The sequence below is a fragment of the Candoia aspera genome, chromosome 2 (genome assembly GCF_035149785.1).
Source record: "Candoia aspera isolate rCanAsp1 chromosome 2, rCanAsp1.hap2, whole genome shotgun sequence".
Lineage (NCBI taxonomy): Eukaryota > Metazoa > Chordata > Lepidosauria > Squamata > Boidae > Candoia > Candoia aspera.
This window is the reverse complement of record NC_086154.1, coordinates 111096815-111325155: the sequence shown is the minus strand read 5'-3', so window position 1 is coordinate 111325155 and position 228341 is coordinate 111096815. Positions and strand designations below refer to the sequence as shown.

Genomic DNA, 228341 nt, shown 5'->3' with positions numbered 1-228341 from the left:
CTTCCCAACGCGGGGTCCCCTTGGGCTGAGCTCCCGCTGGCTCTCGCAAGCTCTGGAAAAACGGAAGGCGCTTGATCTCCCTCAAGGCGGGGAGAATGCGCTGTGGGTCTGTGACTCGGGGGAGACGTAGGAAAGGAGAGGCTGCCGGGAGGGGAACCCCTGCTGAGCCAACGCGTTTTTTAAGCCTCGCAGGAAAGAAGGCGCTTCCACCGCCTCGAGTCCAGGAACCGTCTGGATAAGCGGCTGATCTTCCCGCGAAGACGGGACCGTGCCATCCTTCGCTGCAGACGAGCTGGTGGGCCAAGGCGGCTGTCCGAGACCTCCTTTCTAACAGACGGACTGGCCTGGCCACTCTGGAGGGGGAGCCGGAGCCCTGCCGCCGCTGCTTCTCCTCCTTCTGAACTGCCATCGCCCAAGGCGCTTGCTTCACCTGGCCTAATATTGTAGTAACGCCGGCCTTAGGAAGCTGACCCGTCCATATCTAAAAGGATCGTGTGTCTGTGTGTCGGGGGGGGGGAGTGCATTTATGTGTACCTCCAAATGGGTCTATAGACACAGAAGGCACCCTTCCCAACTTACCTCACTGAGAAAAGAAGGCCGTACAAATAACAGCATATACAGATAGATAGTGAAGTTAGGGAAGGATAACTTCCTCACTTGAGGAAGTTGCTTGCCGAGCCTTGGTACCCTGGGAGAGGCACACATACACACAACTTCTAAGTGGAATGCTATTCCAGCGTATTATGTCTTGAAATAAGAAGTTGTTATAGGAATATGCAATGAAATACATATTATTGTATCTCCGTGTACTTTTCTACTGTAATACTTAATAAAATAATGCTATTTGGTAAGAGCTATTGAGCCTCTACCTTCTTAACACAAATGTGTGTGTGAAGGGGGGGGGTGTCAAAATAAAAAAATTAGGCATTCAATGAACTGTAACATTTCATTATTCACATTTGAATTGAAACGCTTGCTTGTATTTTCTTGCTTTGGGGCCAATCTACCCTAAAAGAATGGAAATGCCAGCTTTTGATTGACTTCCATTACACCTGACCACAATTTCAATCATTTTAATTGAATGAAGTCAATAAGTAGGCTTGCCAGAAGAGCTTGTACTATGGAGTGTCCCTGTTCAAGGTGTCAGCTATCATGCTTCCTTCCTGGACAGCCCATTTCATTCCATTTCCTTCTTCTTCTTCCTAGTTCCTGTGAGCCCCTCTTTTATCTTGACCTTTGGCAGTATTTGTCAGCTTAATATACCTATCAAATTCATTAGAAATGTCTGAATACTCAATATGTTGTCACAATTGTGCATACTGAGAAATAGTGAGCTTTCTTCCAAAGATATACTTTACATTTAAAATGTTGATGCAGTTGTCTAATGTGTTAATGTTGTTACATTTATTTGTAATTTCAGTTTTGAGGCCATCCAGCTCCATAGCAGTTCTGGATGGCTTACAAGTTAAAAGAAGAAAACTAGGTATTTCAAGAAAAAAAGAATAAATTGGAAGAATTGAACAGCAAAATCACCCAAAAACAAACCAAAGAGGCTCAACCACTTCCTAACATTAGGCCTGGGAGAACAACCAGGCCTTTAGCAGTGTGCAGAAAATGAAAAGGGTGGGAGCAGTACGAATATATGCTCGAACACAGTTTATATCTCTGAGAGCTGCTTCATGACTAACATATGCATAATCTCTTACAAGTTGTGTCCTCAAGATACTTTGTGAACCTTTACAAGATTTTTGTTTGCAATTATTTCATGGTAACATTATCCCTTATAATTAACCCCTCACATTAACCCTTCACATTGATGTATATCTATTATCATAGATATACTGTACATTTCTTAATGTTTTAGTATCCTGACAACCAAGAAAAGGAAGTGGTGCTGCTTATTTGTTGGAAGGGCATGGCTCCCCCAATTAAAGCCAGGAAGCCTCTAGAGATCATGTTCCTTTCCAGAAGGCAAAATCAAATAAATGCGTTATGCTTCAATCTGAAATTTTACAACATTTTGGAATATTATTTTTTCCCAAATTCAGAAAAAACTTTCTTTAGACTTTGAGGGATGTATACTAAAGCAATTGTGTTTCTCAAGCAGGGGAATCTCCAGATGCAGGGACTTCAACTCCCAGGATTCTCCAGCCTGCATAAACATTGATGAGAAATGTGAGAATTGAAGCCCACACCTCTGGAAGTTGCCCAAGTTGGGAAAAACTACCCTAGTTCCTCTGAAAGTTCAGTAAAACTGCCATGCCTGCCCCTTGAATTTTTTTTTAATCCATTCAGTCGTGTCCGATTCTCGGAGACTGCCTGGACAAGTCCCTGCAGTTTTCTTGGCAAGGTTTTTCAGCAGTGGTTTGCCTTGCCTCCTTCCTCGGGCTGAGAGAGAGGGACTGGCCCAAGGTCACCCAGCTGGCTTTGTGCCCAAGGCGGGACTAGAACTCCCGGTCTCCTGGTTTCTAGCCTTAACTACTAGACCAGACTGGCTCTTCACCTCTTGATAGAATCCTTATAAATTTGTCTAATTCAGTCTTTAAACTAGATAACCTATAATCATATCCACAAAATAATGATTTTTTATGGGCAAACAGTCCAGTATTTTAAACCGATACAATATTATGAAATAAAAATCAACTCTGAAATCCACCCCCCCCCCCAACAATCCCAACATTTACACTAATGAATAATGAAAAAGAAGCATTGTAGGAGGATTGTGCTATTAGACTCATCAAACAAGAGGGTACTTTGTAAATCCTTTTTCCAATGACAAAGAATGCTTTGTAAATTCCATACCTACTCATGGTAGTCAAGGCCATTTTTCCAACATGGCATGCTGAAGCAGTACAAAGCTTCCTGACTAGCATCTGCTTGGAAGAAAATTTACAGTTTCATTATCTTTTACTCCCAAATATGTATTTTATTAAAATATTAAAAATCACTGAGTAATTGCCACAGAGCAGATGATACAGGTAGGATTCTTTTACTTGTGTTTTGTTGTTAAAATACCCCACTTCCTTACATTCCAATAAAATAGTAAAACTGTGCTGACAGGCACATAGTTCTATGGATAGTTCTATCTTCAGGAGAGACATTGAGGGTCTCAGCAAACATCAAGCTTTGTAGAACAAAGAGTACATACATAAATGGTTCTAGGTATAAAAGTGATCATGCCTCATCTTAACAACATAGGCTAAAGAACAGAACAGCTGAAACTGTGGATGAGAAGAGACCAAATGGGAGAGAAAGACCAGGGTTTGGGGGACTGGGTTGGTGGTAGTTTGGGAAGAAGAAAGAAGAGCAAGATTAAGTCTCAGTTTGGGACAGATTTTTAACCATTCCTTGCAAGAGAAGGAATGGTAGGAGTATTACTTCAGAAAAGTCTATGTTTAGATCCAGATGTTACTTGTTGGTTACATGGCAAATGCTTTGTTTTCTTAGATTTGTATTTGTGGGTGATATCAACCCCCCTTTTTCTTTGTACATTGTATTGAATTGCTCATTTAGAGTTAATCTCTGGATACTGCACATCAGCAAGACCTGACTTGGCCATCTGGTTTTCCCCCAATAATTACAACCTCGAGGAAACAATGAAACGTAGAAGAGAGTTTTTGTTTTGCGCTGGCTGGAGAATCCTAGTATTCAAAACACAGCACCCAGCCTGGAAGGAGTGATCCTGCTGCCCCAGGAAGAACCCTGGGGGTCTTCTTGAGTGGCACCTTGCTTGGTGAACAGGTTAGTATTGTGCTATCAGGTGCATTTCACATTTATAAATGGATAATTAGGAATAAAGGGATGCGGTGGCACTGTGGGTTAAACTGCTGAGCTGCTGATCTTGCCAATCAGAAGGTCAGTGGTTCAAATCCGCGTGACGGGGTGAGCGCCCGTTGCTAGTCCCAGCTCCTGCCAACCTAGCAGTTCAAAAACATGCAAATGTGAGTAGATTAATAGGTACCGCTTCGGCAGGCAGGTAATGGCGTTCCGTTCAGTCATGCCGGCCACATGACCATGGAAGTGTCTACGGACAAACGCCGGCTCTTCGGCTTTGAAACGGAGATGAGCACCGCCCCCTAGAGTTGGACACGACTGGACTTAATGTAAAGGGAAACCTTTACCTTTTAATTAGGAATAATGACAATAGAGAACATGGGTCAAATAATCAATTCCTGTCTAGACAGAATGTTTTGGTGGATTACACATTAACAACTAGACAATGTAGTGAAAAATTCTGAGTCTCTCAAAAACTGAAGGACACTGCCAGTTGTGTCAAAGGAACACACTAGAACCGAGAGAGTTTCACTATTTCCATTAAATCCTGTCTCAAACATTTGACAACAGATTAAAGTAATTTCAAACTCATTTTTCAAGTGGTAACAGGTGCTTTATCATAGCTACCCCTCATTCAGTGCTTCCAACGGTTGCTGAGAAAGTGGATGTTAAATGAGGACTACCTGTATAATCAGTTCCTTGAATTAATATTTCAGAAAGTATACAGTATATTTGTTCATCTTCTTGTCATGTCTTACTTATTAAAATTATCTCATTATCTGTGCAAATGTATCTGTGAAGTGTTGGTACTCTAATGGGAGGAAAGTGCTTGAATTGTGAGGCAATCAGATTGCCCTGACCCTCACCTTGGTTCTTGCAGAGTGGAACAGCCCCCTTGAATTGAATTGCTGTCCTCACCTGATCTAAAGAATAGGGTCTTCTAGCTAAATCTCTAATGAAATATGGAGTGGATTTATGCTAAAGGGCTAAGATTGACTTTGCTGTCATGCTCAGGATGCATTAAAGTATTTGGTTCCAGGATGTATCAGCCTTATTATTCTTTGCCCTTTTTTTGGTATTTTTCATAGAATATATTGTCTTCTCCAGAATATACTGTTTTCTTCTGCTTAGGTCTGATTATCCAATTTGGGCAGAAAAGTTCTGATACAGTAAAAATGGCTAAAGTGGCCTCTACCCTTAGAGAACTTTTATACTGTCACGTTGTGATAATAAAAAGAGATTCAGACAAATGTCATAATGTTTGCTCTCTAGAGGGCAATGAACTTAGGTTTCTCTTAGAGTAAGTACCAGGACTTAATATTGCATAATTTTAAAGGCCTGAACATAGATTTTATGGCATAGATCCAGGTAAGCAATGAGCCAGAAAACAAATAAAGAGCTTGATCTCATAAGTATTTATTTGGACTGACTCCCATGAGTGGTATACTGATAACTTTAGAAAGACAAAAGCTACCCCAAGGAAAATCTATAGTATATATTGATTATGTGCCATCAAGTCAGTGACAACTCTTAGTGACCACATAGATTTCCTCCAAGACAATCTATGCGGAACTTGGTTCTTCAGGTTTTCCAAGGGTACACTCTTTGCCACTGTAAATGAGTCCATCCATCTTGCTGCTTGTCATCCTCTTCTTCTCTTTCCTTCCACCTTTCCCAGCATTAGAACCTTCTCCAGAGAGCTAGGTCTTCACATAATGTGTCTGAAGTAGAATAATTTGAGCCTGGTCATTTGTGCCTCAAGTGAGAATTCTGAGCTGACTTGTTTGATGATCCACCTTTTTTTTAACTATCCATGGTATTCTCAGGAGTCTTCTCCAATGCCAGAGTCCAAAAATATCAGTACTTTTTCTATCCTGCTTTTTCAATATAATAGCAGCGGTGTACCACCCAAGCTAACTTCAAGCGTAACTCTCCTCCTGGCACGAGGACTGATTGGGTTAAACTGAGCGCCGGGGCATTTGGCCTCCGGGGGGCGCTGTGAGGCCATGTCCCGATTTCCGCCAGGCGCTCTCGGTGCTACGTGGCTTCTCTCTCTGATTGCTCTCTGACGGGGGAGGGGGATCCAGGAGTGGATAGGTCCGGAAGTGGCTGGCCCGGGCGGTCGAGGCAGCGGAGCGCGGGTGGGGCGTCTCTGCACGCGGGTCCCCTTCGGCAGCGAGGGTTCCCCTTTGGTCTTTGACGTCCGGAGGGGCAGGTTGCGGCGGGTTGGTGCGTCTCTCTCTGTCTCTCAATCTCTCTCACGCCCACCGGCTTGCTTGGTCTCGGCTTGCCTGCCGCGCCGCCGCCTTCAGCAGCCCCGAGCCGCCATCCTCGTCGTCGTCGTCGCGCGGGGTGGCAGGGCTGGTGGGTGGGTAGCACTCGCGCGGGAGGGAGGGAGGATACTGCTGCTGCAGGGCTTTTTTCAGGCGCTGCACAGGAGGGCTTCTGTTCTGGCACCGGAGAGGGGCGAGGGTGCCCGTGAGCAGCGAAAGCCGCGGGAGAGGTCCAAAGTGCACCCGGGTTACACTTGGCCGCGGGAGAGTTGGTCTCTCGGTGCCTGTTTCGGTCTCTCGGTGCCTGTTTCGTCCCCTTGAATCCGTGGCTTGCACGTCGAGTAGGCAACCCCGTTTCAGCTTAATTCTAACGTTACGCGAGTCCTGCCTGCGTGCTTAGTGTGTGCTCAGTGTGTCCTCAAACTTAGAAACCGGGATTCATTGGCTAAACTGGTTCGGTTAGCCCTGGGTAAGGGTGTCATGCCACACAACCAGTGAAAACTGGTTTTCCCGATGGAAGAGCTGTTAGGATCGGGACTGGGGGAGAATCTTGTAAATCTCCGATTCACTTGGTCCCATTTCACGCGGCTTCCTTACCGATCTTGGCTTGACAGAGATTCAGCAGCTGCAGATTTCCCCACTGTGACGATAGGCAAAGGGCCTAATGTTTGTATCACATGATGAAAACTAGTGCTTCTTGCTCTAAAAAAGGATTATAAATAACTTTATCTGCAAGTAACAAGCACTGTAATTTTATATTCCACCATTTCAGTTTTCCAACTAACTGTTTTTGCAAGGGAGAATATACCAAATAGTTCTGGTGGCCTTAATTCCACAAGGCTGGGAAGCTAGTTTTGCTTCCATCCTAGGCCTGTCTCTAAGAATACAGTGAAAGATGCCCTTGGTTTAAGCTTGACTTCTTTTTCCTGTGCCGAGTGATCATTCATTTGTTTTGAGAAAAAGACACTCTAGGCCAGTGTTTCTCAACCTTAGCAACTTTAAGATGTGTGGACTTCAACTCCCAGAATTCCTCAGCCAGCCTGCCCTAGGCACATAGTGAAGTTAAGCTGCATGAGAAAACTGCCAGTTGATTTGACATTAGATAGCACTTAGTTAATCTTGGCTGATCCCCAAATGTTGAGCAGCGTTGTACCATGTTACTACTTGTATGAGAGACCACCAGGAAATCCTAGCTATAGACTAGATAAGGAAGTCGAATAAATATTGTGGAAGAAGGCAGTGACAAATGACTTCGGTATTGTTGCCTAGATAGTTACCACTTGGGATATTTCTGCATCTTGTAGTACAGATAAGTGGTGCTCAACTTGGTTAAGATCTTGTAATACCTAATTTATACCTGTATGTAATTAAAAAGATAGGTCTGATTCACACATAATGCTAAGCCCAAAGCAAACATAATCAATTTATGGCTTAATATTCTTTGTGAATCAGGCCTGTGTAATTCTACCCTCCATGCAAATAGATTCTTAACTTTCTGCCTACTTTCCAAATATAAGGACATTTTTGTCTTATTTGTTGTTTATTCATTTAGTCGCTTCTGACTCTTCGTGACTTCATGGACCAGCCCACGCCAGAGCTTTCTGTCGGTCATCAACACCCCCAGCTCCCCCAGGGATGAGTCCGTCACCTCTAGAATATCATCCATCCACCTTGCCCTTGGTCGGCCCCTCTTCCTTTTGCCCTCCACTCTCCCTAGCATCAGCATCTTCTCCAGGGTGTCCTGTCTTCTCATTATGTGGCCAAAGTATTTCAGTTTTGCCTTTAATATCATTCCCTCAAGTGAGCAGTCTGGCTTCATTTCCTGGAGGATGGACTGGTTGGATCTTCTTGCAGTCCAAGGCACTCTCAGAATTTTCCTCCAACACCACAGTTCAAAAGCATCGATCTTCCTTCTCTCAGCCTTCCTTATGGTCCAGCTCTCGCAGCCATATGTTACTACGGGGAACACCATTGCTTTAACTATGCGGACCTTTGTTGTCAGTGTGATGTCTCTGCTCTTAACTATTTTATCGAGATTGGTCATTGCTCTTCTCCCAAGGATTTTTGTCTTATACTTGAGGTAAATCTTGTCAACTCAAAAATAAAGGATAAGATATTTGATTAATTGGTAGGAAAATCTCTTATATTGCTAGCATAAACCAGTTTTGTGCAATTGTTCAAGGACATCTGAGAGTTGTGTTCAGATTTTCTTTGAACAGTTCTTCCAACACAAAGTTGTGTTGGCGTAGTTTTAAGATTCACAGCCCAAATATTTTCCATTGTTAATGTCGGAATTAATGTTTATTGTAATCACATTACTTTATTCCTGATTGAAGTCTTTAAATGTGAGTATTAAGTGTGATGGTCTGATCTTTGTGAAATATGAGCTTGATTTGGGGACAGAAGCTGCCTTGGTCATCCTGGGGGAGGACCTTTGCCAAGGAAGGCAGTGTGTGTACTGCTGTGTTAGTTCTCTTGGACCTCTCAGGAATGTTTGAAACAATTGTATCTCCCTGGATAGGATGTGAGAAGGATCTTCTGTTACTTACATAGACATTTTCAGAAAGTGGTGCTAGAAGACAGCAACTCTGCTTCATAGCAATTGTATTTTTAGGTTCCCCTGGGTTCTTTTGTATCCCCAGGTTTGCTAAGTGACATACAGTAATAGGGGATTTTTCTGGGCATGGAGACTAAGATGACAATAGCTTTACTCTTCGTTTTCGTCTGATCCAAATGAGGCAGAGGATGTCTGTCTGTGTTGAAACATACTTTGTGATGTCATGATGCAAACACTGAGACTTACATACTTGGGTCCCTTGCTGGGGTGCCTGTACATAGGGGTGCGATTAGGGTGATGTCACTGAGTACCTGTCATCAGATTTGTATTGTCCTGGCTTGCTGCAGGTGCCTATCCTCCCAGTATATTTCCACCCCGATTTCAGGCTCTTGGTGCTGACCTTTAATGTCCTGAACAGCTTGGAGCTGGAATCTCTGGCTGAAGAAATATTTCCACCCACACTTTTAGAGAATGACGTTAGGTGGGCGGCTGCAAATGACAGAGCTTTCTCAACGTGATGTCCCATAGTGCTGGGAGAGTCACCTGACAGCCTCCCACATAAGTAGAAATGTTTATTTTTTTCCAGAAATGTTAGAATTGACATCTCACATTATTTCTGGGAATATATATTTGTATAGGTGCATATGTAACACGTCCTTGGAGTAGAGATCTGCCTCTGGTGACTTGGTCTATGCAAGGTTTTTTAGCAATAGTAGAGACGTTGTTTACCACAGCCTGCTTCCAGGACACTTTTGAACTTGTAGTCTGCCCTCCAGCCCTGACATTTCCTGGTGGCCTCCCTTTCAGGTTTTAACCAGGGCTGACCCTGCTTAGCTTCTGATTCCATACAAGAGCAGCTAGAACTGCTAATTGTTGCTCTATTTTATTGCTTTTTATATAACCAGCCCAGATAGCGTTTGTTATTAAATAAAGATATAACAATATAGCAGTAACATAACCATGCATATTTAGCTGTAATAATGGGATCTGTGTACTGATATGTGAAACCTGAATCTTTCTATTTCCTTAGGAACATAAGTATATTTGTAAGATTGGTTGGAAGATTCTGCTTCTTTGAAAATTATGGCAAAATCTGGAGGAAAAGGAATTAATCTGAAGGACAAACTGGATGGCAATGAGTTGGATTTAAGTTTGTGTGACCTGAATGAAGTCCCAGTTAAGGAGCTGGTTGGTATCTGTTTTCTTACGGCCTGTACTTATGTAGGATTCTGCATAACGTTAAAAGGTTTCTGAAATTCATTAGGAAATGAGTCAATCTTCCACTTTTTTAGAAATTTAAATTTACATTAAATTTACATTTTTACAGTTAAAATATGCTTTGAACTAGTGGGGCCACTATTTAAAGTAAGGCGCAATTGTGAAACATTGTATAGATTTCAGTAAAGTGAAACAGTGAAGGCTTTCTATTTATTCTTAGTATTAGCAACACTAACAGAAAGAATCACAATATGATCCCCTGAAATCTCATGACCTGTTTCCACCATGTGCGTCTTTTGTACGTGTGCAGTTTCAGGCAGCAGCCAGTAAGCAAGTCATGATGCTGTCCTGCTGTCTGGAGAAAGCAAAATGGCAACAGTGATTTGAAGAAAATGTATGCAGATTGTGTGAAAGTTTCTTCTTGTTAATGTATTGTTGCTTTTTATTTGTAGAAACATCTGGAGCAGTGTTTCTCAACCTTGACAACTTTATGATGTGTGGACTTCAACTCCCAGAATTCCCCAGCCAGCATGGGAATTGAAGTCCACATATCATAAAGTTGCCAGGGTTGAGAAACATTGTTCTGGATTGTCAAACTTCAGAAAAGTTCTGATATGATTTAATTCTAAATTAAGATTTGGTATCAGGCCATAAGTATAGTATGGTAAATGAGTATTTTTTAAATGCTGCTGTCTAATGAAAAAGTAAAGCTTGTCCACATTATAGTAGAATTCTGAAGGTTTCTGGAATCAAAATGTAATACTAAGGTTACAATGGTTTATTGACAGGTAATAAATGTATATTACAATAGTAATATTTTATTATTTATTTATTTATTTTCTGTCCCACCTTTATTATTTTTATAAATAACTCAAGGCGGCAAACATACCAAATACTCCTCCTTCCTCCTATTTTCCCCACAACAACAACTCTGAGAGGTGAGTTGGGCTGAGAGAGAGGGACTGGCCCAAGGTCACCCAGCCGGCTTTCATGCCTAAAGCGGGACTACAACTCTCAGCCTCCTGGTTTCTAGCCCAGCACCTTAACCACTAGACCATACTGGCATGCGCACACGCTCTCTCTCTATTTTATTTTATTTTATCTAAAAAGCAACCTCTTTGGATACAATATCCCATCAATCTGACTGATTCTACTATTCATTTTAATTCTTTGGTTCTTTGTCAGGCAGGACTTCCAAAGGCAACTGTTTTGGATCTGTCCTGTAATAATCTTGCTACTTTACCGGTAAGTTTCAACCCTATTTCTTCATTAAACTTTTCCTTAATGAAGTTACATACAATCTTATCTTCTGTGTTAAAGCAAAGCGGGGAATTGTTGTTATTTTCTGAGGTAAGGCTCAGAAAATATTGGATACTATAGTCACTGGAAAGGCACTGTTAAACAATAAACAACAATTTACAGATTGAGTTTGTAAGCCATAAACTGATTACAAACCACAATAGCTGGATTCACACAACACGCTAAACAGATCAAACATATTACACCCGGCCTTAAGAATGTTGTGCAAACCCAGTTATCAAGAAAGTACAGCTAACCTTTTTCAAGAACGGACCCTTTGAATGCACACCCTTTCATTTCACAATGAATAAATAGCTGTGTCGATGATATACAGCTTTATAATATGTCAGCAGAGGTTGGTTTGAGGGTGACATTAGGCAGCACCAAATGTGTTGTTCATGTAGATTGGCAACTGAGATCCTATGATCTTAGGATAATGGTCTTTTCATACGACTGTTTTTTCTTGGAGCATGTTAGGTGCATGATGTCTTTTCTGAGTGGGAAAACATACGTGTCCCAGTTATGATCTAAGAAAAAGGGATAAGAAAGATTATGTTCCCATTTTACAAATAGCTGGCCTTTAAAGTCTTTGAACCCCCGGCCTTATGTATCACTTCTCAGTTTTCCAGCAGGTCAGTCCCCTGCATCTTTGCTCAGAAATAAGTCTCACTGAGTTTAATTAGGCCTATTCCTAGAGAGTGCATGGTTTCATGTTGTGCTTCTGTTTGGATTCCAGTCGGAGTTCTGCAGTTTGACCCATCTAGTAAAATTGGATTTAAGCAAAAATCAGCTTCAGCATCTACCACCAGACTTTGGGCGCTTGATCAACTTGCAACACTTGGATCTGCTGAACAATCGATTGGTTACTTTGCCTGTCAGTTTTGCACAACTCAAGGTAATTGTGTTCTATTCCAACTCTTGGATTGTGTTTACCCCCCAACGTATTTGAGATTTGTCTATCATTGTCCAGAAATAAGGGTGCATTTAGTGTATCTGTTCTTACTGTTCTTTGCTCTAAAACACTGGGGGCAGCAGTAATTAGAGTGCATGCATTTCCTTTTTAGAACCTGAAATGGCTCGATCTGAAAGACAACCCTTTGGATTCTGCACTAGCTAAGATAGCTGGAGATTGCTTGGATGAAAAACAGTGTAAACTGGCAGCTGTCAGAGTAAGTTAATTTGCTTTTTATTCTGATGCAATATTCCTCCTTCATGGTTAGGTCAGTTTCTTAGTATTCTAGGTCATTTTCTTGCTTGGTTTTTTAATCCACTCTACCCTAAGGCGCAACAAATGTCACAACTTGAACATAAAAAACAAACTGTAAAACCTTTAAAAAAAAAGTTTACTGCAGGCTACTGGCTGCATGGAGTAGATTGACAGGAAGCAGCTGTGGCAACCTCAAGCAAGCCGAAAGACTGTGGGGTCCTTTTCCTCTCCGCCCCAGGAAGCAGCTGTGGCAACCTCAAGCAAGCTGAAAGACTCTGTGGGGTCCTTTTCCTTTCCACCCCACCTCTGCCAAGCAAGTAGCAGCCACATTAGATGGAGAGGCCCGGATTACCTTCTGGTTTTGGTAACTTTTGCTTGTCTCTCTGCTGCCAATCCCCCACCAGAGTGACCAAGCATGTAAGCTGGGGTGCAGCACAAGAGCTGAAAGTAACCACAGGGGCCAGCTTGCTCTTCTCTTCCTCCATGAAAAGCAACAGGAGATTATAAAGCTTGGCACTTGGAGATGCAGCGGCACGGACCCCTTGAGGAACTGAATGGCTACAACTGCAGGACTTTCTAGTGCATTTCCCTCCATATCAAGAGCTGGCAGATGAGTGGAGATTCAACATTTCTGTTTTGTAATAATTTTATTAAAAATTACATACAGATAAAACTAATACAAGCTATAAAAGATTAAAAGAAAAAGAAAATATAAAAAGTGCAGAAAACAAAATAAAAAAAAAGTAACTTCCCGTTCCTCTGTCCCAGCAAGTATAAACAATTTTAACAACTTATCACTATCAGGTTCAACTTGTATGCAGAACACATCATGCGACATGCTGGGCTTGAGGAATCCAAGGCTGGAGTTAAAATCGCTGGAGGAAACATTAACAATCTCAGATATGCAGATGATACCACTTTGATGGCTGAAAGAGAAGAGGAACTGAGGAGCCTTATGATGAAGGTGAAAGAAGAAAGTGCAAAAGCTGGCCTGCAGCTAAACCTCAAAAAAACCAAGATTATGGCAACCAGCTTGATTGATAACTGGCAAATAGAGGGAGAAAATGTAGAAGCAGTGAAAGACTTTGTATTCCTAGGTGCAAAGATTATTGCAGATGCTGACTGCAGTCAGGAAATCAGAAGATGCTTAATCCTTGAGAAAAGAGCAATGATAAATCTCGATAAAATAGTTAAGAGCAGAGACATCACACTGACAACAAAGGCCCGCATAGTTAAAGCAATGGTGTTCCCAGTAGTAACATATGGCTGCGAGAGCTGGACCATAAGGAAGGCTGAGAGAAGGAAGATCGATGCTTTGGAACTGTGGTGTTGGAGGAAAATTCTGAGAGTGCCTTGGACTGCAAGAAGATCAAACCAGTCCATCCTCCAGGAAATAAAGCCAGACTGCTCACTTGAGGGAATGATATTAAAGGCAAAACTGAAATACTTTGGCCACATAATGAGAAGACAGGACACCCTGGAGAAGGTGCTGATGCTAGGGAGAGTGGAAGGCAAAAGGAAGAGGGGCCGACCAAGGGCAAGATGGATGCATGATATCCTAGAGGTGATGGATTTGTCCCTGGGGGAGCTGGGGGTGGTGACGACCAACAGAAAGCTCTGGCGTGGGCTGGTCCATGAAGTCACGAAGAGTCAGAAGCGACTGAACGAATAAACAACAACACATGGTCTACCATGACTTAAGTAAAATGAAGATGTGGTGGGATGACTGTCTGATTGGAATATAGCAATTGGAGGACACAGCCTGTTCAAAAGGAATAAAAGCAATAGAAAGGGAGGAAGATTTACATTGTATTTTAACTCCCTTCTCAGAAATATGAGTGAATGATGACAGTAGTCTAGAAAATAAGAGGAAGAACAAAAATAAACAGTAGTATTGTTGGTGTCTCTTGTTACCTGCCCAACCAAGGAGAAGATGTGAATGATGCTTTCCAAATGGAGACTGCAGAACGTTTAAAGAGGCATGAAGTCATGGCGATGGGGCAGTTTCGTTATGTAAACATCTACTAGAAGACTAACTTTGTCCATCATGAGCCTTCCAGGAAATTCTTGGCTTTCAGCTTTCTCTTTCAGAAGCTGAACAAAAGCCCAAAAGGATCAGCTCTCTGGCCAATAGGGAACATGTAGTTAAGTAGCAGGAACATCAGAGTAGAGTGGTTGTGTTGTGCTGGAGTTACTGGTTCTAAGGAAAACTAAAACTGAGTGTAATTGAATGCATGATTTGGGCTTCAAAACAGGTGGATATTAATAAGCTAAGAGCAGCTAGGAAGCTCTGGTGTGGGCTGGTCCATGAAGTCACAAAGAGTTGGAAGCGACTGAACAAATAAACAAACATCACTATCAGGAGAGTACAACAAACAATATCTTCACCCCACATCTCACCCCATTCTCTAAAAACAAATCTTTAAAACCTCATCATCCATTCTCACCAGCAAAAGTCCATTAAGGGTTACCAGAAGTGACCACAATCCTATTATAGACTTAATCTAGTAAACCCACTTCAGTTCCCTCCTTTTACATTTATATCTCATTTTTTATTTTTAAACAAATCCCTCTCAGCTCATCATAGAAATTGTTGTTTATTCGTTCAGTCGCTTCCGACTCTTCGTGACTTCATGGACCAGCCCACGCCAGAGCTTTCTGTCGGTCATCAACACCCCCAGCTCCCCCAGGGACGAGTCTGTCACCTCTACAATATCATCCATCCACCTTGGCCTTGGTCAGCCCCTCTTCCTTTTGCCCTCCACTCTCCCTAGCATCAGCATCTTCTCCAGGGTGTCCTGTCCTCTCATTATGTGGCCAAAGTATTTCAGTTTTGCCTTTAATATCATTCCCTCAAGTGAGCAGTTTGGCTTCATTTCCTGGAGTATGGACTGGTTTGATCTTCTTGCAGTCCAAGGCACTCTCAGAATTTTCCTCCAACACCACAGTTCAAAAGCATCGATCTTCCTTCTCTCAGCCTTCCTTATGGTCCAGCTCTCACAGCCATATGTTACTACTGGGAACACCATTGCTTTAACTGTGTGGACCTTTGTTGTCAGTGTGATGTCTCTGCTCTTAACTATTTTATCGAGATTTGTCATTGCTCTTCTCCCAAGGATTAAGCGTCTTCTGATTTCCTGACTGCATCTGCAGTAATCTTTGCACCTAGAAATACAAAGTCTTTCACTGCCTCTACGTTTTCTCCCTGTATTTGCCAGTTATCAGTCAAGCTGGTTGCCATAATCTTGGTTTTGTTGAGGTTTAGCTGCAAGCCAGCTTTTGCACTTTCTTCTTTCACCTTCATCATAAGGCTCCTCAGTTCCTCTTCGCTTTCAGCCATCAAAGTGGTATCATCTGCATATCTGAGATTGTTAATGTTTCTTCCAGCAATTTTAACTCCAGCCTTGGATTCCTCAAGCCCAGCACATCGCATGATGTGTTCTGCATACAAGTTGAATAAGTAGGGTGAGAGTATACAGCCCTGCCGTATTCCTTTCCCAATCTTAAACCAGTCCGTTGTTCTGTGGTCTGCTCTTACCGTTGCTACTTGGTCGTTATACAGATTCCTCAGGAGGCATACAAGATGACTTGGTATCCCCATACCGCTAAGAACTTGCCACAATTTGTTATGGTCCACACAGTCAAAGGCTTTAGAATAGTCAATAAAACAGAAATAGATGTTTTTCTGAAACTCCCTGGCTTTTTCCATTATCCAGCAGATATTGGCAATTTGGTCCCTAGTTCCTCTGCCTTTTCTAAACCCAGCTTGTACATCTGGCAATTCTCGCTCCATGAGTTGCTGAAGTCTACCTTGCAGGATCTTGAGCATTACCTTACTGGCATGTGAAATGAGTGCCGCTGTTCGATAGTTTGAACATTCTTTAGTGTTCCCCTTTTTTGGTATGGGGATATAAGTTGATTTTTTCCACTCTGATGGCCATTCTTGTGTTTTCCAAATTTGCTGGCATATAGCATGCATTACCTTGACAGCATCATCTCGCAAGATTTTGAACAGTTCAGCTGGGATACCATTGTCTCCTGCTGCCTTGTTGCTAGCGATGCTTCTTAAGGCCCACTCAACCTCACTCTTCAGGATGTCTGGCTCTAGCTCATTGACCACACCATCAAAGCTATCCCAGATATTGTTATCCTTCCTATACAGGTCTTCCGTATATTCTTGCGACCTTTTCTTGATCTCTTTTTCTTCTGTTAGGTCCTTGCCATCTTTGTTTTTGATCATGCCCATTTTGGCCTGGAATTTACCTCCAATGTTTCTCATTTTCTGGAAGAGGTTTCTTGTCCTTCCTATTCTATTGTCTTCTTCCACCTCTGTGCATTGCTTGTTTAAAAATAATTCCTTCTCTCTTCTGGCTAACCTCTGGAATTTTGCATTTAATTGGGCATATCTCCCCCTATCACTGTTGCCTTTTGCTTTCCTTCTTTCTTGGGCTACTTCTAGTGTCTCAGCAGACAGCCATTTTGCCTTCTTGGTTTTCTCTTTCTTTGGGATGTATTTTGTTGCTGCCTCCTGAACAATGTTGCGAACTTCTGTCCATAGTTCTTCCGGGACCCTATCTACTAAGTCCAGTCCCATAAACCTATTCTTCACCTCCACTGCATATTCCTTAGGAATATTAGTGAGCTCATATCTAGCTGATCTGTGGGTCTTCTCTAATCTCTTTAGTCTGATCCTAAATTGTGCAAGAAGAAGTTCGTGATCTGAACTACAGTCAGCTCCAGGTCTTGTTTTTACCGACTGTATAGATGTCCGCCACCTTTGGCTGCAAAGGATGTAGTCAATCTGATTTCGGTGTTGTCCATCTGGGGAAGTCCATGTATAAAGCCGTCTCTTAGGTTGTTGGAAGAGAGTGTTTGTTACGCAGAGTGAGTTGTCTTGGCAAAATTCTATCAGCCTATGTCCTGCTTCGTTTTGTTCTCCCAGGCCATGCTTACCTGTAATTCCAGGTGTCATTTGACTGCCCACCTTAGCATTCCAGTCTCCCGTGATGAAAACAACGTCTCTTTTAGGCGTGTTGTCCAGTAGGTGCTGCAGATCCTCATAGAACTGCTCTACTTCAGCTTCTTCAGAGTCTGTGGTTGGGGCATATGTTTGGATCACTGTGATGTTAGATGGCTTGCCCTGAATTTGAATTGAGTTTATTCTGTTGTTTTTTTGATTGTATCCAAGCACTGCTTTAGCCACTTTACTATTAATTATGAAGGCTACTCCATTTCTTCTGTGGTCCTCTTGTCCACAGTAGTAGATCTGGTGGTCATCTGATGTGAAGTGGCCCATTCCACTCCATTTCAGTTCACTGACACCCAAAATGTCTATCTTTAATCTTGACATCTCACCAACAACCACATCCAATTTGCCCTGGCTCATAGATCTTACATTCCAGGTTCCAGTGGTGTGTTGATCCTTCGAACATCGGATTCGCCGTTCACCAGCACTGTCGGCCGCTAGCCGTCCTTTCGGCTTTGAGCTAGCTGCGTCATCACGTCTGGGGCTAGTTGAACTCATCCTCTGTTCCTCCCCAGTAGCATTTTGACCATCTTCCGACCTGGGGGTCTCATCTTCTGATGGTATACCGACATATCTCTGGTTGTACTGATCCATTTAGTTTTCACGGCAAGAATACTGGGGTGGGTTGCCATTACCTTCCCCAGGGATCGCATTTAGTCTGACCTCTCTGTCATGACCTTCCCGCCTTGGGTGGCCCTTCACGGTTTAGCTCATGGTGTCACTGAGGTGCTCAAGCTCCAGTACGACGACAAGGTAACAATCCTTTGCTGAAGCAACATTGAAAACAATCAGTAAAAATCCAATAAAGGTTACCAGAGATAACAACATAACTATTTTAACCATAAATCAGATCAGTTTAAAACATAGTAAATGACCTCTTTCCCATATAACCCTTGTCTATAAAACAAAACCTTAGAACATCATCTTCCAGTTCTAGTCAGAAAAAATCCATTAGAATTTGCCAGAAATAGCAACCTATCTATTTTAACTTTGATCAAATAAACTCACTTTATATTCCTTCCCCTTACTCCCAACAATCTTCTTCTTAGGTCCCTTCAAATAATATCCCAACACATGATTTCTTTTCATTTTCTCTTTGTCCCTTCTCACAAGGTCACTGACAGCATTGACAAGACCCTTTTGTAGATCCAATATAAAAAGGCTATCCAATTCACTCTTCAGGTCTATTATTTGTATGTCTTTTTTGGTTATTAAAATAGTAGCCAGTTTCATTTTTTAATTCAGTGTTTCATCTTGTTCCATATCCTTCTTATAGTCTGTCATTTCTAAGGCCAGATTTGAATCATTTTCCTTCTTGTCCAGTAAAACTTTTTCCTCTTCCATAGCAACATCTAGTCTACCAATAATGGCAGAAATTCTTAAAAGTAGCTTCTGAGTCATTTGTTCATACGTATTTCTCAATATGTCCATTGTTTTATTTGCTTCTGGTTCCCGCCCATGTCCAGCCTTCAAAGTCCCATCTTATCATTTTGTTTTTCTTCTGAATGCAAAAACATGGCTAGTTTCCCACAGGAAGGATTATTTAATTTAAATCCATTTATATTAAATCCTTTTGTGCCTGCTTAATCTGCCTGCCATTACTGCTTTTCCTCCTCATCCAAGGAATCTAGGGTTGGTTTGTGGTTGAGAGGATGGAACAGTCACAGAAGCCCCCACAAGAAAGGAAGGAACAAGAGAGGCAGAGAGGGAGATAGTGGAGATAAGAACAGGAGTTGTGGGAGCTCCTGGCCAGCATTGAATGCCTAAAGTGGAGAAGATGGCCCATTACAAGCACAGTGGGCCAACTCAAGGGCTAGAGGGTTTAGTGAGGGGTCAGAAGGTTCCCTCTTAGAAGCATCAGGTTGAAGGGAAGGACAGCTGTCGGAGGAGGATGGTGAGATAACCCCAACTCAGAAATTCCAGAGACTGTTCAGCTCAGACTCTTACAGTGTAATAGTCAAAAAGTTGGCAAAACCCTAGGTCTTAAGAATGGAAAGCTCCCCATCAATAGCACCAAGAATATCAGAGGGGCACTAAGTATCTCTCCAGCCACATTCAGGCTAAACTGGAGATTACTTCTTCCTAATTATTTTGCTGAAATAATTAGGAATGGATGGAATTAATGAAGAACCCCACCTTCCTTGTTTAACAAGTTTTATCTCCTGTCTTGGGTACATATGGACTCTATAGGTGCTCCCACTGTGGATGACCCCGTTACAGCCTTGGTCTCCAGGTCAGTCACCCTGAGGACCAGTGGCTTCACAGTTCTCATGCAGTGAAAAGCAGACAGTTACTAAGGTGCTAGCAGTCATGGATACAGTGCTATGGATATACTTTCATTTAAGATCACTTCAGTGGTTTCTCCTACCATTCCAGGCCCAGATTGCTTCCAGGTCCTGGATAAGACTGACAGTTGCACACACAGTAGCCAGGTCCCTGCAGTGGTTGCTGGAGTTGGCAGCCTGACCAGAGGGCTACCACGTAAACAATCAAACAAGGAACAATTGATTACAGATGCTAGTCAGACAGGTTGAGGCAGCTTCCTCCAGTCCCTCTTGGTTGAAGGTCATTGGTCCTGGCCTGAGGTATTGTTGACCAGAAAGTGGCATTTCTCAAGCCACTCATGCTGAGCCAGGGTTCAGTTTTCACTCTGTGCCTAGAAATTGAACACGGATGTAATCTGATGACCATCCTCCCAGACTCAGCAATATCTTGGTAGCTCGATTCTTAGCTATCAGGAAGATACACCCAACAAGTATTTGAGTGTAGGAGGAGAAACCTTATGACAGTGGTGGCAGGAGTCCCAGACTGGGGTTCCTACAAGGTAGACGGGACAAGAGGCTGGTGGCAGATGCCCTGCCTAGGCCAGCCACTGCATTCAGATCAGTCATTTTGGACACAGAGAATCTCTCTCAGGGTATGCTTATATACACAGATTTTACAGGTTTGTGACTAAATTAATCTGTTTTGCAGCAAAGATGTTTGCCATAGCATATATTTGAACTAATATCCCAGATGTTCTCTAATACAGTGGGAAGTTTTACAGACACATTATAGTAATTAATGTGACGTGCTGTGGTTTGATTCCTGTTTAAGAAATGCTTTGGATGTGGGAGATACATGTTCGTTGGCATGAAGTTCTTAATACTTAATCATGCCACTTGCCTTTTATTTTCCCTGGTATTCAAGGACAAACATCAAGGTACTTATGTGAACAGTTGTTGAAATGTGTACAAGAGAGTAACTTGTTACTAAATGCTCAGGGATCAATTGATTTTTTTCACATTTCAGTTGGAATTAAATTCTCACTAAGGCTCAGGGCTTTGTTCTTCTTCCCTTCCTATTTGTAATAAGTGACTTTGGTCACTTGCTTCATTCACTGAGAATTATTTGCTCTGTAGGCATTACTCCATATTTTTGTTCTTTATTTGTGGTACATTGTACTCTGGACTGCATAAGTAGTTCTATGTGAAAGTGTCCACTAATGGCTTATGCCTTTGGGTGGGAAAAAAGGGGGGGGGGTTGGATTAAATGGCATTTGGCCTCTCAACTCTTAAAACTGGTCAGAGAAGCAGATCACTTTTAACACTGGCCAGATTAACTTCCTTCTTGTAAACATCTTTCCTTAGATCATCCTCTAGGTGTGTAAAGAAAAGGATGTTATCTTTTCTTCCTCGTTCTGTAAATGTAAAACCTAATTTATGCATATCTCAAAGGTACTGCAGCATATGAGGATCATCCAGTCTGAATTAGATCGCGAGAGGCAACGAAAGCTACAGGCAGAACAAGGTAAATTTAGCTATTCTATTTCATTTTGTGATGTGGGCTTCTCACAAGTTCTTTTGGGACTGACCCAACTCATTTACACAGGATAGGTTTTTAACTCCTGAGTGTGGCTTATCACCAGTGAAGCAAACATTTTCTCACAAAACTGAGTTAACACCAGACTTGTGTTTGTTCTTCTTTGGTATAGCTTGCATAGTCAATGTATTGCTTTTAGTCTGGGACCTTTAAGTTTTCTTACATTTCTATTGAGTATTTTCTGGGTTATCTATAGATCCTTATTTCTTGTTAATTCTGACTTATGCTACGTTCTTATTTTCTAGTATGTTTAGGTCTGTGCTCCATAGTAAGTCTATCCTCCCCACATTCCTCGACAAATTCACTTTTTAACTTGTTTGCAAATGCTGTTTTTTAGTTTGTTTGTTTCTGGCTTTTTGTGCTGGATGGGAGGGGTGGGACAGCCTTCCAAAAGTGAAGGAGGTAACGCAATTTTTCTTCTGCACCACATTTTCTCCTTCTACAAGCTAATTAATATATGCAGTTAAAAAAGTTATTCAAGATAAATTAACTGTATTTGAGAAATGGAGATTTTCTACATCATTGTATGATACGGAGATTGTTCCAGTGCTGATGCCCTGTTTGAGAGAATAGTTCCCTTCCCATCCCATGCTTAACAACTTTATCAAGTGTTCTTGAGTGGCCAGGGGGTGTCGTAATGCACCATGTGATGAATTATCTAATCTGTAGAAGCAAGGAGAAATGGATTGGGAGGTCAGGTTACATTATCTTCAAGGTCATTCTGCCTTTTCCTTTGGACTAATTGAGAGAAAAATAGCATACACCTGATAGGCAGTAAGTATTTTTTCAAACCCAGTTTGGCTGCTATTACATATAAAGGATCAGACTCATTTGCTAACACACACACACACACACACACACACAAATAAATAAATAAATAAAGTGAGGTTTTTGGGACAGTCTGTTCTGTAGAGCAGAAAGGGCAGTTGCAGCCTCCAAGATACAGTACTTTTTTCCAAGTTGAACTTTCCTGTAGTGTTTGAGTTTGGCTGAAAAATATCTGAATGAATGACTCTGGCAAGATGTTAGCATCTCTCAGTCGTAAATCCCTTTTGATCTAAACACATTGTGTGACTGGGAAGAATCTCCATCTGCCATGAACAGGACATTTTTCACCATGTGCCGTCTGAGCGTCATTGGCAGCAGGTTTTTCTTCCCTTTGTGCTAGCTTCCATCCCTCTCTCCGGCCAACAGCCCTTCACTCAGCTCCTGACTATTACACCCCGGTATTGGCAGAGAGGGCACTTGAATGACTTTCACTTGCATCACTCGGGTCATTCTCATGCCTGAGAATGCCACCTGTTATCACGTTTTTGAATAAAATTAATTTTCTTGCACAATTCCTCACTTTCTGCCACTTCTTTATTAGGTAATTATTAGTCAAAAGAGATTAACGTTCTTAAGCAATTCTCAAACAATTCCATGAGATTAAAGCAGCTGCTTAAAATAACCTGTTCCAGAGCAAAATTGGCTAGTTTCTTTTCTTTTTTTAAAAAAGAACAATAATTCTTTTTGGTTATTAGTGCTATTTTTACAGGCTTTCCTGCCTAATTAGCAGCCTTCCTCCTCTTGATTTTCAGAGAGGAGCGGGGGAGGTGCACTTGAATCCCCCCCCCCGATTGTGCTGGGTAGTCCTGCCTCCCCCATTATTACTAAGCGATTCCTAAACAGGGGACTTAAATGTGTTCTGATATATGGAGATGGCACTCATTGACATGATGAATGTTCCAAGTTGCTCCAGAATGTCTTTTGGCAGGTAGGAGCTCTGTGCACATCCAGCAATACACCTGAAGGACTTTTCATACGGCTCGTGCTACTGCCTTATATGTCCTTCCAATGCTGGAGGAGATTTGAGGGATTCTTTTCCCCTCATGGGTGCCCGCAACATATTTATCAACTTTCCAGTTACCATTTTGAATAGTCAAACTTCTGCTTCTCCATCCAAGTACCAAAAGACTACTGTCAGGCAAGTCCACGGTTCTGAAATACTTCTAAAGCAACTCTTTGGTTCATAATCCAAGTCAATTATATGGTCATACGTAAACTTTTTAAAAAATGTAAACAACTCACAATTCACTTTCTTAGTATTACCCCAATTTTTTTTTTTAATTGTATGGCATAGCAGTTCGGTGTTCATGCTGCTTTTTCTTGCTGGGAAATCCTTGTGAGGTCCAGCAGCCAGATGTGTAGACTATTTAGCCGTGACAAGTTGCATTGCCCGGGGTGCACCATGAGGAGGCTAGTCTACATTGCACCGAGTCGGGCTGAGAGAGAATGACTGGCCCAGGGTCACCCAGCCGGCTTTCATGCCTAAGGCGGGACTAGAGCTCACAGACTCCTGGTTTCTAGCCCAGCTCCTTAACCACTAGACCAAACTGGCTCTCCCGATTACCCCAATGCTACATGGGGATAAAAATGTAAGTAATGGTATTGTTCTTCTTCTGATCATGCTACTGTTAGGGCAGGAATGGTAAGCTTTTAAGGAGTCAGGGGCCACAGCTCAGCCTTTTGACTGCAGCTGCTCATTGACATGGAGACATCACTGGAAGAGATGAGGCTGAAATCATCTAGCCCTTTCTCTGGGATTTTAGAAGGTAACAATTGTTAAACAATTAATGGGACCAGGAAGCCTGTGCTTGGCAAATTGTACTAGTTATATCCTTCCACTGGACCAAAATTATACCACAGAATCCAGCCATTTTGCTGCTGAATTTCAGTACCGTGATTTGTGGGGGCTTGAAAGCTGTAAATAGTGTGCTGGAGGCAGCACATCCTTGGGTCAGAGGAGCAACTATGCGAGAGGCAGTTAGCCAAATAACATCTTAGTGCAGTGTTTCTCAACCTTGGCAACTTGAAGATGTGTGGACTTCAACTCCCAGAATTCATGCTGGCTGGGGAATTCTGGGAGTTGAAGTCCACACATCTTCAAGTTGCCAAGGTTGAGAAACACTGCCTTAGTGCCTTGTGGAAGGATGAAGAGAGCTTCACTGAGTGATAAAATTTTTGCAGTAGAAGACTGACACCAGCATTCCAGTGTACCCACAAACTTTTCCAGTGTTTATTATTGGTAATATATTTATGTATCACAAAATAGCTGTGTATTGAAGAGTTTACTTTGTTGGTTGTGGCTAGCGAAGAGAAGCCATCGCTGATACTCAATATTCTCATGCCTCCTGTGTTACGGTATAGAAATTGATAGGCTAGCGTCGCAGGCAACCTTTGTTGTGCTGGATGCAAATACAGGAGAACCTGTTTGGTAAATGCAACTTTCTTATTTGGGATAAGTTAACAACAGTTGTTTCTCTTGATTGGATAGAGCAGCGTGATGGCAGAGTTTTCTAAAGAAAATACCTTGTGTTTATGCTGATGTGCAGAGCTGGAGAAGAAGCGTGAAGCAGAGCGGCGAGCGAGAGAGGCTCAAGAGAGGGAACTGCGTAAGCGGGAGAAGGCTGAAGAGAAAGAACGTCGGAGAAGAGAGTATGATGCCCTTAGAATTGCAAAGCAGAAAGTGACAACACAACAAAGAAGAGAAACAAGTGAAAATCAAAGTAAGGAATAATGTGCTTGTGTAAAGAAAGTTAAGAACTACATTCTCTGCAATTTTCTTTTCCCTGACACAGGGAAGAAAGAAAATACCACAGCTAACCCTGATAAATATGCTGTCACAGAAAGACTTTAGCAAGGACAGAGCGCTTATATGTCTTTGTTTAGAGTCAGCTAGAAACCCAGTGGGGAAAAAAGTCCAACAGTTGAAAAAATGAAACAGACAGCAGTCCACATGTGTACTGAGATGTTTTATTTGTCTCTCCTCTCTCTGATGCCAGCTCTCAAGACTGAGAAATAGATTCTGCTTATATAACAGCCATAATAGTAGCCAATTTTTTTTTACCTCAACAATGCTAATATGTTAGCCATTAGGAAAAACACCCATTAATCTAATATCAAAGCACTCATTACCTGGGCAGCAGTACTCTTAAAGTAACGTTTAAAGGCCTTGGCTGGAGATGAAGGCTCCCTGAACTATTTGGGTGGAGTTTAACATGCCAAATGTGTTTGCCTTGATAGTATTACTTAAACATAAAGAGTCCTCCTTATTCACTTGCTGTGCTTTGTGTTAGTAAAGTAGCAGAGATGATTTCACACCGGGTGTGCCTGCGGTGGAGTCTTTGAATTTATGGAGTTATCTGGGGCAAGATTAATCTTGCTGCCCAGCATGGAATTAATTATTTTTATTTAGTGATCAGTCAAATATCCCATGCTTGTTCTCTCTCTCTCTTTTTTAACAGAACCCTCTGTTTCTCATCCATCGCATCCACTGCAAAAGAAGCGCTCCTGGTCTAGAATCCTGCTGAAGATGTTTCTGCTTCTCCTGCTGGGTGCCCTGAGCGCTCTGGCCATTTGCAGGGTTCCAGAGCTACAGCACCAGCCGGTGTGCATCGGTGTGAACATGCTGTATGAAGATGCATTAACCTTTCTACCAAGTCGTGAAATCTTTCAGAATATACTGCAGCCAAACTCACAGCCATAACGTTGTCTCAGCTCTGAAGGACTCTTGCCTCCTGCTCTTTTTTTTTTTTTGCATCAACGTAGCCAGAATTCCTATGGAATCGAGCTCTGGTGAAAATCACTTTTAGTTGTTCAGCAGTGGTGATTTCAAACAGAGCATAAATAAGGCCCAGGTCGTCTTTACTGTCTCTACTTGCAGTTCTTTGGATAAACGTTTCCTTCCTCCAGAGTGGAGCCTTTTTAGGCTGCAAATCATAGACTTCTGGCCTGTAGAAAAGAGTGCCTATCCTAACAACACTCTTAGCATGACCAGTGACGTTAGCTTGTCATTCTAAAAAGCTGTTCTACAAACAACCTTTGCATATTACTGTTCTAGCAAGTATGCTCATTCTGGAAATCATTATACTAGGTAGCTAAATCATCCATACAGTTGAGAGCAATGTTTGATTGTTACATAAAGTGTCCTTCAAATCAAGTTTGGCTCCTGGTGACTTCGTGAACAATATGAACATGGCTTGCCAGTGCCTTCTTCCAGGATGTTTTTCAACTTCCAAGCATAGTCTACAGCCTTAATATTCCCTAAAGCAGTGTTTTTCAACCTCAGCAACTTTAAGATGTGTGGACTTCAGCTCCCAGAATTCCCCAGCCAGCATGCTGGGAGTTGAAGTCCACACATCTTAAAGTTGCTGAAGTTGAGAAACACTGTCTTAGAGGAGTCCCATCCAAGTACAGAGAAGCCTGACCTGCCTGGTTCCTGCTTAGTTCCTGTTACATGCATGCATAGGGAATATTTCTCTGTTGCTTGATCTGTAATTTGTACATCAAAATGTGATCATGCACATCCAAGTCTTAAACCTACATATTACAGCATTTATTCTACACTACACTGCTGGGAAAATGAGGGTGTGTGTAAATCTCTACATCAGTGTTTCTCAACCTCATAACTTTAAGATGTGTGGATTTCAACTCCCAGCATGCTGGCTGGGGGATTCTGGGAGCTGAAGTCCACACACCTTGAAGTTGCTAGGTTGAGAAGCACTGCTCTAGATAGAAACAGATACATACTTCCAAATCGGCCCAAACGTAATCTTTCAGGAGTCATCTACATTCTTTGATTTTGTTGAAGACCATTCAAGGAACAAATTGGCAAGGTTCTATCAACAGCGTACCCAAAAGTTAGATGTTAACAGGCCGTAGATTAGATACATCTCAGTAAACTATTGAATAAATTACATTTGACTAGGTTACTGCATGTAGTCATGCCGCCCACATGACCACCGCCCCCTAGAGTCGGACACGACTGGACTTAATGTCAAGGGAAACCCTTACCTTTACCTAGGTTACCGCAACGTGGTGAGAGAAAACTATATTATGGTTCAGTGTCAAGTGTGAACTTAGCAAAAGCTGTCTGCTGTTCTTACAATGATGTTCCTTTTGCTACCTGAAGTTCAGCTATTTTGCAGCTGCATTTCCCTCTAAAGCAGTCTGTCTAGGATAAAACTTAAAAGTCATTGAAGCTTCTAAATGCGCATTGATAAGGTGGAAATGGTGGAAATCTAAGAGCCTGAACGGGGACAGAAATCCTCTAATAGCTGTAATAACGCCATTGAAGTTGTACCTGCGTCACTTACCTCTTCAGAAGAACTTCTCTATAGAACCTATACTTGCCAAACATTTCTGTAGTTTCTATTTATACAGATTTCTACAGACTAAAAGTTCGTGCACTGAGAAACTTTACAGTACAACATCCATTTCAGGAGTAATTGTGTGTGAGGGAGGAATGCAGTTTGGTAACTTGGTTCAAAATAAGGAAAGAGCATGTAAGGCAGATATGCCAAAGTTTGTTGTACGAGGCACTCCAGAATCACTCAGCAGAGCTGCAGTTCAAAAACTTTTATCTGACAAATGCTGTTTATTAAATGCTTTATATGCTGTAATTACTGTGTTCTGAAGTATGTACACATCTATTTTCAAATATACTTTATAAAAGAACAGTAGATAGTGATAAAGGAGTTACAGGTTATGAAATGAAGTATTTAGCTTCCCTATTGGAACCCATCCACCTCAGGTTTCAGATAATTTCTGCCTTTTAAAAGAGCTCTCTTAAAATTTATATTATGTTACCGGGGGGAAAAATCTTCAGTTCCTAATTTCTGGTTGCTTTATATGGTTTTATGAAGATTTCTGCATGATGAAGTCACAGTTTGGACTGAGATCCAAGCAGTATCTTCAAAAAGGTTTAATTTAGGGGAAGTAATAACATTTTAAAAAGTTGCTTGAGCAGAATTTTACAGACATCCACACTTCAAGCTCACCCAGTAACATCTAGAGAAAGGTCAGGGTTCTGGGAAGTCATCTGCAAATAAATCCGTTTGGAGAGGTCTGGGCCAATTCGCCTTGTTGTTGCTGTCACTCCATCGCCACGACGAACGGGAACCTCTGCAAGCAGGTTGTGTCGCTCCTGCTCTGAAGTGTGAATATCGTAAGCCTAGATGTAGCCCAGAATACAAAGCATTATTTCTACAAGCAGTTGCACACATTCTTCTGTTGGATGGTTCACAACTGTTTTAAAATCCGTATGTCTCGGATTAGGCAGAAGATGGCAGAGGAAAGTAGTGTGAGGTTCCATTCCTAGCTCAGAAGCAGCTGTTTCCCCAGCTTCAGTCATTCCATGGAAACTGGTGACACGTCGTCTAGAATCACATCTGCATAGCCGAGGAAGAATAATGGGACTAACAGGTCACGTTTCTAGGATGATAGTGTCTGTTTTTTAGGGGAAAAAGGTCCCTCTTTAAACACAATTAAATGTAACCTCTGAGCACTTAAAGTTCTCATCTATGGTTCTGAAGTATAGGAACTTCATCCAGCAGAATATATGAAAAATAACAAACATCAATTTACTTCCAAGATCTAGGTTTCCTGTGTGAAACAGTTTTATTTTTTCCTGCACCATCTGAGTATTTCAGCCTGAGATTTTAGATTTCTTTGTGCTAGTTGGGTATAAATTGGTATGCACACACCTAATACAATATAATAATATTGTAGAAACAAAGCCTTGCCTGCATCAGAAGCAGAGGAGAAGGATACCAGGCTACAATGGCACTGGCCATCTCCAGACTGACTCGGTTGAATTGCTGAATTTGTCTCTTCCACACCTGAAGCAGCCCCTTTCCAGCGCGGTCCACCTTCATACCTCTACACCAGTCTCCCTCAAGGCAGAAGGAGAAGCTGGTTTTATTTTTTTCCTTTCTGCAAAAATGGTAAAGAAGGAACGTGGCAAAATACTGAAACATGTACAAAATACATATCCCCAGTGCTGCTGATGCTGCTCTGTATGAAAATCAGAAACTAGAAGAGGGGATCTTCATATAGATGCAACATTTGAAATCAGGCATTACGTTCGACGGAATGACATTTCAAGGAATCAGATTGCTTCAGAAGTTAAGCACAAGACAAGATTTCCAATATGGGTTGACTCTTCTAAAACATTTGGCAACCCATGCTTCATCAGTTTGCATGTATCTTAGTTAATTGGAATTCCTGTGTGTAAATGCCATATTTTGATGCACACATTAAAAAAAAAAAGACACTGTCTACCTATAGCAGGCAGTGACACCTAGACTTTCCTTGTGAAGTAGACAAAGATGGCTGAGGTTTAGGCAGAAAATTAGAGATGAAATAAAATGGGAATGAACTGTAGATTATGGCAGAAGTGCCAGGAATTCACAGAATTTCCTTCATTTATTTAATGGATTTATAGGGCTGCCCAACTCAACAATGTGACTCCGCAGTGTACAACAAAAAGAAATAATAAACAGAAAAAAATAACCACACAAGATTAAAAAACCAACCCAAGATGTAGAATAGTAACCAAGCATGATAATTAAACAACCAAAAGGGGACTCCACTCACCTGGTCCCAAATGCCTGGGGGGAAAAGCAGTTCTTAACGGGTTTTCTAAAGGTAACCAGATTTGGGGTCTGTTGTATATCAGGGGGAGGTTGTTTCAAAGCACAGAGGGTAGCCACTGAAAAGTCATGCTTCCACGAGACAGCAAAATTTTAAAAAGGGCACCTGGAGTACGCCCTCCCTACGGGAGCATGTGGGGCAGGCAGATGTTCCTGGGAGAAGGTGGTCCTGCAAATAACCTGGTCCTATGCCATGAAGGACTTTAGAGCTGATAACCAGCACTTCGAATCGTACTTGGAAGCCTCTTAGGAGCCATGGCAGCCTGCAGAGTAGCAGTTTCATGTAGGCATAATAAGCTGCGCCCATCACTCCCCGCGCCACTGCATTCTGGACCAACTGAAGCTTCCAGGTGGTCTTCAAGGGCAGCCCCATGTAGAGCATGCTGCAATACTCCAATCAGGAAGTGACTAAGCCCTGAGTGACTGAGCAAATCCTCCTGGTCCAGAAATGGATGCAGCTGGTGCACAAGATGCAAGGCCTTCCTGGCCACAGTTGCCACCTGCTTTTCAAGTCAGAGCTGTGAGTCCAGGGGGACCCCCATTTGCATACCAATTTAGGAATGTATAGATACTTCCTTGATACTGAATAAGCAACAACAAATTAAAAGAAGATTCAACTACTTGCATGACATAGCTTGCCTTGAAGAGCTACTCAGCCCAGCCTGGACCCTTCACTGGTTCTATTTAAGAGTTTGAATTTTAGATTCCATTGAAAGGCATAGATTGGCCTTTAGAGAATTTGATGACAGAATATGCAGCAGCATTTCTCAAAGTGAAGCTGCTGTGATTTGCTGTGCTGGTAGCCCTAGATACACATACCATTTGTTAACTCACTCACTTGAATGGGGCTTCAGCCACAGCCTTCGTGAACATACTGGCAAATTCTCCAAACTCCTTCCAGCTTGCAAGCACTTGAACCTGGACACCCGTGTGAAGCTGCAGATCTACCAGAGCCTGAAGAAGCAAAGACGAATACTGACTGAAGAGGCTTATCTTAGAAAAGAAGAAACACCAAACACAAGGTACTATTTCATAAAAGGTGCTACTATTTCCTTCAGGCTGGCCACTGTTCCAGCTCTTCTGATCCAGTGCCTTCCCTATGCCTGCAGTGGCTCAGAACATAGTTATTTTTTTTGGCCTGCATTATTCTGCTGTCCTTTTGAGTATAGATGTGTATGGCAGCCTCTCCCAATCCAGTATCTTCCAATTGTGTTGGGACAATAATTCCCTAAATTCCAAGCCAGCATGGCCACTAGGGAGAGCACCAGATCAGGATGAACAATTCTGCAATTAGGATGAATGGCAATAGAATTAAAATTATCCTGGAACTGTGCTATGCCACAGCACTGAAGTTCATTTAATTACTATTTGGCCAGGATCAGTTGCTTTCAAGTTCTCTAATTGTCTGAATGTCATGGTCCCTGGCATGTCTGCCTCTTTTAAGGCCCCCGCTTGGCTTTCACTCCGTAACTACTCTCCTTCACTCATCCTGCCTTCCTTGCTGACCCCATCCTCAACAGTGCTCCATCTCCTCCTTCCACCTCTGCATTTGAAGCCTCACCTTCTTCAGTTCAATGTTTCTTTGTCACTGCAGAGGGGAGACATTTCAGTGGAGCCCTTGGTGCTCTCGGAGCCTTGATGTTTTCTTGCAGACGTTTCATTGCCAGACTAAGCAACATCTTCAATTCGCACTGAAGATGTGAACTGCAAGAAAACAAGGCTCTGAGAGCACCAAGTCTCCACAGTTCATCCCTGAGCTACAAATATTCGCTTTGATTGGTAAGACATTTCAGTGTTTCCTATCAGCCCCCCTTGGAGATTGAAGCCCCGTTTGGCAACAGAAAGAGATCACTTCCATAAGAAGCGACCCCAAGGAAGAATCTGAGACATGGCTGAAGTAGCCAGCCACACAACCTTCTGCTCAGGGTTTACTCACTTCTTCCACATCCAGTCTAGATAACTGGGGGACTGGAGTTGCCTTTTCTCTCCGGTTCCTTTGCTTGCTTTGCTCCTGCGCCTTGTTGCTACTTTGCTCTGCTTGCTGCGGTTTCTTCTGCAACTTGTGCTTGCGAGAACTGAGGACGCAACCAATTCATTAATGTCTTGAGCCTGGGGTCCATTCCTAGGAGATGGGGGTTCCATCTCAGGTTTTGAGATTGCAGCCCTGCTCTGGATGGGGAAATTAATGGATTTGGCAGAGATGCAGAAACGGACAATACTGATTAAAGAAAATAATTTGTCTAGCTTTATTTCTACTTGGAAACTACTTTTGGACTTTTTGCTTTGAACCGTAAAAAATGAAGTCTTGATTTTGGGATTTGGTGATTAAGACTTTATAAGCATATAGAAGTAATGTGTATTATAGTTAACAATAGAGTAAGAGGTTAATGCAACTTTTATTTGTACTGAAGATCAGAAGTCACTCCTTTTTCTATATTTCTTTCTTTTTATTTCTGCACTTTTAAGTTTGTCTCTTTATTGTTTCTTCTCTCTTTAATCTTTTTTCTATCTTTATATATTTTATTTGTATTTTGAAATTTAATCCAGTTTCTCTAAACAAAAGAAAAGAGAGATTGCAGGCCTGCTTGTGGATGGGCAACGTCTGGGGAGGTGGTAGGAGATACCTGAACTCTGGCTTGTGGTACCCTGCTCCGGAGCTGCTTCCTAGTAGAAGTGTATTCCCAATATTTTAATTTCAATTGCTGTTGAAGCTGCATATTTTTATCTGGACCCTTTCTGAGATGTTACCCATAATTTCTGCTTGGCCGATCCAATCTGCAGGGCTAGTGCGCTCCAGGTTCCTTCGATTAAACAACACCATCTATTGGGACCCCAAGAGTGTGCCTTCTCTGTAGCAGCGCCTGCCCTCTGGAATGAGCTTCCCCGAGATTTGAATGGCCGCCACCCTACAGGTGTTTCAAAGGGCCTTGAAGACCTGGCTCTTCGCCCAGGCCTTTGGCAAGGGTGATTGAGGCTCCCTTTTCTTCTTTCTCTTTGTTCCCATCCAGTTTTGTCATTATTGCCATCCTTATTTTTTGTTTGTTTTCTGTTGTTTCCTTTTTCAAAATGTTTTTAACATTTTGTAAACTGTGGAGTCCTTGGTGCTCTCTGAGCTTGATTGTTTGCTTGCAGGCATTTCATTATTTAACTAGATAAGATCATCAGTGCGAGTGAGTGTGGGGTTTGCTCCCTGTTTATATACAGTACCTTGGGGTACTATATACAGTCCCCCATGCTCACTCACACTGATGATGTACCTAGTCAGGTAATGTTCAACCCTGAGCTACAGATATTATCTTCTACTGGAATTTGTAAATTGCCCAGAGTGGCTGGAAGTCGGACTATGTATAAATTTAATAAATAATAACAAGCTAAAATAGTTTGTTTGAAGTTGTCTATTTTTTTTTAAGTTTAAAGATTTTTTTGTTAATTACTGGGGCAACAGTTAGCCTCTCTGCAGACGGAATGGGGTGCCACCACAGAAAAATGTCTCCCCCTTGTGGAGGCCCATCTCACCTCCTTTGGTGAGGGTACTTAGGGGATGGCCTCATTAGATGACCAGAAGGTATGGGTAGGTACATATGGAGAAGTAACCTGGTTCTAAGCCATCTACAAGTTTCAGATCTTCACTAAGCCTTTTAGGTAGCCACACTGATTGCTTCTGCAGTCCTCATTTTTTTCCTATTTGCAGTTATTTGCAATTGTGATACAACGTTATTCTGGAAATGGAAAGCCAGAGTCCTTTCTGAGACTATTGCTCTCCAACGCCATGGAAGAAATGCCACTCCTTGCTGGAGCTGCAGTAAGAATTAACTTTATAAAATGTGTGGGGATAGGGACAGGGTGGGAATTTGTTCTGTGTTTTAAGCAGCAAACCACCTTGGAGTGGCCTGTCAAGAACAGAAAGCATCTGATTTAAAGGACTGACCTATGTCTATATAGATAGTTAGCAATGAAAAGTAAATTTTAACCTGAAATATTTTTCCAGTTCTGTTACTGCCAATGACAGTGTTTTCCCAGGGATTTTCTCTGTGATATTCACCACAAAACTCTGCAGAGTCTCAGTAGGACCTTCCAGGCTAGCCTGCAAAAATGCAAAAGAACAGAAAGGAGAGCCTTTCACTTCCTGGGCTGAAGCAAACATTCGTAGTCACTCCAGCCACTTAGACATGGCTCAGGTGATTTCTCCAGCAAAAGTACAAGATATGCCTTGGTGAACTACTCCAAAGTTCATCTCATCCAGCATTCTGCGTTGCACAGTGGTCGACCCAATGCATCTGACTGGCCCATCCTGAGAACCAGAGTCCATTCCCGATGTTGCTTCCCAGCAGGAGACATCAAAAGTGTGATTCAGGAGATACACAGCCTTAGGACTAGTGGCCACTGAGAGCCCGCTCCTCCCTGAATTTGTCAAGTAAAAGCATTGCAATGGATACACCCACAAGGAAGGCTGGTTAGTTTTGCAGCCATCAAGTTTTCATAATGAAAGAGAACATTCATAACATCTGAGTCTTCTTACTCACTATTGTACCATGTGAAATCTAAGTAACTATTTAAAAAAACACAACTTGTATGTTGTATTTAAAGATACAGGATTTTTTTGTTTTGAGCTTTTAGTTGGACACTGCTAAGCTGATCTTACCTGCTTATTGTTATGAATCATTGCAATGAACTCTGGGAGCAACACTGGCACTAGGACATTGGGTTCTTCCATCCAGTTGTCTTCTTCAGCCTTCAGCCAAAAACATACATTTAAAATAGGAGGGAGGACAGCTAGTGTTAATAAACAAGAGCAGCTAGTTTTAATAAAAAGCAACAGCAAAAGGATTCACCGTCAAGATTTCTTCAGAAGCAAAGATCAACCAGAAAAATAAATTACTTTAATCAAAAGTACCAAACCAAGGATTGTGGAGGAAGACACATACTGTCATACCTGCGTTAGGCCAGTTTTCCTTCTCCAGGTGATACTGTGGGGCACAACTTGGCTCTCGATCACACAACTACTCTCCATAGACTGCAAAGCGGCAAGGACCTCATCCGCACCTTCAATCTGTAAGAGACCTATTGGAGGCTACAATTCAGGATGGATCCCTAAGGAGAGGAAATGAACACATCAGGAAGCTAAGAGGAAAGAGACATACCTGGGTCTAACACCACTTGAATGTGTTTCAGACACTGCTCTGGTCTTTGGGCTTTCCGAAGTTGGGCCAAAGCTGCAATCATCTCTTTCTCTTGCTCCTGCAGCTGCTTCTGAGCTCCTCGCTCTTTTCTCTTCTGCAGGGCAGCCTGGAAAGCTTTGTCCAGTTCCTGATGGTTCTGTCTTGTATGTGTCTGAAGGAGGAAGGGCTTCAGGCTTATTTGGTGGGCATCATCCTGTACCTTATAATCAGAGATGCAAACTGGAAGTTTGGGCAAAGGCTGTGGCTTAGCATCCCACGAAGATTCCTCCTGATCACTCTCTGACAGTTCCCAAGTGTTGGGTGCCACGCTTTCTTTGAGATCTGAGTCGGCAGGTGGTGGCTCCTGCCAGCAAGCAGGCACCAATTCTTCATCCCTGGCACAGAGCCTGTTTTGCCCAGTGGACTCTTGGCCACTCTTGGTTTGGATCATAGTAAATGAAGAAACAGTTGTAGAGGGTCTGGCTACCAGCAACTTCCTTTGGAGCCTTTCAGCCAAGGGGACAAGTTCTTCTTCCTCCTCACTCTCACTATTGAGCTGCACCCTCACATCTACAGGAGTTCCCATCTTGACTGAACTGCAGTGACCATAGGGCTTTTTCCTGGCAGGAGAGCAAAGGGACGAGTCCTCTGAGTCTGAGCTGCAGAGCACAACTACCTGGTTCTCAGAAGGAGGCCGGATGCTGCTTCTTGGATCAGGAGGCAGCTTGGTTACAGAAAGGAAAACCGGTAGCTCCTCACAGTCGCTCTCACCCAGTTCTGGGAACATGATGTTTAGCTTCATGCAATGAAGAGACTGACTGGACTGGACTGACATCTGAAGAAAAGAAGCAAACAGCTGAATTCAACAACAGAAAGTTCTCCCTCTTCACAAGCCACATTCCCTCAGGGATAATTGGCTGGGGTCTAATGCTGGAAGACAAAAGAGTCAAATTCAACTGTGGGAGAGGTCAATCAAAATCAAGTAACAAGATCTCGCTCTTGTTCTTTCTTTTCTCCTGCCTGGTATAATCCTGGATGAGGAACAAACTGCTCCTGCCTGGACTTCTGAAGTCAGGATAAGGATCATAAGTTACCACACTGGGTTTAGCTAATGCAATTTCACAGCAACAATCTTTCCCCAGGTGATTCTTCTCCATGTGTCTTTGGGCTATAGTTTCCAGAATTTCCAACCAACATAATGCCCATGTTTTAGGAATTTGGGGTGCTGGAGTCTGTTCATCTCTGGAGATAACTGATCATGTTGCTTGGAAATGCTGGATGTTGTAGAAAAACATATTTGGAGGACAACAATTGAGGAAGGTTGCTCTAAGGACCAGGAAGTGGACACTTTCCAACACTTATCAATTCAAAATCTTCAGTGGGCTCCCCTGCTAGTGAGAGTCTTCCCAGGAGCTGCAGATGGTCTGAATACCCAAGGGAAAGGATGTCATGCCCTGAAGAACTCAGCAGTTAGTGCCATCCAGCCCTGGTTGCTAAATAGTACATGTGGGGAAAGGGGGGACACCATTATTCTTACAGTCACCCTGGAACCTTCAAAGAACACCTGCAACAGAAGCAGCTTCTGAAGTCTGTGGCATGGACCTTTCCCATCATTGTCCTGCTAAGGATTCAATAAGTCATCACTGACTTCTTCCCTCTGTCCCTTTCAAAGTGACTATCTTTTATCATTTATTCATATTATTTACTAGTCTTTTCTCAGAGATTATACAATAAAGAATAAAAGCCAGCAACAGAATTGGCAGAACAGAAAGGTCTTTAGAGCCCACTTAAAACCTCAAAGTAAGGGAGTCAAGCCACATTTTCAGGGGAAGGAATTCCAAAGATAAGGGGCCATCACTGAACAATTCCTTTGCCCACCCTTCCTCTAATTATTTGTCAGCCTGATGGTTTTTGATGATGAGTCAGAATGCAAGATCCCTAATATCATCAGCATCTGTCTTTTTTTTTCCTATACTCCTATCAGACAGAAAAGCAACATATTTGCACTTGTAAATACACAACATTAATCTCCATACATTCTATTTATTTGTGTTATGATATACTCCAGGTTTACTTACAAGAGAAGGGTTTATAAACCATTCCTTTGATCTGAAACAAGCAGGATTCTGTCACCAATTTTGTGAATTTCTCCTAGGGAAAGAGGATACCTGTTATGAAATGAATTGTGTTACCTGTGACTTTAATTGTATAATCTATTTTATTCCCAAACAGGACAGAATAATGACACTTCTACCGCAGGAGTGATCAAGATGGATATGGAACCACTCAAATAGGAGAACCCCAGCAAATATAATTCAACTGCACCTAAATACTACAGCATAGATGGAAGATAGTTTCCTCTGTAATGCTTTACTAGTGCTATATTCCCTATTTGTAGTTACAAGCAGTTCTACACTGAATGGCCAGTCAGTCTCTTTTTTTTGCCCAGGAAGATATCGGTGGTTGGTAGATTTCATTTAATTTAAACAACACTCCTTACCATTTCTAGAGTCATCGAACCAATGTGAAAATAATCGGGAAACAAGCTTCGGAGGGAGGGAGATGCATGCCTCGAGAAACGAACAAAGCTCCTTTCCGTTTACGCAAACCGCCTTAAAATATAACCCCAGCCTTCCTTACGCTGCTTGTCGTCTGAAGCCAGAGTTCTCTGTTTAGAAAAACGTAAGAAACGTTTCAGATCTCACCCCATCGCTTTCGGTCTCTTTGCAACGAGACCCTGCAGCTCCCAGGCCAGACGCTCGCTCGCTCGCTCGTTCATTCAAATCCCGCGCTTCGCAGCGCCGCTCCGGACCCGGAAGTTCCGCAGCCGCACGAACCGGGCGAGGGGAGGTCAAATGGCGGCGCTGCTGGGCGGGCTGGGTCCTTTAGGCTCTGCGGCCAGGCGACAACGTGAGTTGGAAAGGTTGGGACGGTGGAAGCCTGACTGGGGGTGGTGATGAGCTCTGGGGAAAAGGCAGCAGGCGGCGGCAGCGGTGGGACTCAAGAGGATTTAGGATTTAGTGTTCCGGTGTGTTAAGTTATGGGCAAGGATGCAGAGGGTGAAAGGCTAAGCGATAATAAAATCAGTCCTGCCCGCGCCTGTTTACTTTGAAGTGGGTCAGAGAAATTGTTCCTTAGGGGGCCGTGCACAAGGTTTGCAGCCAAATACGCCGATCCTCCGCAGAAGTTGGTGCATTTCCCCCCATCCACGAGTCTGGGAAGAGCCCTGCAAAGCTCGGAGGCCTGCTCGCTCTGCTGGGCGATATTGTGAAGGATTCTACTAAAAGTTTTGCCTCCTCGAGGAGTTTTGTCATCTTCCTTCGTTGGTTCAGTAGGTGCTGTTTTCTTTTGATGGCGCTATAGGTAGACTCCATTGGCGTTTAGAATCTAGTTTGTTCTGTCTTTTTTTAGCTCAGGTAGTCCCTCTCTCTCAGCCCTAGGAAGCAGGCAAGGGCAAACCACTTCTGAAAAACCTTGCCAAGAAAATTGCAGGGATTAGGCCAGGCGGTCTCCAGGAGTGAACACTGACTCGAAGGCACACACACAACATGGGGGAGAGGTCAGAGGCTATTTCCTTCTCCCCCCCCCCCCCCCCGTTATCGTTCTCAGGCCTACAAACAAACAGGTCTTTTTTAAGGGAATGTGGCAGAAGAGCTCTGATAGACATTGTTGCATCGTTATTAAATGCCTACTTTTAAAAGAAACTTGAATTTCCTGCATTAAATGTGTGCAGTTGGTATAAAATACAGCAGCCTGCTGTTTGGTGCACTTGAACATCCAGTGCTGCATTCTCTGCAGTGGTTGCTAAGGAGCTCCCTTCAGGAACAGGTTGACTGATTGATTGATTGATAAATAAATAAATTCAGAGTGTTTGATTCGACCTCTGTGGCTTGGCACCTTGGTACTTGCAGGATTGCTTGCTTCAATTAGCGTAACATCTACCATCTAGCATGCATGTCCCATGTAGGAATGCTGGGGGTTTCTAGCCGGGAGAAGTTCAGAGAGGTTTTGCTGGAGTTCGGTGCTTTTCAGTAGTGGTGCCAACCCCCTGGAACAGTCTCCCCCCTCTGAAATCTGGAGGATGCAACTCTCCTGATTTTTCTTTAGAAAAGCTGTTAAAACTAAGCTTTGAGGGCTGGAATCTCTGTCATTCAGAAGGCCCAAAGATGATGATAATCATGAGTTTAATATTTTTAGCAACTTTTTAAATGATTGAATAATATTTTTGTCTTGTTTTATAATTGTGTTTACATTTTAAAGTGCCAGGAACGTGGCAGTATAGAAGTAAAATAAATGGAGGGTTGGGTAGTTAGTTGGAGACTTGTGGTTATGGGTTTTGAAATATCATTGATTGGCTTTTTATCTCTGGTATCTTCGCAGCTTTTCTTATGCTGCTTTGATGGCATTTAACTATGTTTTTATTTGTTGTTAGTCAGATAGACAGCCATACAAATCCACTGAATAAACAAACATAAAGCAAAATTATCTTGGGGTGGCAACGTCCTTTTGCCACCAATGAACTTGAACAAGCTCACCCTAGAAACATCAAGTGTAGTAGGTAGGTGGAGCTTCACAAATGACAGGGAGGAGAGGAAGTTGGTGAATCCTTTTAGAACTGCCAGTAATCCTGCACTACTGTGATCTACAGTGTAATCTGAACATCATCTATTAATAAAGATGCCTCTGGAGATGCTTGTGAAATCAACAAGGACAGGCCTGAACCTTTTTTTGTATTTTTTTATTAGAATGTTTGAATACAATGGAAATATAAAAATTAAAGAAAAAAATAAGAAAAAGGGGGAAAAGAAAAGTGAAAGAAGGAAAAAATATAGAATTATGAAAAGACAATATAGAATTATGACTTCCATTCTTCTTTCTATTGAGTAGCTGCCATCTTACTCTTTCCCCTCCCTCTTTAACCCTTCTGAGTCCCCAAATCCATAAATCATCAATTCAGTCTTTTTTTCTTTCAAGAAAAAGTCTATATAAGGTTTCCAGTCTTTTGCTGAACTCTTGTGTTGATGCAGAGGGCCAGATCCTCCAGAGTCGCATCATCTCACCACCACCAAATCTCCCAGGGCCCCACCCAAAGTTGATGCCCAATTTTGAATGAGAATGAAAATGTTAATGTATCTAAAAGAAAAGTTATTAAATACCTGGCAAATGTTAGTGGTAATGACAATTTATTAAGCCATTTTTACCTCATCCTACTCACTTTTTGGGCTGTGGTCTGTTGAATGCCATCCAAAGAACACAACTTTTGGCACAAAATAGTTTGAACCTCCCTGTACTTAAAGAAAAAAAAAATTAAAAAATCTTTAGTTAAGATGTGGGCTTTTTTTCTTGAACTACAGTATCAAAAGAACTTTGGAGCTAGAAGGGTGTCCCAGAGTTCTTGAAGTTTCTCCTTTCTCTAGTAGCATCTAGGTGAGCTTAGCTGATTCTGAAAAAGCTAACTGCAGTTGGGTCCTGGTTAGAATTTGTTTGGGAGATCACCAGGAAATCCCAGGTCTGTAGAAAACCATGTGGACATGTCTGTGTAGTCATCAGGAGCTGAGACTTCACTTTTATGACTGGGTTCATAATTAAGGAAAGAGGAAACAAATCACAATTTTGCTTAGGGCAATGTGTTAAGTCAGGCTACATGTCCTACTGCTTTATATTTTAAAGCTGTTTTCTAATTACCTTTTCCAACTAAGTGCCCTCCAAATGTATTGCACTATATAATTTCCATCAACAGTAGCCAGCACCAGCATACTTCCTCTGCAGCTATCTTAGAAACACAGGATATCAAGTTTTCTTCAGGCTAGTAAATGTATTTTGTAGACTTACATCCATTTCTGAGCACAGTATGAGTATTCAGTGTTAAACACAAAAAATGAGATTTTGTTCATTGGAAAGATGAGGAATGCTGGATTGAGGAAGGTATCCCTCTCTCTCCCTTTGAAAATAGTAAAAAGCCAGTAATTAGTTCAAACTGTCTCAGACACAGTTTATGACTGAATTGATTTTGCACTTGGGACTGGGAACTGCTGGCTCACAGTTCACGCTTTTTGTCATCACGCTAATCACTTGGCCCTCTTGCTTTTCTCCCCTTCCTATGACAGTTTTGCCTGCTCCCACGTTCAGTGCAATTGCAGTGAGATTGGCATCCAAAAAAACAGGAGGGAGCACCAAAAATCGTGGAGGGAACAGACCTGGGAAAAGGTACGGCTTCAAAAAACTAGATGGTAAGTTTCTTAATCACTTTGCTGAGGTTTCCTGCCTTTTTAAAATTGTTATTTTTATTAACAGGCCATCGACAAAAACAGTTGAAAGTAAACCCAGATTAATTTTCTTGAACTTTGCTATCAAACATGGATTATTCTGTTTGAAGGGCCCTGAAGACCTGGCTCTGGTGATTGAAGCCCCCTTTCCCTTTCACCTTTTCCCTTTCCTTCCCCTTCTTTTTCTTCCTTCCAGTTCTGTCACTTTTGCCTTCTTTATTCTTTTTTGTGTTTTCTTTGTTTTTGAATGTTTTTAACAATTTGTAAACCACCCAGAGTGGCTGGGAGTTGGGCGGTGTATAAATTTAAAATTGTTACCATTCCCATTATTATTATTTGGGGATTTGGATATTCATGTATTATGCCTATGAATAGTGAGACAGCCAGTAGGTGGTAGGACTGCAATAGTTTACTACAGAATTTTGCCCACAGAATATAGGTCCACTTATTCAAACTAGTGCTTGCATTCTGTACATTTTTCCTTGAAATATAGCTCGGGGGGAATACAACAGGGAGAGTCTAAATAAATTAAGTGAAATGTACTGGGCTATCAGGCTTACATAACTCTGTAAAACATTGCTTAAGTATGTTTTTATACCATCGTTACTTGCTGGTGAGTAAACCTGTCTGGTAAGAAGCGTCAGACTTGTAGCCAGTGCTGAACTATTGAGAAACAAGAGGGAAGATAAGGATGCTCAGTAGGCTCCAGATTTTGCAGACGTACCCTCCCCACAAAAGCACCCCCACCCAAAGATAACTTTTGAGCCAAAAGCCCTTAGGGGGCAAAAAACAACTGAACGATCCCATCCTGGAATAACTGAGTGCCTGTCATGAAATGCAGTATGCTATGATATATTTGTTACTCTTTATCTTACTGTAAGATTCTCTTGTTTTAACCTTAAATTTTGAACATGTGTTTATTGAGACAAGGAGCAGTGTGGGAGGAAAGGAAATGAAAAAATGTCAAAGCTTGGCTGCAGATCCCACTTCTTTTTTTCTCTAAAGCAGTGTTTCTCAACCTCAGCAACTTTAAGCTGTGTGGACTGGCTGGGGAATTCTGGGAGTTGAAGCCCACACAGCTTAAAGTTGCTGAGGTTGAGAAACACTGCTCTAAAGGTAAGCTTGGAGATTTGTGTGCAGCAGAAAGGCTCTAAAAGGCTTCCTATGGGAAAATAGAGGCTTTTCATTCCTCAAAGAGCAGCCCAGATGTGGGGGGAGGGAAAGTAGTTTTAAGCCTTTTTGGGGTGGGTTGCTTTTGTAGGGCTGTGCACACATGAAGCCTTTAAGAAAATATGCTAAAAAGGGTTAAAACGCTAACCCTGGAAATGATGAGACTGGGGTAGGTGGAGTGAATAGTCCCTGTATCTTTTCCCAGATGAAGATGATGATAGCAGTGATGATGATGCACCAGTTTTTATCTTAGAGTAACACCTTTATTAAGATAATTAAAAGATCACAAAAATGCAGGCTTTTGCAAGGTCATCCACTAAAACTAAATTCAGGGAGATTCAGGACTGATGAAAGGAAGTGTTTTTTTTAACAAGAGGTCAGAGCAGGTATGGTATCTTGTTGACTTTGCCTGCTCTCAAAATAATCGTAAGCAGGATCAGATATGCTTATTCCTTCAGTGGGAAGGAAGACCATCAGGAAATGACAGGGCTGTAGATTGGACTGGGAAGCCAGAAAAAATCCCAGAAGAAGCCATTGGCCGACTCTGCATTGCCCATGTAATTTTCTTGACAAGATGTCTGTGGAGCTGCCAGGAGTCAATTTTGACTTGAGGAACTCCTTCCTTTTAAACCCAAAGTATGTTAATTCTAGTTAAACTGGAATTTGCTGTAATCAGATGGTCATGGCTAGCATTTTAGACCATTGTAAACGGGGGTTATCAGAAGTAACTAGTCTTGATGGTTGTTTGCTGTCTCCAGAATCTCAACAGCATTCCTGACTTACAGCTGCCTTGCAGTAACAATGGAGGAGGGTGCTTGCCCTCTTTTGCCCTCTTTGTTGGAGGCATCTGGTTGACCACTGTGGACCATTAAAGGCTGGACTAAATGGGCTATTGGCCTGATGCAACCCAGCTTTTCTTTATGTGCTTAGGAAATCCAGCTCTCCTTTGATGTGATAAATTAAAAGTAGGTTGGGGAACAGGGAGCCTGACATGACATGAGCATTAAGTTAATAAAACCTGCACCATGGTCAGAGTGTAGATGGAATATGGGAGGAGATCCATGCAGACATTCCAGGACCACCCCCAGGGCTGCTGGAAGCAAGCAGATGTGTATGGGTCCTCCTCTGTTCAAACTGTAAGATCAGTTTATATCTGTTTTCTCAGCCTTGGCAACTTTAAGCTGTGTGGAGTGCAATTCCCAAAATCCCCCATCTACACAGCTTTAAGTTGCCAAGGTTGAGAAACACTGGTTTATATCCTTAAGAAAGTACACATGGTGTTGAAAAATAGAAATTGATAGTTTTTGCAGTACTGTAACAAAGCTGGAGAAAACTTAGGTGATTTACTAGGGTGTTTCTTTTTTAAGCCAAAATACTGTAGTTTAACTTCAGTGGATGCAGATTCTGCTGCCGATTCGCTCAATTTGGAATTATCCAAATCAGAAGTACTGCTGGTTGTGCTTGACTCTTGTTGACTACATGGACACATCCATATCATTTTCTTGACAATAGTACTGAAGTGATTTGTCAATACCTTCCTCCAGGATGTTTGTCAACCTCCATGTTCCACGTTTTACCTACAGCCGTGACCACCACATTCCCTGGTGGTCTCCTATCCAAGCACTAACCAGGCCAAGCCCTGCTAACTTCCAAACCCAAACAAGTAAGAGTCCTCAAACCATCAAGTTACAATGCTTAGTCCAAGGTGGAGTAGTCATTAGGTTGCCTCAGGACATGGAACATTTTGGCCCTGTGATGAGGGAAAGGGGGCTCCTTCCTTGTGTCGTCCTGCTCAGCATAAGCAGCAGGTTGCAGAGCCATATCCCAGATCTCTTCCTTCTCCTCTTCCTCACCCACACAGAAAACGATTCAGTGTTACCATAAATCTCTCTTCCCCACCTCCCATTTTCCCAGTCAGTTTAGCAGCTTTCCTAATTTCCTCTTCTCCATAATTCCTTTTTGAGGAAAGCAAAGATGTCCCCATGAGTCCCTGTAAATTAAACAACTCACCTCACAGGGTGGTTGTTGTGGGGAAAATAGGAGGAGGAAGGAGTATTAAGTATGTTCCCCGCCTTGAGTTATTTATAAAAATAATAAAGGTGGGATAAAAAATCATTAAAAAATCGCTCCTTCCTGATGTTGCTGTCACTTGGCACCGCTACATCTGTCACCCCCGCTGTCTTCTGGTCCTTGTCTACTACCATGATGTCTGGTTGAGTGGCCAGTACCTGCCTGTCTGCCTGGATCTGGAAGTCCCACAGCATCTTAGCCCTGTCATTCTCCACGCACGCACGCACACACACACACTATATACTGGGTTACTTTAATGTGAATTCAGGGTTATTGAAATGGAACACTTTTCTTTCTTTTCCTCTTGGCAATCTCAAGATGGCAGTCTATACTAAATGGAGAGAGTATTTGGTGAATTAATCTATGAGTTAGGAAACCCCTACTTTAAGTTTAGGCTCCTCTGATAACCTGTCGAGAAAATACCTTTGGATATGTGTAGAATGACCTTCTTACTACTAGGAAGCTTCAGCAAATCAGACCCAGTAAGATCAGAGGTATGATTCCCTCCCATGGCTTGAGTCTCAGGCCTTTCACTCTCCATCTCTTATCCTCTGTAATGGATCCTATTTCACGAGGAGGAATGTTAAAGAAAGTTGCTCTGTTGTGCTCCATTTGTATTCCGCTAGTATGCACGCAGGCTGGCTTGTTTCTAAGGTTTAATTACTTTCTTTAACTCATTTGCAGGACAATTTGTTCATGCAGGCAACATACTGGCCACCCAGCGGGTGATTCGATGGCATCCAGGGGCTCACGTAAGATTTTCTTTTTGTTATTTCAGATACCACTTAATTAAGACTTTGCCCCATCTTTATCAAAGCTTCTGTTTCCTTGCCTTACTCTACGTTGTCCTGGAATTAACCATTTTTCGTTACAGAGTTAGTAAAACCTCTTGGCCTTGTTTTTATTGTTTTTCAAGATCCTTTCTCTCAGCTGAGACAAGAGTAACATTCCTATTTTGATTTCTCTTGCTATGAAACTGCTAACTTGTATTAATAACCAGAAATAGGACCCTCTCCCCATCCCTATTAGAATTTCTTGGACTTTGAATAACCTCTTTATATTTAGTAAAAATTCAGACACAATATAGTTGCAATATGAAATATCAGAATACACAGATACACTGGAAACTTATGCTCATATCTGGGAGAAAAACCCTGTACAATACACTGAGATGGAGCAATGAGAAAAGTGCATCATGGTGCATTGGATGACTTCAGCTCACCAGAGAAAAAAATCAAGTTGTAGAAAAGGAGAATAAACTGGCATTTTACATTGATCCTTTAATCAGTGCCTTTTAAGGAGAAATGCCCATTTACCCAGAGGCCAAATCCATCCCAGGAAGTACCTGGGCAGAATGGTATCACATACAGTGTTCAAAATTGGGCTTGCTGAAGATACCCTCTTCAAGACTGAAATTACCTTGAGCCACGAAATCAGCTGTCGCCCAACATTTTTGGGGTCGTGAGCTGACAATTAGCTTATTCAGCCAGCATGGAGCCAGATTCAGGCTAATGGGATCAACTGTTTTGTTACTAGAACCCCAAAACCCACCATCCGGAGCAGGTGTCAACAAAGGCTAGGGACACAAGGAGCAAATGTAATTGGCTTGCAGAGAAACTAATTACCTGCTACATCCCATGAGCCATGGATCCCGGGATACAAGTACACGCCTACACCAGATGAGGGATTCTGAGTTTAATTTGGCCGAAGTGCCTTTTGTTTCCGCAGGCGAGTAACTGGAATCCTGCAATCTCACTTTGCCATCTCTGCATTATGCTGTATCATTCTGGTGATCGAGATGCCTTTCTCTTCCTGCACAAGCAATTGTGCTTTCAGTTTGGCACACAATTTGCAAACTACCAAAGAGCGTGAGATCTGCTGGCGGTCTCAATGATAGGAACGGCCTGTGCTCTGCTCCAGAGGCAGTTTTTTTCCTTCTTAATTCTTATTCTGTCTCTCTGTCTCAGGTGGGGATGGGCTACAACAAATGGTTGTATGCCCTTGAAGATGGAATTGTGAGGTTCACTAAAGAAGTCTACGTGCCGCCTGCCCGTGGCAAGGACAGCCGAGAAGTGATCTGCCAGTTACCCAAAGGAGCTGTACTGTATAAAACTTTCATCAATGTTGTTCCTACCGAAGAAGTGGGAAGTTTTAAGTTGATCACCATGATCTGAGAGCTAAAAACTCAAATAGTTCTGAATGACCTTTTGTTGGTCCTCTGCAACTGGGAATGAAGCAATATTTGCAGCATCTACACTAATATGTGGAGATATATGCTGAATGCACCCCTCTGATACGCTGTTGATGAAATAAAGATTGATAATATTTCTTTTCCAAAATGCAACGATAGTACTACTGCTGTTCATTTCAGAGGAGCCATTTCCGGCTAATGCTTTGTCCTTGTGAAAGCAGATACTGGAGGTTATGGAAGTAGGTTTCCAATTTAAGAATCGCGAGTGTCCTGGAGTATTCCCAGCAGATTTCATACAACAGTATGTCTACCTGCAGGCACATGAAATTATTTCTTCACAACTTCAGTGTGTCAAGATCTGGGTTCAGAATGTACTCATAGTTGTAATGGCATTACCTGTGCATTATGCCAACATATGCACACAATAAACTTTTGCAGCGTGGCCTGCTCTGTACCAAACAGATGTGCAGCTGCTCAAGATGCAGTCTAGTAGAAAGTTCCTAACCCAGTTTATTCTTTAACCAATGTGTCAAGGTATTGGTCAATTTACACAGTGTTTTAGATAGAATGTAATTTCTTTGGTGTGGCTTGGCTTAATGCATGGTGTGGATCCAGCCACTGTGGTTTGAAAGCCAGAGATTATGACTTAGCATTACATGTGAACCAGAACACCATGTCTTAGCCAGCAAACGATAGCCAAGAAATTATTCCTTAGAGCAAAGAATGGTCTCAGTCACAGTTACATAGCATTTGACTATTTGGAAAACATTTTTAACACTACACAATTCAAACTTGATAGCAACAAAAGGGGGAGGGAAAAGAACTTCAAATTTAATTTACAAAGCAAAAAATAGTTGCAAGGTCCACCCTGTTGTAGAGACGAACCCAATGGTTAGTTTGGTGTTGGCTTAATGTGTTGTGTAAAGACAGCCATTATCATTTGTAAATCATGGCTTAGATGACTTGATTGCTTAGACTGACTGTAAATTTGACTTTTATGATACCTGTGTAGAACTTTACAGTCTCTAGATAATTTTTCTCTAAGGCTCATTTCCTTTGAAATTATTTTACAGTGGTGTCTGGTCTTATAGCTGTTTGAAAAATCATATCCTTAATATACAATAGTGCAATTCCAGTCCCTTGATGTATTTTTGATACTGTGACCAACTGAAGTAGGGAAGCTGGTGACCTGGGAAGCAGGTCACAACATAGCATAGGCAATCAAGATTATAGATGGGATGTGATTCCACGGCAAAGTCTATGTTCCAGCCTGCTTCTACCCATGAATTCTGGGAACTTTACTTCCTGTGCCTTAGGGTGGCCACATACAGTTCTGGTGCACAAGTGACAGCCTGGTGCTTCCTTAGGCCTTGACCATTAGTCACATTTCCTGGGGTCTCTGGAGTTGGAGTTTAAACATCTGAAGAGTGCAAGAGTGCCTGTTACTTTTCTAAGTCACATTCACTACTTGCCTGATAGGGCATACCATTCTGCATCTGGGCTGCTGGCTCCCTGCTTTTTGGATTGAAAAAAATGTTCTTTCTATGAATGGAGGCTTGTCCTTACTGGGAAAATAGTCTGTACAGAGGCATGTACTGCACATAAGTTAAAATATGAAATGCAATAGTGCTAGCTTTCAGGTGCATTACAGGCATGCAGTGCTTTCAATTAGCACATTTTTTTCATGTTTCGTTGACAAATCCATAATCAACAGATTCACACATCCCACTGACCCCAAAGCAAACAAGCCACATTTTGACTTTGGGTGATCTGTGAACCCAGTCAATGAATGCCATGTCTGACCCCAGGTGATGAAGCGAGTTGTCTTAGCAGATGTGCTTCTCTCTAAGATCTGATGCAAAAATAAGACCGACTGGCTTCACACATCCCACCAAGCCAAAATGTGATTACTGAATAAGTCATGGTGGCTGGATTCATATTGCAATCTGAGTTGAAACTCTTTTATAGCTTAACAGTCTGTGTAAAACCCAGCTAACTGGAGGCACGTGCTAGCAATGTGCAGTCCCTAATCACAGTCATTCCCCTTTCTGCTTTTTATCTACAGATCAGCAGCAGTAGTTCTAACTATAGCTCAAGTAAATCATTCAACAGGCTCTGGAACTCAAGACAGTGGTTAGCTGTGTTCATACAGCATGCTAAGCCGCAATATGATTTCTTTGGTTTTGGCTTATGTGAACTGGGTCATGGCCTGTTCCACAACCCATGGCTAAAACAATGGTTTCATGCAATGTATGAAGCTAGCAGTTAAATTAAAGAAAAGCCTGCTTGCCTTTAACCATGAATAACAATAGTACAAGTAAACTGTTAAAGGGGGTAGGAGCACAGAAGCAGATGAGATAGAGAATACATTTCTATAGCTATCTCTATGCATTAGCCATATCTAGTGTTACATCAGCTGTCCTTGGAATAAAACCTGAATACAAATATACCTGAAGTCACATCTGTTCTCAATCTCACAGACAAGAAAGGTACCTGAATAAGTAACTTCATTCTGGTAACTTAAATGTTACCAGACTAGAGGAAGCCCGAAGCATTTCCTAATTAGATTAGTTTTCAGTGATGGCATTAGAAATTATTATTAAGCAAATAGGCACAAACAAAGAAAAAACCTGCCCCCAAATCCAAATAGCAAGTCAGATTTAAGCTTATCGAGGTTGTCTGAGCTCCGACTGATGAACAGAATAAATTCTGAGGATGGATGAAAATAGCTAAATCTTCCCTTCCTCGGGAGATTTCTACATCTTGACCCTTTCTCAGCTATGGCTTGGCGTAGGCTGTTTGGACTTCGGTTGGGGAAACATGAGGCAAAAGCGCCAGACTTCTGCTTAATCTCTGAATTTGTCTGGATCTGCAAAACTGCTCCCACCATCTTCGAAAGGAGAAAAAAACAAATCCCACCAAAATTTGTCCAAAGAGTTCGTTCATTGGTGCAGATTGATGAAAACAGTCAGAGGGCAAAATACATTCATTGTGTCACTTGAAGCCCCAAACGGTGTCCTGTGGATATAGTTTGATGACGGCTAAAAGACAGTATAATGTTCAGGCTAAATACTTTGGAAGTTTGGCACATCTAACAGAGGGTTGTTTTTTTCTTTTAAGTGGAAGAACTGCTGCACATTCTCTGAGGGCAGTCTTTGAACTGGAAGCCTCTCTGTTTCTTTAAAACCAGCAATGAGTGAGGGAAGGTTCAATGGCTTCGTCTGATGTTCAGCTTCTAGGGATCGAACTGAAATTCCTGTGGGTCCTCTACTTGACTTATTCCTATAGTACGAAGAACCTCTGGAGATAACTAACTAAGATGCCTGGAAGGAATATGTAGGCCAATGTTTCTCAACCTTGGCAACTTTAAGATGTTTGGACTTCAACTCCCAGAATTTCCTAGCCACCCATGCTGGCTGGGGAATTCTGGGAGTTGAAGTCCACACATCTTAAAGTTGCCAAGGTTGAAAAACACTGCTCTAGCTTGTTCTTGGTGAAGCTTCTTCAGGTTAGGATGTGTAAAAAAGAGGAAGAGAGAAGCTGATCAGAACTTCCCCACGGCAATTTGTTCCATTAGAACGTGTAACTTTTTGTCTTTAGGGATTAGTCCTAAACAGCAGTCCCAAAGCTGTAACTGTTGTAGGGCAGGGGAGGGGAGCATGGCTTGCTTTGCAACAGTGCTGGAGAGTTTCATTCCGCTTCCTTGGCATCAAGGTTTGGCCGGCTGCCCTGCAGAAATGAAAGCGTTGCCCAGTCTGTGCCATGGGAGACTGGAGGGCTGATTCCCAGCCTACACCGAAGTGTTCCTTTGAGTCTGGCAAGTGGGAGAAGCCTGCAGCATATCCGGCAAGCTCTGCCCTGCTGATGACAACTCGCCTGTTCCAGTTCGTGCGGCAGGATACCTCAGGGCCTGTTCATAAGGGGGCGGTAACTGTGAAGAGAAGATCAGGAACATGGTCTATTTCCTGCCAAATGAGCTTCACACCCAATTAAAGAATTAGTAGAAAGGCAACGTATTCACCAGTCACTACAACCAAATGTTAGATGGGTGACCTCAAGGCCTTGCATATGTGGCTGAGTGAAGTTCTAAAGCTGGAGCCCATCATCTGCCTGAGGCAGGTGTGAAGAAAGCCTCTTACACTTGTTGAATGGATTCTATTAAAATGACTGTTTGTAAATACAGGTTCATTGACTTGGGCCTGCACATATTGTGCTAAGCCAAAAGGATTAAGGGGTGGAAATTTGATGCCAGGACTCAGTACAAGGACAAAGCAGTATCAGAGCATTTTGACTTCCCAGGACACTCCATTACAGATCTCAAAGTAGCTGTTTTTGCCAGCACAACCGACTGAGCAGCTGCTGAGCCCACAGACATCAAAAGGTTTCAGGCCACCTCAGAAGGCCTCAACCAACACAGTGGGTTAAAAAAATTACAGTTATTAATTGATAAGTTATTTGTAATTTGTCTCACATCTGCTTAACCACCCTGTCTTTCCCCCACTGCACCCCAATTTAAATCCTGCATCAATTTAGTGTTCTTCCTTCTGATGTAGTTTCCATTTCTATTCCTTTGCTCACCTCTCCTACTCCTTAGAACAGGGGGCTACAGTCACACTACCAGCTTCTTTATATTTCTTTATAACTTTCTTTATAACTTTTCCTTTCCTTTTCTATTTTCTTTTTTCACTATTTACCATTTTTCTTAATTACCTTTATTTTCTTTTATGGTTTTTACTTTGTTAAAAATTCTTCAATAAAAAATATGAATGTATGTATAGATGTATGTCACACTACTAGCAACAGGAAGAAAGTATGTGGGGGAAGGACTGGTTGGTCCCATACATTTTTCAAGCACTAGTTTATGTGCACGTTTCTTATGTGTGAAGTGGGTGTTTGTAAACATGCCAAATGTTTCACAGAACTGAGATAGCATTTTTTTCCCTAGTTGTTGCAATTAAATTACAGAGCAGCTGAGAAAGTGATTCGCTGCGCTGAATCAAATGAAGTAAACTGCAAAGAAGTGCAATGCAATAAGCGTCTAGTTTACCATATAATCCACCAGAAGTAGGTATATAGCCTTCTATTGGCATCTAAATGTTGTGTTTAAGCTCTTGTTGTGTAAACTAGGATTGTCATCCAATGCTTTAATTATAGATACTTAAGCTGCAATTCTACACCCATTTATTTGGGAGGAAGCAGTACTAAACACAAGGGAAATTCGGGTAAACATATGGAGGGCTGTAATGTAGCCAGTACATAAATATGCATGCAGGAAAGGACAATAGGTCTGAAGCTAGAATCAGATTTGATTTTTAAATGGTGCCGGTATATATGGTAGTGGATGAAAATATAAGAAGGGGCATGAGATCTGCACTTCTTATAAGGACATTATACATACAAATGGTTTTTTAATCTGGGTTTATTTAGTGAGGGACTCTGTGATTATTGATTAAAGGCTTTAACCCTGCTTATGTAACTGGCTGACTTAGGTTGTTTATCCTGGGGTTCCTGGAAATGTCTCTTAGGAGCCTTCTGATTAAATAAGCTTCTCCCCACACCAAGAGTGAAAGAGAGGGGCCAATATCTCCAGGAATATCCCTTCCCCATTCCCATGGCAACTTTCCACAAGTCTTACCTTTCTGGGGGAGGAGAGGAACAAATGGTGGATAGTGGAGAGGCTTTGGATTGAGAGAATTTAGGACTTCTTTGCCCTCTCCCACACATCCAAACCAGCTTCTAATCTAAGACAGGATTTGGGTTGCCATCATCTTCTTTTTTTTCAATGGGGGAAAATGCATTGACTTAAAAAAAGTGGGGGGAAGGGGCAAATCAGAGATATTATATTCCTTCCTACTGCCCTGCTGATTTGTCAGCAGCAGGAGCCTGGATTCACTGGGATTTCAGCCCTAGAGCCCTCCACAAAGCGAAGAGACTTGTTTGATAAACACTGCTATCTTCATTTTAACGAATAATTTCTGTGACAACTTTAGTGGGCAAAAAAAAAAAAAAAGATGATTCCTCTACAAACCTTTGCCCTTTTTTTCTAGAAGGTAGCTGATTAATCAGAGAACTGTTTGGCTGCATGAGAGATTTCAAAAGTAATTTTTCATTCATTCATTCATTTATATTAAAAAACTATCTTCTTCTTAAAAGAGAATACTCAGCAGCAGCAGCAGCAGCAACAAACCAGTGCAAAAACAATGAATGAATAAAAATGCAGTATTAACAGATACATATCTGGCAGCAATAATTCCCCATTAATGAGGTCCCAAAGGCCTTCCGGAACAGCCAAATTTTTACATGCCTTTACAGGCTTCTGAAAGGCCTGGAGAGTGGAATCCTCTTTGCCTTGGAATTGGGGGAATTCCACAGGGAATGCCCATTTCTGCCATAGGACAGAATAAACCAGGTAGAAATGGGGTGATTGCCATCTATTACATCGAATACACGCATGCATGTATGTATGTATGTATATTCCACAGCTATATGGAGACAAGTTTTGGTATTGTTTTTGTGCAAGGATGAGAAAAGCTACACCTGCTTAAAATCTTCCTAACTATTCCTAACTATCTTCTTCCGAACTATTAGCAAGCAGAAGCATCCACTTTTCTTACTGTCTGGGTATCTTGGCACTGGGATGGAATTTGTCATGCCCGGGATAATGTCTAACATATTTATATATTGTGGCATGGTGAAAACATGCCCTGAAGAAAGAATCTATAAGTCAAAAGTTTAATAAGAAATCGCAGAGAGAGGCCACATTAAGAGTTCACCCACTGCAAATAAGCTATGGTTGCTGAATTTACACTTAGCTGTGGTTTTTAGAATTGAATAAGCATGCTAGTTTGCTTATAGATTTCTGCAGCCCAGCTCTAATACACTTATGCAAGGAAATGGCACACGATGTAAGTATTAACTGTCCTGGCCTTGGTTAGGCCAAGATTAGTTTTGGCTATACAGATGTTCAACCTATTTAATTCAGAGGAAAGATCTTTTCTAGGAAAGAAAAGGAAGAACGTTCTTTTTTATATCCCAAGGTTACAGAATTCCAGTTCCCAGCATTCCTCACCCCTGGTCAAGGTGGCTGCAGCTATTGAGAGGTGCAGCTCAGAAACACCTGCTGGACTCTCTTTTCTGACTTCAGCTTGCAGGTTTTGGCTGAAGTAGTGCTGAATTTTGAGGACAGAAGTATGATCTGAGTACAATGACCTGAAGCTAGATGTATGTTCCAACATGTATTCTTACTTATCTACTGCGGGCCTATCTAGATTACGGGTTATTATGAGGGCTTATGTATCTGCAGGAAGTGCTTTAAGTGTGCAATATAAATTGAAATTGGTGTTCAAGGTGCTGACTGCCCTTATTACTCATTGATATCAAAGTTGTAAGGCTCAAGGCCATTAGAAGTCCTGGCATGGGGTTCCAGATTGTGATCTCAAGACAAGTTACTTCCAACAAAGGATTGTGCTGTAAATTCCACTGAGATCAATTGGATGGACTCCCCAATAATTATATATGAGATTACATTTCTAGTAGTGAAGCTGGCACTATTTCATCTCAGTAAGTATTCTTCTCTAAGCAGTTATTTCTCTGAAATGTCAACATCATTCGCCCCAATTATTAACTTTTTCACTGCAGCACAGGCCAGATTGAACATTGTTTGAAATGGGGCTTCAAAGTGTTTCTATGGGGCTACAGTGTGAAAGAAATGCCAGCGATATGATGAAGTCATGGTTGCACATGGGCCATGCGCTGTTTCCTTTTGTCCTATTACCATTTCTAGTTGAACAGATCTTGTAAATGTTGAAGCACCAAAGGCACCAGCAAAATCCTATGAACAGCAACAGCAATAGGGTGAGCCTTTCATTTAACCACAACTCACTGAGGCTAGAAACAAATTACGACTCCCAGACTGACTAAAATACCAGACTAACAGTCTCTCTTGATCTCAGTGGGCACTGATGGATTTACTGATGGTGTACAAAATGTTTCAAAAGTATAATTAAAAATGTGCAGGTTTTCCAGCTGTCAGCTTTCAGTTCAAAATGGGTTGTTCCAGCTCTCCTACAAGTATTCAGGTGCTACTCCACCCATCCTGGAAAGTTTTCAAGGCTAGAACACTTCCACAATAGTCAGAGCAGTACCAGAACATTTCCAAAATGCTCAGAGCAATCATTCTGAACTTCAAAAGTCGTATTTTGTATCCGTACCGGACAGTGTTTTGAAATATTTTAGATTCAAAACATTTTGCACACGAGTTGTTAGAAGAGGCAAGATTAGTGTTGTTTCTATTTTAATTTCTCATACCACCACTAGAAGGCATAGCAAAGGCTAGACCCTGATGTCTTGAGTGGCTTAGAGTATTGGGTAAAAAAAGCCCTTTAAAGGGCAACCAGGATACAGGTCAGAGGTGACCACCTGACAGTCTGAGACCCTGGAGTACAGTCCATCTCTAGCTCTCCCGATCGTCCCTCAAAGACCCATTAGAGATGCAGCTTCCCCCCTACCCTTTTTCTGGATCCCTTAGTTGGGAGCTCTAGTGTTGCAACAGGTTCAGTAATATTATTTATTTGATCTACATCTCACCTTTCCTTCAGAGGCAGAAGAAGGTATATGGAGGACTCTCTCCTTCTGTTTTCTCCACAACAACCACCACCTTGTGAGATTGGGTGGCTGAGAGTGTGTGACTAGTCAAAAGTCACTGAGTGAACTTCCATGGCTAAGGGTGGACTTGAACCTGACAGACACCTCTACCACCCTTTCAGTTTCTTGCTCTTGCTCTGCTATCTTAACCAGAGGTTTTAAATACGTTCAGTTAAAACTATTAAGCCAAGCTGTATCCTGCATATGAAAATCAAGTTTGGAAGTCTCACTGGTGTCAATTTAATTCACTTTTAAATAATGGGGAAAGAACTGTAATACAAGCAAGTGGTATTCTATGTCGAGGAAAACCTATACGATTACAGATTTATTGCAATTTCTCTTGATTTAGGATAGGTTGGGTATCTGAAATACCAAAATAAGTGAACAGAGTAATGGATTTTGGAAAACTGGTAAATCACTCCCTTTTGTAGATATGGATGAAGAACATGCAGCTCTCCAGATGTTGGACTACAACTTCCATCATCTGCTATTGCTAGCCATGTTAGCTGGAGTTGAAGGGAGTTGATCATCCAACAAGCCCTGAAGAGCGACAAATTTCCTATCCCTACTCTGGTTGAGTGGTTGCAAGCTGAGAGGAGCCACACGCTCAGGGATAATTTTGCTTGTAGAAAATTTCTTTCAAGTTTTGCATCTTGCCCTTGCAGTAAAATTATCACAAGTAGGAGAGGGAGGGGGCTTTGCTTTAAAGGTTTGCTGCACGCAGGATAGATAGACTTGGTCAAACTGTCTGACAACACAAACACTGTATGTTTAATGTGGACTCATATGGCTTATTTGAACTACATATATTTTGGCCTGTAATCTTAACATGATGGGGGACTGATAACAGGCAAAAGCAAAATACAAAAAGAGCAGCAGTTATTTCAGATATCCAGGTAGTTCCCAAGGAGTACCTTAGCAAGATGAGAAACAACCAGCAATGCTAGAACCTTCATGGCCTGTTGCCCTCCACAAGCTTAAAACAGTTGTGAGAGAAGCCACAGATAAACCATTTGCCTCTATTGAAACCCCTGGGTCTATTATTTACCTTGAACCAGCCACCTCACTTATGGTGTGAACAGTAATAGCGGTGTGTGTGTGTGTGTGTGTGTGTGTACATTTAAATGGCCAGATCTCTTGTGCATGGTTGTCTTCTTGTCTACTGTGGCTCCTTGCAGAAGACAGAAAGGCTACTTTTCAAAAGATATAAGATGAATCATTAACCAGAAAGAATATAAACAAGTGGCTAGCATGGAGACTCTTGGAACACTCTGTTCCTTCCTCTAAGATAAAAAAAATAGCAAAGAGAGAGCAGAGTCCCAAGTTATCTCAATAAAAAGTGCTTAGAGCAAGTTCTATAAATACCTCATCAGTGGAATAATTCTACAGAACTAGATATAAGGCAGATATTTTTCATATCAAAAGACCACTTTTACTGATTGCTCACCTCTTGAGAGATTTCTGCCCATAAGCCAAATCTTTCAGCAATCATCTGGTGGATCTCCCGTTGCCGATCCTTTTTTCGTACACTCTCATAGCTTGGTAGGTGAGGCTGTTCCCATGGTGGAAGCTGATAGCTACTGGGGCTTCCAACACAGAATAATTCATCTCCCTAGATATGCAAAGGATCAAAGGTCATTTTTAAAAGTTTACTAGGTTTACAAGATGGTATCATTTCTGCCCACGCTGAGTACACATACTCTAGGCAAGGATCCACATTGTATTTATAATGCTTATTTCAAACAGAGAGTTAATTCAAGGTCAGAGCCAAGGCTAATGTTATTCTACTGCTCTCTTCCTTTCTGAGTCTGTAAACCAGCCTAATCCTTAAACATAAGCAAGCATTCAGAGTAGTCCAACAATTTGCAGAAAAAAGGTTGATGCTAATTTATGAGACAGAGTAATTTTCTTTACATATACCAGTTATATGTTGCCATATTTCAGTAAGGATTTAAAAACTCTGAATAAAGAAACAAATAGCATGTAACAGTCAGCTTTAGGGGGGGAAAAGGCAAGGAAGATTTAGAGCAGGTGTGTCCAACCTGCGGGCCATATGTGGCCCTGAACAGCTAGTAATGCGGCCCCAAACCACTCATTTAAATGAGTTAAACATGGTGGTGAACCAACATGGTTGGTTTTCAAGGTGAAAACCAACGTATCACTGCAATGTTTCAAACCATAACAGCATTTGAAATGAAACTTAAAGTATGGCAAGCTCAAGGTATGGAAGATAATTTTATACGTTTTAATACGTTGGCTAAACACAGTCCTGTGAACAGTGAGAAATATGCAGCCTTGCTTTTTGGTTTGATACAGGAAATTTGAGAACAGGTTTCAAGATTTCCAGAAAAATTATCAATATTTTGGTATACTGTATTTTCGACTCCATTTTCAGTCAACGTAACTACATTACCTCCGAATTTCAAATGGAATGCATAGAGCTGCAATCAGACATTCAACTCAAAAGAAAAATTTGATCATGTCTCTCTACTGGACTTTTATAAGACCTGTCTTCCCAGAGAAAAATATCCCTCACTTCACAATCACGCCTTATTCATGACATCGCTTTTTGGCAGCGCATACATTTGTGAGCAACTATTTTCAAGGATGATGCACATGAAGAGTAAAATTAGAATTAAAATTTCTGACAAGCACCTTGAGAACTCACTGAGAATTGCAACCACTTTCATCGAACCAGACACTGATGCATTAGTTTCACAAAAACGAGGTCAAATATCCCACTAGTTTTATGTTGCCCTCTTTTTTTAAAATTTTATAATAAAAAATATAAAAAATAAATGAAGTTTTATTACTTATATATATTAACTATGTTATATATTTTATGTGTGGCCTGAGACAATTCCTCTTCACTCAGGGTGGCCCAGGGAAGCCAAAAGGTTGGACACCCCTGATTTGGAGCCGATCTACACATGCACATACAATAAAATTATTCCTGATCTGTATTTCAGATTGCAGGGAAGACTTTGGGGTGGGGGTGCAGGTGGAAAGGCATTCAGATAAGTAACTACAGGTAGTTCTTGACTTACGACCATTCAGTGACCATTCAAACTTATGATGGTACTGAACAAATGGTGGTTATGACAGGTTCTCAGAGTTCCACCATCCCAGCAACCCTGCGATCAGGTGATTGCAATCTGGGCACTTACAGCAGGCTTGCACTTATGACCAGTTGCAGCACCCCATGATTACGTGATCACCATTTGTGATCTTCCCTGCTGGCTTCCCCAGAAAGTCAATGGGGAAGCTGGCAGGGAAGGTTGCAAGTTGCTGGGGTAAGTCTCCCTCACCCATGCACCCTCCCCCAGCCCCTCTGCTCTCGCACTGCACCAGCCGCTCGTGCATCCCTGCACACCCTTCCTGAGTCTTGCCATGCCTTCCCCGCCACTCATACACCCTTGTGCACCCTCCCTGAGCCTCATGGCACCTCCCTTACACCCTCACACACCCTCCCTGAGACTTGCCATACCTCCCTCACACACTCTCCCCAGGCCTCGCCTCCCTCGCACCCTAGTGCACCCTCCCTGAGCCTTGCTGTACCTCCCTTGCACACCCCTGCGCAACCTCCCCGAGCATTGCCACACCTCCCTTGTGCACCCCCGCACACCCTCCCCAAGACTTGCCATACCTCCCTTGCACACTTGTGCACCCCCTTGCTCCCTTGCGCATCTTCCCCAAGCCTTTCCACACCACTCTCACACAACCCTGTGCACCCTCACTGAGCCTCCCTCACACCCACATGTACCGTCCCCGAGCATCGCCTCCCTCGCACCCTTGTGCATCCTTGTGCACACCTGTGCACCCTTCCCAAGCTTCACTGTGCCTCCCACTCCCCTCGTGCCCTCCCCCATCCAGCAGCAGCCACTTACCTGCCTGCTGGCCTGTGACTTGCAACTTCCTGCCAGCTTCCCCACTGACTTGGTTGTGGGAAGCTGGTAGGAAGCTGCCTTGCCTAATGACTGTGGGATTCGGTTAATGATGGCAACCAAGACTGCAGGGATTGACGTCGCTAAGTGATGCTGTTGCACTTTACAACTGCATTGCTTAGCAACAGAAATTCCGGTCCCAAGTGCCGTCATGAGTCGAGGACATCATAAAGATGAAGTGCTGCTCTTTAGAAAAATTGCATCTCATTGTTCAGTAGAGAAGAGACTACCAAGTAATTCAGATGAATGTGGAGAATGGCTGTCATATTAAAATATTTATTTATTTAGCAAATTTATATAGCCACCCATCTCACTAAACGTGACTCTGGGTGGTGTGCAACCAACAACAGTTAAAAATAGTATAATACTACTATAATACAAATATTAATATTTGTAGCAATAAACCCTCCCTCTAAAATCTCTAATCTAAAAATTAGTGTTTAACAGTCCTTTCAATTTTCACTTGTGTACTCACCAAACTTAACTGCATATAAACTAACTTCTCCTAATCTGGTGCCTCCATATATGCTGTACTACAAATTCTCAGCAATCATGATCTGTGGCTATGATGATTGCAGGTAACTGGATCTGTAGCCCAACAGGTCTGGTCTGGCAGCAGACTGGTACAAGCCTTGGACATCTTTCTGAACAAAGCCATACCAGTGCTTTGCTTCTCGGCATTCAGTATCAAAAGCGGAACCATCTAGCAACTTGCTACCCAACTGCACAGTCTGCAATGTAAGATAGCTAATGTGGCCCAGTCTTTTATTAGCCACACACTAGTAAAAGAGCCAGCTCCTACCATCTTTTGTCTACACTAAAAGCAGTATTACTTCTGTTGGATTCTTTTCTGCTACCTAGTGAGAGATCTTCTACCATAGTGAAAGGCAGCATCTGTGCTGACCTGTACTGAACAACGCTTATCTGATGATTACTTTAAATGTGTCAGTCAGATCATTTGCAGTTTCACAAATGTGTCAAAATTCCTGCTAAGCCCTCAGCTCGATCTACTTCCCAAGACAGTTAGAAAGGTAAAGTAGGAACATTCAGTAGGCTGCTTGGAGGAAAGGCAAGATAATGATAAAAACCCATTTCACCAGCTCCATAGGGTCATCCCCATAAACAGTCTCTTCATTATGCTTCCTTTGAGGAATAGCCCCTGGTGGCCCCCTGCCAGGTTCCTCTATCGTGCTCAACCCAACCATGCCTCCCCCGGTGTGCCAAGCTCCTTTTCCAGGTGATCCCTCTGTTAATGAAGAAGGCTCTCCCACCTGGACACCAGGGTTTTCAGCAGCGCTTGTTTCCAGCCGCTGTGCTCCAGACTGGGGTCCCACCAGTCGCTGATTGCTGCTGAAGTAAGGAGGAGGACATTCCTGTAGGATGCAACAAGAATTTTAAAAACAAATGGAAGCAGGGTTTTCCTCCTGGATATTCCAGACTGGAAAAGCAACCTATCACTCAACCCAAACTAGCAGGTGGTCCACAAGAAATGCTAATTCGACCTAATCCTTTCTGTTGAGCCCATTCTGTATATTTCATTGAAACATATGGGGTATGAGGAGGGGAGGGAGGAATAAACTTTGCTTTCCCCAAATGGAAATATATTGGGCAGGTACTTCCTTAAAAAATCCCCAAACAATAGCTGCTAAGCAAGACAGCATCCCAAGCCACCACTTGGTATCCTGGTATCATTCTCTTGAGCTCTTCTCTCCCCCACACTAGCAGCAGCAGCTCTTAATGAGCTGAGCAAGTCAAATGCAACAGCCCCATCACCGGGAGACATAAAGCTGCTCTTCACCATGGAAGCCCCCTGGAGATCTGCCCCATCTCTCTCATTTGGATAAGCTTGGAAGCATGGTTTTCAATGGGGTGGGAGAAGTTTCCAATCCCTCCCTCCCCGTCCCAGGCCAGCCAAAGCAGAGATAAAATGAGATGAAGAAAACACAGGTCTTTCACATACAGGAACTGATGGGGTTGACTGTTTAATCTTACTGGGTGGTACTGCTGATGCCCCAGAATCTTCAGGCAAGGTGGTGGATGCAGTATTGCAGTGCAAGCCCTGCCTCTTTGCCTGTGCATGTGACATCAATGCCCGTACAAAAGAGGGGAGCTTGAATCATGATGCTGCATCCTCCATCTTGCCTGTTCAACACCTGCCACTGTGGATGCCAATGGATAGGCCACAGTTCACACGCTTTTCATTCCTCAACAAAAGGGAATGCAGGGAATCTCAGGAGTAACAGGTCAGGGCTGCTGTAACTACAGTGAAGGTATGTCAGCCTTCCCAAGTAGACTAGAGAGGAAACTTGACCAGATTAGCTAACTCTACTTTTATTGCAAGGCTACATTAACAGAATCTTGCAATTCTGAAAGTACAAATCTCCTGCTGTCTCCTTTACAGCCTGGGAAGCCAGGGAGGGTCCCTTCTGAGCCTGTCTCCTCCCTTTATGCAGCTGCGGGCTACTCTCATCTGACCGCCTTTCAAGGTCTTTCTCACAAAGCATTACAAGCTACCCGAAGGAGTTCCCTCAGTGCCCCTAATAGGAGGGTGAGCCTTTGTAGGGCCCTACTTTCCCTCTTGTTGCTGCTGTTGGAATTATAGTATGCTGTTGGGGGGGGCAGGGGGCAGGGGTCTGTTTTAAGGCAAGTCCCCACTTGCACAGATATGGCCTGGCAAACTCTGCTGTGTCCCCATGATGCTGCCTTCATCTGATTCCTGGTTCATGAGTAAGACAGGCTTAAGTTGTATTTTGCTGTACCAGTGCTAAAGTGGCATTTTCCTTCTTATTCCAACACAATCTAAGGGCAGCCTCAAGTGGGTAAAATTCATTAGGCTCTGCCACCCATTACCCAGGAGAGAAATTGGGTGACTCCAGTGGGTTGAAAATGAGTTAGGATCAGCAGTGGAGATGACAAATTTCATTGCTGGTATTGTTTTCTGCTGGCTCAAGGATGAGCAGAGGGCACTATGCTTGGGTAGAGAAATGCCCCAAGACAGATGGGTTGGCAGAGATTTATGCACTCCTCCATGAGCAGCTATAAAACATCTTACATATTGGGAGAAAGCCACTGCTTAATGCAGCAACATGGGTCAACGCTGGTCTCTGTCACAACTGTGATGGGGAGAGATGCCCCAAAAGTGTTCCTCCTCCCACATATAGGGAGGCATGTTCACATGTGCACAAGCATGCTTGTTGTCTTCATCCGATGCTCCTCATAACTCTGCAAAGTACCATTATTCTTGAGATTAGCATCAGCTGAAATGTTCTGCCTCTGAAAGCTGGCATTTCCTTTTTCGGACAGCAACTTCAGTTCAATGACTCATTGTGGGGGATGCATTTCTTGTGGTTTTGAGTAAAACTACACTTGTCTGGATATCGCCACCTGGCAATATGATATTAATCCTACTTCCCAGAACAAGTGGAGAACAAAAGAAGTGCTTAGACTGGGCATCAGCCTAAAGGTACTGCTTTTATTCTGAGGTGGTTGTTTTTTGGATACCTAAACATAACCTTAAATAAGAACGTGGGAGAATTTTTTATTCAGTCCTGTTTGATGTAACTTTGCCAAATTCGCACAATAAATGAGCTAAAATACAATTATATTCCAACACATGCTGCAATTCACCAGTTTAAAAAATTGCACGCTAGAGACAAAAATACTTTCTATTAGGAAAGTACTTGAAAAAAGATATATTAGGCAAAGCCTTATAGAAAAATTAGGAGAAATGTAAATGGAAATGTATTTACATGTGAAAAGAATGTGAAAGCTCATGTGAAAAGGGGCAAAATGAACACAAGAAGAAAATGTTTAAACCACATGAAACAGAAATTGACAGGTTCTTCCCTTCTCATTCTTAAGACCTCGAGAGCCCATTTCGTGTGTGTGTGTGTGTGTGTGCTCCCAGTTACCATACTCTCTGAAGTTGAAAGGGAGGGGGGCTTCAGACTTCTGGGATCTGCTGTATTTTCTGTTAAACCCTGAGAGCCAGACAGAAATATGAGGGAAAAGGTGGCTCAGAGGAGGTGAGGCATGGGCCTTAAAAGTAAAGAGGAATAGGCTGTTCGAGTTTCTCAGGAATTTGTTTTTAATAATGAACTCACAAATGAACTGAACGCAGAAACCCAGATGATTGCTATGTAATTATGCCACTCAGTTCTGAGTCCTGAGGAGCAAGTCCAGAGGATATTATCGTTTTCAATCTCCCTTTGTGTTCTTTCCAGGGTCATCTGTACAACTCAAGTGCTAGACAGGTTTTGATTTGATCTAATCTGTCTCTTTGTTCTAACATATGTAAACAAAGATTCGTTTCTCTGACTATAGAAAGTGCAAGCCATCTTGATTATTTCAATATTATTTCACTAAACCTATAGGCAGTGGTTGTGCAATTCTCCCAGCTACAAGCAGGTTATTTGCATATGTAAATATTCCACTGCAAAGTGATTGTAATCACATTCCCTCTGTGAAGTCCTATCCAAAGAACGATGATTGGTAGCTATGATTAAAGGAGCCAGAGTGAAAATAAAAGTGAACCATCTAGTAAAATCCCTAGCATTGATGCTTCCTAGAGTTTCCACTCCGTGCCTACTCTCTGCAGGCTGATTCCTCTGGGGAGGAGAGTTTTCATTTTATTGCAGTAGAAAGTTCTTTGTTGTGACAATGGGCAGCCTTCTCTGGAGGAGGTACAGGAAGTTGTAATTAGACATAGTAGCCAGTGTATGACCAGTCACGTTTTAAAGAAATATAAAGCATGAATTTGAATGACTAGTAGGGGTCAAAGCCTCCATGTTGCATTTTCCCTTTTTTCCTGAAATCCAAAGCTGAGGGCAAGGACCTACTATCTGAAGATAAGCCTTGTCTAGTGGAACTATCAGAAAGGAATAGTAGTTTGCTATCCTCCAGTAAATCCCATCACTAAGGCCAATTGAACAAAACTCCCAAAATGAAAAAGGAAAAGGAAAACACAAAAAAGATAACTTTCCTGTTTGGTCTGAAATCTAAATCTGGGATTTGAAAAGGAAGCCAGAAGCAAGAACCAGATATTGCTTTAGGGCAGTGTTTCTCAACCTCCGCCACTTTAAGATGTGTTAAGACTTCTGGGAGTTGAAGTCCACAAGTCTTAAAGTGGCAGAGGTTGAGAAACACTGCTTTAGGGTTTGCAAGTTTAACTGGCATATGGTATAGATTCACATGGACCTGAGCCCAGCATGACTGCTTTAGCAACACTACAGACCAACATTTTCAAGGCAGTCTCACCTTCAACAGCTAACCAAACTTTTCAGAAGCCTTTGTAAATGGGCATGCAAAAAGGAAAAAACAACAACCTGGGATCTGTGCACCTAGTGAAAATACAGTCAGCCGGATAATTCCAAATCACACGATAGGATCCATCCTTAAAGGATCCATCCCCTGTCTGTTCCTCTCCAAATACTACAGCCTTTCAGAATTCCTGCTTGACTGGCAGCTGAAAATTCTGGGACATTCCAACGCACACAGAGGACAACAGTTTAAAGAAAGGTTACCAGGATATTTTTTTTTTTAATGCTGGCATGCTTCAATGTGATTTGTTCTGGGCATAGATCAAAACCATTCAGTTGTGGTTTACTCAGTAAACAATGGTTAAACAAATAATGGTTTTACTCATTATTTAAACTCAGCTGCTAGGTTTAACCATACGATTAAGTGAAAGTGACATCTATCAACTTGCACCACATGCTGCTCCAAGCCAAAATAGTTTGACTTGTCTTCAGCTTTGGAAACAAGAAGAGTAAATTTTGAAAGCTCTACAGAGAGGGCAAACATAGCTCTTAGAATGGTGCGCTTCTTATAAGAAAAATCAGCAATAACCACCATGAGACCTTGACATGCCTTGCATAGAGGGTGCAAAATCAGCTATGATGACCAGGCTAATTCTCACACTTTCACCCTGGAAGCTTTCTTTCCTTAGTGAACAGACTGCTTAAGAAAAACAAATGTTGCACGAAGGCAGCCTTTCAACTTATCCTGGGGACATTTGGTATAAAGAGCTTCCTGGAAGAAAGCTGTCTCAAGGAAAGCTTTATCACAGAACACTTGGCTGAATCATAGATAAGGCAGATGTCAGCTACTTCAAAGCTATTCTCAAGGAGTTTCTACACAGAATTTATAATGACACTGTATCTCCAACTTGTGCAATTCCATACAAGATTTAGATTTACTAGATGATAAAGTAATGATTCAGTTCTTCTCAGCACAGAGGGGATAACTAAAAACACAACTCTACACTTACTACAGCGATGGGAGAAGGAGAGTTGCATTAAATCACAGATGGCTTGGCCTCTACGGTCTATTTAAACTGGAGACATACAAGGCACTGTTGCTGCAATGAATGTGGGAATATAGTGGAGGCAACGAAGAGAGTACTGCAGGCACAGAAATCTCCCACAGACTCCACTTACATCACAATTAACTCAGCTCAACATCTTCTTCTTTGAAATGTAGACTCTGGATTTTAAATGTGGATTACAGACGACCACATGCTTTGCAGAGGGTGGCGGGTTGCATGGCATTTTTGTGGCATATGGCATGAGAGGACTACTTTAAAGCTCAGTCCTATAACTGAGCAGTTTATATAAAGTAAGGGCAACTCTGGACAGGCAAATGCTTACCTATTGCAAGTCTATATAGACTTCAGGCTACTCTGAGTTTTGAATGTCTAATGCGGGTGGGGTGGGAGAGTGGGAAGGAAGCGCAGGGAAACTGCCCATCTTAATTCTTTTGGTTGCACTTCTCCAATACTTGCAAACAAGCATCACTTTCAAAAAAACCATGTGCCTCCACAAAAGAGAGAAAGGGGGAACTCGGGAGAATGTTCTCTTTCTGGCTGTCCCCAATCATGAACTGTGAAAGGTATAATGCTGGTTGCTGGGATACTGGCAACAGAGAATGGGACTGTCTGCATGTATTAGTTCCTTACAGGAGCATTCCCTGCTGTTTTCCATCCCTATAAAGAAAGGAGGAGGCCTGGCACTGAAAGGGCCAGAGAGGTAAGGAGGGGCATAGTTCTCTTTGGCACAGAGAGAACCATCATTACCCCGTGACACGACTCACTCTCAGTGTTACCTACCATCTGCTCTCACACTTTAATACACACACACACACACACCCCTCAGTACAATCAACCCTCAAAAGCAGCCAACTGGGGACAGGCTCAGGTGAAAAGGCTTTGTTTGTAGACAGAGTGGGAGGTAAACAGGCGCTCCTTGGTACACAACACTATAACTTGGCAGGAGAGAACTGTAAATAGACCTTGAGCTGCTATTCAGCCAGCAGAAAGGAAAACGAGACTCTGCTATACCAAGGGTGAGATGGGAACCATGCAGAGGGAGGCCTGCCAAAGGCTGTGCAGAGGAGCAGCATGTGGCCTTCAGTCCTCACAGAGCACAAAGAGGTGTGCTCTTTATCCAGGATCAGAAATGGGTGGGTGAACAGAGAGGCCTGGGGGGCAAGGGAGGCTGATCAAAGTGGAAGAGGCAGGCAGCTGGTGAGATACTCACATACTGACTAGGGCTCTGGAAGAGTCTGCAAGAGCACAGAAATTGGCAGCACAGAGGGTCCCGGTGGTACAGCAGGAGCAGCAGCACCAAAATGGCCACGATGAACACAGAGGAAGAGACTGCTACCAAAGAAGAGAAAAGGGGAAATAGCATTAAGCATGTTGTACAACTTCCAAGTTCCATCAAGCTCAGTGAGCTACCTGAAATCTCCAGAAAATATTCAACTTCAGTCCAGGCTTCCCCAGGATATGTTGGTCTACAACACTATCATCCCCAGCCAGCATGATCCGCTAGCAGAAATGATGAGAGTTGCTGTCTTAGAGGATGATTAAAGATACCTCTAATACCAATGAGAAAAGCAAGTAAATCAAAAGGCACATAGCAAATGTATCACTCTAGCAGTGGGAATCCAGTTGGTTTGATGGTCCATGGATCCAAGGATGCCCTCTTTAGGAAGGTCTGCACCACTGCTTGTTTTCAAGGCAGGAATACCCACCCCTGATATAATTAGGCATTTACCATTCTCTGAACCCACCCACTAGCCCTCCTTTGCTAGATTTAAATAGATAACATAAATATGGATCAAAGGTACAAGAGGTAGGTGGAGCAGATGCAACCATCTTGTCTGTATCTACAGGTTTCAGAAACTGAAACTGATCCTTCAAAGCATGACCAATAAGAACTACCACCATCTTTCTGATAATGTTACAGTTGTGAAATCAAATTCCACTTGGAAGCCACTTTCTCCTCAAAGTGCTTAGCAAATTCATCACAAAAGATGACCAGATGTGTGAGGGCTATCACTATTAGGTACTGTTCAGATACCCCTTCAGCATCCAAAAGAATTGGCTACATTTGGTTTTAGACTTGCACTATGTGCATTCCAAATGTATTACAGCCCATTTTATTACTTGAAGATGTTGTGAGAACCAAGTGCATTTCTATTTCCACAATGTTGAGGAGGGTGCTTAGGTGCAATTGTTTCAATGGCCCTTTTCATCTCATTGTTCCATAGTGTGATATTTGACAAGATCACCAGCTCTGCCAGCCTGGAAATCTTATGGAGTATTCAGGAATCCCTTGGATTTTTTTCAGTCCACAGGAATAGGCTATTCTAATGAGTCTGCCACCAGAAGTCTAAATCTTAGAAGGAAGTAATTTGTTTATGACAAAGAGATCACAGAACTATAGCCTTTTTTCTTTAGCCAGGTACAAAAACAGGAATCTGTCATGTCACGGGCTGACAAGGAACTGAGATAGGTCCATGGTTGTCATAATGGTCATGAAGTCCTGAACTGGCTCCAGGCTTCAACATGGATGTTGAAGTCATCCTATAAATCCTATTGAAGAAAGATGGAATATAAATCTCTCAAAGAAAACAAGCAAACCAGTAGGCAAAATTCTCCATACTTATAAATATGCAAACTTTACCATATAAAATTATTTGTTATTTTTTTCATTTTATATCTTGCCTTTCTTCCAGGAGCCCATGGGGGTGGCTACATCCCCTTCTTCAAATTCCCCACCACAACAATCTTATGGGATAGGTTGGACAAAGAGTTAGAGAGATTAGCCCAAGGTCACCTAGCAAGCTTCCATGATAAGAGGGCAGACTTAACCTGGGTCTTCTTGGTCCTAATCTAACAACAGTGACTTCACTGCACTCAGAAAAGTCATTGATTTTCTGAGTCTCCGTAATTCAGTCTTATATCATGATGGACACTGCTAGAATTTCTTCTCTGAAATCATAAACAATCTGGCTTTGACTGCAAGCCCTTGGGGGAGAGACATGTCCAACCATTTCTTTGTAAAGATCTGTTCATGAAGCTGATACTATAAAAACATATATAAATAGTAAATGTCTTAAGCAGCCAGAGAAACTTCCCTATATTTTCAGGGGGGCTGCTATACTGAAAAACAGGACAAGAATGTTGTAACAAATTTATCTCCAGATACTCAATAGAAGCTTTTAGGTTCAACAAGGAATTTTCTTCTCAGAGCCCAAATGCATGCAGGCACTGCTCACCTGCCTCTCTGAGATAATGTGTTGTTGAAAAAAATGAAACATGATGCACATCCATTGGCATTCCACGTCCCCAACTTCTTGTTCTTTGTAGAGAGGGAACAGATCGATTCACAGTTTGGTTTTGTTCTGAATAGGAAGACATGAGACTGGGAAACCCATGGGTCAGAAGGCCTATCTTTCTCACAGCTGATAAAAAAGAAATAAAGTTGTTTCTCCAGACAGTCCTAGTTTCCTCACTCAGGAACTCTTTATTTGTTAAAATCTCAAAAGAATTTGCTCCTGTCAGATTATCCGATGGGTGGTGTTAATTGGGTGGGGCACAATCTTTTAGTGGACATAAAGCTTTCCTAGGCACCCCTTCTTTACCACATGGTTTCTTAGGGCTTTGTTTATACCACAATATGAGTTCGGTCATCTGAGGTAATCTATTAAAATGGTCTGTAAAGGGAAAATGCATGAAGCTATGCAACTCCATACTCCCCAGAGCTACGTTTCTTATTCAAACTGGAGTTTTATTCCTCACCCCAGCTGTTCTGAAGCAAACAAAATACACCAGGAGATCCAGTCATATTCATTTTGGCCCCAGATGAGATGGGCCCTCCCATGTTCAGACTTCATCCTCTGATTGTGCCATCAAATAAATAATCCTCCATCATAATAATCTAGATATTACAGGAAGGCATAGCTCTCTCCCTGTCATACTAGGTGTTTTTTATTTTTATTTTAATGCAGCTACAGATATAGAGCTGTACACCAGTCAACTAAGTCCCCACTACAACCAAGATAAAAGGAACTTCTTAGTGAAGATAGCACTTCAGAGAGAACCTTTAACAGTCCTCCCTTATCTGGTGATCTCCAGGTACAGTAAACTACAATTCCTATTATCCTCAGCAGTGCTGGCTGCAAATGATGTCAAACATATGGACTGCACCAGGTTGGGGAGCGCCATCCTAGTGTTTTTAGTCTACTGGCAGTAATTTGGGGAGATCGCAGTCAAAACGCTTGCACTGCTCTTCTTAAATCTAGAATTACTTCTGCTATTTGTCAGTTTTGCCTTTCCTCCCAAATTACTTCATAATCCCTGGATTCTAATATTGCATTGGCTTATATTGAAAGAAAAAGAAAGGAAGGAAGGAAGGAAGGAAGGAAGGAAGGAAGGAAGGAAGGAAGGAAGAAAGAAAGAAAGAAAGAAAGAAAGAAAGAAAGAAAGAAAGAAAGAAAGAAAGAAAGAAAGAAAGAAAGGAAGTCCTTTACCAGGTTTTGCTTTACCAATTTCCTCTCTCCCTCTTAATCCCTGCCTCTCCCTTTTCCTTATTCTTAGAACATATACTTGTGGGCAGGCCTTTCTTTATTCTACACTACATGGTGCTCAGTAAGAGGGAAGCACTTGCCAAATAATTGAGCGAAATTTCTGTATCTCACAAAATGAAGTGAAAACATCAGCAATTAAATGGTTGCTGAACACAGAGGACTTAGCTTCCAGTCTTTAGAGTCCATAATTCTACTGAATGTTTACTTCACAGCAGTTGCATTGGCTTTTAAAGGGCGGAATAAGCAGCTTTGGATGGTGGCCCTGCTCTCTTTATTTCAGCCTGCCTAGATTTCTACCACCTGTGAAGACTAGATGGTAACATTTCTTTCCTGCACAAGATATTAAATTCTCAATTGTAATCTATTTCTGTAGAAGCCCATTAAAATAAGCCAAACATTACCAGCTGCAGCTCTCAAACTAATCCACTGTAGCCTTCCCCAGTCTGATTTCTTCACTATATTGGTCTATGATGCTCAATATTTCTATCAGCTTCAGGGAATTCTGGAAGGAATAGTCCCACTTCTGGACCGTTGGGGAAAGCCGTGTACAGACTTTGGGTGAACATGGTTTAAACAGTACCGTAGGCTGCTGCGCTACACATTTCTCTATACTGTCAGAATAACAGGGCTCATAAATTCATGTTAGAATTTGGATGTTAGTTGAGGCATAGGTTCAGAAAGAACGAACCGAACATTGTCAAAATGTATTTACGTTTTGGCTGTTTTTCTAATTAAGATTGTTAATTTAAGGATCCTGATTATGGACTTCACATGCAGAAAACTGATTTTAAATAACCTGCATCAAATACGGATAGATCAATGAAGTTAACAGATAGAAAACTGACGTTTATTTAAGCTTGTGGAGTCAGCAGGGGTTTTATTAGTTTAAATTAGCTTTTCTGCTGTTGCTCTGGACAACCAGGTTGCTCAGCACTATGTTCATATAGCAAGGAGTGAGAGGGATCAAATTAAATTATAGGAGTCCCAAAATAATGATATCATTTAAAAAATCCAATATAAAAATGTTGATTTGGCAGGATGGAGAACAAAGCCAAGACTAACAAAATGAAGTTCAACAAAGATTAAAGTTCTGCTTTAAGATAAAACAGATGAACAAGACAGGAAGCAGTGGCTCCTGGACTGATATCCATGCATGTGGAAAAGATTTCTAGGCTTTGAAGCTAAACAAGCTAAACAAGAATTAGCTAATGAAGTGGTCAGAAAGGCTAGAGCAAAGCTACACTGTATCCCCACAAGTAGAACTTTCAGATGAGGGGAAATAATGGTTCTACTCAATTCTTCTTTGGCCAATTGACCCTGAAGTACTGTGCCCCATTTGGGGCACCAAGGTTGAAGAATATCCAATGCATTTATTTATTTATTTATTTACTTACTTACTTTACATTATCTCCAGGTAGCACAGGTGGGATCATCCCTAATTTCTTCTTTCACATTCACAACTTTGTAGAGTAGAAATTATGACTGACCAAAAAAAAATCACCTAGCGAGCTACAGGGGAAAATGAGAGCTCGAAGTCTAATATGATAAGGGCCCTGCAGACTAAGAACCAGAAAGGGAGAAAATATCAGTATGTTTAGCCTGGAGAAAAGATTCTTCAATATTTGTCACATAAATGATAGGAAAAAAATGTTTTCTTGCACTCAAAAGGTCTGAACTTTAATCAGTTCAAATGATAAGGGAGAGCACCAGGGTAAACACCAGAAAGAATTTCTTGATCCAAAGCACTGTTTGTGGATGGATGGCTACCTATCAGAGTGCTGTAGAAGTAGACATCCTGGGCCGGCAAAACTTTGGACAAGATGACCTTTGAGGTCTCTTCCAACCCTCCAATCTGTCTGCTATACAGATGTGACTCACACATCACATTAACTTCTGATGTAGTTGGTTTGATTTTAGCTTCAGGCTTCATAGTTTATGGATCAGTGTGCAGTGAGAATCCTATTGATTAATGAACCAATGGTTAATAAACCAGGGAGCCTTGCAGAGCACATCTGGGACAGGAGAGAGGCAAAGGGATGTGCTCATGTGACACTGAATGTAGCTTTTGGTCTCTGGAGAGATCTTTGGGTAACAAATCTTCTGAAAGCAAATTCTGCGTTTCTACAGACAGTGTATCCCAATACATTTGGTGGGAAAGGAGGAGAGACTGTTTTTTAATAGCTATATTTGGGCTGTGAAACTCTCTATCCTGGAAAATATATCTAACAACAACTGTTCTTTTGCTGTCTTCACCACATCTGAACTAGCATGCTTTTATATATTGGGCAGGTTAAGTTTCTCTGCTATTTATCTATTGATTTCCTTTCATGCTTATTTTTAATGCTGTGCTTTTTGTTTTGCTTTATTTGTAAATAAGCACAAATAATAATAATAAAAAATTCATGACAATTATGGAATATCATTAATTACGTATACAAATTACAATGTATTGCAACTGTGTTGTGTTTTTCACACTATTCTTGATTATTGCTAATCTACCTTGTGTATCATCTAACTTCAGCGTTTCTTGATGGAAAGGCAGCTATACTGGGGGTGGCTGGTAGCGTAGAGTTCTCCCTACTGAATGTAAATTCTCTCACTTGGATTTTATATTTATTTATTATTTTAGTATTTTGGATATTGACTTTATATGTTGAGGTTTTAAAGGGGTAATTTTATTGTAAATCACCCAGAGTCCCCCTCTTTGGGCGGAGATGGGTGGTAATAGAAATTTGAATAATTAATAAATAAATAAATAAATACTTTCTGCTTGAACAATCATGAACGATCCCAAAAAATGAAAACCACTTCTAAGGGATGGATGACTTTGCCAATATTTGTGATTAGGTGAGATCGTAAGTATCACAGGGCATTGTCACACTGTAAAACCCCAACTTTTTTGGGGGGGGATAAAATGTGATCCAATTCTCTTCATCTTACCTTCTGAAAAAAAAAGGGCACAACTATAACAAAAAAAAGGGATGCAGGGGACAGACTATCTATAATTAGGGATTCCAGATTATTTAGTTTATAAAAGAATCCATGACTTATTTGCTTAAGAAATGCCTTTACATTTTTTAAAAATTACTTTGAATAAAAACACTATTTTTATAGCAGAGGTATAAAGGTATGGCCTCCAGATGTTACTGAACCACAATTCCATTACATCCTGCACCCCATTTGTCATCCTAGGCCCCCTGGTCCTTCCTCTCATGGGAGTACAGGAGTATGCAAGATTCTGAGGTTCAGAGATGTCTGCCCATTTATCAGAAATACTTCTGTGGCTTTCAGAAATATAAAATATAAACACACCTATTCTGGTTTTGGATTGGTAATTGTTGTTGTTTATTCGTTCAGTCGCTTCCGACTCTTCGTGACTTCATGGACCAGCCCAGGCCAGAGCTTCCTGTTGGTCGTCAACACCCCCAGCTCCTCCAGGGACGAATCCATCACCTCTAGAATATCATCCATCCACCTTGCCCTTGGTCAGCCCCTCTTCCTTTTGCCCTCCACTCTCCCTAGCATCAGCATCTTCTCCAGGGTGTCCTGTCTTCTCATTATGTGGCCAAAGTATTTCAGTTTTGCCTTTAATATCATTCCCTCAAGTGAGCAGTCTGGCTTGATTTCCTGGAGGATGGACTGGTTTGATCTTCTTGCAGTCCAAGGCACTCTCAGAATTTTCCTCCAACACCACAGTTCAAAAGCATCGATCTTCCTTCTCTCAGCCTTCCTTATGGTCCAGCTCTCGCAGCCATATGTTACTACGGGGAACACCATTGCTTTAACTGTGCGGACCTTTGTTGTCAGTGTGATGTCTCTGCTCTTAACTATTTTATCGAGATTTGTCATTGCTCTTCTCCCAAGGATTAAGCGTCTTCTGATTTCCTGACTGCAGTCAGCATCTGCAGTAATCTTCGCACCTAGAAATACAAAGTCTTTCACTGCTTCTACATTTTCTCCCTCTGTTTGCCAGTTATCAATCAAGCTGGTTGCCATAATCTTGGTTTTGTTGAGGTTTAGCTGCAAGCCAGCTTTTGCACTTTCTTCTTTCACCTTCATCATAAGGCTCCTCAGTTCCTCTTCACTTTCAGCCATCAAAGTGGTATCATCTGCATATCTGAGATTGTTAATGTTTCTTCCAGCGATTTTAAATCCAGCCTTGGATTCCTCAAGCCCAGCTTGTCACATGATGTGTTCTGCATACAAGTTGAATAGGTAGGGTGAGAGTATACAGCCCTGCCATACTCCTTTCCCAATCTTAAACCAGTCCGTTGTTCTGTGGTCTGTTCTTACTGTTACTACTTGGTCGTTCTACATATTCGTCAGGAGGCATACAAGATGACTTGGTATCCCCATAACACTAAGAACTTGCCATAATTTGTTATGGTCCACACAGTCAAAGGCTTTAGAATAGTCAATAAGAAATAGTTTTCTGAAACTCCCTGGCTTTTTCCATTATCCAGTGGATATTGGCAATCTGGTCCCTAGTTCGTCTGCCTTTTCTAAACCCAGCTTGTACATCTGGCAGTTCTCGCTCCATGAATTGCTGAAGTCTACCTTGCAGGGTCTTGATCATTACCTTACTGGCATGTGAAATGAGTGCCACTGTTCGATAGTTTGAACATTCTTTAGTGTTTCCCTTTTTTTGGTATGGGGATATAAGTTGATTTTTTCCAATCTGATGGCCATTCTTGTGTTTTCCAAATTTGCTGGCATATAGCATGCATTACCTTGACAGCATCATCTCGCAAGATTTTGAACAGTTCAGCTGGGATACCATTGTCTCCTGCTGCCTTGTTGCTAGTGATGCTTCTTAAGGCCCACTCAACCTCACTCTTCAGGATGTCTGGCTCTAGCTCATTGACCACACCATCAAAGCTATCCCGGATATTGTTATCCTTCCTATACAGGTCTTCTGTATATTCTTGCCACCTTTTCTTGATCTCTTCTTCTTCTGTTAGGTCCTTGCCATCTTTGTTTTTGATCATACCCATTTTGGCCTGGAATTTACCTCCAATGTTTCTAATTTTCTGGAAGAGGTCTCTTGTCCTTCCTATTCTATTGTCTTCTTCCACCTCTGTGCATTGCTTGTTTAAAAATAATTCCTTCTCTCTTCTGGCTAACCTCTGGAATTTTGCATTTAATTGGGCATATCTCCCCCTATCACTGTTGCCTTCTTTCTTGGGCTACTTCTAGTGTCTCAGCAGAGAGCCACTTTGCCTTCTTGGTTTTCTCTTTCTTTGGGATGTATTTTGTTGCCGCCTCCTGAACAATAGTTGCGAACTTCTGTCCATAGTTTTCCGGAACCCTATCTACTAAGTCCAGTCCCTTAAATCTATTCTTCACCTCCACTGCATATTCCTTAGGGATATTAGTGAGCTCATATCTAGCTGATCTGTGGGTCTTCCCTAATCTCTTTAGGTAAAGGTAAAGGTTTCCCTTGACGTAAAGTCCAGTCGTGTCCGACTCTAGGGGGCGGTGCTCATCTCCGTTTCAAAGCCTTGGAGCCGGCGTTGTCATAGACACTTCCGGGTCATGTGGCCAGCATGATTCACGGAACGCCGTTACCTTCCCGCCGAAGCGGTACCAATTAATCTACTCACATTTGCATGTTTTCGAACTGCTTGGTGTGCAGAAGCTGGGACGAGCAACGGGCGCTCACCCCGCCGCGCGGTTTCGAACCGCCGACCTTCCGATCGGCAGCTCAGCGGTTTAACCCGCAGCGCCACCGCGTCCCTTTAGTCTCTTTAGTCTGATCCTAAATTGTGCAAGAAGAAGTTCGTGATCTGAACTACAGTCAGCTCCAGGTCTTGTTTTTACCAACTGTATAGATGTCCGCCACCTTTGGCTGCAAAGGATGTAGTCAATCTGATTTCGGTGTTGTCCATCTGGGGAAGTCCATGTATAAAGCCGTCTCTTAGGTTGTTGGAAGAGAGTGTTTGTTATGCAGAGTGAGTTGTCTTGGCAAAATTCTATCAGCCTATGTCCTGCTTCGTTTTGTTCTCCCAGGCCATGCTTACCTGTAATTCCAGGTGTCATCTGACTGCCCACCTTAGCATTCCAGTCTCCTGTGATGAAAACAATGTCTCTTTTAGGCATATTGTCCAGTACGTGCTGCAGATCCTCATAGAACTGCTCTACTTCAGCTTCTTCAGCATCTGTGGTTGGGGCGTATATTTGGATCACTGTGATGTTAGATGGCTTGCCCTGAATTCGAATTGAGATCATTCTGTCGTTTTTTGGATTGTATCCAAGCACTGCTTTAGCCACTTTACTATTAATTATGAAGGCTACTCCATTTCTTCTGTGGTCCTCTTGTCCACAGTAGTAGATCTGGTGGTCATTTGATGTGAAGTGGCCCATTCCACTCCATTTCAGTTCACTGACGCCCAAAATGTCTATCTTTAATCTTGACATCTCACCAATAACCACATCCAATTTGCCCTGGCTCATAGATCTTACATTCCAGCTTCCAATGGTGTGTTGATCCTTAGAACATCGGATTCGCCGTTCACCACCAGCACCGTCGGCCGCTAGCCGTCCTTTCGGCTTTGAGCTAGCTGCGCCATCACGTCTGGGGCTAGTTGAACTCATCCTCTGTTCCTCCCCAGTAGCATTTTGACCTCCTTCCGACCTGGGGGTCTCATCTTCCAATGGTATACCGACATATCTCTGGTTGTACTGATCCATCTAGTTTTCACGGCAAGAATACTGGGGTGGGTTGCCATTACCTTCCCCAGGGATCGCATTTAGTCTGACCTCTCTGTCATGACCTTCCCGTCTTGGGTGGCCCTTCACGGTTTAGCTCATGGCATCATTCAGGTGCTCAAGCTCCAGCACCACGGCAAGGTAACAATCCTTTGCTGAAGTGGATTGGTAATACTTAACATTATATGTATGCCTCCATATACACCTTTGTATGCAAGAAAATTTTAAAAATCAGGAAAAAAAGCAAACTTTGGATGCCCTAATTACAGCCCTAAGTCATTTGATTTTCATGGTATAACATTTTTCTTAATAAGTAAGTGATACAGCACAGCCAGTTCCTACAGCCGATATGTCAGCAACACATGACTCCATGATGTCTTCCCCAAAAATTTGTACCAAGGCTGAGGGAAATTCTGAAGGCAACATTTTGATGATGAATCAACATGGCATACTGTAAACAGTGTATGGTTTGTAATATTTTTTATTGTTTTTCATGTTTTTTAAAAAGACTTTTCTTATAATGTTTTTGGTTATTTTGTTGTACTGTTTTTGCATTTTTAACTCTGTACTTCACTAAGAGTCACATATGTGAAATGGGCAGCTAAATAATTTTACCAAATTAAAAAAAAATAAACTACAGCACAGGTAGCTTTCATATGAATACTGTATGCTCTAAATTAGAATTCCCTGACAGGGAGCTTCAAAGATTTCACCCTATCTTCTCACACAAATGCAAGGGAGCACCATGCACAAGGATACTGGCTAGGTTCACACATTATTCTATGCCTCAATGGTTTTTTTTGTTTGTTCTATTTTGGTTTGGTGCCAAATAGCCATAGTTTATGTCTTAATACAATGTATATACCCAGCAGACTGTGGCTTAGTACAAACTAGGATCAAATAAACAATGGCTTAGTACAGCATTACTTCTGCAACTGAAATCTAGGTTTGCCTCTAGAACCAATATAAACAGAATACTGTACCTGTAATCCAGCTTTCCCCAATCTGATTCCTTTGGCTGTGAGCCTGGGAATGCTGGGAGTTGTAGTCCTAACACACCTGGAGAGCATTTGCCTTGACCACTTTTCTCAAAGAAAAGTCACAAGCATTGCAGCACAGAAAACCCCAGCTATAAAACTAACATTCTGCATAAACATACAGAGAGAGAGAGAATGGGCAATAGCATGGTTTTTGGAAACCCAATGAAGTCAGAAGAAAGGCAGTGGAGTTTTCTACATTCATAAACAGAACAAACGCAAACACATCAAACCCAATGGAAAAAAAAGAGAACGAGGACAGGCGTGCAAATACTCACTGGTAGCTATAATAATGGCCACTATATTACTGTCCATAGGAACAGTATTGGCAGGTGTGTAAGTCGGGACCTCGCTTAGCTGGGTCATCGCCGGAGTCCGCCGCCTTCGCCGCCTTCTCTTCCAGGTTGGCGGCTCCTCATGGAGGAACACCTGCCGGACCCGCGTCTCCTCAGATCAGTCCCAACTTGCCATTTCAACAACCCGGCCAGCTACAGCCCTTTCAGTCCGCCCCAGTTCCTTCTAGCTTCTTTTTCTCAGGTTGTTCCTCGGATAAGCGCAGCTCAGGAGCGGCTAGCTGCCACCCCCGCCTCTCCTATTGTGCCTGGTGATCCCGCTCGCCTCTCCTATTTGCATGCTCCGTTTCTGATAAGGGTATTTCTGGCACGCCGAGGGCCGGTTCCGGAGCAGGCCTGGTAGAAGAACATTTGGATCACCGCCGGAATAAGCGATTACTTTTTGTTCCCAGAGGTTATGTTGTCCCGAAGGCGACCGCGCCGGATTTCTTTCTTTCCGAGTCGGTTCGGTTGTCTTCTCCTTCCGCGAAGGAAAGCCACTGCCGATACTTTTCGGATTATAGCTTGGGTCTCACATTCCATAAGATCCGTTCACTGTAAATAAACAATTCGTTCGGATCCTGTCTATTTAACACATTTCGATTAAAATCACTCGAAATGCTTTAAACCTCCTGTACCTTGCCCTTGCCGTCCGGCGTTCCCAGCCAAGCAGCGAATCCTTTATAGGTGGAACAGAGTGCAGTGTTCACCAAAGGCTGGCATTTCAGAGGCCCAGACCTCGGGTAAGTATTACAAAAACACGCCCCCCCTCCCCGCTACCTTAGACTCTGGGATGTACGACTCCCGCGCCAGCTTCACGAAGCGATCTTAGCACTATCCCCTTCTTGCGCCTATCTTTTAGGCTTCGCTTTTGATTGGTTACTGGTTGAACGCTCTCTATCCCGATTGGTTGAAAGTGAGAATTGCTACATTCTCGGGATAGAACATAGTGTCGGCGGTCGTCATAGAAACTGTGGACTCGGAGTGTGGAAGCGAAAGAAACGCTGTTCCTCGCCCCCTCCTCCGGCAGTCCATTATCAATTTTTTTTTTAACGTGCAACGCAGTTTCTCCCTCCACCGGATTATTGTCTTCTGGCTGCCTAAAGTAACAAAGCCAAGCAGGGATACAAACTTTAACGGGACAGTTGGGAGAATGTTTTAGTAACTACAATTATCTTAGGGGAAGATGCTAAGTACTGTATTTGTAATATGTGGACTAATTGTTGTTGTTGTTGATTCGTTTAGTCGCTTCCGACTCTTCGTGACTTCATGGACCAGCCCACGCCAGAGCTTTCTGTCGGTCATCAACACCCCCAGCTCCCCCAGGGACGAGTCCGTCACCTCTAGAATATCATCCATCCACCTTGCCCTTGGTCGGCCCCTCTTCCTTTTGCCCTCCACTCTCCCTAGCATCAGCATCTTCTCCAGGGTGTCCTGTCTTCTCATTATGTGGCCAAAGTATTTCAGTTTTGCCTTTAATATCATTCCCTCAAGTGAGCAGTCTGGCTTGATTTCCTGGAGGATGGACTGGTTTGATCTTCTTGCAGTCCCAGGCACTCTCAGAATTTTCCTCCAACACCACAGTTCCAAAGCATCTATCTTCCTTTGTGGGCTAATTGCTACACGCTAAAACAGTGCTTCCCAAACTATTTCCTTCATTACCCAAAACTGCTTATCAGAAAGTCCTTTTTATCCAATATAGGTAAAACACTTTAAGTCAATTTAATGGTGACTTTGTGTTTTACTACCCAAAGAAAAACTACTTTTACCCAATTTTGGGTAATTTACCCAAGTTTGGGAAGCACTGCGCTAGGGAGTTTTATTAGAATGAGGAGGTATGGTATGGGGGCACGGGGAATATTTTTATTCAGCACTCATACCCAGAACATATTAAATGCACATCAAAGACATATTAGGTCTTTGATATGCATTAATTATGCAGCTCGTAACCGGTAACAACAGTTGTCATGTTATTACTGGTTACATGCCTAAGGTGGTTCCCAAATTTAAGATAGGAATTTTCCCAGCTCTACATTGTGATACCCAGAACCTGAACTTGCCATGTGCTCTGAGTTACAGCCTCTTCTGCAATGGTATATACTTCTTCAGGTCATCTATTCCTCATACTAAGGTAGCTTTGGGGGATAAAAAGGATAACTCTTAAGACAGAGCTGAGAGTTTGATAAACATATGAATTTTAAAAAGCTCCTTCTATGACTTCGGAGAGCCTTTATAAGAGTCTAAAAATATAGAAGTTTAAAATTAAATTGTCATTTTTATTACATTTAAACTAAAAACAAATAAATTTTCTCTTTTTGTCCAGATTCCAGATAATTCTTTACCCTTGCTTTGCCTGTCTTCTGAAATGCAGCTCTGGAACACCAACTCAAAATTTGCTCAGCCTTGCTCTGTGCTCCCAAAGAATGGGAATAACTTTTTGTCCATTTACAATAAAAACTCATTCTGGCCCAGCAAGCTGTTGGGGTGGTAGGCTTTGAGCTTTTAGGGAGAAGATGAAAATGGAAACTATGTAAGCAGTACCTGCAGTGCTGCATTCTTCATATTTGTTAGGCTATTAACTCCCATCATCTTCAGATATGTTAATTAGACTCATGAGATGACTAACAAAATGAGCTATAAGTAGAAATAAATTTAAAACACAAATCAATATGTTGGGTTCTTGGTGCTCTCTGAGCTTTGCTGTTTTCTTGCAGACATTCCATTACCAGGCAAGGTAACATCATCAGTGTGAGGGAGAGTGGGGCTTAGTTCTATGTGTCTACTGATGGCTGATTTGTCTGAATGCCAAGCTTCAGGAATTCCTGGCATTTTTGGATTCAACTTGATCTAAGATGTAAACAGTTCCCCAGTTGAAACTGTGGCTGGGTCTCTTCATGTGTTGTAAGATTACTAGACATCTGTATGTCAGTAGAAAAATTAAAAAATTGTATTTTTTAAATGGCAAGTAAATGAGATTTGTGTCAATAGACAAACCTCATTTACTTACCATTTAAAAAATACAGTCAAAAGCCTAAGAAGAAAACAAAGAGCCTAGAACACAACCCCCACCCCACCCCGCATCCAACACCCCGATAAGCAGGAAACAGCACTGGATAAAGAAGCAGGGAAGAAACAATACCTTAATCAAGAACCATCAAGGAGGAAACCACACCACCAAGTCTGGAAGGGCCAGCTACTATATATAAAAAGCCAGCAAACCCCACTCTCCCTCACAATGATGTTACCTAGCCTAGTAATTAAACATCTTCAAGAAAACAACCAAGCTAAGAGAGCACCAAGAACCCAACTGTTCAACCCCAAGCTACAGTACATACAGTATATTCCCTTCTATTGGAACAAGTCAATATTACAGTATTAATATAAGGTTTAACCAAAGCAGAAGAGTGCTTTGATACTCTCTGAAGAGGATCGTTGGGACTAAATGCAACTCCTGAGGGCATATGCTCCATAGCTGGGAAGTGATTCAGGATAAAGACCCTTCCGGTGTTCCTGACAGTTGGTCATCGACAGAGGCACATTTAAAAGGGTCTCTCCTTCAGGTCTTAAATCTCTGGGGAATTTCAGAAGGACAGAGGTGGTCCCTGAGATAATCAGGCCCCAAGCTATTTAGGGCTGTAAATATATTCTGTTCTCTGACTTGAGTTGTCTGGGTATACTTAATCAATTCACCTGATAGGACTAATGAATATTCATAGCCTACATCAGGGTTGCAGATAATGAATAGCTGAACAGATTCTCCAGTATAATATATTGCTAAAATCATCTTAACCAAAATTAGAACTTTGTCAGATTGAAAATTGCTGATTTGGAACAAAGTCATTGCAGATATATTTAACTGATACACAAAGAGATGATTATTTGATAGACAGATGGATAGTTAGATAGCAATGGTTTAAATTTGCTTCCATCAGCAAAAGTCTGGCAGGTCAACATTTGCTCTGGGAGTCTGGAAATGTAGATAGCTCTAGATGCGTAACAGCCTACATGCTAACTTCTTTCATCTTCCCTCATGATGATGCTTTCCATTCAGGAAAAATTGTTCTGGTAATATGTATCCAGGAAAATGATCTGCTGGCTGTTAAGAGAAGTAAAACCTCCTTTGGCTGCAACATGTTTTCTTGTGATAATACAAATGTGGTTTGCTGCTGCCTTCTTCTGGAATGTTTCTCTGAGTTTCTAGTCTGCTCAACAGGCATGACCCAAGTACTAGTACTAGTAGCTTATGAGTCCAAACAGGGTTGTTAAGGTTCAGCACCTGAAACTTACTCAGTAAATCAAATGTTTATTGAGTACTCGGAACATTATAAATGTCTTCAGATCTGTTTATTTTACAGGAAAAAAAACTTTCCAGAATCTTCAGTAAAACAGTAAGAAATGTTAATTTAGAAGACCACAGAGATGGGAAAGGGCAGCTCCCTAGCACAAAATACTGGAGAATTTTTTAGATGGATGATATTTATTGGACAGGGAAGAAGGAACATTGTGAACATTTTCTAGACCTTATTCTTAGCAAGCAAATCTAGTTTGCATATTGAAGTGAGTTAATACTACATCTTGGTGTTTCCTGTTCTTTGCTTGTACTCGAGAAGCCTAATACAAAGCATAAAAACAGGCTGGCAAAGGCAAACAAACCTCCATTCATTTGCTTTATAAAGAAAAGATTGCACTGGCTAGGACAGGAATGCTAATTATAGAAAACTGCCCCGTTTGTATAAACCTGCTTTCCCCAAACTCCGACATGTATGTTGAACTACTACTGTAGATTAGCACACCCACATAAATTATTATCTACCTCATCCAAAGGCACAAGACTGGGGAGGGTTGGCTTCAACTACTCTGAGCTTAACAGATCAAAGGTCCAGCTCCATTTGGTCTCAGTGTTGTCAACGTCAGAAGCATTCTGATATAGGGGGGGAAAGGTTGCAGCAATACTGTCAGGGTCAGTCTCGCTTCGCAATAAAACACAGACTCACTTAATGGGTATTAAGGATTTCTGGTTTATTGGAATGGTGGCTGACAGAACGAAAAATGGGAACGGGGGTGTGTGGTGTGGAGGTGCCCATTTTATACCCTCTTTTAGGGCCCCGGGCTCCTCCACCCTCTATTGTCCCAATCCCTCTTGATGGGATCCTTGATGGCTGCATGGGCATTTTCCCGGTGTCTTCTCTTGTCCTCTCGATCCTGGTGTGTCCTCCAGGGCACCAGGTGCGGCTTATCTCTGCTCATCCGATGTCCTTCTTTTCAGCTGTATATGGGTCCATGGGTGTGGGTGCTTTGGGTGCTTGTTTTAATCCCTGTTTTAATTATCTTCTTCCTCTATTCCTTGATGATCATGATCTACGTTGTGAGGCTCTTTGTGCCTTGCAACGAGGTCATGACATGCTGCCCCCCGAAGATGTCTTTTAGGGTGCTGGTTTCTCTGGGTATGCCTCGTGGAATTGTCTAGCTAGTTGTCTTGCCATGACATGTTGTGCCTGGACCCACTCTGGGTGTGGGAAATGTTTCCATTTAACGAGGTATTGCAGCTTACCTCTTTGCTTTCTTGAGTCCAGTATCTCTTGTACTTCAAAATGTTGTTGGTTGTCTATCATTATGGGTGGGGGCAGAGGTTCTTCCGTATGCCATTTGGATGTGCTTGTTGGTTTCAGTAGTGCACAGTGGAATACTGGGTGGACCCATCTCAAGTTGTGGGGCAGTTCCAGTTTGAAAGTAACTGGGTTGATTACCTGTGTGATTTTGAAGAGTCCGATGAATTTCAGTGCCAGTTTCTTCGAGGGTTGTGAGGTTTTTATGAACTTAGTGGAGAGGTAGACCCTATCTCCCACTTTGTAGTTCGGTGCCTCTGCCCTGTGGTTGTCCGCATATTTTTTGTACGTGGTTTGTGCGTCTGCTAGGGCCGTTTGGATGATTGGCCAGGTTGTTGCCAGCTGTGCCACCCAGTCGTCTGGTGAGCAGGGCGGGGTCTCTGGTTGCGGCAGTTCTGGTATCGGTACAAAGTCCCTTCCATAGACCACCTTAAATGGGGTGTGGCCAGTGCTCTGGTGTACCGCATTATTATAGGCTACCTCTGCAAAAGGTAGTAGGTCTACCCAGTTGTCCTGTTGGTAGTTTATGAATGCCCTCAGGAACTGTTCAAGTGTTGAGTTTAGGATCTCTGTAGATCCGTCCATGTGTGGATGCCACGCAGTGGACAGTGCTTGCTTAGTCCCGATTAGTTTTAAAAATTCCCGCCAAAACTTTGACGTGAACTGTGTGCCTCTGTCGGTCACCAACCTGCAGGGGGCGCCGTGGATCCTGTATATATGTGTTAGGAACAAGTGTGCCAGTTGTTGTGCGGAGGGGATGGTTGCACACGGGATGAAGTGTGCCTGCTTTGAGAAATAGTCTTTTACCACCCATATCACTGTTTTCCTTTGGCTGGGTGGGAGGTCCACAATAAAATCCATGGAAATTTCTTCCCATGGGCGGGAGGGGCTGGCTACTGGCTGTAGCAGCCCTTGGGGTTTCCCTCCTTTCCGTTTGGTGGTGGCACATGTTGGGCAGTTGGCCACATAGTCTTTCATGTCTTTTCTCAGGTTTGGCCACCAAAATTGCCTCCTCGTTAGGTGAAGGGTTTTTACGAACCCAAAATGTCCTGCAGTCTTGTCATCGTGCGATCTGTGTAAGATTTCCCCCCGCAGTGATTCTGGCACATACAAGGCTTTCTCTTTCCAGGCGATGCTGTCCTTGACAGATACATGGTGTCGGTTGTTTTGCAACCATGTATCTGTTTGTAGTGCTTTTGTGAGTCTTTGTTGCCAGTTTGGTGAAATTGAACGCCAGCTCCGATCGTTCCTTGTCGTTCGTGCTGGCGTGCGCTGATTCCTTGTTTGGCTGCGCGTGACAGCTGGGCAGCCCAGCTGTTTCTCGGTCCATACTGTCCCCACAATGTCGGAGGCTTGCGTGTCGTCCTGTGGCCATCGGGAGAGGGCATCCGCCAGGAAGTTCTTCTTGCCTGGTATGAACTTCAGCGTGAAATTGAACCGGCTGAAGAACTGAGCCCAACGCACCTGCTTCGGGCTGAGCCGTTTTGGTGTGCTGAGTGCCTCCAGGTTCTTGTGGTCCGTCCAGACCTCGAAGGGGCAGGTGGCCCCTTCCAGCAGGTGCCTCCACGTTTCCAGAGCTGTCTTTACTGCGAACGCCTCCTTTTCCCATACATGCCATCTCCGCTCTGTTTCGGAGAATTTGTGGGAAAGGTAGGCACAGGGTTTTAGGTGGTTGTCGGAGTCCTTTTGAAGCAGGATGGCTTCAATGGAAAAGTCGGAGGCATCTGCCTGCACCACAAAAGGCTTGGTGGGGTCGGGGTGTTGTAGCACTGGCTCAGCTGTAGAGGTTTTTTAGTCTCTCGAATGCCATTTGACAATCAGCTGTCCAGTTTAGTAGCGCCCCCAGGTTTCTTGATTTGCACGTGTCCCCCAAGCCCTTAGTCTTAAGTCGGTTAGTTAGGGGTAAAATAATCTCTGCCACCCTTGGGGTGAACCCCCTGTAAAAATTGGTGAATCCGAGGAGGCTTTGGAGTTGTCTCCTCGTGCGTGGGTGCTCCCACGCCAGTATGGCTTGGACCTTGCTTGGGTCCATTTCTATTCCTTTAGCTGAAATCCTATACCCTAGATAGTCAATTTGTTTCTTGTGAAACTCGCACTTGGAGAGCTTGGCAAACAGCTCTGCCTTGCAGAGTTTCCTGAGCACTTCTTTTACCAAGCGTTCGTGCTCACGTTCCGTTTCCATGTAGATTAATACATTGTTGAGGTAAACCAAACCCCCCTTAAAAAGGTGGTCACGCAGGACCTCATTAACTGCATGAATACCCCCGGTGCTCCTGCCAGTCCGAATGGGAGCACCTTATATTGAAACGCCCTCAATGGGCAGTTGAAAGCAGTTTTCCACTCATCCCCCTCCCGTATCCGTATACGGTAATAGGCTTCCCTTATGTCCAGTTTAGAGAATACCTTACCCTTTGCCAGGTGGGACAAGATGTCCTTTATTAAGGGTAGGGGGTATTTATTTGAAATGCTTGCTGCGTTTAATCCGTGGTAATCTGTACAGAGCCGCAGTGACCCGTCCTTTTTCTCACGAAAGAGGACTGGCACTCCCACTGGAGAGTTTGCAGGCTCGATAAAACCTCTTGCCAAGTTTTTGTCCACAAAGTCTCTTAATGCTGCCAGCTCCCGCTGGGTCATGGCATATATTTTGGGTTTGGGTAGGGGTGTCCCCAGGACCAGTTCAATGGTACAGTCCATTTTCCTGTGGGGGGGGGGGAGTTTGTCCGCCTCTTTCTCGCCAAAGACGTTGGCGAAGTCCGCGTATTTGGTTGGCAGTCCCTCTGGTAGTGCCGTCTCTGTGCTCTGCAGTCGTTGTCGCCCCCCCCATGGCCGCTCGGGGGACCCTGTTCCCTGAAGGTGCTTGATAACACCCGTCAGCAAACTTAATCTCTCTGGTTTTCCAGTTGATGACTGGGTTTTGCTGCACGAGCCATGGGATCCCTAGTATGAGTAGGGGTTGCCCCACCGGTGCCACGATGAAAGCCAATTTTTCCTTGTGGCTGCTGAGCCTTAGCGCGGTTTCTCCGGTGTATTGGGTGACCGGGCCCCCTCCCGCTGCAGATCCGTTGAGCTGCGTGAACACCAAATGGTGCTGAAGTGGATAGCAGCGGAGGTTAAGCGCGGCTGCCAGGTCTGGGTACATTAGGCTTTTGGAGCAGCCAGAGTCAATTAGTGCCCAGACCTTTTCAGTCTTATCCCCATGGGTGAGGGTGGCACGGACATAGAGGGTGGGGCATTCCTCACTCACCCCTTTGTCGTTGCGCCTGTCACAGTTCTCCACCTGTCCTTCGGCGCCCCTTAGGCCAGGTGGTTGTCGTTTCCCGTCGGCTCGTCGGGATTGCTTCCCTCCTCCTCTGAGCTGTAGGGGAAGTGTCTGGCTCGGTACTCCCCCTTCGCTGCTGGTCAGTTTCTTGGCGCTGGGGTTGGTGCGGTTGGTGCCCTCCTCGTGCTCTCTCTGGGTGTCGCTTTGGGGCATGCTGCTGCCTTATGGTCTTCCTTGCCGCATGTGAAGCACTGCCCTTTGGCGAAGCGCCGGTCCCATTCCTCCTTCCATGGTTGGGGTCTCGCCTTCCCCTGCCTTGCAGCTGTGCGTGGGGGTCTCGCTGCCTCCGTCTGCTGCGCTTCCTTCTTGGCGTGGAGGAACGTGTCGTGGGCGTCCTCCGCTTCCCCCGCCAGCCGGATCCATTCAGTCAGGGAGTTGGGATTGTTGCGGCAGAGTGCCCACCGGAGAACGTTTAAGTTAAGTCCTTGTTTGAATTTCTCAATCAGAGTTGATTGAGACCAGGTGTCCACTTTTCCAGCTAGGGCTTGAAACTCCATGGCATACTCTGCCACGGAGTGCTGGCTTTGTCTGAGTGTTTTCAGCACCCTTTTAGCTCTTTCTTGCTCCAGGGGGTCCCTGAAATGCAGTTCCAGCGCCTGCAGGAATTCTGTGCTGTCCTGCAGTGCCCGGGTGCCTGGTTGGCACAGCTGGACGTACCAATCGGCGGCCCGACCTTTTAGCTTTATGGCCAGGGCATTCACTTTGCCCCTTTCAGTTCTGAAGCAGGGACCCCATTCCTCGAGGTAATACCTCGCATTCGTTAGGAAAAATGAGAGTTTGGAGGGGTCCCCGTCAAACTTCATGCCAAAGTCCTTGGCAGCCATTCTGGTTTGGCTCCCGGTCCCCTCTGGGCTGTGCAGCGTGCTCCACGGGGGCTGATGCGGGTCGGATTGTCTCCAGTCCTCTTGCGGTATCCGTGTCTCTCTCTGGGTCTCCTCGCAAGTCAGTCGACCCGTCGCCCGGGTGGGGGGGCGGGATGTTCTCCATCAGGTGGGCTCCTGGAGCCGGGCTCCGCTGTCGCCGCCGCCATACGGCGGGTCATCCCTCCGCCTCTCGTCCGGGTGCGCCTCCAGTCGTCGGGTGGGCTCCTGGGATCGGGCTCCGCCGCCGCCGCCGAGGTCGTCCCGCTGTCTCTCGTCCGGGTGCGCCTCCGATCGCCGGGTGGGCTCCTGGGATCGGGCTCCACCGTAGTCGCCACTGTCCGCTCGGTATCCACTCCGTCTCTCATCCAGGTGTGCCTCCGGTTGTCGGGTGGGCTCCTTGGGCCGGGCTCCATCGCCGCCACCACCGCGCTCGCCCCGTCTCTCATTCGGGTGTGCCTCCACGCTGCCACCGCGGGGTCCCTGCGCTGCCGTCAGCTGTTGTAGCATCAGCCGTATTGCCTGCACCCCCTCCTCCAGCGCGTCGAGCCTCGCCGTCTGCGGACTCCCACTGGTGCGCTCGCCATTCTGCTTGCCCTCGCCGTTGGCCGTCGTGGAGGACAGACCTTCCCTTGGTCCCTCCGGGGTGCCAGGTGCTCCCTCGGCTCCGTGCGCCCTGGGTGGCGGTTCGTCTTGCGCTTCCTCCGGGGTCGCCTGTGAGAGGATCCCCTCATCTCGCCCCTGGTGGCCCGTGGGTTCCGGGGCGCCGGGGTGGTTCCCTCCCCCTCCGCTTCCCCTGAGCTGGATCCCATACTTACCGGGGCATTACACCGCCCGGACCTCAGCCACATCCCGCCCGAGGGGAGCGGGGCTTCGTCGCCAGGTGCCGGGGGGTTGCGCTGCCTCGCTCTGTGAGTTTTCATACCTAGCTGGGTCCCTCACACGCTTGTTGGATAGGTGCTAGGTAAAAAAATTTTTTGGGGTTCCCGTTTTTATGTCAGGGTCAGTCTCGCTTCGCAATAAAACACAGACTCACTTAATGGGTATTAAGGATTTCTGGTTTATTGGAATGGTGGCTGACAGAACAAAAAACGGGAACGGGGTGTGTGGTGTGGAGGTGCCCATTTTATACCCTCTTGTATGGCCCTGGGCTCCTCCACCCTCTATTGTCCCAATCCCTCTTGATGGGATCCTTGATCGCTGCATGGGCGTTTTCCCGGTGTCTTCTCTTGTCCTCTCGATCCTGGTGTGTCCTCCAGGGTACCAGGTGCGGCTTATCTCGGCTTATCCGATGTCCTTCTTTTCAGCTGTATATGGGTCCATGGGTGTGGGTGCTTTGGGTGCTTGTTTTAATCCCTGTTTTAATTATCTTCTTCCTCTATTCCTTGATGATCATGATCTACGTTGTGAGGCTCTTTGTGCCTTGCAACGAGGTCATGACAAATACTGAGATAACAAAGATAGGGATGCTCACCATGACTAGCACACAGCTGGCAGGAGAACGAAGTTTACAGGACCTACAGAGGCACGCAGCTCAAGAGGGCAGGAGATGGTGGCTTGAAAGAGAGAGTTGGGCCTACTAGATAGGAGGTGCAAACAGGGAAGGAAAAGGTCTATTTACATTCTGGTAGTGAACTAGTCAATTCTTTGATGTGGCATATTAGGATCTGATTTGCTAGCTGAACCGTGATTTCTCAATGCAGTGGATACTGTTAATGTTTTCTACTACAGATTAAGGTTACTATGGTAACTAATCATTTTGGCCGGGTGAAAAGGTTGAATTCAACTGTCCCCTTTTCGAATGTTAATTTTTTGCACCTGGGGGGAACAACTTGCCTGGACTTTCGTTTCTGTTTCCCTTCTGTGTAGGCATGTAGCTGCTCTCACTGAGAGCCTGCAAGAATGCAGAAGCTTTTAAATATGTTTTGCTTTCTGTAAATAAAATTATTTTTATAGAAATGCCTGGTGTGTGACTTTTCTGATCTCTCCTGGGCCAAAGGCTTTCCCAGCAATCTGCCAACAGGTTATGTGCCCAGTAAACAGCCCAGTAAAACCCAGAGAGAATAGAGAGATCAGCTCCACAACTCATGCACAATTTAAAGGCAGGTAGCAAAGACCTGTGAAGATTTTCTTTGGAGCCGCCTGGAGATTTTCCAGCAACTGCTGGTCTACAGGACAAAGAAGCCAGCTGAGGTGATTTGCAAAAGAAGGAAGAAGCCATGGCTATCTCCCAGCCCTCAGTGATGCCTCTGGAGCGCCTATCAGAGACCAAGTATTTGAATTGGGCCCTGAAGATGGAGATGTATCTTCGCAGAGAGAATCTTTGGCTGCCAATTGGTGAGCAAACCCCCCAAAATCCCAGTGCTGAATGGCTGAGACAGGATGAGCGGGCTAGAGCTACCATTATCCTTGGAGTTGAGGACAATCAGCTAGTCCACGTGCGAGGTATGCAGTCTGCAAAGCAACTTTGGGATGCTTTGAGAGACTTGTATGTAAAGGCAACAGCAGGGAGTAAAGTTACCCTGACGAAAAAGCTGTACAAAGCCTACCTTGCAGAAGGAGATAGCCTTCCTGAGCACCTGCATCATATTCAGCAGCTGTTTGTTGAGTTGCAGGAGAGAGGAATGGAATTTACACCTCTCACAAAATCCTATATCCTCCTGTCCTCACTGAATGAAACGTGGGACACGCTGATTTGTACCCTGGAGGCTATGCCTGAAGCAGACCTCACCCCATCGTATGTTACACAGCACTTACTCGCTGAATGGGAGAAGAGAGAGGAAAGATCTCCCCACCATCTCTTCTGGAAAGCTGCAATACCAGAAAATGAGGGAAAAGAAGGGAAAGGAACCTGAGGCCACAGTGCTAGCCAGCCAGCGATGCTTCACTTGTGGTTCAGTTGGACATTTGCAAAGAGACTGTGCCATGAGACCCAAGAGTAGAAAGACAGAGCAGAAGAACACAATGGCAACACAGAAGAAGGCTCTTCAGACAACCCAAATTGCACAGGTTGCTGAGAAGGGTAATTCTGATGTATGGGTGTTAGATTCTAGGGCCAGTTGTCATTTATGTAATTGTAAAAGCTCTTTTGTGTCACTGTCTAAAACTGAAAGACAAAGTGTATCTTTGGCTGATGGGTCTGTGACCAAAATTATGGAACAAGGTGACTTGTATTTATCCTGCTTGGGAGAAACTGTAAAAGGTGTGTTGTATGTGCCAAATTTACAATCAAACCTTTTATCTGTGGCACAATTGGCTGCAACAGGGTATGTCATAACATTTAAGAAAAATGGTTGTGAGATACATAAAATGGGAAATTGTGTGGTACTGGTATGTTAAAAGACTCCTTGTACATTGTGCAAAATGCAAGGAAGCCAAGCTGCAAGGCTGCAGTTGGCAACACGCCATATCATGACCAATGTGTACACCTGATGCACAGGAGATTTGGTCATGCTAATTTCAAGTATATAGCACAAATGCCACAGCTGTGTGCTGACCTAAAGATAAAACCCTGTGACAAATACTTAGACTGTGTAGTTTACAAAGAATGCAAAACACTAAAAGCACAGTGACAGAGTTACAACTAGACCTTTGGAAATTGTACACTCTGACATTATTGGTCCTTTTGCTCCAAGTCTTGGACAAGCAAGGTATGCAATGACCATCATTGATGATTTCTCAAGATACACATTTATCTACATCTTAAAACATAAAGATGAGGCATTGAGAAATTTAAAGGTTTTGTGACATGGGCAAATAGAAAATTCCCTAGGCCTGTATCTGCACTCCAATGTGATAGAGGAGGAGAATACCTTTCTCACAAATTCAGAAGGTTCCTAGTGGAAAAGGGGATAGAACAAATTCTTTCTAACCCTTACACCCCTCAGCAAAATGGTGTTGCTGAAAGAAAGGGCAGAACCTTGCAAAATGCGATGGAATGCATGCTTAAAGATTCACATTTGTCTTTTAAGTATTGGGGGGAGGCAATATCTACTGCCTGTTATGTACAAAACAGATTGTATAACTCTGTGATTCAGGACACTCCATTCCATTTGTTTTATGGTGTGAAACCAAAGGTAAACCATCTGAGAGTGTTTGGTAGCACTGCTTGGGTTCATATTCCAAAACAGCAGAGAAGGAAAGGAGGCCCCACAACAACGAAAGCCATCTTTGTTGGCTATGAACAAAGCCAGAGGAGCTACAGGTTCATAATGGGAAATTAATAATTAGCAAAAGCGCTTCTTTTGCTGAACAAAACTGGGGGAGATTAAATTCTAGCTCTCCAGTTGAACTGACCACCACAAGAGAACAGCAAGGACTTGCTGATGGTGATCTTTTGCCTGATGAGGACATTAAACCAGAAAAGCAAACTGAAGATCTGTCTGATGAGACGGATGCTTCTCAGGACAGTGATAGGAGTCAAAATTTAAGCCCTGTATTACCTCACAGATCTCAGAGGAGTAATAAAGGTGTTCCTCCATCACGTTTTCAGGCTGAAACAGTAAGGGCTTTTCACATATTCACAGAACCTGAGTCCTTAGAACAAGTGAATGCTTTACTACCTGAGATTGCACAAAATTGGCATTCTGCCATGCAACAGGAGTTAGCATCCTTGAAAGAAAATAAAACATGGAAACTGGTAAATCTACCTCCCAATGAACACTGTCTAGGTTGTAGGTGGGTTTTCAAACTAAAAAGGGATGCTGATGGCAAAATCCAAAAATATAAAGCAAGGTTAGTTGCAAAAGGGTTCACTCAAAGCAAAGATTTAGACTTTGACAAGACTTTTGCACCAGTTACTAAAGGTGAATCAATTAGATTACTGTTAAAAATTGCTGCACTCAAAGGAATGTCAGTTCACCACTATGACATTCAAACTGCATTTCTCTGTGGTGATTTAGACCACAAATTATACATGCAGCAACCCCCTGGCTATGAAAAAGGGGAGAATCTAGTCTGTGAACTGCAGAAGTCAGTCTATGGGTTAAAACAAGCTGCTAGATCCTGGAACCAAAAAGTAGATGAAAAACTGCAGAATTTTGGTTTTGAAAAAGGAAAAGCAGATCCATGTGTATATATGAAGAAAGACAAACAAGGCTGTATGTATCTGTGCATTTATGTTGATTTGCTGCTGTTCACACCAACAGAAAAACAAAGGCTTGATTTTGAAGCCTGCATGAAAAGCCATTTCACATTAAAAAGCCTTGGAACTGTAACGAATAACCTAGGTTTGGAAATACACAGGAAGAAGGATGATAGCTTTCTGTTAAACCAAAGGGAAGATAATGTAAATGGAAAGACAGAGTTGTCAAAGAAAATTGGTTTGCATCTTATTCTGTAGTGTTAATGGGGAGTGTTAATGTTTTCTACTACAGATTAAGGTTACTATGGTAACTAATCATTTTGGCTGGGTGAAAAGGTTGAATTCAACTGTCCCCTTTTCGAATGTTAATTTTTTGCACCTGGGGGGAACAACTTGCCTGGACTTGTTTTAGTTTCTGTTTCCCTTCTGTGTAGGCATGTAGCTGCTCTCACTGAGAGCCTGCAAGAATGCAGAAGCTTTTAAATATGTTTTGCTTTCTGTAAATAAAATTATTTTTATAGAAATGCCTGGTGTGTGTCTTTTCTGATCTCTCCTGGGCCAAAGGCTTTCCCAGCAATCTGTCAACAGATACGGCTTCTAATACTTGCATTTATAGGCCAAATAAGTTTTCAGTTGTAACCCAAGATGCTAAACTAGTTAGTGGTTTTAATCTTTAAGAACCTCATGGCCCATCAAAACTACAGCCACAATGATAGGACTATTACAATAAATTACACAAAAGCTGCTACAAATGACACATTAAGTAGAGAAACATCAGTTCATACTTCATTTTGCTGCAAATTATTCAGGGCATCAATTTGGCTGCAGGTTCCATCAGGCCATAGAAACAGACACTTCATATACAGCTATATATCTGATCTTCCTTATACAAATGCATGAAATAATTTTAAGACAGGAAGTATATAATATTTGTTGATTTTCCTTCACAGATGTTAAAAATGGTGACCAAATAGTACAAAACAGCTGACATCGATTTGTAATCTGTTTGTGTGCCATCAAAATTAATAAAGTTACCAGCATATTTATTATTGCAGCTTTAAGCTGGAAAGAAGGTAAAACTTTATCAAAGCTAGAAATGCAGTTTGATCAATATTATGCCTGGCTATTACCCTCAGTATCATACAATATTATCTTGAAATAAACTAAGTAGTCATTGTCCTCTGTAGATTTAGGAGAATTTAAGTGTGTCAGCATTTTCATAAACGTATATTTTTTTTTTAGAATTTTATTGCAGAAGATACATATAAGGCAGCAAAAACTGTGTGCAAGGGAAATTGATCTTAGAAAAGATCCTCTTGATGCCAGAATAGGGTTACATGCTTTTATAGAAAAAAAAGACAACTTAAACCTGTAAAAAAAAATCCCCCAGCTCATCGGCTGACTGTATACATCACCATGATTTCCTGATGGCTGAAGCCTCCATTGAGTGGAATTTGAATCCTAGGCACGTCCATGGCATTTTCTCCGCAATAAAATTGAAGTCATTTGCTACTGTTTTCTGGGATGTTATTTTGACTTACAAGTCCAGATTACAGCTCCCATTCATGTGAGATCCTAACAAATGATCCTAACTACGTTTCAAGGTCAGTTACAATCAGCTAATAAATCACAATTGCTGGGTTCCACAATTTGCTCAGCCCTAAATTCTGGTTTCCAAACTGCAGCAACTGGGCTTGCTTAATACACTAAGCCCAACCTAAACAAAGTCATTGTTGAGATGGGCAACTATATAAATTAATTGAATGAATAAATTAAAAAATATGATTGTGGAAACCTAGCCATTTTTTTGCAACTTTGTTTCCAAATGGAAAACTTTTTTAGTCCTACTGTTCCAAAGATCTTCATGCAACTACAGGTAGTCCTCACTTAATGACCATTCGTTCAGTGATGGTTCAGACTTATGATGGTGCTGAAAAAAACAACTTACAACCTGTGCTCACACTTAAGACCATTGCAGCGTCCCCACAGTCACGTGATCACAATTTGGGCTCTTGGCAACCAGTTTGCATTTATGACTGTTGTAGCATCCTGTGGTCACGTGATCGCTATTTTCAACCTTCCCAGCTGGCTTCTGGCAAGCAAATCAATGGGGAACCCCATGATTCACTTAACAATCACATGGTTCACTTAACAACCACAGCAATTTGCTTAATGACTGCTGCAAAAAAGTCATAAAATTGGTTCAGATTTGCTTAATGACCACTTCACTTAGCAACCAAAATTCCAGTCTCAGTTGTGGTTGTTAAGCAAGGACTACCTGTATTCCATAGATTTTTTTTAAAGATAAAATGTCAGAAACAGGACGGTAGGAAAAGTAAGACTCCAGTATCTGCAAACACTTCTAGTAGGAGTTGTAGGCATTGAACTGATGGAAGGGGAAGCACTTCATTTCCTTGTGCATCTCTTGCAGTATGAAGGATCCAATACAGAGTCACACTGTGGTCAAATTGAAGCACAGGGTCTTCACAAATGCCCATGTTAACCATCCTGGATCTGAGAACACTGTTGCTATATCTGGCTTAAGGAACAAAACCATTGAGGTTACAGCTAGACCTCTTGTGACACTTACTAAGTAGACAAGTCCCACCTTTCAGGGCCTGAGCATACACAGCAAATTAAATATAAGGCTACAACCCAACACTGTTTTTAACATTCCACCCCATCCTCCTTTCCATACAATTGACCAGCCAATGCAAATAAACCTCCCTGATGCTGTTTCAACATCTACTAGCTGAACGGTTTGGAACAATGCCATATGTATTCAATCAGCTCTCATTAAGTTCATTAAAAGAATGTGATAGTATCAGAAGGTAGGAAGCTTCACTGGAGTGCATGGTAGTAAAAGGAGAAGTGGCAAGCTTAATCACACCTGACAGCTCTATACCAGCTTTTATGCAAGTGGCCTTTAAGCACTCTGCAATGATTAGTTCATTCATCTCCTTTGCAATGGAGGGATAATGAACTCAATCAGAGTCTGCAAACACAGTAACTTTGCAGTCCAGCAATGATTCCTTCAAATTATTGATATGCTCTTATCAGCAGATTCTACAAACACTTGGTTTTCTGCATCACTCTCCACTTCCATAATTACTGATTTTATTTTGCACCCAATGTATGCATTTGCTTCTTTAATTATCCTGAGTAGCATCCCATATCTGCTGACTTACAACAACTGAAGACATGTAACAAAATTAAAAACAGAGGCTATGATCCATCCAATTTGACTACTAAAAATCTTGCTCAAATTTCACCCCATTGCTGATGAAATCATGTTGTCTACAACCATGAGAACCAGAAACTTTAAAAAGTGAAAGCACAGAATCTTTTTAAAATCAGCTGCTGTGTCAAATGGTTCCATGCCATACTCCAGAATCTTGCTTTGGACAAAATCAATTTTTGTATAGGAATATAAGATGAACAAATACTGTGGAAGAATTTTATAATTTTAAAACATCTGATCTAGCCTAGTGAGCTTCACCACAAGACTTCTATTTAGGGCTTGGTGGGTGCTTCACAAGCCCATTCCAAATCTTATAAAGTAATCCAGATTTCTGTATGCAGAACATAAAATAAAAATTGGCAGTGAATTGCTTAATTTGCATAATTAAGTAAGTTAGTCACTTCTATCTTCCCCAGCCTGGGCACCCTTCAGATATGTGGACATTAGTTCCCAGAGTTCACAGCTACCTTAGTCATTCCTCAAAATCCAGAGACTTGAAGTTCATTCATCTGGTGTTAACCGAATTGCAGAGGACTGTATTACCTGATTAAAGCTGATTAAATTAGGACTACCGGAACTGGACTGTGAAAATCTGGACAATCATTAGTTGGCAGCAGATTCAGAAAACTGTAGTACTCTGGTTGGCATTCAGTGATTATCCAGTTTTTTATATACCCTGGATTTGGGGACCTGCTATCAGTAAAGAATTGCAGTTAGGATTGCTCAGAGAAAGAGGAGGAAATCGTGAAATTGTTTGGTCCTCATTCTAGAGGCACAGAGTTTGTCTGGTGGTCAAAGAGTTTAAGCTGGTAATAGCCAATGGGTGTGAGATTTCACTTAATTTGTCCTTCTGGCAAAGGTGGTAGAATTTTTGGAAGCCGGTTTTGGCCACTGGAATATACTTCTTCCCCTTCTTCCAGTTCTCTCAATGTTGCCTTCTAATAGCCTCATGACAGTAGGTTGTTTTGCTATTGATCCCCACCCCCCTGCCTGCAAAACACAATCTGGTATTTGAGTGAGTCAAGGAAATCAACTGCAAGAATTCACACTCTTCACATTGTAGAGATATATATTTGTGTTGCATATATAAGACAACTTTACATAATGCTCTGACACCACATCTTTCAGCACTCATTCTTTGGAAAGGGTTGCAGCTGATGCTCTGCCTAGATATTAGCTCAGTCTATGGAACAGGTTTCATGAGTCCCTTTTCCAGGGTTAGTTGCTACTCTCTCCCCCCAGCCCCATGGTCTGTGTAAGAGTGGTGGAACTGATCCTAACTCTGGATCTGCCAAACCTCATCAACGAGCGTATCCATTTGCTTTGTTTCTTTTTACATCAGCGCAGGTCTTAAAATGGAAGGAATTTTTAAAATCAGACAGCCTTGGTCATCTATGCTTTTGATCCAGCAAATTAACCACCAGCAGGTTTTGAAAAACTTGGACCAAATCCCGAGATCAAAGTCCTTTGAAAATATTTCTGAAGCTGCTTCAGAACTTCAGCTGGAGATGGAGGGTGGGGGATAGCTACATTCTAAAATCCCTTTTCACAGGCAGCAACAACTCCTCTCTACATGAAATCATCTGAGTCATGGGGGCACGTTGCTCTCCCAGTATCAGACTACAACTTCCATCATTCTTAACCCCTGGCCATGCTAGTAGCATCTTATGAAAGCTGGAACCCAACAATATTGGAAGGCATCAGCTCCCCACCACTGATCAGCGTGATCAGTATGTTCTCTGATATGGCACACATATACTTCCCCACTCCAATAACCATTAGGAAAAGACAACAAGCTCAGACACTGCTGGCCCCAGTTCAGCTGGGGGTGGTTCACTCAGCTTTCTAGGATGCATCTGAAAGAGCAGATCAGAATATGTTTAGACATTGGACAACATTCAGTACAGAACAGCATCACTCTCTGAGGATGGGAAATCTGTTTTTGGCTGGACGAGCTACAGCTCTGGAGGGGCAGCTTCTCCAGTAGAGGACTGTGTGAGCGCATGTAGATGTGCGTGGGACACAGCGTTTTCTGAACTTGACAAGCTTAAGGATTAATGAAAAATTAAGGAAACATGAACGAACTTAGAAGAAACCATCTAAGGGATGAGAGGAAACAGGTTAGGGGAATCCAAAAGAGGTAGGAGGAGATAGAAGATGTCCAGCAATCCAATGAAAAGAGGCAAATGGGAGGGTATATAATGCTTTGCTTCAGATGGTTTGAGGCCCTTTAGAAAGGATAGCTAAGGCTATTAGCCTGCTCCACCAATACGTAACTATAGCCAGAATTCACACTGGAAGAGGAAGGAGGACAGGTGAGACAAATAAGGCTTGAGAGACTTCACAACAGGCATTAGTGGGTGCACTGGACTTGGCACAACTGGCAGTTCCATTAAAAGGGAAGCTTGGCACAGAGAGGCCAGCTCCTGTTTTGCTTGTAAGGTCAGGAAGCGGAGATCATCTCTATGTTGCCCCCCAAGAAGAAGAAACTGTCTTTCCAATCTTAGCAGCAAGATCCAAGCACCCAGCATGTCTAGAAGGGTGCTCATTTTTTTTTTACCCCTATAAAACATCAAGACAACAAGTTGGCGAGGAGAATGGAAACACTGACACAGAGGAGGGAGAGGCAAGATGACTGTGGTCTATATTGCACTTTTGTCTTATATATACACATGCACTTTTATAAAAAAGAAAAAAAGAAAAGAAAAAGAACCAAAAGGATGGAGGAGGAAGAAGATGGAAAACAGGTCTGTCAAGCAGCCTGGCTTCCTGTATTCCTCAACTCCATCCTGCCATTTCCCAGAATCCTTTGCCAGCAACCATCTGGGAACAAAGCATCCTGATCTTGCAGAGCATACTCCATGATTGAGGAAGTCATGCTGGCCTATGTGTGCTGGAGCCAGGAAGCTAACAGTCGAACCTGTCGGCCAAGAACATTTCCATTGCTCTGATTTATAAGTATGTTGTTCCTCCTCCTCGTCTTTGCTTCTTTCCAGCAAATCCTGAGAATGGTGTGCGGGGGAGGGAATTCTGCTCTGCAACATCTTGCACCACTAAGTTTATTTCCTGCCACAATAAAAAGTTTCTGTTCTTGTGTTTGTCCCATGTGACAATGGTGCATTTTCACAAGCTGAAGTCATAAAAAGTTTTCCCTGCAGAGAGGAGGGGCACATATCCCCACCTCACCCCATGCCCTCCACGGGGGACGCTTCCTTGATCCCAAGAATGTGCTGCCGGCTGCCCCTGCTACCTCAGTCGTCCATCAGGCTTGATGGTCCCCAGTTCTGATTTTGGGTCTGGGGACAGTGAACTCCAGGAGGTTTTATTACAAAGCTCCAAGGGGGAGCAGCTGGAAGGGCTCATCATACAGATACCAGCTACCAACCAGAAGCTGCTGATGCTGTTGTCTGTCCAGTTCTCCAGAGCATGGCCAAAGAGCTGTGCATGCTGGTGAGAAGCTCGTCCCACTTCATCCAAATGGGGAAGGCTCAAGATCCCAGCCAGGCCCTGGAAATTCTGCTCCATGTACTCATTCCGGGGCGGGCCGGCATGCAGCCACTTGCCATCATCTGAGTCAGAACACAGAAGGAGAGGAGATTAGCAAGACGAAGAGCTCTTATAAATCTGCCTACATTTTATGTATGTATGTGTGTACACATATTTTTATTTATATGCCATCCCCAAATAGTAATCATACAGTAGGCTAGAAGCAAGCTAACAACCAGGGGTAAGTTCTGACTGTTCTGGAAGTGGTCCAACCTCAGAACAATTGAGAAATTCCATGATGGAGCATTTTGTACAATTCTACTAGAATCAGTCAAACAGTCATTAGTCTCACATCCCTCCTGTCCCATGTCCTTAGCATTGGTGGCCTTTGGGCAAAACAACTGGCTGCCAGAGGATGGAACTGAAGGGCAGGGGGGACAAGCCTTCCTTCCCTCCCCACTTTAATGCCATTCTTGCATTACAATGAATGGGGAAGGGGAGGCATACTGTCAGCCCCACTACGTAGACCAAGCAAGAAATCAACTCCACAAGAAGGCTAAAACCACTTTTATTAATGTTGGCTACAGTAACAAAATTTTGCAAGTCTGACTGTGCTTTACCACCAACCACCACTTACACTCATGTGAATTAGGGACATGTCTGCCTGAGTCACTTGCATATCCCTTCTTCTTGCTTTGGACTTAAACCAGGTTTTCCCCCGTGTTGCTTTGATAATGGATCTGGCCTCTCTCTCTCAAGATCATCTTCTTTCCTTTCTACCCATATCTACTTCACCCGTCATTCTGAACCTAAACTTGCACCATTTTTTGAGGCTCCGAATATCTCCCCCATCACAGACAAGATATCCAATCTCTGCAAGGGGCAGGACACCTACATTAGGAAAACAGGAATGTGAAATAGCATCATGCTAATGTAAATGGATCAGTGAACTGAGATTCCTCCTCCTGCCTCCATGTTGTCACGACCAAGTGTTTTGTAATCGTTTCCAGAGGTATTTATTCATATACTGCATATAGTTCCAGGCAGTTTACAATGGTAAGGTTAAAAATAGAGAAATTGACCACTTCAATGAAAAGCCTGGCAATAAATATAAATGAAAAGAACCTGGCATCCCATCCATAATGAGTAAAAAAAAACTATAAAAATCATCCATCAAACACCTGACTAAATACTAGAGTCTTCACTGTCTGAGAAATATTAGTAGGAAGGGTACAAAGTATAGCTGCAGAAGCAGGGTGTCCAAATCCTGGGGGTTACCATGAAGAAGTCTTGTCTGATGCAGGGACAGGACCCTAAGCCTCCCCTCCACACATGCGCACGTGGATTGGGCAGAGTCTACTTGCAGGAGAAAGTTCCTGAGATACTGTGGAACCAAACTATGTAGGGCTTTATAGATTAATTTTGTATAAACTATAATTTCTAGGTCTTTTTGAAAGGCAGCAGATCAGCAACACAAAAATCTGCATTATGTTTGTTTTGTCTACTGATTTGACATTAAATGTTCTTCTAAGTCGAGCTCCGTACATTTTCAAAGCTATGATGTGCACCCTAACTTGGTAAGAGGAGAAATAATTGGCTGCTGTGGCTCAACAGCAAATTCTGGGGAATAGTGTGCGTGCCATTAAATTTCTAGGCTTGCTGTACATGGTAAGAGTTCCAAATATCTGTATGCTTGGGACTGCACTGTAGCTGTTTGACCAGGGTCATATCTGCATAACATCCTCTTCCTCCTGCTAGAGGGATTTAATGCAAAGCTCTGAGAACACCACAAGACAACATTTGCAGACAACAGAGTAATGGAAATCAGAAATATGCTCCAAGGAGGCACAAAAGCCTAAGGTCATAAATGTAGTATGTGAATGCAACAGAGGCCCTTAAAAACACATCATGAATCCGTGCACACACCCCGCCCCCCATACGTCTTTTTCATCTACTACCAATAAACTGCTGATGTGCTGAATTGGTATCTGGTGGCGATATTGGATGTTGGATACGGGCTAATAAACCCTACATTAATCCAGAGAGAGACAACTGCTTAGACAGGAAGCAGATGGACTCAGGAAACTGATTTCAGCCTGTCTTGGATGTTGAAAGAATCAGACAGCTAGTCTGGAAGTTCTTCTGGATTCAACTTTATATGTAGAAGTTCAGCAGACAGCTGCAGCCAGCAGTGCTTCTGCTCAGCTTGGATGCTATCTGTGTCCACTTCTAAGAAGGTCAGATCTAGCCATGGTGATAAACACCTTAATTATATCCAGACTGGATTACTGCAACACATTCTACTTGGGGTTTCCATCTGAAGCAGCTTTGGGAACTGCAATTACTCCAGAATCCAGGATGCCAGAGGGTACTTGCATACGACACTGGTCTTGAACTGATCATCAGTGTACCTGCTTTTTGCCTTCCTTTGTTTTTTCTTTTCAACACATTTAATTATGTATAAGCCTCAACTGTGGTTAGCTGTCCTGAGTGAGCCATATCACAAGAAAGGTGGGATCTCTCTCTTTCTCTCTCTCACACACACACACACACACAGAGTAGAGAGCCCCTTTGTTAGCTGAAGCTTTCTCCTGAGTCCATGCTCCTTTGTTTGTTGCCAGGCAATTACTACGCAGTGGCACCACTCCCGGTTTCAGCCACCTACCTTTCCGGAGAGGCTGCTTGTGATTGAAGGTCTGGGGGACCACCAGGAACTGGCTCTCTCCCAAAGGCTCCCAGAAATGGAGGAGGCGGATGGTCCAGGCACCCGGGCGGAGGGGCCGATTGAGGGGTGGCTTGTATTGGGTGTACTCTGCGTCTGCATCTACGGTGATGTCATAGGACGTGGCAATGACATACGTGGGATCAATCCAAACTACGATGGCTGTGAGGTTGGGCCCCCGTGCCCATTTCTGCATGGCCACTGGCTCGTCGAAAGGCCCAATCAGGCCACCAAAATTGCGGAAGATCCTCTCTTTGGGGTCCCATTCAGTACCTACCTGTAAGAGAGGACAGAAAAGAGGCATTTGTCGTGGGGAAGAACGCCCACCCACAGCATGGGAAAGATGCTCTTCAACAGCAGGAAACATTTAGAAGGTATCACTGAGTAAGCACTTGGGAAAAATATTTCTATACAAAGATAGAATACATTGCCGTATGCATTTCTATTCCAAATGCTGTTAGAAAAACTCCTTTCTCCTGCCAGCATATCCCCATAGGTTAAGATTTTAGAATCTGCCTTGTCAAAGGCTATCTTCGTTCAGTAACCCACAAGAGGGCTCATGTCCCTCTGGTCCTATCCCACATGGGCAGAACTAATCAGAAAGCTCAATCTGGGTGTTCGCCATCCTTTTCAAGATGATCCATTGAGAAGGAAAGATTCACACGTCAGACCGGCCTGCTACTCGTATGTCCAACACCCCACAGCCACATAGAATAGAATCAAGAAAAAAAGTGAACCTTTGAGGTTGCAGAGAAGGCTATTTTAGTCATATTCAATTCCTATTCCTATATTCTTGCTTTTGCGCTTTGCTTCACAGACCACATTCTCAACAACAGAATTCTTGTCTTGCCCAAGAATTCTTGAATGATCTTATATTGAACGGAGGAGGTCATTTTTTTGCTTTGTCCCGAACTTTTAATAGGGCTTCATACAGCTCAGGAAGTAGAGACTAAATCACTGTCTCCACTTGCTGGTCTACTCAGTCATAGTCAGGAAGAGATGGAACTGTTGGAGGAGGCTGCGAAATACTGAAGAAATACAAATCAAGTGGAAATGTTATATATCGTTGAGACAATGGCACATTCTAGTGTTTGCTCAGCAATATCAAGTTCATCTACAGTCTCTGTCTACCATGATTTCCTACAAGAAACTAAGTTAATTATTGCATCTTCTGGATGTCGGCTGCATATTGATAGAATGTGGGTGGGGGGAAAGGAGGATATGCTGGTCGAAGTAGAGAGAGAGCATTTTGACCAATTAGAGCCAGGAGAGAACAATGGAATGGCTAAACAGGAATCCTACCTCAAGATTCTGCAGTCGGTTGGTTGATTTGCCACTAGCTGCTAATTTGAGAGTCCCATGGGGCATCATCCATATTTCTAGAGACTCCACCTGCTGAGTTGCAGAGTTCTGAACTTCCTGAGTCACCAAGTAGCCCTGGAAATGGTCATCATAAAAATACAAGTGCACACTGGATGGAAAACCCTGCAGCTCAAACCTAGAGAAATATGGTAACAATTACAATAAGGTTAATAATAATAGTGGTAATAGCAATAGTAATAACAACCATGAATAGCAGTTCCAAATCATCAGAACATTTCATATGCATAATTAGGAACAGCTCTGAATAGTTCATTATCATCATCCTTCATACTGCAGATGGGAAGACTGAGACAGGCAGAGAGACTGCTTACTTTGACCCACCTAAATGGTAGAGGGGAGATCCAACCCACCAACTTCCAGATCTGAAACTCACAACAGAATCTTCTGCTTTCTGAGTCCCAATGAGTTCAATAGGTTTACTCTCCACTGAAGTCTCAGTCTTTTAGCCACTCTAAAACATCAGCTTTCAAAACTGACATGATCGTTCTTAATGTCTAGGACACATTCACAGACTCTTCTACATCTATGGGACCTAACTATTTTAATATTGAGGAGACCTATCAGAATAATACTATTTTATTAATTTGATCCTGTCTTTTTTCCATGAGCTGAAGGTTCCTCTTCCAAGGTTATCCCCACAACAATTCACCTCCTAAGTAGGATGCACAGTCAGTGACTCATCCAAAGTCACTCAGTGAGCATCCATAGCTAGAGGTAGATTTGACCTTGAGTTGTCCTGATCCTAGTTCAAAATTCTGACTACTACTTACTTCGTGCATCCAATGCCACTGAAAAAAGTGAAGTTATTTTATGCCGATAAGTCCACCATCCCATCTTAGATATTCCAAATGACAGCAATCTCTACTTATGCTAGTTTAGTTAAGGATCTTTTACATGCAGATACTAGGAGAACTTGGATTGAATGAGATTTGGTCTTTCTCCAAGGGTAGAGCACCCCATCCCTCTGGCAAAAAGGGAGGCCCCAAGGGTCAGATAGTGAACCTTCAAGCAGAATAGGTGGTGCCCTTTCCCTTCAGGCCAAATGACTGATGACCCAGAAATCCAGACCAAGCTCTCCCACCTCAAAGGAACCCCAGGATCTGTCAAACCCTTGCCCTACCTGCATGGCCTGTCTTTTTTCTGGGTCTGCGCAGAGATCATTTTCTGTAGCCCCAGCCTGGAGAAGGATGTGTACACAGTCAGGGTGACGTCGCTGAACCCACTCAGCCCATCCACACGGTCATAGACACTCTCCCAATAGGCCTTGAGGGCTGGCGTGTTAGGTGGGTAGTTACCATAGAGATGAGTGTCCAAGATTTCCAGCACCTCCTGATTGATTGTTGACTCAAACTTCCTGGCAAAAAATGTAGGTCTGGAGAGTTGCTGAAAAGAAACAGACATTTGGAAAATGGGAGAGAGGAGAGAGAGAAAGAGAGAGAAGAGTTTCACAACATGATTCAATGATAAATCTGCAGCACTAAAAACAGAAACTTACCAGAAAGCAGTGTGCCCTTGGAATCTAAAACTTTCCAACATACTAATTGTTCTAAAATATGTCTTGCAAAATCCTGGAAAGTAACAGAAGCAACTGAACTTACGGACTGGTATAGGAAAATTATTTTTGCAGAGGCCAACAGACCTTGGACAATAATAAACATGGTCATTATTTATAAACTATTGGAACATAAAGCTTCAGGATAAGAAAAAGTACATACGGCTGGAACCTATGTTATCGCTACGATTATTATTTTGGTCTTTGTTTTTTAGTCTTTATTGTATTTTGTTTGTTTTTAAGGGGGGGAGGAGAAAGGCCACCAGCAGGGGACATAAAGAATTAAAACCATCTCTCAATTTCATCCCAGTGCAAAAGAGTTCAGTGTCGAACACCAGCCTTGTGAAAATGAAAGCAAAGGCTAAAAGCAGAATCCTGTTCCACGTTACAGTTGGGGGATCTGAGAAGCTACAGTTGCTCAGCAAAGAGGTGGTGGGTGACACAACGTGGTTGACCTTGCCTGGGCTCCAGAACTAAGTAGAGCTGAGACTGGCTGGTACTTTGATGGGAAACCATCAGGGTATGTATTCCAGGGCTGTAAGCTAGACTGGGAAGTCAGACTAATACAGGCTGAAGGAAGGCAATGGCAAACTACTTCTGTACTGCTGTCATGAAAACTGGTGGATGGATGTATAAAGTCTATAGGAGCTGAGTTTGACTCAAGAGCATGTCGCTGTTATGTTATTTTGCCTGCACTGACCTACTATGATTTGTGCGAACGAAACAAACAGTGATGAGTAACTTCTTGAGAGCAGGAATAAAGCTACATGATAACAAAAAGGAAATGTCTGGGCACCTGCAGTCGCAAGAAGTCCTGTGGTTTGAAGTCATTTGGGGAACATCCACACCAATCGACTATGTGCTTATATTGGCACTTGCAGCCCAGCTTGCGGTTCCAGTTTGTCACCCGAAGGTTGTTGTCTACCAGGGTCTCGCAGGCATGGCTGTTCTCCAAGACAGTGTGGAAAAAGGACTGTAAGAGAGGAGGAGGAGCAGTGTGAGAGATACGGCTCCACCCAGGCATAAATTACCATGGCCCGCTAGCCCACAGGAAACTCATTCTAACTTAGAACTTTATTTAAAGGGCCGGTCTAAGGGGACCTTGCGTTCCGCACAGCGCTTTCTCATCCTGAAAGAAGAATAGCCACACTTTGCCGAAGGAACCTCAAATGTAGGTGATCAGATTTTTTTGCTGCACCAAACCAACCAACCAACCAACCAACCAGCCAGCCGCCACCTAGCCAGCCAATTTCTTTACAAATCTCTCAATCAGCAGATTTTTGCATTGACGTTTTATGGGATTCACTTTGCAAGGGTTTGAGAGCAGTCAAAGACTGGTCAAAATAATAGGCCAATGGCATCAACAGCAGTTTCTACAGGGGAGGATCTGCCTGGGTCTCATGCCCCACATTCTGAAATTATAAAGTCAAGACTGTGTAGGAATCCTTTGAAAATGGGAACAGTCCACAACTGGCAGATCATACATTTGTGTTTGCAGAATGTATCAGATATTTGAGATGGAGAGAGGATGTTCTTAATATCCCTAGACCTGCAAACATGCCCTTTTTTCAAGCGCCCCCAAGCATCTGGGTGGGCAATGAATTGAGGGAAAGGTTAACATTTCAGCCTGATACTGATGTTCTTGGGAAAGCCATCCTCTCTAAAACAAGCCTCTTTCAAATCACTGGGAACTGTGCCATTGATTCCAAGTAGTTTTCAAACTGTGATCTGGGAAGACTGAGGCTCCTGAGATGCTCATCTGAAGATCCTTTGCTGAACATAAGGTCTCTGAAAAGAAGCTTTTCCATCCCTACTGCTGCTCAACACTGCCATTATATGGAAATTATTTTGTGTGTACACTACACTAAGAACATTGTTGTGAGGATGAAGAAGGAAATTAAGTTTCTTGGGTGGAGTCAAGATATGAACATGGGAAACTTAACATATCTGGAAAGTCGACTTCATGTACCTCACTTCCTCCTGCACTAAATCCTACTGATAAATATTCATTCTATGCACTTATGTCCTTCTGTGCAGTGTAAGATTTCCTCTTAAACACACACAAAAAGAAAACCAGAGGAAAAATTTCAACTGCACTAAGGATAGTTTCTTCACCCATTAGAAAAATTAAGGGAGAGGCAGAATGAGAATGTGTGAGCATATAAAAACCCAATTTATCTTCTCAATTGCATGTATGAAAGCCAACATCTTAAAAAAAATCTGCTTTCTGGCCTCCAAACGCTCCTTAGGAATTTCCCACTATTAACTCCATCAGGGTATTGATATTGCAGCAATTACAACAGGGACGTCTTTTTCCCCACAGCATTCAGTACTGGCACCTGTGCAAAGCAGGTGCAAAGCAATATCAAACCAGTTATAAAGATCCTCATTCAGCAGTATTTATTGTATCTTAACACATCTGGGTAAAAAGTGGATCTATTTAATCCTTCATCAATGCCAAATTACATCTACTAGAGCACAACATTACGTGGCATGTGCAACGTTTGGTTCTGCTTTCCATACCAGGCTGCTCCCTTTCTCCTAGTTAAGCAATAAATTCTTTCTTAGAGAGGGTTATTACTTAAGTAGCACCAGGGTCTGCAAAATATGAGAGGCTAGATCCCTGCCCAAAGAGGGGCACAATAAAGAATCACTAAGAAAGCCAATAGAGGCAGCAGACGGATATGCATTTATCTCAGTTAAGTATAGGGAGACTTAGGAAATGGAGACTTGAGAAGCTGGGAAGGAATGCTGTTAGAAACCTGATTTATTTCCTTACTTAAGTAAGTTGGGATAACAACACTTACAGGGCAGGTAAGTACTCACCAGTCATTGGCTGTGTTAGGAACAAAGCTTCCGCCTCAAACCAAAATTCTACCCATTCAGCACAGCCACCCTAAAGCTTCTACAACTGATTAACCTACCTCAGCTGGGAGAAGTGTGTAGGTGTAGAACTGCTGCAGCTGGGAGACCAATCGATCGCTGGTGTACACCACGTATTCAACAAAACTGCGTGTCAGGGCAAACCAGTCTGAGCCACCATCCACCACAATACCCTCTGGGATCTGCCGTTCACCCAGCCGCCACATGTGAGAGTCACATTCATGGAAAAGTCTGTCTAGGCCCTGCTTCTTGATGAACCTGTGCAGGGATGAATGCCTCAGATTCACTAGGAAGCAACACGGAGTTTTAGGGATCAAGTTTTGAACAAGAAGAGTTCTAGAAAGCTGCCCTCTCCAAATTTTGGATTTTGTAGTCTGAGCATTCCAGACAATCAGCATAATTATATTGATTCACAGCCACTAGATCTTTCAGCTTACATTTTGGAAACTGGGTTGTTTGCAAGATTTCAGCTTGATCTGATTAACTTTGGAGCAGTGTTTCTCAACCTAGGCAACTTTAAGATATGTGGACTTCAGTTCCCAGAATTCCCCAGCCAGCATGCTGGGGTTCTGCTTTCCCCATGCTGGCTGGGGAATTCTGGGAGCTGAAGTCCACATATCTTAAAGTTGCCAAGGTTGAGAAACACTGCTTTGGAGGCTTCAAAAGCTGCCATGACTCTGCCAGCACTACAAGTTACAAGAACCTCTTTTGACAGCATTTAAGAAGGAGCAAATGAAGCCAGTAGTGAGGGGATACTGAGAGATCATTTTTGGCAATTACTGGAATTAGGATAGTAGCAGAGAGAGCAACAGGGAGTGGAAACTGCACAGCGAACCTATGATTTTTGATCCAACAACAGACTCCTTTAAATCATAGCCTCTGATCAAAAATTTTTATTTTATTTATTTTATCTGGCCTTTATTATTTTTATAAATAACTCAAGGTGGCCAACATAGCTAATACTCCTTCCTCCTCCTATTTCCCCCACAACAGCAACCCTGAGGGGTGAGTTGGGCTGAGAGTGAGGGACTGGCCCAAGGTCACCCAGTAACTGGAATTCAGAGATAGGTTTCAATTATATTCAGCTTCAGTATCTGTTTAAGTGCCATGAACTTACCCTATTACAGCAATGTGATATAACTGCACCTAATGGATCTTTTTAACCACACATTTGTTTAGCTACCTCTTTCCCTCACTCTTTTTATATGTAATACCTAATAGCAACAATTCTCTAGTTGGCAAACAACAAATGTAAAAAACAACTTATTTAAAAATTATAAAGCCATAAAATCTAAGTACAAGATAAAAACAGCTGCAGAGTATAAAATAAAAACAAGGTTAAGAGCAGAAAAGGCTTCTATGCATTTTAAAAGTCCATAAATATTCAATGAATTATAGAGCACTAGAAGATAGTATAATTAATACTGGAAAGTCTTTATCTGGGTCTGAAGAGATAAAACAGCAGGCGCCAGGTGATCTGGGCAGGGTATTTACAACTGGGGCACCACAGCCAAGAATGCTCTTTTTCTAACAGCAATTTATTTGGGATCCTGTGGTTTTTCTGCCATTTTTAATCTGTTCCCCAATGCCAAGCCTGTTTGAATTACCTAGTGTTATCTCGTCCGTGAGACTTCAAAAAATTCTTGTCCCGATATTTTGACAGGAATGTCACTAGCTCCTCATTGGTCCTGTAGGGGGCAGCAAATCAAAAGGAAGAATTAGAAAAAGCAGAAAACCGATAGGAGACCAGTAAGCCTCCAAAAGAAGAGAATATATGTACAGTAGATCAGGGTTGAAGTGGGGAGCTGTTGGTCTCTCTGAGCTTGGTTGTTTGCTTGCAGACGTTTCATTACCTGACCAGGTAACATCACCAGTGCCACTGATGATGTTACCTATTCAGGTAATGAAACGTCTGCAAGCTAAGAGAGCACCAAGGACTCCACAAGTAAGCTTTCTGGGGTAGGCAACTTGATGTACCTCCAGATGTTTTGGATTACAAAACCCCCAGTCCTTTGCCAAAGCCTACGCTGACCGGGACAAATGGAAGTTGGTCCAACACACCTTCCTTTAATCATGATCCGGAGAGAGGGAGAATGGAGTTCCAATCTATGCACATTTACTGAAGATCTTCAGATCTGAAGATAGACCAGATATAGGGCTGTGCCCACATTATTGGAAATTCTATTTCCATCGCACAAAGAACCTTGTTTATATACTTGTACACAAATAAGATGTTAAGGAAATGATTACTAATCTTTTAAACAATGGAAGAGAAAATGCAGCACCAAACACTTATCAGGGATGTGAACTGTCTTCTGGATGAACACACACTGCAACTAATCTATTTGAAGAGGAAATATTTTAGAGTCATAGAGCAGTCTTTGGAAAAATAGAGTTTGCACACATCAAATGCATAGTAAACAAGCCTAAACTTTAAGGCAATCTTCACAGCTTGGGTGTCCTTCAGATGTGTGGACCCTCCCCAATACAATGGCAGCACCTCTATCCCCAGTTGCCTCTAAAAGAGTTTCCACGGGACTGAAGGGTGGGAGAGGAAGCAGATGAAGGCTGAGCTCAAGGACAAGAAAGCAAAAGGAAAAGAGGGATGGAAGAAGAGAGGAAAAAAAACAGGAAGAGGCCAGCTCAGGCAGAGAACAGATGCAAACAGAGCAGAATTAATATAGTCTCATCTATTTAGGTTCCTGATTAACCACATCCAGTGTGTTTCCCCAGCCTTCCTTTTCCTTGTCATTTTCCTTGTGTCCTGTATCTTTCAAACAACAGGAGCTATTTAATTATTGAGTGGCTTTACAGAAGGCTCTGGGACTTTTTTTTGACAAAAAACAGGATCAAGCCACTCAACACCAAACCTTCTGATATGCTGCCATCTCTTGTGTGCTGTTAAGTTCCCTCTTATTTTCCTACCTGCATTTCTCCAGTAGATTGGGGGCGGGGGGGAGACAACCCCTGATCCCTTCCATTCAAGTCATCCCAGGCTTGCCTCACATGATCTCAATGCTCATAGGTCAGCAGCAGAACCTGCTGCTGCCTGCTGGGCCTTTCCCTTTCCTAAAAACTGACCTGGTGGGGTAGTCTGTGGCACTCAAATTGATGAAATAGTCCCAGGCCCAGTCTGTCACCTCCAGCAGGTCCTTCATGCTGCGCAGGTACATCTTCAGCAAGCTGGCCCCACCCCAGATTGTGATCATGCGCCAGGGGGTAACCCGGATGTTAGGATAATGCTGGGCCAGCTCCACCACTTCACGGTGCAGGTATGTAGAACGCTGCAGGGGAGATGGGAACAAGGAGAGGAGATTGAATGCCAAGACATAGGATACTATGAGGATCACCACAGCTCCATTTGGCCCCTTCCTTCCTAGGAAGAGCCTGGTGACATGGGTGGTAGTGTAAACCACAGGCTCATAGGGAAGCTCCAGCAAGTCCTTAGGTGTGGCACAGACACTTACTCACCAGTTGTGTAGTTTATTTTAGCTGTTTTCACCACTGAACTGATTATCCTCCAGATGTATGGTACGTATGAGGTCTGTTTTTTTGCTTCCTTTTGTTACTCCGATAGTTGTTTTAATCCTATTTATGTAAGTTGCCTAGAGCTACCGTGGTGACTGAGGTCACTTACAAGTGGATGGATGGGTGGAAATAAATAAAGAAATGCCAGTTTTGGCAAAAGTTTCACATGTCAGCTTTCATTTCTAAGATGTCTGGCTTTCATATTAAAAATAAAGTTAGCAATATATTGGCAATGTCTATTTATTGTAAAAAAAATCTTCAAAACAAAATCCTACAACTACTACAACAAGATAGAGTTTCTGATAATCCACACAAGACTTTATATTTATCCTTGACTTCAAAGGTATTGTTCTGCTAACTATGCAAATAACTGCTTTCTGTATACCCTCATCTCTGCTTTACACTTTCAAGTTCTGCAGCCCTTCCACTGAAATTAACCTAATTAATTAGGTTAATTAACCTAATTAACTTGAACAGCATGGTAAATACTGGTACTCTAAACCATCTGAAGCGCAAGACTCCCACTGATAATGCATTAAATCCTAGGATTCGTCTTGCTTTCCCCAAAGGTTTTCCCTGTGTCCGAACCAAAGAGCAACTGGCAGGAAGCCTGGGACAAATCAGGAAACTGTATTTATCGTGGACTCTGGGCTTTGTTATTTTGAGACATGCCTTGCCCTAAACTTGCATATTTAAACTGTTTTATTTCAACATGCACTGCAGGGTGCCTTGGAAGTTTTGCCAAAGGGGTTAACCAGCATCTGGACTGTTATACTACTACAGAGAGCAGGTGGAGGCTTCCATGGTTTCTTTTAAAAAAGAGAAACACATCCATACAACTACCTAGATCAGCATTTCTTAACCTCAGCAATTTTAAGATGCATGGACTTCCAGAATTCCCCAGCCAGCATGCTGGTTGCTGAGGTTGAGAAACACTGACTAGATGATAGGGGAAGCATCTACATCCGCCTTTTAGTTTTCTCTGTGTACGGATATTTTTTTCTCCTACGGAGGAGACAACCTGATGTCCTGCAGACCAAACCGGATGTACTTCTGAATGTGTTGCTCGTATGAGGAGCCCTCAGTTCTATTCTCATCCTCAGAGGTCCAGCAATGCTGACTGAGCTTACTGGCCAGTTAGTGTTTGTGGATTTCCATCAGGGCCACAAATTCTTCCATTCCCCCAAATCCCCTGACATCTGCAGAAACCTTTACAGAGGGGAAGAGAACGTTTCCTCTAGACTGTGTTCCCCAAATATGAGAAGAGAGGAGCTCTACATTTCCACTTGAGATCCAATCTTGTCTGTGCTGAGCAAGGCTGATGAAAAGCTCTGGGGAATCAATGTAAAAAAAACACACACACACACATACACAAGGACCTCAGGGGTTATTTCCAGTGCAGGACACTCAGTGAAGTAGGTAGGACGAAAATCTTCAGCCTGGTTTTGGCTAGTTGCAAGAAGACATTAATGGGTAAAGTGTACATCAGTTGCCCCTAGATATTCTCAGTGCCAACTGAGAGTATATATGAACAGGGTAGGGTTAAAAGCCTCCTTTGGGATGCCTTGAAATAAAAATGCCCAATACCTCACAAATAAATTATTTTGCTCTCTGAATGAGCCTTTTTCCATTGACTTTTGCAATAGAATTCTGGGGGTTTCCAGACAATACAGGGAATAAAGCAGCTGGAGCGTGGAGGAAGTTAAAACACAACACTGATCATGAAAGCTGGCTTCATCCACATGCACAAGGCCTGCCTACCAATGGGGAATTTTACTAACTCCCATCAGGGACCTAAAGACTCATCAGAGGACAGTGAAGGTTGTAACTCCTGACTTTAAACTGCATACTGAACAAGAAAAGAAATGGAATGACCCAAGTTCCCTCTTCAGGATACAGTATAAAAGAAAGCTTTCCTTCTGGAACCAGGGTCCATGTGGTTTTCCTTTTTAAAAAGGGTCACCAAGGACCTCAGGGGTTATTTCCAGTGCAGGACACTCAGTGAAGTAGGTAGGACCAAAATCTTCAGCCTGGCTTTGGCTAGTTGCAAGGTTGGGTGAAGTGTACATCAGTTGCCCCTAGACATTCTCAGTGCCAACTGACCCTGTGTGTGGCAGATGGCTAGGGACAGGGATCTTGGGTCAGTCTTTCCAGAAGAAAATAGAACCATCAGGTCTGCTTCATCCTATCATTCTTTTATTCATACATAAATCCTGACTGTACATATTGGGAGGAAGTGAGTAAGCAAATATCCCCTCTTCTTACATACTGTCTACAAAGCAGGAAATGAGATCTTCATATCTGGTGTAGCAGAGGCTAGAAGCAGAGAAACAGCTGCTTTGGGGAGCATGGTTAAGAAATTTGTGGACCCTCAACTCATTTCTTCCCCCCCTCTCCTCTTAAAATGCCACCTGCCTTACCTTGTCCACATGTATATAAAAGAAATGCTGCTGGTGATACACAGCCTTGATGAGGCGCTTCAGCTGGCGAATGGCTCGCCCGTGAACCACAAGCATGTACGCGATTCGAACTGGCTTGTTCACGGAGGCCTGGACCATCCTGCTCTCATCCCATTGGATCACAGGACTAACTTTCCCTGCAAAGATTAAAAGGGATCACATCTAGGATCAGCATGGTCTGAACAGAAAAGGAGGGGAGAGCCACTGAACAAGCTCCTTAGGCCAAGTAACCTTTAGATGACAAGCCAAGCTTGTCCTGATCTCACACACACAATATGGAACAGCCACCACAAATGGCACCTTCCTATTTTGATCCAACTTGAGGTGCTGGGAAGCTTGTGCGGTGCTAGAAACCCCAACAGAGGTAAGCAAAGGCCATCTTCTCAATGCACCATTGCCCCCCTCTCGCGCTGGTGAGAGGATATCCCCCCATCACCCCGGGTGGCTAAGCCACCACACTTCCAAGCAGGGTCTTCCTGAGGGGGACATGCTGTTGCTCACAAAGCCAAGAAGAGATTCCTCCTCCTATCTCTCTATTTAGGTAAAAAAGCCTTTCTTAAAAGTAGAAATGGGAAGACAAAAGGAAAAAGGAGGAGCATAGCTGGGCCAGAAGAAAGGAGCTAAAAGGAGAGAATGCTCCTGAGACCCTGATTAAATGTTCCCACTGGGGAACTCCAGGGAAGCAAAGAATAATCCTTCAGTTCAGCAGCTCAATTTGTCTCTAAGGTATAGGTAAACCTTTTTGCCAAGAATCTGTGATTAGATCTTTGATTTACTGTAATGTGTGTGCTTGTTACAATCTTTGTCTGTGATATCTACTGTCCTGCCCCTAAGGATTACTGTATCTGTGCAAGCCCACTTATTACATCCTGGGCTCTTGAGCAGCAGAGCCCTTACACCTTGGACCTCTCCCAACTTTCTATCTGCCGTGACAGCTTTTTACGGGTGATTCCCATCTTTATTTTTAGCAGCTCTCTATTTTTATCTCTCTTGCCACGGAATGTTTTACTACACAAGGTTAAAAAGGGAGGTTTACATTTCCTTTGTTCTTATTCTTAATAAAGTTGATTTTAAATTAGACTTTGTACTTTTGATCCAACTGTCATAAGAGAAGAGTGATGCCCTCAGTCACACACCTACCAGAAGGTGGCTACAGAATGTATTTCATTTATTTCATTCCTTGCCCCCCATCTTTTTCCTTTTGTATTTACCGGTCATGCGCCTAGGCTATGGGATCCCTATCTTTCTCACTGGCCGGGATTAAGAGAGAGAAAATCAGGTAAAGGCATCCACCAAAAGATAAGTGACTGTAGATGTAATGATCAAGCACTACACCAAGGCAGAAAGGCAGAGCCGGGATTTCTGGCAAGAGAGGATTAAGACCTCGCATCTCTTACCCTGCAGGCTGAATTCTACTGCTATTCCAGTCCATGCATCTTTGCAGACCCTGTGAACAGGGGTTCAGAAATGCATGGGCCTCATGAAACTCAGAGCCCAGAATGAGGTCAAGAATGGCTGCCCAGAGATGTGCAAGATTCAACTTTTTGGGCTCAGAAGTTGTCACTTCGCTACAGATTTTTAAAAAGTTTTTGCCAAGTATAACGCTTAGAGAGCTCTGCTTTCAATTTTTAATGACAAAATTTGGGCAATACTGCAGATGTCAGCCCTTAAGGAAACAGGAATGTTCATCCTTAAGGTCTTAAGGTCTGAGAATGGGGTGTCTCACAGCAGTTACCATGCATTGGAAAAAAGTGGGAAAGGGGAAAATAAGTCATGTTGCACAAAAACATTCTGATTTGCCTTGGCCCGCTCCTTGGGATGACCAACATCTGAACTGTTCCTAGCAGAGGTAGAAAACCTTCAACCTAATTTCAAAAGCCTTTGCAAGCAATTCCTTTAGAACGTCAGTAAGATTTATCTGTCCCTCTTCTCAGAAGCATGCTAGATGAGGTGGCAGAAAGAGCAATGGGAAGAATGAGTGTGTGTGTGTGTGTGTGTGTGTGTGTGTGTGTGTGTGTGTGAGAGAGAGAGAGAGAGAGAGAGAGAGAGAGAGAGAGAGAGAGAGAGAGAGAGAGAGAGAGAGAGAGAGAGAGAATGTGACTCTGCCCATGACCCATCTCAACACTGGCTTTTCACCACATGCCACCAGTTTCCTGAGAAAGATGAGCTTTCCTGATTAAAAGTCCTGCAACAGCCAGACTGTCCCTTTTTTCCTTCCTCCCCCCTTGGCTAGCTGGCAACCGCTCAGATGCTGAAGTAGTATCAGTGGACCAACCTCATTACAAGTAAGATTCATTTAGTGAACAGCACAGGCTTAATTGGACAGTCTGTGCCTCCTTTAATCAAGGAGTTTGTTACAGGTTATTATGTTGGTGGCCACAGCTCTGTGACACAGCAGATGTTCTGCGTGCAAAAGGTCTGCACTCCAAGGCAAGGCCTGGGCAGGATGAAATGAAGGTTCCCAATCAGCAAGGCTGGGACAGCATCCCAGGAGTAATGACTCATGTGTTCGTGAATGGGCACAAGCCAAGGGGCAGTTGCACTCCGGCATCGTGCACAGGCAAAGGATAATTGTCCCTGTCCTGATACAAGGGGTCACACACTCTCAACAGTATCACTCAGTTCATGGGGGACGATTCCCCAAGGTCCTTCCATTCTCACCTGAGAGCTGACACTGCCGGGGTACTGACCGTGGCATCAAGTTCCCAGCTTGGTGCAGGCACAGCACATTGGCAATCTCCTGCTGACACTGCTTACTGCTAGCTCTGGCTAATGCAGATAACGCATCTTTGCCTGTGATTTCGCACTTGGGAGTGAAGTTGTTCTCTGTGGGCTGCGGGGCCCCTTCCACACTGCCGGTGTCTCCATGTTGCAACATGGCCAGTTGGGCATCCCCTCTGAGTTGTGTCAGGTTCCTTCGACTGGAAGAATCCAAATACACCGGCAGCCTGCGGCTGGGCTCGTGCTTCACTGTGACAGCTCTCACCACTTTGGCAACCAGCACTCCAGGACCATCTAGACGATTCTTCCACCTTTCGTGCTTCCGGTTCAAGCTGCCCCGTCGGCCTGCAGAGCTGTCTGAATCCTTTGACCCGTCACTATTTTCAAGGAGCTGGGGCTTCCTTTGCTGAATCTGCTCCAGTCCCAATCAGAGAGAGAGAGAGATACACACACACAACAGACAGGATGGAGAAAGAATTAGCTTGAAGACTGATCACCACACCACCCTGCAGCATGTTTTCAAGCAACAGCATTATTTCATTTTTCTAAATAAATGTTCGTTTGGAAAGTTTCACAAACCTCTTGTATAATGCATCCTGCTTAATACAGACAATGGAACAGGAAAAATAATAGTAATGGGCACCAATATGAATTTATTAATCCTGTTCGTAGAACAACATAGGATTAAACAACGTAGCATTTGCATCTGTTGTCAGCTACTATGGTGTTAGAACAGCAGAGCAGGGCTGGAGAAACCCAGTTTCAAATCCCCCCTTCAGCCATGAATAAATGCACTACATACTTAGCTATTCATGACATGAACAGACAGTTCACAACCAGCATTCCACGTCTGCAATCGCTCTCTAAGGTAGGTGCCTATTATCCCCATTTTACATAAAGTAAAATGAGGCAGAAAGACTGTGTGGCCCTGGGCTATGCAGATAAAGGAAGATATGAAGGACAGAAATGGATTTATAGTGAAGAAGATAAAAATGCAATGCATTTCAATGTAAATCAGTCACAATTTTATTCAGATTTGGAAAAATGCGTGCTCCTTGCATGAATAAGGCACTTACGAGACCAAATAGAGTTGGGGCTACCGCCAGATGCTATGCATGCTCCCTCTGAAGAAAGTCCCATTCAGTTCAATACGGCACACAAAGGATTACATTCTGATTCTAGAACGTCTGATTTGTCAGTGTGTTCTATCTTCCTGAACTACACAACCCCGAGAAGGAAACTGTCAGGCCAGGACCTGTACAAAAGCCTTCAAGCCTAACTGCCTCTCGCACCACTTCTGAAAGTTCAGAAGGAAAGGGCTCATCTACACACAACCATGTTGACAGGGGAGGAAAGTATGTGGCCTTAAAAATGGCCGTCCTCAAGGACGATGCAAGTAGCATTGCTGCATGCCCAGAAAGCAACAGGCAGCAATTGGTTCTTCTGCATAGAGCCCCCCCACTCCCGTCTCTGGATTGAAATTCCTCACTTGCAGCAGGAGGGGAAGTTGTCTCTGCCCACGTGAGCACATTCTCTGCTGGTCATCCTCCTTGCCTTCTTCACTGCCTTCTTTCAACTTACCAATCCCTATTAAAAGGGCTACCTGGGCTTTGTTGAGAATGATGCTTCTACCATGACGACTCCAAATCTTTTGCAATTTCATGGTTATTTTGATCTCTTTCCAAACAGGGGAAAGGTGCAATCACTGACAAGGCAATAAACCTCTTGGCTGGAATCCAGCCCTTCCCCTTTGCTAGGTGCTGCCTAGATAGCTTCCCTCCATTTCCTTTCATTGCCCAGCTTTCCTTTCTTCCTCCTCCCACCCAGGTCCTGCAAAGCCATTTGATTTGGGTGCTGATGGGAATCTTGACCTCCTGGTAGACCTGTGATCAGTCTTCCATAAGGAGGGCATTCCCATGACTGAAACAAAAAAACAAACACAACCAGAAACAGGCTGTGCTGATGAAGTGTCAGCCCTTCAGGCAGCCACAGCTAACTGTTCAGTGCCCTCCAACCAAATAGGAGGGGGCAGTCCTGCAGTGGTCCAACTGGAGCTTCTGAAGGCTACTCCTCTACATAAGGTTAACACGGGAGTATTTCTTCCATTTTCCATAGAAAGCAACACTTTTCTGCTAGATCATCTTGATCCAGCTTCAGCCTGCCGCAGCAGCTGGCTGGCACCAAGGTAGAGGCCATGCTGTGAGGACATGTCCTAACAGTCAGGAACCATGCTGAGACAAGGAATAGGTCTCTAGTGTTTTATTATTGCTACAGTAGACAGAAAATCCTAACAAACTGAAGAAGCGTGGGAAAAAACCCAGACAGATAAACCCCCAAAAGTCAAGCGGGTCTGATCTGTGTCTCGTTGAATGGCTGCTTAACTCCTCAGTACTACGTATGCGTTTTCCCCCCTGGATAGGGGCCCCCTCCTGCTCACCATCAGTACTCACGACATCACATGTTCTCAGTGAACAGTAAGAGGGGCATCAGGGCAAGGAGGCTGTGTGGATGAGATGGACTAAAGATGACACACAGAACACAACTTTTTCCAGTGATGCATCCATCCAAAATTATGTGTCCTGACAATTTTCATTCAAATGTTTTCAGAGGCTGAAAGTATAGAGCCCTTGTTTTATACAGTGTTCCTTTTCCATGCTTTGTTCTAATGGAATCTCTAGACAAACTGTTTCTCATTTTTTTTCTTAACATCCCCTTGGAAAAATCTAAACTAACTCTTGAAAGTATGCTCATGAAATAAATTGATGGCCCCACAGGTCCAATGTATACCATTCAATTTAACTGTGAATTGACACTAATTCATAGCAGAAATCTGCATTTTCCAACCCGGCACAACTGGCTTTGCTGTTATTGTTATGGTCCTTCAAGTCAACCCTGACTCCTGATGACTATGTGGAAGGTCCATGCAGTGTTCTTGGCAACATTTTGGAAGTGGTTTGCTGATATCTTCTTCCTAGGGTTGAGAGACAGTAACTGGTCCAAAGTCACTGTCTTTTGTGCCTAATGGAGGACTAGAAGTCAGATCTCCCTGCTCCTTGTCCAGTGTGTTTAACCACCACACCAACTGTCTCTCTCTCAAAGCAATTGACTTTGCTGATTTGATGGGATTTATATTCTCTACATAACTGGAAGGTACCAGATTAGGGAAGGCTGGCTTATTTAACCTGTGTAATGGTGTGGAAATGACTTGGGAGACAGGAGGAAGAGCCGCAGTCTAGACAATGGTCTGAAAAATGAAATTTGAGTCTGAAGGAGGAGGGATGGTGAAAGTGTCTCAGAAGGGACCCTCCCTAGTTTTCAGGAGAGTAAAAGTGAAGGGAGGGAGGTGTACTTTAAGACTTGCAAGATTCTGTTAACACAACCTTACAATAAAGATAGAGCTAATAGTCATAGTCACGCTTCTTGCCTTGACTACCTCAAATGGCTAACAACCTGTTAATGCATTGCTTCTTTTGGTCAGATGCCCTATTCTCATGTAATTTTAAACTGCTTCAATGTAATCTTCTACCTGATCTACCTTTATTATTTCTATTGCTGTACCTGTCATGAGTACGGATGGTATGCAGGAGGGGGCCCCTATCCAGGGGAGAAAACGCATGCGTAGTTTAGAGGCTTTGAACTGTCCTTCAAAGAAACTCAGAGCAGACCCGCCTTGAGTTTTGGGTTTGGGTTTCCCACGGTCTTTCAGTTTGGCAGGATTTTCTGTCTACTAGAGTAGGACAATAAACACTAGAGACCAAGATACCGTCTCACCATGGTTCTTTGCTCTAAGATAGGACAGTACCTGTGTCCTTCTTTCCGCTTTTGTTAATTTAGAACAGAGGTCACAAAGAATAGCCCCCAGAAGCCTAAATTAGTTTTTTTTAGTGTGTGTGCCTTCAAGTCAGCCTTGAATCCTGATGACTGCCTGGACAAGTCCGTGCAGTGCTCATGGCAACCTTTTTAGATGTGGAATAGCACTGTCTCCTTCCTAAGGCTGAGAGCGCGACTGGCCCAAGGTCACCCAGCTGTCTTTGTGCCTAAGGCAGGTGTAGAACCATGGCAGAAGTAGAACCACAGTCTCCCAATGTCTAGCCCAGTGCCTTTAAGCACTACACCAAACTGGTTCTCAAACTAGTTCTAGGCTCCACAAACCATTTAGCAAGGTACTTTGGTGGCAACCTAACCCAAAATGTCTTCTGTGCAACCCTCTGAATACTTTGCACAGTCCTAACTGGACTTCTGAAACAGACAGGCTCATGATTTGTACCATGACTGGATAATGTCCCTCACAAAAATCCTCCTACCATCACGGCCCATATTCAGAACAGTTTGGGGACTATTTTTAAGTGTGTTTATTGCCAGTTTATTGATAACTGACGATTGGAATCTACAAAAAAGAACAATCCTGTTCAAAGTCTTCTAGCTTCCTCAGTCCCTTCTCCTCTTTCTGCTTTTCATTCCCATCCTACAGTAGCTACTCAGTCATCCTTAGGTTGTTTGGTTTATTTTTCCCTCCTTCCCTGTCCTGCAAATATTTTTCCTACTTTTGCAATCATCAGAAGCTCCCCAGAGCATGGTGATATATTCCTGTTATTTCTCAGTGGCCCCATTTTGGCTACAATCTTGTTGGCGCTCATCAGCTGACTTTGCTATTAGAAAAAAAGATGATTAGATTGAATTCATTTTAGATAACAACTGACTGCAAAGCTTTTCATACAGTCCCTCCCACTCAATGTTTTTTAAGTGTGTGAGAAGATGGCTACTTGTGTTTATAACTCTGATAGTTTGTACAAAGGGAAAAAGCAAAGTATGTTGCTCCTCAGAAGCAATATTCCACTATTTCCACAACCCTTTTCACAATTTGTTTTTAATTTGGGACGCGTGCAGTTCTCCTTATGCAGCAAAGGGGTGGGGGAGAAGAGGTGGGGAGAAGTAGGATGTTCACTCAGAGCTCTCTTCAACCACAGGAGTCACAAGAGTACCTTCCCAGCATTGAATCTGAAGCAGTTGGAAGGCTAATCTATAACTAAATGCACTACTCCATTAAGGGATAGAGAGGGAATTATGGAATTCTACTAGGGAAAAAAAGGCTTTCCACTCCCCGTGTCAACCCTCTCTGCACTGTTTTTGTACACTAAGCATTTAGCGTTTGTACGCTAAGCTACTATAGCGTAAAGGGTGGACTGGAAATAAGTCAAACTCTCTTTGCTTGGGAGTAATGATTTGTATCACCTGAACAGCTTCCTACCAATACAGTATCCAGTTTCAGTCAGACCATGAGACGCAGTTCTGCACCTTTCCCTCAACCCGGTGTCCCTCTAGGTATGTCTGGATGCACCTCTCGGAATTGCCTACTGCTAACATCCAAGAGGCTCCTGATCTCAACCCATCTAGAAGACGCCAGGGAGCGAAAAGCTACTGTACAATTTCCCTGACTTATACAGACTTGTATTATGAAATTGAAGAGACGAAGTCACCCAACTGGTTTAGCCATATTTTTGGGAAATGTTAGCATCCTGGAACAAGTTTAGATATAAAAGGAATGTGTCAAAAAACTGCTCACTTGATACATTCCTGTATAGACATGGGCACCCATGTTTACACAGGAATTGAAATATAATCTCCTTTATTATACACCATGGAGGTTATTAGAAGCCATTATTACCTTGCTTGATGTCCCCTCAAGGGAATATGTGTCTAAGCTCTCCCAGTATTTGCCCCTTTTCAAGCCAATTACTTAAATACTGGCAACATAACGTTATGCTGGAGCTTGTTATTACAATAATCTACAGCTATTACCCAATGAATAGGTATAAGTATAAAAACCAAGGAAGAAGGTATCATCAAACAAGGCAACCAGGTCAAGAAGAGAATTCCATTCCAACTTTTCTATTCTGACTCTCCATTGATGGTTGGACGTAGGTTAGTTCTAAAGATTTTTGAATTACAAGGTTAAAAATCAACATCCATATACTCATAGGACTCACAAGTGACCATTTCTGATCCCACCACCATGACCACCATACACAGACTAATGGAGAAGTGTCCTTTTTCTTAACGTTAACTTCTGGAGTTAGGGCCAGTCCACGTATAAAACAATTTTGAAGCTGCCCCTTTCAAGAGGAGAGCTGGAAAGGGAATGCAGAACCGGAAAAGATGGCATTATTTCTTAAAATACTCATTTTAACTACATGCTTGCCCATGTAGAAGAAAGAAAATGCCTTATTGTCTGTTGTCCCAGTACACACAATTGATATGACAAGTCCATTCTATACACACTTCTATCTCCTGGGATATGACTCATCACTATACTTGGGTTCAGCTTTAAATTTATAGTTTGCATTTCAAAAACATCCAAACGATTACATCTGATTGAAGCTAAATTGATTTTGCTAAAAAAATCAACCTAGCAAAAGGGAAGGAAAAATAATTAAATCTTAAATGCAGATAAGCTCTGGTCATAAGAACTATACAGGAACCCACAAAATCTGAAAATTAAAAAGTCATATTATCACTTAAGCATGAAAGACTAGTCTTTCTCAATCTGGATGTCTCCTTCTGGCTGTGGAATTCTGGGATTTGACGTCCTTGCATCTGGGGGGGCATGGAGATTGGCCAAGACTCCACTACCCACTGACATTGACTCAAGCCAGTCACCCTGCATCTACTACTTAGTAAAGACTGTAATTGTGAAGCTCTTATCTACTAAGTGTCATGTTCACTGATTCAATGTAGTTTATACATCGTAGTGTTTCACATGCCATGGCGCTGACGCGCGTTTCTGTTTGAGAGGGAGCTGCTGTGAGACCTTGTACCAAGCTCTGTATGTGAAATCAGGAGAATGGAATGTGTTTGGGTTATTTTCTCTGTTCAAGGACTTTTCCCGCAGACCATCAGAAACCGTTAGGAGCACCTGGGATTGTGAACTTGGGAAGATTCTACGGGGGGAGGGATTTAGTTTGCACCGAGGGTTTTTAGTTTGAATTTGGCACGCTTTCATCATTCTCAGCTTTCTCTGTGATCCTGCATACTATTCTTTAATAAATCGGGTATCTTTGAATTCCTGCTCATGAGTCTGATGGTGTTTTAGAATAGGCAACCTTTACACTAAGTGATAGATGCAGAGTCTGCTCTACAAAGAAGCATAGCTAGGGTGTTAAGACCATTAACTGATCTTCTCTATTATAGTGCAAGAAAACAATCACACAGTAACTTGGTGTTGGGCTTGAACCCTGATAATTTGGAATTACATTGAGGTCTTCTTGTGTATAGCAGTACACATGAAGCCTTCCTGACTACAGATGTCCTGCTGTACTCATGGACAACCAACTGCTCTTCACCAATGTCACTGTGTGACTTATAGTGTGAAAAGGTTGCTCACTATTGCTTGAGAGTTGAGTTCTACAATTGTTATTTGGTTTTATTGCTTGAACAAGGCTGGCTACCAATTCCAGAAAAGCCTATCCTAACCAAGATAAAATATGGAACGATGGAAATAAAGGCCAACCAAATGAGATATACGTGCTGCACAAGTGGCATTTCTGATCTATTGAAAACAATGCACTAGAAGCCAAACTGGGCCATAGCATTTGCATTAACTAGCCTTTCTGATTTTTACACATATCATATTTTTAACATATCAATGATCAAACTGATCAATCTTGTCCTACAGAGGGGCTTTATTTTTAATCAGCAGTCCTGTTTTCTAAACAAGCTAAACACAAGCAAAGATCAAAAACTTCCTCAGGTTTCTACTTCAAACGTGCCTCCCAGAGAGATGCCAGAACAGGCAGAGATAACAGTTCATTAGTCACCAGCCGGAGCCATCTGTTCAGGGATTTGCAAGCCTGTTTTCTCCACTCAGGAGGTGAAAGCCAAAGCAGGAGACAGGCAAACAACAGAAGTTTTGCTCCCCTTTCAAATCCACACATCCTGACAGGATCAGCCCAGTCACCCTTGCTAGGAAGGAGACACTTCCATCCTTTTGGAAAGGAAGGAACTCTGTTTCCCTTTCAGGCTGGACAAGCAAGGACCCCACATTTTGGAGCCTGCAGCACAGAATGCATTCACTTCCATTGCTCTCTAAAATAAAATCATTTGCTTTATTTAAACATTTGGATTCCAGGTAGGATCTGTGCTAAAAGCTTCCTTTCCTGTATTCTCCTCTGCCTTCCTGTGGGCAAGCCGTCTTCTCTTCAAAGAAAACTGCTCTTCAACATCAGCCCTCAATGCGGAGCAACAATAGACAAGGAAAGGCAAGCTATCAAAACACCTGTTTCCTGCTCTTCCTGCTCCTCTCGCACCATGTGCCCGGCTAAGCATTAAAGTTGGGCCTTCTAAATAGTGCCTCCAGACACAGCTGCAGGCAGATCTTTCTCCCTGAAGGAGCCCTTCATGTGGACCATGACTGGCAAAAGCACATCCCTCCAGGTTCTACTCTTGCCACCAGCTGCCAGTTAAGGAACTCCATGGATCCTAATTGCTGCATACAGTAATGCCAAAGCAATCTTTTCTTCCTGAGTCATGAAGAAAAGGAAATACATTGCTCTCAACTTCTGCAGACTTCTGGGCTGAAGCTGCCTCTGTCCAGATTAAATCCCCCCCACCAAGTCCCCTGCTTGCCCTTTTGCTTCACCTCCACCCAGTACACCAAAGGGGCAGCCATACATTCTTCAAAAGCAAAGGGAACAGAGCATCTCATACAACCTCAAGGCATCCAGAGCCTCTTACTCTTGCAGGCAACACAGAAGATGCTTTTACCTGTGCCCAGGTGGTTCTCATGGCTCTGCTTTACCATCTGTCACAGCTCAAATTCCTATACCTGAAGAACAGGTGGACTGTGGATTTACTAAGCCATTTATTAATAGACAGGTTAAAGCACATATACTGTGTGTATATACACACAAACACACACACACACTGTATATATGAAATTTTCAATATAGTAAAAATATAAAACAAAGATAGAAAATAAAAAATAGAGAAATAAGAAAAAGAAAAAGAAAAAACACAATTATGCCTTCTACCCTTCTATCAAGTAATTATCATCTTAAACTTTTCTTCAACCTCTTTGTCCTTTTTAATCCCCAAATCATGAATTTGATTTTTTTTCTTCTTTCAACAAAAAGTCCATATAAGGTTTCCAGTGTTTCAGAAAAGCCTTTTTATAATTTTTTTCCCCTCTGGCCAAACTGGTCAGCTTTGCCATTTCTGCAAATTCAGTTAATTTTATAATCCAATCTCCCACTGTAGGTATGGCATTTCATTACTTTTCCAGCATTTTGCATACAAAAACGTAAGGTGATACTTTTTATAATACTCAAGTCACTTGACTTGGGGTGGGCAGTGGGGGATAAGAGGGTGTAGCATCTAAGGTTGTGTCTAAGACAAATACAAGGAAAATGACAGTAATTTAAAATATAACCAAGAAAAATATCAATGTTTTTCTGTTTCATTCTTTGGCTCATGATCAAAAAGGCACCCCTCCCCCTTTCACCTTTTGTTTGCACAACTAGACACTTGAGGGGTGCAATGTAAATTATCTGGGGCTTTAAACTCTACATCAGGGTTCCTCAGCCAGCGTTCCATGGAACCCCAGGGTTCCGCAAGAGGTCACTAGGGGTTCCCTGGGAGATCACGATTTATTTAAAAGATTATTTCAAATTTGGGCAACTTCACATTAAAGAGGTAAGTTTCATTCTTTATTTTTAGTTTAAGAACACGGTTAATGCTTGTAATACAGGCCTACCCATGCAACGAATATAGTAATTTTGTAACCTGTGGCCTATATTTGAGCCTGAGTGTACAGGGGTTCCCTGAGGCTTAGGAAATATTTCAAGGGCTCCTCCAGGGTCAAAAGGTTGAGAAAGGCTGCTCTACATCATAAACCTCCCAGACCTGTGCTGTAAGCAATAGGTTTTGTAGCAATTCCTTTTGCTTTGTAATGTTCTATCCAGCTCAGTTGTGGGCTCTCCCAATCCCCCTGCTGCAAAGAACATGTCTTTGCATACTCCTATTATTGTCCAGAGCCTGGCCTTGAGCTATTTGTACATACACGCTTGTATATACACAAGGGAAGCAACTGAAAATTAAGATCTACCATGCAACAGCCAACTCTGGGGCAAATACTACATGGTCTTTTGATCCCCTTCGCACTTCATTGGAAATAAACCTTTACTGAGATCTAAGAACAGTCTAATAACAGTGATAATGAAATGATTTATTCTATCCTATCCAAAAATTGTGGGATACAGGGCTTTAAGGATACCTTGAAAAGCTCATCCAGTCATCAACAGATTCTTTCAGATATTATTTGGGTTTTTTGTGGTTTCCACGTAAAATGTACTTGGGCTTGCCAGAAGAGAAATTGAAGCATGCATAAAAGAAGGTTTTGTGTATGAAAGAAACACAGACTGATCCAGACCTGAAGCAGGGATTCTGAGATCAGCTACTGTATATCAGCTGGAGCCTAAAGTTTAGCAAGGAAGTGCAGAAAGCCTGGCTTCTGGAATATATATTTATTTCTATAGAGATGTCATACTACCTAACAATCAAAGGATTGTTATTCCCTTCGCTGGTTATTCCCTTCTGTGTCAGAAAGGAGTTCTTTGACGTCTCAATACATAGAAGCCACCTCAGATTATTAAGTCAATTCCCACCCCAGCCATCACATTTTTCTCTCAAGCTTTAATTCCCCCACCTACAAATACTGGGAAAAATAAAGAAAGCATACAAAATGTAACTGTTCTTCTGATTTCTGAAGCATTAGTGATTTTTATCCTCAGCCATGAATGCTGGGGAAAAAGGGACTTCCTGAGTCACAGATTATGTCCTGAAACAGCACATAAGCTGCTTTTGCTGAGTTACAGACTGGATGAGAAGTTATCCAAATTCTAAGTTGAAATGTAAAGGTCTAGAAAAATCCTTTTCTAGGGGGGAAAAGTTTTTACTCAAATTGTATGGAAGGAAGAGCAACACTACACCATTTCATAATGATAATCCCTGCACATTATGGCCGACACTCACACCAGACAAATCTAAGAAGAATTTTGGTACCTAGTAAATTTAATGCTTTAGAAATTCCTTCCTGCTGCCTTCCGGATTCTGTGATTTAGTCTGGAGATACCAGAAGCAAGAATTTCAGGTCTGCTGAATATTGTGCTGCCCCAAACATGTGAACTAGAATACCTAATTAAATGTTAGCATTTAGGGTTTTTTTTTAATAGCCAGTATAGAAGTGTTGAGGTATCTTGATGAGACTGAATTGCTCCTCTCCCCCTTTCCGGAATGCTTTCTGTCGAACATTTCAAGTTGTAAAGTTAATGCGATACTCTAATTTCCTTTTAGGAGACATTCAGATATAAATAAAATTAGCATTAAGTATTCATAGAGGTGTTTCTTATCTCTCCAATTTGAACTCTCAGTGAATGATTTAGATGAAACAAACAGTGCAACCAAGAGACACTTCAAGCATCTGAGGACCCCACAGCTGGAATGCAACCATGTTTACTTTGAAGTGCCACATGAATTTAAAGGATTTTACTTCCTGAATGTTTTAGAATGAAGCTTGTTTATATTCTATTTTATTTTGCTTTTGGAAAGAACGCCCCCTTTTTTCAACAACAGGACTATGTATGCAGGGTCTTGGTCACTTAGAAATTATGTTTTTACTTGCAGACATTACACCTCTCAGTAGTTCTGCTATATGAATAATGCCATTTTTATTGTTGCAAGCTGCTAAAATGAAGGAGAAAGCCACCCCTTACCATTCAACAAATGATGATAAAATTTGGACTCTTGTGTATTTGTTGAATGCAACGCTCTGGAGCAGGGATGGGAAATGTGAGGCCCCCACTCCTGAACCTTCATGCCCCCTCCACCATGACTGCTGAAAACTGACAGTAGCTTCCTGCCTTTTTGAAATGGGAAAATATGAAAGTAGTGTAAGGGCTCTAAAATAAAATCAAAGAAAGTCTCTAAAGCTCAGCCCCACCCATGGGATTGATGTGGTCCCACCCCAGGTACAGCCTTCAGGGCCTTCCGCTGCTTTGAAGGATTGTTTTAAGAGGTTCATCTTCTTTTCCTTCTCTTGCCAGGACTCCATTTCTGTCCATGAACATCACAGCCCACAGCAGGATCCAGGTTTTCTCTTAAGCTATCCCACATAAACACTATACTTAGCAAGAGCCTTTCTCTTCAAAGCAGAACTCGAAGAAATGAGAGAAGGCAGTAGATTCTGAGGGAAAGTTTTTTGGGACAGAAAATCCCAAACAGCTGCTTTAAGGCAAGGTTTCAACAGCCCACTTTGTAAATAATTGTCTCTTTAGGGAAGTCACATGTAGCTGCAGGCAACTATTGGTGTTTTCATATATCATGAAAAGACAAAAGGGGTGTTGGGAAAAGCTGGTTTCTTCTTAAACATTAAAATACACAAAGTTTACAGCTCCAGATTCTTCATAATACAGTCAGTTGGATCTCTCCTGAAATAAAGGACCCATAATAGGCTCAACTGGCAACAGGCTTTTGGAGTATGACTAGGATAGTTTTTGAATTTTTCACTATTAATTCAAGCTGCACTCCTCAATCAAATGCAACAGTAAACTCCATTAAATTCTTGAGCAGACGCACTTAGGACTGTAGCATCAGTTCCCTGCCTACCATGCAACAGCCCCAAAATCAATAGGTTATCTTGCTCGCAGTTGACTAAAATTACTTGTTAGAATGTAATTGGCTGAATGGATATTTTTCAGGAGAAGCAGTAAACAAACACTGGGAATTTAGTTTTTTGATAGAATTCCCTTAAGGAACCATCTAATCAAAACCTGATAAAATCATAGCAGATAAAAAGTAAGTCTCTAATTTATTGGCATAAAAAAAACCCCAAAGGAAGTACAATCATCACATTCTGCATTAATTGTATTATCTGTCCTGTGAATCACAGCCCTATATTGGGTTGATTAAATCTATACCTATACCGACTTCTCTTGTTTTAGCCTGTTTTAATCTGCATGATAATGTAACAACTACATTTTTCAAAAGAGTTCTGGGCTGGCATATAACGTCTAAATATAAGTCTTGGGAAGAATATCCTTCCACACCTGCATTGGGATGAGAAAACACATAAACCCATTCAGACAACAAAAATAAATTATTCCACAATACAAAATAAATAAAATATTGCCCTTTCCCCCTCCCCATTACCCTGGGAATAATACTACCTTATTTTGTTCTGCTCTATATAAAAAATGGTCTCTATACTTTAAGATTAAGCTGGTCTCTCTACTTTCCACTTTGAAATGCTTTTGTGCTGCCAAACTCCTCCATATTGAGAATTCCCTACAGCCAGAGTAAAGACCAGTTTTACCCAGATGGGGCATATTTAAAATGCAACAAGTTATATCATTAAATATAATACCCAATTTACAACAAAGAGAGGGGTTTGCTGACTGGGGAATTCTGGGAGTTGAAGTCCATACATCTTAAAGTTGCCTAGTTTGAGAGACATGCTTCAGAATATTCTAAGGTGTTCTACAAGACCAAACACAACATTAAGTAACTCTGTAGTTGATATTAGAGTTCCTTAAAAGAAAGCAGCAACAACAACAAAAACCAGAAAGCTTCTGAGCATCTAGGAAGGAAAGGTAGCAGAGGTGAAACAAGTTCCATAAAAAGGTTCCCACAGAAGGATCAATACAGATGGATTTGTCCAACCATTTTAACAGTTCCATAGGGCAAACATATTCCTTATACGGTAGACTGTTGAAAGTACCCTCTAGCACAGCAGAGGGTAAGACATCAAATTGGGCCTCTAAAAATGATTTCTAATATTTGGGAAGTGCCAAGGTTTTAAAATAACAGGCTGGATGAATTGAATTCAGAAAGCTAGCGTGTTATGGACAGAGGTCATAGCTGTTACCCGTGCTTGCTAGGACTCACGAAATTCTAGCCCAACACACCTGGAAGTTGCCAGGTTTGATATTACTATCCTAGCCTATTCTTCTTAAGCAACAGTCTTAGGAGAGCTTTACTATATGATTATTTGGTCCAAAGTCAATTAATTAAGCCCAGAGTGTGAAGCTCATAGTTCTCCAAGACTACTTTTTTAGGCCCCAACCGATACAGCTGATTTACCTTTTGCACAATCTACCTAACCTGCTCTCTAACTGGAAGCAAGAGCCTTGTCCAGCCTTTTGCTCTCCAGATGCGCTAGCTTCAACTCTCATAAGCTCCAGTGATTGCCCTATTGACATGCAATTTGAAGTCAAAAACATATGGGGAGTACCAGTTAGGGCAAAGCTGCTGATGCAGCAGGGGACAATCATTTTCTTGAAGACCACCTGACTGCATCCATAGACCTAGGTGGAAATCACAGTGGCAGAGCTTATTGTAAAGAAGCTTGATTTTCTATGGCTTCTTCAGCTGTGTTTAATTAGGAAGCGACAGGAGAATGCACACGGCTAACAAGCTTCTTCTGATTTAAGGTCATACTGCCAAACAATACTTTGGTGAACTTGTGCTTCTGAAGGTCACAGAATCTGAAGTCAAATAGCAAGAAAGCAGCCAACTATGAATGAGGGATAAGAACATTGGGACCCTTTTCCCTTGTTTTTTTTAGAGAATGCATTCTTAAGACACCCATAGAATCTGATTTTCCAAACCAGAAAGCAAAACACAGCTCTTCGTAATTAGCCTGCCACATGTGAAGTCAGAGGCATGTTAACAATTCTTGTGGTAGGCACAAGAAGGACCTAGTCCATCTAAACCAAACTGGCTATTTTATATGCACACATAAAAATAGTACATGCATCTCAAGATATAACTTGGATGTTCTGTATCCAAGACAGCTTTGAAAAAGCTGCCCAAATACGTTAAGAAAATCAGGAAAAAAAATGCAAATTCTGAACAACACAAATTAGGAATGAATATTGGAAAACTTCACAGCACAAAGTAATTCAAATTCTTCAGGTGCTCAAATGCCTTTACAAGGATTAAACTCCAATAATAACTACTTTATTCGTATCTATCTACCTATCTACTCAGATTAAGGCAGGTTGAAAATTTTATTTATTTATTTTTCAAATTTCTATCACTGCCCATCTCTCCTGAAAAGGGGACTCTGGGCAGTTAGTGGAATGATTTAGCCTGACCAAATTTCAGAATTCTCATATGTAACAAAATGAACATTTCTAAGTTATTCCAAGTTGATGCTTCTAAATTCATGCTTCTAAGTTCATGCCCAAAGGATACTTTTTCCATAAACATTTACTAAAGAAATGAAACAAAAAAAGAGAGTAAAGGTATACATTATTACTATTTTTATCTGTTTCATTTCTTCAGTAAACTGAGCTGGCTATGCAGATCACTGCTGTGAATTTTTCAATGTACGATGAGAACTCTGAACATGAGTACATATATCCTGAGTGTGATGAAAGAAAAATGCCAAACTAACTGTAGTTTGAAAGCTTGGGGAAGAACAATAAACATGGTAATGTAGATAGAATAAGGCACGTTCTCTTAGCCAAGGCCTAGTATGAATTATATGCATTTAACTTTCCTCCTACTTGAGATAATTTATATTTCCAGTTCTAGCTTACTGTATTTCTACATGGTCAGTTGTAGGGCTGTTAGCTTCTATCCTGAAACTCAGGATAAGACACCCACCATGCAGGCCCTGCTCTCTCTCAGTAGTTCTGTGAGTGTCTAGATCTAGCAGCAGCTCACCTCCTGGGGGGAGATTATTTTTGTCATCCCCAGTGGAAACAACCAAGCCAAACATTTAAAGATAATCTTTGTATCCTACGTACAGTAATAACAAAAATAAGATCCAAATACAGACACAGCTCACAATACGGTACCATTGCAGAGCAACTCAGCTATTTTGAAATATAACCCAGTCCTGAAGTAGAGGAGGTTGCCAATTTTCCCAGACATTCCCCGTTTTTCCTGTACTGTACTTAATGATCATTTAACGCCACTTAACATGCTTTTATTCCCTCTGATTCAACACCATCACACATGCCACTCTTCCACATTTCATTTACCAACCACGTTTCAAATCCTCAGCTCTCTAGTTCCAAAAGAAATCTGGAGCTTCATACAGCCACTCTTCCCAAAGGAAAGCTGGACTTCAAATCCCATGTTCTTAATTGCAGAAAGATTCATAGGGAAACCTGCCAACGGCTCGGTAGATACTACTGCCTCTGGGTCTAGATCGCTACACCAAGTTTTCTCAGAGAGAGTACGAACAGCACCGTCTCTCATCTGTAAGACCAAGCCAGTGTCTCCCTTGCACTCATTCCAAGCTCCAATTACAGTAACTTCACAATAAGGCTCCGAGGTTTTGGGAGGCAGCTCCCAGTCGTCCTCCAGAGAAACACGCTACAGTATGCGAATCCGTTCACTGTATGACAGTCCTTGTTCTTTTTTCAAAGGCCAATTCCAAGATTCAGCCCCGCTTTTATCCCACGAATTATCCACTCCCAAAACTACGTTGATTCTCCCCCCCCCCGCACCGCCCCCGGGTCACAACTCAACCCTCCAGTCGGCCCCTGCTTTTCAGTCACTCTCCCAATTCCCAAGTACAATTCCCCGCGGCAAAGTACTCCGCTCCTCTCCATCACCTCCACCCCGCTCAGTTCTTCACGCACTAGCGACGCCTGACCCTAAGGCACCAACCACCCGCACGCCTCCAAGAGCGGACCGACGTCTTTCCACCCCGGAGAGCACCATTACCCTCCCGTCAGGGCTGACCCAATGCGCCGCCACTCGCTACCGTTCTCCCAGCCCCAAACCAGAAAGTCCGCCGGGCTGCTCTTGGCACTGATCCCGCACCGACCCTCCAGCGCCCACCCTCCCCGGCGCCAGCCTCCTCCTTTCCCCGCGGATAGCCTGCTCTCCCGCGCGATGCGATCCTCGCAGGTCCCCGCTTCTGCTTTCTGCCTTGCCCTTACCTCTCCCTGGTCGTCCTCCTCCAGGCTGCTGAAACTCCAGACCACCAGGCCCTGGATGAGCAGAATGGCCAGCGCCGTGGCGATCGCCAGCTTGTACCGGCGAACCAGCTTCTGCACTCGGACACTCGCCACCATCTTCATTCCAGGCGGCGGGGAAGGGGGAGGGCGTGGGAGGAGAGCGAGGACAGCGAAGGGAAGAGGGCGGCAGAGTTGAGAACCCTGCAGACCGCGAGCGCGAGCACGCACGACGCGGACACTCGCACGCGGGAAAGGGGAGGGGCCGGCTCTCGCAAGCCGCTCGCTGCGAGCAGTTGTGAGGAGGCGCGGCAGAGATTTCCCTGAGCTTTGTGAATCCCAGGATGGATGGGCGGGCGGGGGGAGAAACGGGGTCCTCTGCATCCTGGAGAAGAAAAGAATTCACTGCTTGAACGCCTAACAAGCCTCCCCCCGTCCTTGCCAAAAGGGCTCTTCGGATACTGACAGTGCTCGAATGAGGGGAGCCCTCGCCCTTCTCTCCTTTCAAGAGCAAACGCGCTCGCGCCGGAGAACGTCCATTCGCCCGGGGAATTCGCCGGCGCTACAGGCCGGCCGTAGCTCGCCCACATCCCACAGGAGCCCTTTCTGTTCGAGAGGTGGGTATGCGGGAGGGATTCAGAGGGAAGCGGCGACGGGGACAAAATTGGAGACAGGATGAAAACTAGGAAACGGGCATTGTAGGGGTAGCCAATAACTTTTGCCCCTGCTCGTCCGGAGAGACGAGCAGGGGCCTTTTCGGGACGGCTGAGGGGGAGATCAGATGGGTGACCTTGGCGGGAACTCTTTCACAGGTTAATCTACACGAATGGGACAGCTCAACACATGCCATTCTGAGATCTTCTGAAGAAAAAGAACATTGAAAATATGATAAAGAATATTAAAGGAAGGGAGCAGTTCCTAAAGAGACATGCACTTTTTTTTTTTTTAGTTGTGCAGCCGTTTTGACCATTATATTCTCCTTTTTTTGTTTTGGAAATATGAATCCCAAACTGCTCACATACACACTATGTGAGTATGTGCAAGTGTTCTGATGTTATTCACATATGGACTTGTTAGCTAGGGGCAATGTTTGTGAAAATGTCAGTATGGTGTGAAACAGGGATCCACTGCTGCAAGATATTTGGTATTCTCTGTCATTGTGACAACCCTGTTCAGCTTTGTATTCCACAGTTGCAAGGTAGGTTTATCCACCTTCTCCTAGCAATTTATTTTTGATGGATGTATAAAAGAACACATTGAACCAGGACTGAAAATTCTAGGTTTAAATATCTACTCAGACAAGAATCTCCCTGGGTAACTTTGGATCATCATCAGTGCGAGTAAGTGTGGGGATTTCTCCCTGTTCCAGTTCCTGGAAGTTTGGCATTCAGACAAATCAGCCATCAACAGACACATAGAGATAAACAACATTTACATACCATTCAAGAGACAGTAAGAAAGCTAAGAAGGAAACAAAAAGACCAGAACACCTCTTCTCCAGCAGCCAACACCCAGTTAAGCAGGCATTGACACCAGGCAAACAATTAAGCAGAAAGCAATACCCCAATCAAGGAACTACCAAGGAGAAAGCCACAACCCACCAACACTGGCAGGGCAAGCTATTGTATGATAAACAGGCAGCAAACCCCACACTCACTAGCATTGATGATATCACTAAGTTGGGTAATGAAATGTCTGCAAGCAAACCACCAAGTTCAGAGAGCACCAAGGACTTCACAATTGAACCCTGAACTACATATATTCCCTTCTATTGGAAGTTTGGATCAGTCATTCAGTCCTACCTGCAGCTCACAAAATCATGTGCCTTTTAAAAAATATCTTGGAAAAAGTGCTACCAGGTTTCTTTTGATTTTTGCCACCATAGATTTGACACAGCTCTCCTCCTACAGGGTCAATCTATTGTAATGTAATTGTGAAAAAAAAAGTGGAAGGATGAGGTTGGAGACAGGACAAAGAGCATGTCAACTGCCTTGCATCCTGGAGGAAAGGCAGGATTCAAATCAGGAGTGGTCAAGGCCCACACCAGGCTTTGTGTGTCTGGTGAAGGGCCTTATTCCAAGAATGAGGGGGACCAGGGCCCTTGGGGAAAGAGTTTAGAAGTTTCACAGGGTTAAATTGGTGCATTAATCAATGGCAAGGGTTAAGACCCTTGTCTTGCCCTGTGAAATTTCCCCAAATTCCAGAATTACTATGGGGCCACAAAAGGAATGCTGGCAGGCCACATTTTTGCACTTCTTTTCTAATTATGTCATAAATAACTTCTTATCTCCGTATTGATTTTTATTTGATTGTTATCTGTGAACCTTCTCCATCCAATTCTTTTCCCTCCAAGCATTTTATTGAATCTTCAGCATGTATTACCTCCATAATCTAACAGTTGTGCTTGTCTATTACAATCTTTAGGTTTAAGTACTTGTTTCTAGGCATTAAAGTGCTTTCGGAGAAGGTCTTCCACTGCCTCAAAGTTCACAAGAAGATGTGCTAAATAATAAAGATGATGTCTCAATGTTTATCCCACAGCTGTTTCTTTCCCCATTATTTCCTTATCCCACCCCCATCTGGTAAGGAAGAAAAGATTGAATTGTTACAATTTGGGGGTTGGGGCCAACCTCACCTCAGTGGGAATGATGTCCCAGAGGGCAACTGCTACTGCAGAAAAGGCTCTCCTCCTGGGTCCAGCCAAATGAAGCTCCTTGGCTGATGGGACCCACAACATGCCCCTCCTGCCGGACCTGATGGGATCCTACCTCTGTTGTCTTTGTTTCTAGTCACTGACTGTAGCTTGACTTTCCTCCAAGATACCAGGTAACAAGGAAGCTTCTAACAGATTTTATGCATGTTGAGGCTGCCTTTGGACTACTGTATGTCTGAATAAGAGGGAAACTACTACTTTAATGCTGGTACACCTAAGGATGACTTGAGACTGTCTTACCCATTGGGCTGGGGTGAAGATGAAGGCAACATCAGGTGGCCATGGTAGAAAAACAATGTTGCCAGGGAATGCTTGTGCCATGGTTAGGTGTGAATGAGGAAGGGCGCTCTCTGTATTGTTTGAACATTTCTTATTTGAAAGGTAGCACACATGTTTATATTATAACTGCGCATTATTGTGTAATGATCTAGGTCTTAATCCTCTGCAGTTTCTTTTTTCTAAAGTCAAATGATTAATACCTGATCGTACAGATATTGATGTGGCTTCCTCTACTATGTACTGAGTTTATTTATCATGCAAAGATGTTTGCTAGAACTTCATGATATATATGCGACAGAAGCATAACTTACACCAAACATCCTTAACCAGTTTAAGGGTCAAGCCAATTTTATTAGAACTCTTTTTTTTTTTTAACATACATACCCATCATGTTATTCCCTTTTGGAGTAAGCAGTGCTGTAGAGAGAACAGAAAAGGAGTAAGAAATACATAAAAAAAATATGGAGGAAATAAGGAAAAGAAAACATAGCTTACACTAGTTTGCATGAACACCATTCACTATGTGTAAAGGTTGCCTATTCTAAAACACCATCAGACTCATGAGCAGGAATTCAAAGATATCTGATTTATTAAAGAATAGTATGCAGGATCACAGAGAAAGCTGAGAATGATGAAAGTGCGCCAAATTCAAACTAAAACCCCTCGGTGCAAATGAAACCTCCCCCCGTAGAATCTTCTCAAGTTCACAATCCCAGGTGCTCCTAATGCATCAGTGCCATGGCATGTGAAACGTTACGATGTATAAACTACATTGAATCAGTGAACATGACACTATGCCTCTCTGTACCATTCTGTTCTTGCAAGCCATGTTTGCTTCCACCAATTCATACATTACAATTTTTTTCAGACGTCTCATCTCTCTTTCTGTCAGCCCTTTCAGATAAGCCAGGTTGAGAAACAGTCACTGCAGGGATTCCAGCAATGCTACTCGATTGTCGTAGGATATATTAATAGAATCTTGAAAGCCTGTCCAAGTTTCTATCTGTCCCATCTTATACCAAACAAAGTCAAGATGAGGTGGTTTTGAGTTTCTCACATTTTCTTCTGTCTCTGAATTGTGTTATCTCTTGTCCAAGTCCCTCCTTAAAGGCTCACTCCTTCCTCCGCTCTCAAACTTTCCCCAAGGTGAGTACTTAACCTAGCAACACAGAGGAAAACAAATCTAACATAAATTCCTTGCCTGGTTATCTATTTCTTCAAATACAATGCTACCATCTGGTCTTCTGTTTTAGTTTTTCTGGACTTCCTGCTTTTTGGAGACTCCAATAAATTAATTTTGGGGCTCCCAGAAAGAACGATGTTAGTCCTCTGCTTTTCTCAGCCTGGTTCTCACTCTCCTTTTAAAAGGACCAAAGCTGTTGTATATCTACCAGAAGGAGAAGAGGGAGTATCTGCCTTTGTGTACATATATCTAGGGTGGGCGGGGTGCTGTTTTATAGTGGTTCTCCTTGAAGGGGTAGTAGGTGGTAGGAGTGGAGGGATCTTCCTGCAGTCCTCTACTTTGTGGTGTGTTTTGTGGAGCTCTCCCCAATTTTTTTTCAACATCTACATGAAACCTCTGAAGGCAGTCCTTCGTTGGTATGGAGTTTGGTATCATTCATGCTATACATCTATACATCTCAGCTATATTTATTTATTTATTATTCAAATTTAATTACTGCCCATCTCCCCAAAAGAGGGACTCTGGGCAGTTTACAGTAAAATCAAACTCCAATCAGAAATGTTAAAATCTCATAAAACCGGACCCATTACAATTATTATAAAATGCAATAAATAAATGTAAAATCTGAGAGGGTGTAAAATTCCAAGCTGGTGGGAGGGCCTCTAGGGTGCAAGCCACCCCCAAGAATGGTTGCCCACTTTCCTGCCCCAGGCGAGATGGCAGAACCAAGTCTTCAGGGCCTTCTGGAAGGTCAGGAGTGAAGGGGCCTGCCTCACCTCTGGGGGCAAGATGTTCCAAAGGGTGGGGGCCACTACAGAGAAGGCTCGTTTCCTGGACCCCGCCAGATGAAATTATCTTACAGACGGGGTCTGTAACATGCCCTCTCTGGATGATCGGGTGGGGCGGGCTGATGTAATGTGGATGAGATGGTCCCTCAGGTAACCTGGCCCCATGCCATGTAGGGCTTTAAAGGTGATAACCAACACCTTGAATCGGACCTGGAAGCAAACTGGCACCCAGTGCAACTCACGCAGCAAAGGTGTTATATGTGCTGACCTAGGGGCACCAAAAATGGCCCGTGTGGCTGCATTCTGGACCAGCTGAAGCTTCTAGATACTCTTCAAGGGTAGCCCCATTTAGAGCACATTGCAGTAGTCTATATGGGAGATGACCAGGGCATGAGTGACTGTTTGGAGGGCTTCCTGTTCCAGGAACGGGCAGGAGTCGTGAGTCCAGGAGAACCCGCAGATTACGCACTGAGTCTGTCTGGGGCAGTGCGACCCCATCCAGAACTAAAGATGACAATTTCCCGGAAGGTGAGGCGCCATCAATCCACAGCCACTCTGTCTTACCAGGGTTCAGCTGAAGCCTGTTGTTCCCCATCCAGGCCCCCACAGTCCCCAGGCACTGAGAAAGGGCAGTCACTGCATCACTTACTTCACCTGGGATGGAGATGTATAATTGGGTATCATTGGCATACTGATGATACCTCATCCCGTGGTGACGGATGATCTCACCCAGTGGTTTCATGTAGATGTTAAATAAGAGAGGGGAGAGAACTGAATCCTGCAGCACCCCACAGTAGAGGGGTTGAGGGTTGGATCTCTCCTCTCCTATCACCACTGATTGGGATCAGCCCTGGAGGAAGGAGGTGAACCAGCGCAGAACTACGCCGCCCACCCCGAAATCCCTGAGCCATCCCAAAAGGATACCATGGTCGATGGTATCGAAAGCCGCTGAGAGGTCAAGGAGAGCAAGGATGGATGCACTGCCTCCATCCTGCTCCCACCAGAGATCATCGATAAGTGCGACCAATGCAGCTTCTGTCCCATATCCTGGCCTGAAACCTGACTGAAAGGGGTCCAGATAATCCGTTTCATCCAGAATCCTCTGGAGTTGCAACGCCACTACCTTCTCAACCACCTTCCCCAAAAAGGGGGGGTGGGAGACTGGACGAAAATTGTCCAGCACAGTTGGATCCAGTGATGGCTTCTTGAGGAGGGGGTGCACCAGTGCCTCCTTAAAGGCCACCGGGAACACTCCCTCACTCAAGGATGTATTTACCATTGCTTGGACCCAACCACATGTCACCTCTCAAGCTGCCTTCACCAGCCAGGAGGGGCATGGATCTAACTGACAGGTGGTGTCATTCACAATCTGGAGGATCCTGTCCACTTTCTCAGGTCCAACAGGATCAATATATCCATATATCCATATATCTCATGCAGTAGAACTGCTGACCTTATGGCTCGAGGCTCTCAGTGTCTGGATGGGGAGGAATAGACTCCAACTGAATTATTCAAAGATGGAGTGGATTTGGATTTGTGAGCCTGATGATTCCAGGGAAACACCTTTGTCTCTGAATGAGGTTGTACTCCCCTAGTTGGAGATGGTTCACAAGTTGGGAGTTCTCTTAGACTCGCAGCTCCAGCTTGAAGAACAGATGGCAGCTAGGGTAAGGAGGGCTTTTGCATAGTTACTTCTGGTCACTCATGCCTTACCCACCTTCTTGTTGGATTACTATAATGTGCTCTACTTTGGGCTACCCTTGAAGAACATCTGGAAGCTACAGCTGACACAGAATGTGGCAGTCCTAGCAGAGAAGGGCACGCCTGATATATTTGGTTGACCCCTCTGCTTTGGGAGCACCATTCATTGTCAATGGGCCTCTTGGTGAGATTTAAGGTGCTGGTTATCACCTCTAATGCCCTACATGGCTCTATTCCTGGTTATCTGAAGGACCACCTCCCCTGACATTCATCTATCCATTCAACCAGATCTCACAGGGCTAACTATCTCTTACCTAGTTAGGGCTCACTCTCACAGGGCTAATTAGATGGGATTGTTATCTGACAGAGCCTCAGAAGCAGACTTTTTTCCATCACCACCCCATCCCTGCCAGTAGAGCTTCAGTCCTCTTCATCCTTTCTGTGCTTTAAGAAACTTTTAAAAACTTTCCTTTTCCAGTTGGCGTAGGAGGATAATGTTTTATAATATGCGGATTAATGGTTTTTTATATGGATTTTTTTCTGTTGCTATTTATATTTAGTTTTTTTAAAATTGTTCACTGTTAGCTGACCCATACAAGCATAATAAATAAAGTAAGCTGGTTAGTTACAGGAAAGGAAAGGAAAAGGATCTGAAATCCAAAACGTTCTGCTCACAAGATCACCAGAGCCTCATGGCTTCTTCTATTTGGCTACCAAATGAGATCCTAGGGCTTTTGCACTGTCTGCTTGCTGTGACAGACTTCTCTATTCTTACAATCTTCTGGTTTTGCTATATCCTTGGACAAAGATAGTTGTCAGAACCAAGCCTGCCTCTGACTCGGAAAGCAAACTACTTCTGAGTCAGAGGAGGAATTGGAAACTTACCAGGCTGAAACCGGGAAAACAGAACTCCAGGATGAGTCAGCAGCACAGGAAGAGCCCAAAGCGCTGATTGGCCAAGATTTGGGGGAGGATTTGAATCCTCCAATCAGCGCGCGCCAACGATGGGCTGAAAAGTACGCAAAGGAAAAGGCAGCCCGATTGGCTGCAGGAGGGTCCAAGCATGCCAAGGATCGGGATAAAAGGCAGCTGCGCGAAGAGCGAGCCTCCAGCGTCCATGGAAGAGTCCTTACCTGTACTGGAGACAGCGTCTGTTGCTGAGGGGGAATCAGCGCCACTCTGAAGAGGACGTGAATCCTGCTTTTGCTGACATCAAGGATCCTTTGCTCGCCGAGCCCAGCAGTCTCGGTTTTGCTTCCAGTCTTGAAACTCCGTGATCTTCCAAGTGGCTTCTTTGTACCTGGAAACTCCAGCACTGCTGCGTACCTTCAGTTTTGGCCAACCGTGCTTTGTGTACTCAGCCGTGTTCAGGCATTCCACCTGTCTTGTTCAGGATCTGGTATCCAGCCCAGTCCAGGGCTTCCAGCCAAGTCCAGCCTTGTTTCAAATTCCAAGCCTTGCTTCAAGTCTCCAGTCCAGAGAATCCAGCCTAGTTCAGGGTTTCCAGCTGAGTCCAGCCTTGTTCTGAGTTCTCACCCTTGCTTCAAGTCTCCAGTCCAGAGAATCCAGCCTAGTCTGGGGTTTCCAGCCGAGTCCAGCCTTGTCCCTAGTTTCCAGACTTGTTCCAAGTCTCCACTCCAGAGAATTCAGCCTAGTCCAGGGCTCCCAACAAAGTCTAGCCTTGCTTCGAGTTCCAGTCTTGCTTCAAGTCTTCATCCCAGTCCAGAGTTTCTAGTCATGTCCAGCCTTGTTCCAGTTCCTAGTCCTGCATCAAGGTTCCAGTTGCTGCTTCCAGTCCAACGCAAGTTTCCAGCTACCCAGTGATCCAGGGCCAGAGCAGTTCCAGTATCGTTCCAGTTCGAGACCTGTTGCCTTTGATTGCATCAGCACCTTGCGTTCTAGCCTCATCCAGCCTCCAGTTCCAGTTAGAAGTTCTGTCCGCTGCCTTGTTGTGTTCCAGTTGGGCTCGTTGAACCCAAGTCTTCATTTACCAAGGACTTATTTATTATAAATAGTTATTAATAAAGAGTATTTTTGATATTACTCTGCCTGGTTGCATAGTCTGAACAGGACAATAGTTGTAGGTGCAAATCTTCCTTGGACCTCTTTTGTTCCACCACTCCTTCTAAGAACATCCCTGAAGGAACTGTTACTTTTCTCTGACAAAGTTAAGCTGGATGCCTTCTTGATTTTCAAGTCATTGTGGCAGCACTGCTGAAGGAAACTGGTTTGTCTGCCACAGATTCAAGTGGAAGCAACTCTCAGAAATAGCTGCTGAACAAACTACAGTTATAAGATGCAGTTTGGTATCAGGTGGTATATATCACTTGATGTTGGATACTGATGGTGGCCTAATCAAGCTGTCAATGCATGTTTGAAGTTTATCACTTCAGATGCCAGGTAGAGACTCACATTATTGAATTGCTCCTCTATACTGACCAACCAACTGCAGTCCCCTCCCCAAGAAATCATGTGCACAAATGGGTACATGCAGGGAGAAGGTTAGAACTTTCCTATCAAGTTTCACAGAACTGCAGCCTTTCCTTAATGGAAGAGCATTCAATCACATCAGCCTTTTCCTGTAGATTAAAGGTATCTGTTACAGACACAAGCTCCCCATGTCATGAGAATGGACTATAGACATTTGGATGGGTTTTGTAAAGTTGCAAACCAAGTGGATGTACTTGGTGGACTGGGTAAGAAACACCTGATCTTGAAGTGTGTCTTGTTAAATGAATAACATACACTGGGAGAGTTCCATAAATAAGCAAATTGTAAATCTTCTTACAAATGACACATTATGAATTGAGAAGTCAACAATTAATGACTTATACATTATGAAATTAATGAACTGTGAATTATGAATTAACTAGGTTATTTAATGTCAGTCACAGTTCACTAAGGTTTTCAGAGGGCATGATTTGAAGTCTTCAAGAACTCTCCAAGGAAATGAGTGCTCACTTCTGACCAACAATTTTGAAATGCTACGTTGAGTTAATTTTTATTTGTGGTAATTCAGGTCATTATCCTAGAGCTGCTATTATCTGGGTTCAGATTCTTGACACTCTTCTTCTTGACCAAAGTTTTAAGTCAATTTAGGAATAAGATAGTGTGACACACTAGCTGTAGAGCCGTTCACAATAGAGTTGAAAGAGATGGTGATGCTAAGATCTGGATGAGGAAATCTGTAATTCAGTGTTCTCATCTTCCATAAAGTCTCTGAATGCACTGACTTTCTTCCAGATAAATAATATAAAATCATATACTAAGTTACATGCCTTGTGTAATATGGACCTAATTACAACAATATTGCAAGGTTACAGAATTGCTTTGAAGATTCACAACATGATACAAGTGCCAATCATCATCACCATCATCATCAAGACTGAAGGCCATGTTCCAGTTGTACAGAACAGCAAGGAAAACATGGGTTGAATTCTTCATCTACTGTTGTATGATGAAGGCCTAGATTTACATTTCTCAACCAAATACCCTCCAGATGTTTTAAATTATAATTCCCTAGATCTTAAGATTCAGATAGCTTAAAATACATATATACTCATCATCTTGCTCACTGTAAACTGGTGGCTGGCTTTGAACATCAAGAATCACAGAAACTTCCTTCAAACTGATGCCTTTAAAATGTATTGGAGAATGGGAAATCTGTCTGAAAATGGAAGGCTGGAGTCAACCCCATCGAGAAGGGTCCTGGTTATAGAAGGTTGCCTAGATTGTATGCCATCTTTAGAAGACAACTGTTTTTTTAAACCATTCATCCCTTATCAAAACAGGCTCCAACTCATTGTTCCAGCTCTTTGTCAACTGCTGATGCGGCATCATCATTTTCTAGCCTCAGATGCATGTGAACAATGGGTGGCAAGGCTATTATTAGGTGCCATGTACCAAGAGTGACAGTAGTCAGGCTGGCTGGAGACAGATATTCACCTTAGCCCATGACATCTAGAGGGTTGAAAGGTTGAGTGTTGCTTCTGGCACGTCCTTGAGTATATTCTCTGTAGGAGGACAGTTCCATGCCTCTTAAAAACAACTTTCGGTGTCCAACTTCTGTGATTAAAATCATGATTTTTTACTAGCAAATAGTTGTGAGTATAGTGTTGCCTCAAGCAAATTTAAATGCAATGCTGACTTAATATATGTTAAATTGCCTTCCTGCAACTCTTCTATTGTCAGTATATTTTCTGTGCTGCTTTCAATTTGAAATCCATTCTTATGGAATGCAGCTGTCAAGCTAATAAGGGAGGTGCACATAACTCATAACTGCCATAGAGAATACAATCCTATACTGTACTGTACTGTAGCATCAGCATCCCCATTATTATCAGATACACTGTAAGTGAACACCTCCCCACAAGCAAGGAATCATTGCAGATGTCTTAAAGATGACAAATGGTGAAACATGAGTCTTTCATCTATTTTTTTGACAAATTAGAAAGAGACTTTGATGGCTTCCTCTTCTTTGAGGTCAGAACATCCTTTTCCTCTATGCTCTTCCTTAAAATTAATCTTAGATGAAGGGTACGTTTGGGGAGTGTTGTACTCCATTTTTCATATCTGGACATCATTTCCAATCCTCAATTATGGTTGTGTTGCTGTAGCGTAATGGAATTTGACCATTTCTTTTCAACTGTACTGTAATAGAAACAACCCCCAGAATATGGCTCTGCTATATCTGGGCACTAATATGAATGTGTATGTGTGATCTACACACACACACACAGACACACACACACACACACACACATTTCCCTTAAAGCAGGGATGTGGAGACTGGATGTTGCCCAGGAGACCTCCCATCTAACCCACCAAAACTCATGTAGAAGCCCCTTCCCAAAGCCTCATCACGGCTGAGATGCTGTTCTCACTTAGAGCACAGAGAAAGTCACTTTGGTGTCCTCAGAGAGGTACAGAATGATGTCCCCCAGAAGGAGGGAAGGAGGGAAGGAAGGTTTTCTGCTGAGGTTATCCTGCTGTAGAACTCATCCCTGGAGATATGGGTTGTTCAGTCTCAGGTTCTTAGGGAAGACTAGACCCCACTCAGGAAATTCTCAGGAGTGTCCAATTATAAACATTTCTAGGTTTTCAGGCTTGTTTACACCAGATTTCTGCAATGTTACAACCAAGGTTACAGAAGCAACAAAACCTCTGTCCTTGTTCCATTTGTACAGTGCAGTGGTCTGTAAAGAACAAAAACAAAAGCATATATAAAATCAAGATGCTGTTTTGTTGTTCGGGTTTTTTGTGTGAATTCATATGAACAAGTGTAAGTTTATCTGAAAATGAAAAGAGGCCCTTATGAATCAGATAAACTTGGGGAAATGTAATATAAATAAAGTTGGGTTTATACATATATATATATATATATCATAATATTGTCCTCAAAAGAGAAATAAGAGAGAGGTTTTGAGGAAGGCAGTACATCTGATGGGAAAGGGCCTCTCTTCATACATTATGGTGACCTGTGAAGCTGAGCTACAGGTATTGCAAGATGGCAGAAGATTCTGTGTGTCATTTGTCACATCGTTCCTTTCTCACACCACACCCTTCAAACATTTCATTTCATCTTTTTAAAGTAAATATTGTCAGTTTCTCTGTTCAAGGGAGTATGTCAAAACTCTTGCTTCCCCCATCCCCTGCCCACCAATCAAGGGAGATTAATATTATTCTTGTACTCACATTTGTCCTTTATATTCAGTAATTGATACCAAGACTTCTCTTTTCCCCCCACATGGTATTCTTGATGTTTCAAAAACATACTGAGGTATAATCTGTAATACAACTTAATCCAATATGAAATTGCTCATCTGAGAAAACAAAAATAGGAATTCCTGATAATAATAAAAAGAATTTGAAAGATATTCCTTCTTAGATTCCATAAATTGCTTCCAGAATGGCTATCAGTAATGATCATACAGGTCAAAAATGTAATTGCCCAATTTGAGTTTAAGAAAAGATCAAATAAATGACTTAGTAATCCCTGAGAAAATTAAGAAAAACTAGGCAACCCGTGACCTGTTGGGTCATCACTTCAGAGATACTTCCTTACCAGATTCCTCAATGCCTTCAACAATGGCAGAGCTTCTAATGTCCTTGAAAAGTTCTTAAAAATTCAGGGAGAAATTCAGAAATGTATCTACCTTGAAATTAGCCAGTGTTGAAATGTATAGCATAGTCAAACATCAGGAGTTGAGCACAGGAAATGTTTTATGACATTTTGTATTATGTTTTATGATCATTTTTATGTCATAAAATGTTTTATAAATTTTGCAAAATTTCAATTTCATGGGAGTCATGGGTTCCGGATTTTGGACGCATTCTGTAAGTTAGCCCATTTGAGGTACCTTGGTTCAAAAACTGTTGCCCTATGATGCACTATTTCACCCAAAGGTTACAGACACCAGAGTTTTAGTAGTATATAGATAGATGTAGGGTGATGGTTTTCTAAAGTTATTGTCAATCAGTATGGTCCCTATAGACTGGAGGCTTGCAATCAGCCCCATCATTAAAAAAAGATAAAGGGGTAACTCTGCTAATTATAAACTTCTTGATACTATGATTAAGCCTACAGGTAGTCCTCACTTAACAACCACAATTGGTACTGGAATTTAGGTTGCTAAGTGATACAGTTGTTAAGTGAATCTGGACCTGATTTTACAACCAATTTTGCAGTGGTCATTGAGAGAACCATGTGGTTCACCTGGTTGTTAAGCAAATCATGTGGTTCCCTATTGATTTTGCTTATCAGAAGCCAGCTGGGAAGGTGGAAAATGGTGATCACCTGACCACAGGATGCTGCAACCATCATAAATGTACAGTGGTTGCCAAATGCCCGAACTGTGATCACGTCATCACTGGGTTGCGGCGACAGTTGTAAGTATGAGGAATGATCATAAAGTTGGCTTTTTCAGTGCCATTGTGTCATGAGTGCCGTTGAGCTGAAGACATCAGCGCAATGGCACACATGACAATAACGAGGAAGCAGGGGAAGGGGCTCAAGATAAGCAGCCATCAGCTCACAAAGAAGAAAGAAGAAGAGACAAAGGCTAAGCGGATCGCGAGGCACACCCAAGCTGTTAGCACCAGCGCAACGGAGATCGCCCAGCTGACAGCAATCACCGGCTGAATAAGGAAACCGATGATGGGCGATCCCGGAGCACCAGCGGGGCCTCGTAACCCCTCACCTACTGGCAAGACAGCATGCAGGACAAAGGGGGGATGACGTAACCCTGAGTGAGGGGGCGCTGACCGGCGCGGGGTATTTAAACCCCGCACTGGCGCGCTCCTGTCACTCTCAGCTTTTTTCGGAACCGTTGCTATGTAAAGAATAAAACTGAACCTGCTCTCGCATGAATCAGCGTCAGTGCTTTACTCTGCATAGACAGGGCATGACATAAAGCTGAGAGTCATAAACTCAGCCTCGCCGAGGCCCACCGGACAACGAGCCGCGGGAGGACCAGACGGCGAGAAGACCACAAGCAATGAGGCCGACGCGTCGCGGCCAGAACAGGCGAACCGCACGGCAAGAAGCGGAGGAGGACCGATCGAGGCCAGAGGCACCGCGGACCCCAGGAGCCACGGACACCCGCCTGGCCCACCCCAAGCCTCAGCTCCAACCCCAGAGGGAGATGGCGGCGGAGGTGACCTGGCCACGGGAGGGAGCAACATACCTCCCGAGACCAGCGGAGACCCCCCCACCCCACATCGCACCCCAGCCACAGGCGTGGAGCGGCAGCCCAACTGCAGCAAGCTCGGTGGAGGACGGAGAGGCGACCCAGCCGACGCACCCCCAAACGGAGGAAGCGGATCGGCGGATGGGACTGCCTGAACCCCACCAGCGGCTCAACCCGGCGGACACCCCGACAGACCCGACCCCAGCTGAGGCGCGGATTTCGGAAGGGGAAACTCAGGCCAGACTCGCGGCCATGGAGGCCCAGCTACAGGACCTCAGGACCATGCTGCAATCCCTGATGTCCCCGGCGCCGCCCAACGACGTTCCCACACAGGCCCACACCCCGAGCGGGTCGTCGCTTTCCCAGGGGCCGAATGTGAATCAACAAGCGGCCCAACCGGACGAAGCCAAGAGTCGGGAAGCGAGAGGAGGGGACCCACAGAACGCCCGAGCCCCAAGGGACTTCCCCATTTTCTTTGATGGGAACCCCGCGAAACTGTCGTTTTTCATTACAAACGCCAGGGAGTTCATGGGGCGGCACGGACACTCCTTTCCCTCCGACGCGGACAAGATCGCAGCCGTGGTGATCAAGCTACAAGACCGGGCGGCGGACTGGTACGTCCAAATGTACGAGTCCAACTCCCCCGCCCTCTCGGACTTCCATGCTTTCATCACAGAGATGAAGCGCTATTTTGAGGACCCACTGGCCAAAGAGAGGGCGAAAAGCGCACTCCAAAGCCTCAAACAGGGCGCACGCACTGTCCCAGACTACGCCCTCGAATTTAAAGCCCTAGCAGGGAAGATCAACGACTGGTCCGAGACCACCCTGCTAGAAATGTTTAAAAGGGGCCTCAACCGCGAAGTACTTCAATGGGCTCTCTACCGGGACGATCCGGAAACTCTGCACGGCTGGATCCACCTCGTGGGGAAAGCAGAGCACGTGCACCGCACCTTCCTAATGACAACGACAGAAGATAAAACCAACACCTACCCAAAGGTACCCGCGCCACACGTGGGGGCGGCCGGTCCCACACACCTAAGGAAGAAATTTACTCGCGGGCCCTGCGGGAGGTGTGGGAAAATGGGGCACAAAACGGCAGAGTGCTTCTCCAGCCGAACCCCAGCGAGCGCTCCTCAACCCGCACTGAAACCTAGCCTCAAACCAATGAACCCGCCACCCCCCCCCCCACCGCCGAATGACCGGAGCCACAGCGACACCGGACGAAGGCTGGGACGCCCACTGGGGGGGAGAGGAAGCCGTAGACCCAAACCAGCCGGCGGGAAACGCTCCCCGCCTGCCTTAAAATGCGCCGCGAGGCAGGTGGTGGGACAGAGGCGCGGATCACTTCGACAGAGCGGCGAAAGCTCCGTCATAACGGTGGAGATCAAGCTCTCTGGGGGCTACGGAGTCACCACGGCCGCAGCACTAGTGGACTCAGGGTGCTTGAAAAACCTGATCCACCCCGACATAGTCGCAAAACTCTCCCTACGCTGCCTCCCCCTCCCCACGCCGCTGGCATTTCACCAGCTGGACGGCTCAACAGCGGGAGGGACACCAGCTACGATGCAGACCGAGCCGGTCACCCTACAAATGGGTACCCACACTGAACGAACATCGTTCGTGGTAACCCACATAGGACGGCCCATCGTAGTCTTGGGGATACCATGGCTCGCAACAAACAACCCGCGCATCGACTGGGCGACCCGCACCTTCTGATTCGACGACGGCGAGTACTGGGCACCAGTTTCAGCGGGCAAGACCAACCCCACGGTGGGACGAGCAGAGGCGGCAACCCAGGACAACACAACCACACCAGCAGACCTACCGGAACAGTACGCTGAGTTCTCAGAGGTCTTCGGAGAGGCGGAAGCTGATCAACTACCCCCCCCCCCACCGCAAGACGGACTGCAGGATTGACCTGCTGCCCAATGTCCCCTTACCTAGGCCGAAGATTTACTCGATGACCCCGAAGGAGATGGCAACCCTCCGGGAGTTCATCGACAAGAACCTGGAAAGGGGATTCATAGAGCCGGCATGCTCACCGGTCGGAGCACCCGTCCTATTTCGAGAGAAAAAGGACGGCACCCTACGGCTCTGCACCGACTACCGGGGCCTCAATGCAGCTTCCCTATCCAATAAATACCCCTTACCCCTCGTTAAAGACATGCTCGCCCACCTGTCCACGGGCAGAGTATTCTCCAAGCTGGACCTGTGCAAAGCGTACTACCGAATCCAAATCAGGGAGGGGGATGAATGGAAAACGGCGTTCAACTGCCCCCTAGGCGCCTTTCAGTACAAAGTGCTGCCATTCGGACTAGCAGGGGCCCCGGGAGTATTCATGCAGCTCATCAATGAGGTTCTGCATGAGCACCTGTTCAAAGGGGTCCTGGTCTACATAGACGACGTCCTCATCTACTCTAACACGCACGAGGAACACGTGACCCTAGTCAGACAAGTCCTCGACAAGCTAAAGCGGGCGAAACTCTATGCCAAACCCTCAAAGTGCGAATTCCACAAAGCACGCCTAGACTACCTGGGGTACCGAATCTCCGGGGAAGGCATCAAGATGGACCCCGCAAAAGTCGAGGCGGTGGTGAACTGGGAACGCCCCCGTAACAGGCGCCAACTCCAGAGCTTCCTCGGCTTCGCGAATTTTTACAGGTCATTCGCCCGGGGGTTCGCGGAGATAGCCCTCCCCCTAACAGACCTCCTCAAGACTAAAGGGGTGGGGGACACACGACGCGCCAAGAACCCGGGCACGGTACTGAATTGGACTCCCGCGTGCCAAACCGCATTCAACAGGCTGAAAGCGCTGTTCACCACGGAGCCAATCCTCGCGCACCCGGACCCAGAACGGCCGTTCGTGGTCCAAGCCGACGCCTCAGACTTCTCCCTGGGGGCCATCCTACTCCAAAAAGACCCCACAGGAGTCCTAAAACCATGCACCTACCTGTCGAAGAAATTTTCTGAGACAGAAAGGCGCTGGCACGTCTGGGAGAAGGAAGCCTTCGCGGTGAAATCGGCGCTGGAAACATGGAAGCACCTGCTGGAGGGCACCACTCAACCATTCGAGGTCTGGACCAACCACCAGAACCTCGAGGCCCTCCGAACGCCCAGACGCCTCAGCCCAAAACAGGTCAGATGGGCCCAATTCTTCAGCCGCTTCAACTTTCAGCTGAAGTTCATGCTGGGCAAAAAGAACTTCCTAGCCGACGCCCTCTCCCGACTGCCCCAAGACGAGGAGCCCGCCCCAGACATGATCGGGACGGTCCTATCCGCGTCCCAGCTGGGGATGGCGGTGACCACCCGGAGCGGCGCTTGGAAACAGCCCAGCCCCACGGCACAACCGACGGTGGGGCAATCGGTAACCAGACGGCGCCATCCACAACTGCCAGGGGGGATACGCGCAGACCTCACTGCCGCCCTCAAAACCGACCCTTGGCTCCTAGCAAACCCCGACAAGGTGACGATGGCACAGGACCTGGCATGGGGGGAAGGCAGAATATATGTCCCAGACTCGCAACGCCAGGCGATCCTGCGCAGTTCCCACGACGCCAAGCAAGCGGGACACTTCGGGTTCCTGAAGACCCTGCACCTCACAAGACGCCAATTTTGGTGGCCCGCGCTGAGACGGGACGTGAAAGCCTATGTAGCGTCCTGCCCGACATGCGCTAGGGCCAAACGGGCACCAGGTAAGCCCCCGGGACTTTTACAAAAAGTGGCGGAGCCCTCCCGCCCATGGGAGGAAATCTCCATGGATTTCATAGTAGATCTCCCACCCAGCCAGAAGAAAACGGCCATTTGGGTGGTGAAAGACTACTTTTCGAAACAAGCCCACTTCATCCCCTGCGCATCAGTCCCGTCCGCCCAACAACTAGCGAAACTCTTCCTGATACACGTGTACAGGTTACACGGATGTCCAGCACGTGTGGTGACCGACAGGGGGACACAATTCACTTCTAAATTCTGGCGGGCCTTCCTAACGCTGACAGGGACCCAAGAGGCCCTATCCACTGCCTGGCACCCCCAGAAGGACGGAGCCACAGAGGTCCTCAATGGCACCCTAGAACAATTCATATGCTCATACACAAACTACCACCAAGACGACTGGGTCAAACTGCTCCCGTTCGCGGAAGTCGCCTATAATAACGCCGTCCACACGAGCACGGGGAAAACCCCGTTCGAAGTAGTCTCGGGGCGCGACTTCGTCCCCATACCGGAGCTACCGCAACCCCCGGGACCCCAAGTGGATGCTAGTGACTGGGGACGGAAGATTGCGGAATCGTGGCCAATAATCACGGCAGCGCTGAAGGAAGCACAGGCGGCCTACAAAGAGCAGGCCGACAAGCACCGGCGCCAGCAACCGACGTTCCAGGCAGGGGATATGGTCTACCTATCCACCAAATTCCTGAAGCCACCTCAACCCTCGAAAAACCTGGGGCCTAAGTATATCGGGCCGCTTCGAGTAACCCAGATAGTGAACCCGGTGGCAATACGCCTGGACCTGCCGCACAATCTACGGAGACTCCACCCGGTATTTCACACCAGCCTCCTGAAACCTGCAACCACCTCTCGATGGCACCCGAACACGCCACTGCCCTCCCCAGTGATGATCGACGGCCAACAACATTTCGAAGTAAGGGACATACTCGACTCGTGCCGTCAAAGGGGAACATTACACTATCTAGTAAGGTGGAAACACTTCCCCCACCCAGAATGGGTGGCGGCGCAACACATCAAGGCTCCAGACCTGACCCGGGCATTCCACCGGACGTACCCCGACAAGCCAAAGGGGCAACAAGCCGAACCGGCTCCGAACACCCTTTCCCCCGCGGGCCCCTCCCCCGCCAACCGCGCCCCCAGGGGAAAGGGCCCCCCCAAGCCCGCGACTTGGGTAGACCTCCCTCCCCCCGGGACTCACCCTCCCCCCGCCCGGGCCCACGAAGGAGTAACATTGGTCACCTGTGCATGCCTGGGGGCAACGCCCAGGATGCACACATAACAAAGCCGACACACTTAGAATAAAAATAAGGGCCCTACCTGGAGCTGATAAGCACCCGACCAGCCACGCCTCTCTCCTCGCCGAACTGAGCCAAACAAGCAGGGTGTGGCCGGAGCATGCGCACGCCCAGGGTGTGGTCGGGGCATGCGCACTGGGAACACACCCTAGATGGACACGAGGTAGAGGGCGGAACAAAGGGAGGGGCGAAAACACTCCGGCGGGAAATTCAAAAAAAAAACAAAACACCATTTTGACAGCTCTCCTGGTAAAAAACCGGAAAGCCAGGGGGGGGCACTATTCGGACAGGGGGCAGTATGTCATGAGTGCCGTTGAGCTGAAGACATCAGCGCAATGGCACACATGACAATAACGAGGAAGCAGGGGAAGGGGCTCAAGATAAGCAGCCATCAGCTCACAAAGAAGAAAGAAGAAGAGACAAAGGCTAAGCGGATCGCGAGGCACACCCAAGCTGTTAGCACCAGCGCAACGGAGATCGCCCAGCTGACAGCAATCACCAGCTGAATAAGGAAACCGATGATGGGCGATCCCGGAGCACCAGCGGGGCCTCGCAACCCCTCACCTACCGGCAAGACAGCATGCAGGACAAAGGGGGGATGACGTAACCCTGAGTGAGGGGGCGCTGACCGGTGCGGGGTATTTAAACCCCGCACCGGCGCGCTCCTGTCACTCTCAGCTTTTTTCGGAACCGTTGCTATGTAAAGAATAAAACTGAACCTGCTCTCGCATGAATCAGCGTCAGTGCTTTACTCTGCATAGACAGGGCATGACACATTGTAATTCCAGACGGTTGCTAAACAAATGGTTGTTAAGGAAGAACTACTTGTTCTAGTAAACATTACGCCAGTCATGTATCCTGGAAACTGAAGGATTGGATTGGACAGGACAATCTCCTGGCAGAGGAACAGCACATTTGGGCGAGGGACGTTCTGTTAAATAGCAGTGTTTGGTCCTATTACGCCTAACAGAGAAGTATGCTGTGTGTTCCCTCAGCTCACTGTATGCAGCCATGATTGATTTTAAGGCAGCCCTGGATTCCGTTTATTGCAATAAGGTTTGAGCTAAACCGACACCTGCTATTTGTGAACTTTATATGCAGATACATCACTGAAAGTTAGATACAACCCTCAGGGACACTTAACAACTGCTATTGGCACCTGAAAGAGAGTGAACCATGGCTGCATTCTGGTTCCATTATTATTTAACTGTTTTATACGTAATGTTCTTAATTATTTAAATAATTTGGAATGGTTAACACCTTGCTGAAGACAGATGAAGCAGTCGTTCTTCCAGCACCTGTATTGGACTTAGAAGAGCCCTGAGGACACTGGTACAGGTCTACAAGGAGAAGCTGGATATTAATTATATACAAAAAATAAAATTATGAACTTTGCCAACTCATACGCCCCAACCACAGATGCTGAAGAAGCTGAAGTAGATCAGTTCTATGAGAATCTGCAGCACCTAAAGGACAACACGCCTAAAAGAGATGTTATTTTCATCACAGGAGACTGGAATGCTAAGGTGGGCAGTCAAATGACACCTGGAATTACAGGTAAGTATGGCCTGGGAGAACAAAACGAAGCAGGACATAGGCTGATAGAACTTTGCCAAGACAACTCAATGTGCATAACAAACACTCTCTTCCAACAACCTAAGAGACGGCTTTATACATGGACTTCCCCAGATGGACAACACCGAAATCAGATTGACTACATCCTTTGCAGCCAAAGGTGGCGGACATCTATACAGTCGGTAAAAACAAGACCTGGAGCTGACTGTAGTTCAGATCACGAACTTCTTCTTGCACAATTTAGGACCAGACTAAAGAGATTAGGGAAGACCCACAGATCAGATAGATATGAGCTCACTAATATTCCTAAGGAATATGCAGTGGAGGTGAAGAATAGATTTCAGGGAGTGGACTTAGTAGATAGGGTTCCGGAAGAACTATGGACAGAAGTTCGCAACATTGTTCAAGAGGCAGCAACAAAATACATCCCAAAGAAAGAGAAAACCAAGAAGGCAAAATGGCTGTCTGCTGAGACACTAGAAGTAGCCCAAGAAAGAAGGAAAGCAAAAGGCAACAGTGATAGGGGGAGATATGCCCAATTAAATGCAAAATTCCAGAGGTTAGCCAGAAGAGAGAAGGAATTGTTTTTAAACAAGCAATGCGCGGAAGTGGAAGAAGACAATGGAATAGGAAGGACAAGAGACCTCTTCCAGAAAATTAGAAACATTGGAGGTAAATTCCAGGCCAAAATGGGTATGATCAAAAACAAAGATGGCAAGGACCTAACAGAAGAAGAAGAGATCAAGAAAAGGTGGCAAGAATATACGGAAGACCTGTATAGGAAGGATAACAATATCCGGGATAACTTTGATGGTGTGGTCAATGAGCTAAAGCCAGACATCCTGAAGAGTGAGGTTGAATGGGCCTTAAGAAGCATTGCTAATAACAAGGCAGCATGAGATGACGGCATCCCAGCTGAACTGCTCAAAATCTTGCAAGATGATGCTGTCAAGGTAATGCATGCTATATGCCAGCAAATTTGGAAAACACAGGAATGGCCATCAGATTGGAAAAAATCAATTTATATCCCCATACCAAAAAAGGGAAACACTAAAGAATGTTCAAACTACCAAACAGTGGCACTCATTTCACATGCCAGTAAGGTAATGCTCAAGATCCTGCAAGGTAGACTTCAGCAATTCATGGAGCGAGAACTGCCAGATGCACAAGCTGGGTTTAGAAAAGGCAGACGAACTAGGGACCAAATTGCCAATATCCGCTGGATAATGGAAAAAGCCAGGGAGTTTCAGAAAAACATCTATTTCTGTTTTATTGACTATTCTAAAGCCTTTGACTATGTGGACCATAACAAATTGTGGCAAGTTCTTAGTGGTATGGGGATACCAAGTCATCTTGTCTGCCTCCTGAAGAATCTGTATAACGACCAAGTAGCAACAGTAAGAACAGACCACAGAACAACGGACTGGTTTAAGATTGGGAAAGGAGTATGGCAGGGCTGTATACTCTCACCCTACCTATTCAACTTGTATGCAGAACACATCATGTGACAAGCTGGGCTTGAGGAATCCAAGGCTGGGGTTAAAATTGCTGGAAGAAACATTAACAATCTCAGATATGCAGATGATACCACTTTGATGGCTGAAAGCGAAGAGGAACTGAGGAGCCTTATGATGAAGATGAAAGAAGAAAGTGCAAAAGCTGGCTTGCAGCTAAACCTCAACAAAACCAAGATTATGGCAACCAGCTTGATTGATAACTGGCAAATGGAGGGAGAAAATGTAGAAGCAGTGAAAGACTTTGTATTTCTAGGTGCGAAGATTACTGCAGATGCTGACTGCAGTCAGGAAATCAGAAGACGCTTAATCCTTGGGAGAAGAGCAATGACAAATCTCAATAAAATAGTCAAGAGCAGAGACATCACACTGACAACAAAGGTCCGCATAGTTAAAGCAATGGTGTTCCCCGTAGTAACATATGGCTGCGAGAGCTGGACCATAAGGAAGGCTGAGAGAAGGAAGATCGATGCTTTTGAACTGTGGTGTTGGAGGAAAATTCTGAGAGTGCCTGGGACTGCAAGATCAAACCAGTCCATCCTCCAGGAAATAAAGCCAGACTGCTCACTTGAGGGAATGATATTAAAGGCCAAACTGAAATACTTTGGCCACATAATGAGAAGACAGGACACCCTGGAGAAGATGCTGATGCTAGGGAGAGTGGAGGGCAAAAGGAAGAGGGGCCGACCAAGGGCAAGATGGATAGATGATATTCTAGAGGTGACAGACTCGTCCCTGGGGGAGCTGGGGGGTTGACGACCGACAGGAAGCTCTGGCGTGGGCTGGTCCATGAAGTCACGAAGTGTCAGAAGTGACTGAACGAATAAACAACAACATATGGTAGATAGATAGGTAACATGCTTCAAGTATTGTTAGCAGAGGGCATTTCATTCTTCTGGTAGCAGGAAGGCACAGGCAACATACTCTGCCCCAAATGCCCACAACTATCATTCTTAAATTTCAACGATCAAAACTCTTACTCTTACCAGCCCTTATGCTATTTCAAGTAAAAATGTCTGTGCAGCTGCTCTACAGGAAGTTAGGTTCCTTCTACAATATCAAACCCCTAAAAGATGCTCAGGCTGAATTTTTAAGGTCAGTGCTCCACGCCCTGAGCTTTGTCTGTCATTTGCCCAACATCTTGAGGCAGGCATGGTGAAACTAAAGGCTAGAGTATGAATGGCTATGGTTAAATGCTGGCTAAAGCCGCCCAATTTCTTGTCCTTGGAGGTGGTTTGCAATCTGTGTGGAAGAAGATATCAATCCCGAGATAGCATTCTAGGGTTTTCTCCAGCTAGCCTCTGCTCTTTGGGATATGAAAAGGCTTGTCCTGTGTTGAGTTCTGGACGGTCTGATGGAGGAGGTACGTAGTGGGGCAGGGGGCATAGTTCAGGCAGCTGAATGTTCCAAAGAACCGAAGGGCTGTAAGATTGATGCATTTGAATGCTTTCTCTTCTGTGGTTGCAGAGGAGAGGTAATGAGATGATCCCATATATGGAATAGCTATGTCCACAAGGACTGGCCAGCCTGAGACTGCCAAGCACGTCCTTCAAAGTCTGCCACATAGAGACGTGTAATGCTTTTATCTCTCTGATATTGACAAGCCTGCCAGAGCATGCTGATGCGGTTGATGGATTACAATCCCTCTATAACGTGCAAAGCATTGTAGTTTATACGGCTCACCAGAAGCTGATTAAGTATAACCAGATTTTGTAAATTCTGAAATAACATTACATAGATGTTTATATTTTATAAATTAGAGCTAAATCAATACTGATTTTAAAATTAGTTTTAGATGTAGAGTTTATTAATGGTTATTATTACAATTTTTTAATATCTCTTTCAGCTTGTATTTTATTGCTTAGATAACAGCATTAGCATAACACTCACAGCTGTAATGTTTACAATATTATGTTAGTAATATTAAGTTTCAGTTACTGAAATGGTTGCACTTGTTATGTTTGTGTAATTTTATGAGTTTTTTGCTAGTCTGTGACTGAAATAAAAATCGTTACATTACTTTTAGTGCTGTCATTTTAGACAGACACACAGACACACAGACACACGATGCTTATTCCACTTTTTGACTTGACCAGTTTCTAAGGTAACATTCAGCATGGTAGAGTAGTGAGATTGCCCTAATATTAGATATACTGTTAATGAAAGCAAATCTCATTTATTTTGAAAAAGTATAGCTGCCCTTCTGAAAAAAATCTACCATGACTATTTTAAAGAATAAATTTAAAAATGATGGATATTAGAAACAATTAGGAAACACAAATCATAGGATCAAGAAAAGACAACAAGAAAGTGAGTCAATAAATATATAAGCACTATAAGGGTTCTCCATATGCAGCTGTTATACCAACCCAGCCTTGGCATGGTGCCACTATATCCCCATGATGTTGTCCTCTTTGGGCAATTTAACATATTATTCTTTCATCTTAGAGGATCTGAGGAATTACTGTCTAGGGCAGTCTGTCCGTACGGAGAAACTATGAGAGATTCAGGGAAGGAAACAAGGATGATCATGGAACTAAAAATTAAGTCCTGTGAAGAGAGATTGAAAGCGGGGTTAGAAGATGAGGAGGGATTTGATTTATGGAACTTTGTGAGATATTTTAGGCAAGAAGACATGATGTCCATCTGTAGTCTCCCGGCATCAATTTCTGAAACCTACCCTTGAGAAAGACTGCAACTACCAGAATCCAGATGGATTGGCTATACATCCATATTATCCAGTGGTCGATTGTATCAAACACTGTGGAGTAGATTGTCCCTAACAGACTGACCAAGGACATCTTGTTCTGCCAAGCCAGACTGAAATAAATTCAGATAAACAATATAATCCAGAAATACCTTTGCCATCACTTTGGGCATATGTACAATGAAAACATAATAATAGTACTGGTTTATGACATCATTCACCCCCTCCCAATTCAGGAAATAAAAATAGTCCTTAAGAAACACTAGACATCTGCTGAAACATCATTTTATCCAGCAACTGATGAAGTGAAACCTTGATTAAAGTGAAGATTTGCAGTGAAAAGGCTAAGAATGGGTTGGTCAAAGATTATCCCAGAATTAACCTTTAATACCAAACCACCTCAAAAGTTATTATGGAGTTCCATGATATTGAACCCAGAAGACCAAGGTAAGTTAGCATTCAAGCTGATGGCATCTTTTACTGTAGTATGAATTGTTCATGGGCTTATCCAGTGAATACCTGTAGAATACATTTGCATATGCATATGATATGTATACATATGTGAAAAGGGGCAGTGGAAAGAAATCAAATGGTGTATCGTGCTGGGAAAATCTGCCATCAAAGACCTATCTAAAGTTTTCAGAAGTAAAGACATCAGTTTAAAAACAAAGGTGTGTCTGACTCCCGCCATGGTCTTCTCAATTGCCACATATGCCTGTGAAAGTTGGACATTAAAAAAGGAAGATAGAAGAAGAATTGATGCATCCGAATTGTGGTGTTCGCAAAGATTACTGATAATACCGTGACTGCCAGAAGAACAAACAAATCCGTTTTAGAAGAAATACAACCAGAATGTTCCCTAGAGGTGAAGAAAACTAGGCTTAGACTCTCATACTTTGGGCACATCATCAGGAAAGACCAATCACTTGAAAAGGACATCATGTTTGGTAAAGTCGAGGGCCAGAGGAAAAGAAGAAGACCTTCCATGCAATAGATCGATACAGTTACAGCAACGATGGATGCAAACATTGGAACAGTCAGGCATGTGGCGCAAGACTGAACAGCATTTCGTTCTGTTATACATAGGGTCGCCATGAGTCATAAATGACTCGACAGCAACTAACAACAACAACAACAACAACAACAACAACAACAACTGAATATAAAGAAGTGGAGTTACAGGGAACACTTTTATTTAGGATATTTCTTTCCTTCCATTTCTTTCTTCAAAATAGACAACAAATGCCAACTTCCAATTCCTCTGCTCTCTGAGAGTCAATTGAAAGTGGGGTTCTCTCTTCATCCCTCTACAGTATTACTCTATTTTAGCCTTGTGCTAAACTGTAAGGGTCATTGTCTGAAGGTGCTGACAGTACTGTCAGCTGGGTAGTTTTGTGCTATTGAGCAATTCTGATAGATCTCTAGGGCAGCACTGTTGTGTCCTTCAGCAATTCAGTGAAACAAGAGCAGAGTGGCAGGCAATGAGGCTGAGCAGGAACCAGAGGGGAGAGTTATAATGCCCACATGAATCTGAAGTGGCCAATAAGCATTACTCCAATCCCAGTCACTACTGGTCACCTGAATTTGTCTTTGACACAACAGGTAAGTGGCAAAGCAGAACAGATTTTGCTCACCTTCTGGCAATCACTGGACACTGTCAGCCAAAGGAGGAAAACACCACTTGGAACCCGGTACAGCTGGAGATGGAATTATATGTGTCTCTCTCATTGGTTGTGGTGGAGATGAAGGGAAAGTGATGGCAGCATAATAGAAATAGGATGTTGCCAGGATGTGTTCCTACCATGACCAGGTGTAAGTGACTATTAAGTTATTTTTTCTATCTCTGATTTTAAGCTGAGGTGGCTACTAATTAGATTTAACAGCCTGACCTCTATACAAATTGGCTTGAAAGTAAATTCAAAGGGATTTACAGCCAAAAAAGAATTTTAATATTAAACACACGCTCAGCACTTTGGGGACCCAGCACTTTGTAGTACAATGATTAAAATATTGAAGTAGGACTAGAGAGAACCCCCCCCCCCTTTCAGGTTTTCTCACAGCCATAATGTTTATTAGGTGATTATCTTTCAGCCTAGCCTATTGCATGGAGTACTTATTTGGATGAAGTTAGGTAGCAGGGAGGGGGATCATCTATATCCCCTTTAGCTCTTGGAGAAAAGTTGAAATTTAAAAAAAAATTAGTATTACAAAACAGAAAATAGAAGTCAGAGGATAGGAGGAACAAATGTCCTGTTTTGCCTACACTGTTTTAAGACATGCACCCCATGGGTTGTACCTCTTATTTTTCATGTGTTTCTTTTAATGTTAACTTTTCTTATTTTTACTTTATAATTGTTGAACTGGTGATCAATGAACTTTTTCTTTTTAACTAAATGCATAGATGTATGTCATTTGGTTAAAAAAAGTGGCAGCTCCAGCTAATGGTATTGTAATTGGTAACCAAATTATTTATTTATTTATTTATTATTCAAATTTTGCTACTGCCCATCTCCCCCAAAAGAGGGACTCTGGGTGATTTACAATAAAATTAAAACCATAATAATAAACAATTAAAATCCTATACTTCAGCAGAGGACCGTTACCTTGTCGTGGTGCTGGAGCTTGAGCACCTCAATGATGCCATGAGCTAAACCGTGAAGGGCCACCCAAGACGGGAAGGTCATGACAGAGAGGTCAGACTAAATGCGATCCCTGGGGAAGGTAATGGCAACCCACCCCAGTATTCTTGCCGTGAAAACTAAATGGATCAGTACAACCAGAGATATGTCGGTATACCATCAGAAGGTGAGACCACCAGGTCGGAAGATGGTCAAAATGCTACTGGGGAGGAACAGAGGATGAGTTCAGCTAGCCCCAGACGTGATGACGCAGCTAGCTCAAAGCCGAAAGGACGGCTAGCGGCCGACGGTGCTGGTGGTGAACGGCGAATCCGATGTTCTAAGGATCAACACACCATTGGAACCTGGAATGTAAGATCTATGAGCCAGGGCAAATTGGATGTGGTTATTGGTGAGATGTCAAGATTAAAGATAGACATTTTGGGCGTCAGTGAACTGAAATGGACTGGAATGGGCCACTTCACATCAAATAACCACCAGATCTACTACTGTGGACAAGAGGACCACAGAAGAAATGGACTGGCCTTCATAATTAATAGTAAAGTGGCTAAAGCAGAGCTTGGATACAATCCAAAAAATTATAGAATGATCTCAATTCGAATTCGGGGCAAGCCATCTAACATCACAGTGATCCAAATATACGCCCCAACCACAAATGCTGAAGAAGCTGAAGTAGAGCAGTTCTATGAGGATCTGCAGCACCTACTGGACAAAACACCTAAAAGAGATGTTATTTTCATCACAGGAGATAGGAATGCTAAGGTGGGCAGTCAAATGACACCTGGAATTACAGGTAAGCATGGCCTGGGAGAACAAAACGAAGCAGGACATAGGCTGATAGAACTTTGCCAAGACAACTCACTCTGCATAACAAACACTCTCTTCCAACAACCTAAGAGATGGCTTTATACATGGACTTCACCAGATGGACAACACCGAAATCAGACTGACTACATCCTTTGCAGACAAAGGTGGCGGACATCTGTACAGTCGGTAAAAACAAGACCTGGAGCTGACTGTAGTTCAGATCACGAACTTCTTCTTGCACAATTTAGGACCAGACTAAAGAGATTAGGGAAGACCCACAGATCAGCTAGATATGAGCTCACTAATATTCCTAAGGAATATGCAGTGGAGGTGAAGAATAGATTTCAGGGAGTGGACTTAGTAGATAGGGTCCCGGAAGAACTCTGGACAGAAGCTCGCAGCATTGTTCAGGAGGCGGCAACAAAATACATCCCAAAGAAAGAGAAAACCAAGAAGGCAAAATGGCTGTCTGCTGAGACACTAGAAGTAGCCCAAGAAAGAAGGAAAGCAAAAGGCAACAGTGATAGGGGGAGATATGCCCAATTAAATGCAAAATTCCAGAGGTTAGCCAGAAGAGAGAAGGAATTATTTTTAAACAAGCAATGCGCGGAAGTGGAAGAAGACAATGGAATACGAAGGACAAGAGACCTCTTCCAGAAAATTAGAAACATTGGAGGTAAATTCCAGGCCAAAATGGGTATGATCAAAAACAAAGATGGCAAGGACCTAACAGAAGAAGCAGAGATCAAGAAAAGGTGGCAAGAATATACAGAAGACCTGTATAGGAAGGATAACAATATCGGGGATAGCTTTGATGGTGTGGTCAGTGAGCTAGAGCCAGACATCCTGAAGAGTGAGGTTGAGTGGGCCTTAAGAAGCATTGCTAATAAAAAGGCAGCAGGAGACGATGGCATCCCAGCTGAACTGTTCAAAATCTTGTGAGATGATGCTGTCAAGGTAATGCATGCTATATGCCAGCAAATTTGGAAAACACAAGAATGGCCATCAGATTGGAAAAAATCAACTTATATCCCCATACCAAAAAAGGAGAACACTAAAGATTGTTCAAACTATCGAACAGTGTCACTCATTTCACATGCCAGTAAGGTAATGCTCAAGATCCTGCAAGGTAGACGTCAGCAGTTCATGGAGCGAGAATTGCCAGATGTACAAGCTGGGTTTAGAAAAGGCAGAGGAACTAGAGACCAAATTGCCAATATCTGCTGGATAATGGAAAAAGCCAGGGAGTTTCAGAAAAACATCTATTTCTGTTTTATTGACTATTCTAAAGCCTTTGACTGTGTGGACCATAACAAATTGTGGCAAGTTCTTAGTGGTATGGGGATACCAAGTCATCTTGTCTGCCTCCTGAAGAATCTGTATAATGACCAATTAGCAACAGTAAGGACAGACCACGGAACAACGGACTGGTTTAAGATTGGGAAAGGAGTACGGCAGGGCTGTATACTCTCACCCTACCTATTCAACTTGTACGCAGAACACATCATGCGACAAGCTGGGCTTGAGGAATCCAGGGCTGGAGTTAAAATCTCTGGAAGAAACATTAACAATCTCAGATATGCAGATGATACCACTTTGATGGCTGAAAGTGAAGAGGAACTGAGGAGCCTTATGATGAAGGTGAAAGAAGAAAGTGCAAAAGCTGGCTTGCAGCTAAACCTCAACAAAACCAAGATTATGGCAACCAGCTTGATTGATAACTGGCAAATAGAGGGAGAAAACATAGAGGCAGTGAAAGACTTTGTATTCCTAGGTGCAAAGATTACTGCAGATGCTGACTGCAGTCAGGAAATCAGAAGATGCTTAATCCTTGGGAGAAGAGCAATGACAAATCTCGATAAAATAGTTAAGAGCAGAGACATCACACTGACAACAAAGGTCCGCATAGTTAAAGCAATGGTGTTCCCCATAGTAACATATGGCTGCGAGAGCTGGACCATAAGGAAGGCTGAGAGAAGGAAGATAGATGCTTTGGAACTGTGGTGTTGGAGGAAAATTCTGAGAGTGCCTTGGACTGCAAGAAGATCAAACCAGTCCATCCTCCAGGAAATAAAGCCAGACTGCTCACTTGAGGGAATGATATTAAAGGCAAAACTGAAATACTTTGGCCACATAATGAGAAGACAGGACACCCTGGAGAAGATGCTGATGCTAGGGAGAGTGGAGGGCAAAAGGAAGAGGGGCCGACCAAGGGCAAGGTGGATGGATGACATTCTAGAGGTGACGGACCCGTCCCTGGGGGAGCTGGGGGTGTTGACCGACAAGAAGCTCTGGCGTGGGCAGGTCCATGACGTCACAAAGAGTCGGAAGCGACTAAATGAATAAACAACAAAAAAAATCCTATAAAAATAAAACAATTTACAAATATAAAATACAATATCAATAAATGTAAAATCAATGCAGCATAATGATCCTGGTCTCAGACTGGGACTGGGGACATCCAGTTCAAGTCCTGTTTGCCACAGATATCACTGGATGAGTTTTAGGGTAGTCCCTATGTTTTGCTGGGTGGTTGTTGTGGGAATGAGATGAGGGAAGAGCTCTGTGTATGCAACTGCCTTTATGCAACAATAAATAAACAAATGGATGCTGTTCAGTAAGGAAGTAGCCCTGCTTCAACTACTTGTGATGGTTTCTCCATCCTCTGTGCTTCATTCCTTTTAGCGGCCAAGGCGGCTCAGCTCAGAATACCAAAGGACTCCTTCCACCAGGTACCGTGACCTTTGCCTGTTAGTTCTGAAATCCCCTGATATATGCCACAATACATACATGTGCTTTCACACACCAGTTTATACCTCATATCAAAGATGGTTTGTATAGGAGGACCTCATGGTGCAGCTCTTCTCTTTTCTGCCTTACTAGATTTTCAATATAAAATCAGAAGTAGAATCTGGGAAGGAAACAAAGAGGGGCTCATAGAACATTCTGTGAAAGAGGTTTGATAATTTCACATTAATCCTACATCTGGAAGCATCCCAGTAGACAGGTCCAGGAATGGATGGCTCACTTTGGAGGACTCTTGAGTTCTGCATGAAACCAGCAAATGACAATATATATTACCATACTGTATTTGGGCTGCAAATATCAAGATAATCTTTGTGGCTCAGGGCGGTAGGCGGCAGTATTGCAACCAAAACTCTCCCCATGACCCAGGTTCAATCCCAGTGGAAGCTGGATTCTCTCTCAGGTAGCCGGCTCAGGTCGACTCAGCCTTCCATCCTTCCGAGGTCAGTAAAATGAGCACCCAGCTTGCTGGGGAAGGTGACGACTGGGGAAGGCAATGGCAAACCACCCCGCTATAGTCAGCCAAGAAAATGTCGCAAAAGCAGCGTCCCCCCAAAGGGTCAGACATGACTCGGTGCTTGCAGAGGGGACCTTCCACCTTTCACAGTCAACTGTACATGGTGGTTTGCTACCATCTAGTGGTCATCAGGATTTTTGCGTCCCAGATATGGTAGCCCTTCCTAAAATCTATTACTGATCTATGTAAAAGTGCAAGATCACTCTCAACTCAGGTCCAAGCTCACCACATTTGAGCTCCATTGGAATGGTGAGCACAGTCTGTTAGCACATGCCAGTACAAAAATACCTACCCTTTGTTCCATTGAGGAGAACAGAAACACAGTACAATGTTATAGCAGGAACAGTACTCTTCCATGACTCCCAACAGTGATTGACCTACTGTGTGGACAGCAGCAACAGCAATAGCAGTAGCCCAGCAGGATTATACTCTACATTTAGAGTTCCTACTGCACTGCCATTCCCTGTCTTTATGTATGTGAGTGTGACTGTTCTGAAATATTGCAGGACTGATGTTTAATTTGAACTTCAAGTTCTGTTCTCCCATCCCTAGGATTTAACCCCAGTTCTTCAACAGTCTCTGATGATCAGAGGCATCACTCCCTCCCTCAGTATTCTGAGGTCAACCTCCTCATCCCGATGCCTTCTAGATGAGTTAGATTAATATTTCCAGTGTGCGGACTAGGAATTGTAGGTGTTGCAGTCTACCTTTGGAGAGCACCAAGCTACAGGTAGCTGTTCTAGAGCCTGTAAATCCTATTGGCAGCTCAGGATCTCTCTGGCTCTCAGTTGGCAACGTTTCACCCTCTGGTCCTTGCATGGGAAATATTTTAACAACTTGGAAAACTGTCGTTCTGTAGAAAGCAGGTCATACTGGGCAACCAACTTCACCTCCATCCAAAACTAGGGTGGGCGGTGTGTGTGTGAGAGAGAGAGTGAGTGAGACAGACTTGGGATTTTCGAAGCCAGCTTACTTTTTTACTGGGTTCAAGTTTTGCTAACTACAGCCAGGGGCTCAAAAGTGGCTCAGGGGTCCAGAGAAAGTACCCATAATATCTGCCAAATATGAGAATTCACCTTTGTTACCAAATATATGTTTACAAGGCTTTCAAAAATCCATTCTTCATTTTCTTTGCCAAGCTTTCTTGATTAGAGCAGCCTAATTTAGGAAGAAAAATTCATTTTGCATTTTAATGGAGCTCGTTTTAATTGCTTTAAATTAATTGGCTTTAATTGCTTTAATTTTTAATTGTTACTGTGCATCTTAAAATGGACATTTGTAAGTTGCTTAGAACAAGGAATATATAAATGGTGTAATAAAATAAGATTGAAGAAGTTGCTCCTGTTAAATGATTGGGAGCTAGCAATCCTTCCAGACCTTCTGCAGATCATCTAGGGATCTCATAATGGATTCCAATCTCCCTTCTACCAACAGCTGACCTAAAATTGTCTAGATAAGCTTGGCCATTCTGTGACGACTGTATTACTCAGCTTACCACTGAATTTGATTTGTACGTGGAAAGTAGGAATCTCTTTAATGGAGCATAGCAAACAATATAGTGAAAAGGTTGCAAATAAAGGTTCCCACGCTTTCTCCAAGTTAAACAGCCAATGAACTTAACCCCCTCCCCCTTCTTCAGTATGCAGCCCCCCCTTTTCGTGCCAGTCAGTTCAGTTCTGTGCAGATGTCTCCAGCGGCTTGGCAGCTTGACCTTGGATGCCAGAGATAGTCCAAACAAGATGCTTTCACACTCCTGGCATGTCCCTCTCCCACTTTTTCTGACCTGCAAGTCCTGACACATGTTGACTTCATTCATGCATGTGAATCTGATCAGATGTTCTGGGAATGTTTGATCTGGGAGCATGAAACATCCATGAAGCAACAGCAACAACTTGGTGTAGAACATGATTAACTTTATCCTGCATTTTCCCACAAATCACACTTGGCATTACCCTTCTGAGAAAAGTTCAACTGCAATTCATGAAGCAACAAACCTAAGCAACATGTACATTATTTCCAGGATACCACTCCAGCAATAGGGAGTGGCGTTGTAATTAAATGAAATGAAAGAAACTAAATATTAAGCCTGGATGAGAATTTGGGTGTAAGGATTCTGAGACAGATTACCAGTCTTTAAAATAAAGGTAAAGTTTCTTTTGAGGAGAGCTCAGCTCTGGTGATTTTATGGATACGTCCATGAAATTTTCTTGGCAATAATATGGATACACTTTACCATTGCTCTCTAGCTTGTTTGTTTGTTTACCTTCCCGGCTAGCTTACAACCCTAGACTTTCCTGCTAGTCTCGTATCCAAGAACCAGCCAGATCCAGCCCTGCTCAGCCTTCTGAAATCAGCCATGGTGGTCCAGGAGTGCTGGGACAACCACACTGTTTAGTGGACAACCAATAGGTTTCCGACAACAAGAGCTCTGTGCTTTGTGCCTGATGCAGCTTGTGTGACTTTCATTTTTGTCTCCATCTAGGTAACTTCTGAAACTTACCCACCTAGTCCTTTCAAATATAGAACCAGAGTCTACTCATTTGATCCTGACCGCATCCAACCCACCATTGTAGAGCAACCTGATCCAGCTAGCTTGAAGAAGCAGTGCCCATATCGAAAGAAACTGGAAAAGGCTAAATCCAAGTCTAGGAGGAAAAAGTAAGGGATAGGGTGCTGAGTTTCTGTTACTAGTAGGCAGGCAAGACAAGTTATAGTTATTATTATTTTTAATAATAAAGCTTTCCATTAACATTTGCCCCCTGCAATGCAAAGAGGGCTGATTGTGCTGGGCTGATGTTACCCTTTGGTAAGCTGACCACTTGCTTAGGATCATGATATTAGGATCATGAGATAAGATATCGTGATACCAGAGTCGCTCTTTGAGTGAGATGGGCGGTGACTAAATTTAAAATATAAATAAAAAATTATATTCCTCGCCCAAACTGAAACAGCACACACAATGGATGGTGCAGCAATATAATTTTCAACCGTTTTGGTTTGGTCTTTTGAAGTATGTCTAACCTTCAGAAAATATCCTGTTTTAAATAATGGAAACAATTACTCTGAAGAGGAAATTAAAGTTGTCCTTTAAATGCACTGGCTGGATATAAGGGGTGTGTTGTACTCCCAGCACCTTTGAAAGGTGTCCGGTTGGGGAAAGCAGCTTCAGATAATGCTACATCCCATTTTTCCAGGTTGCTCAGCTAAGCAGCACATTTTTACTTTTACTTGGAAGCATTACATACATACATACATACATATATATTTGTCCCAAATTTTGAACCAGAAGTAGCATACTTCTCTAGAATCCAGTAAGTGGTGCTACAGGGCATATTACAAAGACCAGTTTTTTTTTAACAGAGACCTCAGGCTATTGTCCCGTTTCAGGAATTAATAACCTATCTTTTCAGGTATGTAGATTGAGCTGTCTGTGCAAGATCCACCCCACTGATTTCATCCATGTTTGTATTCAAAGGGCCTCTTGGTCTTGAATAACAATGGGCTGCTCAAATGCTGATCATATAATATGCTGCCGATGTAGCACTTCCACCACCGTTTCCATTGTTTCTCAGGACGTGAGAGGTCAGGATAACGTAAGGACAATACAGTTAGGATAAATTTATTCATCATCACTTGATCTTCAGTTGACAACAGGACGCTTTCTCACGAAGCTTAGTACAATATTTGTCACGAGAAAAGCAGCTTAAGCATCTGCCAACACATGGCACTAAGAGAAGAATCCCATTTTCAAGTTTGGCAGGCTGGGGTGGGTGGGATGAGGGTGGTCCCTGTTCTACAGGAAGGAAGTCAAACATTCTGCTCCTGTCAGGGAAAATATTGAGCCAGTGGATCTGTTCGTCTAGTGGAAATACAACCAGGTGGTTTAAAATGGAATCATGTGGCTGGAGAGAAGCACACATGTGGAATTTTACACCAATCTTGGTCCTGATGAAAATAACTTTACTCCCATTAACTGCAGTGGAAAGGAGAAAATGAAGGGGGGGGGGGAACCCCAGCCACAAGCATACTGATGACTATTCTGCCCACATCATAATAGCTGCAAAAGATCAGATCTGGGCTGCAAAAATCCAGACAAACCACCAGATGGCAGTACAGAGCTACCAAAAACTTCAATTCTTTGCTGCCATGGAGTGGTCATCTAGCTGAGATCTGGGAGAGGATTATTGTTAGTAATTCAGTAATTATCCCCAACCTATCTCAGATGTCTTGGGACTGCAATGTCAGTAATTCTTGGCCATTCCTGATGGCCTGGACTTCCAGGAATTGCCATCCCATCTTCTAAATTACTGATTCCTAATTTGTGATCTAGAGACCCCTGGTGGCCTGTGGGGGCACTGCAGGTAGTCTCTAGTACACATGTCAAAATAATAATAATAATAATAATAATAATAATAATAATAATAGAATAGCCAATATTTCTTAGATACTGACTATCATAAGATACTGACATTCTTGCCTGAAATCACTAAATACTTCAAGAGGAAAAACCAGCATTCATAAGATTTGGCAGTCTATCACAATTGTAGCTCTTATTATATGAACTACAATTATGATATATTTAATTCATTTAATTTTTAAAATACAATTTTAGAGAGGCATGTTGTGCTATGATGCCTGATGCTTATGTGGTGATCTTTGTGTGATGTAATGATCCTCCCTAAAGGAAAAGAAAGGAAAATACACAGAGAAGTGATCTATGGCTTAATGATAAATTTCCATTTGCTAGGATGATTTTTCCCCCCTAAAAACACCTTTACAAGACACAGGAACTAATTTGTCAAAACTTATAATGATGTCTTTTTTTTTCATTCAGGTCTGAGTTTTTACTCTCCAAGTTTGTCAAGTTAGCAACAATTAAAAAAAAAGAGATTTACGTTTGGAATGAAATTGTGAAACCAGAAAGAATCAAGGTTAGGAAAAATATAACCTTAAAACAAAGCATTTTTCAAGAATATTAGGTTTTCTTGTTGTAGGCCATATTTTCCCAGATGACGCATTCCACATTTGTTAAACCATAAGACAAATGATCCCCAGCTAATATGGTCATTATCAGTTGGCTTTAACCCATTATAGATGGAGATCATCAGGTTGGGAAAAGTCTTAGTGTAAAACAAGAGTCATGCAGTAGTTAAGATGCTGGATTAGGAGTGGGGATACCCAGTTCCAGTCCTCCCTTAGACACAGAAGCCAGCTGGGTGATTTTGGCCCAGCTATACTCCCTCACTTCAGCAAAGGATCATTACCTTGCCGTGGTGCTGGAGCTTGAGCACCTCAATGATGCCATGAGCTAAACCTTGAAGGGCACAAGACGGGAAGGTCATGACAGAGAGGTCAGACTAAATGCGATCCCTGGGGAAGGTAATGGCAACCCACCCCAGTATTCTTGCCGTGAAAACTAAATGGATCAGTACAACCAGAGATATGTCGGTATACCATCGGAAGATGAGACCCCCAGGTCGGAAGATGGTCAAAATGCTGCTGGGGAGGAACAGAGGATGAGTTCAACTAGCCCCAGACGTGATGACACAGCTAGCTCAAAGCCGAAAGGATGGCTAGCGGCCGATGGTGCTGGTGGTGAATGGCGAATCCGATGTTCTAAGGATCAACACACCATTGGAACCTGGAATGTAAGATCTATGAGCCAGGGCAAATTGGATGTGGTTATTGGTGAGATGTCAAGATTAAAGATAGACATTTTGGGCGTCAGTGAACTGAAATGGACTGGAATGGGCCACTTCACATCAAATAACCACCAGATCTACTACTGTGGACAAGAGGACCACAGAAGAAATGGAGTAGCCTTCATAATTAATAGTAAAGTGGCTAAAGCAGTGCTTGGATACAATCCAAAAAATGATAGAATGATCTCAATTTGAATTCAGGGCAAGCCAACTAACATCACAGTGATCCAAATATACGCCCCAACCACAGATGCTGAAGAAGCTGAAGTAGAGCAGTTCTATGAGGATCTGCAGCACCTACTGGACAAAACGCCTAAAAGAGATGTTATTTTCATCACAGGAGACTGGAATGCTAAGGTGGGCAGTCAAATGACACCTGGAATTACAGGTAAGCATGGCCTGGGAGAACAAAACGAAGCAGGGCATAGGCTGATAGAATTTTGCCAAGACAACTCACTCTGCATAACAAACACTCTCTTCCAACAACCTAAAAGATGGCATTATACATGGTCTTCACCAGATGGACAACACCGAAATCAGATTGACTACATCCTTTGCAGCCAAAGGTGGCGGACATCTGTACAGTCAGTAAAAACAAGACCTGGAGCTGACTGTAGTTCAGATTACGAACTTCTTATTGCACAATTTAGGATCAGACTAAAGATATTAGGGAAGACCCACAGATCAGATAGATATGAGCTCACTAATATTCCTAAGGAATATGCAGTGGAGGTGAAGAATAGATTTAAGGGACTGGACTTAGTAGATAGGGTCCCAGAAGAACTATGGACAGAAGTTCGCAACATTGTTCAGGAGGCGGCAACAAAATACATCCCAAAGAAAGAGAAAACCAAGAAGGCAAAGTGGCTGTCTGCTGAGACACTAGAAGTAGCCCAAGAAAGAAGGAAAGCAAAAGGCAACAGTGATAGGGGGAGATATGCCCAATTAAATGCAAAATTCCAGAGGTTAGCCAGAAGAGGTAAGGAATTATTTTTAAACAAGCAATGCGCGGAAGTGGAAGAAGACAATGGAATACGAAGGACAAGAGACCTCTTCCAGAAAATTAGAAACCTTGGAGGTAAATTCCAGGCCAAAATGGGTATGATCAAAAACAAAGATGGCAAGGACCTAACAGAAGAAGCAGAGATCAAGAAAAGGTGGCAAGAATATACAGAAGACCTGTATAGGAAGGATAACAATATCGGGGATAGCTTTGATGGTGTGGTCAGTGAGCTAGAGCCAGACATCCTGAAGAGTGAGGTTGAGTGGGCCTTAAGAAGCATTGCTAATAAAAAGGCAGCAGGAGACGACGGCATCCCAGCTGAACTGTTCAAAATCTTGTGAGATGATGCTGTCAAGGTAATGCATGCTATATGCCAGCAAATTTGGAAAACACAAGAATGGCCATCAGATTGGAAAAAATCAACTTATATCCCCATACCAAAAAAGGAGAACACTAAAGAATGTTCAAACTATCGAACAGTGGCACTCATTTCAGATGCCAGTAAGGTAATGCTCAAGATCCTGCAAGGTAGACTTCAGCAACTCATGGAGCGAGAATTGCCAGATGCACAAGCTGGGTTTAGAAAAGGCAGAGGAACTAGGGACCAAATTGCCAATATCTGCTGGATAATGGAAAAAGCCAGGGAGTTTCAGAAAAACATCTATTTCTGTTTTATTGACTATTCTAAAGCCTTTGACTGTGCGGACCATAACAAATTGTGGCAGGTTCTTAGTGGTATGGGGATACCAAGCCATCTTGTCTGCCTCCTGAAGAATCTGTATAATGACCAAGTAGCAACAGTAAGAACAGACCACGGAACAACAGACTGGTTTAAGATTGGGAAAGGAGTACAGCAGGGCTGTATACTCTCACCCTACCTATTCAACTTGTACGCAGAACACATCATGCGACATGTTGGGCTTGAGGAATCCAAGGCTGGAGTTAAAATCTCTGGAAGAAACATTAACAATCTCAGATATGCAGATGATACCACTTTGATGGCTGAAAGCGAAGAGGAACTGAGGAGCCTTATGATGAAGGTGAAAGAAGAAAGTGCAAAAGCTGGCTTGCAACTAAACCTCAACAAAACCAAGATTATGGCAACCAGCTTGATTGATAACTGGCAAATGGAGGGAGAAAATGTAGAGGCAGTGAAAGACTTTGTATTTCTAGATGCGAAGATTACTGCAGATGCTGACTGCAGTCAGGAAATCAGAAGATGCTTAATCCTTGGGAGAAGAGCAATGACAAATCTCGATAAAATAGTTAAGAGCAGAGACATCACACTGACAACAAAGGCCCGCACAGTTAAAGCAATGATGTTCCCCGTAGTAACATATGGCTGTGAGAGCTGGACCATAAGGAAGGCTGAGAGAAGGAAGATCGATGCTTTTGAACTGTGGTGTTGGAGGAAAATTCTGAGAGTGCCTTGGACTGCAAGAAGATCAAATCAGTCCATCCTCCAGGAAATCAAGCCAGACTGCTCACTTGAGGGAATGATATTAAAGGCAAAACTGAAATACTTTGGCCACATCATGAGAAGACAGGACACCCTGGAGAAGATGCTGATGCTAGGGAGAGTGGAGGGCAAAAGGAAGAGGGGCCGACCAAGGGCAAGGTGGATGGATGATATTCTAGAGGTGATGGATTCGTCCCTGGGGGAGCTGGGGGGTTGACGACCGACAGGAAGCTCTGGCGTGGGCTGGTCCATGAAGTCATGAAGAGTCGGAAGCGACTGAACGAATAAACAACAACATACTCCCTGAATCCTGGACTGGGAATTCAAAAAACGTCCCAAAAGAAAGTAGTGGTGAATCACTTCTGAAAATGTTGCCAATAAAACTTCATAGGCCTGTCTATGTAGTCAGCAGGAACCCAGATTGACTCAAAAACACCAAAACAAAGAAACTGGTGAGCTACAGTCTAAATGACCAGGAGAAGTTTGTTGAAACAGCTGCATGGTAGTCATTACCCTGGGTATGAAGTCCTTTGAGCAGTAAAACCTTCTCCACTAAGGCTACCAGATCTTGGCAGCCAGAATCCAAATGACCCTAAGATGGGAGGAAAGAGAGTTTTCTGAACTGTTGCTAACTGCCAGGAGTCCATGAAGTATATTAAACAAACAAACAAACCTTTGCTACATCTCATGATCATCTGGATGTTTACAGCCAAAATCTGGTAGTTGTTGTAAATTAATCGTATTGTTGTGGTATGCAAAAAGAGATAGAAAAGGAAAGTTCATGTAATTAGGAGTTTAACTCAGCTCCTCTGCAAAGGAGAACTGTAGCATTTGGAGCTTTTTAACTTAGAAAAAGAACAATATAGAGGTTTTCTTCCTCTTTCACAATATAGAAGGGAATGGAGATTTTCACCATCTTCTCATTTCTTTTTTAATACAGTGGCAATTATTTAATTGATTCATTGATTGACTGATTGCAGGTTCTCATAAAGTCCTTGGCATCTCCTCTGGAACTTGAACAACTCTATGCAGCTCAGGTAAAAAAAAGAGCATTTAGTAGATACAATCTTTATTAAAAGAAAGGGAGAGTTTCTGGACGTTTTGAAAAAGAACTGCACATTCCACATCAGAAGTCATACTGCAGTGAAGTCCTTTGGCTGGAAGTGAAGTATTTTCCATGCAGGAACATTGTGGTTTTAAGATTCAAATCCAAAAATCCCTCAAATATATAATCACACACTCCCTCTAGCTTCAATACATCGGTTAACATAAGAAATTATTTATTTGGAACTATTCATTTGGAACTAACTATGCAAGAATCCAGAAGGGCCACTAAAAGGTAATAAAGGAATGCAGAATGCTCTTAATCTTTGCTGGCATCTTACCATAGAGTTTTACAGCCAAGATCTGGCGGACTCTCTTTCTTCTTTCTCCCTCCCTCCCTCTCTTTTGACTGTAGGAATCTGACTTTGTTCCAAAGCCATTATTAGAGAAACATAAACTTGGTATAGGTTAGGAACTAGCCATTTTTTCAGAACCTAGATGCTACCAGCTGATTTTGCACAATGGCCTGTTGCCTCCCCCACCTTCTAGCAGCCTGATACCTTATAGGATCTTATCTGAGAACACTGAACTCTGATGACACCTCATGTAAGATGGTAGTATTTTTGTGCCTGATCACCAGATTCCTGTGAGATTTGATAATCTTGCAGGATTTCAGCTATGTTTTCCTAATCATTAAAAAAAATTGATCTGGGGGTGGAATTAAGCGAGGGTGGTAGCGCTGTTTTTAGACTCACTGGCATTTGTGGCTGCTGCTCTGTGCAATATAGGACCTTCATGTGATTTTTGTAATCGTCTGTATCTTTACACCTATACCTTCACCTGCCCAACAGGGTCAGGTTTGCTTACAGCGGCCTTCCTGATTTGCAGCCTTGGATTAATGAGAGTTATTCCTGGAAGTTGGTGGGAGTCTGCATATTGTTATTCCAGTTCTCCCAAATAAGCATCCTGTTGTATTCGAGTTCTGCTGATTTGTTCAGACATTGCATATAGAGAACATCCTATTGGCTGTATCCTTTAAGTTGCATGCCTCCCTGAAGCAAGGGTTTATCCCTGTTCAGTTGTACAAGCCCAGATTCTCCCATGCTAGTAACTCTGAGCAGCCAGGTTTCCAGTCTCAAGAAAAGTCTATGTGCATATGGTTGCCTCCTTTCTGGATGGTTCATATAACAAGTGACAAGGCCTGCAAGCAGAGCGTCTGTAGGCATGATTCCAGTGTTTATTCCATGCAGACAGAACATATGTATGGGAGGGGGGCATCTTTAAAGATCAAAGAATAATTTAAATTAGAAACAATCCCTGAAGAACATCCTTTCTCCCAACAGGAAAAGGATAAACCTGGTCTTTGCAGAGCCCTATTAGGAAAGAGAGGAGTCCAATCCCAGGTTTTAGCAAAGTCTGGGGAATGGGAAAAAAGAGTCAATATTTGCTGCATTGGCTATGTTCATTCTAGTTTGTTCTTAGCTTCAGACTTTAAATAGGGTTCCTGGTTTGTATGTCACAGTAAATGAACCGTGGGCAGAGCTCTCCATGGTTATTATCTGGCCTTCCCTGCTGGCAGGAGAAACCTGTGGAAGTGTTTGGCACAGCTGCTTCTTCAATGTCGAAATGGCATTCAGCACTGACTTCAGAGTGGACTTCTCCTGCTTACAGGAGAGAGGTCCACTGGGAAAGAAATACAGTCCAGGCCTGACCCAGCTGGTGAAACAGCAGCTCAGAGAGATGGTGTTGAGTATAAGACAAATTGTGTAGCCAGGACAGAATGGTTTGGATGAGAATGAAATAAAACAAAGCAGGGATAAGGAGGCTGTCATGTCAAATACCTTAATGATTGCTTTCCAGACTCCAGCAAGAACATGACAGAATTTTCCTTTCCTTTATGAATTCCAAAGAGCTAATTTTACTGTAGAAATACTGCTGGAAAGGAACAGCTTAATTTCCAATCTATATGCCTTTCTGACTTCTCCAACTAATTCAAAGGTGAAGTATTAAAACAGGACATCAGAACAAGTGCTGAAAATATTATCCTGATCACACATTAAGGAGCAAGCTCTGTTAAATATTTATTTAATATACTAATTTACTTATTTATGGCAAGGTGGTTTGATGGCTGTCAGACTTGGAATTTCCTTATAATGCTGTTTGCTATATCACACATGACCCGCGCAGCCTACGTTTGTTCTGCAGTAGCTGCTATAGATTTTCCCCAACTCAAATCTTGATTGATCACTCATTATTTGTAGGCTTGCTTTTTTAAATCTGGGATATTTGTAAGTTATGTAAGCGAGGGCATTAGAGGAAAAAAAGGAAAGAAAAAAGGCTGGCCTCACATTCTATTCTGCCAGAGGCTCTTTTTTTGTTTAGTAGAAACCTGCTTTGATGACTGATGCTCAGTTCCTATTAGGGACAAAACTGAGTGCTGAAGGTCTGTTGTCAGAAGAGACAGCAGAATACAGAGTAATCAAGGTCAGTTAAGGGAATGTGGGTATGTCCCTTCACAGCCTCTTTGGAGATTAGTCCTCAGGCTTGTGGTGTGTTAAAATCCCACCCCCCACCGAAAAAACCCTTGAAGTTTCCCTCTCTTACCCTGAGCTGAACTGAAACTCTGTAGGAACTGGAAGAAGGTGTCTTGGACACCTCTACTTGAGGACTCTGTGGCAGCCTGAAAGCATCTCTGCATTTCTAGGGTCCCCCAACGTTCAAGAGCTGAGACAATTTCTTTGTAACAGCAACAAAGGTAGCATTTTCTTGTTCTGCACTGAATTTGTGCAGGTCTGTTCTCCTCACTGACTGGAAGTTTTCTTTACCTCCTGGCTCCTGAACTCAAGGCAGCCATTAGTCTCTGTAGCCCCTGGATCACTTTCGTTTAGAACATTTTTCCAGGGAATTTTTGTTGCAAGGCAATAGCTGGAAGACCACCATAACACAACAGCCGAGCTGCTGAGAAAATGGGGGAAGAGGATCCAGCTCTTTCCAGGGTTACCCCCTGCTCTCTGCCTGGCTTGCTACGCACCCAGGGAGAGTTGCAAGGATACGGCAGCAGTCAAAAACGGCTTGGTATGGTGTATCCAAGGAATTGGTCCTCTACTTTGGCTGATGAAGCAACAAGTAACCATGGCTATGGCTAGTGTGGGAAATGTTTGACAGAAAACATTGCTGACATGCTATTCTTCCAGCTTCACAGCCTACAATGGTTTCTGAACAGAAACAGAGGAATGGTACCTTTGCAGCCAGCTAGGTTCTTCCTGTAGCCATCACTCAGATTTCTTTTCCAAATGATCAGACAAATGCACACTACATTGGAATTGGATTGGGGGTGCTATCACTTTTGTGTAGAGTGGGGGACAAGCAGTTTTTGTTACTCCAGGCATGGCAACTGTTCTAAAAAAGGCACTCATTGAAATTTTTTTCATTCTCTTAGTAGTCAGCTGGAGGGACCACTGATTGGCTCATTGTATACTTTCAAGGTTGTGGTGTGGAATTTCTTCTAACTTTTATGGCTGGTCTTCCTAGGCTCTTGGGTACCTTGGGGTTGCTGAAGACTCTGTTATATCTGCACTGTACAATATTGTAAGTATAGTCCCTTTGGACTCCCCTTGAAGTTTTAGAGAATTTCAGAGTTTCCTAATCTCACATCCCAACATTTCTTTGGGCTGTTTGCTTGTATGGTTGATGGCTAGGAAGGATGGGAGCTGTAGTCTAGTGTTATTGATCCATGATTCTCCACCATTTTGTGCTGAGCTACATTTTTCAAGCTTTGAGACCATGTTGCAATGCTCTCATAAATGGTTATCATGGTGGGGGGGGGGGCTTATCCATTCACAGAATGATGTGCAAAGTATCATTTACAAAAAGGTAAACTGATAAGGATACCTAGTGTCCTCCCCTTCACCCTCCAAAATCTAGCTGCCAGGTTGCTCCCAATCACTTTAGCTTAACTTTGTTAATTGTTACAAATAGTCAGATCCAAATAAGGTACAGCATTGGGTTGCATTTTTATTTTCTAAAAATGCTGATGTGGTCCTCAAAGCAGGGCAGGAAATAAAAGATAATAACTGAGGCATGCAAGCCTTTCATTTTTCATATTTTTAAAATGAGAAAAGCTTTAAAATATGTTTAGGAAGCTAGAAGACACAGGGAGCCTGCTAGGCATCAAGGAAGCCCAAGGAAGTACTCCAGTGTCCATCGGTGGAGCAGGACAGGGAGAGAGCCTTGCCTGGCTTTTGACCCAGGTTGCTGAGGAGAAGGATGAAGGAAAGGAGGGACCATGGCAAGTCCAAATCTTTTAAAATATCTAGTTAGGCCCTCAGCTATCACATGTAAACACTGATAATGGCAGGGCCTTCACAGTAAATTAGCATGTATGTAGCAGTGTGACCATTACAGGGTCAAATATAGCATTTCTCATTATTGTGGGCTGTATCAAGACAGTGGTTTTGGATTTCTCTTTGCAACTCCTTTTAGAATCTATCCTGGAGGGATGGTAATTTTGTACCTCACCAGCAGACCCCTTCCTCTGCAGTAAAAGATCATTATGACAGGATGCCACCAGTGACATGCCCTCACCTATCTGACAGGAGAATTCTTGGTTGTTCTGCCGGGGGCTTCTCCCTTTGGCCCAGCCCTCCGAAAAACAGAAAGGAAGGTGCCTTGGGTTTTCCTACCCAAAATTAGCAATATGGACTTCAACAAACCCTGTGTTTGAAGGTTCTCACAGGGAAGGGGCAAGACAAAACAGTGGAGCTTGTATTGTGACATCACAACAAGCATTTCAGCATTTTGGAAACACTGTGATTTAGAATAGATACCTATGCTTGTGCTGCCCCTGAAACGGTACATCATGTATGTGGGGAAGATTTTAATGAGAAATTCCTTTAAGAAACCAATAAGGCCTATCTTTAAACATAGAAAGGGGTTTATTGGACAAGGAGAAGACAGGAAAAATAAAGGCAATAATCATACACAATTTCAAATAAAACCTTGGCTTTGCTAAACTAGTTTCTCATTATTAACTGCTCGAATAAGATCTTGAATTTCAGAACCTGTTCAGAGTTCATTGCAGAAAGTAAAAATGGAGAGATCATTCCTTGGATGCTGTTCAGTAGGCTCTCATTTCTTCTTCTGAGATTGATTGTCAGTTTTAGAGAATGAGGAGGATAATTGAAAGCCAGCCTTTTTCAGGAGTTTGACTGTTACTTTCCCAATCCAGCAAATGGCCTGAGGCTTGCTGGTGAATCAGAAAACTCTAGTGCGCTGCTTCCCAACCTTGGCAACTTTATGCTGTGTGGACTTCAATTCCCAGAATTCCCCAGCCAGCATGGGGAATTGTTGGGGAATGGCCCCAGCATGGCTGGCTGGGGAATTCTGGGAGTTGAAGTCCACACAGCTTAAAGTTGTCACGGTTAAGAAACACTGTTCTAGTGGCTGAATTCACTTTTCTAATGACCTTTGCTTGGAAGATAAAAGCCAGAACTAATTTTAATCACTTTTGCATTGGATAAAAAGGATCACGTGGGTGAAAACTTTTACATTATCAGAAACAAGCCTTTGAACATAGGGTCAACTTAACTTTTCCCTTTGTCTTTTTTGGAAGGGGTTGCTGTTGTACCATTTGAAAACTTAGAGGTTGGACGTTCCTGACTTATTCCACCAAGGAATAGCTGATTTGTTTGGAAGGCACAAAATGGGGAGACATATTTATTAAGAAAAAAAAATCACAGTTTCTATGCAAAAGTGGCAACAAGACAATCTCAAAGTTGCACTTTGGGACACAGTTTGAGAACTGGATACAAAAACAGAAGATTGGCAACTCTTCAAATGAGATTCAAGATGAGAAGAAATATTTCTGTGGGTTGCTGAAGTTTCAACAAAACCAATTTTTGCAGGCCCTGTAGTTTACTGTGGCTGCACCACCAGAATTTGGTTTCCTACTGTTTTATGGAGGGAAATACATACATACATATATAATGTTAACGCAGTTTGAAAACCATCAACCCTCCTCCCTCTCCAACTAAGCAAAAGCAACAACCCCCGCCCCCAAATTACAAATAAATCTATATAAGGGGTTTGGCTGAGCTCCACACACTGTGATCCACAGCCTGCCCTAAATCATTAAGTGTGGCATCTGCCTCCAAAACATTGTCCTTTTCCACTACCTGGCCCACCATGACAGAGCAGACCCTGCTGACTCCAGCCTCTCTTGCCTTTGTATTTTTTTCAAAAAAAAAACCTCCCTCCCCCTCCACACACACAATGTGTAGACCTGGGGCTAGGAAGTGAAGTACAAGACAAAGGAATTGCAGAACCCAGCTTAATTTTCCATAAAGCCTCTGGACCTCAATATGGAGCCCAGAGGCAGTATGGGAAAATTTTAGTCACACAGTAAGGGTAGCACCAATTGCTGTATTTGGTACAGGTAGTCCTTGTTTAGTGACTGCCTTGTACAGCAACCATTCACAGTTACGACGGTGATGGAAATGTAACTTTGCGGCCATACCTTGCATTTATGACCGTCGTAGATCTGTAAAGCAAAGGAAAGCTGAAGTAAGATCGTAAGCACATCTGCAGTTTCACTTAGTGACTGTGTAACTTAACGACTGAGTTGCTGGTCCCAATTGTGGTAGCTAAACAAGGACTACCTGTATAGGTGAGTGTTTTCCTCTTAGATTATGATGGCAAGTGCCACAAGCCTAGGAAAGGCTGGCTTTAAATTGAAAATATACAAAGTCTTGAGGTACTGATAGCTATTTGCCACTTATGCACCTGTTCTGTTCTTATACTACATGGTATTCTGGGTTGGACTGCAATGAGTGAATTTGAATCCTTCCAGTTCTTTGTATCTGTGATTTTTATGCAAGATTTCTTTTATTAATACTTATGTTCTCAGGTTCAGGAGTGTGACAGTCCTGCTTTGCAGTACGAGGCAGCTCGATCTCTGGCTTTGCTTGGTGAGTGACTTTTCTCCTCAGATCATTGACACAGAGACCTCCAGTGGAAAGGTGTTAAATCGGTTGGGGCTGCTGATTTTAGACTGTTCAGCAGGGGTCAGCCCTACCAGGTGGGCCAGACAGGAAACGTGACCAGATGAGCTAATTCTACTTTATTGTATGGCTATGTTAACAGAATCTTGCAAGTCCGAAAGTACAATTCTCTCCCCCTCATCTCTTTTTACTGCCCAAGAAACTAGGGAGGATCTCTTCTGAGCCTCTTGCCCCGCCCACTTCCAGCTGCAGACTATGCTGCCATTTATCTGACTGTTCCCTTGGCAGCATCTCTGGGCCAGTCTCCCAAGGTCATTCCCACATACCATCAAAGATTTCTCTGTTGGCCCTTGTAATCCTGGGATTTTGCCATAGCCTGTCTTTAAAGCAGGGCATCATTATGAACAGTGTTCATTGCAGTTATTTGCTTTGTATCATGCATTATACCAGGTGAATTCATTCAGCATTGAAAATACTGTGACTAGTGGAAGGTGGTGGTGGTGGGTGTCCACAAAGCAATGAAGCAAATTTAAGTCAACCCTCTGGATATCGACAGCTCTTCCTTCCAAACAGCCTTTGGACTGAGGAAGAACTCTTTATTGATTGCGTGAAAGCTCAAATGGTGAGCGACAGGGGAAAGCAGGGATTCAGACTGAGAAACAGCCCAGGCATTATTTTTATTGGAGTCTCTGTCATTGCAGAAGTATCCTCTGGACTGACATTTTTTCCAAAAGTGATTGCTGCCTGGCAAGCATCCTTGAATGAAAAGCGTGCAAGAACTGCAGTCTTTCTCAGGTGGTTTAATGCCACTTTCCAGGGCATAGTGGTCTAACTCAGGGAAGAATAGACAAAATTAGGAAAGTTGACCAAATGAACACTTGAACAAAAGTAATTGGTTAGGTATATAGCAGACGTTCTATGCCGCTGTGGAGCGGCAAAAAGGTGGGTGAAATAGGAAGCCACACTGCTCTTTCAGGCAAAGGAGAAAAGTATTAATAAGATAGCAGTAAAGTGTAAAACCAACCAGAGGAACTTACTCCAGGAACAGCCTAGCATAGAGTCCTACAGAGGATGATACTCCTATTTCAGAATTACACCTGAAGCTAAGTTGCATCTCATAAATTTCATGAGTATCTCTTCCGAGCTGGAGCGCCAGTACACGCGACATTTCTGGACTGATTTACTATCTCACTGTGCAAGAGGAAGATCATTACTGTTAGGAATAGGAGCCCAGGAAACAGTGGATTCTCATGGTGTATGCAGTCTTTCCATCACGGAACCAGGCAGCAGTGGAAAGAGGTTAATTTCTAACTAGCTGCCACTGATCAGACCACCTCCTGGAACATTTTCTGTTTTAAGTTCTATTCTGTAAGGCACTTCACATTTCTCATTTTTAGGCAATGTATATGGTCCTCTCTGAGCATACTGTATGTATATATGCACACAGCCATACACACACATACACCCAGACACCGGTCCTTGAAATACTGTATTTGCCTGCCCTTTTTCTCTTCACTGCCCTCACTCAGGAAAAAAAAAATTATCTCCAGAGAAAGAAACTGCTGCTTGGGCTCTATTTTTTTCCTACTTAATTCTGATGTTTTTGAATAAGTAAAGTCCCTGTCTTTAACTCCTGGTGATTAAATGGACGTATTCAAGTTCAGAGTCAGCTGAGCAGCCTAGCAGCCAAGAAAGTAAGCAAAGAAATAATACAAAAGTAGTTTACAAGTGCTTGCTTTGGAGATTCCCAGTCTAATGCACGGTTCTAGGATTTCCTTGTGATCTGCCATCCAAGTACCAGCCAGATTTGGCCCTGCTTAGCTTTTTTTGAGACCAGTTAGAATTGGCTAGGTGCTGCCGCTTGAAGCATTTCTGAATAGCTGATCTAAAAAAAAAAAAAAATCAAGACAAAGCAATTCCATACTGCCTTTCTTTCCATGAATGCTTGATAACTCTGACCTGTGGTTTGACTCACCAGCAGCTGCATTTTCCAAACCCTGTTACTTATTAGCTGGCTAGTAGGAATACCAAGTCAGAATTAGTGCGTCTCTTTAAGTGTTTAAACTAACTGGCACAGGTTCTCCAAATCCTTTCCCAGGCATGGACCTGAGGCCTTTCATATGCCAACCATGAACTCCATTGCGGCTGTCTGATTTTATACTCATATATTATACAGACAGCCCCAAGCTGGCAGAACACCATAGCAGCTATCTCCATTGCCAATCCCACTGTACCTCTTTTGCTCTCTGTGCCGGCCTCCTGACTTCCCTCCAAGGTGGCAAAGTCTACCAGGTTTATACATTTTGAGACTGCCCTTGGGCAGTCTTGAAGTAACGGAGGAACTTAACTTAAACCCAATACAGCTAAAGACAGCTTAAGGTTGTCTCTCTTCTGGACTGGGGATGAGTTGAAGGTAACAGTATGGGCACTTAGCAGAAAAAAGAAATGTTGCCAGGCATATATGTACCATGGTTAGGTACAAGTGGGGAAAGACCTTAAGTCCGTGCTACAAAGATACACAACACCTAGGTCGTAAGACTTAGAAGCCTCACCTGTTGAGTCTCCTATGAGTTGTCAACACCTACTCCATATGACAGTTGCAGGGGTCACTACAGCAGACATGTCCTTCCCGTGGATCAAAACCTAGAAATCTTAAAACCACCTTTGCAAAATGTGTGATGAGTGAGTAGGAAAATCTGTCTGATGGCTGGTCAAGGAAGGATTTTTGAGTTTGAAAGATAGAGAAGGATGTTGATGCTAGAAGGAAGCACAAATCTAAGTGCTTGGATGTTTGAAAGGGTAATGTGGAGAAGTTAATACTCACATAGGAATGTGCCTCAGGCAAATGTTCTTGTACCTCGGCTCATGTAAAGGGTGGGGATTTGGCTGTCATGACTTTTTTCTGGCAGAGAATGCAAAATACATATGATTCTTGTTAATTTTATCAGATGCAGACAGCTGTGGATTGTGTTCTGGCTGGTATTTTGGATAAGATCCTGGAACACACAGTTTTAGTTAAGGCTAAAATTGGTTTCTCTTTCCTAGTTCAAGGAACTAATAAGCAGTTGAGCATCAGGAATTTGTTAGATTTCTGTGTTTTAATTACTTCCATTGTTAGAATCAAACCTTGTAGAGAACCAAAGATGTGTGTTGAGGCATATGTTTCCAGATGGCCTCTGGATTGAGATTTAAGGCAAACAGCTTGTGCACAGCTGGGAGTAAGCCCAAGTGCATGCAGTGGGCCACACATGCAAATAACTGTACGATTAGGCTGCATTATATTGCCCAGTAATATACACTTTAGTCCACTCTGAGGATTGAAATCACAAGAACCTTGGGATAGCGCTGTATCTGACTTGAGTCTTATCCAGTAGATAGCAGTTGCTGGTTTTCTGACCTATGACAGCCTTTCTAGTATTTATAATAATAAACCAGCTTATCAAAGAGCTGGGTCCTGGAGGCTGAGGCTGCTAGCCTTTGTCTATCAGTAAAAGTGTAATTGTAATGGATGTGTCTAGTCTCTGGCTCTTTGCAGTCTGACCGTGGTCCTCCTAGCCCTCACAGCCCGAACTCTTCCAGCCTGCTGAAATGATGAGAAAGGGCTGTAGCTCAGAACACCTGTGTTGTCAAAAAACCTGACCTAATTTTTTCAGTGGACAATGTGAGTTGTAATGCATTACATCTAGAGGAAGCTTAGAACATCTCTCGATTATTTGACCGTGATCTCTACGTTGGTGTATTTTTATGTGATTGCTCATGAACTTTCAGTGAAGGGGGGTTTGTTAGTTTGTTTTTGTTTTGCTTTTCTCAGTCTCACTACTTCTTGATTCCCTGGAGTAGGTTGCCTAGAGACCTGTGTAATGAAAGTGCTAATTCGACACTTGAAAGTGGTGAGCCTGAATCGGAGAGAAGACACACTGGCTGCTCTGAAACAAGCTCTGCAAGCATGGTCAATAACACCCTCCTTTGAGGTAATATATCAGAATGTACAGGACTGGGGATAGGCTGATGGTCACCCAAGCTCTGGGCAACCATTTCCTTTCTGGAATACTACTTATGAGAACACTGCGGTACCTAAACTAATTTAGGTTCCTCTCCTCTCTCTTCACAGTGGTATTGCATTGGGGCTCGATCCAGTTTAATTCGGAATCTGCAACACTTGGTGAATTTACAGGAACCCTTGGACAACATCACCTTCAATGCAGCTCTCTGCTTGGGGTACCTGGACAAGTCCAATCCAAGTGCCCAAGAGACAATGTTTCTATGTTTGGCTCAGGCAGACCAGAATAAGAGGTTTCAGGTGGGGAGGCCACATATGAATGCAGAGATTGAAGCTGCATTTCTGTCTTCTCAAAATGTTTCTGAGGTACCTCAGAAAATTTGCCCAGGAAGAGGAAGGGAGGAAATGACAATTAGATTTGACCTGCATTTTAATCAGAGAAGAGAGCTCTCTTGGGATTATTAGTATTTCTCTTTAGAAATAGATTTTTAAAAAAATGATGTTCATTGTTCCCAGATGACTTTGGTTTCCTTTCCCACCTGATAGCTGCTTTTCTAGTGACAGCCTTGGTGAGTAAGAGAAAAAAGCTACAAATACACAAAGCTATACCAGGAATAGTTGACTTATATCTGTTCTGTGGCTCCACCCAATGGTGAATGGAAGCCTTGATCCAGACTGAACTAGACAAGACATTGGGAAATGAATTATTGGATCTCCAAGGAAGAAAAAAGCTGCAGAAGATAGAATGGAATATTGGATTGAGGCTTTAGTGTTAGGAGAACAGACTTGGCGTTAAAGTCTGCAAACTTGCATTAAAAAGCTGCATTTTTTTAAAAAAAGGCAATAATAAAAGCTAAAGACAAGAGTGTAGGACTAAGCGGACAATTGTTCAGATGCAGAATGACAGGTTCCTATGAAGTAAAACTATGTTACTGTTCGCCTTTCCCCTCTTGCACCTAACCGTGGTATAGACATACAGTACCTGAGCAACCTCTTTTTTCTGCTGTTTCCTTCTGAGGTTGCCTTTACGTGGGGCCCAACTCATCACTGATGCAGCTTCAAGTAGTCCCTGGCAGATTCAGTATTAAGTATTGTTGTCCCCCTCAAGCAGGCAACAGGTCCTGGCAGATTTTCCACGAGTTCAGTTTGACATAATTTACCAACTGTTCAGCCAGCTGACTTTTAAGGGATGGGATCAGCCTGATACCTACTGGCCATTTTAGAATGGAGCAAGTACACCACCTCCTTGAACACTATCCACTAAGACCGTTCTTCTTTGAACTATGGGAGAATCTGGTTTTTTAAAACTGGGTTCTCAACATATACCAGCCAGGTCAGCCAGACATTCTATGATTTGGAGCCCTGGATCAGTCCAAATAGTAGCTGATCAGTGGTGGTGAGGGATGGGGAGCTGACTGGCCAGTGGAGTGAGAGTAAGTGTGTGTGTGTGTGTGTGTATGGCAGAGAGAGAAAGAGAGAGAGATAACACTTTGCCACTTCATAGTTTAACACTCCTCCTCCGCTCTTGTCAGCTCTTGTTTGGGCTACTTTTGAACATGCATTTAGCACTCTTCTGGAAGAGGGCTAAACTCATGTTAGCTCATTTTGAAGTGTTCTAAACCCAAGTCCTAAAACTGCTTGACTGCTAATCCTTAGCTCAAGAACTGGTGGATTGCACTTTGACTCAGCCACATGGAAAGGTCCTATGTAAAGAGTCAAACCATTAAAAAAAAAACCCAAAAGAAATTTTGAAATATCCTTTTCTTGAAGTTTCTCAGGACTTGCTGGACAAGTAGCGGTCAGTGCTGTTTTTAGCAACAGAGAATCAAGAGTTGGAGTTTGAAGCCTGGCCTAGGCGGCCTGAGGCTTTCCGTGTTTTTCCTTAATGCCTGCGAACCAGGAAGGCCTCTGGGGGCACAGCCTAAACTGTTCTTCTCCTTTTCCCTCTGAACTTGGGCTACTCTACCCACATTTCCCTCCTGTAGGCTTTGGTTATGCTGGTACAGCACATGGACATAATGAATGCTATCATTATCCAGGAGGTCCTAGATTATCTGGAAAATTCCCTTGTGTTCAAGGTAAGAGATTCTGTTCTATGTGAGCCAGTATTTTATGGTTGTAAGCTGCTCTGAGTCACTTGCTGAGAAGGGCGGCTATAGAAATCTAATAAATAAACAAATACATTTTATTCTTGGCACTATTTCCTACTGGTCTATAGATCTTTCTCCTACTGCACAGTCTCTAGGTTTGGCTGCTTAAGATCGTTGATTCAGGCTTTGGTACATAGATTCTAACTGAATTCACCCCTGTTTGTTTGTTTGTTCTGTATTCCATCTTTTGTCCACAGGATGATTAAGGTGATGTTGTAAGCATTAAAATCACTATCCTCAAAACCAATGAAAAGCTTGGTGGATGAGTTGCAGAACTGGATAGGAAAGGAGAGGCCTCAAAAACCGCCTGGAATCTGATTTTATCACTGCTGGGAATCTGTGCTCAATCCCAGTTTTGTTTTAGACATTAGGGAAAATTGCAGCTAGAACAATAAAAATAAATATCTTGTGGTACTTTAAAGACTAACAGATTTATCCAGCATAAGGTTTCAAAAACTAGAACCTACTTCATTCATAGACAGTTTATTAGATAATACAGTGTTCTACCCTTTGATTTTTCTGAAAGAGAGTAACATAGCTTCCCCTCTGAATGCTGCTCAACAGGCATTCTTGGCTCAGGCAGGCTTTAGGTCCAGGTCTTATTTCTTTATACTCATTTTTCATCCCCCCCCCCCCCCCCACTATCTGGGGAGAATGAAATCTCCTTCAATATATTTGGATGGCAGATTGGAGAACACTGTTTGAAACTCTTTGGATAGGAACTAAATATATTAATAAAGAAATTTAGCTGGATATATTATTTGATAAAGATCAGAAAACAGAGAGCTTAAAACACCTTTCCTAGAATATTATGGCATTAATCAAATAAATGTGTGAATCAATGGCTTCTATCTGATGTCTTGGAATAGAACTGTGGTCTAAGAAAAGTGGAAAAAGAACAAAGTTTATAGTCTTTCTGCAGACTTACTTAACAGTAAGTCTGGATTTAGTGGGTTATATTTCTAGGAAAGATCTGCATGGTGCTGAACCCAAATGCACGCCATGGCGTTATAAAGACCACTGTATACTGTATATATTCCTTCTGGACTTCTCCTGTGTGTGTATTCTTTCATATGTTTGGTGCATGAACTTTAAGAAATAGTGATTGTGGATAATAGGAAACAGCCATTCTGCTTGATGCAAAACAGCTTAATAAGGAACCAAGCTGAAGAGAGCATGTGCTGAAATCCAAATTTCACTACTAGTTGAGTAGTTCATATTCCCGCTATCTCTTTCCATCCAGTATCGTGCTGATGCCACAAAATTGTTGACCACCATAGGGCTTGATGTAATCCAACAGGAAGGACTAGAGGAGGACGTTTTTAACGTGCTGCTCAAGAAGTTATCTGATGAGCCTTATCTGGTAAGGGTGAAGACATTTGTATTTATTTATTTATTTATTTATCTGATTTGTATCTTGGCTTTCCACTAGGAGCTCAAGGTGGTGTACACAGTATAGTCTCCTTCAGTTTTCCCCACAGCAACCACCTGTGGGTGGGGCGGGCTGAGGGAGTATCCAGCCCAAATTCCCCCAGAGAGTTCCATGCCTGAAGGTGGACTTGGACCTGGGTCTCTCTGGCCCTAGTCTAACTTTGTAACCACTATATCATCAAATTGTGCTGGTTCATTAGTGAGTTTCATTAATTTGTTTTCTTAGGACCCAGTTGTGATCAGAGGCCCTCCCCAGTCTTTCCCATACTTAAAGAAGAATACGGGTGAAGCTTTCTACCCCTCAATACTTTTCTTTCTATTACATTTACTCTGTACAGTAGACAAACTTCATCAGTCAAAGGAAGGGCAAGGCTGTCTGAAGTTCCACTGAGTGATTGTTGCTGATCATCTAGCCTTATAGGTAGAGCTCCTTGTACTAAGCCAGGCATGAAAATGGTTCCCCGGAAGATTCAGGTCCATGCCCTCAAACCAAGTTGCTCTGTTGACTTGGTAACAATAGACCTGAGTCATGCTGAAAACACTCACACAAATAGCTTAGGATAGAGCATGTTAAAGTAGTTGCTTGAGTTGCTCAAGACTGATCTGTGCTCAGAGCCAGACGGAGATCAAAATCAGGGGGACCTGGCCTGCATGGAAGATGGTGAGCAAGAACTAAGCAGGGAAGTTAAGAGCCTGTGGTGGTGGTGGTGACGATGATGATGTGTGGCTGATATGGAGAAAAGCGTAATAGTTTCACAGGAACACAGGAGATGGCAAGTCATGAATGTGGCACAGCAAAAATTTCCGGATTGCTATTGCCCACAGGCCAGGGAACTTTCACAGAAGAAGTTTCTATGCTTATTTCTGTTGAGTTTGTTGAGAACAGAAGGACACATGTGTCTGGGAGGAAGATTGGCACAGGCAGAAACTGGCACCCTGTTTCACGTTTTGCTACAGGTCAAATTTTAGGCTCCTCCTGCTGCTGTCCAGCTGCTGCTCTCATTTCTGTTCTAACAGACCTTCACAAAGTTCATGTCGCATCTTAATCATGAGGTCATTATAGCTGTGTGGTTTAAGAAGAAATAGGCAGTTTTTTTATCCTGGATCATTCATTGAAGTACAGCAGCCTTTCGCAACTTCTGAAGCTGTCCATTGTGCTCAAATTCAGGAAACCCTAGCCAATATGGAGATGGGGAAGCTGTCCTGAAATGGGAATGGATTTCTGTTTTTCTGTCCATGCTTATACGACCATGGCTGCTCAGCTTCCCCAATATGCACAGTTTATACATCCCAGGTGCCCTGCTCTAAGCCATGGACAATATGTATTTTTTTATTGGTTATGTGCCATCAAGTCGTTTTTGACTCTTAGCGACCACATAGGTAGATTTTCTCCATGGTGATCTGTCCCTAGCCTGGTCTTTTAAGTCTCCCAACGGTGCCCCCATCGCCTCTGTAACTGAGTCCGTCCACCTTGCTGCTGGTCGTCCTTCCCTTTCCTTCTACTTTTCCCAGCATTAGGGCCTTTTCCAGAGAGCCGGGTCTTCATATACAGCAGCACAGAAAGCTCTTCAGAAAGGCACCCCTAATTTCACTGCATGGGAAGTGTCATGGAAGGGACTCATCAGTCAGGTGGGAACCAATCCGTGGGTTGAGGCCTGAGGTTCTAGGAGAAAGAATAAGTGCTCCTAACTCAACAGTTGTCCCTCTATTTAGGTCAAAAGGTTTGCAATTCTGGTGATTCAGGACTCCATCCCATCTTTGGAGAATATAGTCACCTAATCATGCTGGATTACTCTGCTCAAATCATTCAGTGCCCTCTAATTTGTATCTAATTCCCTCACCTGTTTCTCTCATCAATCATTCAGATAGTCAGACAGAGAGTTGCTTTGGCTGTTGAAGAACTGCAAATGAAAAAGCGCGTTTGGGAAATAGTGGAGAAGTAAGTTGCATACAAATATAAAGATCTGTCTCTCCAAAGTGACTTGAAAATGGCCCACAATCATCTTAGCTGCTGACAGCCTTGAAACACTGAGAACAGATGAGCCAATCAGGGCTCTCTCCCCAACTGACCAATCAGAGCAAAAAAAAAAAAAGTAATTCCAGCAATGCCCCACCCACCCACCTCCATAATTTAGTACAGGTTGGGTGCGTGTGCTTGGCAGGGGCATTTGCCAGGGTGTGTGTGTGTGGGGGGGGGGAGGTTTTTAAAAAGTCAAGACGACAGCCACAACTGTGTGATCAAAGTCCTGCCTTTTTTACATATGGGTTGGGTTTTTTTTGGACACTATCTCTGCATTTGAAAGTATAGGATCTTACTACTTTTATAAAAGACTGGAAACCCTTTATGGACTTTTTGCTGACAATGGAGAGAAGCGGTGATTTCAGGATTTCTTGATCAAAAGGTCTGTCTGTGGGAAGAAGGGAACAATGGTATGCAATTTGGGAGGGTGGAAATGACAATTATTATGTTTGTAACTGCTGCAAAGAAGGTTGGAGGACCCCTCTTTAGATATCTTCCTTTTCTTTTTCTTTCTCTTTTGCTATCTTTCTCTTTTATTTTATTTTCCTACTTTTTCTTTTATGTTTCTCTAGTTTTTTAAACTTATGTCAAATCTTCTTATAATAAACCTTACTTAAAAAAAAAAGTGTAGGATCTTGGGAAGATGCTGCAGCAGCTGATAGTCACTGTGTTGAGCCCAGGAACTGGAAGGCTAAGGGATGTGAGTGCTCCTTCCAGTGGAACCAGCTCTCACACCCTTCAGAATCTCAAGAAGGAAGCTGAGTTTAGTGTGATTTGGGAAGTATGGCTGTTGTGCCGGAAACAAATCAGTTCACCTGCCAAAGAGGAGCAGAGGCGTGGGCAGGCACAGTACTGATTTGGAAGCAGCCCAAAGATCCCTTGTGGGAGTCCCCTTATTGTGCTCCATTTTTTTCCTCCAGCCCATGCAAGAAACCCATTAAGAGACAATATTTGTTTATGGTGGCAATACTGTGAGAATCCTATAAGCTTCATTCACATAATTATATTCCAGAGTAATCACTGCTGCATTTGTCTTTTTATACCTGAGAGACCACATGCTGAAGGTCACAGAAATCCTCATTTGTATATAGATAATTGTTTTTTTACAGAGTCTGGTAAAATACGGCTCAGACAGCTGTATCAGTATTTGCCACATATATATGTATGGAGTTAATTAAAAAGTGATGAGAAAAACACAGACTTGCTGTATAGGAGTAAAAGGGATAAAAACAGAAGATGCTTGTTATAATCCAGCCCTCAGGATCTCACTCGGTACTGTAGGAAGAGGCTGTAGCTTGGAATTATTAGCAAAAGAGATCCAGTGGGACTCTCCCTACCAGCAACAAGACTCTGGCCTCCTCTGGCCTACTACAGTTTGCACTGTAATACTGAGGCATGGATACAGGAGATTAGCACCACAGGAAGTGTGAACAGATAATACTTTCTACTGGTCCAACTAAATAAGGAATCCCACAGGTACACTCCAGTCTTATGCAGGTTTTCTGAAAATTAATTTTCACTACCTTCAACAAGTCTTACCCCAAAACAATTGTTTCACAACTCTGGGGATTCTGCAACTGAGTGTGCTTGTAGTGTTATACTGGCAGAAGAGGGTCAAGGTGGGGCACAAATTCCAGAGATCTGAGACCTGGCATTTGCTAGGAGAACAGTCCTGCTGGCTAAGATATGTAAGCAAAGGACTCTGCTGACACACATACACAAAAGGAGGATGGAGAAGAGGTAGGGTAAAGAAGGGAGGCTCAAAATTATACCCTAACCAACCCTAGATTGGAGGCTGAATCGTAATGCTGGCACAAACTTAAGCGAGGCCGAGGACAATCCTAACTCACCTCCAACATACTGAATTCAAGGAGAGCATCAACCAACATTTCTTAATGTCCAGTCATGCTCACTAACGCTTCTGAGATTAATATGCAGCACAGTTTCAGCTTGCCTGATGTGGAATCTGGCTCACTGGCCACACTGCCCACTCAGAAGTGGGCTTTTCTTTGGGGTTTGCCATCCAGCTGGGTAAGTGGGGAAATGTGGAGCAGAAGAGCCTCCCTTTGTGAGAATGGATCTTTAGAAAGGGTTCTTTCAAAGAATGATGTACTGGAACTCCTCTTGCTCTCTTTTAAAAAATATCAAGGCTATGGAAAAAATACCTTTTTCTAATTTACTTAAATATTTCTTTCCCCCCACAGGCAGCTAAAGGAGGAGGATGACATGATCCGGAAGCAGGCGGTGATTGCCTTAGTAAGTCATAGTTTCTATCTAGCCCATTAGCCTCAACCTGTCAATCTGCAATCTCCAAAAGGGTCTTACAGGTAGTGGGTGAAATTTGGGAGGCAAAGGGGCTCCTGCTCGTACAGTGCAGTTTTCCATCTTCTCCTCCCTCCCAGCAGCAGATGTTCCTTCAGACCTCCTCCTGAGGGCCTCTTAACTCTCTGGAGCAGATTGGGAGGTTGTCTGAGAAGCTGCAGGGGGAAGGCTGTTGGGAGCTCTTTGGTCACTTGGAGTGGCTAATTAGATGCAATCCATAAAACCCCAAAGGGTGTCTCCAGTGTTATGTGCCTTGGGATTAAACTACTGTATTAATCTGGAGGCTCAAAAGCAGCTTTATTTTGCCCTGAATTGGGTGTGAGCAAGACTCATGTGCATTCCAGGTTGAATTGATGATGGTCACCAGGAGTCAAAGTTGACTCAAGGGAGCTTTCAGGGCTCCAGATGCCTGTTGACCTCTTGGGTTGCCTGTTGACCTCTTGGGTTGGCATTAGATTGTTTCATTTTCCCCAGGTCGCGTAGTTAGTACACTTATTTAAACAATTTATTTAAACAGTTTACACCTAAGCTCTAAATGACAAGCCCTCAAAGCAGTCAGCCACAATACAAATCATACCAAACAACATTAACAAATTGCAGTTAATAAGCAAAGAGTTAAAACAAGAGGGAACAGAAACATGCTAAGCTGCAATGTCAAGAAAATAAGTCCCAAAGCCAGATGAAACAGAAATATCTGCACTGATGACCAAGGGAGGAGGAATGAATTGGGATTTCTGGGGGAATGAGATAGGGTACTATTATCTAGAAGGCCTCATCCTTTTTCCTAGCCATTGAGCTTCTGAAGTTAAAGGATCATGGATCAAGATGTCAGGTGCTAAACACAGTGGTTAAGCAGATTCATAGACACTAAACCATAGATATTTTCTTTTTGCCACTATAGTTGATAAATTATGACTTGTTCTTAAAATGATGAGTGAATCCAGCCAATTGGTTTGATCAGTAAATCATGGTTAACACAAACAATAGTGCAGGACTTCTCAAATGTTGTGTCTCTGCAATAAACATACCACCTACCCTCAGTAATCACATTTCAGTCTACATACTAAACAAATACAATGATAGAACCCTGCAACCTCACAGAACAAAGCAGTTTCATTGGAAACAAGCAACAAAACAATTACATTCAAAACCATACTTCTCAATGGGAAGAATGAGCCCACCCAATCTCACATGACCCATGAAACCCAAGCCCATCTGGGTTTCATCCTGGACTGACATTTACTGATCTTGATCCCACTGCTGACTCATCCAGGCAATGTGGGGATACATTACACAGCAGTCCAGCCCTGGGAGCTAATGTTTTGTGCACATGGGCTACCACACTGTGTTCCCATTCTGCCTGGACAATTTCCTCTCCAGGCAGAGCAGGTGTGAGTTCTGGCAGTGACCCTGCTCTCATAGAGGAGTGGCAAAACTTGAGGAGTGCCACAACTTGAGGATGCCACACTTAGTGCAATTGTAAATCCAGCTATAATCTGTCTCCAAATTGTTTAGACCTTTGTACATGTTAACTGAACCACAGCAGGTTACAGCACCTAGCTGTCCTTGGCTGAACTCATAAAGCTAAGCAGGGTTGAATTTGATTAGTACTTGGATGGGAGACCAACACGCAACAACAGAACTGTAAGCTAGATTTGGAAACCAATAAAGTTCCAGAAAGCAATGTACAGGATGGGGAAAATATGGCTCAAGAGCAGCACATGTGAGAAAGACTTGGGTGTGCTAGTGGACCATAAGCTCAACATGTCCCAACAGTGTAATGCAGTTGCAAAGAAAGCCAATGACATCTTGAGGAGCATCAAGAAGAGCATAGAGTCTGGACTGCAGGAAGTAATTATCCCATTCTACTCTGCCATGGTCAGGCCCCACTGGAATATTGCGTTCAGTTCTGCACCCCCATTTTAAAAAGCCATTGATAAAGTGGAGAAGGTCCAAAGAGGGGCTATCAAGATGGTGAAAGGACTGGAAACCAAGTCCTGCAAAGAACAGTTAAAAGACCTAGGCATGTTTAGCTTGCAGAAGAGAAGGTTGAGAATGGACACAATAGCTGCCTTCAAATATCCGAAGGGTGGTCAGATTGCAGAGGGTTCAGGTTTATTCTCACTTGCTCCAGAGGGGAAGACTAGAACTAATGGGATGAAACTTCGGCTATGGATTTGACATTAGGAAGAATTTTTTTTTTTAATTAGAAAACTTTATTAAAGCATTTTCAAAATATACATAAAAACTAAAAAGATTGAAACAAAGAAACCTACAAAGAAAAAGAAACAGAACTAAAAAGGTGTGAAAAAATACAAAACAAACTACTAAAAAGTGACTTCCAACTTTCTGTAACAAAAATAATCATAAATCAGTATCAATCTCTTACTCCAATTCATATTATAGTAAACATTATTTCTATAAAGCATTTAAATTCTCGTTATTACATTCCCTTCTAAAACAAAATTACCCTCCCCAAAGAAAAACATATAAAACCCTTCAAACATAATTTGGCACCTAATAGAGTAACAAACACTACCCTTCTTCACTATAATTTGCTCCTGTCTGCCGACTAAACTACAGTAACATTAACCAAAAATATAAACATTATCCAAACAGCATAAACATTTATCTAAACCCTTAAAGAACCACCCTGATAACCACATTTAAACAATACCCAGGCATTTACCAAAGATGTAAGAATTTTCAAAACAGCATAACCATTTATCCAAACCTTTAAGAAACCATCCCGAAAAATCATTTAGACAATTATCCCACTTCAAAGTAAACCAAGTCATTTACATGTCTCAGTATTATGTACAGAGCTTTCTTCTTGCCAATTTCAAATTCTACAACCTGCTTTAAAAAGCCCAAATATTTGTCCAAAATCTTCCAGCCTCTAGAGTTTAAGTCTCTTTCTTGGTCATGGTGTGGTGGCAACACTGTCTTCTTATCTTCAACTTTTGACAACTCAATTTTCCTTTGACTATTTAAACATAAGTCACCAATTCTCATCTTTTTCTTTGGAGAAACCACTTCACTCTTAAGGTAGTTTTCAGCCTTATCAGTTTCTCTCAATTCTTGTGACAATTTGGAGTCCACAAATTCTGAGAAAAGCTCCAGGACTTGAATAACAGCATTGTAGAGATCTTTAAATATCAAATTAATTTCCTCCATATTTCCTAAGGGTAAGATAGATTATGGCACCCTCTAGTGCCTCAGGAAGGTAAAGTCATTAATGCTGTAACTGAGCACTCTCTCCATCCTTTTTATCTCCTGTGTGGCCAATCAGGAAAATAAAAAGTAATAACAAACAGCATTCCCATGGGAAAGTGAAAGCAAATAGATCAGAACTCCAATCTGCAGATTCAATGAAGAAGAGAAAGTTTTATATTCCTCAAAAATCACTTTAATAAAAAAAAGCAATTAAAAAAAACCAAAATCCTTTAAATCTCAATTTAACAAATTATATATAAAAAGCCAGATTACCAAGTTAATAATTTTCAAAAATAATGAGAGTCACCAAGAGATTCCACATTTCTTTGTTGTAGAAAGCCTCTCTTTGGTAAAATTCAAAAAACACCTTAGTGCTGTAGAAATGGGGTGGGCAGTTTTAAGGTCCGTTACGGCTTCAGAGCGGCTTGGAAAGAAGATGATGGCCCTGCCTCCAGCTGATCACTTACCAGTCAATGGCAAAATGCTGTTTTTTAGTCTTCTGGCTGTGACCAGCCATCTGGAGAACACATGGGGTGACTCATGGGGTTCTCCTTAATCTGGAGAATGCTTCTGGGCTCCAAGGAAGCCTGCCTGAGCCTAAGAAAAAAAGCCACTCTGACAGGTCAGTCCATAGACAGTGGAAAAAACCAGTTCAAGCTGCCATTGTTCCCATCAGAAGTCCGACATCAGGAAGAAATTCTTGACAGTAAGAGCTGTCAATCAGTGAAATAGGTTACAGCATGGAGTGGTTTCTTCCTCTTCATGGGAGGTTTTCAAACAAAGGCTAGATAGTCATCTGTCAGGGATGGTGTAGTGAATCCTGCAGTGTGCTGGGGTAGGACTTGATGACCTTTTAGGCCACTTCTAACTCTATGATTCTATGAATCAAGGTCAACTTGAAGTAGACTTCCCTTTATATTAACGTGCAGATAGGAACTTTCTACATTGTTCACTTTCCAAAATTGCCAATCAGGGATGCTCCCTACTTTGTCTCTTACTAGGGTGTTCTTGGCATCCGCCACAAGAGTGTGTTCTTTACCTTGTTGGAGATGCTGGAACTGGACACCAATGAGGACGTTCGCATACAGGTCGGTAGAAGAACTCTCCAGGGAGATGGAGGAGGGCTGGCTGTGTTATCTGCACTGGTTTGGTTGATCAGTATTTTGGATGCATTCCGTTCTGTTACAGGTCATTAGAGCCTTTTGCACTCTCGGAATGGATAACATGCACGTGAGGAAGAGCCTTAAGAATAAGAAACAAGGAGGAGGGATCCTGGCCAGGTATTATGCACATTAAGAGAAGCTGTTGATTTAGAGCAAAGGTACACAATCACATTTCCAGCGATAAGCAGGTGGTTATTTGAGGACCAAAAAGGAGCTTTGGGACTTATCCTGGTACATGTCCTGTATCTGAACATGTCCTGGTAACCATTTTTACATGGGGAGACTGTGATATTGTCTTGATCTCATCCCCAGCCCACAAGTGAGGTAGTTTAAAGTTGTCTTTAGCTGTTCCACTCCTAAAGTAGCATTAAAGGCTGTTCTGATTTGAACAGCAGAAGAGTCCAGTGCTTTCAAACTAGCTTCTCCCCTAGAGAACCCACCAGGCATCTGAGCCAATCCCTGGTTCACAGACATGGATGACATACTCCCCTCCTTGCAGTCTAGATTGGAAACAGTTAATCTGAGGAGGAAGAAACTAGGAGCTCTGATTTATAGCATTTATGAAGGTTAAAAACACAAGAATTCCACTGAGTACCATGCTTTTAGATGAGAAATCTCTATATAAGCAATTTATGAAGGAAAAACTCTTGTTAATTTCTTCTCCCTTTTTTAATAGGAAGGGCTGCCAGCTTGCCTCTTTTGTGAAGGAGCAATCTGTGTTCTTTGCTTTGTTAATTGCTAGACTTTTTATCAGGGTGAGAAATAACTCTCACACTGGATCAGCCTGAATAACAGTTCCCTAGTGGTGGCTGCACAGTAAAGCAGGAGAATGAGAATATTCAATATTAATTCATATTATTAATCTTTATCTGCCAGGCCTCTGATTGAACGGGGTGGGGGATCTGATGGGTAGAGAGTAGGCTTCCTGCCCACTCTGCTTCTCCTGTGGTCAGAGGCCTGGCAAGTAAAAAACTGCCTTTTCCAGATTCTTCTACAATCACTTTTAGCCCTGCCCTAAACCCCATAGCTAAACCTGGGTTTAAAAATAGCATATGTTGTGGTGGGAGTGGTGAAGCAGTTGTGAAAGCTGCAAGGAGCTGCACTGTGAAGAGAAACCATTCGCTCAACACCATTGTTAGCAATCACTCTGCTTTAAGCATGGGTTCACTGCTGTTCTGAAAAGCTCTAAACCCATATCTGAAAGCAGCCAGGGCATGGGTTTAGCTCTCTTTCAAAACAGCAGTGGAAGAGTGAAACAGTTCGCTCTTGTGTCACTGCCCTACCTCCCCTGTGCCTTTCAGCTCTTCTTCAGGCTGCCTGTCAGATATTGGCAGGCCAAATCTCGGCTTCTCCTGCCACTGCTCCCTGCCTGTATCAGTCTAGCTTGATGGCAGGGCTTGGAGGGGCAGCAGGAGAGGCAGGGAAAGATTGTTATTGATCGGTTACTTCTTGATGTGTGGGGTCAGTGACCTGGCAGATAGAGAGCCCTCTCCCCCACTTCTGCTGCCACCCTTTCCTGCTTTACTGGGCAACCTGGTGTCAGATTTGCAAGGGGGAGGGCAAACTCATGGATGTAACCATCTCTCCAAACTCATTGTCTCCCCAAACCCCAGCCCCAGCCCCAGCCCATGTATGGGAGAATGATTAGTGATTGTTGGTGATGCTCAGTAGGAGGGGAAATCGAACCAGGAGAATCCATTAATCATTTATGTTAACCTGCCCCATATTGAAACTGGAAGGACAGTGCCCTTCATCAGCATCATTACAGTAGTGTGGCAAAATCTAGTTGGGCAGTGAGGTAGCAAATTTAATGCCAGCATGCTGGTGGACTACATCTGAATCCAACCATTTGGCCGTGCCCTTCGTCAAGCATGCTGCAATTGCATCTACCATGCCAACCCTGCACTGAACAGAGGGCTAGACTAGATACCTCTAATATGTCTTCCAAGGGTAGCCAGGTGGGCAGGGAATGGAGGAAACAAGCAGTGCAAGATGCTGAGTGCTTAATTGTGGTTTAGGGCAATCTGTGAAATCACTCAGTGTTTCACTGCACTAAGTATATAACGTGGATCTGAAGGTTTAAGTGGATGAGGTCCTGGTTGAAAATCTGTCATTTGGGGACCATGCTATAAAGGAAAATCCTGCTTTCAAAAGGCAGAGTTCAGCAGCAACAAGTTTCCCAGTGAAGATACCATGTCAGCAAATGAACACTGCAACAAACGTAATTAGACATTCTTAATGTTTCTAAAATGCGTAACTCATAAGGAAGTTTTGTTTACAACCTCTTCTATTTTGTGTTTTCCCTGCTTTTATTTTTTCCTTTTCTAATCTCTGTCTCCTTTTTCCAGAGAGTCTAGCAAAGCCTTGGAGATGCTTGACCAAAGCCCAGACATTCAGAAAGAGTTGATGCTCCAACCTTATATAATGCAGTGAAATGATCTTTTTTGGCATGCAGATACAAGTAGTGGATTAAAACATTGCCTCTGGGTTTCCAGTGGGCAGAACAGAAGAAATATGGGGTCTGTCTTTGACCAGCTGGGTTCACGGGACCATTTGCAATGGTGGAAGGTCCAGTTAATGGCAGATGTTCAGGCCATCTGTTTGAGGTTCTCTCTGTGCAGCTGCTTTTTCTGCAGACTGTTGGCTCTATGTTGTCATGTGGTTGATGTAATTCCAAGTTACATCCATCTTGCTGCTGTCACCTTAAGCAAATCACCAGAGTCGATTCTTCTGAAACTGCTGCCCAGGCAGGAAATGAAATCTAACTAGGAAGGGGCCCTGAAGATGCAAATTGGTGCTATTTCTGGCCACTGATTGCCCCAGCAAAAGTAGAACCATTATTTTTTTCCGGTTATAGTGAGTTGTTGAGCCTGCCTGCTTTCACTCTGCGGATCACCAGCAGCGGGCTGGTGTTACTCTTTTGATGGAAAAGGGGGACCATAGAAAATGGGACTATGGTCTTGAGGACTTGCCTGGGTGAAAACAAGGCAGTGCATTGAGAGGAACATTTTGTGGTTTCCATGAGATTGTTAATGGTCAGGCTTCTTTGCAATCCCATGTAGAGGGCTTGGCTGGGAACATCTATGTTGGCATGGGTAGGCTGCTGCTGCTGCAATTCTGAAGGGCCTGCATGGCATAAAAAGCTTCATCATCCAAGCCTGAATATTTTTTTAAAAAATGCAAACAAAAGTTTAAATGGAGCTAAGCCTGCATTAATGCAGGGCAGCATGAATACATATTTTTCATCATGTTTAATAAAAACAGTGCTTAAGTTTAATAAAATAATTGTGCGCCAAATATTAGCCAATACTTTTGCAATCAAGTGGACAGGAAGATGGGGATCTAGCTTACTTCTTTAGTGAGCAGTGTGTGTAGATGTTGTATCCATTGATCACCATAATGAAAAGGGCTTGAAACTTTTTTGATAGAGTTAAAAAAGAAAAGCAGAGGAGGTGACCAGACATTCTCCCTTAGTCCTAAAGACAGCAGGCATGAATTTTAACAGTTTCGGACAGCAAGAATTGATTGGATACTGCACCCAACTTATAACAGGCCAATTCTGAAGCTTGTTCTGAGAATACTGAGAATTGGAGAGCATGTCATGGGCTTTCTTACAACTTGGTTACTACAAGAAACTTACCAAATCATGAAATGCTGTCATAGGCAGGCCTGGATAGTTCTGAGACATCCATTTCTCCAACACTGAAGTGTTGATATTGCTTACTGCCATCCTTTTTGGCTGCCAGTCACACCCAATTCCTCTCTACCTTTCTAGCTTAGCTTTTTCATTTTTCTAGGCACTTCTAAACACAGCAGTGAATTGCCACCTTTTTTACATTTTAAAATCACTTCCCCAATAGTGACTTAATAGCACCTTCTAGCTAGAAGTCACCCAGCCACTGTGGGCAATATAAAACCTCTTCTCATTATTTCTACGTCGGCACAATGCTGGTTAAACCACTCTAGAAGCTGCTTTATATCACCAATGGGAATCCTCACTAAGGATGCTGATGGGTTTTAAGTGGGACAAAGAGGCATTCTTTAAAATAAAGACGTTAGAGGCTGACTTTTTGCTTTTCGTCTGCCAAATACCTCCCTCTGTTTTAATTGAAAACCTATTTTTTAAACATTAAGTGAAGAAGGACAGTGGTCTGGTCGGAAAGTGCTTCTGGGCACATTGTTCTCCTGGGCATCAGGCTGCGTATCCGGCTTACCACAAGAAATTTCCCCAAAGGTTTTTGGTCACTTGCAAGAATCTCTTGCTAGTTAGCTTTTGCATAGACCTCAACAATCCTGCAAAACCTCACAGCATGAGCATGTGCTGGCTGGGTAGTCAGTGATACTGTATTTATGCCAGACCTCTTCCATATTTTGAGAGGAGCAGAGAATGGAACTGGTCTTAGAAAGCTGGTGACCAAAGAGAGATGATCCGAAAGCCCACTCTTATGCAATGGTGTCCTCAGCCACCAGTGGAACCTTCACTCTGGCCATTGAATGGGATCTCAGAAGGGCTACTGGATTTTTTTCCAAATCATTTTCCTTCACAGAGCAGCAGCACAAGCTGGAGGGTAAGCAAATCGCTTGTCATCTAGCCATGTTGTAAGCACGCCAGTAAAAGCAAAAACATCCCTGCATTTTGAGTCTTGGCAAAGTTAAGGGTGGTGATTCACTACGATATTTTAATACTGATTTTTATGCAACCTCATATTGCATAATTTAACACTTCCCCAGTGCAATTGCTTTTACTTCTGAGACATGAGAATTCGGGCTGACTGGCTTATCCCTTGTAGAACCCCCACGTCTGTTAGTCATAGGTAGCAGAAGTCACACTGGAAACCTTTGCTGGGTTGAGTAGTTGCACATTTTACCCCTCATAAATGTGCCAAGAAATCAATACATTAACATTAAACAAAATGTGTGCTAAATGCAGGCATCTCCAGGACAGGACAAAACAGAAAGCACAACAGATGACATCGCTATGTGCAGTTTCTGATGGAACAGCATGGTGCTGTCCTTAGGAACAATCAGTGTAGCTGGAAATTAGAAGGGGAAGGAGTCAGTATGGTTGACAATACCCTTCCATACTGGAATGGGAAGAAGCATAACAAACATCTCCCTAGTATTTGCCCAAATCCTCTCTGGCTCCTTTGGATAGTTATTTATCTTAGACCTTCTTTTTAAAAAGCTCTTGAAATCTAGCAGGCAGGCAGCAGAGGTCCAGGGTCACGGTCTCTTCTAGCAGGCTATGGAGCCCATGGGGCTCTAGATCACTCTTCAGAAAAGAAAGGAATGGGTGGCTGGGATCTTCTCTTGCTTTGGAAGTGTCCAAGCAGTGCAAAGTGAACTCATATTCACATGGCTGAAAGGCTGCCCACCGCTGATCGAAGAGCTTAAGATGTCATGGTTCTGTTTTCCAAAATCATTCTGGCTTAACTAGAACAGATTTTTAAGCCAAATTCCCATTTGTGCAGAATTCACCCCCATCTTTCAATAAAAGGAAGCTAAAAATGCTTATGGATTGAGAGAGAATTTTGCCATCTGGAATCTATTACATTTTAGTATATTTATATTTTATTGATTATTATTATATTATATTATATTATATTATATTATATTATATTATATTATATTATATTACTGTATAGTATTTATTACATTGTGGTTAATTGTTTTTTTTACTGTAAACCACCCAGAGTCCCCCCTTGAGGGGAAGATGGGCAGTGATAAATTTGACAAACAAACAAACGAACGAACGAACGAATGAATGAATGAATGAATGAAATGAAATGAAATGAAATAAACACACTTGGTAGCTAGGGGTATAAATGTAACTTTACTTTAAAAGTTCCAAGGTAGTAAATCCATAATCTGTTCTTCTAAGTGAAAACACATTCAGAGACTATAATTATTTGCACACTTACTTGGAGATAAGTATTATTGAAAAAAGACTGAATAGACATGCACAGGACTGAACTAAGAATGGACCAAACTCCAGTTCAGGCAAGGGAAGCAGAGATCTGAACAATTAATGACATATTGCTTGTTATTAAAGACAAGCTGACTCTCTTGACAAAAACATTTGAAAAATGAATGTGAAGACTGCATGACAACATAGAACGATTACAGTTATTTGCCTTCTCATGTCTGGTAGACTTCTTTCTTTTCTCTCTGCGAATGTATTCCTGAAATGGATGCAGTGGACAGAAATCAGCAGGAAAAATTAGACAGGTGCAACAAGGGGTTTAGGCAGTAAGAAATATTTGCTAGGCTAAATTTCCGCTGGAATTAACTGCATCTATGGGAGACCCTTCTGGCTAAGGCCATAGAACCTGGAACATTATTGACCCCAGTGCTAGAACAGGGCATATTATAGCTCTGTTGCCCATCAAAATGGACAGACTTTTTTTAAAGACCCTTTTAAAAAAAAAGAGAGAGATTAAGATGCTTAGGAGCTGCCTACTCATCTGACCCCCACTCTCCCTCCTTCCTTTTCACTTTACCCTCATCATTTTTCTTTTGCCAGTTTGGTCAGCACTGATAAGATGGTCACTTGCAAGAATGAGTCTGGTCAACTTTTAGGGATTAAGGACATAGTTGACATTTTTTAAAGAGGATGAGGGCCACCATGATGGGGGCAGGTCACGTATCTGAGCAGTCTTCCTTTTTTAAAAAAAAATTTAAAGCCTATTTTAGGACTTTCATTACAATTTTCATTCATTTCTTGCCACAAAAATGGGGCCTGGGAGCTGCTGGCAATTTGGGGATCTCAGGTAGGGCAGCTGCCCCACCGTTCTTCTTCTTAACAAGAGGTCCTGCTGATATTAGCTGAAACAGAATACTGTCCTGCATAGTTTACTTGTTTTATGATATCCTTACAATGACTTCAATAGTAATAGACTGATATTTCACTTGCAATCCAATGGGCTTACACGTGCACAGCATTCATTCTTGCTTTGGAGCAGATGACGTTTCAGTACTCCTTCCAAAATCATCATCATCATCACCATCATCATCCAAAAGCCCAGAGTCTTTAAACTGATGATAGGCTTGACTGCTACAGATATCACATTCCATCTGGTATTCTACATTTTCGGAGTACTGTAACACTTAGCAAATGGTCACTTGTTTTGTTCTATTTTGCCACCACCAGCAGTGGCACTGGAGGCATCTGCACCAGTTCCAGAACCAGTTTTCTGGCTGAATTCAGTGTCCTCTAGTTTACACACAGTAAAGAGATTGATTTCACATCTGAGCATGTTCACAAAGTGTGTGTATGTGAGCGGGTAGGGAGAGGAGGAATGTTTGCTATGACAACCTTGAATGGATTTTCCCTGTTTTTTTCTAATAACTGTGTCACTGTTGAATAACTCCAATTTCCCTGGAGTAAATAGGGTGAGACTTGCTGACTGCAATCAGAATATATATATATATATATGTTATATCATTTCCCCCCAAGGAATAAGATTTATATTCAGAACATGGTTGGGAATTGAGAAATCAGTTGGTTAATAAATCTTTCCTGCATCCATTGGTTTTGCCTTTCCATCATTCTGGCATGGTGTTGGTCCCTTCTGGTAATAATTTATTCTGCCACAAAGATGTGGTATTTTTTTTTCCAATGCTTTTGCATGCTTAATCAGGAAGAACTCCAACTGCTTTTACTGAGGCTAAAGCATGCAAGCAAGGGATTGCTGCCTTTCCTTTTTCAGGCAGATACAGGGAGAAATTATTGTGGTTTGTGTGTGCTAGGAAGAAGGAGCAGAGGAGTGGAAAGTGGTGGGTGACTGGCTCAAAATAGATCAGCATTTCTCTAACCACTTTATTGGGGGGGTCATAAAAGTCAAGAGGACAGACATGACCATATCACTGAAGTCTTGCCTCTGTAGATGCATGTGAAAAATAAGGAGGGCTTCAATCACCCAGTTGTGGCTACCCTCTTGACTTTTTTGACCCCACGCAGAGACACCCCCTAACCTATTCATATTTTTCCCTGGTATCTCAAAAATACCAGCCCTGGAAGTACGGGATGAATAAAGAACAAAAGGTTGCAATGTATCAAAGTATAAAGCTCTGACTCTGAGAATTTGTTCCTGAAAGAAAAGTGTGAGAGAATCCTTGATTTTTTTTAAAAAAGGTTTCAATTGCTACATAATACCCTTAAATGGCAAATTCATAAGCACAAAAAAGTATCAAAGAATATTATTTTTATAATTATGACAAGTTCTGGATATTAAGCAGTGGAATAAGTGGAACAGCTAAGCAAGAATATGGATTGTGTCAAACAGTTATGCTAAAATGGGGCTATTACTGTATTACTGATGAAATATATAGTGGGAAAGTTAGAATTCCCTAATTGTGAATCACTTATTTAATTGGATTAGAAAGTCCAAACTGTGTGTTAAATTATTCAACCCGTTAATGGGATATGATTTTGCATAATTAGAAGATAAATATCTTGATGACTACCTCCATGCTCTAAACAACTACCTTGCCCACCAAAGTAAAGGACTTTTGCTTTTTTAGTGTATTTCAATGTTTTATTTTTATTGTTAAACCACTTTGAGAGGAAGGAAGGAAGGAAGGAAGGAAGGAAGGAAGGAAGGAAGGAAGGAAGGAAGGAAGGAAGGAAGGAAGGATGGATCCAGGCCTTAAAGCTTGATTTTAATTAGCATCAGTAGGGGAAAAAAGATAGAAATAAAAGGAGCACAAGCATTTAACTAAATAGGTTTTTCATGTCATTTTTTTTCTTACCTGTTTGCTCCATTTAATGCTGATTATCTATTCAGGATGCTCATTTGATGCACAATGGCTTGGCATTTACACAGTACCTCTGATGCAGTGCTGGTTTTCTGGTTTCCATTGTGCACTTAATTTTATTTTGTCTGTATCATTGTTCTCCTCTCTGTGAAGACTGTGGCAGAAGGAAAATATTGTTAAGTAAGTAAAGAAAGAAATAATCTCAAAGAGCTGTATCTAATTACTTAGGAGCATATCCTTGTCTGTTCCATCAGTAGCTTTCTTTACACTGTTTAAGAGTATACCTTTAAAAAAATCTAGTAACTAAACATCTTTTCAGCATGTGAATTAAAAATTAAGTACTATTAATCAGAGGACCAGTGGCAGCCAAATGACCCAAAACATAGTTACATTCTGAGAAGCAGGCCAAACAAGAAGGCCAATATTTTTTTTTCTTTTTAAAAAGAACCAAATGTTTACAAAAAGGAAAAGACTCCAGCAAATAGGTAGTTTAGAAAGGGATATAATGCTACTGTCATTTCCCTCCTTCTCTTAGAACAGACTTCCAGAGTCATCCAATCATCAGTGTGCCCAAAGAATGTTAATGAGGACAAACTTTATATTACCCCCTTGATGACCTGGTGATGTTATCAGATGCCATCAGTAATGGGTGGGGAAGTGACCCATGTGAACAGCCCAGAATATTTCTGATAATAGTCACAGCAGATTACATGAAAAGGGTAAATGTTACTGATACAGAGGAGTGAAGAAAACAGTCACTGGACTGACAGGAATTTGTAGAATGCTTCCCTGCAAAAGTATGGGGGCATAATTTGATTTGTCTCTAAGGGGGAATCTTTCAGCTTTCTGCATGAGTCATAACGATTACTAGTGTAACTTTCCTCTAAAATTTGAAAGAGGGGGAGGTGAAGTCAGACATATCTGATTGCACAGTTCAACTGTGCCCAACATCATGCCTTCCAGATATTTTCAGGGCATCAGCTGGCAACTCTGGGAGTTGTATAGTTTCATCTCATTTGAAGAATATGAGGCTGGAAAATAAAGATATTTTAACCATCCAAATTTCTACATGGTCTATATTGGCCAGACCTTACCTATGTTCTCTATGCTATATTACTATATTATCCTGGATGAAGACTACAATTTTTTCTCAGATAATTTCTTTAAAATGGGAGGGTCATCTTCGATTACTTGAGAATATAGCAATGGAGGTAGATAAGAATGTGTCCTGTCTGGTCTTCCTTACAGCGAAGAATGTCATCTTAAATTTGGGCTGTCTTCTTTTTGGGTAGCAACAGTAGCCCCATCTGGCATCCTTCATGTCTGTTGGATCACACATCTGCAGAATGCTACACTGGGGGAAAGAGAAGAGGAAGTGACCGTAATGCTGCAGATTTGGAAGACCCAACATCCTAGCTATATCTGTTTGTCCCTTTCAGTTCACATATCTTAAACCATGGTTTGCTTAATTGTGGTGTATTCAGTAAATCACAATTGGCATACACATGACAGTGGCTAACTTCAGACAACGTGGCTAGACCAAATCCCAACAAGCTACATTATAGCCTTGTGAATTCAGACTTTGATTAAAAAAGCAGAGGAGAACACACGAAAGCCCCAGGAATGATAGCAGTTTTCCCCACTTTCTTAGTATTTTTCTTAAAGGCTCCTACGAGCAGAGCCCCATCTGCAGAAACATCAGTGCCAGCATCGTATGGTGGATAGTTTTCTGAGACAACTAGTTGCAATTTAATTTGAGTTTCAAGCATCGGAGCTGTTAGGTTCACTGAGGTTGCAGAGTGAGGGAGAAAAAAAGAGAAAAAGGTAGGGAAATCGTAGCCTTTCCAGGAGAGCGCTAAGAAAGCTAAAACAAATCACAATACTCACTCTGTAGAAACAGGACTGGGGCTGGATTTTGCCGTGGTCTGGAGGGATCAGGTCTGGCTGCTTAGTAGCCAGCTATCATTTCTTCTGGATCTGTGGGAGCTAGAGAAAAAGCTGCAAGACAGAGAAACAACAACAAACGGTAGGGATGTTTCCAAACAGCCCTTCTCAGCTTCCAAAGGGGTGGACCTGAATGCCCAGAATTTCCCAGCTAGCATGGCTGAGGCGGAGAATTCTGGGAGTTGAAGTCCCACGTTTGAAAAGGCTGCGCCAAAAGCTCAATCTTCATGTTGATGTCTAGAGAGGAGACATCCATCTATCTCTTAAAGTTAAATCTCTCCATTTGCACATGACAGCCATCAGCTTCCCAACTTCCCTGCATTTCTATCATTTTAATAAGTAGAAGAAGATAACTGGTTTCTCTGGGAAACAGTCACTGTTAGAAATGAAAAGGGAAGCCCTACACCATCACAAGAAACTCCCAAATTCAATCCCTTAATGCTCAGTTGAAAGGATTTATTTTTCTTAAATTGTCTTTGGCAAAGATTACTGCCTCCAAAACATATTGGAGAATGTGGCAATCGCCTTTTGAACAAGCCAAGTGTTTATGATTTTCAAAAAGCAGAATTCTGTTTCTTATTGGTCAATACCAGGCATGCCAGTTGTTTGGGGAAATGTAATATAACGAACATTAAATTTTCCTCTAATTCATTGTGGGACACAACACATCAGAGATGGCACTAAATAGAATTAATTATAACAATACAAACCAAGTTGCATACATGAATTTTAAAGGAAAGTGTGGATTACAGACCTTCCCAAAGAGATGGAGAATGAATATGCATCTCCCTTTCTGAACCTCAGCTTTTACAGTTGCATTTATGAAAACTTTTGGGAGTTCTCAGGATTATAATTTAAGACACAGCATATCAGGCAGGACTTGTGAATTGTTCTCTTCTTTATTCAGCAAGCAAAGCATTTTGTTTCAATTTGAGGCAGAATTCCTTTACAGATTACCCCTCCTGGCCCAGATAACACCAGCAATAAATCCAGCAGCAGCAGCTTGAGGTAGAACTGACTGCCCAGACATCTGAGAATGAAGTCTTTCTCCACTGGCAAAGCAAGGCTTCCTGCATCTAGTGAAGTTTACCTTTTTATATTGGGAATCTAGAAAGTTGGCTAAATATGGGTATCGTTACTCCAACATTCTGCTCTACTTCCCAGTTAAAGATAATTATCCTAGCTGGCTCCCCCACCCCCCATCTCTCAGGGTGGCAGCTGCTCTCCCACATCTGGTAGGACCTGCACTTCCCCTTTCTTTTCTGTCTCCTCACCACAAAGACCATCAGCACAGGGTAGAATTTCCTTCTGAAAGCCCCACTTTTTCTTTAGTGCTCTTATCCAGATTCCAGCCTGTTCCGCTTCCTCTTCTCAGACCAGCAACAAACCTTCAACAGCCAACAATGTCCAGGTCCATCTCTGTCTACCCTCATTTTAACTCTGTACATCCTCTCTTTTTCGTCTCCACCAGTCTCCTCCTTTTTGCCAGCTGAGTAGTAGCTCCCCTTTCCTATGGGAAAATATGTTATATTGTCTATTCTCAGGTTCTACTACCAGCTACAAAGAACAACATTTCTAAGTATCTGGATATGTACATGATAGTATGCTAAAGAGCCATGGGTGACTATGGTTTGATTTATTGATTGATTGACTGATGATCTCCAGAGAGCTGGGTCTTTGCACAATGTGTCTGAAGCAGGGTCATTTGAGCCTGGTCATTTGTGCCTCAAGTGAGAACTCTGATTGACTATTGACTGGCCCACTCTGTTTCTTTGCTTGGCAGAAAAAACAAGATGAAGCTGTATCCAAAGGGCCAATATGAAGAACTATTATCAAGAATTGCCTAGAAAATGTATTCAATAATTCTGTCATCCACCACTTCAGAAATAGTCCCGCCTCAGGGGCAACTTCTGCTGCTGGAGCAAGAGTGCTAATTTCATTTTAATAATGTGAAGCATCAGAACTTGCCCTTAACAAAGGAATAATTCCAAAGTGTTTTGAGGAACCAATATTACTTTGAATAAATTATTGTCTTCTGTTGCGTCTTTCTTGACTTGGTGGCTGAAGTTTTGGCTATCCCATTTCCATTTCAATTCTGACCATGCACAACAACTTCCTATACTTTTTAAAAGGGTGCTGCTGAAATGTTCAAGAATGGGGCCTTGCTACCATATCTGTGTGAAACAGCATCTGGGTTCTGTTGCTTCTCTGCTCAAGCACAAGGGTGAAGTGTGATTGATCTCTCTCAAGAAAGGAAGTTCAAGATGGTGTCACAAAGTTTTGTAATCCAACAATTGGAAGTGTAATCTGAAAACAGAACAGTTTGACTTCCCTCAGAAACTAGAAAAAAAGGAAGACTTGTGTTACTCTTTCACCACCACGTCTGCTTCACTCAGCCAGGACAGCCTGGAATGGTGCAACAGTTATTGCCTTTAGTCAGTGTTTGATGTGACCACCTTATTTTCCTTCCGTCTACCAAAAACAGCCTAAAAATGGGGGAAGGGTCTCCCTCTTTGCTATGTGAGAAACGTAGGGGAGCCAGCATCTGATAGTCAGCCTGGAAAGGCCGAGACTTTCTGACACATTTTACCAAATTACAATCCTCCCAACTCCAAGATACATTTGGCACCAAAATATCTTTTTTAAAGTAGTATTTAGAGTTGATTTAGGCACATGACAGCAAAGAGGAGCATCAATAGCATAGACTTAAAAAAAAGAAAGACTAGGCTTCTAAAGAGGAAGGGTAAACAAAGGAACGATAGGGTAAACAAAGGAACAAAGGGTAAACAAAGTTACTTTTCTCTTACGTTTAATCTCCACTTTGGTAGACCCATCCAAAGTGGAGATTAAACGTAAGAGAAAAGTAACTTTGAAGGAAATTGGACAATGCTTGAACACATACAAAATAAAGTCAAACCCTAATGCCACTTTCTTTCTAATTATACCCCGTACTTTGAAGTCTGGGTTAGATTATCATGTACAAAAAGTGTTGGCCCCAGAGCATTCCTCACCATGCTTTGGTAATGAGACCCATCAGTGCAGCTCTCCACTCACAACTATTCCCTCCACCTTTTAGCCTGCCCAAATTCACCTCTCCCTGAAATAAACCAGATGACACAGAGCACCTTCCTGTTTAAGCCTACCAAAGGGAATATCAGTCTTATCAAATGCCTGCATTTGGTCTTTCATGAGACCAATATTCTTCTGACCAAACCACACCAAGGAAGGGAGGGAGGGAGGAAGGAGGATGTTACTGGGTGAGGTTCTTCTTTTTCCAGCAGCTAAATAGACACAAAAAGGGATGCGGTGGCGCTGCAGGTTAAACCGCTGAGCTGCTGAGCTTGCCGATCGGAAGGTCGGCGGTTCGAATCTGCGTGATGGGGTGAGCTCCCGTTGCTAGTCCTAGCTCCTGCCAACCTAGCAGTTCGAAAACATGCAAATGTGAGTAGATTAATAGGTACCGCTTTGGCGGGCAGGTAACGGCATTCTTTTCAGTCATGCTGGCCACATGACCATGGGAGTGTCTACGGACAAGCGCCGGCTCTTCGGCTTTGAAACGGAGATGAGCACCGCCCCCTAGAGTCAGACACAACTGGACTTAATGTCAAGGGAAACCTTTACCTTTACCTTAAATAGACACAGAACCCAGCAACTGGACGGGGGAGAGGCAAACCAGCCAACCAATCGGAACCCAGCAGTCACCAACACCCAAAGACAACGCCTTCCTGCAACATAGAATATCCATCCATTCTCCCAGAAAAACATATTTTCAAGTTGGAACTTATTGGACCAGCAGTGGGCTGGCAATGAAATGGATGCTCATTGTGAGGGCATGTTCTTGAAAAATTGTATGTGACCCATCACTGAGCTGAGACAAGGAACACTGAGTGACACCAAAATTGTTCTTTGACAGGAAATTGAGAAAGAATTCTAGAAAATGTCCATTCCAATTTAAATGCTGGATTGATTTAGCTAAAGATATAAAATTTTTGGAAGAGATTAAATCATTGCTCTTTTTGCAATTAGTAGCGATGAATCAATTGATGGTGCTCAACTACTTGTCTGTGTGAGGCATATTGTATAATTAGGTAAAATGAAAGAAGAAATTCTGCTTTCTTGAGCCTCAAAGACAATTATTGAAAGTAATATTGGATCTGTGTCAAAATGAGCAGAACTGAAATAAATGGGTTGGGATTGAACTGATATATAGCCTATCAGTGCTGGATTCATGACCAGGATTTTGGGAGAGGAACAGAAAATCTTCATACATTTTGGAGATATAATGTGTTATTAACCAAGCACCTGCTTGTAAAGCACCCAGCAGGCAACAAAAAGACCTCAGCCTCATTATTAAGGTAGTTAATTACATGAAAAACAGTGCATTATTTGCCTTTGTGAAGATTTGGGAGCTGTTCATAAGATGGTTCTGTTCTGCATTCGTTTCAATGCCTGTCAAAGGGAAATATGCTTGGATGGATTTATGAGCTGAAGGAAGTTGTCCTATTTTTAAAATACTACGGAAAAGAGACTGTGTGAAGCTTTAAAAAATGGTAGCTTTCAGATGAGGTTGGCATATCTGGGAGAGAGAGAGAGAGAGAGAGAACTCCTAGAACACCTGAATCTGAAGCTTCAGGACAAAAACATCAGTACCATTGCTCATCATAATATAATTCAAGTATATATACTCAACATCAGCTATGGATTCAGCAAGTTGAGGTTAAAAATGTCTCTTTATTTTCTCTACCTGATGAAACTCTTAAAGACATGGTTCTGGAAAATGACCTTGAGGGAGAAAAAAAAAAGATTTCAGCCTTATCTAGCTTGCTATAGGATGAATTCAAGCAATATTTCTCATATGTCATGGCTGAAAATTCCATTTTATTTAGATATTTAAATAATTTATATGACCACCCGGCTTCTGGTGGGAATGGCGGACTGAACAGCTGTGCCCACTGGTTCAGCGGGCGGTGCTGACAACATGGTAACTTTTTTCAGGCTCAGGCAGGTTTTCCTGAAGCCCAGAAATGTTCTCCAGCTCAAGGAGAATACCTGGAATCATCCCATCTGTCTCCAGACTGCTGCTTGCAGCCAGAAGATCGCAAACAGCATTTTGTGTTCGACTGGTAAGAGCCAGCTGGGAGGCGGGGACTTCATCACTTTCCAAGCCATGCCGTAGCCTTAAAGGGACACTAAGACCGGCCACCCCCTTTCTAAATCACCAATTTGTATTTTTTTTAAGCATATGTACCCCAAGAGAGGCTTTCTACAGCGAGGAGAAGCTGGTTCTCTTGGTGCTTAATGTTATTTTTGGAATTACTTTTTTTTTTTAATCTTTTAAGTTTTGGATTTCATTTTCCTTCCAGAGTAAATTCCAAAGATTGAGACTAATCAATTGTCTTCCTGTTATTATTTTTGTATTAAATTTGAAGATTTTCCTACACGTTGAATGCCTACACGTATTTTCCTACACGCATTTTCCTACACGTTGAATCAGCTGATTTGAACCTTCAGCATTCTGTTTTCACTTTCCCTCGAGCACTGTCTGCTATCTCACTCTCACTTTATGTAAACACACTTTGGAACTCTTCCATATCTTCGACTTTTGCTGGTTAAGCTCCTGAGGGCGCCATAATCTACTACATGAGACATGGAGGATTTCAAACAGATTCTTTCTGATTTTCACCAGGATTTTAAACAGATTTCTTCTGACTTCCACTGAGCTTTTATGCAAGATATTCAGGATATTGTGGAAAATATGAGATCTAAAATGTGCCATCAGGGTGGGGATGTGGTGGATGAAATTGAGGAATTTAAGAGTGATAGAAACTTTTTTTTTAAGACTGAGATTGGGGTTTCTATCAAGATGCTGGATGAAGATTGGATAATGGAGTTGGAGAAGTCTAAGGGTGACCTGCAAGCCATAAGTAAAATCGATCCCCTGGTGGAATGCCATGAAAAGAACCTGGAATCTTTGAGGGGGGCAGTTGGGCTGGTTGATTCTTTCAAGAGGAAAGCTCTGTGCACATTGTGGGGATCTATAACTGCTCTGTTTATTCTGAAGTGGGATAAGGGTTGAAGGATGTTCATCTGGTTTGCTTTAAGGATTTGATTGAGGCTATTTGCCTTTAAAGATTTGGATTTACTGTTTTAAATTGGCTTTGTTTTTTGGATTTATTAAGATTGGGATTATTAAAATTGTTGTACTGTTAAGTATAATAGCAGACAACTTATATGCTTTTTAATTTGATTCTTATTATAGTAGACAGAAATGTATAGAGTAGTGGTAGGAAGGGAATAATTAAATATGTTTTATCTTTTGGAGGGGAGAAAGAGGTTTAGGAGGTTTATACAAACTTTTTTTTCTTTATTTTAATATAAGGAGGAGGAGTAACTGTACTTAGCGATTTTTATTATGTGTTAAAGTGGAATGACTTATAGAAATAATATGGTGTTTTGGTTTAATATTGAGTAAGAGATTGATTGTGGAAATTTTTGTATATCCTTGCTGTTAAAACTCGGAAGCCACATCTTTTTGTAAATTTGAAAAAATTTTCTTTTGTGTTTTCGTACTTTTTTAGTTTTTTTTTTAGTTTTTTTTTAGTTTTTATTCTTTTCTTCAAACCTAATAAATTTACTATAATAAATATTTTATATGGCCACCCATCTCACAACAGTGACTTTGGGTGGCATACAAAGATTAAGACCCAACAATTACAACAATTACCCATGGTGTCCCAGGTAATGACAGGTTCCAATCATTAAACACATCATCATCAATGACAGGGCTGGCCTAGCCTCCTGGCCTGAACATCTGGGGAAACAGCCAGGTCTTCAGAGCCTTACAAAAGGCAGATAGAGTCAAGGCCATTTGGATCTCCAGGGGAATGCTGTTCTACAAGGCAGGCACTGCCACAGAGAAGGTGCGACTTTTGATTCCTTGTGAGAGCTGTACAACAGTGGAAGACTCAATCTATGGAAGTTGTGGTTTCTCCATCACCAGAAGTTTTTAAGAAGAGGCTGGACCACCACCTTTCAAGAAGGGCTTAATTGGTTTGTCTGCACATTGCAGAGCGATAGATTAGGTAATCCTTATGTTCCCATACAAATCCACAGTTCTATGATTCTAGGAAATAACATAAGTTTGATATAAATTTGAAGCATTTTTCATAGATTTACAAATGTTTTATTTTTAGTTGCAATATATCACTCATTTTGAAATTTCAAGCAAAATTATTGAAGGAGACAGCTTTGAAGGGCCATAACATATTTATGTTTATTAAAAAGGGGCATGGGTTCCAAAAGACTGAGAAACACTATTTTAGTCTATTGTAACTATAATATAGTTTGTGGACAGGGAAACTTTTTGTGCCTAGGGGACATTTCTGGGGCCAAAGGCAAAGCTGCATATTTTTGGTTCATTTTTCTGAGGTGGGGTTTGCAACGGTGGGGCCATTTTAAAGGTGGTCCTTGAAGCTACCTGATACTTGACAGACTCTGATGTGATCTCAAGGTGATCTAGGATCAAAAATTGAAGGTAGGGAAGGATTCATGCAGCCCATGAGTTGCCCAAACCTGATATGAACTAGACTTGTATGAGCTAAACAAGAACACACATATGCACACACACAAATGTCACTGATTGGCAGTAAGCTGCTGTGACCTCTGATACCAACAATGGCAACTTGGCACAGCATTATCTTTGGAGGCCTAGCAGGCATTTGGAGACATCTGTTTTAGAGGACTACTTGTCCATCAAGTTTGATTAAGCCTTTAGCCCACCATTACTATGTCAGGACAAATTCATCCTTCTAGTTCATTGCAATGGAAGCACAAACTGCCCACTATTTTTGGAGGGCAGGGATTCATGTGAATTTTGACACTTTCCTCTTCTAGCCTAAGTGACAGGAAAAATGATACAAATGTAGGGGAGGGTAAAGAACCAAGGGAACTCACAAAATGTGGTAGACCCTATCTGGACATAACATCAAGCCATCACCATGGCCAAAACAAAGGAAAGGGCTGAAATCCTGGAAGAAATTTCTTAAGCCTTCATGACTTCCAGCCAGCTTACACATGAAAGATAGGCAGCTAAAGGCAACTGTATGGAAAAGCCCCAGGTGACAGCATCCTACACCTTCAAAGTGCCATCTTTGAGATGGCAAAGATGATATTTGACCTTTGTAAATGGACTGTAATAGCATTTGAAAAGAACTTTGAAGAAGATGCAGTTAAGTACTATTACCACCACAGTGATCACAATAATACTATGAATTCTCTGATATTATCACGATTGGTATAGAACCTGCTTAAGGGCACTTACTTGCAAGTCTACCAAATTAGAGATGGACTGTAATAGCATTTGAAAAGAACTTTGAAGAAGATGCAGTTAAGTACTATTACCACCACAGTGATCACAATAATATTATGAATTCTCTGATATTATCACGATTGGTTTGGAACCTGCTTAAGGGCACTTACTTGCAAGTCTACCAAATTAGAGATGTTTGTGTTTAAACAGGATGATCAGCACAAGTAGTCTTTGGTTAGTGACCACTCGCTCAGCAACCGTTTGAAGTTATGACATCACTGAACAAGGAGACTTACTGCTGGTCCTTGAAATTGTGGCCATCGCAGTGTCCTCATGGACACGTGATCGTGATTTGGGTGCTTGGCAACTGGCATGCAATTACAACAGTTGTAGTGTCCCATGGTCACATGATGGCCATTTGTGACCTTCACCGCTAGCTTCTGACAAGCAAAGTGAATGGGAAAGCTGCAGGAAGTCACTAGTCATGCTCATGTGACATTGCACTTTAATGACTTGCTTAACAACCACAGCTGGAACTGCTGGAACTGCCATCATAAGTCAGTGCAGTCAAGTGATTTTTCGCTTTACGACTGCATCACATAGTGGCAGAGTTCCCATTCCCAATTATGGTTGTGTGTCCCATTCCCAATTAAGGGGTACTTATCTTGTTTTTTAGTTATATAGGTGTAAGATTTTTATTTTATAAAGGTATAAGATCTTTAGTTAAAACTCAGTACTGAAACTATCTGAGGATATACTCATTAGTAGCAGCAGTTTCCGTGTCGTGAATCTAAGCCAGAATGTTCTTCCCCTCGTGAGACTGCGTTCTGTACCTGCAACTTTTTTGCAGAAGCTTACACCTACCGGAAGGTCAGAATCATTTTTTCTCTGTGCCAGAAGCTTTGATGCTGGGAGGATACAAGAGATAACACAAGAAAAAGGGAAAATGTAAACAAATCACAGCACAATCTCTGGCAAAACGTCACTGTCAGAAAGTTGGCAGGGCTCTTCTGAACCAATCCTGATGGCCTAAAGTTGGATGGCTGTTTAGGAGGTCCAATCCCAAAAGAAAACTCAGAGTAGAGAAACCAGTCAGACCTTGGGAAGGAGGGACCTCTGGAAAGCAGCCTGGAAGGGGCTGAAAAATCTGACGGCATGAGAAGGGGAGGACCCCAACATGTGCTTTGCCTCCCAGACCTCAGCCTTTTCCAGCAGTGTAACCCAGCTCCCCACACCCTTTAATCAGCTCTCACTGACACACGTGGACAGGGCTGGCTGCCCACCAGCTCTTCTCACACCTGTATCTGTGGCAACTCTGGCTTCTTCGTTCATTCTGAGTTAAGAAAATTTGGGCAGGAGCTTTGGGGTTGTGATGGAGATAGTTCCTGTGTATGTGTGACATTAATAAGGATGTTAAAAGGAATTGTGTCCTGCTACTGGGCTGCTGCCTGCGCTGCATGAATGAACACAAGACAGAACCAGAAACCCATGGATGGTTATGAGCCAGAGATGCCCATGAGCTCTGGATGCCAGAATTCGAGCACAGGGACCACAATAAGCTGGGGGCAGGCAAAGGGATTGGTTTTATACTAGAAAAGGCATTGGAATTCTGCTAAAACTCTCAGTGGTGGCTTTCCTCCCCTGGCTTTGTGGGGCAATAATCCAAGGCTGGGGTGGCCTTGTACCTTGCCCTTAGCCAAGCACCACAGGGGTAGGAACCCTGTGTGATGGGGAGAAGGTTAGTGAGCCACCCTGAACAACTCAGTCACTCTGAAGGAACTGCCTTGTTCTTAGCATCTTCTGTACTGAGGTGCACCATTCTGGGCCCGCAGCCTCCTTAAAACAGGAGGACACTAAACACATCCCTGATTGGGACCCCTGCCTCTCTGCTTATCTTGTTGAGGAAACAGTGGGATTGACTGTGGAGACTTTTGTACAGTTGTGCTGGAACTGAGGAGTGCACCAAAGGGGCAAAGGCGTTGTAACTTGGAATCACTATCTGTGAAATAGTTGCTGACGCAGTCTATTGACCTCTGAGGTTGGTGAGCTCACTAGAAATATCAGTCCTAGTACAGATAAGAAATGGATTGATTCATGAACAGGGTGTTATCATCCAAGCAGATGGCCCAGACTCAATTCATTCAGACAGCTCAAACCTGTCACCTTCCTAGCCACTCACTTCCAAACAACTCCAATATAAAAATCTATCAGCTAGAAAGATTGTAACGTATCTCAGAGTGTTCGGTGTGAAACCCACTGGGGCCGGTGCTAAGGCTTTTAGGGTTTGTGAAAACAAGTGTTTCTGGTCTTTACAGAAAGAAAGCTCAGGATCATCTGAGTACCCTCAGTAGATTACGCATAAATATTTATGGATGGTATCATTGCACTGATACTCCTCATCCAACCAGATTTGCGACTTACGTGTGTGTGCGTGCGCGCACATGTGCGCATGCCTTGGAATCAGTTTTGACTCCTGGTGACTGTCTAGACAAGTCCCTGCAATTTTCTTGGCGATGTTTACAGGAACTGTAGTCCAAAACATTTGAAGGGTACCAGTTTGAGAAAGACTGATCTTGAAAATTACTGGTAAATATCCTGTGATGATGGTGATAATATTATGATTCACTTCTATTACTACCATTGTTGTTACTGCCATTTATGTCTCCTATTGACAATTTAAAATTTTCAGATTTACTGCCAAGCTTCAATACACACCAGAATTCTGACATTTACAGTAACCAATTTATTTATATGGGAAATGGAGCCTAGGATTTACTGTGCTATATTGATTTTTCTCATCTGGCAAGAGTAACCCAGGAGTAAGCAAGAACAGCAGTACCATTGTACTGTATTGTCACTCCCCCCTTTCCACCTCTTTTGCTGACCTCTTTCTCTTTGAAACAACTGCAAAAAAGTTGCAGCAATGGGGACAGCGATTGCTGCCTTGCTACACAGTGATATATGGTCACTAGATAGCAAGGATATTTCTAGAGATAAATACACAGGCATATTGTTTTAAAAAAACAGCAATAAGCTAAATTTATTTAAAGATGTTTCCCTTACAAATGCAGATACTTTGTTCTACCACTAGATGGCTCTGTCAGGAGTCTGATTTTTGTTGTTCAGTCTGATAGACAAACAGATTTTATTAAGTGACAAAAGCTTTTGTGTCACTTTAAAAAATCTGTTTTAATAAAATACAGCTCATTTCATCCACTGTAGCTTATCATCTAGCTGCAGTTCACAAAAGCTTATGTAAAAGCTACCAGATTTTGGGCTACCATGAACTAACATGGCTCTCTTCCTACCATATCTAGATGGCTCTGTGGACATCTAAGTTGTTTTTCTATCCTGTATTAAGCCAGAAAGCAAAATCAGCGATTTTCAACATCTGTGGCTATTGAGAATAGTTTCAGAATTCATCTGCCCTAATAAATACTGCTGAAAGACCTTAGAGGTTAAATAAGTATATTGAGAATGTGGCACCCTTTGTAATACATCTACTTAACTATAATTTCCAGCATCCCCAGCTAAATGGCTAATGGTGCTGGGTGCTGGGAATTGTAGTTTAAATGTCTAGAAGGCCAAAGTTCCTAATCTCTGATAGAAGCATAGATTACATGGGTGTAATATACCATGTGTTTATTGATTTGGGATACTCTGATTTGGCCCATTCCACAGGCCAGGAATATAGCATGTAATTACATGGTTTCAGTTGCCCACACTTCAGCTTCTACTAAAAGCTAAACTCTACTTTTAGAATTACTGCCCATTTTATTTAATACAGTTAATGCTTAAATGAATCCAGAAGATTCCCTTTTTATTTCCTTGTGCACTTTACAGCAAGAAAAACTTAACCGTGAATAACATTTTATTGCTTAGAGCTGAGATCAGAATACATTAGACAAATAGTCATGTGAACCATGCTAGGATTATTATCTGACCTGGTTTAATCCAAAAATGACATATGGGCGTGGGGGGAGGGCTGTTTTTCCCCAGTGCCTACAACTTACAGAAGAACACCACGACACATTTAGGAAGGACCACCAGAAGCCCTCAACCATTCTAGGATAGCGTTGATGTGGTAAAATACAAATAGTAGTATATGATTTCAAACCTACTGGCACTTTTGTGGAAAAGAAAGAAGTATGCATTTGTGTGTGGATATTCTTACTGCCCCAGTAAAGTACATCATAGCTTGTGACACCAGCAATCAATAGATGAAGGGCACTGCAGCTGCAGACCATGGAAGATGAGCTCAGCAGATGAAAGAGGGAAACAAGCAAGGGTAAAGGAGTCCTTTGGCAAGGAAGGATGAATGTTTCAACCTCTGCTATGCATTTTCTCTGATTCCTGTTTAACTGATCTGACTTTCAGTGCTGATTTACCATTTGAATGATGTAAATGAACCAAAAGCTTTTCCTCTTCTCTCCTGCTCTTTCTTAAGGTAGTCAGGAAGAGGCTGGATACAGCCATCATTAGTTAGAGCACTCATGAATCTCCTGGGTGTGAAATCAGAAGGTCAGGTTCTTCATCTGCTCTGAGTGAGAAAGAGGCAGCTATCAGAAAGCAACAAAAATGGTATTTATTAAAGCAATAATACTTGAACAATTGTCTTCAGTTCTTATTATCTTGATATTTGTATGATCTTCATCTCAAGAGCAATCTCTGATCATGAAAAAAGTCTGTAATAGTATAAATGATTATGAATGCTTGGGCTATTAATGATACTGTGTTTTTTGAGTATGGATAATTATTATGTGGGAAATAATGTCAGAGTCAGACAGAGTTTGACAGTTTGGAGGCAGTAAACATTCTAGGTAGCTTGATACATTTTTATAGGTCAATACAAAAGATTTCACAAAAGACTATAAAAGACACGCATGGTTGGCAGTAGGTAAGCTCTCTCACACAAAATTGGATCTCAGTGCTGGAGAGGCACAATAGGCATCTCTCTGATCTGCAAACAAACCACTTATTTTGTCCTGACGTACCTGGAAATCTGGGAGTTAATGATGCAATTGAGGGAAATGAAGTCCTTGGTTATCCTTTTGCTCCTTCACTCTCTGGAATCTGGGCACTGGAGCGTTTTCCTCTCCTGTACCATATATGCACCCAAACTATAGCAGCTAGCATAGTTAGAAAGATGGGTATTTTCAAGAAGACCAGGATTTGAGAATCAAGGCTGCTGGGCTGATTTCTAAACAGAGAAATGTTCCACCATGCTGTTTTAAATTGATCTCCATTATGACAAGTAAAATGCATATAACTTAGCCATTCACTTATTTCACTTTTAATTTATATTGATCTTTTAGTATAATTATAGATTACAAAAAGAATGGATGAGGACCCATACTTCCAAAATGCTTAAATTCTGCTGCTTGGGTGAACTTTCCCACCATGACCTTTGACACATTATATTGGAGAAATGATTATCCTATACATGTTAAAGAATTACTTATTGTTTTAATAGCTGTATTAATCTTTAATCCTAAATCTAGAGAAACAGATTCAATGTTTGTATTACAAAAGAATTTTAGTTCATTGCCTTTTCATTTGATGATCTTGGCCTCTGAAGTCTTACAACATACACGTTTGTACTACGTGGCATCTTCTGATAACATTGCTGATGCTCCATCTCGCGCGTCATCACCTGATTGGTCTCGGCTCTTTGACCACACCTACACACCTCTCTATAAGAAGCAATGGGTACCACCTTTGCATTAAGTTTACACACCTCTCTTCGAGAAGCATATGGACAAATTGTATTCTTTACATCTCATATAAGAGCCTGCTGTTGATTCTTATCTGTGCAATTTGTGAGTATGATTATGATTATGTAACTGTATTTGATTTCTTTCTCTGCTTGTAAAACAATGAATAAAGCTAGATATGACTTAGCAATAGAAACAATACAACATTTGCCGGATGATTTCTTTCCGCCTATTATTCAAACTTTACAATATACTTGGGATGTTCTTCATGATCGGATGGTTGTAGCTGATGAGGCTTCTTACCCCAAATATCATTTAAGAAGAGCTACTGATGTATATAAGGAAGTTTTTGATTTAATACCTTTAGTATCTTTAGCTGAGACAGCTACTATACATATGAAAAATTTAGCCTTTGCTGCTAATACACCTAATACACCGTCTCCTTCTCCTTCACCACCATCATTATCACCTAGCCCATTTATTGCGGGTCTACTTGCTCCAGAACCCACCTTAAGTGTGTCTGGTAGATCTCCTGCACTACGAGACTGGCCGGAATGGTCTTACTGGCCAGAAGCTTTAAATACTGAAGATCATTTTGGGAAAAGACCCATTCAAGAAGAATTATTCAATTTTTCTTTTAATTGTGTTGAAAATCATTATCGAAGGATAATAGATGATGCTCAAACATCTTTATATGCTCTGCCAGAAATGTTATATCCAGCCTTTCAATTTAGACATGTAGGCGAATCTTTAGCTAAACGAGTAAAATTATTAGCTAAAGAACTCTGGCTTCATGTAAAGATCATTGTTTGGGGAGAAAGACCTGTATTAGAATATATTACAAAACTTAGGAAATGGCTAGGTACTCCAGCTAAATACAGGGGTTCAAATGTCCCTGTTATTGAAGAATTTTTTGACCCTATAAGAGCAGTCAACCAAACCAGGACCAGTTTTGGTGAAGGCCCTAGAAGAGGTGCTAGAAGAAGACCCGGTTCTTCTTACAAAAAGACGCTTTACATTACTAAATCAAGGCGATCACCCTCTCCTAGGAGGAAGTCCAAATCCAAATCCAAAAGTCCTCCCCCAAAGAACTAGACATTCTTTGGGTTCTTTGGCAGGGTTATATCAGAATCATGAAGCTCCTTATAACCCTGAATGGATCATTCCTAATCACCAAAATATTCATTTACTGCCTGATATTAAAGAGGAATTGCCACATAGGATATGGAAATATATTTACCCGGCTCGATTCTGGCCACACAGGGTTAAATATAAACCCCTCCTTCAAGGAGTGACCAATAAATATCCTGATTATTATTCCTCTCATAAAACTAAAGTTACTGAGTACCTTGCTAGATTATATAAATCAGGAGTTCTTTACCACAGAGAAAGTAATCATGTTTTTTCTTACATTGATAATCATGCTTACCTGTCCTGACTACCAGGAAACACACTGAGACAATGACTTGGTCTCTAATATTTATTACTAGTACTTAACAAGAATCCTAACAAACTGAGGAAGCGTGGGAAAAACCCAGCCATATAAACCCCAAGGGTTAAGGCGGTCCCGATCTGTGTCTCTTTGAATGGCTGAACAGTTCCTCAGTGCTACGCATGCGCTTGACAGTCTGGGTGGGAGCCCCCTGCTCGCCATCCTTACTCATGACATCACCCTTGGGAAGTAAACCATATACTGCGACAAGGAAGCCGATTATCGAGCTCAAGGAGCAATGAGCTTAATAGACAGAATTTATCAGAAACTAAGGCCACCCAAACAAGGAAACAGAGAAACTTTTTCTCAAAAAGACATCAAGGATGCAGAGAAAATGTTTCCAGTGGAAAAACAATTCCTAGCCAAGGCCTACGTCCTACATGGATGGCATCAAAAGACTTCTTCAGATCAACGATTAAGACAGACTTGCCTTCAAACCGATTGGAGGAAGGAAAATTGTGCTACAACAAACAAATGGACTACACCAATGGTTCCGACATCTGTATTGCAACCAGGAGAAATTATAGAAATAGTAGGTTGCAATCCCAGGACAGGAGGACCGACAGACTGGGACAGAACCGAACTAGCCTTTCGTTTAAATATGAATCCAAAGGAATACCACAATTGGCTAGCATGTATGGGTCCTCAAGGAAGAAATATGGTACAAGATTTGATCCTTCAGGGCGTGAACTCTACTTGGGTCATTCCTCCAGAAAACAGAACTACTACAAGTGGAATAACAAGACAGATTCTGTCACCTCCTCCTCCCACCGAGAAGACCAATGCCCTCAAAGCAATCGACGTCATATCAAATGGGACCTATCAAAAGACAGAAACCAAACATGTCTGGACAGATTCCCAAAATCATTCTATATCAACTCCAATCAAGATTCAATATCCCAACAAACCACAACAGAAGGAAATCTCAGAGGAATCCTCAAAACCAGAGACTCAATTACCTCCAGAAATACAGACTCCTTTGATCAAGAGAATCATAAACAAAACAACACAAAGTGTGCAGAAAATAGCCACCAAGGTGTCAAGCAATACATCTCAGTGCGGACTCGCATACCTAAGCGCTGCACTGGTAAGTGTTTTCTTGTTAACAAAAATACTAGAGATACTGAAAAATGTAGATTGGTGGTGGACTTTTCTCAGTTTTCGAGGGGAAGTACCCGTGTACACTTTCCAAAATACTGGAGTCCAAACCAGTAATGAAGAGGGAAGAGCATTCAAGCCTCTGGCCACTCTTTTGTGGAGCTCCACAAGGCTCAGCTTTTATTCCATGCTATTTAATATTTAGATGAAACTGCTGGAAGACAGTTTCATCTAAATATCCACTCCATCGGTTTGGGGTGAGGTATCACTAGTATGTTGCTTTTTTTTTTAATCATATGGCATAGCAGTTCGGTGTTCATGCTGCTTCTTCTTGCTGGGAAATCCTTGTGAGGTCCAGCAGCCAGATGTGTAGACTATTTAGCCGTGACAAGTCACATTGCCTGGGGTGCACCATGAAGAGGCTAGTCTACATTGCATCGAGTTGGGCTGAGAGAGGATGACTGGCCCAAGGTCGCCCAGCTGGCTTTCATGCCTAAGGCGGGACTAGAACTCACAGTCTCCTGGTTTCTAGCCTGTTGCCTTCACCACCAGACCAAACTGGCTCTCATATCATAACATCAGTATGTTGCTGATACCCAGTTGTTATAGATCGATATCCCAAGCCACGTTGGAGATGCTCTGGAGGTCTTCACCCAATGTTTGAAGGCTGTGAGGGATGGGCAAAACAAGTTAAAAGTGAACCCTTGCAAGATGGAGATAGTGTTAGTCCAGAAATCATCAGGCTCCATGTACTTTCCTATGTTGGCTCTGGATGAAGTTGCACTCTCCCTGAAAGAGCAGGTCCACAACTGGGGGTTCCCTGGACTCATGACTCCTGTTTGATGAGCAGGTAGATGCTATGGCCAGGGGATCTTTTGCCCAGCGTCACTGCTGTGCCACTTGTGGCCCTTTCTGGATCAGGAGGCCTTAGTGATGTCCTCATCACCTTGAGGTTGGACTACTGCAATGCATTCTGTTTGGAGCTGCCTGTGAAAACTACAGTATCTAGAAGCTTCAGCTGGTGCAAAATGCAGCTGCCCTCATTCTGACATCTGAGAGCTGTTTCAGCAGGGTGACACTTGTTCTGTGGGGGCTGCATTACCTGCAAATAGGTTTCCAAATATTATTCAAAGTGCTGGTGTTAACTTAGAAAGTTAACAAGTTTTAACTCTTAGTTACTTACGGTACCCTCTTCTTCAAACGGAAATCTGTCCTGTGTATTCAACTAGGAAGGAGATGCTTCAGATCCATCCACAAGGGGTGGGGTGGGGGAGAACCTGGAGACAGGCTGTCTTAGTGACTGTTATAAAATAGCTTGCCACCAGAGGTCCAGATAGACTGTACCCTATTAATTTTTAGGAATATGGTGAAAACGCTTTGTTCTACTGGGTGTTTAGGACCTAAGTGGATATTTGTTGGGCAGTTGTAGCTAGATTTCTTGTGATGATTTTTAATTTAATTTTTTAAATTTCAGTGTTTATTTTTTGTGTTTGATTAGAATGTAATTAAGAAGCATTTTAGAATTTTATGGGGGTGAATGGTGCTGTTTTATTTGTATGTATGGACTGTGAACTGTCCTGAGTATTGTGAATAAGATATACTGTATGTATGTGTGTGTATATATATATATATATATATACACATACATACACACACACACTGTATATACACACAAACGTGTACACGCACACATGCACATGCACACATACACATATACATACACATACATACATACATTCTAATCAATAAATAATAAATAATATGAAGTGAATGCAAAAGGCCACAAAGGGAATGTGCCTAACAGAGAAAAATCAAGATGGGAGACTCTGTACAGTGTTGATTTGTAAATGCCAGGAACCTCTGAGCCAAAATGGGGGAGTTGTGGAGCTTGATGCTAGAAAAAACAGGAAGCATTACAAAAATCTACTACAATAGAGATAATTAAGTTATAGAATGATTTTGGGATACGAGTGTTATAGAGGAGCATATGGAGAGTAGTTTTGTCCTGGATATCAAAGAAGATATAAAATCCCTGTAAAAATGGAGCAAACCCATCCACAGAATTACCGTGGGATGTTCAATCCCCAAATGACATGCTATGGGGATATTCTATCACACTCTTCCAACCCAGCAAGGAACTTGGGCTGATGTTCAGATGGAAAGTGAAATCAGAGAGGCATCTGAAAAACAATCAGTGATAGACAGTGGATAGCTTCCATCACCTTCAAGTGGGCTAGGAGAGTGAATGGGGTCTGTGGTTTATGCTCCACCATCCAGAGATGTGATGTTGGTAGGTACTGGAGCAAGAATCCTTTCAGCAGAACATACCAGCTGTGGGACCCCTGCCAGAAAGTGGCTTTTTCCTAATGCAGCTTAGGCATGTGTTCTGTGCTGAATGGTGTTTTATTGCTCCCGGATTGTAATAGAGTTCTTGTATTTTATGATATACTTCAGAGTTTCTTGGTTTTATGAGATATTTTAACTGACATATTTCCTGGTATATTTTCTTGTGCATCAGCTGCTGGGTGCCTCAGGTGGAGAGTGCAATTTATAGATTCAGCAAACCAATAAACAAATGCGTGAAGTATCATCTTTTGGTCGAATGGGAGGAACAGAGGAGATGTGCAGATTGTGATCTCTGGCATGCAGCTAGGGGGAAATTGGCAGGTGCCTCTCATGTATTCTGAATTTCCACATC

The 228341-nt window shown here is 42.9% G+C and overlaps 7 protein-coding genes and 2 long non-coding RNA genes across 13 annotated transcripts in view; 4 read left to right on the top strand and 5 right to left on the bottom strand.

The window, feature by feature from the left end:
- The first annotated feature begins 5854 nt into the window (after positions 1 to 5854).
- Positions 5855 to 26196, top strand: LRRC59 (leucine rich repeat containing 59). Of its 3 annotated transcripts, none has more exons than XM_063293230.1 (8): positions 5855 to 5999; positions 9635 to 9792; positions 11008 to 11067; positions 11858 to 12016; positions 12186 to 12290; positions 21071 to 21143; positions 24590 to 24763; positions 25502 to 26196. In XM_063293230.1, the coding sequence occupies exons 2-8, from the start codon at positions 9688 to 9690 to the stop codon at positions 25741 to 25743; spliced, it is 918 nt and encodes a 305-aa protein (XP_063149300.1). In that variant the 5' UTR covers positions 5855 to 5999; positions 9635 to 9687; the 3' UTR covers positions 25744 to 26196. The 3 variants fall into 3 exon arrangements, with proteins under 3 accessions (XP_063149300.1, XP_063149302.1, XP_063149301.1); XM_063293232.1 differs by having other exon boundaries at positions 5856 to 6003; XM_063293231.1 differs by lacking the exon at positions 5855 to 5999 and adding an exon at positions 6366 to 6516.
- A 542-nt stretch (positions 26197 to 26738) lies between these two features.
- LOC134492349 (uncharacterized) lies at positions 26739 to 27658 on the top strand. Its single transcript, XR_010067431.1, has 2 exons — positions 26739 to 26964; positions 27061 to 27658. It is a non-coding gene; the product is annotated as an uncharacterized LOC134492349 (long non-coding RNA).
- Positions 27659 to 27951: 293 nt separating this feature from the next.
- On the bottom strand, positions 27952 to 35673 carry EME1 (essential meiotic structure-specific endonuclease 1). The gene is made up of 8 exons (XM_063293209.1): positions 34831 to 35673; positions 34623 to 34750; positions 34332 to 34421; positions 33661 to 33773; positions 31626 to 31764; positions 30528 to 30643; positions 28781 to 28970; positions 27952 to 28209 (listed from the first exon to the last, which is right to left on the bottom strand). The coding sequence occupies exons 1-8, from the start codon at positions 35648 to 35650 to the stop codon at positions 28033 to 28035; spliced, it is 1773 nt and encodes a 590-aa protein (XP_063149279.1). The 5' UTR covers positions 35651 to 35673; the 3' UTR covers positions 27952 to 28032.
- Positions 35674 to 36984: 1311 nt separating this feature from the next.
- LOC134490307 (uncharacterized) lies at positions 36985 to 142950 on the bottom strand. 2 transcript variants are annotated; one of them, XR_010067197.1, is made up of 4 exons: positions 142941 to 142950; positions 44778 to 49855; positions 40064 to 40138; positions 36985 to 36999 (listed from the first exon to the last, which is right to left on the bottom strand). It is a non-coding gene; the product is annotated as an uncharacterized LOC134490307 (long non-coding RNA). The 2 variants fall into 2 exon arrangements; XR_010067196.1 differs by lacking the exon at positions 36985 to 36999 and having other exon boundaries at positions 39668 to 40138.
- MRPL27 (mitochondrial ribosomal protein L27) lies at positions 37662 to 47680 on the top strand. Its single transcript, XM_063293236.1, has 4 exons — positions 37662 to 37758; positions 40956 to 41078; positions 45039 to 45106; positions 46322 to 47680. Exons 1-4 carry the CDS (start codon positions 37704 to 37706, stop codon positions 46526 to 46528), a joined length of 453 nt encoding a protein of 150 aa, XP_063149306.1. The 5' UTR covers positions 37662 to 37703; the 3' UTR covers positions 46529 to 47680.
- On the bottom strand, positions 49917 to 78424 carry LOC134490302 (uncharacterized). Of its 2 annotated transcripts, none has more exons than XM_063293234.1 (5): positions 78028 to 78424; positions 66668 to 66789; positions 60404 to 60505; positions 56636 to 56800; positions 49917 to 50476 (listed from the first exon to the last, which is right to left on the bottom strand). In XM_063293234.1, the coding sequence occupies exons 1-5, from the start codon at positions 78113 to 78115 to the stop codon at positions 50336 to 50338; spliced, it is 618 nt and encodes a 205-aa protein (XP_063149304.1). In that variant the 5' UTR covers positions 78116 to 78424; the 3' UTR covers positions 49917 to 50335. The 2 variants fall into 2 exon arrangements, with proteins under 2 accessions (XP_063149304.1, XP_063149305.1); XM_063293235.1 differs by having other exon boundaries at positions 66668 to 66786.
- XYLT2 (xylosyltransferase 2) lies at positions 98811 to 134100 on the bottom strand. The gene is made up of 11 exons (XM_063293208.1): positions 133874 to 134100; positions 116865 to 117336; positions 114165 to 114340; positions 111298 to 111500; positions 109824 to 109904; positions 108258 to 108474; positions 106130 to 106306; positions 104902 to 105164; positions 103701 to 103896; positions 102342 to 102675; positions 98811 to 99759 (listed from the first exon to the last, which is right to left on the bottom strand). Exons 1-11 carry the CDS (start codon positions 134012 to 134014, stop codon positions 99437 to 99439), a joined length of 2583 nt encoding a protein of 860 aa, XP_063149278.1. The 5' UTR covers positions 134015 to 134100; the 3' UTR covers positions 98811 to 99436.
- Positions 142951 to 159246: 16296 nt separating the features above from the next.
- Positions 159247 to 201113, top strand: HEATR9 (HEAT repeat containing 9). Its single transcript, XM_063293207.1, has 17 exons — positions 159247 to 159501; positions 161857 to 161859; positions 165186 to 165232; positions 168305 to 168480; positions 170657 to 170753; positions 174967 to 175023; positions 178562 to 178618; positions 181935 to 181995; positions 185869 to 185999; positions 186140 to 186328; positions 188014 to 188106; positions 189422 to 189541; positions 191475 to 191548; positions 193834 to 193885; positions 198169 to 198255; positions 198356 to 198447; positions 200679 to 201113. Exons 1-17 carry the CDS (start codon positions 159405 to 159407, stop codon positions 200761 to 200763), a joined length of 1518 nt encoding a protein of 505 aa, XP_063149277.1. The 5' UTR covers positions 159247 to 159404; the 3' UTR covers positions 200764 to 201113.
- Positions 201114 to 221288: 20175 nt separating this feature from the next.
- The window catches only part of LOC134490045 (CMRF35-like molecule 2), a 10998-nt gene continuing 3945 nt past the window's right edge, over positions 221289 to 228341 (bottom strand). Inside the window, exons 3-5 of the mRNA XM_063292929.1 lie at positions 223563 to 223636; positions 222312 to 222608; positions 221289 to 221877 (exon numbers count right to left, since the gene is read on the bottom strand). Coding sequence (XP_063148999.1) covers positions 222383 to 222608; positions 223563 to 223636 — 300 coding nt within the window. The 3' untranslated portion in view covers positions 221289 to 221877; positions 222312 to 222382. The remainder of the gene's footprint in view (positions 221878 to 222311; positions 222609 to 223562; positions 223637 to 228341) is intronic.

Coding starts and splice junctions, on each gene's coding strand:
- EME1 (XM_063293209.1), bottom strand. CDS start 35,650: ATGAAGCTAAACATCATGTTCCCAGAACTGGGTGAGAGCGACTGTGAG. Junction 30,644..31,625: donor CTAGACTGGATGTGGAAGAA/GTGAGTAAACCC, acceptor TTGCTTCTTCAG/GCTCTGGTAGATCTGCAGCT. Junction 28,971..30,527: donor GTGGCTGAAGCCCCATTCAA/GTGAGTGAGTTA, acceptor CCATTTTTGCAG/AAAGGAAAAAAATAAAACCA.
- LOC134490302 (XM_063293234.1), bottom strand. CDS start 78,115: ATGACCCAGCTAAGCGAGGTCCCGACTTACACACCTGCCAATACTGTT. Junction 66,790..78,027: donor GGCCATTATTATAGCTACCA/GTGAGTATTTGC, acceptor CTTCTTTGGTAG/CAGTCTCTTCCTCTGTGTTC. Junction 50,477..56,635: donor GGGCAGAAATCTCTCAAGAG/GTGAGCAATCAG, acceptor TTCTCTTCACAG/TTACCGCCCCCTTATGAACA.
- XYLT2 (XM_063293208.1), bottom strand. CDS start 134,014: ATGAAGATGGTGGCGAGTGTCCGAGTGCAGAAGCTGGTTCGCCGGTAC. Junction 105,165..106,129: donor AGGACTTCTTGCGACTGCAG/GTGCCCAGACAT, acceptor GTTTCTTTTCAG/CAACTCTCCAGACCTACATT. Junction 102,676..103,700: donor ACCGACTGCAGAATCTTGAG/GTAGGATTCCTG, acceptor CCTCTCTTACAG/GTAGGTACTGAATGGGACCC.
- HEATR9 (XM_063293207.1), top strand. CDS start 159,405: ATGGGTTGGTCAAAGATTATCCCAGAATTAACCTTTAATACCAAACCA. Junction 168,481..170,656: donor TCCAAGTCTAGGAGGAAAAA/GTAAGGGATAGG, acceptor TTTTTCATTCAG/GTCTGAGTTTTTACTCTCCA. Junction 191,549..193,833: donor GTTTGGGAAATAGTGGAGAA/GTAAGTTGCATA, acceptor TTCCCCCCACAG/GCAGCTAAAGGAGGAGGATG.
- MRPL27 (XM_063293236.1), top strand. CDS start 37,704: ATGGCGGCGCTGCTGGGCGGGCTGGGTCCTTTAGGCTCTGCGGCCAGG. Junction 41,079..45,038: donor CGGCTTCAAAAAACTAGATG/GTAAGTTTCTTA, acceptor ACTCATTTGCAG/GACAATTTGTTCATGCAGGC. Junction 45,107..46,321: donor GATGGCATCCAGGGGCTCAC/GTAAGATTTTCT, acceptor TCTCTGTCTCAG/GTGGGGATGGGCTACAACAA.
- LRRC59 (XM_063293230.1), top strand. CDS start 9,688: ATGGCAAAATCTGGAGGAAAAGGAATTAATCTGAAGGACAAACTGGAT. Junction 12,017..12,185: donor TCAGTTTTGCACAACTCAAG/GTAATTGTGTTC, acceptor TTTCCTTTTTAG/AACCTGAAATGGCTCGATCT. Junction 24,764..25,501: donor AGAAACAAGTGAAAATCAAA/GTAAGGAATAAT, acceptor CTTTTTTAACAG/AACCCTCTGTTTCTCATCCA.